At 34.5% G+C, this 214,835-nt stretch overlaps 1 protein-coding gene across 1 annotated transcript; it reads left to right on the top strand.

Moving 5' to 3' along the window:
- Positions 1–44,931: 44,931 nt before the first annotated feature.
- On the top strand, positions 44,932–168,157 carry SCN2A (sodium voltage-gated channel alpha subunit 2). The gene is made up of 27 exons (XM_074215819.1): positions 44,932–45,027; positions 46,839–47,157; positions 48,444–48,562; positions 59,960–60,049; positions 62,722–62,850; positions 63,323–63,414; positions 64,523–64,795; positions 70,588–70,651; positions 73,480–73,621; positions 73,759–73,965; positions 75,251–75,541; positions 81,612–81,959; positions 86,091–86,223; positions 91,675–91,913; positions 105,803–105,976; positions 113,275–113,631; positions 115,738–116,217; positions 131,780–131,900; positions 134,023–134,177; positions 139,241–139,414; positions 142,638–142,760; positions 152,698–152,979; positions 153,686–153,739; positions 157,228–157,365; positions 157,735–157,839; positions 162,840–163,110; positions 165,379–168,157. The coding sequence occupies exons 2-27, from the start codon at positions 46,891–46,893 to the stop codon at positions 166,572–166,574; spliced, it is 6,024 nt and encodes a 2,007-aa protein (XP_074071920.1). The 5' UTR covers positions 44,932–45,027; positions 46,839–46,890; the 3' UTR covers positions 166,575–168,157.
- Positions 168,158–214,835: the final 46,678 nt, after the last annotated feature.

Genomic DNA, 214,835 nt, shown 5'->3' with positions numbered 1-214,835 from the left:
AACTAAGTTTCTAGGAAACATTTTGACTTTGTAAAATATATTATTTCCCATCCTCCCTAATTTTCAGCAAATTGCTTTCAATTTGATCTCTGATCAATTAATTTTTCTTAAACTTTGAGTGCTGTTGCTATCACACTACTTCCTAGGAAGCAAACCAACCAAACCTTTGAAGTGTGTGTGTCTTTTTTTTTCTTTTTTCCAGCTTTGCCTCCTTTCCCAACCCCCCCACCTGATGATATGATAATACTGTTATATCTTAACTCAGATGGCATATGATAATATTCAGCCATGAATGTCTTCCCACTATGTCTTAATGATATCTTGGTATGTGGTGATTGTTTTTGCCACTTGTACTAGTATTTTAGCATTTAGCACTTATTTTTGTTTTATACATTTTATTTTTTCTAATTACATGTAAAAACTATTTTTAGCATTTGTTTTTTTAAATATTGAATTCCAAATTCTTCCATTCCTTCCCTCCCCACCACTCCTCAGGGAGAAGGCAAGCAATGTAATATAGCTTATAGATAGACAGTCATGCAAAACATATTTTGATAATAGTAATAATATAAAAGAAAACATGATACCTCCATGATTTTTTTATATCATATTTGTACTTTCATAGGATCCAGTTTCAGAAGGCACCATAACACAATCAAAGGAGGATCAGTTTTTTGAAACAAGTTAGATTTTGAACCCATTCCTGCCTCTGACATGTCCTAGATGTATGAACCAGATGAACCAGGAGTGATTCACTAAACTCCAGGTAACACTACATGGTTATAATTTATAGACAAGTTGCTTATCTACATTGATAAAGGGAGTTGATATACTGATAAGTCTTTATATTGACAGGTTAGGAAACTTACCTAGGTCATACAGATCATTAAGAGGCAGAGCTAGGACACAGATCATCTGGATTTAAGTCCAGTCTGCTTTCTACTATCACATATAAATTCTAGTACTATACTAGTGTGTCAAGATTAACTGGTTTCAGTCAACACACACACACACACACACATACACACACACACACACACACACACACACACACACACACACACACACACAGGATTTGTGTGCAATATCCTTTAATCGGCTCCTTTAGAGTAGAAAATGTTATAATACCTGTATGAGCTATTTTCCTATAAAGATAGCCTGACAATGGGGTGAGGAGTAGGCAACCAACCAAACTAAGAGAAAGCCAAGTACCAATTAGAACTTTAACAAAATTGTGCTCAAAATGCTAATTAATTATTTGAAACCAGTAAACACATTTCAGAATCAGATTATAGGATTAGAGTTGGAAGGAACCTTAATAATTAACTATTTCATCTCCTTAATATAATGGATAATGAAATTGAAACCTGGAATGGCTAGACCTTTCCCAATTCACACTGATTCAGAACTGTGAGTTTTAAAACAGGTTCTTTAACTCACATAGATTCAGACCTGGGATTTTAAACCCATTCTTTAACTCCAATTCCATTGTTCTTCACACTATACCATAACAATTTAATAAATGTTGCATTCATGTCATTGTCATATATTTTACATGTTAGTTTAGTAGCATCTTTTCAGTTGTTCTATTTTACATCATAAAACATAATGGCTGAAAATGTATCATGAATTTTAAATATGGACTAGACTCTTTGTCTTCCTTCATTTGATCTTTAATTGTAAGTGGTGAGAGGGAAATTTGGTGGGAAGGTGACAATGAGATAATGATAAAACAGGAGAGAGAGTCTTGGACTCCATTCAGTCACTAAATAAAGGTGAGAAAGGTTTCATTTGTACCTTTAAAATGCAAATAGATTTGAAAAACAAACTAATGGAATAAAAGGGGATGCTTAAGTGATTAAGAAATGTGTCAGAAACAAGGAGCACTAACTTTTAGAAAGCAGAGAAAGGAAATGGTGTATTATTTTCCTGATTTCAATAGCCGTATTTGTCAATGACTCAGGCTTATTTTTCTAAACTCTCGTGCATATGGATCATATGTCCTTATTTATTTATGTTGTATACTTTAAAAAAACATGAATTTGAAGAGAGAACAAAACTAATTCCTTCATGGAAAATAGAGAGCATCCAGGGTATCACATCAATTAGAAAAAAAAGTAACAGAAAAGCATTGAATTATTGAAAATTATATTAACCAAATTAGAATTCTGTGGACCAAAACCTAAAAAGAAGGAATGGTCGAGTGGTGAATTCTTCTCTGTCTTAGCAGAATCAACATCGAATATTTTTATAACATCTAATATGTGTTTGACCCATGCTTGATATTTAGAAATTTAGATTAACCAAAAAACAAATGTTCCTTGTCTTTATGTGGTTTACATTATAAGACAAACATAATAGCAAGGACATAAAGAGATAAATAGCAATAACAGAAATAGAAAAGTAAAACAGACTAGCATACAGTAAGACTATAGGGAATCATTGTTTATTCAAAGCCCTTAAAAACAGGAATGAATATCCTTTTTGAAATTTTATTTTTGTACTTTGAAGGGGGGAGAGAGAAACATTTATATAAAGGAGAAAAGAAGGGGGTTTCTACATGAAACTGAAAATTTCTATATACATCTTGTTTTCTTAAAAAGTATATAATAAATTCAACATGTTGTTTTCAAAATTGTTCTGTGTTCCTTCTGAGCATCCTTATGTTTTCTTCTGTGTGTTTTTAATTGCTTCAACAATTCTCTTTTCTTTCTTTTTTTTTTGATGCCACTATTGCTAACTACTTTCTCCTCTCTCTTTAAATTTCATTCCATTTGAAAAAAAAGTAAAGAAAACCTTCATAATGAAGCAAAACAAAACAAGATAATACAGACCTGAGAACAATGTATTAAATAACCTCAATGTATAAAGCAAGTTGATGAAAATTACAGTTATCTTTTGGAATTAAAAAAAAATCCATGCAACTTTTTGTTTTATTTCCTGGTTTTACTGAAGAAAATCTTTTCCTCACAAGTTCATGAACACAAGATTCATGTACTGTTTTGATTGTTCTCATTGGCTAACTTTGTATTCCATATTTAATCTTTCTTTTAATGACCAGCTAGAATTCTAAAATCAAAATAGTAACTCAGAAAAATTCTGGGAAAATACAGAAATGCAAGGAAAGGAAGATGAGGAAACATGTATACAGTTTAACTTATCTAACCAACTGTTTTAAAATTATTTGTTGGTGCTATATTACCTCTGATAATTTAATGGTGCAAGGAAAATAAAGCTAGAGTAGTAATTGAGAAATTTAGGTTTTCATTTTAAACTCTTTGGCATTGTTGCCAATCAAAAGTGTGAATTAAAAAACCCCACTAAAGAGTACTTTTTTGACCTCAACTTTCATATAACTCAAATGGGGATACTATCTGTCTGACCCCATTCTGGGGTCAGCTACATGGTGTAGTAGATAGAGCACCTAGAGTCAGAAGGACCTGAGTTCAAATTCGACCTCAGACATTTAATAATTACCTAGCTATAGGGGCAGCTAGGTGGTGCAGCAGATAGAACACCGGTCCGGGATTCAAGAGGACCTGAGTTCAAATTCAGCCTAGGACACTTAATACTTATCTAGCAGTGCAACCTTAGGCAAGTCACTTAACACCATTACCTTGTTTTAAAAAAAAATAGCAAAAATTAAAAAAGGAACTCACACTGACAAAAAAAACTGAAAAACTGTAAAGCAGAAACTAGGCAGAGTCCAGCATCTCATATAAACCAAGAATAATCTGAACATAAGAGTGATGTCATAAACAAATTAAGGAAAAACAGAAAAAATTACCTGTTAGCTCTATGGATAAGGGAAGAGTTTATGGCCAGACAAGAAATAGAGAGGTTCATGGAAGATAAATGGATAATTTTGATTATATGAAATTTTAAAAAAATTGCCCAGTCAGTGTAACTAAAATTAGAAGGAAAGCTGAAACTGTAAAAAATAATTTTATAGCAAATTTCTCTGATAAAATCTCATTTCTCAAAGTCTATGAGGGAATAAATTAAATTATAAATTAAATTCATAAAAATCAGTTCCATTTACCAAATGATAAATGATCAAAGGCTATGAATGATCAATTTTCAGGAAAAAATCAAAGTTATCAATAGTCACATAAAAATGTTCTAAATTACTATTTAGCAAAGAATAGTAAATTAAAACAATTCTGGAGTGCTAGTTCATAATTATGAGAGTGCTAACATGATAGAAAAAAGAGAAAACAATAAATGCTTGAAGAGATGTGGAAAAATGGATACACTAATGCACCAATACTGAAATTGTGAATTGGTTTATACCTTTTGTTGAACAATTTGGAGCTATGCCCAAAGAGTTATAAAACTATGCTTTCCCTTTGGCCTAGCAATATTGCTTCTAGGTCTGTTTCCCAAAAAGATCAAAGAAAAGGGAAAAGGACCTACATGTACAAGAATATTTATAGCAACTCTTTTTTTTTTCCATGTGCTAACAAAGAATTGGAAATCAAGGGAATGTCTATCATTTGGGGAATGGCTGAACAAGTTGTGGTATAACAAGACAATGAAATATTATTGTGCTGCAAGAAATAATGTAGAGCACATTTTCAGAAAAACCTGTTAAGACTTACATGAGTTGATGCGGGGTGAAGTGAGCAGAACCAAGAAAATATTGTACATAGTTACAGCAGTAATAATCAATGGTGAAAGTCTCAGCTACTCTAATCTAATCAATGATCCACAACAATTCCAAAAAAACTTTTGATGAAAAAAATTCTGTCTACATCCTAAAAGAGAATTGATGAAGGCTCAGTATGGATTGAAATATATTTTCCTCTATCTTGATTTATGTTTTATTTTGACTTAGGTAGAAATATATTTTGAATGACTTTATGCTTGCTTTCTCTATAGTGGAGGAAGAACTGGAGGAAGGGAGATTATTTGGAACTCGAGATTTTTAAAACTGAATGTAAAAAAAAGCATAAAAAGAAAAATAATATCAACCCAAATACAACACAGTGCAATTAAAAGGGTCAAGAGAGTTTATTTACATGAAAATGTTCTGGAAAATGTCCTAATACTGGACTAGAAGAAAGAATATATGAGCTCTTGTCCTACCACTAGTATACTCTGAGACTTTAAGTAAATTTCTATATCTTCCTAGATTTATGTTTCTTCATTTATAAAGGGTAGCATTTGGACTAGTGATCTGTAAGGTTCCTTCTAGCCCCAACAATCTATGAATTCTAAAATATATATGTTATGATTATCTTGGTGGCAACAAGAAAACATACTTTAGTGATGAAATAGAATGATTTCAAAAATTCTCCACATATCCAATTTAGCTTGAAAACATTTCTGCATTGAATTCATTCTAAATGTTACAAATAAGAGAGTTAGTTTATTTTATGGAATTAGTTTAGTTTTCCTTTATTTGCAGCAGATGGTGTTCAGAACCATGGACAGAGTTTATCTTTTGCTATCCATTTAACTAATTTTTTACCTGTCTCAGCAAGAATATTATTATGAAATCTTCTAGTTCATTTGTCCAACTTCTCTCTGATGTTTCCCAATATCTAGTCAGAAGTATAATCTTAAATAATAACATTACCTTGGTTATAATAGGTACTTAAAAGGGTTTTTTTTAATTATATAGAAATAAATTTCATAAAAGTTTCACAATTTCTCTTGGTAATATGGACAGGTCTCCACAGGAATTCAACTTATTGCAGTGATAGTTCACTTATTAGGAAATATACAATATGATACCATTCTTGAGTAGTATTTAATTTTAATATATATTAAATAACTGGTTTCTTTCCATTAGACTAGATTATCTCAATATTCTACTTCTTTCCATTTTTTCCTGGATTCTGATATTTCTCAATGGTTGTATTTACTATCTAATAATGATAGTAGAGTAGAAATCAAGATGCCAAAATTACAGATTTGCTTGTGTCACTAATCAGTTATATCATTTTAAGCAAGTCCTTTTGCCTTTTTTTAGGTCTCAGGTGCATCATCTATAAAATGAATGGACTGGATTGTCAATCCGTAAATGTTTCTTGACCACCCGCCATGTGCCAGGCACTATGTTAGCACTGTATCACTTGATTTCAAAGTCCCTTCTTACTCTAACATTTTCAAATTATCTAATATCTATGAAATTTTTAAATAAGTAAGTTACAAATAAGGAATTGTTATCTTCTTTTGTAAATTGAAAGCATCTCATAAGATCTACCCATATTTTTCTTTCATATTACATATAAAACTTCCTTAATGAATATATATTAAGATTTTAGTGACACTGAACTTTTTTCAGTATGCTTTCCGATATTATGTACACATGTCTCCTTAATTTGAATCTTCTCCTGGTTTTTCACTGTTACATGTATCCTGTAGTTAATCCTCACTCTGGCAGCACAGTGCAAGTTCTGGCAGGTCTTTTCAAATCAGAAAGACTTTGAGTATTGACTGGTAGATGACTCTTCTTCAGTGACTAAAAGGTTGGCTACTAAATAATGGATTTTTCAGTCATAATTAACTTAAAAGGAATATTTATTAATCTTCATTGGTGGATGGAATCCCCATATAATGAGATTATGAGTTCTAAAACTATCAAACATCATCAATTGATCCACAAATGTTTATTTTAAAAAGCAGCTACAATGTATCTTGCATTTTGGTAGGTAATGTAGAAACCATTTTTTTCAGTCTATTAGTCAACATATGGATATAAAATTATATAAAAAATAAGCACAAGATAATTGGAGTTGGGGAGGATAGGAAAGGTATATCAGAATAGACTTTATGTAGTATATTATCATGCTGAGTTTTGAAGACAATTAGGATTTGAAGGAAATTCTAAGGGGGGGGGGGAAATAGTGATTTCTAGACATGGAGAAAAGCTAGTGCCAAAAGGAAATGGAATATGATAGGTAAGGTAAGAAAAGAATGTAATGGAGGGGAAAGCTGGTTTGTACCTTTCAGCATGTCTGAAGGATATTAATATATAAAAGTCTGGAAACATATAATATATATGTATTCACATCCCAAAGTTGTTTGGTTCATATATATGCATATATGTATATATATATATATATATGTATGTATATATGTGTGTGTTTGTGTGCATACATATATATATGCATATGAGAACTCACTATTCAAAATTCTCATTTAATCTCTTAAGTAGTTCTAGACATAATATTGTTCCATCCCTTTTAGCCAGATGCTAATTAGACCTTTCTCCCCACTAGCCAGCAGATGGCGGTAGCATGTAAGGTGCAGGCTCAATTTTTTTTTTTTAAACACGCTGATTCCTAATAGTCCGTGGCTCCCATAGAGTGAGTGTCAGAACAGGAAGCCGAGGCAGAAGCAGAGACGATGCTGCAGAAGCCCCTTTGTTATTTTCCCCCCTCCGGTGAGCCCAGAATGAATGTAAGCTTGTAGCATCTCCTCTGCTCAGACATCTCAACAGCTGCATTGGAAAGGCGACAACCTTCCTTCCACCCACCTATGGATCCTGGCCTTCCTTGTGCTAAGACTTACAATTCTCTTCCCGGTAAGCCAGCATCATTAAAAAAAAAATCGTAGTCTGTCTCTAATTCCTATTTATGTGCATATCCATTCTTCATAAGATGCCATTCCTACATTTTTCCTTGAGGCTGGAGGGGTTCAGAAGCACTGCTGTGGCTGGTCTGCCAAGCTTTATAAATATAATGTATATACATATTTATTTATTTATATTATTTCGCCCTCTTATATGACTGAGAAATTGACATCCTGTCGTTTGATCGTTCACTTGCCTTACAGTTGGAAGAGGCCATCTCTGGCCGTATTTGTTTGCCCTCTGGAGGTAATACATTTTAAAAAAAGAACTGGTAAATTAAATGAGGCAATCTTTTAACGAATGGAATATCGTCCCTGGAGGTTGTAGAGTAGGAGGGAGGCTGGTGAACATAGCAGTGGGGTTGCTGAAGGCAAGTGTTGCTCAGGGCGGGGAGACGGGGGGGGGGGGGGGGGGGGGGAAGGGGAGGGGGTGCAGCTTCTCTTCACCATCTTCAAGGTATTTGGGGGACCCACACAGGCCAAAAGATTTAAAAAGAAATTCTAGTTATAGATCTATGTGTTGACAAATTGACTATGTGCTTTGTATTGTTTCTTTCTTGAAAAATGAGTCATTTTCACCCTGGAAATGGATGAATTCTGTAAGGAGTTAAAAAAAAAACCTGGGGGATGATACAGCAGAAGCTGTCTCCCAGGGTGGTTGGTGAGGATTAAGGGAATATAATTTATACATGAAGTCATCAAGTATCATGGAAATGGTTAGTCCTTTCTCTGGTTCTAAGGGGCTTGTGGTGTTAGGACTCTGTCCATTAAAATGTTGAAATTGAATAAGGTGTATCACATTTTGACATTTTTTTTGGTCACATGATATTAGCTGTGCTAAAGAGCAGAATGACTCAGTAGGTGGCGATTGCATACAACGCCCTGACTTCTCTTCATCTGAATTTTTAGCTTTGCAAAATATATTTTCCAGCTGAAGAAAAGATGAGGGAAAGGCCATGTAGAGATACTGTATTTCAAAACCCTCAACCAAGGATAGCATTAGATAAAAGGTTGATTAAAATTATTTTACTAGTTTTTTAGAGATGCCACACTGCCTTGTAAAGTCTAAAGTGGGTGGGGGGAGGGGCAATGGAGGAGACAACAATTTTAGCTCAGGCATTCCCTCTCTACTTAATGTGCCAGTGGTTACCAGATCTTTGAGGGAATGAATGGATTTTATAGTGTATAGTAGACCCACTCATAAAAAAAAGATTGTTTTAACTGGAAAAATATGTTTTATGTACATATGTCATTCATAACATCATAGAATTTTAAAAGTGTAGAGAGATATCTGAAACCATTTAATTCCACATCTTCATTTTACAAATGAGAAATCTGAGACTCAACGTGATATGTGACCTGCCTAAAGTCACATATCTACTTAGTGGCAGATCCAAGTCCTTTATATCTTGCTTGCTTTTCATTCAGTTGCATTCAACATTTATTAAATGCCTACTATGGACATAATAGTGACTCATTTTACCTCTCATATGTGTCTGCCATCTGAAGGTGGTACCTAGATGTAAATGTCAATTTTGTTTTATTTAACATGTGCTCCTTGTCTTACATGTTATGGATTCCTGTTGAGTTTTTTGTCAGTGGCCCATAAGAAGACTTGGATTTGAGTCTTTGCCCCTCCCCTTACTAGCTGTGTAACTTTGGTGAAGTCATGCAGTTTCTGAGGATCAGTTGCTTTATCTTTAAATTGAATGTAATATTCACCTTAAGTATTTTGCAGAGTTGTTGAGAAGGTCAAATGACATTAGATATAAGTAAGGGGAGTAATGTTGTCTATATTGGTTATGTATTTCTTCACATGAGTTGTCCAAATGTAACTTGTGGGGAGGAATGACTATATTTGTGGGATCTTGCTCATCCTTCCTGAAGGGAAACTATTTTCTTGCCTAGAAGGGGAGGAGAAGAATTTGAGTCTGGCTATGCTGTTAAAGTCTGAGAGAAGGGGTACCCATTGGAATTAGACCTATTTGCATCTCTAAATATTATCTTCTTGGTCTAGAGGAAGAATTTCCCCTTAGAAACAATCTACTTATGCTAATATCTCTGAAGATTTACCCACCCCTTTTTCATTAAATGCTATTTATACAAAAGACTATGAGAGTTAATAGTGAGTAAGCCCATTTATCTAAGAAGATAATCAACAGAAATCAAGGAAGTTATAGAGATTAGAATATACCAGAAAATATAAAAAGGCAGTGAGGATTCCCACTGGGAGCAAGATATCTTAGTTCAATCAAAAAAAGAGACCATGGAAATTCCCAAGGGAAAATTCTCCAAAGATTTCAGCAAAGAAAACTGGAAATCAGGACCCTTTTTGAGGAGCTGACTTTCCTTACATGTTTGTCTTCCAAAATCTGTTTTTTCTCTCTCCCTGTGTCTCCTTCAAGAGTGTATGGAAGCAAGAAAGAAGGAAAGATTTCTCTTTTCCCAAGCTCTCATTCCAACTTTGCCTTTCAGGCAGGCAGATAATGAGTCATGTTATTCTTTCTACCAATGAGAGTCTTATGTGAATTCTCCATTATGGAACCTCAGTTATATTTATGAAGTACTTCATAGTCATGAAACACCAAAAATGAAATTTATTATTATTTATTTAAAGTACCAATAAAATGAGCGTTCATATCTAGTGACTACAATCACTATAATTGTGTTGCCTGGATTGCATATATATTTTATTTCTGTCCCTAGAATTAAGTTCTACAGTTTGTAGGTGTTATATAGCAAAATCTTACTTGATTCTTAAGTCCCAGAATTCTTATCATTGAAAATATGATGAGATCAATAAGGTTTCCAAGAACACAAAAATAACTGTGATGATAATCATTGTAACTAGGATGTATGACTCCCTCAAGTCTTCGTTTGACCTTCTTAGAAGAAATTAATGCATCCTCCTGAGATACTAACATTATGTGTCAGAAATGGATTGCCAAAGTCTGATCATGACATACTCACCATTCATGCCAGATAATAAGAATAATGAGATTATCTATACCTCTCCTATTCCACTGAAAGTATCTCATGCTTTAGAGTTTATCCTCTTTATTTCTTCTGAGACTTATCTTCCTGTTTTAATACTAGAATAGTATGCCAGCTCTTGTACTTAATGAAGGGATTTAAGACTCATTTCTTAGCAGAGTTAGCAAAAGATAGTGTAACCTAACAGATAGAAACCTAGTCATGGAATCAGGAAGAACTAGATCTAAAGTATTAGCTTTTTATATGACAAATTCTCAATGATTCAGGAAACTCTTATATGACTATAAGTTAGAGATGAGTTGCCAAGTTGCTGTCTGCAATGAGGGGAGAGTGTTTCCACAAGGAGAGTTTCCAATACTGATAAAAAATATATAGGTCTAGATCAAAGCCAAGCAAATGGAGAAATCTAATATAAAATTTAGTTGTCTATAAGAAAATGCCTCTTCTAATAATGCCAGTTAGTTCCTTAGTAAAAGCAAATAGGTTGATTAATACCATCTTCCAAGGAACCCAATGGATTTTCCTACTATATCCTTAGTAAATATGCTTCACCCAGATTATGGTTTGTTATATTACTATTGAATTTGTAAATATGTAATTTGTAAAATTACATGTAAATTTGTAAAATTACATATGAAAATGAATTTGTAAAATATGACATTCATATGACATTTCATGTATATTCTAACAAGCATTAACTTCCTATTTGAAGTAGTCTTGGAAAAAAGATGTCATTTAAATCGACAATGAATTAAATCAACATATTTCTGTTGCATATAATACCTTGCCTTGTGATTGTTTAAACAGTGATTGGCCCAAGTGTGATTTAATTATTCAAACCTTTTGCTTCTTTTCCATATCCTCATTAACACTTTTACTTTGGTTATGTAGAGAAAAGGAAAGAAAATCCCATCTAAAGCTTTCTCCCATTTCTTGCCATAATCTTTGTGATTTTCCAAGACATCATCCCAGACACTTTCTTCTACTTTTAATTTTTCTAAACTCTCAGAAGCTCTTCATTTACCCAACCTATAGTTATCTTCATTTGAACTCAATTTAATTCCTTTAACCAGTTTTGGAAGACTATCCTAGAACTGAGCTACATATATTGGTAAGTGAATTTATAAAAATTCATATAAACCTACTATATCTCACCAAACTCCCAACATGCCTCACATCTTATGTCCACTCAGCACAAATATTTTGCCATCTTACCAAAGGTATCTTTCCTTTTCCTTTTGATTTTTCTCTCTATTCTCTTTCCTGCTCTTGGATTGATAATCAAGTAATTACTACCATTGTTTTGGAAATAGAGACTCCTATAAATTTATACTTAACATATTTCTACTTATGTTTCTAATTTACATACATTATAAATTTCTTTTAAATCCTGGGACTGTATAGATCAAGAGTTCTTAGCCTGAGATTAGTACACTTTTAAAAAATTCATAATTATTTCAGTATAATTGATTTCCTTTGTAATCTTATGTTTCATCTTGTACATTTAAAAACATTTTTCTGAGAATATAATCATAGTTTTCACCTGTCTTCCAAAGGACTCCATGGCACAAAGAAGGACAATTTGGCAACTTTTTTGAGGCTGAATTTCAGAGATGAAAGATCAGATACTGGGAGAACAATTACAAGATTAGAGTAACAAAAGAAGATTAGAGTAGCAAAAGGTGATGAATGTCAAGTATAGAGTTGTGATTAACAAGAGCTTAGAGAAGGCAATATAAGAAATGCCTTGGAAGTAGAATTGACAAGACTTTCCAACTGATTAAATGCATCAGTGAAAGTGAAGTGAGAATGAAGAAATAGAGAAAGTGAGGGAAAGTGAAAATCCTGACTGTGAACCTGGGTAACTGGGAGGATGGTCCCTGCATCATCTCTCTCTACTTCTGACCCCATCTCCAACAAATATCAAATATCCATCTATTTCTAGTGAGGAGGGAGAGTATGGTTAGATTTGTTAGCAGAAGTGGATTCACTTTTGTAAGCCCTAGATAAAACAATGAAAGAGACAAAACTTGTCTTTGACTCACATCCATCCCCACCCATTGTCAGTTTTTATTTTTTTGGTTGATTGGGTTTTTTTACCCCTACTTCACCTCAGGAATTCACAGCAACTTCTAATCAATGGTTGCTTTACTTGACTGTGAGAAAAGCTCGTTTTTCATGAAATTGCTAGATTCAGAGATATAACTTGGAATCAGAATTGAAATGTGCTCTTCCCCAAAATGTTTCATGTTTTTAAGAGTACTACAATCCATTAAATGCTAGGCTGTATTCTCAATGACTTGGTCAGAATTGATCAGTGACTAGCACTATGATTGTGCATGTCTTTATAAATGCAGTTGACTAATCTTTTGTGCCTGCTTTTTGATTTTTGAATAGTTAATAGGCTGTCATTGTTAACACAAAAAAAAGATTATGTAAATGGTACACCCACAAATGAATTTCTGATCTTATTGTCCACTATTGAAAAAAATGTGAATGCTGTGCATAATTTATCTTGCTCTAGAAACAATTTTGTCTAGCGAAATGGAAAAGATAGAATTTTTCTAGTGTTTTTGTTTGTTATTATTCTGGGCTTCTGTAATCAAGATGAAATGAAAGTTACTGAAGTCATTGAAGAGTAATCTTTTTTCTATTCTAAGTCTTGAAATTTCTTTGTGAAGAGAGAGTGTGTGTGGTTTTTATTTTCTTTTTTTAATGAGAGACAGTTTAAGATGATTGTCAGTAAAAGATCTGACTCAGATTTGATTCCATTAATACCAATTAAATGGCAATTAAATTAGAGATTACATTAGGCATTATGGGGACTAGAAAACAGAAGATCATAAATCAAAGATAACAAATTTTGACCTCTTTTTAATGGGGGGAAATGAGTAGAGATGGGAGGCAAACTTGTGGTTTTATCAGTGCAGGGAATTCCTGAACACAGACCAACCACAACTCTAAAACATATACTATTGGGCTTCTATTACTGTGTGGTAAGAAAGGGAACAGAAGTCATTCTTTACATTACTTTTTTTAAATTAGGAAAAGGACATGATTTTGCTTTCAATTTTTTTTTGTTTATGATTTTGACAATTTAATTTTTGAAAAAGGACATAAAAGACCATACCAGTATTTTTCCATTTAGTAATAAAGAAAGCAAACACTATAGGAATTTAAGCCCTTCATAAAGAGTAACTATTAAAGATTGTTCTACTTTAAGGTAATGAGAATAGATGGATATTTGAAAACCAAAGAGCCCATCTCTTGATGATATTATTAGAAAAGTTTTCTATACCTCTACAATTCCTACCAATAACTATGAAAGGTATGCATCTCTTTTAATTTTTATGATCTTTAATATTAAGATCATATATTCATTTAGAATATTAGAATTAGAATTCTAATTTAATTCTACAATTAAATTGCAGAATTTAGAGTATAGTGTTGGTCTAAGTTTGATTTCTGCCAGACTGCTTTTCAGTTTTCTCAACATCATTTTTTATAGAATAGAGAGATCTTTCCAAGTAGTTTATGTTTTCTAGCTTGCCAAATACTGGGTTATAAGTTCACTTGTTTCCAATTCTCCTTTATTTAATCGGATCCATTGATCTATTTTTCTAACCAAATGGAATTAATACTAATGCTTTATAATATAATTTGAGATCTGGAAGTGCTAATCCCCTACCATCACTGTCTCTTTTCATTGTTTAATATTCTAGATATTTTGCTATTCCAAATTAATTTTGCTATCATTCTATCAAGTTCTGCAAAGTATTTCTTTGAAGTTTGAATGATATAGCAGTAAAACTATAAATTAATTTTGGTAGTATTGTCATTTGTATTATCTTACCTCAACCCACCTGTGAGCATTGAATAGCCTTACAACTAAATAAGTTGTTCTTTATTTCTTTAAGGAGAACTTTGTATTTGAATCTATATAAGTATTATATGTGATTTGATAAACTAATTCTCATATTATGCTTTATTTTGAATGATATTTCCTTTACTAGTACTGTCTTTTGGCTTCTTTGTTTTTTGATATGGAAAATTTTTTATTATATAGAAATTTTGTTGATCTAGAGGAATATGGGTTAGGTGATGGTATAGCTTACCACATTGATGAATTTATTATCTTCATTAATATTTTTGTTGATTCTCTAGAATTTTCTATGTGATCCATTTTGTTGGGAAGTAGTTATAACCATCAAATGGGAAGTAATTTATCTTCTCTTTACTTATCTTTATGCCTTTAATTTCTTATCTCATTAAGGTTGCTAGCATTTATAGAACTATACCAAATAATAATGGGGAGAGTGAATATTTTTGCTTTCCATCCATATACTTGAAGTGTGTCTCTATTGCATTTAGGTACATGTTCTTTATGATATTAAAAAAAAGGTCTCTATATATGTTTATTTTGTGAAGCTTAGGTTTTTTAAATGTATAAATTGAGTGTTGTACTTTTTCAAAGGTTTTTTCTTTTATTGAGGAAATCATATTTTAGAAGGATTTATATTTAATATAATTAATTACTTTGACATTTTCATAATGATGTACTATCTCTATATCCCTGTTATAAGTGCAACTTTGATCATAATGAATCATTTCTGTATGCGTGTTGAACAGAATTTTATTTAAAATTTTTGAATTGATATTCGTTAATTATATTGGCCTATAGTTCTTTTGTGCTTAATTTTTCCCTGGTCTAGATTTCAGGACTATATTTGTCTCCTAAAAGGAGTATAATATATAATAGACTGCTTTATTGTTCAATTATTGAGAATAATTATATAGTATTTCTACTAATTATTTTTTAAAAGTTTGATGAAAATCTCCTGTGAATCCATCAGGATCAGAAATACTCCTACCACCAACCATTTCCTTTCCAACTAATTGCCTTTTTTTTTATTTCTTGAGTTTGAGGTTATTCAGTACCTTTATTTGGCCTTCCATTAATTTGAACATTTATATTTTTAATATAAAATATGTTTTATATATATTCACTTGCTAGTATATATAATAGTAGGTTCTGATTATTTTAAAATATTTCTTTGGGGTTTTTGTTGTGATTTCACTTGGCTCATTTGCTGTTTTGTTGATTTAATTTTCTATTCTTTTTGGTCAGGTTGATAAACATCTTATCTTTTTTTCTCCTTTCAAAGAATGAATTTTTAGATTTATAATTTTAAATTTATATTTAATTTAATAAATTATAAATCTTTTTGTTTACTTATATCTGTTCCTCTAATTTTGTACTTTTTTAGGTTCATTTGTTGTTCATTTGTTTGTTTGTTTGCGTTTTGTCCTGTTCTATTTTGTTCACAAGTGTTTTAGGGAAATAATTTTCCCCCTGCTTTAGCTTTATCATAGAAATTTTGCCATGTTGTTTCAATAATTAGCATTTTCTTTTACAAAATTATTATCATCTCTTGCTTTTCTGGATTCACCTAATGTGTAGTAAATTTTGTTCCAATCTCTCATTTTTTTCTGTGTATATTTTTTATTTTAGTTGTGTCTTTTTTAAGCAATAGATTGTGGGATCTTGTCATTCTTTGTATTTTATTGGATTGTTTAATCTATTTAACATTTAAAGATAAATATGTATATGTATATAATACAAGCATGCATATATGTATATATAAATAAACACACACACACACACACACACACACACCTTTTTCCTCTCCTATGAAAATAGTACTTTGTCTGTGCTTCTTCAAAAATTTGATGAAATTCCCTTGTGAATCCATTGGAATCGGAAATTCCATCATCACCCATTTCCTTTCCAACTAAATAATTTTTCCCCTTGAGTTTGTATTAGCTAAGATTTTTATTTGACCTTCTGTTAATTTTATATAGTTGAACTATAATTATCTTTTTATAAAATATATTTATATTTTACATATTTGCTTCTGAATATTCAAGAAGCCTAGCATCTCCAGTTGTGAGAACTTGCTAAGCCTTTTGGGGGCTAAGTATCTACCTTTGTTTTTCATTTGATTAACCCTCCTCTTACTTGGGACTCCAAGAAGCTGTAGCATGTGCAGTGACTATGTTGACAGATGGGCTAGCCTAGGTTGAGTTTAACTGGCAGGCCTCAAACCTGTTAGTGAGTTAGGGATGTGTCCCTTATACTTATTTTTCCTTTATTTAGTCTCTGAATTCTTCATGGAAATAAAATTTTTAAGATATCTAATTTGATTCCCACTACTAAATAGTGTCTTGGTGGATTGTAGATCTTGCCCCATATCTCTTTTTTCTGTTGTATTTTACTCTTAAAATACCAATTTCAACTGAAGATGAAAGAGAGGATTTTACCCCCTTAGCAGGAATTCTTTTATGTCCCTGATTGTGCAATTCATTATAAATCATTGTTCTCCTTATGGTCATTTTTCCCATCTCCCTGGAAATCTCCCTGCATGCATTCCCTCCTACCCTTCTGGGAACTATTATTATCTTTGGTCTAAGATAGGGACAAGGAAATTCTTTCCAAGGAGGTACCCCAATCTCTCAGAGGTAGTGAGCAATATCTCTTAAGAAACAGATCCCTTCAAATTATACCAATTATAAGGTCCTTATCACCAATGTAGAAATATCTCTCTCCCCAGAGGGGATGTTCTTCAGTGGGGCTTCCTCCTAATATTGAATTGAGATTTACCCTTTTCTTTCTTCTTGTTTCATTTTCATTATCTGCTAACTCATCCATTATCCTGTAGGGCTTCTTTTCCTGAGAGACCTACTAAAATTATTTTCCCATTATGGTTTATCATTGATTTGGTTAAGCTACTTCACATAGGTGCAGCAAGGTGATGCAGAAAGTATGAGTGAGTCAGGAGGGTATGAGTTCAAATTTGACCTCCGACACTTAATATTGCCTTGAAAACAAAAAAAAAAAGATACTTTGTATATTCCTCTCTAGCTTCTTTCTCTCCTGTCCCCTTTTGTGAGCCCTTCCATTTAGCAGTTTTATTCTCGAAAATACATTGATTCATCTAAAGGCACTACTATTCTTCCACCATTGGTTAATTAATGTTTCACTTGCACCCTTGTTTTTAATGTGCTTTGAGAAAGAAATCTCTTAATGATCTTTATGCTTTTTTTCTGTTGTTATTTAGCCTCATAAGTGTCTTTCACTTTATAGTTGTTTTTTCCTAGTTTGGGGGTGACAATCCTTTTTCCTTGGTTGCTATATTTGTCTACCTTGCTTATATTTTTTGCTGTCTGTCATGCTCATAAAGCAAATGATCCACTCATTAAAGCCTGATTTTCTTTTAAGGGATGCTTCAAATACATCTCTTTTATTGAATATTCATACATTTTCATTGTTTAATTAGGCTCAGGTTGGCAGGGTTTGTTATCTTGAGTGGTATCTTAAGCTCCTTTGCTTTATTTATTTGCTTTATTTCTTCCGTTCTGAAGTTTCTGGTGGATCTTGTGTTATTTGAATCTCCTTTCCTCTATATTTGAATGTCTTTCTTTTGGTCACTTGTAGAATTTGTTGTTAGTTAATGGAATTGTTAAATTTACCCATATGTGTCTTGGAGTGTGCAGCATAGGACATTTTCCCCCAGGAGCTGATCAATGGATTCTTTTAATTGACTTCTTTTTTCTGCGTTCAGTTCCAGGTAGTTTTCTTATATTATTTTCTGCATTAGAGTATTTAAGTTTTTTAACTTGTGTTGTTCTGGAAAACCTTTAATCCTTAATTTGTCTATATAGCCTGTCTTTACGATCAATATGTTTGTATACATAAAGATAGTATGTCAGGGTGTTAATAACCACAAAGTATATCCTGGGAAGGGGGACTGGGGTGGGTAACAGACAGGAGAGCAAAATCTTTTTATTTAATCTTTAAAAATAAAAACTTATTTCAAAAAGTAGATCAGATTCAAAGGAAAGAAAATCACATTTCACATTGCTTCTCATTCCTTGGAATGGAGTCTTTACAATACTTATATGGGTTACTTTTTCACTAAGCAAAGATAAAAAAAGTAAAGGTTGAATAGTGATTAAAACAAGTCTTGTTGTTTTATGAAACATGAGAAAATAATTGATTCCTCTTGATCTAAAGATTTATTTCCTATTGGACTTCTGAACACTTAGGATTGATTGCATTAATGACTTTTCATCTGACTCAAACTTCATAAAGTAGCAAAGAGATGGGTCACCAGGGCCTGAGGATCATTGTTTTGCTTTAAGCTAAAAAGTAGCCTAATCCTGTAACTATGTATCTAGTTCAACCCTTAGCAACATGTTGGGGGAGGGTCATACTCAAATACACCTACACATTCAATAAATTCAATAGGATCAGCACATCTGATGAGGATGCCCATGAAACACCAGTTCTGACTCTCACCAGGGCTATATCTAAAAGGGATGACATTTCAATCCATTGGTAGGTATTAACACTTTGAAATGTATTCAGTTATATTTACTAAGGCACAGTAAGACACACAAAACAGGTAAGTTCTGATGAAACTATGTGGCAGGGAATAATTCACAATATTGCATGTCACTGAATCTGTGTCCTTCATTTCCAGACCAGGTTGCACTTTTCTCTCATAGAGGCAGCTGGATAATCTCAGGGATAGAACACTGAAACTGGATTCAGGAAGACTTGAATTCAAATCTGTCCTAAGATACTTCCTACCTGTCTGCCCCTGGATGAGTCACTTAACCTGTTTACCTCAGTTTTCTCATCTGTAAAATGGAGTGTAAAAATGGGGAATTAATAGTCCCTATGTCCCTATGTTAGGATTAAAGGAGATGATAATAATAGTATAACACTTAAGAACATTTAGACTCCCTCTCTGCCATGAGCTCTTACTCAGAAGTATCTCAGCCTCTTGAGATTTGATCCTTGAAATTTTATCCCCCAATTCTGATACTAGTGACTGTTATATGCTGACCTCCAGGGTCTCAGGACCATAGATCGTAGGAGAACAGTTATTATTTCTTCTCACTCTTCACAAACTGAGATTTTCTTGGGTCATTCTTGGTCATTTCTCAGTGAGTTAAGAGATTTATTGCCCTTATTCTAAGGAATTTCAATATACCTGCTGATGTTCCCTGGAACATTCTGTCCTGTAAATTCCTTAACCTATTTAAGTTGCATTTCCTATTCTATGCCATCTTAATTACACACAAGAATGGGCATGCCTTTGAGCTTACCATTACACCCATCTACTTTCATGATCAAGAACTCTGAAATTCCCTTATAATATCATAACCCCTACTATTCTATCTTTCTATGCTTTTCTCTGCTTAAACTTACTTTTCATCTTCATTGTAGTCTCCAATTCCTTCATCCTTCGTACCTTCCCAGGTCATCAACCCTACTCTGGTTTCACTGTTCTCCCTTCCCAATATTGTCCTTTATTGTTGTTTAGCCAGTTCAATCCTATATCATCTTCTCCTCTTATATCCCTGGTTTCCATCTCCTCATGTCTTTCCAAACACCAATTTTTGATTATTCTCCCCAGAGAGCCTCCTCTTCCCTGATTAGAGTGCTATTGAACACAGCTGAAGAAAGTCATACAATTATGATGATTAGGACTATTATATATACATGTTATCCTGTCTTAGCTGGGCTCTATTTTTTTCACAAACCACACAACTTCTCTTATATCTATCCCTTCTCTCTTCAAACCATGCTAATTTTTTTGTCTGTTCAGTTATGGATAAGTATAGCAGAAAGATATTACAAAAAGTTTAATATGCAAGAACAAACTGCTAAGGAAACTAGAAAAGACATAGTTCTGACTGTAAATCTGTCAGTCTTTTACAGACATTTATTTCTTTTTTAATTTGTTTTTTAAATTAATATTTTATTTGTTTTCCAATTACATACAGTAGTAGTTTCTACCTATCATTTTTGTAAGGTTTTGAATTTTACAGTTTTTCCCTTCCCTCCCTCCCCCCCCCCCCCACCGCAGAAGGCAGTCTGAGAAATTTTATATTGTTTCCATGCTATTAGAGATAGAAAAATTATGTGGTACACAAGACACTTTTTAAAATAAAAATGAAGGTAATAGACTTTGGTCTTTGTTTAAAGTTCTTTCTTTTCAAACCATGCTAATTTAACTCCTTATTCCTTATTATCTGGACTATTACTATAGCTTACTGATTTCTAGCTTCTATACCTAATATATGGCTACATGATATATATACTACTGAAATCCATCCCCAATACATCTAACAAAGTGATTTTCCTAACTCAGACAGCTAATAAAGTGATTTTCCTAACTCATGGTCTGACCATGTCTCTCCTCTACTCAGAAAACTTCTGTGGCTCCATATTACTTCTAGAATCAAATAAAAATTCAATTATTTGGCATTTAAGAAATTTCACAATCTAGACAATCTATTTAGTTATCTACTAAAGAGTTGGTGGGATCAAGATTTATTGATTGTCAATCACCATATTTATATTCACCTTTTGCTATATATCAAACAAGAGCTGCTGCCTTTTCTCCTTATCTTCCTATTATTTAAGATTTTCCCAAGAATTCCCTTCTTTTGCTTCCCCCCTCTTACATTTGTACTTGGAAGAAGCATATTTCTGAGACAGCTATTAGGTAGGACCATTGTTGGCACTGCCTTTGTATGTAATATTTTGGCTAATTTCTGTTTTCTGCTCAGTTCTATTGATAGAAATGGTTCCATTTAGAGAACTAATTAACCTATCTGATCAAAACTTATGATTCAGTTCTAAGAATGCTTAATAAATGTCTACTAGTGCCTATATTTAGAAAGATTAAATAATTTTTGATGTTCTGCATAGCATGTATTAAGAAACAACTCAAAACAAATTTGAAATGAATATTCTTTAAATGAATTTTTGGTTTATTTTGCTCTAGTATTTCAATTCTAGCTTTGTCTCCTCTATATCATAATTGAACCTTCCCCTTTAATGAGAAAATCAATTAAACAAAATACCTGATAAATTGACCAAGCCTAACAATGTCAACAACATTTGGCCCTTGATTCCCCCCAAATCTCTGCCAATATAAGGAAAGCATTTTCCATTATTTTTATTTTGGAAGTATTACTAGTTTTTCAGTTGCTCAGAATTTGATCTTCTTTTAGTGAAATTTTGTTTTTTATACAGACATCTTAATATATGGACAAACTGTAGCCCAAAGAGATGAAAAGACACACAACAGGATCTGTCAACTAATATGTAACAAAATTCGAATTTGAACTTATATCCTCTCAAGGCATAGCATTTAAATCTGTATACTTACTGCTCTGCTATATGTCTCAGTTTTGAGGTTATCCCAGATTTTACAAGTTTCCATTTATCTACCACTATTTTAGAACAGATTGAAAATGACAATTCATGCTACTCAATCATCATGAGTTCTTTTTACCCTTTTTAAAAAAAAAATTCTCCCTTAGAGAATTTGACCATGTGGACTAAGACCAGGTACAGTCAGGGAGCTAAGTGCCAGAATCTACTGCCAGATTTCACAGGAGCAATTAAGAGAACACTATGCATGGATACTATTTATGTGGAAATCCCAAGTAGAGGTTCCTTCTTAGGAGGAAAAAATTCCTTTATTTCACCCCTAAATGTATATTGCTATTATCTTTAACATAATATATACTGCTATATAACAGAATGTATTTCTTTATCCTATTGCATCTTTGTAGTATCATAAATCCCCTTCCCGTTTTACAAACTAAAAGTAAAAAAACTGACTTATATTTTAATTGTAAGATTCTTAACTTGGGATATTCAATTTTCCATGATATATACACAATTCTAAGGATATGATAATCTCTTTTAATAGAATAGCAAACAATTTTACCACATCAGTGTCCCATTTGATATTTACTGTTTCTTTAAGAATTGCCTTTTGCAATGAACTATTTTATACCCCTCCTTGTTGTTTTTTTTTTTTAATTTAGGTGATTCAGTCTCCAAAAATGCCCACTGCAATTCCGCCTACTTTGAGTCTGATTGTTCACTTAGTATTTAGGCTTGTGAAAGTGTTAAATACATGAAGGGCATGAATCAGACCTTATAGAAGGGAAAGGTTTTATAATGCTGGCTGAAACCCCTTTTAAAACTTTTGGAATACTGATATACACAGAGCTCAAAGAACTACAGGTACTTTGTAGGGAAAACATCATAGTTGAATTAGCTCTCTTATTTCAGAAACTGCCAGGATTTTGTATTTGTTTTCCAGTATTTCTAAAGCAATTTGAAAGCTTTTGTTTTCAAGTAGAAGCAAAATGGTCTTTCTGCCAGATAGGATAATTAACAGATACATGACTAACTTGGGCAAGTTATTTCATCATTCTATGACTATTATTTCTGTATCTATAATAATTTTCCTAATCTTACCCTGAATAGAGACAACTAGGTAATACAGTGGATAGTGTGATGGACCTGGAGTTAGAAAAAGTTTACCTCCTGGCTTCACATCTTGCTCCAGACACTTACTAGGCTGTGTGAATATGGCAGTCACTTAACCCTATTTACCTTAGTTTGCTCTTCTGTAAAATGAGCTGAAAAGGAATAGCATATCACTCCAGTATCTCTGCTAAGAAAAGACCAAAGAGATTTATTGCCCTTATTCTAAGGAACTTCAATATACATGCTCATGTTCCCTAGAACATTCTATCCTGCAAGTTCCTTAACCTATTTAAGTTGCATTTCCTAGTCTATGCCATCTTAGCTACATACAAGAATGGGCATGCCTTTGAGCTCACCATTACTCCCAACCATCTACTTTCATGATCAAGAACTCTGAAATTCCCTTATAATATCATAACCCATAATATTCTTTCTTTTTTTAAGATTTTTTTTAGTTTTTTTGCAAGGCAATGGGGTTAAGTGGCTTGCCCAAAGCCACACAGCTAGGTAATTATTAAGTGTCTGAGGCCGGATTTGAACTCAGGTACTCTTGACTCCAGGACTGGTGCTCTATCCACTATGCCACCTAGCTGTCCCTATTCTATTTTTCTATGCTTTTCTCTGCCTAAACTTATTTTTCATCCTCTCAAGGATTTGGCCTCTTGAAAAGACCAAATGGGATCACAAAGAGTCAGATATAACTGAAAAGCAACTGTACAAAAATAATTTTTTCCTATTAGTTGTCTACTCTTTCTTGGTGAGTTTATCAACTCTCACAGGAATAATAATCATCTCTAGTTAACCCCCCCCCCACAAACTCCCATGTATATATACATCCAGCCCTAATTGTTCTTCTGATCTCTACTCCCATATTACCACTTTCCTCCCAAGCGTATCCAACCAGTTATCTTAATCCCAACACAACCAAAAGAGAACTCAAAACTCTCCTAAAACTCCCCATTCCTTCTTCAGATGACTCCATTTCTGTTCATGCCACCAACATTCTTTCAGTCACCCACATTCACAACCTAACATTCCTCCTTGTGTCTTCTCTCATGTTCATCCCTCATATGTAATCAGTCACCAAGCTATATCAATCTTACTTCCACACTGGTTCAGACCATAATCTTCTCTTCCTTGGATTGTTGTAACAGTCTTCCAATTTATATCACTGTCTCTAGTCTTTATTTTCTCTAATCTATTGTCTAAATAGTTGTCAATTTGATTTTCCTAACATATCTTCTTTTTTGGTTTTCATGACACTAGTCTTCTGGTTCTCCTTCAATTGACCACTCCTCTCTTTTGTTAGATTTTTATCCGGTCAAGCTTATTAATTGTGGGGATCCCAAAGGGTTCTGTCCTTGGGCTTTTTTTTCCTCCATACTATTTCACTTGCTAATATGTTAAGCTCCTATGGTAACCTGTCTCTCAGACTCCAGTCTTTGATCACTTAGCTATTAGATATCTCCAACTGGATCTCTGTTAGACATCTGAAATGTGTCCAAATCCAAACTCTATTTCCCCCTAACCACTCCCATCTTCCTAACTTCCCAGTTACTGATGAGGGCACCACCACCTTGCCAGTCACCCAATTAAAACTTGAATCATTCTTAACACTTCATTTTCTCTCTCACCCCACTGCTATCCCCGCCCAACCATGGTCAATCTATAGCCAAGGGTTGTCATTTCTCCTTTCAAACAGCAAACTGCTGACATCACCACCACCCTGGTATTATCCTTATTACCTGGAATATATCAGTTGCGTGATGATTGCTTTTCCTTCTCACTGCAATTCATCCTCCATACTGCTACCAAACTGATCTTTTATGGACATTTGAATATATCATCACTCTTTCTAAAACCTTCAGTGACTCTTATTACCACTAATATCAATTATAAAATACCCTGTTTTGACTTTCAAAGCTCTTCATAACCTAGCCATTTCCTACCTTCCAAGTCTTCTCATCCCTTACCCCTCTATATACTCTGCAATCCAGTGTCAGTGAGTCTCTGCTTGCCTTGCTTGTGATATTACATTTCCCATACCCTGGCATTTTTCACTGACTGTTTTTTGGAATTTTTTCTCCTCATTTCACCTCATCCTTCCCTGGTTTCCTTCAAGTCTCAGCTGAGGTCTCATCATCTGTTAAAAAAGCCTTTCCAGGCCTCCTTAATCTTCTTCTAGTAGGGGGAGGGGGAGAAAAGGAGGGAGGGAAAAATATGAAATTCAAAATCTCAACAAAAATGATTTATTGCAAACTATATTTTCATGTTGTTATAAAAATAAAGAAATAAAATCTTTAAAAATATTTTATAGGACAAAGTTGACAAGACTTTTATTGGGGAAAGTGTACAGGTAAGTGTTGTACTAAAGTAGCTAGTAGCATGGTAGTTGGGCCTGGAGTCAGGAAGACCTGAGTTCAAATGCAGCTGTAAGGCCTTGGATAAGTTACTTTACCTCTTCCCTCCTCAATTTCCATAATTGTAAAATAGGAATAATAATAGTGACTTTCTCCCAGGTTGTCATAAGGATTAAATGATAGAAATATGTGTTAAACATCTAGCACAGTGCCTGACCCATGGCACTTAAATGCTCATTTCATTCCTTCTTTCCCTTCTTTCTCTCTTCATTTCTTCCTTCCTTGATGTGTGCTCAAGGTTTATTGGCCCAATGCACTGTCATCAGTGAGTTTCAGTCTCTAAAAATTGAGAGAACCCCCAAAAGTTCTCTCAAATGATTAAGGAAATATTTTATTTTAAGTGGGAGATAAGGAGAGGCTTTCTGAAGGGAGTTGCATCTGAGTTGAGGTCTTGGAGGAAAGGACATAGACAGGGATGGATTAGAGTAAAGATTTCTGTTATAAATATAAGAGATGGCTTGAGCAAAATCATGGAGTTAGGAAAGGGAAAGACAATGATTTTCAACTGAGAGTGATTCTAAATTCATGAAGGAGCATAAGATTATGAAGGAACTTGAGAACCAGATTTATTAAATAAGCAGTAAAAAAGTAGAACATTTTGAAGAATATTATCAAAGAAGTACCTTATGAATTTATGAATGTTGTTCTGACAGTTATGTGAAGGGTGTATCAGAAAGAAGATAGACGCAGAATGAGAAGTTGAGAGGCTTTGGAAAAGAAAAGGGACAGTCAGCCACTCAAGAAATTAATTAGCCTGAAAAGGCCATTAAATTTCTCATGTGGGTGTTTTTGTTTGTGTCATCATGTAGATCAAAGACATGAAGTTTCAGTTGTGATTAGTTTCTGAACACTTACATTTACTCTCAACTAGCATAGTCATATACAATATGTTTTCTTCCCAATCAATTCAAATACTCAGAGAAAATGAATAAATGTAGTGAAGTTCATTTCATTTTCTTACCTTTAATTTTAGATATGAAGAAAAATGACTAATTTAAAATTTCCATATGATTCCAATTAAAGCCTGGACCTCAGTTTTCATCATATTAAAATGAAGGAGACTCAATTTGCAGGGTCTCATTTTATAAGAAAGGGAGTCAGTTTTATCATCTGTAAAGGGTATGACCTCTGAGATTCCCTTCTAGTTCTAGATTGGTGATCTGTGCTTCTGTGAATTTGATTTACCTACATGTCTCTGAAATTAATGACATGTTTCTTCTATTGGTCTTGTGATTCAGAGATTTTTTATATAATGCCAGAATTTCAGCCTTTCACAGAAATCACACTAATGAAAAGTCTTACATAGGAATTTCTACTATGAGCTGTTAATTTGGTATAGAGATTACTCTAGGTTTTTCGTGGCTATTCATATGTACTCTTGCATTTTATCTCAAGAAAGTTTGGGGTATGTTATATTAATAAATGATAATAGTAATGCATATTTATATATTATTTTTAAGGTCAACCAAGGATGTTCTTCATAACCTTGTAAGTTATTTAGTACAAGTATAGTTGTTCTTATTTACTGATGAGGAAACTGAGTTTCAAAGAGTAACTTGTATATAAGATCATACAGTTAGTGTTATAAATGAGAAAATGATATCAAACATAGAAGGATTTGAAATAGAATGAGAAATAAAGGTTAAATCTGATCTAGCATATTATCTTTTAAATATATACTTTTAACTTTTATGCTTGCCCAGTAAGATTTCCTTTTTGCAAGTAACTGTTTGGTTAGATGGATTACAACTTTGGAACAAGAACTGACTGTGCCCCAAGAATCTTACTTAGGTTCTTCAGTCTCTGGCTATATGCAGAACAATAAATTTCAGCTGTTGGGATGTGAAATATGACCAGTGAACAAGCTATTCGTTCAACATGATTAACTACCCTTTTCTACAAGCCACCATTCTTTAAAAGATTTGGAATCCTATGTATTTAAAGATTAGAATCAGTGGGTCAAAGATAACTGAGGAAAGAATTCATGTATTCCTTCTCAAGCTATCAATACAAGTAGCCAATCAGTAAGAATCCAAACTCACTGTTGCTTCTTTATTTAAGGCAATGAGGTTAAGAGTGACTTGTCCAAGGTCACCCAGCTAGGCAGTCATCACATGTCTGAGGTCACATTCGAACTCAGGTCCTCCTGACTCCAGGGCCAGTGCTCTATCCACTGCACCACCTAGCTGCCATTATTGTTGTTTCTTTCAGAGGATGGGATCCAAAAGCCAATAAAAGAATCAAAGATACAGTGTCTTGCACCAAGTAGTAATTTTGTTAAGTTATTGTTGGATTGAAATTTTTGGAAGGTGGAAGGCTAAGGACAACTCTTACAAAAGAGATGGGAAAGGAATGTGCTTATGGAGGTGAACAAGAAAAAAGCATAATAAGTAGAAAAGAAACAAGAAACAAGAAGCATGGAAAATGAAAAATGAAACAAGAAAGCAAGAAACTTCATTTCAGTTGGTAGATCATTGGTTTAGGAGGCTGGAAACCAGTTCCAATATTTCCATAATGGAGAGTGTTCTATTTAAGTTCAGGAAGACCTGAATTCAATTCCCTCTTTAGATACTTAGGAGCCATGTAACCCTGGGCACCTTCTCTAGACCTTAGGTACCTTATGTGTATTATCAGATCATTGGACTCACTGACTTCTAAAAGCCCAGCTCTAAATCTAAGAACTGATATTTCTTATCAATAATAGTTGACGTTTATTTGCCTCTTATATTTAGCAAAGTACTTTATATATTTTATCTGAATGTCTCTCTACCTGGGAGACCTTCGATAAGTCATTGACTCCCTAATTTCTTCAACTATAAAATGAGTGTTGAACAAAATTACTCTTTAAATTCCTTGCAACTCTAAATCTTATGATGTCACACTAACTGTGTTAACATAAATGAGCCAGTTAGCCTTTATAAACTTCATTTACTACTTAACAGGGATAACTCATACATCTTTTTAGAGTTTATGCTCAGAAATTGCTTTTATAATCCTTTAAGCACAGTGTTAAGCTATTACTAAAAGATGGAAAGTATTGGAAATGTAACACAAGTTAAATGAAATTTTTTTCTTCACCTTTGTCTTTTTTCCTTCTGGCCCCTGGATATAAAAGCTCTAGGTTCAAGCCTGCCATTGTTCCTTAGCAGAATTCTAAGCTATAAAATCAAATTTTTTCATTAATGATAAAGATTAAGAATTAATTAGAATTTTAAAGTTTCCTTTAAAAAGAAAACTCATAAAATCTAATGTTTAATTTTCTGTTATAACAGCACCCTAATTTTCACATTGTTAGCACCAGAAAAATTCAGTCAAATTGGTAAACATAAAACTTCATCTGATGTGAGTGTGAGGAAGCAGAAAATAAATGATATGGTAAATGATATGCAGGATAGCAAAATGAAAAAAAATGAAACTTAAAGAATCTTGGAGTTTTAAAGGGAAGAGATATTTTTATTGATTAAATAGAAATCAACCTCCAAGGTCAATGACAATGACTTTTATCAATTTAAGATAGACTTGGTACCAGTTTTTCTACTTACATTTGTAAGTGACTGCCTTTTTAAATGTGTTAGCACATTAGTTGATTAAAGGAATGCCATACATGTAATGCATCTTGATTTCGGAACTATCTTCCTGATAGGTCTTAAACAAAGTGGAGGAATATGATCTGTAGAAAAATAATTAGGCAGATTGCTGATTGAACAGCCATGCCCAAAGAGTGTTTATTAATAGATGTCAATCTAAAGATTGGTCTCTAGTGACTTGTGGAAGGGCTCAATCTTCTGCTATATTCTGTTCAAATTTTTTTACCAAGTCATGGATAAAGACAAAGAAATATGCAAATAAAATCTCAGTACAAATATGGACAAAAATAAATATAACTGAACAAAATATGAACTATAATTCTTGAATTTTTATTTCATTAAATTGAAGTTATAAACTTAGGTCAAAAGATGGAAATTAATAGGGAAATATATAAAGTCAGTTTAAATCCTACCTCCTTCAGGAGTTCTTTCCTTGTCCTGCAGTTATTAGAATCTTCTAAGATTGACTTTCATCTTGAGAACAGGTACTATTTTTGCTATTTCTTTTCCAAAAGATTAGCCCAGTTCCTATAACAGAATAAGGACTTACTAAATCTTTGTTGTTTGATTGATCCACAGTCCTGAATTTAGTCTTTAAATGTCAAATATACAAGACAAGTTAGAGAAAATGTGAGTTAAATGAAGTGTATTTTTTATGACTTAGGAATTTTAGTTTATCACATACTATGAGCCCTCATATGAAGAGGATTCCATGAAAGCAAGTGTAAATTGTATACTACATTAAGAAAAAGAGGCATAAACATTAATTACTGTATGGAACACTTATTATGCTTGCCACCTTTTATTAGGGAAATCTGTAAACTAAAGTTTTTCTGGGGAAAGTGGTTGAAATGTTAAAGATTTTGGAAATACAGGCAAAAGAAATTAAGGATTTTGCCTAGAGAAGAAGCAATGAAGGATGGTCAGATAACTGTCTTCAAATATATGGAAGACGGACACTGAAAATAATGGTGTTTATTCTATTCTATTCTAGAGCAGTAATCTCCAAACTGCTTTGATTTTATAACCAATCAATTTAAAAATGACAACAATTTCAATAATGTGAACATCATTCATTTATTTATGAATAGATACGGGTACTAGTATTCTATAGGGTAAAATATACAAATATTTAAATGATATTTTTAAATTTTATGTACAAATAATAAAAATATATTTTATTATTCTGAATCCTTGTATATGTCCTAGGGTATAAAGTAGATTTGGATATAATTGTTTATAAATTAAATATAATTTGGATTTGGATATAATTGTTTACAAATATGATGAAGGTAGTCAATGTTTTTTCTTTTTTTATTAATTTTTATTAAAGATAGTATTTGAGTTTTACAATTTTCCTCCCAATCTTTCTTCCCCCTCCATGGAAAACAATCTGTCAGTCTTTATTTTGTTTCCATGTTGTACCTTGATCCAAATTGGGTGTGATGAGAGAGAAATCATATCCTTAAAGAAGACATAAGAATTCTAAGAGGTAACAAGATCAGACAATAAGATATCTGTTTTTTTCTAAATTAAAGGGCATAGTCCTTGAACTTTGTTCAAACTCCACAGGTCCTTAACTGGATACAGGTGGCACTCTCCTTTGCAGACAGCCCAAAAATGCTCCAGATCGGATTGTTGCACTGATGGAATGAGCAAGTCCTTCAAGGTTGATCATCGCTCCCATGTTGCTGTTAGGGTATACAGTGTTTTTCTGGTTCTGCTCCTCTCACTCAGTATCAGTTCATGCAAATCCCTCCTGGCTTCCCTGAATTCCCATCCCTCCTGGTTTCTAATAGAACAATAGTATTCCATGACATACAAATACCACAGTTTGCTAAGCCATTCCCCAATTGAAGGACATTTACTTCATTTCCAAATCTTTGCTACCACAAACAGGGCTGTTATAAATATTTTTGTACAAGTAATGTTTTTACCCTTTTTCTTCATCTCTTCAGGATATAGACCCAGTAGTGGTATTGCTGGGTCAAAGGGTATGCACATTTTAGTTGCCCTTTGGGCATAGTTCCAAATAGCTCTCCAGAAATGTTGGATGAGTTCACAGCTCCACCAACAATGTAATATTGTCCCAGATTTCCCACATCCCTTCCAACTATGATCATTATCCTTTCTGGTCCTATTGGCCAACCTGAGAGGTGTGAGGTGGTACCTCAGAGAAGCTTTAATTTGCATTTCTCTAATAATTAATGATTTAGAGCATTTTTTCATATGGCTACGAATTGCTTTGATCTCCTCATCTGTAAATTGCCTTTGCATATCCTTTGACCGTTTGTCAATTGGGAAATGGCTTTTTGTTTTAAAAATATGACTCAGTTCTCTGTATATTTTAGAAATGAGTCATTTGTCAGAATCATTAGTTGTAAAGATTGTTTCCCAATTTACTACATTTCTTTTGATCTTGGTTACAATGATTTTATCTGTGCAAAAGCTTTTTAATTTAATGCAATTGAAATCATCTAATTGGTGTTTGGTGATGTTCTCCAACTCTTCCTTAATCTTAAACTGCTCCCTTTTCCATAGATCTGACAGGTAAACTAGTCTTTGATCTCCTAATTTGCTTATAGTATTATTTTTTTATGTCTAAGTCCTGTAACCATTTGGATCTTATCTTGGTAAAGGGTGTTAGGTGTTGGTCTAATCTAAGTTTCTTCCATACTAACTTCCAATCATCCCAGCAATTTTTATCAAAGAGGGAGTTTTTATCCCAATGGCTGGACTCTTTGGGTTTATGGAAGAACGGATTACTATAATTATCTCCTGCTTTTACACCTAGTCTATTCCACTGGTCCACCACTCCATTTCTTAGCCAATATCAAACAGTTTTGATGAATGATGCTTTATAATATAATTTTAGATCAGGTAGGGCTAAGCCACCTTCTTTTGCGCTTTTTTTCATTAAGCTCCTGGCAATTCTTGACTTTTTATTTCTCCATATGAATTTACTTACAATTTTTTCTCACTCATTAAAGTAATTTTTTGGAATTTTGATTGGTAGGGCACTAAACGGATAGTTTAGTTTTGGTGGAATTGTCATTTTTATTATATTAGCTCTACCTATCCATGAGCAGTTGATATTTTCCCAAGTTATTTAAATCTGATTTAATTTGTATGAGAAGTGTTTTATAATTGTTTTAAAAAAGATTCTGAGTCTGTCATGGCAAATAGACTCCCAAGTATTTATATTGTCTGAGGTTACTTTGAATGGGATTTCTCTTTCTAGCTCTTCCTTCTGTATCTTGCTAGACATATATAGAAAAGTTGAGGATTTATGAGGGTTTATTTTATAACCTGCAACTTTGCTAAAATTACTGATTGTTTCCAGTAGTTTTTTGGATGATTTCTTGGGATTCTCTAGGTAGACTATTGTGTCATCTGCAAAGAGTGAGAGTTTTGTTTCTTCCTTCCCAATTCTAATTCCTTCAATTTCTTTTTCTTCTCTAATTGCTGATGCTAACATTTCTAATACGATATTGAATAGTAGTGGTGATAATGGGCACCCTTGTTTCACCCCTGATCTTATTGGGAATTGAATATAATGCTTGTTGATGGTTTCAGATAGATACTGCTAATTATTTTAAGGAACAGTCCATTTATTCCTGCACTCTCTAGTGTTTTTAATAGGAATGGATGCTGTATTTTGTCAAAAGCTTTTTCAGCATCTATTGATATGATCGTATGATTTCTGATAGATTTGTTGTTGATATTAGTCAATTTTTAAAAAGTTTTTTAATTACAACATCAATAAACAGGTCTAAATAGTAAATAAGCATAACTTTTCAGATAGGATAATGTTTCTGTGTGTGTGGAAATATACTCTCCACACTCTCTGATTTCAGTTCTGCAGAAAGCTTTCACTATAGATATGGTCCTAATTATTTACTTGGTTTTGCTTAATGTATGTATGGTATCGCATCTTGATTTCCTTTTCATTTGGCTATTTTTTTGTAGGAGTGTGAGGTAAAGCAAGATGGACAGTTTAACTGGACTATAGAGTACAAAAAGGAGAATTATTGAGAGTAGGGTTAGGGTAATGTAGGACTAAGTAAGAAAGATTAATTTAGATTAGCATTAACCATTTGGGTTAAACATTCAGATGAACCTCTCTCGCTTAGTCCAACATAACCCCACCCAGATTCATAGTGCTACTCTGTGGTTTTGAGTCCCTATAGAATATATGCACACTTCAGGAATACCTAACAAGTAAGACCCCTTTCTCTAAAACTTATACTGGCCAGATAAAGTACAAAAGGAGATACCAACTTTGAGATCTCTTGTTCCTTGAACCATCATCATCCCACAGCAATGTCACTGTTTTACTCTTCAACTTCAGCAGTCATATTGGTTCTCTTTAAGAGGCACTGCTAAGACCCTTTCAAGAATAGATTTTTCAAACTGAAGTAATGTGAAGAGATGAACAGTGAAGCAGTGGTAAAAAATTATTAAATATTTTCAAGTATAAATCCACATATGTATGTTTCACTTTGTTCAATAAACACAAAAATTCAAAAACCAATAAAACAACAAAACCCACTCCAAATGACAGTGAATGCAGCACAGAAATTGTTGATGCAACAAGATCAAGTTTGAGTTGGTGTATGCGAAATATTGAATTAGATATATCCTGCCACCATTATCATCAATCCACAAAGACTTGGAAAACAGATGTGTTATCTGACTTCTTGATAAATTTCGATCTGAATCTCTTAAATATAAATAATCTTTAGTTGAAAGTTAAAAGTACCTTATCTTCTCTATTTCTCAACATTAGTTTTAGTGAGATCTATATAAAAAAGCTGGTTTTGAAAAAATAACTGATAATTTTTGAAAAAAAAAATAATTGTAAAAACATTAGAAGAGTTATAGCCAGGAGTATGCTGAAACCAGCTCATACCAGCTTGAAAGAACTGAGCGTTATTGTGGTTTTTTTAGTTTTAATGCCTTTGAAATCAGCAAAAGCTACAACATAGAACTTTATTTTTTAGTTGTTTATATTTAAGAAAGTAATGAAGAGAATACTAATGATATAGATCAAATCTAAATTTGTCTCATGTTTGCACTCCCCCCCGCCCAGAAAGCAGATTGTTAAACACCAGCATACTTCTGGTTATAGCTTATGGTTTGAAGTTCTTAGTGATTAAGTTTTTGTCTCATAATGGGACTACTCTGGAATAACTTAGACCTGGGACAATCTCTAGAAGGATCAGTTTCTCTTCCAGGCTCTAGCTTTACCCTAGAGTAAAATTCCTGGGACATCTCTTTAAGCAAAGCTTTGGGATGACTCATGTCAAGGGCTCCCCAAAGGCATGTTAATAATGTTCTCTCCCACAAGAATCCTCAGTACAAAATAAAGGCATCAAGCATGAGGTTTGTTTATTTTTTTGTTTCCTTCACTACAACTTTATTTTTTTAATTTTAGTTTTTTTAGTTTTTTTGCAAGGCAATGGTGTTAAGTGGCTTGCCCAAGGCCACGCAGCTAGGTAATTATTAAGTGTCTGAGATCAGATTTGAACCCAGGTACTCCTGACTCCAGGGCCGATGCTCTATCCACTGCGCCACCTAGCCACCCCTCTTCACTACAACTTTAAAATATACATAGTACTTATTAGATACTAAACAAAAAATTTTCAAAGGGATCATTCTACTCATATTCTCTTATGAAAAAATACAAAAAAAACACCATAAAACCCCTTTACTGAACAAATATCTCCTTTTTCCTTATACCTATATAGTCTGAATCACTCACAGAAATGATCATGAAAAGTTAGGAGGGTCCAGGTCTCCTGACCCTACATCAAATCTGGATAATCCTATTGGCCAACCTCTTCTACAAGAAGCATACTGGGTTTTCTTCTGTAGCTAATATGAAAACAGAATGCTAATCTTGATTAGTGATTAAAAAAGAATTATGAATAGCAATATCATCAGTGGCACTATGTTTTGAAAATCTTTGTGCTGAAAAAGTATAGTTACTATACATTTAATAGTAACATGAAAATTATATTTTGTCAGTAGGTAGATGTGTTTTATGTCATATTACATCAGTATTTCTCAAGCATCTATTCTGTGCCAAGCTCTAGAGATACATAGAAAAGCTAAAAAACAATCCTTGCTGTCACTATTTTATTGTATGTTTAAATTTGTGTAAGGCAGGTAAGTGACAGCGTGGATCAGAGACTCAGATTTATAGCCTCTAAAACTTGAATTCAGATCCAGCTTCAAATACTTAGTAGCTTTGTAAGCTTTAATGGAAGGTGGAAAGCTGACAAAACTGTGAATTGGTTAAATTATAATTGAAATCACTTTAGAACTATGCTTTGAAAGTTTCCAAACTATGTGTGTATATACATATATGTGTGGTTTTATATATATATATATATATATATATATATATATATATATATATATATATAAAATTTTATTCAGCAATATCACTGCCACATCTATACCCAAAGAGATCAAAGGGACAAAAATATGTATAGCAGTTCTTCAGTATAATAAAGAATTGGAAACTAAGGAAGTGTCCAAGAGTCAGGGAATGATTGAACAAATTATGTATGTTATAGATGGTTATATGGTATGAATGTAGTAGAACACTGTTAAGTTGGAAGAAATAATAAGTTCAGAGATACCTGAGAAGTCTTATATGAACTTACACAGAGTGAAATGAGACAGAAAAAAAATTTTACAATAACAATTGTTGAGTTGCTTTTTGGTCATGTCTGATTCTTCATGATCCCATTGGGGGTTTTCTTGGAAGACATATTAAAGTGCCAGTTTCTTCTTCAGTTCAATTCACAGTTGAGGAAACTGAGGCAAACAGGGTTAAGCCACTTGCCCAGGATCACACAACTAGAGTCTGAGGCCAGATTTGGATTCAGGAAGGTGAGTCTTCCTGACTCCAGATCCAATACACTATTCATTGTGCCATCTAGTTGCCTTTACAAAAAGAACAACAGTGCAAAGATAAGTTAGAAAAGAATATTGAGCAATGGAAGGATCAATGTCAATTCTTATCATGACATATAATAAATTCCATGATCTAATTCCAATTCTCCCAGTTTTATCACTGATTTACTTTAACCAAATTTATTGGTGCAATCAACTTTTACCATGACTTGCTGGCAGTAGTGAAGAGAAAGACTGACTTCACCCATCAGCTGCCTTTCTTTGTATCCCCAACACTTAGCACAGTGCCTGTAGGTTGTAGGTCCATAATAAATTCTAATTGACAGACTGAAATAAGCCCAACTCCTATCAGTTTTACCAAATCTGCATATATTTAAACAACCATTTAAAATTCTATATCCTTGATTAGGTCTTCATCAGAGCTGGAATGGATTTCACTGGTTATCTAGAAGAGAAAATAGTTTGTTACATAGAAATATTGAACTCATTTTTATATTTCTATCTCTATCTCTTTCTCTTTCTCTCTCCATCCTCTTTCTCTTTCTCTCCATTTCTTCTTCTTTCCCATCCTTCCCCCCACCTTCTATGTCTCTGTATATGTATATATAAAAAATTATAATAACTACTATGGCCTTCATTGCCTTAAGGCCATATAGGTTACATTTCACTCCTCTCCCATTTCTCTTTAGAGGATTGACTTTGCTAATGGCTCCAGTCCCTTTTCATAATATTCCCCTAAGTGTTGAAGTTGCCCCCTGTACCCTAATTCCATCAATCTACTGTCTGATTAGTCTTTTAAAAATGTTTTTATTTTTTTATTTTTAGCTTTTTTAAAGAAAATTTATTTCCAAAGTTGTAAAATATATAAATTTCCTCCCCCAACACATGGGAGGTATAATCTTTCTCCCTTGCTATGTACTGCCTCAGTCTCTGGGGAAGGAAAGGGAACTGGGTTCACAGTTTAGCTCAGTTCCTATAGAGCAAAGTCCTGATCCCAAGATCAAAATTACAAGCCTTCTGGCTGCTCAAGGATTCCATGCTAGGCTGCTAACTGCATAATTCCCCCTACAGTCCTAATCTTAATATTGTAGCACTTCAAATTAGGACAGAACAACAACAAACCCTCCAAATCCACTTCTCAGAGTGTAAAAGGAAAAACAGAGAGACAAAGTCCTTTTCCTCTCATGGGTTCATGTTGCCCAAGCTTTGGGTTAACTATGAACTTCACCCACTAGACAAAGTGGAAAAGACTTTCCAAAAAGAGAGAACTACATAATTGACTGCTCAGGCTCAGTTTTAAAGATTCAGGCAACCAATGAAATGAGGCTGCCTCCATCTGTGAGGTAGAAAACACTTCCATGTTAGGCAAACTGGGCATGCTCAGAAAATCTTGGGTTACATATAATATACATATTTAATATCTTATGCATATGTGTACAGAGAGAGAGAGAGACAGAGAGAGAGAGAGAGAGAGAGAGAGAGAGAGAGAGAGAGATCCACCTTTTGCACCTATTTCCCAGATCCTTAGCATATAATAATGGTACCTCTTCTTAACCTATCAACAAGCAAGGATTTGTTAATTTGTTAACTATGGCTCAGACACTGGGCTAGATGATGATGAAAAATAATAAAAATGAAACAATCTTACCCTTCAAGTAGAAGACATACTACCCAGCTCTCTCTCACCCATTTTAGCTAAAAACAAAAGAAAAAACCATGAAATTTACATCAGACCAAATAATGATCAAGAAATCCAATGAGAAAATATGGTAAATGAATTCTTTTACCACAGCACTATATAAAGAGTCCTGAATATCTGGCATACACTCAAAGATCCAGGTTTTCTTCCCATTCCCCAACCCCTGGAAGAAGAGCTTTGTACAGGAACCCAAGTAACCAAGGGCAAACCTAAACAACCTGGCTACCTGACCCTAAACTACTGAAGTGAAAGGAGTCTGGACTTGGCAAAGACACAGATTGCTTCAAAACCTTACCAGCTGTTGACACTGGACAAGCCATTTCAGTTTTGTCATCTGAAAAATGAGGATAACAGCACCCTCGCCCAGTGCCTGGCTATATAAATGTTAAGTATTGTTATTGTTGTTGTAGTTATTCAGAAGACCAGTTAGGTGTTGCAGTGACTAGACCTGGAGTCAGGAAGATTCATCTTCCTGAGTTCAAATCTGGCTTCAGGCATTTACTAGTTGTGCGTGACCTTGGACTACTCAGTAAATCCTGTGCTAACCCTGTATTTCCTCATCTGTACAATGAGCTGTAGAAAGAAATGGCAAGTATCTTTGCCAAGAAAACAACAATTGGGTCATGAAAAGTCAGATATGACTGAAACGACTGGACAACAGCAACAACCATGAAGAGCCAGTTTCAGTCAAGTGGTAGTGATGGAATCTAGATTGTATGGGATGGTGATTCATGGTGGATCCTGCTATAGCTTAAAATAGTGAATGACTTCTCTGTCTATGGCTGAGCCTATTCTTATTGTGAGTAGAGGAAAAAAACAGCATCATCAAGGACATATGAACCAACCAAGTTGCAGACCACCTTACCTTCCTTTTAGAGAAAACTAATCCCCACCTCAGGAAGAAAGGAGGAGAAGTGGGCCTGATCCATGTTTGAAACATTGGTAGATATTAGTCCTGCCTACAGCTGCTAAGGGAGAGTAAAGAAAATTAAGGAAGATTCCTCATTTAAAAATCTGGGTAATTGAGGAAAATGATGCAATTTTATATTGTACAGTGATGCTAAAACCCAGTATTATCATCAATTAATGTAGAGTTCAATCTGCTACTTTTTCTTCTTCTAATAATTTTGCAATAATCACTTCAATTCACTTAGAAATAACTTTGGAATTTCACAAAGATCTTCATCTGGTGGCACAACTTTTCCTCGATGATTTAAGGATCAATTTTAAGTATTCTGTTATAAGGAACAATGTTTCATTGAGTATCAGAGCTGATATGGCTTTCATTAAAAAGAAGGTTTTTTTTGCCTTTGACAACCCTTATTTGTAATTTCATCATTTTATTTCAGTGTATTCATCATATTGTATTTGCCATCTTCTAAATGACTTTATTTATTTATTTATCTACCTACCTACCTATCTATCTATCTATCTATCTATTTATTTATTTATTTATGTATTATTGAGAATAAAACTCTTCACTTGATAGGCAGACTTTGCTGACCAGGTATTATTTATATTTCTGGTTCCCTGGAAAAAAATTAAGAAGTTAAGAAAAGGGGTGGATTAGGGAGGAAGTTAAATCAAATCAATGAGCATTTGTTAAGTGAAACTATTTGCTAGGTACTGTACTAAGTTCTAAAGACACAAGTATAAGCAAAAATATAAGCCAGTCCTTGCTCTCAAGGATCTCCTATTTTAGTAGGGAAAGGAACATATTAATGGGAGCAAAAAAATGGAATTATGGGGCAGCTAGGTGGCACAGTGGATAGAGCACCAGCCCTGGAGCCAGGAGGACCTGAGTTCAAATCCAGTCTCAGACACTTGATAATTACCTAGGTATGTGATCTTGGGCAAATCACTTAACCACACAGCCTTTCAAAAAAAAAACAAAATAATGAGATGCCATCTGGACATGCTGATGAAGACCACAGAATGAATGACAGCTAGTCTGGACAACTTCCTCAAAATGGAGGTACCATAAAGAAGATAACATGGAGTTTTGGATATGCAGAGTTCAAGATCCTTTGGGACATGAGGAGACAGCTAGGCTCAATGGATGGAGGGCTGATCCTGTAGTCAGGAAACCCTGAGTTCAAATCTGGATTCAGACACTTACTAATTTTTTGATGCTGAGCAAGTTCCTTTATCTCTGTTTGCCATACTCCATTGGAGAAGGAAATGACAAATCATGCTAGCATCTTTGCCAAGAAAAGTCTATGGACAGTATGGTCTGTGGGGTCCTGAAGAGTCAGATATAAATGATAAATAACAAAAACATAGGACAGTTTATATATGATACAGGAATGCAACTTGGGAGAAAGATAAGTGTAGGATGTATAGACTTTGGAATTCTCTACCTAGTAATGCTAAATGAACCATGGGAGCTGCTAAGATCCCCAAAATAGAGAGTATAGAATATAGGTATAGAGAGTATACCCTAGAGAAGATGGTTTGGGGTTTTTTTCCCTCCAAAGAGCTTTTTTGTAGAGGCAGCATATTGTGGTAGAAAGAATAGTGGATTTGGAGTCAGGAGAGATCTATGTTTGAGTACTGACTGACACATTACTAGCTGCAAGACTCTGAACTAGTCACTTCATTTCACTGAACTCAGTTTCCTCATCTGTAAAATAGATAGTAAAACTTAGTCTAACCCACAGACACCTAAGTATCATTCTTCCCAGTGATTCATAGGATTGACTGGTTTGTCTCTCTCTCTCTCTCTCTCTCTCTCTCTCTCTCTCTCTCTCTCTCTCTCTATCTATCTATCTATCTATCTATCTATCTATCTCTTTCTCTCTCTCTTTTTCCCTTATCCCCCCCTTTTGTGTTTTGGTATTCTACAATGTTTCCCTTGGCCCATCCTGTCTTGTTTCACCATACAGCTCTGAATGGAGTGTCCTACTCTTGCCCATTCTCTACACACTTGGCCATCTTAGCTGTGACATTTCATTGGCACCATGCAATCCTGGTAGGAGTGCTGTGTTCCAGAATCTTGCCATTTGTGAGACCCTCTTGACATTTTTTTCCTGCTAAGCACAACCCCGGGGGACAATGATGAAACTGCAAAGGAAGCCAGATGGCAGGCCTGGTTGAGGCTGGTAGTGTCAGTTCCTATTTTCTCTTCAGACACCTTCCCACTCACTCTGCTTCCTTCCTTCTGCTGATGTGCTGCCTTCTCATATCATTACTGTATCTCTTAAATTGTTACCTTTTCAAACTCAACTAGGTGTTAAACTCTTTGAGATGGAGGACCAGTTCTTATGCTTTGAATCACTCACAAAACCTGTATTATAAGCATAGCAGGAAAACCAGGTTAGAACAATGTTCTTAAATGCATGCCCCGGACAAGCTTTGAAAATTGTACCTCTATGTATTAACTTTTCACCCTAGACTTTAAGCCTTCACTTTACTTTGAAATCTGATTTACTTCTGGACTTAAGGACTTCTGTGATCTTGTCAATGTAAGTGTTCCTTCTTTAAAAATAATGTTCCTTCTTATAGTGAAAATCACATTCATATTCATTTATTGTGCAACTCTTCATAATTGTGCAACTCTTCAAATATTGTGCAACTCTTCTTCTTGTCCACAGGTAGGTCTACCCTACATGTTGAGAATCTTCCTCTACTTCTCTAGATACTGTGTAGATACCAGTGGAACATATGGACTGCCTGTCTGTTGCACTCACCATAATGATGGGACCCCCTTTTTCTATAGTCATATAGTTTCTCTGATGGTATTATTTAAATTATTTCTCTTGTTTTTGCCTTCATCTTAAATTATTCAATAATATGATCTTCCATGTTTCAAAGCCACACAACATCACTGGAAGAATATTTTGTTAAAAAGATGGGCCTTTGTTTCAATAGTGATATAACCACAGCCCCCTTTTAAAAAAAAATTGCCTACCCACTTTTCAAAAGGCAGTGTATGCAAATAATTTTCTTAACTCAGTTTTTAAAAGAAAAAATGGTATAGTTTTTAAATTAACAAGAAAATCTTAAATTTTTAAAATATCTATAAAATAATATAAAATAGTCATTTTCTTGGGGCGGCTAGGTGGTGCAGTGGATAGAGCATTGGCCTTGGAGTCAGGAGTACCTGAGTTCAAATCCGGCCTCAGACACTTTATAATTACCTAGTCGTATGGCCTTGGGCAAGCCACTTAACCCCATTGCCTTGCAAAATCTAAAAAAAATAAAAAATAAAAATAAAATAAAATAGTCATTTTCTGTACTCACTGTCAGAAGGTCATAAATTTAGAGATGGAAGGGATTTTTAAGATCAATGAGATCAAGAGAGGTTAAGTGAGTTGCTTAAGGTCACACAGGCTTTAGATAACTGGACAAGAATCTGAAGCTAGGTCATCTGTCCACTAGATTATAAGCACCCATATTTGCCTTTTTGTATATATTCAGCACTTTGCTTCCAAATCCAAAGCAACAATAATTTAGCAAGTATTTATTAAACTCTTACTATGTGCTTGGCCCTGTACTGTGTTCTGGGAATCCACATATTAAACAGAAAAAAAAGCAGTCCTTGACCCTTAGGAACTTATGGTAAAAAGTAGGAAGATAGCACATGAGGTACAAGGCATAAAAGAGAGCTGAAAGTGGAGAGTAGAGAGAAAAGGTCTCCTTCGAAAAGCACTGCCTACCAGATGTAAAGGGGAATATACTACTGTGACACACAGCAGTCCCTGCATCTTTACCCGCTCTGTGCTGAATGAAATGGATCATTTCAGAGAAAATTAGGAAGAGCTTTATCAACTGATGCAGACCTAAGTAAGCAGAAATAGAACAATTATAAAATAACTTTATATAGAAAGTTTTGATCTATTATCAAAATGAAAGACTCTAATTCCTTCTTGACAGAGAAATGATGACTTTAAAATGAAGAGAGACATATTGTCAGATATGGCTAATGTGGGAATTTATTTTTGGCAGACTATGCAGCTAAGAGTTTTTTCCTTCTTTCTTTCCTCCTTTCCTTCTTTTCCTCCTTCCTTCCTTCCTTCCTTCCTTCCTTCCTTCCTTCCTTTCTCCTAGAGGAAAATTAGTGAAAGGAAAAAATAATTTTAACCCAATAGATAAGTTATTTGAGTTTATGGATAACACATAGAAAAGTTGATCATTTACATGGGTTTCATAAGTTGCTACCTTGATGAAGTATTGCTTTATTTTAGCTGTATAGTTAGGGTTCAGAAGTAATATACATTATCTCCAGGATCAAATACAAAATGCTCTGTTAGGCACTCAAAGTCCTTTATAACCTAACTCCTCCTGCCATTCTAGTCTTCTTATAATTTACTCCCAACACATACTTTTTCATACAATAACTATGGCCTCTTGGCTGTTCCATGAGCATACACTTCATTTCTTGCTCCCAGGTATTTTCTCTGGCTGCTCCCCTATTGTTGAGACTCTCTTTATCCACTGCTCCAACTATTGATCTCCATGGATTCCTTTAAGTCACAGGAAAAAAAAACAAATTTTTTTCAAGAAGGCTTTCCTAACCCCTCTTAATTCTAGTACCTTTTCTCTGTTAATTATTTCTTATTCATTCTGATTTATGGTTGTCTGTTTGTTGCCTCTCCCATTAGAGTATAAGTTCCTTGAGTGCAGGGCTTCTCTTTTTCTTCTTTTTATAACCCCAGCATTGAACACAGTGATTAGAAAATAATGGGCACTTAATAGAGGTTTATTGCCTTCTTTATTAATTGAGATATTCACAATGCTTAGTGTAGAATCTGGTACTTAAGTGCTTAATAAATGCTTATTATCAATTAACATTCCATTGGAATTATGGTCTCAGAGTTTGCAATCTATCTTACATATGTTGCACAACTCTTACCTATATCTTTTCATATATTTGCCTTAGGCGAGCTACCCAATTGCCTAGGTCAAAGGCCTTCATTGTGTTTTCGAAACATTGCATGAATACCAGTGTAGACAGGACATCCATCAGCTGTTCTTTATTCTTGTGGGATATATATATATATGTATATATATATATATATATATATATATATATATATATATACAGATGTTATAAACATATCCATATGGAAGAAGGTAGACGTATACAAATGCCCATGTATATATTTAAGTTATTATTTAAGATAATAGGATATTATATGCTTTATTTTGTATAGGTGATATGTTTGAGTAAAGTTAAATATAAATTTAATCATTTAGACTACATTATTTTAAAAACTAACTCAACTATGATAAACTTTTGTATAGAAAATATATTTTTGCAATGTCATCACCTATGGTTTCTCTATTTTTTTTTTACATTAGGAGTTTTGTATATGCAGATTGTGTTAAATCTAGACTCCTCTGGATTCTGAGACAAAAAACCTTCATTTTACTGATGAAGAGAGTGAACTTTTGAAAGGTGAAGGGGGTAAAATATTTAGATAACCTGATATTAGACTTCTGCTTTAGGAGGGGGCTAGCTTAAATGCCTTTCAGAATTTCTAAGGAGGTTTATTTTGAAATTTATTTTGACTGAAGAGAATTCTCTCCAGATGGTTCAGTATTATAAAAAAGACCAGTATGAAACTAATATTCCTATCCATAGTACATCTCCTGGATCCCTACCTTCCTATAAATACAAATTGTCACAAAAAGCAAGGAGAACAGCAAGTGGACAGAATGCTACATTTCTTTTTTAGAGTTGCTTTCTGAGATTTATAGGATCTGATGACCAATTCTCCTCTGAACCTGATTTTCAGTCCTCATTATATGAGTAAAAGCTTGTTCTCACAGTTGGAACATTGTCACATGCTTCAATGTTTAACTACAGCTTTCACCTTTTTGGTTATATCTGGCATTTTAAGTGTTTCAAGTCAGAGAGGAACTTCTATATTAATAAGAAAAATGTAAAGCTGCATTGCACAGTCATGGGAATGACCATTCATAACCTATTTGATAAATTAGCAAAGAAAAAATATAAATCAGACCACAGCAAATATGATTTCTGGGTGAGATTTTCATGAATTTAAACCAGTTTTTAAGAACTTTGATTCCTCTGACAGATGGATGCCCTTTCTCCTTTTGATTTGCAGTTTTTGGTTTACTGAACCCAAGGTTATCTAATGAGGAGTATCATTGGTTAATAAGTAATGCCAAATTTATTATCTAGCTTTTATGTTTCTATCTGTACACAGTGTTGAAAAGCAAAGCAGCATTGATCACAGCTCTGCGTCCTCTAGTGGTAGTTATAATAACATCATCTTGTAGTCCCCTCATGCAGGAAATGCCTCTTTTTCCTTCAATAACCAGAATCCTTTTACAGGAAGTTAGGTGTGGTCTTTCCAAGGAGAGTTACACCACCACCCCCCCCCTAATTTTTTTTTTTAATAAAGCATGATGGAATTTTAGCTGCTGTCTTTTTGGTGTGATCCTACCAATGCCAAAATCATTGGATGAAAGATTCTTCAGGGGGTAATAATGCTTTTTAATATTATTTCTCTACTTGTTTTCTGTAATTCTGTTCTAGACAACAGTCAAATCCATAGAGATTCTGCAGTGGGACCACTTTCATTTTCATAATTAACCCTTTTGTAGTTGCTAGATTTCATAAAAAAAATCATGTCTTATTAGAGCATCCAAGAATATGATGTTAGGATGTTTTCAGAACTGTCCATTGGGAGTGCAGGGATCATTTTCATGCATATATGTACCAAATATATTATTTATATATAATATAGGCATATGTATATATTTTTATATATTTGTACACACATGTATATAACCTATCCACCTGCAGGTAGGCATGTCCCTGTCTGGGGAGACAAGGGGGGAAGATGAATGAGATTATGGAAGCATTAGTTTATTCAGAAGGCTTTCTGATAACATGGACTCATTGCAGCTGCTGCTTCCAGAGAAGTCTGATGGGCATACTTCTGAGGAAAATACTGTGGAAGCAGCCCTGTGTTCTATTCATACAGTTTCTCCGGAACACTCTGTAGGAATGAAACTATGATTATTTCACACTGTCATCAAATAATATATCTCCTCTAGTAGATGTTGTGATGTGGGATTTAAAAAGATATTTGTGGGAAGGAAAAACAGGGGATAGCTTGTAAAGGTTGCATTCAAAAGGTAAGATTGTATTTGTTCTTCTGTTCTAAATACAGTAGATTCTCTTGGTAATGCTTGTTCAAGGATAGCATTTGGGTGCTAGAGCTTCCATGTTTTGATGAGAGCTACATTACACAGTATTATATGATGTACCAGGAGGATCTGATCAATGACGTGGCAAAGTCTCCTGGAAGGGATAAAAGGTCGGTTTTTCTTGTTTTTACCTCTGTTATCTTGTAGATTCATTTTTTTAATCAAATCAAAAATCTTGAATTGGAAACAGCTGGTATTTTTATTTATTACAAAATGGGTATGTACAGTTTGAGAAAATGAAATATACCTAAGAGTTTTCTAATTGTTGTAGAATGATTAACTTCCAAAGCAATTATGTTAGCCAGCAGCAGGTTGCTATGTCAGGAGGTCCAACTCCAGATGTCCGATGTGAATGACTTCCTGTTCAGTTTGGCAGGAGCCCTGACCCTGCCTGCAGAGCTTCCTGAGAGTTCTATAAAAAGACAGGGCATCCCCTGCACCTCCCATAGGCTGAAACCAAGGCAAGCTTTTACCTGTGTGTACTGATTCATTAGAAGGCCCTTGGAGGTCCTGTGGACAAAGAGAAGAGGGGAAAATGTGGGGAGATCTTTGGAAATCCTTTGTGCTTCCTTTTATAAAATTCAATATGACATACTCTCTCTCTCTCTTCTCCATCTCTCCCTCCCACTCTGTTTTCCAATTGTTTCAGACAGTCTGCTAAAAGATGGCTGCCAAAAATACTCACACAAGTAGAACAGCAAGCAGAAACCATTAAACATCCATTTCATGGCTCTAGATTTTATATATATTTATATATAATATATATATATATATATTTTTTTTTCTAATGGCAGTTACTTAAAATGATTGGATATGGGAAGCTGGGTTACCTCATTGACACCTACCACATAATATCATCTATTGAAGGGAGACCTACCTACCTGTGGAGGAAAAAGAAAATCTTTCAGATGCCCTTTCCCGAATATTGCTTTTGGCTTTTATGTCTATAGGTAGATATTGATGTAGCTACTCTCTTGATCTTCATATTTTGTCTCTTCTCATATAAAAGTTTTAAGTAGCATCTTATTTTTATTCTTTATCTTAAAACTCTGCTTTTTTATCCTCTTATGTTTCCATAGTACTTTCTTATGCAAGAAGCTAAACGGTAATTAAAAGGTGCAGGATGAAAAGATGGCACAATCAGTGCTGGTACCACCAGGACCTGACAGCTTTCGCTACTTCACCAGGGAATCACTTGCTGCTATTGAGCAACGCATTGCAGAAGAAAAAGCTACAAAATCCAAACAAGCACGAAAAGATGAAGATGATGAAAATGGCCCTAAAGCAAATAGCGATTTGGAAGCAGGAAAATCCCTCCCATTTATTTATGGAGACATTCCACCTGGGATGGTGTCAGAACCCTTGGAGGACCTGGATCCATACTATATCAATAAAAAAGTGAGTCCTTAATATGGTTTCCTTTACTACTAAATTCAGAGAGAAGTTGCAAGAAGGATCCAAGTTAAGTACCATCCAGGATGAGGCCAGAACCAGATAATGACGTATAAAACATCACTAAGATGTCAGGTGACCCAATCATGAACTAAACCTACTCTCTCCAAAGAATATTGGGTGGATTAAATTGAACCCACACTCCTGGAACTGACCTAGAACCAGGGCTATGCAGAAACTACATCATACCAGTTCAAGAAACCCAGTTATTAAATTTTTAGTGTGAGAATTACAGGGAGAAAATAGCAAATTCTATAGATTAGGGCACATTTTATTGTTTGGTTGATTACTAGTCTAAAGAAAGTGATGAAGAAAACTCACGATGTATATTCAATATAAAGTGTGTTGCATGTACATTTTAAAACTTTCAGAAAGGCAGTTGTTAAAAGTTTACTAGTATGCCATTGGCTCAAAATGAATAGGCACCTTGGAATTGATAAGCGGGTTTCTAGGCAAACAAGTTTTCATCTTGAATTCTAACCCTACACTGAGTGGGACTTACCAAGTATTTAGGAAATTCAGAGTCAATAGGAGGAAAATACTCAGCTTCTTATGAAATTAAGAGAATTGCATGATACTGCCATTTGTAAATATCAAAATGTCTTGCTACAAATGGCATCTCTACCACAAATACCTTACTCTTCAGCAAATTTAATTCTTCAAAAATCATTTTTTTCTTTTGACTTAATTGCTAAAGGAAAATAGCAACAAACATTTGAACAATTGGGGGAAAGTGCTAGAATAGAATTTAGAAGCCACATGCTTGGGTAATTCTAAAAGGCATGGTGAACAAATGTAGATTTTATTGAAGATATGATTAAAATTACTTCTTAGAGCTCACCTGAATGATAAATGAAATTGACAATTTTTGCTTTTATAGAATATTAAAAACTTAGATTTTCTTTGCTCCTTGTTACTTTTTTACTTTTTTTATGTTACTTTTTTATATTAATTTTCCTTAATGTAAAGGAGGACTATAGTCACTTTGGAAACAAGTAACATATATGCATGCTAGTTTAATTATGTTATATGATGAGTTTATTATATTGGGCTTAAATGGAAAAATATTGAAATTTGCACATATCCTGATACATTTTACATCCCCCCCCAAATACTTAGTCTGGTTAATTAAATACACTAATTAGTTCTGAGGAAAAAGTAAAGTAGACTGTGTTTTAAATCCCATTACTGTATGTTCTAAATTTCATTTTACATGTGTGTTTTTTTTTCAGACTTTTATAGTATTGAATAAAGGGAAGGCAATCTTCCGATTCAGTGCCACATCTGCCCTGTACATTTTAACTCCTTTCAACCCTATTAGAAAAATAGCTATTAAGATTTTGGTACATTCATATCCTTTTTTCAAGTGCTTGTTTAATATTATTTGCTGTTTGTTTTTTTATCCTTGTATATATTTCATTTCAAAGTGATTAGTGTTTCTCTACACTATTTCTCTTTGTTCCTTCTCTTTCCCCTTATTCAATGAGGAAATGAGGTAAGTGAACTACTTCTCCTTCTCTAATTTTGCTTCTTTCCCAAGTTAATTCTAATTACCACCATTGACCTCCTTTCTCTTTTTCTCCTCTTTTTAAAAATCTGCTTTTCCTTGCACTAATTATTCTCTATATTATGCTTCTGATTTAAAATAATATAATGTTAAGTTTATAATATCATGTAAAGTTTGAGCTCATTTATTTTAATGGATTTGCTTACAGAAAAAAATAATTTGAATCATATTCTTTTTCTGTCCTGAGCTAATTTGAATGTCCTAGTATTTTTATATAAAGATAAAATCAAGAAATCATTGCCAAACATATACTAATACTCTGTATATTTTGTTGACTTTAATAAATGATTCACAATTTAATTGTGCTTTAGACTACCTTTCAATTTAGCATTTAATGATGTCACAGGAATTCTACTATTGATATATACTATAACTGTTTATATATATATATATATATATGCATACATGCTTTATGTCTTGGTAGATATATATATATATATATTAACTTTTGAGTAGTTGTCAAATTATTTTTTCCATGAAAACTTTGACTCCTCAAATTTGTCAAGAAGTCATCTTCACTATCAGTTCCACCCACCCTTACTAACTACTAACTACTTTGAAAGGGTTTCTCTTGGAACCCAATTCCCTTTTAGCCTCATATATTTCTCTTCAGTCCAACCCGAGCAGATCAAAACAGAGCAAGACATACTTGGTCTTTAAGCAGAATATTTGAAATAGGTCCTGAGAAAAAATTAACTGAGAATTAGTGATGTCTAGAAAGTCAGGGTAAAAGAGGCTGAGGGAGCAATTTTTTCTGGACTTAGACTTGGAAGCTAAGAGAGAGAGAGAAGAATTAAAAAGTTTTGAGTCATGGAGCCCAGAATGAATGTAGTTTCAACTTGAATTTATGGATATATACCTATCCCCTCCCCCATAAGAAGATGATCAATGATTTGGGGCAGCTAGGTGGCACAGTGGATAGAGCACTGACCTTGGAGTCAGGAGGATGGAGTTTGAATTCAGCCTCAGACTCTTGACACTTTATTCTGTGTGACCTTCGGCAAGTTACTTCACCCTGATTGCCTCACATCCAGGGCCATCTCCAGTCATCCTGATTCATATCTGGCCATGGGATACAGATGGAGGAGAAAGTGAGACTGGTAACTTAGCATAGCATCCCCTCACACAAATCTAATCCACTTATTTATCATGATATTGCCTCCTTGATATCATGGCCTTCTTTGAGAATGAAAGATAAACATCAATCATCATCTATCAAGAAAATAGTATCTTTAAGTATCAGAACTGAGAGAACTAGTTTGGCCTGCTGATAACCCATCAGGAGAGGCATCAAGGGGCACTCTGATAATTTTAGTTCCTTTGAATGCAAGCCCTGCAAGTTCTTTCTAATTTAAGAGACCTGGGTTCAGGGATAGTTTGTCCAAAGGTCAACCTAGCTAAATTCAGAGTAACTCATCACAGGAGGTTCATTTCAGTCAGCATAAAATTGAAGAGATAATTCCTAGGTAGTCAAGAAATCTTGATGGACATGGTACCCTTAGCAATGAGATCTCAGATCCTTGTAGCATCTTAGTTGCATGTATCTAGTTTGCATCCCATGATTACTTAATTGTTCATGCCAAATGACCATCTATCAGTGCTATAATTTTGGTGCCTTACTAGAAAGTATTGAAGACAAAATAAAAGGTCTAGGTCATGGTCTCAAGATCATAGCCTAAAAAGGAAAAATCCTGCAGTCCATTGGACAGTGTGGCTGGAATTGACAAGATACAGATGGTTGGGGCAGCTAAGTGGCACAGTGGATAGAGCACTGGCCCTGGAGTCAGGAATACCTGAGTTCAAATCCAGCCTCAGACACTTAATAGTTACCTAGCTGTGTGGTCTTGGGCAAGCCTCTGAACCCCATTTTCCTTGCATAAACCTAAAAAAAAAGATACAGATAGTCAAGAATCATCTAACTGATAATGTCTTAGATTTTTTCCTGACAGGTTCCTTTCCTATAAGGTAATTTGTTATCTAAGGGGAAATGGAGGAGAAGAGAAAAGACTCATAGTAAACTTCTACTGGGTGCCAGGCACTCTGCTCCATGCTTGATAAATATTATTTCATTTGACCTTTTTAACAACTCTGAGAGCAAAGGGCTATTATTCTCATTCCCATTTTACAGCTAGGGGAACTGAGGCAGAGAAGCCTTCAGTGACTTGCCCAGGTTCACTCAGCTAGTATCCAAGGACAGATTTGAACTTGTCTTCCTGACTCAAGGTTCAATATTCTATCCAATGTGCAATGTATCTGCCTCCTTGTAAGTGTTGATATTAATGAACTAATTAACTGACAAATAGCTGATGATCAGTGATTCCCAGAAAATTCATAGATTGGACTTGTGGTAATGTTTCTGTTTCTACCATTATTTATTTAACAGATGGCTACTGTCCTTGTTTGCTTCTTGAATCTGGAAAATTGAAAAATTGATTAATTGTGGTTCTATTTACTACATTTATTTTTTTAAGGCTGATATTCCATGACCTTCTCAAAATCCTGCTCCCTTACCACATATATCATTGCACAATTAATTGGTAGCAAAGGCAGGACTATGACACAGTTTTCCACATTCTAACTTGACAGTCATTCCTATTCCATTTCTACATTCACTCATAGCTAACTCCATAGTTCACACTAAATCATAGAATTATAGGGTGATATGAGATCTCAAATAGGAGTAAGAGAACTTAATTTCTATTCCCAAGTGCATGAATGGCTTCCTCATCTGTAAAATAAGGGAACAGGATTAATGGTAGCAGATGTCCCCTTTCAGCTGAATATGCTATGATTTATTAGCTGTATGACCTTGGGTAGGTCATTTAATTTGTCTGAGCTTCAAATTCTTTATGTCCTCTTTTCTTCATATTGTTATTGTGGGGATCAAATTATGTCTAAGTGCATTGTAAATTATAAAGTGCTGGGCAAATATCAGGTATTTTAATAATAATGATTCATAATTCTATTAATAATTATTAAATGTTGAAATTACTTCAAATTTTAAGTTCAAATTTTAAAACTTGACAGTCTAACCTTCATGCTTCCCTTTTTTGTGTGCCTGACTTTCTCTTTTGAGACTAACATAGAAGACAGCAACCCTCCTAGTCTTTACAGTTTAAGTGTTTTTTTAGCTAAAATAAATTTAGATGTAGCATTCTTTCCATCCCACCCCTAAGGACCACCTGCCTCAACCTAACCTTGTTCTGGGTATTACCTGGAGAATGGCATTTCCCTGTAGTCTCAAAGGTATTCTATGGGCCTGCCCTCCTAAAATTATAGCTGACTAGCCCTTATCTGCCTTCCCTTAATTGTCACTAGTAGACTTTGCTCAAAATAAAAGCATTTTCTCAGATTATATAGTAAGAATGGTAGCTATCAAATGTCTCCTCCCTAGCCCTCCCCCAAAATCTAAAGCACGCCTTCATAAATACATACAAAAAGACAACATTCATGGGAAGTATGAGCAGGAACTTTGAGCACACTGGTAATGAGGCTCATGTGTGGGGGAACAGAAGAGACCAAGACCTGTGACTAAAGAGTCCTGATGTCTTTTCTGTTCTCTTGGTCTTGTCCTGCTGCTTGCCCTGAGATCAGCATCTCTTCCACATGGATTTCTCAGCTTAGTTTCCTAGATCTGCACTTCTCAGTTTGATTTTCCATCTGCCAGAGATGAGCATTCTCTCTTGAATCTACATTTGTCTCTCTCCTTTGTTGCCAGGTTCTCTATGACTCTCTCTCTCTCTCTCTCTCTCTCTCTCTCTCTCTCTCTCTCTCTCTCTCTCTCTCTCTCTCTCTCCTTCCTCTCTTCTCCCTCTCCTCTCTCTCCATCTCTATCTCTGTGTCTGTGTCTGTCTGTTTGTCTGTCTACTATCTCACTCTCTGTCTTTTTCTCTCCTCCAAACTGGATTCAGTTTTGCCTACCAAGATGCCCTGGTCAGTAGAATTGTAGCAACCTCTTCCTCTATTCCTATTTGACCTTTGATAAAGACAGTAGGTCATATTCCATGAAACTGCCTCAAGCTTGGCCAGAGGCAGGTTGCCCTTTCAGCTTCATGAAGGAAACTTTTATATCTCACACAATAAAGGGATAATAGAACATAGACCTGTCTTTGCACTTTTTTAAACACATTAATACTTTTTTTACCTCTGTTACCACTTTTTGTTTCTTTGATGATATCATTGAGGCATAAGAGAAACCTGCTTCCTCTTCTCTCTACTACATAAAGTTGCAACCCCCCCCCAAAACAAATGAAGGGAAGTATTTCTCTAAATAAATTTAACCCTGTCTAATGTGGCTATTCCAAAAAGGAAATTACTTAAACAAAAGTGCTGAAAGAAATTCAGAAGAGGAGGTTAAAACACTGCTTATTAAGTAGTTGTCTGAATGGCCTCATAGCTGGAAGTGCTTTAAGTAACTACAACTGGGTTTGCTTGATGTTTTTACCACGGGACCAGTAGTCAGAAGCTTAAAACTGGAGCCTCATGTTTGCTTCAAATTCTCTCTGCTTGGTCGTGGATGACTGTATAAACCTCTCTGTCATGCTTTCTGTTCAGGAAAGCAATGCTAGACCATCATATTTCATAAACATAGTGGGAGAATGAAATTATAAAAAGGGATTATATCAATGAAAAGTCAATGAGCTCAAAACTTCCCAGTTTTTAAAAACTTTTTCAGAATTCTATTTAGTTAAATTGATTACAAATGATAAAAATACAAATTGCTCTTATTGTAATTCCCAGTTTGACTCTTTCTCTCTTGCATGTAGATATGGAATTTAAAACTTGTTTTAAGTGTTTTTATTATACAATCAAAAGATATTAGATCTAGAAGAGTTCTTGTATTCCAACCTCTTCAATGTATAGATAATAATGATAATAATAATAATAAACTAGAGCTTGCAATGTATTGGCACTTTATAATTATCATCTCATTCACAAAAGTCCTACAAGATAGGTACTTTTATTATGTCAATTTTACAGATGAGGGAACCAAGACAAATAATTAAATGACTTCCCTAGAGCCACATAACTAGTAAGGGTCTGAGGCTGGACTCTGAGGTCTTGACTCAGGTCCTGTAGTGTGTACGCTGCTTCCCCTAGCTGCCCCAATCCAGTGAGGGGCTTGGACCAGATGACTTGGGGATCATGGCTCCCTTCCAACTCTACTTCTGTAGTGCTTGGATGATAATGTTATGTTGACCTAGGTGGATTACATGATGACTGGGCAGTAGGCATGTAAGTTCACCACATAGGCATACTGATATCATATTCAAGGGACTCTAGGGAAGTGGGTTTAATATGTTTTCATTCCTAAATGCAAAAGAACTAAAAAAATGGACGTTTGAAGGGTATAAATTTATTATATTTCATTCAAAAAAATATTTGTTCCAGTATGAAAAGCACTAAGTTCACTTTGCAAAATCTATTTAGATAGAGGTTTCATGTTGTTGAGTTTAAAGTTCTTTTTCAGATATTATAACTGTTAGTCCTTTGTACAAAAGATAGCCTGGTTTTATGGATAGAGTTGGCCTGAGAGTCAGGAACACTTTTGAGTCTTTCTTTTGGAACATCTAGCTGTATAACACAAGGCAACTGTATCTCCCTTGGAGACCATACCTTGCAGAATAACTCCAGCTATGCTTTGATAGAAGTTTCTTTACCAGAATTTACCTACCTTAATGAAAATAGAAACCCAGGAAAACAAAAACACAAAACTCCTCTCATCTCCCCCACAATTGTTCCCACATGTTTTTAAACATGCTAGAAACTACTTTATCTAGGTTACTAAACAGATCAAGGTTTATCTAAACCATTTTAGCATAAATGAATTAGGACTTTGGATTTATTTTAAAAAACCGAGCATTTATTAAATATTTGCTGGGTTCTAAATACACTAAGGATTGGAGATATAGAATCAAATATAAAAGTGTCTGCCCTCACAGTGCAAGTAATCAGAGGAGACTCTATATATGTATATGTGTATATGTATAAAATCTGTACAAAATGGATTCAAAGTAATTGGGATGGAGGAGGGCACGAGAGAATTAAGAAAGTCTCATATAGTAAGAGATATTTGAATTAAATTTTGAAGCAAACTAGGAATTTGAAGAGGCAGATGTGAGGAGAGTCAGGAAAGACTTAGGGGTCACCCCATGCTATAGTGGAGTAATGAGGGGTCAGAATTTGTGAGTGAGGAACAATGAGAATAAAATGTGACTATAAGAGGGAATAATGTACCCTAAACTTAGATTGGTAGGTTTGAAAGGTTTAAATGGAAAATAGAAGTGGAGCAGTAGATAGAATGCTGAGAATAGAGTAAGGAAGACTTGACTTCAAATTTAGCCTCAGACATTTACTGGGCTTCACTCTGTTTGCCTTAGTTTTCTCATCTGTAAAATGAATTGGAGAAGGAAATGGCAAACCATTCTAGTAGCCTTGCCAATAAAAACCCCAAGATACCCAAATGATATCATGAATTGTCTGAAATGACTAAACAGCAACAGGAGGTTTTTGATTCAAGTGGTAGGAAGGAGATAATGGAGTTTATTGAGCAGAAGACCTTTGCTCTGGCATCTTACAAGTATAAGTGTAACTGTATTTAACTACTGACTAGTGAGTAAATAATAATAAAGAGGTCCTAAGTATTATGTTTCCTGGAGGATTTGTTCTTCTTGTGTTTAATTTTATATCCCTATTTACTTAAGGGATAGGGATTGGGCCATTGATAAAAGGAACTTCTCTGCAATGTTAAGTCATAGAAAATCGCCTACAACACCAAGAGGTTAAATGACTTGCCATTATGTGACAATGACAACACTTGAATCACACTGGTTTTGCAGTCAATTATCTTCCCTTTACATCTATAGTATCTTCAAAAAAGGGAGGTAATCATAAATTCAAAGGAGAATTAACCCGAGCATTTGGCAACTAAATCATTATATGTTCTCTCAGTCTTGGTCTGTATTTAAGAAACAGAGAAAGACTTATGAATTTTGTTCTAGGATATAGTGTTGTGAAATACACAAAAGTTCTAAACTTTTGCTATATTTAATTGTCATGATAGTTATTTATGTTTTCAGACAAAAAAATGGGTATAGAGTAGCCATGTTGCACAGTGGATAGAACAATGACCCTGGAATTAGGAGGACCTGAGTTCCAATCCAACCATAGACACTTAATAATTACCTAGCTATGTGACCTTGGGCAAGTCCCATAACCCCATTGCATTGCAAAAACCCCCCAAAACTTGTACCTTCCCCTGATTTTTTTCTTTTTTTAATTAATTAATTAATTAATTTTCATCCATATGCACATAAATATTTCCAAGTTACAAAATTTCCCACCACCCTCCCTTCTTACCCCCCCTCCCCTCAGCAGGGAACAATGAGGTTAGCATTTTACATACATATTTTGGTAACATATTTACAAATTGGTTATTTTTGTAACAAGGAATTAGGATAAAGGGGGAAAAGATACATAAGAGACAATTTTTATAAAGTGTTTGTTAGATTCCAAAGGGTTGTTTTGTTTTTCTTCCTCTGGATGGGATAATATAGTCTATAGCCTGTCAAATACAGTTGTCCTAGCTTGCTGGACTGCCGAGAGGAGTTGCTTCCATCAAGTTTGTTCATCTCATAAGGTTATTGTTGATGTATACATTGTTTTCTTGGTTCTACTCCTTTCACTCAACATCAGACCCCATAAGTCATTGCATGCTTTTCTAGACTCTGACTAGTTATGGTTTCTTATAGAACAAAAGTATTCCATAGTATTCATGTACCATAATTTGTTTAGCCATTCCCTATTTGAGAGCATCCCCTAAATTTCCAATTCTTTTCCCCTGATTTTTCAAGGTATTCTTTGATTACAGGTATGATGTGAATAATGTATTTGTGTGTGTGTGTGTGTGTGTGTGTGTGTGTGTGTGTGTGTGTGTGTAGACAGGCAGAGTTACACATATACATAAATTCTAAAAGAAGGCAAATATATCTAACATAATCATAGATATCCTAGTATCTATATAAAGATAAAGATAATATAGATATAATTGCCAGATTTTAGAATTCCTACTATTTCTATCTCTTATCAAATGTTGTAATTCCAAGATGACTATCATTTGTTAATAAATCCATGAATGTAAATTTAATAATATACTGAGTTTTGGAACTCTCAATTGAAGCATATTATTTTTTCTAAGGTCTATTTTTATTTTATTTCTTAAGTTAAATTTATTATTTTTGACATTTATTTTTTAATTCTGAATTCTTTCCCTTATTCATTGAGAAGACAATAAACATGATAGCAATTATACATTTGATATTGTAAAAAACATTTCCATATTAGCAAAATTGGAAAAATAAAGTAGAAAAAGTATGCTTCAGTCTCCATTCGGACTACATGAGTTCTTTCTCCAAAGATGGATAGCATTTTTCAATCATATCCTTCAGAATTTTCTTGGATTATTTTATTGCCAAGTATAGCTTAATCATCCACAGTTGATCATCCTACAATATTGTTATTACTGTGTACAATGTTCCCCTGGTTTTACTCTTAACTTTCCTTTGTTTTTTAGATTTTTTCCCCCCAAGGTTAAAATAGGGATCACCCTAGATAGAGGTTTCATGTTGTTGAGTTTAAAGTGACTTGCCCAAGGTCACAGAGTTAGGTAATTATTAAGTGTTTGAGGCCAGATTTGCACTGAGGTCCTCCTGAGTCCAAGGCCAGTGCTCTATTCACTGTGCCACCTAGCTGCCCCTTCACTTAACTTTTCATCAGCTCATATAAGTCTTCCCAGTTTTTGTCAAACCATCTTGCTCATTTCTTGTAGAACAATACTATTCCGTCATAATTCCATCATAGGTATATAACTATGCAAAATACATCAGAAGCCATAGCTTGTTCCACCATTTCTCAATTGATAGGCACCCCCTAATCCTCATGTTTTTGCCACCAGAAAAAAAGATGATATAGATATTTTCCATTTTTGTCTTTATCTCTTTGGGATACAGACCTAGTAGTGTTGGTGGGTCAAAGGGCAAGCACACTTTTATAGCTCTTTGGCATAGTTCCAAATTGCTCTACAGATTAATTAGACCAGTTCATAATTCCACTGACAGTGCATTAGTGTCCCAGTTTTTCCACATTCCCTCCATTTGTCATTTTCTTTTTTCTGTCTTGTTAGCCAGTCTAATAATTGTGAGGTGGTATTTCAGAAATAAGAATATTTTTTAAAGTAGTTTATTTTGTTATGTCAGTAATGCAACATCATTATTTCCTTTTCTGGGTTTATTGACTACCTATAAAAAAATTTAAGGAATGCCCACAAATATTAGTTCTTTTTTTATTAAATATTGTGGGTTTAATATCAAAAATTCTTATTTAACTTTGATATCAAATTTGCTCCATGTTCTTAGTCAGTGCTTTAATAATTGTAGAATTTTATTATTGGCTGGAAAGCTTTAGAGTTTGAGTCTAGTGATAGACTATACATCTATTATCCACAGTCTAAACTAACTACATAGAGGTCTATCCCCAGATTTTTTTCCAAGTGAGGAATTATTTGAAAAGAACAGATCTCATCTACCACATTATAAAGAAGTTGCAGTCTGCATCTGTGAAAGAAATTCCCACACCAATATAGTATTCAAGTTTGAAATAAGTTGAAAAGAATATGTCTGTGATAGGAGTCTCTATTTTTTAAAGTTGAAAAGAATAGATTTCTTGGGAGTAGAGAGAAAATTTTCATAAAATTATGCAATATTCTACATGATATAAATATTATAGATCTATATTAATTTCTTACTTTTTCTAATATCCATTTTCCTTAAAAAAAGAATCTTCAAGAATTTATTGTTTAGTTTAGATAAGGAAGATTGTTGTGCCATGTACTGTATGCTGACTCTATTACAAAATGAGAATAATGAACTAAAATAAAAGGAGATTATATATTGCATTGTATTTTTTAGAAAACCTTAATACTATAATTTCATCTCCTAATATCTAAATATTAAATAAAAGTTTCCTCTTATAAAGCTATAGTTATTTTTTAATCTGATTCTTTTACTGATTTTAATGTTAAGTCAAACTAGTACTGCATATTGTTTTAGGTTGTAGTGCCACCATGTGGTTGTTTCATATCAGTCTTTTATGTCTATTCTTTTATTTGAATTCATTTAAACTTTGTATTTGAATGAAAACCATAAAGTTCAGTGCCAGTTGAAATGAAACACTAATTATAGCACTGATTCAGTGCAGTCTCATTTTACAAAGTATTTTCCCTACCATACTCAACCTGTTTCATCCTAATATGTAATATTTGACCATTTGAAGTCAGAAGACTTAAGTTCAAATACAAGCTCTGCTACTTGACTTTTTCTCTTCCAGTCCTATGGTCCCAAGATTTGATTGTTTTGTGTAGTGTGACTGAATATTGTAATAGTTTATGAAAAAAGAAATAAAAAGACTTTTCACTTGTTTTATAAATTATTTTACAAAACAATTCGTTTTGCTTCCATCTTGAAAGCTTTTATAATTATGCCTAGATTTTCATCAATTGACTATATTTTACAGCAGTATTGAATTTCTTCCTACTATTTTTAATATAGAAGACAATTGCTTTGTCACCTTTTTACTGAATTTTGAGTCATGACTCCTTTATCTTTAACAGGTGAAGTAATACTAAACCCTGTTTTTCTATTCACATATGTAAAATAGAAAAGAACTAGAGTGGAGTTATATTTCTTATGATACAGAACTCAGGGTTTGGTAGATCTGCTTTGAACTCTATCCAGTATGGTTTTAATTTCATAAGCCCTGAAAAGACCTCAAAATATGAAAGCATTATCACTTCATTATAGGCCTCAAGGAAAACTTACTGACCTGATCTAACCTTTAAAATAACTGAAATTTATGAATCATTCACTGATTAATTGTTTGATTAGCAATTGGTTATCAAAATAGTCAAAATAATTGAACTGGACCCAAAGTGATTGCTATGGTGATATTTAAAAATAGCCTTTGTGAATATAGACTCAGCCATAGAGAAATCAAGAAAATACAAAAAAATGGTACAGTGATTATTAATAGTTTCTTACCTTTGAATTAGCAATAAGTGTTATTAGCATGATAGTGTGTGATAATAAGCTTTTCTGCTGTACATTGTGTTCCTTGACTATACTCTACTTTATTCAGCATGCTCATCATGTGCACTATTCTGACCAATTGTGTGTTTATGACCATGAGCAACCCACCAGACTGGACAAAGAATGTAGAGTAAGTAGAAACTAATTATTAATAACAATATAAATGTCCTTTTGACATCTTACTGACCTCATCATCCCACTTCTATAACTCAATCTTGAGTCTACATTCACTGAGTGATACTGAAACAGTTATGTGATTAGAACATATTAATTTCATAGAATTATAGCCCTATAGCTAGAAGGAATTTCAGAGGCTATCTAAGTTTACTTTTTTTTTGTCAGTGAGGAGATTGAAACCCAGGAAAGTCAAGTAACTTGTAGAAGATCATACTACTATTAAGCCTAAAAGTTTGAACACCACAGTCAATGTTCTTGTCATTGTGGGTCAAGGGCAGGAGTCCAGGAGTTGTGGGAGAAAGAAATGGAGGAAATGCTGTGATCCTGTTAGCAAGTCACATAAATAACAGCTTTTTCACTGGAATAGTTTTGTTCATAAAGATGGCAAAGTGTGGTGGAAAGGGTGAAAAAGTTCAAAGCTGTTACTTATCACATCTCTACCTAGAACAAATCAATCCATCTCTTAGATTATCTCCAAGTTCTGTCCAGTTCTAAGTTTATGAGCCTATGATGGTTTCATTTTCTTTTTTAAAGACCATTGGGGATGTATAAGGAGTAATATACATGCTCTGTAATAAAACAGCACCTGATTTCTCTATTTTGCTTTTTCTGAGCCCTAAAGTAAATTAATATTTTCCTAAGGAAAAAAAATGCTTCTGGAAGTCATAGGTGATACATCTTATTTTATGGACTTGAATAGTCCATTTATTCAAATAAAAATTATTAGTGGCTAACTGAAAGACTTTACTTGGTCTCAAGTTCAACAAGATTTTGTTTTTGTTGGAATTTCGTGATTACATAGTTTCCCTCCATGACTCTCAAAAAGAAAGATTCAGATGATTCACGTGTAAACAAGTTCATTTCTTAAATTTTTTACTTTCCTCTAACTATGTCTCTCCATAACTTTGCCCTTTTCTCCTTCTCGGGTTTTGGAGGATGAAGTGGCCTTTCCCCTTTCTCTTTTTTCATCTTCAGTCTTTCTCCATTTTCCTTATGTTTAAATTCATCTTAAAGTAATCTCTCTCCTAAGAAAATTTCCCCTTGCTATTCTCAAGCCAACAATGTAGTATATACATTAGACTGGAAGGTACCTTAGATATCATCTAATTCAACCTTCTTATTTTACAAAAGAAGTAATTAGAAGCCATCATCTTACCTCCTTCCCTTTACTGCTACACTTATAAGAATAATTTATATTTATCTCTATTAGTACACCATTTATTCATTTCTTAACCCCCTGGCTTTTGACTTTTGACCCTACCACTCTTGAAACCCTTCTGTCAAAACCGTGGACTACTTAATTGCAAGAATAGTCCTTTCCTAGATTTCTTTGACTTTTCTGCAACATGTGATTCTATTGACCAACCCTTCATTTTAGATCTTCTTTCTTCCTTTATCTGGTCTTTCTTGTTTCTTCTCTTACTTGTCTGATCATTCTTTATTCTCCATTACTGTTTATCTTTCACTTCCTCTTCTTCCTTCCCCAGTATCCTCCAATTCTCTGATCTAAATTTTTCTCATTTCTTTTTGCATTCTAAACCTTTAAAACTGAATTTATTCATATGGATTCAATTATCACCTCTATACAGATGATCATGGTATCTATGTATTTAGTGATAATATTTCCCCTGAATTGCAGTCTCACGTTTTCAAGTTCCTGCTGAATATCTTCCTTTGGTTATCTAGTTTTAAACAACATATCTTCTTTTCCTCTCAACTGTCTATTGATAATATTATCATTTTTCCAATCATTTAGGCTCAAAATCACACAGCAGTCTTTGACTTTTACCTCTCAGTCCATTGTCACATCCAAGCAAGTTAATTCTACAATATAATATTGTCATAAGGTTGAGTCCACAATTTTATTGCTTTCCATCTGTTCCCACTTTTCTATTCTCCCTAACATCCTTCTTGATGCCTCTCATTTAGGCTTATTTTTTAGTTATTTCTTAACTAGCATTCCTGATTCTAGTGTCTGCCCTCTTTAATGAATCCTTCACACCCTGGTAAGGGTGTCCTTCACCCCCCAGGCTTCCTAGTACTTAGTGACCAAATCCTCTTCCTGCTCAAATATATTGCCTGTAGGACAATATTCAAATGTCTTAGTTTGACATTGACTCCAGTTTTGCTTTCCAGGCTTTATTTCCCACTCCTACTTTTCCCCCTATATATGTACTCGGTGTCCCAGTTAAACCAGACTCTTCACTTTTCTTTGATCATAACCTCCTCTCTCCTGTCACTATGCTTTCATGCAGACCTCCCCATTCCGGAACTCTTGTTTCTCTTCCCTCTGACATCCTCCTTCAAAATCCAGTTATGTACTACCTCCACAGAACCTTCTCCCCAGCTCAAAGTCCTTTCTCCCTCCTCAGATTTCTTGTTGCAATATGTCTGCATCTTTTCTTTACTCTTACCAATTAGTATCTTGTTATCAAATTTATTATTTCTTCCTCTCTTATTTCTTTGGACCCAGAGACTGGATCATTCTTTTTCTTTTACATTTTTTACACCAAACCTTGTGTCTGGTTCACAGTAGACAATAGTTGTTCCCAGAATTGAATGGAAGTTTTAAGTGATATACTATCCTGTTATCCTTCAATGTTTAACTTGGCTATTTTCCTTCAGGTACACATTCACAGGAATTTATACTTTTGAATCACTTATAAAAATTCTTGCAAGGGGCTTCTGTTTAGAAGGTTTCACATTTCTTCGGGACCCCTGGAACTGGCTTGATTTCACTGTCATTACTTTTGCGTAAGTATTTTAACCATTTTTCAGTGGGGGAGGGGTAAATCTTTGGTGGTTGCCAATACTGTAGTCTTCTTTTAAGCTTTCTTCTATTAACAGAGCTAGCATTTACTAAGGAAAGTTAAGAGCATTTAATTTTCCCTTTCACCCTCCAAATAGGAATATATGTAGAAGGAGAGAGAAGAGAGGCCGTAAGAAATTATCTGCCATTCACTTAACTTTGTACTTTTAGTTGAAAATGAGTGATCCCTAGATCTCATCTAATTAAAATTACTATTTTGACTTAAAACTCCCAAATGACCAAATCAGATACCCTAAAAACAAAAATGATAGCAATGGATATCAATGCTATTTTTTTTCCTTAAAAATCAGGAATACCTAATAGCATTGTGAGGTAAACATTGAAAAGGTCTCAATGAAAGACCAACTCAAATTAACTTTTTCCAAAATTCTGAATAACTCTGGTTTAATTCTACAGGTATGTAACAGAATTTGTAAACCTAGGCAATGTTTCAGCTCTTCGAACTTTCAGAGTCTTGAGAGCTTTGAAAACTATTTCTGTAATCCCAGGTAAGAAGTGGACTGGTGTGAGGTGGTAGGCCCCCGATATCTCCAGCCGTTTCTTGTGTGCTGTCATTGTGTTTGTGTGTGAACTCCCCTATACAGATATGTGACAGAGTTTGTGGACCTGGGCAATGTCTCAGCGTTGAGAACATTCAGAGTTCTCCGAGCATTGAAAACAATTTCGGTCATTCCAGGTGAGAGCCAGGTTAAACACCGAGGCTGATTTTAGTTGCATTGAATTTGATATCACAGCTTTTCAGCATAAGCAGTGCTGCTTGTTACTTATTACACATATATATGTATATATAAATATTTAAAAAAGCAGGAATCAGGACATCAGATTTAATTTGATGTGATTCTTTGCTTTTTTAATATTAGCTTTCTTTCTTTTCTAAATCAGCCTTTGAGTTTAACCTATTTTTGCATGAGGCATTTGCAATATACAGCCTGTTTGGTTTGCATCTGACACCAAGCTTTCTTTTTTGACATAAAAACCAAACTATGAGGCTTTCATACTGATGCAAATTTGGCCATTTACTGCAGGCACATAGGGCTCAGACTTGCCATCATTATTGTAGATTTAATGAAATGATGAAAAAAATAGCATGGGTGTTGCATGGGCCTCAATTTTCAGATGTCTCCCTCCTCCAAACCTGGCATGGAGTATACATTAAAATGTAATCTCATCTCACATTCATCACTTTAATGTTTCATACTATTGTAGTCACATAAATTTTTTCTAAAGTCAGCTAAGAGTTTTTGGGAGTGAGGTATCTGTAAATAAAAGCAAACTGTTTACAGAGGGTTAATGTAATAGCATGAATAACAAAATCACTTGTTCTGCTGTAAGAAGATATATTTAGAAATATGCGATTTCCATTTCCATTTCTAATTTTCTGGTGAACATATATCGTTCAGCTTTTCATTCATTTTCACAAGCTAGCAGGCTTTTCATGAAAACATTACTTAGTCATAGACATGAAACTAATATAGTTGGCATTATGCATGAAAACTTTATTTTGCAGGACAAGCTCATGATGCTTTTGTAGGTTAAGTAACTTTTGAATTCATAATTAAGATCTTTTCCCTCTTTTTGTTTTTTTTCTTCTCATAGGATTGAAGACTATTGTGGGGGCTCTGATCCAGTCAGTGAAGAAGCTTTCTGATGTCATGATCCTGACTGTTTTTTGTCTGAGTGTATTTGCTCTCATTGGGCTACAGTTGTTCATGGGCAACCTGAGGAATAAATGTTTGCAATGGCCCCCTGATAATTCTACCTTTGAAATAAATATTACTTCCTACTTTAATAGCTCATGGGATGCAAATGGTACCTATTACAATAAGACAGTGAGCACATTTAACTGGGATGACTACATTGAGGACAAAAGTAAGATATTCTATTTTAACAATTACTAAATTCTTTATTGTTAAAAAAAATTAAATCCCACCAAAAATTATTTCTGTTGTAATGTAAGCTAAGAGATTCAAAACTTTAAATACACTTACTGAGAAAGAAGCAACATGTATACTAGATCAAAGCTAATCTAGAAGTCAAGAAGACTAAAGTTCTCTTCCCTTCCCTGACATATACAATCTCTGGGATCCTAGACAAGTATCTTGACCAATCAAGTGTTGATCAGTGTTGATCTAAGTTTTCTCACTGTGAGTTATCTATATTGATGAAATCACAGTTATAATCTGAAAGAAGAAATAGAAACAAAAATAAATTATCCATCTTCATCCCTTACCTATCCAAAAATATAATATTTTTGTTGTTCCTTATCAGTGATTCCTCATGCTACACCCTATTTATACCCTCCTTGAGTTATTCTTTTATCTTTTGGGTAATCCACAATCTTAGTTTCTCAGAGACTATAATTTTCCATGATTTACAGCAATAAAGCTTTGCAGAAAGATATTAGTGTTAGGAAAAAATGGCTTTTTGATTCAGGTAGAAGCTAAAGGTCATTTAAAAAAACTATAGGTATGTGAATACAATCCACTTTATAATCTCTTTCCTTTATAATTCTGGACCCAAATAATTATCTATCTATTGTTCTTGTCCAAGATGTGCAGATTTACGTAATAGAGTTGACACTTAATATAGTTGACAAAAATGAGTGTATTATATTCATTCTTTCACTTGTTTATCTCATTGTTTGTTTGTGAGTTAGTTCTACACATGTCCAAACTACATATAGTCTACACAATAGGCATTCTTTATCCACTTTTCTTTTCCTATATTGATAGTTAGACTAATCTGCTTTGAATGATTATGGATTCTTCTAGGGAAACCTAAAATATTCAGAGCAATATGCAATGAGCATCATTGCATGCTAGAGGCAATGTAAAAGATATCCCTGAAAAGTTGTATGATTAGGAAAGCAATTGAGAGGTAAGAAATTGATAGTCTACATGTATCCATATAATTTCAAGAGATCTGCTAGAAGGCCTCTACTTCCATGAGTGGATCCCACTTAAAGGATTTATAAGAGGACATGGGCAAGATTTTTACAGGATAAAAAAAATCTTGCTTAGAAAAGGCATGGGGGGCAGTGTAATGTTAAAGAGAGAACCCATATTATTAAAATCACAGATACAGCAAAGTATCTGGCTTCCAACTGAATCTGTTCTGTTCAGCTTTTTCAATGATCTCTGCTAAACCGAGTGCCTTTTTTGCAGTCCTCATTTTTCTTGAATGTTCTGTAATTTTAGATACAACTACCACTCCTTCTTCCTTAGTCTCTTTATACCTTTCTGTCCTCAGTCAACTTTATTGAATCATCATTCATGTCCCACTACCATGTGTCTCTCAAGATTGTTCTCCTGGCTTTTCTTCTCTTCTTCTTGGTAATCTTATTTGCTTCTATGGGTTCATTTGTCATCTCTGCAGATTACAACCAAAACTATAAATGTAGCCCTAGTTTCTCTCCTGTGCTTCAGGCAAGATTATCAGTTGCTTGCTATAGACATCTCTATACAAATTAAACACATCTGATATGGAACTCATTATTAACTCATATCTATCTTTCCTCCAAATTTTACTATGTATACTGTGGTCACCACAATCTTTTCCCTTTCTAAGATTTGAAACTTTGATATCAATCTCAACTCTATACTGTCTGCCCTCACCTGTCTCTAACATCCATTCACTTGCCAAACCTTAATTCTTCCTCTCTAACTTCTCTCAAACTGCCCCACTTCTCTTCACTACTGTAGTTTAGACCTCATCATTTTTCTCCTGAACTAGTTTCTTTGGTTTCCTGCTTTATTTTGCCTTCTCTCTCTAATTTATCCTCCCTATAGCTCCAAAAAAATATTCCTAAAGGACAGATATGTGCTCTGCTCCTTAGAAAACATACAACTTCCTTCCCTTGGTATTTAAATTGCTTCACAGTCTGGCTCTAGCTTGCCTTTCAATCAATCAGTCAACAAATCTTTATGAAGCAATGGCTATGTACCAGACTATCACCAGGCAGTGCTAAATGTTGAGCATGCACAATTAGAAATTAAATGACTTTTGACTTCATGGAGCTTACAGTCTATCCATGGGAGAATAACTCTGTATACATGGGGATGTACAAAATAGATACAAGACAATTTGGAAGGAGCAGGACCAGCAGCCAAAGGATAGGGAAAGGCTTCAGGGAGAATTTTGTGCTTGGATTCAGTATTGAAGGAAACTGGTAATTCTAAGAAGTAGAGTTGATAAGGGATGGATAACCATTGCAAAATCACAGAGAACTATGTGTGTGAGGAACAGTAAAAAGACCAGCTTGACTGGACTGAAATGAGATAATAGTTAATAAAACTAGAAAGGTAAGTTGGAATCATCTTGAGAAGGACTTTAAATGTTAACTAGAAGTTCATATTTCATTCTAGCAGTAATAAAGAGCTGGTAGAGTTTTATTGAAAATCAGAGTCCTCATACCTGCATTTTAGGAAAAATCACATTGATTAGAGCAGAGAAACACTGGAAGCAAAGAGACAAGTTAGATGGCCTTTCTAAAAGTCCAGGTGAGAGGTAATGGACAAGTAAGAACATGAACTAGGGTACTGGCTATGTGAATGAAAAGAACAGAGTATAGGCAAAAGGTGTTGTACAAATTGGAATTATAATATTTGACAACTAATTTGAAAGGTTGGATTAGTAGGAGTAAGGATGACAGCCACATTATGAACTTGGATGACTGTAAAAAAATGGTGATATCTTCATCAGAATTAAGTGGACATGTGAGTTTTAGGGTAAAAATCTTTAGGGTAAAAAAACAACTTTTCTTTTGGACATGTTGAGTTTGAGATGTCTACAGTAAATTGAGTTTGAAATTCTCAGTAGGTAGTTGGGTATATGGAATTGGAGCTCAGAAGAAAGATTAGGGCAGGATAAATATGGATCTAGGAATCATTCAGCATAGAGAGTATAATTAAATCTTTTGAAACTGATGATGAATATATACATATATGTGTATATATATATATATATATATATATATATATATATAAGATGAGAACATTGAACAGAATTTTGTAGTATATCTGCTATTGAATGTGTCATGATATAAATGAATAGCTTGAGGTATTAGCAATTAGACTGGTTAGAAGAAAAACCAATGAAAAGCAATATAGTGAAAATTTCGAGAGACTATCTAAGAGGATAAAGGATTCCACAGTGTCCTTAATTTTAGTGTCTTCCCTTTGTAATTAACTCCAATTTATACTGTATATATCTTGTTTTAACATAGTTACCTAACATATTGCTCTACCATTAGGAAAAAAAATCAAGAATATTGTTTTTTACCTTTCTTTGTACTTAATGCTACATGTCAGGAAGATAGAAAGTTATTTAATTAATACTTGATATGGAATCCTGCAGAGAACTTGAGGGTAAGAATTGGGAAGATACCATCAGATTAAGCAATTAATAGATCATTGGAGACTTTAGAGAAGGCTTTGGTTGAGTGATGGGATTGAAAAGAGTTAAGAAATGAATAATAGAAGAGGAAATAGAAATAAGAAGTATAGACATTGCCTCTTAGGAATTTCACTGAGAAAAGGAGAAGAGATACAGGATGATAACTTGAGGGGCTAATAAATTTTATGAGGGGGTGTTTTGAAAGGATAAAGAAGACTTGTTTAAGGGTAAGGAAGGACATTTATATAGGAGTCCCATCCTGTCATCTTCTCATCCCATCCCATTCCCTCATCTTTAAAAGATGAGGAAATTTAGGCCTAGAAAATTAAGTAACTTGATGAAGTTCTCACAAGCAATTAGCACCAGTTTCTCTAAGGTCGTCTGGATCCAAAGTCTGTGTTCTTTCCATTGTATCACACTCCCTGTGTCATAAATTCCATCTAAGTTCTCCTAGATGACCCAATTCCAAAGTTGAATATTAACATTATGAATTTTCTAATATATTTTATAGATGAAACTGAAACTCAGAAATTAAGCAACTTGTAACATTTTTTAATATGGCAGAAAAAAAATCAGTTTAGAACTGGTTGGTTGAGTCAATGGTGATGTATATATGTGGTCATGATGACTTTTACCTTTAACATTGGTATATAAAGACAGAGGTACTATTATCATGCTGGTAAAATCCAATTTTATATTCTATACATAAAACTATGTATTATGAATTCAGTCTTCAATTTATTCCTGATGTATACTCTTTAACAAATGGTTTTATCCTCTAACATTTTTCATATTTTACTATTCATGAGTATATATGAGTAAAGAGTTATCAAACAGTGTGGGAAGAGATTTAATGGAAGTCTTTCTTGTTAGGCACACACTGTCACAAAAAAAGAATGGTATAAAAAAAGTGAATAAATTTCAATTTAGAACTATTTTGAAAATTTCCTGCTATTGTTATACCTTTGTCTAGCTTTATTTCACTGCACCTATCTGTCAAAATTATCTCTTTGGCTCATATCCCACCATGGTCTTAGTTCCTCTATGGTAGATAATCTTTTATGTAATAGATATTTTTGGTAATGAAAATTATTATAAATTCATTGTATATCCATTATGATTCTTCCTTATCACAGATATTATCTATGCCATTTCCCATTTAAAGGACCCCTTCAGTAAGAAGCCTAAGACCTTTAAATTTTTTCTCTAGATTTTTCAGTTTTTTTTAGCCTATTTCTATTAACCTTTTGCTTTTGGTACTATTCACTTAATCCAGTATGCCATTCATGATTTAAATGTTTCTACAACCATATCCTTGGAAGCTCATGAAGTGATATCACATACTCTCACCACTGATTTTAGGATTGGAAAGATCAGTAAAGGTTATACTGGGAGAAATGGGATCAGTTTTAGTAACAGTGGGATTTGCTTCCACACTACAAAGTCTATAAAAAGCTTTTTTTTTTTTATAAACCACCTCCTTTGAATAGACTTTAAATGCTCCAATGTTATTTAACCTTAATTTTGTCACAATTAAGTTATGAGGGTGGGGTGAGAGGGGGTATGAGATGTGGTGGGTTGGTAAGAAGGTAGATAGAAAAAGTGTCAGAATTTTATTGCTTTAGGTCACAGTTTGCTAATCATATACCTTGAAAAAAATTACCCAATGTACCCTGGAAGTATATATTCATAAAGAAGCAAATTTGTCTTTTCAGTTTTAGAGGGATCAATTTTTTATTTGTAACTTCATTAAAAGACAAAAAAGCGCCACTACCCACTACAAATCTGAAGTGGGGGAATTTGGAGGAATCAGGGAGGTAGTATGTTCAAATCCATTTATACATACAGCTTTAAAAAAATATGAAGTAATCCTTTTTGTTGCATAAGTATATTTTAATAGCAGCTAGGCTTCCCCTCCCACCTTTTGAGCCAAGAAAAGGATTTTGAATTAATAGTTCTGTCCTATTTTGTTTTTTTCTTGGAGCAGTTGTTTTTAGGATTAGTTTTGGTTTAGGTTTAGCAACAAATTTATGTTTGATGTGGTATGACTTGTTTTGATATTGATTTTCCAAAGTTTGATTGGTTAGCAAATATACTGACATTGTTTCTGTGTAAATTCTGATCTTTAATAAAATCACAATATTACACAGAATTTTGTTCCTTTTCATTTTTCTCCATTCTCTTGAAATAGAAAAAAATTATGACATTGAATATTTGATATATTGACTTTCATTTTTATAACTTTTTATTTTCTATTCCTTAATCAGGTCATTTTTACACTTTGGAAGGGCAAAATGATGCATTGCTTTGTGGTAACAGTTCTGATGCTGGGTAAGAAATTCTTTCCTATCATGTCTTACCATCCTATGTCATCTACCTAGAATAATCCTCCCATTGCCTATCCACAAGGCTATCATTTTTCATCTCACAAAATTCTCAGAATGGGTGGATGGAGTATGAATTTGCACCTCTTTCAAAAATTCATGTCCAGCAATTACTAAACCTAATTGTTCATGTCAAATCTATCAAATAAATACAATGAAAAACAAAAAGAGAAAAACCAAAATGAGTCATAGGATGTAGGTTGTTTCTGTTCAGGTTTCATATTCATGGTATTATCTAGTGCTGTATTGTGTTATACTAGAATGCAAAGTCTTAGAAGATCCTGCCTGTTCCTGAGCTGTAATCTATTAAGCATAACACATTATGATTTATTTATAATAGTAACCCACCTTGATGGGTATATACAGTTTGCAAAATTCTTTCCTCAGCCCTATGAAGGAGATTATATAAAATTTTATTGGTCTTCCTCTTAACAGATAAGCAAAGTGTTCAAAATTTCAGTGACTTGCCCACAGTCATACAACTTATAACTTTTAGAACTGGTTTCAAAAATAGGTCTTTTGGGGTGTCTAGGTGGCACAGTGGATAGAGCATGAGCCCTGGAGTCAGGAGTACCTGAGTTCAAATCCAACTTCAGACACTTAATAATTTCCTAGCTGTGTGGCTTTGGGCAAGCCACTTAACACCATTTGCCTTGCAAAAACCTAAAAAAAAAATAGGTCTTTCAACTCCAAGTCCAATGTTGGACCAGCTAGGTAATGCAATAGTTAGAATTCTGGGTCTGGGGAAAGGAAAGATCAGAGATTAAATGTAGCAAGTTACTTAACTGCTCTCTGCCTTACAGTTTTCTCATCTGTAAAATGGGCACCTCCTTTCCAGGATTTTTAAGAGGATTAAATGAGATAATAATTGTAAAGCACTTATCACAGAGTTCTATAGAAATATTAATTATTATTATTATTATAGCTAATTATAAGAAGAGGAGAACAGAATCATTTCTATCAGGGCCAGATTTCCATTTGGAAAGATTCTATTTTTTTTTTAACATTTAATCCAGTTCAGCTCAACCAATATTTATTAAGATCTTTCTACATACAAGGGACTCTACAAGACTTTGAGAGATTCAGAGATGAATGTGATAACACCCTTCCCCCACCCAAGCTCCAAACCACTAATGCTTTAATATCTGTCAGTTCAGGATCTAGTTCCCCTGTTTATTAGAGAAAATTGTTAAGTTTTTAGTGTAAGCTTTTGCATCTTTAAAACTGACAAACAGAACAAATCAAAATTGTTCTGATGATGGTCCAGACTTTAGAAAATGGTGGGAGGGGAAATGCTTTAGTGCAAATTAAGTTTAAAAATGTGTCATAGGTATTTTTTTGGAGGGGTGGGGGAGAGCCACTTGTCAAACATTTGCCAGCATACTACTGCCTATGTCAAAATTACTTCCGGCAGAAGGGCATAATTTGATTTATCCATTAAAATGGCAAAGAAGGAAGGAAACATGCCTTTATTAAGCATCTACTATGTACTACACAGAAATATTTCATTAGTCCTCACAACTCGAAAATACAGATATTATTATCTCATTTACAAAAGAGAAAACAGGAAGGATTAATGAGAATGTGAATCTGAGACATAAGAGTACATACATCCAGTGAAATAGAGGGTACTTCCCTTGAGTGGATCATAGTACTAATAGTCTCATGAATAGGACTGTCAGGGATATACATGAGATGAGATAGAAGGTAGGCTATCGCTTTTCATCTATTGCTCTAACACAGGCCTTCTTGTCCTTGACTTAACTACTATCTACTTTTCTATAGGACTATTCTCAGGAGTCTAGAAAGGGTGTAAGAGGAAAATGCCATTTCTTAAGATTTTTCAGTTTTGTTAAAAAGAGAGGTTTTTTAATATGAATCTGAATCTAAAGTTGTTGTTTTGGTCCATTCTAGTAAGTGTTATCATTAATATGTGGTCATTTAGTATGATGTGCCCTTCTGACATTTTCAAGTAAAGTCAAATCACATAGTACAAAGTCATATTTCCCTATACTTAATTATCAGGTCCCAGGGGAATAAAAAGCAGGGTGTTTTAATCTATTAGTGAAAATATCATCTTCAGGGTGGCTAGGTGGTGCAATAACTAGAGCACCAGCCCTGGAGTCAGGAAGACCTGAGTTCAAATTTGATCTTAGACACTTAATAATTACCTAGCTGTGGGACCTTGGGTAACCCCATCGCCTTAAATAAATAAAATTAAAAAAAAAAGAAAATGTCATCTTCACAAAGAAATACATTACTATATTACTGATACATTAAGGAACATTGAGTATTAAAGTGACCGAAGATAAAAATCTGGTATCAAACTGTCTTAGTTATTCAAGAGTTTTAAGAATTTAAAAACCTAAAACTATATTTTGTGCAGGATGAAATGAGGTAAACGAAGAGAATTCTTGTGGCAGTAAGGCAGCAAGGTAGTGCAGTGAAGAGATCACTGGGTCTGGAGTCAAGAGAGACCTGAATTCAAATTTTATCTCAGAGATGACTAGTTGTGTGACCCTGGATAAGTCACCTAACTCCAGATCTGCCTCAGTTTCCTAATGTAAAATGGGGATAATAGCACCTCTGAGCATTGCTGAAAAAATCAAATGAGATGATAAATTTGAAGTACTTAGCACAGTGCCCATAAAAGCTTGTTTCTCCTTCCCTTCCCCTTCTGTAAATTTGTCATGTAAAAGCAATTGAACAAATAGAAATCAACAAACGATGTTCTGATAAATGTAATTCCCCTCTTGTCGTCGAATCTTATTGCAGCCAGTGTCCAGAAGGTTACATATGTGTGAAAGCTGGCAGAAACCCCAACTACGGCTATACAAGCTTTGACACCTTCAGCTGGGCTTTCTTGTCCCTGTTTCGTCTGATGACTCAGGACTTCTGGGAAAATCTTTATCAGCTGGTGAGATCTAAGTTAAATCAATGACTTTCAATGACTAAAAATGTAATGATGAGATCAAATCAGAGATAACCCTTTTCTTAGAAGGCATACGGGCAGTAAACCATCCCCCCCCAACACCCCCTTTTTGTTTATCTCAGACTCTCCGGGCAGCTGGCAAGACCTACATGATATTCTTTGTCCTGGTGATTTTCTTGGGCTCTTTCTACCTTATCAATTTGATCCTGGCTGTGGTTGCCATGGCCTATGAGGAGCAGAATCAGGCCACCTTGGAAGAGGCAGAGCAGAAGGAAGCTGAGTTTCAGCAAATGTTAGAACAGCTCAAGAAGCAGCAGGAAGAAGCCCAGGTAGGTCAAGTGGTTAAGGAAGTTGTAGCTTCCTTCTCTGCAACATCCTCAGATAGCCCAGGAAACATATCATGATAATGGGAATGGTGAAGACCTAGTCACTGTTTCTGGTTCTTTATTCTGCTCAGTTCTAGGAGTAGAAGCTGGACATATATAAATTGTGTCATTCTGATTTATGACATCTTTCCCCCATTCCTGATAACTCCATGCTTGTGATCATAATAACATTCACAATGAGAAAAAATATGGTTCATTATTGTTTGAAGGCAAATTCTTAGAAATTTAGTCACATATATATATATATTTGCTATTGAATATGTATTGCTTTTTAACACTGAGTACCTTAAAATGCATATTGACAGAACTAATGAAAAAAGCTTGTTCAATAATGAAGGTGCTTAACAGCTTGTAGCCTTAGCTTTTCAAATACCGTACAATCATTAATTAGCTAAGCCACATAAACTCCTACAATCTTGATTACCCTAATATATATGATCTGTAGTTTGTCTTTGTTGTTATCCTATACTGGAAGCCCTCAATTTATCCGTTCAAACTGAAATGCATTTATTCAGTAGAATAAAAATATTTTTGTCAGAATTAAATAGTATTAATTTGTGCTACCACTAAAAGTAGACTGTTTTTAAATGAATGAATGGCAAAAAGGTAAGCACTCACTAGGTTCATAATTATAGGGAACAGAGAGGTTCATTAAGGAAGCTATTTGCCTTTTATGACATGTATTTAAAAACTAGCAAAGGTTGAGCTTATTCTTTTTATAATTGTAGTGTCTTGGCTGTATCAAAAATCATTTTACAATATGATATGACTAGTCTCTTCTTGAGATTCTTTTCAAGACTATATATAAGCTTCTGTAAAATTCCTTGACTTACCAGGCTTAAAACACTTTTATATACATTATCTCATTTAATCCTTTTTGCTACCCCATCAGGTATGTGATGCAAGTATTCCCCATTTTACAGATGAGGAAACTGAGGGTCATAATGGCTAAATGACGTTCCTATTGTCATACAACTAGTAAGACACAGTCAAGAGTCAAATTTATGCCTTATGGCTCTTAAATCCAATATTTTTCTTCCTATTGCTTGTCTATATTTGGTTAGATCAGTATTTACTACTGTGTTGCATTTTTCATTAATAAAATTAAAAATATATACATTTTATATGATAGTACTAATGGTGCTAATGTTAAAGAAAACAATTATCAAGATATTTTCAAAAAAGCATTTTTGCATACTACTACCTTATATACTTTATCTTCTACTAGGCAGCGGCAGCAGCAGCATCTGCAGAATCGAGAGAATTCAGTGGAGCTGGTGGGGTAGGGGGCTTCTCAGAGAGCTCTTCAGAAGCATCAAAGTTGAGCTCAAAAAGTGCAAAAGAAAGGAGGAACCGGAGAAAGAAAAAGAAACAGAAAGAACAGTCTGGAGAAGAAGAGAAACAAGAAGAGGAATTCCACAAATCTGAATCTGAAGATAGCATCAGAAGGAAAGGTTTTCGTTTTTCCATTGAAGGAAATCGCCTGACCTATGAGAAGAGGTTCTCTTCTCCCCATCAGGTACAAAGTTTTGAATGGGGAATTTGTATATTAGTACCAGAATGAGGGATTTCTTAGAGAGTTTTGTTTGTTTATTTATTTGTTATTAAAGACTAGGACTTTCTATCTTGGCCATGCAGAAAGTGCAGGGGCTCCTCTAAGGCCCACTCCTACTCTGATTGACTCAAGAGCTATGGACCTGTTATGTTTTCCACTTTGGCTCAGTTTTGCCCTCCTTAAGCAACCTGCTTCCTCTGCCCTCCCTTCTCTCCCATCCCAATTCATGGAGGCCTATCATGTTAATACTTAACTTAGGGTGGACCTAGAGCAACTTAGCCTGTTGTGTATCAGAACTCCAGCTCAAGAGACAGTTCTGCCTCTGCCTCCACCTCCTGGTGGCAGCAGGTCTAACCAGGGGTTCCTACCACACAAAGCAATAACTTTTAGTATTTTGGTGTACTCAGGATAATGTTGCCAGATTGATATTTGTTGTCATTGGGGCAGCTAGATGGCACAGTGGATAGAGCACCAGCCCTAGAGTCAAGAGGACCTCAGTTCAAATCTGGCCTCAAACACTTAATAATTACCTAGCTGGGTGACCTTGGGCATCCTTAACACATTAACTTGCAAAAAAAGGAGGGGGGGAGATTTGTTGTCATCAGCTTGAAGAATGTGTTTAGTGAATAAACTTAATAAGAAATTTTAGAGTTTGGGTATTTGGAAACCACAGGTTTTACTGAGGTCATCTTTTTTGAAGTTACTTTGTCTACAGAGTATGCAGATTAGATATGTGTTTCAGAGCTCTCCACCTCCTGTTGTCAGTGCCGCCACTTTGCTCTGGTCTGATGATGAGTGCCAAGGCTCCCCCTGCTCCTTCAATTGTACTCTTGGAAGCTAACAATTTCAAATCCTCTCTTTTTACCTACTATGTGCTAAGCACTTTACAAATGAGATTGCACTGGATCCTCACACAGCTCTGGGAAGAGATGCTGTTGTCTCAATTGTACAGACAAGGAAATTGAGGCAAACAGGTGAAATGACCAGGGCCACATAGCTAATAAGTATCTGATCTTCCACTCTATGCTCTCTCTACCACTGATCTGCATAGTGCAAAAAGTCAGTCATCAGGCATTTATTAAGAGACTACTATGTGCTAAAAGCTCATTACTAGATTACTAGTATCTGGTACCAGAAAGGGACATCGAGTCGTCTATCTGTTGTTTGCATCTTCAAAAATGAACTCTTCTTTTTAATCTGCCATTGAGAAGTAGGGAAATGGGAAATAATTCTAATGATGTACCCAAAACACTATGTAATTGAAATTCCAAAGAAAATTATACTTTAGGAAACTTAGAATTTTAGACAAAGAGTAACATTTTCATGAGTTGCATCACACTGGGAATGTCACTTACCCCCCTTGTGATCCAGGCAGCTCCCTCCAACATTGCTCCTGAGTGATTAGACGTTTGTAGTGCATTGGCAAGGAGAGTTCACATAACAAGAGCTCCCTACACTAATGAATAATTCCATGGATGGGAATTGAAAAAGGGATTTCTATTCATAGAAATCTAGAGAATGTCTTTAAAAAACTCTCAGGATTTTTACATTTAGATTTCTTCTAAAAGATGTATAACCAGGAGTCCTAATATTCCCTAGGATAACCTCTTTACTTTCTCATATACATAATCTTATGTTTCCTTAAGCATAATACATATGTGTGTTTGCGTGCGTGTGTGTGTGTGTATGTGTGTGTGTGTGTACTTTGTAAATTAATGAGTTTTCTGTGGAAGTTGCTTAAAATATAAGATAAAATGATATTCTGGAATTGAACTTTACTTCCACCTTATAATGGACTATTATTTAAATCAACTGTCTACATTTTCTAATTATCATTTTTCCTATTTTGCAATAGTTATGATTATATTAGTAATTATTTAAGTTCTAAAATGTGGAAACTCCCCAATATCAAATCCCCTAAGAATAAATGTGCCTTACAGAAAGTCAAGCTTCTATCCTGGTTAAGATTCACCTACACATGAGAGCCTCTGTTATTTGCCATTAGCTTCTTCCTAGACCTAGAATCCTGTCTGATACAACCTTACATAAGCTTATATCCTCCCCCGGCTATGCCTTACCTAAACTTGAGAGGCAATATGGGACAGTAGCAAATAAGCTGTATTTGGCCACAATAGATCTGCCACTTACTATCTGTGTGACTTTGAGCAAGTTATTTGACCTCTCTGTGCCTCAGTTTCCTTGTCTGTAATATGAAATTATTGGATTAGATGATCTTGAAGGCCTCTTCCAGTTTTCAAGTTATGATCCTATAATTACTGACCTTCCCTTATGAGATCATATAAGTTAGTATTTTACTCATAGCTCCAATTATTCACCAGCTCATATCAAATACTTATTCTTTTTGTATAATTTCTGCTGCATTCTATTCATTAATAAGGGTGTTATTATAGTCATTATAATTGTTATGGTAGAAATTGTGTTGTGATAATAATGTCCTCAATAGAAGGCCGTGGATGCTAAAGGATTGTTGATTTAATTATGTGAAGATGCTTCTGGTGACTGTACTTTTTAAAAAAAAACACTTTATCTGAGCCTAGACATGAATTAGATTCATAAAAAATAATCATCTCATCTCTTTTTACAAGTGAGCCAAGTTTTTACCAACCCTTTTCATATTAATCAATACCCTGAAAATGCTTCCTCTGATAACACTATCAGAAGCTAAACAAAGAGAACCAAAGTCATGGACTACATTTTCAGTTTTATTTTATTTTTAATTTATGAGATAAAATAAGCATTTCCATTACATAGTAAAGCAAAAAAGATGATTACACATGAAGGTGAAAATCTACTGTGTACAATTTGCTATTCCTTTTAAATATACAACAAAATTTTCATGTAAATTTCTTTCTTTTTTTCCCCTCCCCCATCACATCCCATTTTCAATTTTCATTAAAAGCCTTGCTTTTCTTGGTTCAATTCAAAGTATAATTCCATTCAGAGTATGATTCCAAACAAGTTTCCAGTTTCTTTTGATTACTTTAGTTGTAGTCTATCCTCAATAACATAGCTCATCCATTTTTTCTTAATCAAATTTTATTTTTTCAGTTAAAAAGTATTTATTATCTCTTTTTCCCCATACCTATCTTCCCCAAAATATCAACAAAAGTTTAAAACCCTTGTAACAAATGTATAGTAAATATAAGCAAATTTTCATACTGATCATATTCAAATATGACTTAAATTTTGATATGATAAAAACTTAAGACATTTTAGACAGTTTAGCATTTCTAAATCGAAGTTTCTTACCATGTTAAAAAATGCCATAGAACTTTCATAACTTTTTTCAACAGTTTCTGTATCATTCTCAAATCTTTCATTCCATGATCTACAATCTTAATACCTTATCCCCTACATTATTCCTCTAGCTTCTCCAAAGGTCACAAATCTTTGTAAAATCAATTTATTATGTAAACATGACTAAGTGAAGACTATTTAGTGGCAGAAAATGAGGAGAATATGAAAATTGTTAATATTGTTGATAGTTTAGGACAGGGTGGGGAATGAATAGGCTGTGGGCCATTATAAGGTCTGTGAAATCAAGCCAGCCCCAGGCAAGACTCAAAACTCAATAAATCTAGGAGCTTTTTTAGGGGATGAATTAATTAAATGTTTGTTTAAGTATAGCCTGAGACTGATGTTATAAATATCCAAATGTCCCTTGGTAGAAAAAAGATCCCCCCACCAATGGTTTAAGAGTTTGGGTTAAATAACTACATCCTACTTGACCATTCTAAATGATGTATCATCTAAGAGGTCAGCAAACTGTTGCCTATTTTACATGTATGATTCATGAGCTAAAATGGTTTTTACATTTTTAAATATAGCTTTATCATATTTTAAAATGTAAAAAACTTAATCTTAGTTTCCAAGCTATATAAAAATAAGCACTGTGACAGATTTGGCCATTGTTCCATTTGATCATTGTTCTAAAGTGAGAAATATTTACTGAAAGCTACTTGAAGGGTGGTATTAGAGAAAAAGTATATCTTTTTTAGCAGCTTAGTCAATTGAGGAAAGGTACTTTATTTGGAAACATTTATCTGATGCTTTACAGTTTATTTTCTAGGGTTTTAATTTCCCACACATAAATAGATTTCTGATCCTTTGAATTTCACTTGAAATGTGAAATTTTCCTCTTATTTTCTATTTGGGTCATAGCTTTTGGTTTCTATGGAAATGATATTCATTTCAGAAACAAAATGATGATATCAGGTGGGCAATAAGCTCTAAGGCTGATGAATGCTATACAAATTCAATTTACATGCAAATGTCATATGTACATTATGCCCTTTGGGGGCAATATTTCACTTCTGAATCTTAAATAATTTTACAGAGTGTTTTATTACTCTTTAATCTTTTCATTGCTTCTAGTAAATGTAAGGCTGAATATTTAATCAAAATATATGTTCATTTCATGAAGACTTTCTAAGTTATCCTTATTATTAAGTACTTCCTTGCTGCTATATCATGTTTTTCTGACCTTCCCAGATAGTAAAAATCAGATAATTTCTGATGGGTAGTAATTCCTCAAATAGCCTATCAACCTTCAGATATTATGAAAATTCTAACTCATGAAACAAGCTATTTAGGAGTCCTAAAAGAATATAAGTTTAGTTACCTGATAGTTTTTTGAAAAAAAATCATTCTTTCACACACACACACACACACACACACACACACACACACACACACATATTTAAAACAAGGAAAAGAAAATCCAATGTAACAAATCACAAAACAAAATATACTTTCTAAAACTATATTGTCATTTGTATATTATGAAGACTTCAAAACAAATTGAAAATTTTTAAATTATCAGATAAATTACAAAGACACTTTGCCAAGTTAAATTGAAAGCTAGAATTGTACCCACTTAAAATAGAAGTATCACAATATACAAATAATTGTACTTAATTTAGGTGACTTTGGAAAAGATCATACCAAATTTGAGCTAGTGATGCTAACTAATTTTAAAAGAAAAACCCCAAAAGACTAGTAATGGATTAAAAATTGGTTTGTCATAACCATTGCCCATGCATAAAGAGATAATTAAATAAATGCTTCTATTTTAACGGTCACTAAAATGAATAAACTATTTAGGAAAATGTTACCAGATCTTTGGATAAACTGGGTCATTCACTTATTGTAAATAAAATACTCTTCAATTTTCTGAGACAGATAGAAGAGAGAAAAGCAGAGAGTGAATCAATCAGTTCTTTCCAGCTTGATTTGTTTTATTTATTCATGAAGACTATAATAAAATATTCAGAAGGAAGAAGAGAAGCAGCTCCTTGTACTATAATTAAATAGATCTAGAAGCAAGATTGATTTTATTTTTCTCAGTGCTAAAATCAGCATCTTCAGCTTGCTGTGGTCAATGGTGATATTTTACTGTGTTTATTTTTATTCTTCAAGAATCTAAATGTAGGTAAGTACTGTACATTTTTCCTTTCTATTGGACTTATATTTGTGATTAGCTTCTAAAGTAAGGGTCATCAAACTCTTTAGTCCTGAGTTATATTAACAAGGCTATGATGTTAAAGTTTAATTAGAATAGCAGAAAGAGATAGGAGGAAAGATGGAACTGTAAGAATCAAAAGACAAAAGAGGGAAGGAAGGAAGGAAGGAAGGAAGGAAGGAAGGAAGGAAGGAAGGAAGGAAGGAAGGAAGGAAAGGAGGGAGAGAGAGAAGGGAAGGGAGGATATGAATAAGGGAGGGAGAAAACAAGAGCAAAAAAAAAGAAGAGGAAGAAAAAAGGAAGAAAGGAAAGAAGGAAAAAAATGGAAGAAATCAAAGATCCATATGGGAAGTCTCAAAGTATTTTCAATAACTTCTTCAGATGTCACATTGTGAGATCCATTCCATAGGTTGTTTACTCCTGTTAAAGAATGTGTTTTTTTCTGCTTGTAAAAATGAGAAGTGTAATTTTATGTGTGTATTTGTGTATGCATTTATACACATATTAAAATACAAGTGCATAATTCTCTTCTCTTTCTTTTGTTTTTACTAGTCTCTGTTGAGCATCCGTGGCTCTCTTTTTTCTCCAAGACGAAACAGTCGTACAAGTATCTTCAGCTTCAGGGGCAGAGCAAAAGATATTGGCTCTGAAAATGACTTTGCCGATGATGAGCACAGTACTTTTGAAGACAATGACAGTAGAAGAGATTCCCTATTTGTTCCACACAGACATGGAGAACGGCGCCATAGTAATGTTAGTCAAGCTAGCCGGTCATCTCGGGTGCTGCCCATATTGCCAGTGAATGGAAAAATGCACAGCTCAGTGGATTGCAATGGTGTGGTTTCTCTGGTTGGTGGACCTTCAGCCCTTACATCACCAACTGGGCAACTCCTGCCAGAGGTGATGATAATTAAAAGTTATTCATAAGAATGTAAGAAAACTAGGACTAGCTTGTTCAGACATGAGTGAATTTTCCTTATTTCTCTGTGTTCCCAAATGTTTAGGAGTTGGGCTAATCAAACTTGAATGCATTATTTCATCTGTTGCTATCAAAAATCCTTCAAGATTGATTCTATAGGTGCTTTTATGACAAGCAAACAGAAGCTTAGAGAGGTAAAATATCTTGAATCCAAAGACAGGATACAAACTCAGACCTCTCCAGAGGCCAAGCCCAGTATTCTTTTCATTATACCACCATACTTACTGCTCTGTGTTAGAAAACTAAGCCTTAAAAGTATAAAATTCAATTAATGCAGCAATTAATTGATTTAAAGACAGAAAAATCAGTTTGCAAAATAATTAGCTAATTTAGCAAGCTGATCATTACTAATAATTAAGCAAAAGGAATTTGTAACTTATGTGAACTAGAATGTTATTTCTGCAGTAACATATTGAAATATGATCTATTGGGCAGCTAGGTGGTCCAGTGGATAGAGCACTGGCCCTGGAGTTGGGAGTACCTGAGTTCAAATCCAATTTCAGACACTTAATAATTACCTAGCTGTGTGGCCTTAGGCAAAAAAAAAACCTAAAAAAAGAAATATGATCTATTGTTATCCATAAACAAGACATTATTTCACCCACAAATGGGCCACATCAATCCTTCATAGAGGTGTCTATCATTTTGGAGTTAACTGATCAGTATACTCAATGACACATTTTTTTTAAAGTGCCACCACATTTTGGTGGCAGAAGTGACTTTAAACTATTGATATCACAAAATCATTTTTTTGTCATGAATTTTATTTAAAATTGATTTCAGTTAGAAAAAAACTATTTCACCATCTTGTCTATTGCAAACCATCTCTAGATATAAATATAGAAACTATTCCAAATGTCACTTTCTGTCCATGCAAAAGTGGAGTTGGAAGAAGATTCTTTTAGGATAGCAAGGCAAAATGCTTTTAGTTATTTCTTTGACAGAGCAGAAATATTCAAATTGAGATATGTAACTGAAGAGACAGGTGGCATAATGAAGAGAGCATTAGACTTGGAGTCAAAAGGATACAAGTTCTATATTGGTTGGGTGACCCTAGGCAAGTGACTTGACCTCAGTTTCTTTATCTTTAAAATGGGTGAATTAGATGGCTCCTGAGGCTTCTTCCAACTCCATATCGATGATCCTATAATTTCGTTCTTCAAACAGTTATTAGCACCAGCAAGCACAAAGCCATGTCCTCAGTTCTGGGGAATCAAAAACAAATTGATCTAGCAAGCATTCATCAAATACTTTCTTCACAGATAGCAAAGAAACAGTGCCTGCTCTTAATAGGTTTATTTTCCAATGAGTCATTTTCACTGATTGCATTTTTTTGTAATAGCAGAACTATCATCAACTTCCTACATTTTTTTTTACCTGATACAAATTAATAATGTTGGGTGCTAAAAATAGATTAAAATCATCAGGTCAATTTTCAGTTATTTCTCCTATGAAGGAGTTCTTAAGCATGAATAATAAAAATAAGTAGAGCTTTTTTCTTCCTATTTTCTACCTAGGGTTTTTCCTAGCCATCAAATTTTCCTGAAAAATACAATCAAAAACTGAGAAAATCAGTACTGGAAAAATCCAGACTTGACAGAGATGAATATTTTTGTCTGTTCTGTCCTTTTCTGACTAGCCATTTAGAGATCTTTTAACCTACTGCAGTGAATGAAAAAAAAAAGATTACTGTGAAAGCAAACACAGCTACCTTGACTGATGACTAAAAGTCATATTTACATTTATGAAATGAGGAAATTGACTAATCTATGAGTAGCAAATGAGCAAAAATCATTCATAAGCCTATTATTTCTTAATATGGAAGTTAAGACAAAACATTTGAAAGAAATGTAAGGCAGATTGGAAGCAATTTGGGGTTGGTACTCAAAAGTAATATAATATATATGTATGTGTATGCATTTTTTCTTATATCAATCTATACTTATATGTGTATATATATATATATATATATATATATATATATATATATACACACACATATATTTCTGTATATGTATTCCTCTCTCAAATAGGGGCAAATGATCATTGAACTAGGATGAAGATATAGTTTTTCATAGTAGTTGGGTAGATTAAGTGGTTTTTTTCAGTTACTTTTAATGCCATTTATTTTCTTAAAAAATAATTTAATTAACTGAAAAAAATACTAGTTCCAAAGACAAAATTAAGGTTCAGCTTTAGCTAAAATCATATTTCATGTATCATATCAGGGTTATTTATTTGCTTTGTAGCTTTGCTTAGTTTTTAGATTTGACTTTAAATTTTATGTGAAAAGACTGGTATAGGCAAACATTCCCAAAGAAAGATGTGGTCTAGAATTTGTACTTATCGGGATCATATAGAAAAATAAGAATGGAAAATAGCATTGTCCTTTTACCTAATGAGGAAAGAACTAATAGATGACCCTATATTCATGATGAGTAGTAGATCTAGATTTGAACTCCCCCCCCACTTGATTCCTTCAGAGTAGATATGTGGAATTTCTGAAGTTTAATTTTGGCATAGGAAATAGTTTTCATTTGTATTAAATCATAGAAGTACAAATCCATATTATGTCAAAAATATTCATAGAGACATATCAAAAGAATATCAATTATATGTACCTATATATCAATTACATGATATATATCATATATATGATATATATATATTGCTCATTAGATATAATTGACATTCTTTTAAAATGTATTTCAAATTTAATTTAGGATTTTTGCAAGGAAAGCATACTTGTATTATCACTTCCTTGTTAAACAATGCAAAAAGCAGTTTGTCAAACAAATAGTTCAATTATATATTTTAGTTTAAATAGTAATACTTAAAAATATTATCAATAGTTAATTATATATTTTTCTTTTAGATGTATTTTTATTTGTTGAATATTTCCTAATTAAATGTAAAAAATTTGGCATTCATTTTTTAAAATTTTCTTTTCCCACCTCTCCTTTCTCTCCTTCTTCCCATTCTTCTCCCCTCCTTGAGAAAGCAAGCAATTTTTAATATCAATTAAACATGTGGTCATACAAAACATATTTCCATAGAGATTAAAAAATAAAATAAGAAAATAAAGTATGCTTCAATCTGTACTCAAAGTTCTTTAATGATTCTATGGATAAAATAATTTTTTTCTGTGGGAATATTAATGGAAAGCAAAAAGTCAACTTTATAAATCCCTTTTATAATTTGTACTAAATCATATAAAGTTGATTTTCTTACATATATCTGATCATTTGATACAAGACAATAAACCAAAAAATAGCAGTAAGTTGCATTATATACATATCATGATAAGGCAAGAAGATAACCTCCAAAAGCCTTCCCACATAGTCTTAAACATTTCTTGTATTTTGCTTGGCTTTCTGTATTGGTAGACCAAGAGGACACACTATTTGCTTACTCCGTAGAATCCCATGAAAACGAAACCAGAAAGAAATAACTAAGAAAAAGCAAATTAGGCCTTATTTTAAATTGCCTGTATCACCTTTTTTGGTATTAGTCTTATACCTAACTAGAAACATTCTTAACTCTTTTAGCTCTGGAATTACTAGGCCAGTGCTTATAGTCATGTTAATCTTTCTCTATCTTCAGTGAGAACTACCTGGGAACATCCTGGATGGATGAAAATCATTTATATTTTGTAAAGGTTTCCCCCAAATGCCATCGATTTGCATCTCAGTGGTCCAGGATTTATCATCCTATGTTAAAAATTCAAAAGACAGGGCAGCTAGGTGGCACAGTGGATAGAGCACCGGCCCTGGAGTCAGTAGTACCTGAGTTCAAATCCGGTCTCAGATATTTATAAATTACCTAACTGTGCGGCCTTGGGCAAGCTACTTAACTCCCTTGCCTTGCAAAAAAAAAAAAAAAAACCCAAAACTCAAAAGACATTTCATAAAGCTTGATTTAATGAAGTGCTCTGCTTTGAAATGGCATAATACATATTCTCTCTGAGATGCTTTTGTAGGAATGCTGTAGGGTTTGATTGATTTTCCTGTGCTAGAGGATGATGGCTCTTTGATTTGGCATATTCTTTTCAGGGCACTACTACAGAAACAGAAATAAGAAAGAGACGATCTAGTTCTTATCATGTATCCATAGATTTACTAGAAGACCCTTCCGGAAGGCAAAGAGCAATGAGTATAGCCAGTATACTAACAAACACGATGGAAGGTAGGTAAATAGTTTTAAGATTTAATTTCTTAATTGGCAATATTGCCCCACCCATTTGCTTTTATAAATTATGAAAACTATTTCCAGACTTGTTATTTCACATAATGCTTTGCATCTTTTACCATCAATATGTGCTCTCTGGTAAAGATTCCCCATTTTAGTCTCCAGGAATTTACTGCAGATTGCAGGTAAATGTAATTGTTTTTGTTTTTTAATTTTTGTTTTTTACCAGATAAGGTTCTGTAACAATAATGTGTTTTAAGGATAATGCAAAAAGTTGATTGATAATAAATGTATTTTGAGGATGTTAACCCAATAAAGTTACGTTCGACAGATGCAACTTGAGCTATGGGCATTGTTTTATGCAAAAAGTATTAGTTAATTTTCATGTATATAAGGATTTAAAGTTAGCCCAATCTGAAATAAAGATCTCAAAACTAAAGAGATATTTTTTTTCTTTCAGCTGTTTTAGAGTAGATAAAGTGTATTTGATGGGTTGCTATCCCATACCAGATATAATATTTTCCTAAGAGATTCACTTTTAGTGACATTTTCATTTCATTCCATATTGTAAAGGGGACTCAAACTTTGCCTCCCACTACTTTGGGAATAATTCTATGTGTAATACATATTAACCTTTCTTATGAGAAGCAAAATGGGTTTTAAGGGCATATGTATGTATATGTGTATACATGTGTATTTGTTTGTATGTATTGTTCTTATAGTAAATGCACTTTCTCACAAAATCAAGTAGATTCTTGCGGGATTAAAAAAAATTTTTTTTAATTGTCAGAGGCCTAGAAGTCACAACCATAAAAATCCTAGAAGTGTAGCTATATAGTATTTATCACAGCCATGTAATCGATATTACAAGTCCCAGTTTTCTTAATGTCCTAATGCAGTAACAGAAATCTTTTCATTGATTTCTACTGGAATATTAAACTCTAGTACATTCTTCCCCAACCTCGCCTGCCATTAGCTTGCACTCCTTCTCCTCCCCCAGCTGCCAGTAGCTTGCTCCTCCCTATCCCTCCAGGTAAAGTCTTTTGAAGATTCTCTGGGCTTCTGCTCCTTGCCATAGCAAAACCACTGAGAGGAAGCTGCCAGTGGTTCTGCTACCGATGTCAGCAGCATGGCAGGAAGTAGAGAAGGAGACAGGGTAAGTCAAAATAATAGTAATACTTTGCACTTTCAATGCTATTAATTTTCAGTAAACATAAGAAGTTATTTAGAAATAGCACCAAAGGATTGGGCCCTTTTAATCATTAAAAGTTATAGCTTTCAAAAGGAGTATACCAAGAATTCACTCATTTGGAATCTATAAAGAATGGAGCATAGGATGGAAATATGGCCCAGAAATCAATATCTCATCTCAGACAGTGAGCTGAATCCTGAATGAGGCACTGAGAGAGATAGGAGTTTAAATAAGAAACAACCTTTCCCTCATGGAATTTATAATAGAGGGGATAAGACACAACTGCAGATGGTATCATGTAAGTGTTTTGGAAAGTTAGAAACAGGTGGCCAATGGTGACCTCTTTGTTCACATTTTTCTAAGAGCAGAAACTTTTACTTTACTGATCACTAACTTTTTCATGCTGTTTTTCATTAGTTATGCAGAGAATCTGATTCTTCCATAACACTAACATTCAAATTTTTCAAACTGAAGTTCCTAACAGGCTGTGTGTCAGGAAAGTTGTTGACATCTAATTCTCATATCCATGATCTAAACCTTTCTGGCTCCTCAGAAATAGTGGAATGATAATGTTGTGTTTGTGTAATTTGATTGTTTGAAAATATGTTCCTTTTATGTCTAATCTTGGACTTGTTTACCTTTATTTTGTTCAGTGGGACTTTATTAATCTACTTATCTTCCATCTCCCCCATCCCTTTTTTTCTATTACTACAGTCAAATCTTAATTATCTAGGATAATAAAAGGGTACAGTAGCATAGTTGACACTAAAAGAGCAAATAATTCAAAAATTGTTTAATTTTAAAATGCATCACATTATTTTTCTTTGGCTAATATTAAGTTTAGCTTGTATTTCTTGAATATATATATATATTATATATATATTTTAGAGAGTTAGAAAGCAAACAAGTAAATTAGAAGCACTTTGAGTGGAAAAGATTAAATATTTACTGCGGTTGATTCATTGTATGTCTAATCCACAGATAATTGAGAGATGGCTGTAGTCTTTTGCCAGTTGTATTGTTTTATATTCACTTTGTGGGTTGTATTATACAAATATAATTTATTCTGGTTCCCAAATTTACCTTGTATAAGGATAAACAGAGCTTGATCTGTAGATGCAATGCTGGATTTCCCTATTTGATCTTTTCTTTCTTCTTCAAAATTTATATTTTTTTTACCAAATGAAAAGCAGGTGATGAGTTTTCAGAATTTTAATAGTGTACTAGAAAAAAGTAAATGAAAATATACTGAAAAGGATGATTTTATGTTTTTTGTTTTATGTGAATAGTAACAACTGTTGATAATGTCTAATGATGCATTATACTTGAGAAAATTTTAAAATAGTAAATGGACATCCATCCATTAATCAATGTATAGTACCAGGTAACCATATGAATTCTAGAATATAGTCTATAAAATGAAGGCTATATGATATCTATAGGCTCTCACTAACTGTTAAAGATGGTTTTACCAGTTAAAATTTTTCTTCTTAGCTAGAATAAACCTTTAGGTTAAAAACTTCGACATTTGAGGAGGCAAGAAATTTGTAGACATTTAATAATTCTACATACTTCATGTATTTAACAAACATTTATTAAACATCTACTGTGTTGGCTAATCAAAGCACTGTGTTAGGCACTAAAAAGTAGATTTATGCTTATATAGAATTACTTGTCACTTTAACACCTGTCATTTTATTTGATTTTGACAAAAAGGAAGCCAAATAATTCAAAACCTATCTCACAGATAAGGGGACTAAACCTCAAAGATCTTAAATGATTTGTCACAGATCATATAACTAATAAATAGTGGAATACATCCCAGGTTTGCTAACTACAGGTTGGTTTTTATAGACACAATGACATCTTTTGGAAATTGAAGATTTAATAAGTGTAATTAACAGCAGTTAGCTAACTAATTGTGGCCTCAATTGTTCATTTTATATTGTTGTGCTTATAGTGAATCAGTAGATTGAGAGTTTTGGTTTCGAATGTGACCTATCATAGTTGAAGAATATCAGATACATTTTGTTGGGAATGCACTGTAGGTTTGGTAAGAAGTACTGATATAAATTAAATTGTTAGGAATAATCATCTGTTAGATGAAGATATTGGATAGAATTAAAAACAGATGTGGGACTTCCTCCCATTCAACCTGTTAACAAAAACATATTAAACATTACATGTCTGGCCCCGTGCTTGGCTCTAGTAGTATAGAGACAAAAACTAAACGGCCACTGTTCTTAAGGATTTTACATTCTATTGAGGGAGGTAAATGTATCCATGGATGTGTTGCAGACTTATCAAAATTATCCTCACATTAGTCAACAATCTTCACTTGTCAACCACTCCTCAGCCTGCTACTTGATTCATTTTTGTGTTTAAATCTTACTATCCCGAACTCCAAAGAAATCCAAAAGCATGTTTCTTCATAAATTATTAAAATTTTATCATATGTCTAAATCAAGCTCAGAACCCCTAACAGTTCATCAAATAGTATTTATTCAATAAACTAGACATACCTCTTTTCCAAATTGTGGTTACTTATGTTTCTCACAATCTCCTAGTATTAAGTAAATATTAGAGTTATTGAATATAGAATGTATTGATAATTGTATAATATAATATTATATAAGAGCTAGAATATTTAATAAATTATAAATGTATACGATATGTTCTAAAAGTTAATAAACAAAATCAACAGACATTTTTAACAGTATTTTCTCTGACAATATGTTCATTCACCTCAAGCCTCTTCACTTCTGAGAACAAAGTCCCACATAATTTAGTTCACTCAAGATAACAAAAAAAATTTTTTCTTTGCAAGATAATTATTACAATAGTTTCATAAAGAAAGACATCTGGGGCAGCTAGGTTGCACAGTGGATAGAGCACCAGCCCTGGAGTCAGGAGTACCTGAGTTCAAATCCGGCCTCAAGCACTTAATAATTACCTAGCTGTGTGGCCCTGGGCAAACCACTTAACCCCATTTGTCTTGCAAAAAACTAAAAAAAAATCTATTTTCTTTCTCTTTGTTCTCTCTGTGTCTCAACAGATGTGACAGAAAAAATTTTTTTCCTGGTCTCTCAAATCCTCATTCTTAATAGTCTCTCTCTCTCTCTCTCTCTCTCTCTCTCTCTCTCTCTCTCTCTCTCTCTCTCTCTCTCTCCAGACTCATCCTTCATAAAATTTTCTCTATAACATTTCTTCATAAAATAAATTTTTAACAAGATGTTTTCCCTCATCTTCTTTATGCTTTTTCTCATAATCCTCATTAATCAAAGATAATCCCCACATTCTCCCTTTAAGTTTAGAGGAAGAAACCCATCTAATAACAAGTTAAAATAATAATTCCTAGCTTCTCAGGTTTTTAAAGATAAAGCAATGATTTTAACAGCCTCTGTAGGATATAAGATTTTGAAGCTACATAGGCATATAGTAAGTAGATTTTAGAAAGAAGCTTAAGGAGATAAGGAAAAGTCTTAGGTAGAAGATAGCACTTGGACAGGCATCCTAAAAAAAAATTCTATAAGATAGAGGTGAAGAACCATAGCATATAATTTAAGAGTTTATTAATGAGACAACTAATTTCCCCATCAATTTGTATTAATAATAGAAATACATAGACTTCCAAATGCTTCCATTGTTTCTTATGGTCTCTATTTAGCAATGAAACGTGGAATGTGCGTGTGGTAGGTAGGAGAGGCTTAGAAGGCTTAATGTGCAAATCTATCTTGAGGCCCTGATTTGTAAGTTTCTGACTTTGGCATGTTGTGTCATTCTGTCTTGTTTAAAGAACCAATAAGTACATTTTATCTAAAAATCAAAGATTTAGAGTCACTAGCTAAGTTTTAGTCTGTCTTTTGTGAGTCAATATCTATCATGAAAAATAATCCAAAACAGAGATGATCTTGTACTTACTCTCAACATAAACACTATTTAGTTTTTATTGTTTATTTTTGTTGCAAAATTAAAAATTATTGTATGATAGTTGAAGGCTACAAATGGAAATAATAAAGGAAAAAAATATTGTTTTTTTCCATTTTAGAATTCTCAGAGTATTTCAGATATTGCCAACCCACCCACAATACACATTAATATCAGATTACCACAAATCCATTTTAAATTTCAACCTGCTTTCATCTCATTGCCTGAGTTCTCATTAACATTTCTTTCCTTAAGTTTTAACCAGAGGCTGTTTAACTTGAAGCCTATCAAGTACTATATTCATGGATAATCCTCCTTTTTTCTTCCAGAACTTGAAGAATCAAGACAGAAATGCCCACCCTGTTGGTATAAATTTGCTAATACATGTTTGATCTGGGATTGCTGTGAACCTTGGCTAAAAGTGAAACACATCGTCAGTCTCATTGTGATGGACCCATTTGTTGACCTGGCGATTACCATCTGCATTGTCCTGAATACTCTGTTCATGGCCATGGAACATTATCCTATGACTGAACAATTTAGTGGTGTTCTTTATGTAGGAAACCTGGTAAGATTGGTTACTTGAGTGAACTTTTTCTCTTTAAACGCTAATGTCCTACTGGATTCCATTATTTATTTTTCAGATTCAAATTAAATTTTAAATTACTGGCATAGTTAACCAATTATATCCATGAGAGCAAAAAATGTTTAAAATTAGTTTTACTAATATGTATTTGTGAAGTCAGTTAAAGATTTTTCAATAACATACTCCTTGATTAGGAACCAAAATAAATTGTCTCAGTTATATAGGTGATGACTAATATCTGAAAATTAATTATGATACCACAAATTCTAATAAAACTTGGAATATTTTTATCAGAACATATCTGCAATTGCCTGTAGGCTAGAAACTATTCATATCTTGCTGACCAAGAAGTGACTTGGTGAAAGATGATTAAAGTTAAGTTTAACTTTGTGTCCATGAAACAGAGTAAAATTAATGTGTCCTTGAAACCATGACCTTGATTTTAATAGTATTAATCCCTTATTCTGTGATGACCAGTCCTAGAACAAAGGAAGTAAACTTCAGTGAAAGAGCAGTAGCTCACAAATCAGGAAGTAAAAATCAATCAGAATTGCAAACACACTACTTACTACTTGTATAGACTTATACAAAATAACCTAATCTTTCAGTGCCTTGAATCTGTAATAGAGAGCTAAACTACATTATTTGGGGGGGGCAGTTTGGTTTTTTTGGGGTTTTTTCCTGGTATATTTAGTTTATATTATTACAGTAATCTTGATGTGAGAGTAAACATTAACCCCCCCAAAAAAATATGAGAAACCTCAAAAAAAGTGAGAAAGGCAAAAAATAGTGAGAGAGAAAAAAAAGAGAGAGGAAAAAATACTTCAGTTTGTGTACAGATTCCAATGGCTCTGTCTCTGGGATGAGTTGCCTTATTTATCATAAGTCTACAAAGAAGTTGCTTCAATATTTTTTCTACAGTTGCTATTACCAGCTGTGTTTTCCTCCACTCTATTTCTTCCCACTCTCATTTATTCTATTCTCTCTCTCTCCTTTCACCCTGTCCCTGCTCACATGTGTTGTATCTGAGTTCCCTCTCCCATGATCTTTCCTTTCTTCTATCACCTATTTCTCCCTTCCCTCCCCCCCATTCCCCTTTATCCCATCCGTTTCTTCTCATTTTTCTCTAGGGTAAGATAAATTTCCTCACCCTATTAAGTGTGTATGTTATTTCCACTCTGAGCCATTTCTAATGAAAATGAAGGCTCACTCATTCCCCCTCCCTTCCCTGCTCCACTCCATTGAAAAAAATCTTTTTCTTGATTCTTATGTGAAATGTCTTAACTCCTTCTTCCTCTCCTTTCCCTTCCTCCCAGTATTTTTCTTTATCATCCATTGACTCCATCTTTTTGCTATATTATACCATTATATTCAGTTCCTTCCTGTGCCTTGTCTATATATGCTCCTTCTAACAGCTCTTATAAATGAGAAAGTTCATATGAGTTATCAGTATTTTCTTCCCATGCAGGAATACAAGCAGCTCAACATCATAAGTTCCTCATAGTTAGTCCTTCTCATCCACCCCTTCCATGGTTCACCTGAGTCCTGTACTTGGAGATCAAACTTTCTGTTCAGCTCTGGTTTTTTCAATAGGAAAGTCTGAAAGTCCTCTGTTTAACTGAAAGTCCATCTTTTTCCCTGAAAGAGAATGTTCAGTTTTGCTGGGTAGTTGAATCTTGGTTGTAAACCAAGATCTTTTGCCTTCTGGAATATCATAGTCCAAGCCCTACAAGTCCTTAATGTAGATGCTGCCAGATGCTATGTAATTCTGGCTATAGAGCCACGGCAGTTGAATTGTTTGTTTCTGGTGGCTTTTAGTATTTTCTCTTTGACTTGAGAGTTTTAGAATCGGCTATAATGTTCTTGGAAGTTTTTCTTTGGGATCTCTTTCAGGAGCTGACCAGTGAATTCCCTCAATTTCTATTTTACCCTCTGTTTCTAGGATCTCAGGGCAATTTTGCTATATTATTTCTTGAAAAATGAAGTCTAGGTTCTTTTCCTGGTTGTGACTTTCATTTCATGTAGCCCAATAATTTTTAAATGATCTCTTCTGGATCTGTTTTCAAGGTCAATTGTTTTTCTAATGCAATATTTCATATTTTCTTCTAATTTTTGTTTTTTCTGGAATAGTTTTATTTCTTCCTGAGGTCTTGAAAAGTCATCAGCTTCCATTTGTTCCATTCTGCTTTTGAAGGAGTTATTTTCTTCAGAGAACTTTATTATCTCCTTTTCCAGCTGGCCAATTCTGCTTTTTAAGGCATTCTTCTCCTCACTTGCCTTTTGTGTTGCTTTTTCCATTTGGCCTAAACTGGTTTTTACCATGTTATTTTCTTCAGTATGTTTTTGTATTTCTTTCACCAAGCTGCTGATTTGGTTTTCATAATTTATCTGCATTGCTCTCATTTCTTCTCCCAATTTTTCTTCTACCTCCCTTAATTGCTTTTCAAAGTCTTTTTTGAGCTCATCCATAGCCTGAGCCCACTTTCTATTTCTCTAGGAGGTTTTGGGTACAGAAGCTTCAATTTTGTCATCTTCTGACTCTTCCATGGGACCAAAGTAATTTTCTATAGTCAGATTCTTCTTTTTCTTTTGTTTGCTCATTTCCTCAATCTATGACTGATTTACCACACTTTCAAGACTTGGCGGGGTGGGGTTGGGATACCCCACTGGGACCTTAATTTCTCCAAGATCTTATGAGAGACTCTGAGCCCAAACCGCAACCTGGATTTGAGTGTGGGCAAACAGCTCTGGATGTGCTGGGTGGCTCTGCCAATTCTCTCTGCAGGTTCTTACCACACCTGCTCTGAGGCTGATGCTTATTCTGCACTCACTCTGGTGAAGCAGAGTTCTCTCACCACCCCTTTAATCTGTTCTGGGTGATACCAGCCAGGAGGTCTGAAAACCACCCCCTCTGCCATGGACCCAGATGCCCCAGGTATCTAGGCACTCTGCCCAGATACACTCCTAGAGGCTTGTTCCAATCTCTGGTCCTGGTGAAACAAACCTTTCTGCGGAATTTATAAATTGGCTTGGACTGGGAAGTTGTATCATTCTTACTATGGGTTCTGCCCCTCTTAATTTTAGCTATAGTCATAATTTGACAGCTTTTGGAGTTTTGGGGGTAACAAGTTTCTGGGAATTGCTGCCTTCACACTGCCACCTTTCTCTGCAAGACTACATTATTTATAAGAAACTTTTTGGTTTTAAATCTATTTCCTCTCCCACTTTATATCTGACCTTATTCTCCTATAATCAAATGTGGCATTCTCTTCCTGGTGAATTGACAAATTCTTTGACTGATTTAGCTGCTAACTCCTTTGGAAACCATGTAGATACAACCTAACATTCATGAAACCAGCAATTTTAAGGAGTATAAGTTTGCTTGGTGTTGTCATTTGTAAGTGGTAGAAAATGAAAAAGAGAAGGGTTGCTGATGCCAGCTGGTAATGAAGCAGTATTAATAATTATCATCATAATAATAAGTAGAATTTATATAGTGTTTTAAGGTTTGTAAGATGCTCTAAAAATATGTCATTTTGTCCTCACAATAGCCCTGGGGAGGGGGAAGTGATATTATCTCAATTTTACAGGTGGGGAAACTGAGGCAGACATCAATTAAATGACTTGCCCAAGGATCACAAAGCTGAGGGTAGATTGGTACTCAGATTTCATTCCAGACTGCAGTTTAGCATTCTAGCCACTGAGCAACTGAGTTATCTCCCTAGGGGCTACTGAAAACACCAGAAGTCCATGCACATATACTCAGTTCAATAAATTAACCATTCCATAAACTATATCCCAACTACTGTCCTAGGCACTGTGGACACAAATAGAAAAATAAATGTTATATTCTGATGGAATACAAAAATTCTTATAGAGAAATAAATACGGAATATAAACACAAAATAAAAATACAGCCACAATGCACTATACCTACTGAGAGAATCAGAAAAGTCTCTTCAAGGAGGAGGGATCTGAGTTTCTTGAAGGAAACTATTGATTCCAAAAAGTGAAAGTGAGGTGAAAGAGCATTTCTGATATGGAGGAAAACCTGAGCAAAATCGCAGAAATCAAAGTTGAACTGTTGTGTGTGGGACACTAGCTAATAGGTCAATTTGCCATGATTACAGTACATTAGAAGAGTGATATGAAGTCAGCATGGAAATTTCTCTCAGAGCAGATTGTAAAGGATTCAAGTACCAAACAGAGGAGTGTGCATTTTATCTTAAAAACAATGGTGAGCCATAGGAGCTTCTTGAGTCAGACAGTGGCATGATTGGTCCTTCTTTTTAAGAATATCAATTTCATAACTCTCTGGAAAATATATTGGAAAGGGGACAGGGTCTGAATATAGGAAGGAACACTTAAGAGGCCATTACAATATACATATAAAAGTTAATGAAGGTCATAACCTTTATAGTACTTATGAGAAGAGATATAAAAGAAGTTGGAGATGTATGATCTCTAAGATGTAGCAGTGTGATATTGAGATATGAGAGGTGACTGAGAGAGAAGAGTAAAGGATAATCCCACCTTGTAAATCTGGGTAGCTAAGGGGTAGCTAGGTGGCACAGTGGATAAAGCACCGGCCCTGGAATCAGGAGTACCTGGGTTCAAATCTGGTCTCAAACACTTAATAATTACCTAGCTGTGTGGCCTTGGGCAAGCCACTTAACCCCATTTGCCTTGCAAAAAAAACCCTAAAAAAAAAACCCTGGGTAGCTAGAAGAATGGTGGTGCCCTCCACAGAATAATGAAGTTAATTGGAATAATAGATTTATGGGGAAATATAGTGAGTTCTATTTTTAACATGTGTGAGCTCTCTGTGGTACATCCAGGTAGAAATGTAGGAATGAAACCAGAAGGAGATGATAACTGGATATGTACATTTGGGGGTCATCTGCATTAAAATTATAGTTTATAGGTTCATAGATTTAGGACAAAAAGAGACATTTGAAGTCATAAAATGCAGCCCCCTCATTTTACAGATAAGGAAGCTGAGGCCCAGAGAGGTTAAATGAAGTTCTACAAGGTTTGCACAGCTAGCAAGTATTTGAGGCAGAATTCAAATGCAAGTCTTCCTAAATCCTAAGATAAATCTACTACACCGCTTTTACTCTAAAATTAAACTCTCTTATAGAGAGGAGATTGAAGTAGAAAAAGAATCACTATGACAGAAACATGTCATAACAATTGTGCAGAATATGCAAAAAGAAAAGATGATTATATAGTATAGTATTATATAGAATAGAGAGATAAAGAAGGAGGAAGACTCAGAAAAGTCACTGGATTTAGTAAAAAAGAGATTATTGGTGACCTTGGAGAGGACAGGATTTTTTAATTAAGATATATAGACAGAAACAAGAGTGCAAGGGATTAAGAATTGAGTGAGACATGAGAAAATCAGCAGACTTTTTCTAGGAATTTGGCCATTAAAGGAAGAGGAAAGAATATAGGACAATAACTTGAGACAATAATAGTGACAGGATATGCTTCTTTTTCAAGATAGAGTAGATAATAATGTTTGTCCTTCATTCTCAAAGAAGACCATGACAACAGTGAAAGTGATGCCATGACAAGCACATGAATTGAATTTGAGTGAGGGGGTGCTATACTAAGTCACCAGCCTCACTTTCTCCTCTAGAGCCATCTGGGTCCAGTGGCCAGATATGAATTAGATGACTGGACATGGCCCTGGATGTGAGGCAGTCAGGGTTAAATGACTTGCCCAAGGTCACACAGTTAGTGAGTGTCAGAGGCTGGATTTGAACTTTCAGACCAGTGCTTGGATTCCAAGCTTGATTCCAAGACCAGTGCTCTATCCACTGTGCCATCTATATGAGCATGTTTAAAGTCAGCAGGTAAGAATCAAGATATTAAGGAGTTGAATATTAGGGGGAGAGAGAAAATGGAAGAAGACAGGAGGAGACAGTATTAAGGGCACAGGTGGAATAATTCATATTGACAAGAAGGGCCACTTCTTAAATTGGAGCATATGAGAGACTAGGGGATGCTGGCAAGGTAATTTGGAATATGGAACTTGGAACAAGTGAAAACTTGATATATTCTTTGATTAGGAGAAAGAGAGTAGCAAAGGTATATTGGGGAGGAAAGGTATAGGGAAAAAAAGAGACAGTTTGGAATAGCAGCTGAATGGAGCATGATAGAGATAGTAAAGGGAAAAATAAAAGGATTGACATGCTACAGCAAGGGCCTAGTTGAGAAGAGATAATATAATTTTTAATGAATTCATTGAACATTTTTTTTATTTTCTCCAAAAATTTTCAGCACATAAGAACAAACTGAAAGATTTGGAATAGGGAAATCATCCAGGATTGGGGTTTGGAAAGGAATATTAGTGATAGGGTAGTGGGTACTGGAGTCTCAAGATTAAAGGACAAGGTAAAGTTAACCTGCTTAAATAAAAGATTGAGATTTTCATTTAATCAACAAGCATTTATCAAGGGTCTACCATGTGCCAGACACTCTGCTTGAACCAAAGAGTGCAAGTATAAAGAACAAAATAATCTTTGCTTATTAGAAGCTTACAACCTAGTGAAAGGGTGACAATTTTATTTTTGCTGATATTTTATTTTTTCACATACATTTTATGAAAGTTTTTCAACATACATCCATATGATATATGTATAATTTTTAAGTTACAAAGTTTCCTTCCACCCTCCCTTCCCACACTCCTCCCCTCAGCAATGAACAGTCAGGTTAATATTGTACATACACACACACACACACACACACACACACACACACATTTGTATTACACATGTTTACACATTAGTCATTTTCCATATGAGGAATTAGGATTAAGGGAAGAAATACATAAGAGATATTTTTTAAAAAGTGAATGTAGTGTTCATCAGTTTATGAAGGGGGGGTAGTTGGTTTGTTTTAATTTTGTTTTGTTCAGTTTTGTTTTGTTTTTTTCTTCCTCTGGATGGGGATAGCATTGTCCATAGCAGGTCTAATTGGGTTATCCTAGCTCTCTGAACTGCTGAGATGATCAGCCATCAAGGTTATCTCACAATGTTGTTGTTAATGTGTACGTCGTTCTCTTGGTTCTGCTCCCAGCATCAGATCAGAATCTGATTCCATGTTTCTCTTATATAACAATAGTATTCCATAATATTTATATACCATTACTTGTTTAAGCTTTCTCCAATTGATGGCCATTCCCTCAATTTCAATTCTCTGCCACTACAAAAAGAGCTGCTATTAATATTTTGGAACATGTGAGACTTATCCCATTTTTTTATCATTTCTTCTGGATATAGACCTAGAATTGGAATTCCTGGGTCAAAGGGTATGAACAGTTTTATTACTCTTTGGACCTAGTTTCATATCACTCTCCAGAATGGTTAGATCAGTTCACAACTCCACCAGCAATGTATTAATGTCCCAATCAAGGGTCACAATTTTAGATAGAATATATATATATAGAGAGAGAGATAGCATAAATATAAAGTTAATAAATATATGCATACAAATTTATATGCTTAGATGGCAAACATTAATATTGGAGGAATCAGGAAAGGTTTTGTACAGAAGATGGTACTTAAGATGCATCTTAAATTAGGAGGATTATGAAACTGAGGAAAGGCGAGTGTGTATTCTAGGCAAGTGAAATGGCCAGTTGAAAGGCCCAGAGATAGGAGAGGTAAAGCTATGGGGGAATAAAGAGAAGTCAGGTTTGGCTGGATCACAAGAGTATTTAAGAGGGAATAATGTTCAAAGAGGATGGAAAGATAGATTGAGCCAGTTTAGGTAGGTTTTTAAAAGTTAAGCAGAGGAGTTTATTTAATCTTCAAGGCAATAGGAAGCCATTTGAAGAGATTGTGAAAGGTAGGCACATGGTCACATTACTATCCAAAGAACTTGCCTTAAGGAAAATTATTTTGACCATAGTATCTAGGATGGACTGGAATAATGCAAGCCTTAAGGCAGGGAGAACAATGAGAGACTGTTACATTCATCATGCCAGAGAAAATGAGATTCCAATCTAGGATAGGAGCTGTATGAGTAAAGAGAAGGGGTGGATATGAGAGACGCTATCAAAGCAGAAATGACAAAATTTAGCAACCGATTAGAAATTTAGGCTGAAGAAGAGTGAGGAATCCAGGTTTATAATGATGTTATGAACCTGGAAGACTGAAAATATGGTGGTACTTTCAACAATGTATAAAACTGGGGTTCAAAGGAAGAAATGTAAATATTAGGAATATGGAGGGACAAGGCATCATGGCTTAGCAGAAAGAACATAAGATTAGGAGTATGAGTGTTGCCAATTTGAGTTTGATACTGCCTATTTAGGAATCACAATTCAGACCCAGGAATGCACTGGTCCTTCCTGTCTCAAGGTATTTGATGTCCACTTTTAACATGTCCTTTCCTGCCCATCAGTGTCAAGGCCAAGGTTAAATCAAGAGGAAAATAGAGGATAAGATACAGGGGAGACAGGATACAATCAACAGTGTCCAAGGGAGGCAGAATCTTAAGAGTGGTAACCTCCACCCAGTTAACAGATTTTGCTTCTGCTACATTCACAATTCCCTACATCTTTTTTCCTGCCTCAAGAGGATTTGGATCTGCATTCTGAAGCTGCTACTAACTAGTGCTGTGACTTTGACAACTTCCATTTCTGGGTTTCAGTTTCCTAGTTCTTTAAAATGAGGTAGTTCATCTAGATTATATCTAAAGATCCTTCTTCAAAGTCTTTTGATTTCCTATGATTGATGAAAACTGAACATCTATAACTGAAAATGCAGAAATTCGGTCACAGAGGTGCTGAGCAGACAAAGTGGGGACTTAGACAAAGGGGAATTGAGGTCTAAGGGAGAAACTCAGTTATTAGAAAACTAAAGCTTAAAATTCAGTAGCAAGTCCTAAACCAATGAGCTACTGATAAAACTGTTTATATTCTCCTATCTGGAAAAAAGGAGATTTCAGAGTCCAGGACAGGACTGACTTTCTAAGTCTGAGTCCAACTTGAAGGTTTAATAAGCTATTGGAGTAGAGAAGCAAGCCCCAGATCATTACACCAGCTGCATTCCTATGACTCCTCTGGCAAATACTACAAAGAAAAATTTGAAGATTTGCTTCCTCCATTTGTTTGCTCCATTATCTTTGCCCTTTTATCCCCATTGTGCTTAACTGAATTTAGACTGCCTTTAGGACAAATCAGCAGCTTGCTGATTTTATTTGCTAAGGGTATTCTAGCTAACCCTAATTAAATTGCAATAGAGTTAAAGTAGGGCTCTCCATGTTCTTTCCCTTGGATACTCATAGTCTGTAACAATCCTCACTTTTTTTCACCGAATTAAGAGATTTATAAAGACTGAATAATTGGGTAGCAGAAGTGAAATCTTGTTATAGATTTCAACACATAAAAGAAAATGTCTTTGAAAGAGCATTTAGGGTGATGAAAGTTGAGGCACCTACATATTACTTCCTTCCTATACTATAGAGTTCAGAATTTTCAGCAAATTTCCTGATTATTTGGGAAGAAATCAAACCAGCAGATACTATGTCTAACCCAACTATTTTAACCATCACTAGTTTAAAGACATTACACTTTACAGAACTTCTCACTTTTTGAAGAATTATGGATTCATTGGATTTCTTTTTTTTTAGCACATGAAGGTTACCTGTGCCCAGTCTCAATCTCTTTATGTGCAAGAGATTCTTCTTCATTGAGATTCCCTACTTCTACAGAGTCCTACTCCAATGTTTCACTGTAGTTTAAAGGGAACCTTCAGTTCTTGAAGGCTATACCTGTGAAATGAATAACTGGAAGTTTAATTATGTTGGAGGGGCTCAGCATATGTCATTGGCAACAGAATATGGACACATTCATCATCATTATTAGACCGGTCACTTGAAGATGAATTCTTTGACCATGTAACCCTTGAAATAGAAAAATTTAAGAGCCCTTAATAGTGTACTCCTCTTCTATTGCAGTAACAATGGCAGAGAAGCGGAAACGGGAGTAAGGGTGATAAGAAACAAAGTTGTTAGCCTGCCTTTAATGATTAACTTAATTCTTAGTGTACTAAATATAAGAACCTTGTTCAGTGACCAATGAATGGGCATTCTGTTAGAAGAAATGAATCAGGGGTGGCTAGGTGGTGCAGTGAATAGAGCACCAGCCCTGGAGTCAGGAGTACCTGAGTTCAAATCAGGCCTCAGATACTTAATAATTACCTAGCTGTGTGGCTTTGGGCAAGCCATTTAACCCCATTTGCCTTGCAAAAACCTAAAAAAATATATGAAATTAAAAAATGAATCATATTAATCTCAATATTCTTGCTCTAAAAGAAAACCAGAAACAAAAGAAAGCTGAAACTTAATAGAAGAGTGACTGACAAATTCTCCTAGGAGAGGTAAATGCAGGAATTGGTGTTATCATGTATCCAAAGAAATACCATTTTGTGGGATATTTGTCCATCCCATATTACAATATAATTGATAAGTATTTGCAAAAACCAAATAAACTCTATGAAAATAACTATAACCTATGTACCAATACCTGTTGTAGAACATGGAAAGGTAGAAAAATTCTTTAGGAATGCTTTTCAAAATGAATCAATATATTTTCTTTCCTGGTGTCAGTATATACATAATAATGGGGCAAATTATGTTGGAAAATATGGGTGAGGAATAAAGTATAATAAAAGCCAAAGGCTTATATAATATATATAAAAAAACCCTGCCTAAATATTATAGTCTCTTCAAAAAATTTGAGAAGTTTTGAACAATGCAAATATCAAAAAATCAAATTGGTTATATTTTAACAGATGAGAAATAATGGAGGTGTGAGTTATTACTGAATTGGATGCAAATTCAGATTACTAATAAAAAAAGATAAAAATGAATAAGAAAGTAGAAGAAAAAATAAAAACAAGGAGAAAAGATATATGCAGTTAAATACTCCAACCTGACCAATTTAAACAAAAAAATGAAGTAAATAGAGACAAGGTAATTAATGCAAACTTTAAGAATTTTATAGAAAAATTTTAGCCTTGTTAATTGCTACAACTCAGAAGCCAAAATAGCCTGAAAACCACCCTTGTTACCAAATACTTGATTTGCTAGTCAAGCAAAGAGATATGGCAACCAAGAGCAACTCTAAGACTATAAACTTGACTTCTTAAAATCTTATAGAGCATGATGGTAGAAATGTATGAGAACAATCTCATAAAACAGAGAGAAGCAGTTTAAGTTTAAGAGAGTCTGATGAATGACCCAATTAAGCAAAATCATTCCATGGGTATTTGAGGATGAAACTGGAAAGAAGACAGCAACCAAACTGAAGATGGGAAAATATGTGTCAAGATTCTTACAACTAACTCTTTTATGTATCCACAACAGTAGGATTACCATTCTTGGACTCTAACATCCAAGTCCTGGATTTGCTCATAGGGGAGGTAAAAAGGATACTGAAAGTAAGGATGAGAAAAGCAACTATATTAGACCAGGGTGACCCAGAGAACTGTGTTGGAGGTCACATAGCTGTGGGGATATTTTTGGATCTAATCTATAAATAACTGAAGAAGGATATGGGAGGGGGAAAAAATTTAATGACTTATTACTGCCTCCAAAAGGTGACCAAGAGAGCATTAACAGCTACCTATCCATGTGCCTCCCTTTTGTTCTATATAAAATACTTGAAATTAAGCTATTGATGGCATCTGTAATGAAGTTATTAGCAGGGAATAGGCTTTGATAGTGATATCTGATAATAGACTGCTTTACCAGAGCATATTGATCAAAGGATATAGAAAATATAATATTTCATTGACTTTACTATGACTATCATTTGATTCAGTAGAGCTATAGCTACTTTAAAGACTCTCCTTTAAAGTGTTTCTCATACATATGCCAAAAATAAACAAGACTCTTTTAAAAGAACCAATAAAAAGATAATCTACTTTGATAGGTTCTCTACTTATATCAAACATAAAATAGGTAGATATGTGCTTAAAAATATATACCAGGCCAGAATCTTGATTACAGAGAAAATCCCTATTGAGACTGAGGTCCCCCTGTTGTTCTTCTTGTTAGATAGTATTGTGTTGATAGCATTTGGAACAATGGAATGCCTCCTAAGTAAGATTCATAAGCACTCAAAAAAGAGCTTGACTTAACAATCTATAAAGGAATAATGAAGGAAAAGCTATTCAATATTCATTTATATAGTTGGATGAACCATCTCTGCAGCTTATACTTTTGTAGTTATATATATATATATATATAAAACTGAAGAATAACTCATTGCTCCATTACTCTTCATAATGTCAAGAAAATATGAGGAACATCTTGAATACTTTGACAGGACCATTTGTGGAAGGACATGGATATCAGTAAAACAAGATGGATCTACATCACAGGAGGAAAACCATGGTAATGTTCTATGGAGTATAGGAGCCCTTTCTATAAGAGTTAGTAGCATTTGTCAAGGTATATTCCATCAACCTGGATGGAACAAAGACTTCTAGTCACCTAAATATTAAGCATATATAGTATCCAGTTTGATACTCATAAACTCCCCAAGAGATGGGTGGTATTATTATTCCCATTTTACAGTTAATGAAATAGAATTTAAATGACTAGCCCAAGATCACAAAACTAGAAATATATAAGGTTGGATTTGAACTCAGATCTTTCTGACTCCAGGACCAGAGCTCTACCTACTAGCTGTGCTTTGGAGGAAGAGGTGAGAAGGGAGTGTATTCTAAATAGACTGTCCAAAGACAAAGAGATAAGTAATGAATATCATGTGTGAAGAACAGCAAAAAAAAGGGGCAAATTTGGTTGAGCCCTTAATTATATTTTTTAGGGGGTTTTTTTTGCAAGGCAAATGGGGTTAAGTGGCTTGCCCAAGGCCACACAGCTAGGTAATTACTAAGTGTCTGAGACCAGATTTGAACCCAGGTACTCCTGACTCCAAGGCCAGTGCTTTATCCACTACGCCATCTAGCCGCCCCTGAGCCCTTAATTAAAGGACAAAATGATACCATTAGGAAAGTAATGATCAATAAATCCAAAGGAAAACATCAACAAGCTCCAGTCCAGTATTGGATCTGCTTTTTTTTTCTTAAGCTCTAAGAATATCTATGAATTATTTTCCTCCTCTTTGACAAGAAAATGCTAATCTTTCTATTAATCAATCAATCAATTAACAAGTGCTTTTAAGTATCTCCTCAGTACCAGATATAGATACAAAGATAAGAGTAAAGCAGCTTTAATTAAAAAAAAAGTTTACATCCTTTTTGGGAGGGAAGAAAATGTTTGTGAATATACTATATATGCATACATGTATATGAATAAATTTATGTTAATACAAAATAAATGCATTCAAATAAATTCAAAATGAATACCATGTAAAAAATATCACCATTAGTTAATGGTATATATTTTTAAATTTTGCCTTTTTTTCTATCAGACCTGTAATCAGACCTGAAATTTCATCACTGACTCTAGGGGGATGCCTAGGAGGAAGGAATACTGGTGAAGGGAAATGCTCTACCAATGTAAATCAGTGCCTTTTTTTTCAACTTATAGTCATAGAAAGTTTCCTAAGGTCCTGCAAAGTCAGATGATTTGGTCACACAGACAATATATCAAATATAGGTCTTGAATGAAGGTTTTCCAAATTCCTAGAAGCCAGCACTTTATTTACTAAACTACTCTGCTTATCTCACTTTCCATTTAATGAATTTTGAATTATTAAGATTACTAATAGATTTTCAAATTCTTGTAAAAATATATACTTATATGTCTACTGTAATTTTAGAGCATTTTGTAATTTTAAAAGGTTTTCAGTGATTTTAATGTAGTAATCTACATTTTTCTCTTAGGTTTTCACTGGAATCTTCACAGCAGAAATGTTTCTCAAGATAATTGCTATGGATCCATATTATTATTTCCAAGAAGGTTGGAATATTTTTGATGGTTTCATTGTCAGCCTTAGTTTAATGGAGCTTGGTCTGGCAAATGTGGAAGGACTTTCTGTACTCCGGTCATTCAGACTGGTAAGTGAATTGCCCATATCTAATGATGACAAAGAAAAATAATAATGTTATCTTTTTTGTGTTTAGATATTTAATTATTAATTTAATGAGTATTTATTTTAAGCAATGATGTTCTATATAGAATAGTAAATGCCTACCATAAGATTGAAAATTCAACTTCATTAATAATCACTACCCTTAGCTTTATTTTCTAGTTAGATAGCTAAGAATTCTCAGGGTAGTACTTGACCTTCTCTGGGATTTTTTTTTATTTTATAAAATTATTTTTTCTTTTGAAGTTTTAACAGCATGGCTTAAGTTTGTGGACCTATTAATATTGGGGGGGGCAGGGAGGATAAAGATCATTCAGTTAATTACATACTTAAAGTTCTCTTGAGATGTCTGTGATTTTTATGTTGGGTAGCATTTGGTCAAATTTTTCTTTTTTGAATTTTATTGAATCTACAAGATAAATATCATTTCTTGCACATATTTTATCTTCTAGACAATTGCTTTCACATTATGGTGGCAAGGTCTATTAAATTTCCCTCTCTTCTGTCAAAATGAAAATTTCTATTTTTTTTCCCTAGATATGTTTACTCTTATTTGAAAATGAACTGGGAGGAGAGCCTGAAACCAGAAGGGGAGATGAGGAATTGAAATGTTATAAAGGAATTCTGGCTCAATCTATAAAAGATTCATGCCTATCTTCTATGATTAGATAATCAAATGATTTGATTTTAAGACTTTACCACAATAAAGTAGGGAATGGTTAGTAGTAGGAGGATACTAGTAAATTGCATATTTAATTAAGTGTTTTAGCATGTAAATTATTCTCCAGTAATAACTTAAGTATTTAGATAGATACTTGATTCCTGTGAATCACATATATAATTCAACATTAAATTGATCCTCCTGACATTTATAAAAGTAAAAAATTATTGCTTACTTAATTGTAAATGATTCTGTAGAGTCCTGAAAGAGATAATACAGTTAGATCTGTAACTTAATGGTAGATAGATAGCAATTTTCATAATTCTGATAGTTGATTTAGTTATTAAAGACAGATCCAAAAAATAGAGATATGTATACATGTATCTCTTAATAAAATGAAACCTCTGGAAAATATAGCCAGTTATTAAAATAAAGTATATCTGACATTTTTTAAAGGTTTAAAAAAGTCAGGTATTTATATTTTACATTCTGTCATATACATTTTAGTATTTATTTTGAGATTTCGGGAAGATGTAATAAGCAGACTTTAATCTTTATATATTTATATATTTATAATTTATATTTATACACAAGACTTTGAACTTGCCAATAAAGCAATCTGGATAAACAAACATTTCCAAATTGTGCTGGAATTCCTTTATCAATTCTAAATTCATCAGCTCCTCTTTTGGCTTTTGTGCAGGAAAAATAGAATATGGTTGAACTTTTAAGAACTTTAAATGCCAAACAGAGAACTTTTTATTTGATCCTAGTGATAATAGGGAACAACTTTAGTTTACTGAGGCAGAAAAGGGCGGGGGGGACTGATTTAGTCAAATCAGCATTTTTGGGAAGTTACCTTGTTGTCTGTGTGGAAGATGGATTGGAGTAGAGAGATGCTTGTAGCAAGGAGGTAAATTAGGAGGAACTTGAAATATTCCACATGATAATGGCCTAGGCTAGGATGTGGCATTGGTAGAGATAAGGGGTTTTGTACAAGAGATGCTGTGGAAGTAGAAAATAAGATGTGATAGGATAAGGGAGAGGTTTTACATTGAAGATGACATCCAACTGTGAATCTGGGTGAATGGAAGAATGATGGTACCTTTGGCATGAAAAAGGAAATTTAGAAAAAGTATGAGTTTGAGAGAATAGATCATGAGTTATGTATTGGTTATCAGACCACCTGAAATGATGGGAACATGAATCAGGGAAGAATAATTAGATGTGAAAGATATTGTTTAGGTACAATCTGCAAAATTTAATAGTTGATTGGATATATAATAAGTAAGAAAGAGAAGAATCAAGAATAATTCAAAGGTGGTAAACTTTGGTTATTTGAAGAGGGAAGCTGGGAGAAGAAATTACTAGATGGAAAGATAATGTTTTAGTCATATTTGAGTTTGAGTTGCCAAATGGATAGCTACATGGAGATGTCTAGTAGGAAGTTGGAGAAATAGAATTGAAGATTTCTGAGTCAGATTATTATTAAAAATAGAGGTTTGAGAATCATCTTCATAAAAATGCAATCATAGAAGCAGATAAGATCACCAAGGGAGAGAGTATGGAAAGAGAAGACAGGAGCGAGAAGTATGTTCACACTTGAAAGAACAGGAAATAGATATAAATCCAGGAATGAATAATGATGCAGCAAATGAGCCTGAGAAGAACAGGCATCGAGGAGGAGAATCAATAGGCCCTTGTCAGAAACATGGAGTTAAGAAAAAGAAACACAAAGAAATCAATGATAGTTGATGGTATAGAAAAGAGAGGAACGAGAAGGCTATAATATTCTAGTTAAGAGCTCAGTAACTTAGCAGAGAGCCATTTCAGTAAAGTGGGAGGGGGGGGATCAGAAACATAGTTGTCCAGTGGTTGAAAAGTGATTGAGTGAGGGGTAGAGCCAAGATGGCCACATGAGAACAGCATTTCCTAGGTATTCTCTCAATAATATTCCAAAAACTTTAAAATTATGGCTCTAACTAACTTTTCGAGAGACAAAGCCCACAGAACAAACCTCTGCCAGAGTGAGTGGCAACCAGCCTGGCCCTCAGTGCAGCCCCAGCCACCAGTACAGCTATGGCCCTCAGCACAACCCAGATCCCAGGAAACAGAAGCAGGTGCACAGAGCCTCCTGGCAGTGAGCCGTCCAGCAGCTGCTCCCAGAGCACTCAGCCCAAGAAAGATCTGAGGGTGGAGGAAGACTGTCGAAGTCTGTCCAAGTCAGAAAACTGTTCTGTCCAAGACTCTTGTGCTTTGTCTATATTTAGACCGTGGTCACAGTCTGGGGGGCCCCCTTTACCATCCACAGACTAGAGCACAAGCAGGTGAGCAGTCAGAGCCTCACATACTGAGGTCCTTTCAGGTGTTCCAATAATACTCAAAAGCTCAGGAAGCACCCCAAACCAGGCACAGGAAAAAAAGGAACTTAACCATAGACAATTACTTTGGCCCCATGGAGGATCAAAATACACAATCAGAAGATGAGAAAGTTTCAGCTTCTGCATCTAAATCCTCCAAGAAATATAGAAGTTGGTCTTAGGCTATTTCAAAGCTCAAAAAAGATTTTGAAAATCAAGTAAGGGAGATAGAAGAAAAATTGGGAAGAGAAATGAGACTGAAGTAGGAAAAACATGAAAACCAAGTCAACACTTAGTCAAGGAAATCCAAAAAAAATGCTGAAGAAAATATCATACTAAAAATTAGTTTAGGTCAAATGGAAAAAAAAACAATTCAAAAAGTTAATGAGGAGAAAAATGCCTTAAAAAGCAGAATTGCCTAGATGGAAAAAAACAAATCCTTCAAATGTAGAATGGAGCTACAGGAAGCCAATGGCTTTGCAAGGAATCAAGACACAATAAAACAATATCAAAAGAATGAAAAACTAGAAGAAAAAGTGAAATGTCTTACTGAATAAACAATGGATCTGGAAAAACAGATTGAGAAGAAACAATTTAAAAATTATTGGGTTACCTGAAAGTCATGATCAGGAAAAGAACCTTGACTTCATTTTTAATGAATTTCTACAGGAAAATTGTCCTGATATACTAGAAGCAGAGGGAAAAGTAGAAATTGAAAGAATCCTCCAATCTCCTACTAAAAGAGATACAAACCCCCCCCCCAGGAATATTATAGCCAAGTTCCAGAACTCCCAAGTCAAAGAGGAAAATACTACAAGCAGCCAGAATAAAACAATCCAAATATTGTGGTGCTACAGTCAGGATTTAGCAGCATCCACATTAAGGGTTCAAAGGACTTGGAATATAATATTCTGGAAGGCAAAAGAGCTTGGAATGCAACCAAGAATCAACTTCCCAGCAAATCTGAACATTCTCTTCCAAGGGAAAAGATGGACTTCCAATAAAAAGGGGAATTTTCAAATGTTCCTGTCAAAATGGCCAGAGTTGAACAGAAAGTTTGATCTTCAAGTACAGGACTCAGGTGAAGCATAGAGAAGGTGGATGAGAAGGGCAAATTATGAGGTATTTAATGATGTTGAACTGTGTGTATTCCTGCTTGGGAAGATAATACAGATAATGCTCATATGAATCTTCTCATTTATTAGAGGAGTTAGAAGGTGCATATATAGACAAGGCACAGGAGGGAGCTGAATTTGAAGGTATAATATATTTTTAAAATGAGGTCAGTGCGTGAAAAGGAAATGTACTGGGAGAAAGGAAAGGAGAGGTAGAATAGACCAAAATCTCTCATTTAAAAGAGTCAAGAAATAGCTTTTGCAATGGTATGGAAGGGGGCAAGGGGAGGGGGAAGGGGAGCCTTCATTATCATCAGAAATGCCTCAGAAAGGAAACTATATATATATATATATATATATATATATATATATATATATATATATTTAATAGGACATAGAAATCTAGAAGAAAAAGGAGAGAAAGGGGATGGGAGAAAGGAGACGGGGGAAGGGGAGAATGTAGGAAATAGATAGAGGAGAGGGTAGATCATGGGGGAGGATAGTCAGATATAACACATTTTGTTTTTTTTCACTTTTTGCAAGGTGGTGGGATTGGATGGACTGTCTGGGACCATGGGATTATGTGGTTGCTGGGTGTCTGGGGTGGGGGAATGTAGACTTGGGGCCTCTTGGCCCCAGGGCTGGAACTTTGTCTGCTGTGCCACTTGGCTGCCCCACAGCACACATTTGAAGAGGGCCAGAGTGAAAGGAGAGAAACAATATAATAAATGGTGGTGAGGAGAAATGGATGGAGGGAATTACAATCAGCAACATCAACCATGGAAGTAACTTCTCTGATGAACTTATGATAAAGAATGTAATCCAGCAACAAGACAGAGCTGATGGTATTGGAACACAGAATGAAGCACATTTTTTCTTTCTTTCACTTTGTTTCTCATGAGATTTTTTTATTTTCATGGGTGGGGAGGAGGGATTATGTTTACTCTTACAACAAGACTATTTTTAGTAATGTATAAATAAATTTTAAAAAGTGAATTAAAGAAAAAAAAAAGAAAGAAAAGTGATTGAGTGGCAGGAAAGAAGGGGCCATGAGTAGAAATAATTAACTTTGCCAGAATGTGATGTAAAATGTAGGATAGGGAACAATACCTTCAGAAATGGCAGTCAAGCGAAGAAATTTTCTTTTGTTTTTGTTTTTAAGTAGGGAAGAGACCTGGCCATATTTGCTGGTTCTAGTAAATAAGTTAATATTAAAGATGGAAGGGTGAGAGGGAAAAATGGAAGAAGCAAGCTCCCAAAGTTGAAAGAGGACATGAGATCAAAGGCACCAAGAGCCACTTCTTCAGAGATGTTTTGAGAGGAAGAGAGAATGGGCCAATGTAGAGAATGTCTGAAGTGCTGAGTAATATAGAAATGGGAGTGTTGGAGACCCTTGATTTTCTTGGTAAAGTGTGAGGGAAAGTATTCTGTTGAAGGGAAGGAGGATATTATTGAAAACTCAAGAAGAAAAGGAAACTGGAACAGCTGTTGCCTATATTAGAGTATCATGGAAAACAAAAGCATTCCAGTATGGTAGCAAAGGGTCACTTGACTTTAAAAGTATGAATTTGTCATAAATCCATTTAACATTGTTATATATCTTCCTTTGATGACATTAAGCAGTAATGGATGAGAAGCAGAAGAGAGATGTGGGGAAACTCAGGACTGGGAATTGGGAAGGTAGGAGGGTCATTAGAGCAAGTGATGGATGCAAGGTCAAAGAACAGATGCAAATGGGTTAAATAATGGATTGAGACTGTAAAGAAAAGAAAGCAAGGGGGTACTTTGGTAGAATAGAAAGGGATAGAGAAAATTAGATTGCAATGAGAACAAAAGAAGAGTTTAGGAAGAATGAGGCAGTGGGGAAGAGGCAAAATCAGAAAATTTATAATCATAAAAATGACCATTAGAATTCATGATCATAGGGATGACGTTGTTATGGGTGAGAATGAGATCTAAGCTGTGATAATTTTTATGAGTAGATGAGATGGAATTGAAACACAGGTCATGGAGTGTTGAATAACTGACAGGCCAGACTATTGAAATTCCCAGGTATGAAGGCAGAGGAGGCAGTGTGGGGAAAAAGACTGAGCCAGGTATTTAAATCTTTGAGAAAGGAGGCAAATATATTGCAATAAGGATCTGGACTGGGTATTATAAATAGAAATGGGAAGCTTCAGTGGAGAAGTTGCTGAATTATATTGGTAGAATTAGTATTTGAAAATGTCAATGAGGAACAAGCAGCATGATTCTTCCTATTTTTCTTCCTGGTCCAATATGTCAGGATATGAGAGGATAAACCTGCTTTTAAGATGGTGGTAAGAGAGGCAGTGTCTTCTGAAGTGCAGAGTTTATGAGAGCTCAAGACAATGGAAAGAGTATGAGGGGAAAAAAAAGACTGAGTATGAAAAGTATTTTCTTAGAATTACAGCAGAGGTTCCAAAAAATAGAAAGCACACTGCCTCATGAAATAGGGAAGAAGAGAGCTATTTAGGAGGAAGATGATATTACTGAAAGGAGATAAAAAAGCAAGGAGGACTGGCAAGCTACTGGAATCCTTACCTTATTATATAGCAACACTGTTCTGTCACCAAAGAAATATACTCATTATAGAGTTCTTCTAAAATGGAAGTGTATCGCATTATTGATATGCATAATTGCTACAGAAATAAGCTGCGATACACATATATGAATACACACATATATAAGTATATATAAGCATATATATTTAATGTTATATTAAGATCTGTGAAGTGTTTCATGTACATTCAATTAATCCTTATAAGACTGTGAGGTAAGTTCTACTATCTGCATTTCACAGAAGAGGAAACTGAGACTGAGAAAGACTAAATGACTTTCACATTGTCTCAAAACTATTAAGTGTGAGAGGCAGAATTCAAACCCATTTCTTTCCTCAATGTAGATCTAAAAGTTGTCTACAGCAATTTGTTTCTTTTCAGTACATGGAACAAAATCACAAGAGACAAGTAAGGAACAGAGATAATATGCTCATTAGCCACTAATGGGAAAGCATGCCAATAATCCATCCCCTAAAAAATGTAGATGTAAGTGAGAAACAGAACTTCTTTAGATAGTCATAGTAACAACTTTTTTTGATGCTTGTTTTTAGCTTCGAGTCTTCAAGTTGGCAAAATCTTGGCCCACACTGAACATGTTGATAAAGATCATTGGTAACTCAGTGGGAGCTCTGGGTAATTTGACCTTGGTGTTGGCCATCATTGTCTTCATATTTGCTGTGGTTGGTATGCAGCTCTTTGGCAAGAGCTACAAAGAATGTGTCTGCAAGATCTCCAATGATTGTGAACTTCCTCGCTGGCACATGCATGACTTCTTCCATTCCTTCCTAATTGTGTTTCGGGTGCTGTGTGGAGAATGGATAGAGACCATGTGGGACTGTATGGAGGTAGCAGGCCAAACCATGTGCCTTACTGTCTTTATGATGGTCATGGTGATTGGAAACTTGGTGGTATGTAGTCAATGTATTTTCCTCATTGTTTTTAAAACTTCAGAAGATGTACTCTATTAAGAAAGATGCATGACTCAACTACCCTTTTAGGAAGGAAAATAAATATTTTAAAAGGTTGGTTTTACTTTACAGTGGAAAATACCATAGTCATTGCTCAATTATTCAAGATAAGAGGACAGAAATAGCTTAGATAATTAAAATCCACAGAAAATCCAGAAATATCATTTGAGCCAATAGTTCCTGAATTTCCTCCTCCCTTTGAAATTAGGAAATACATTGTAGATTCTGTGCTGTTAAATGGTCACAAGCATATGTGTTAAAAATGTTTCAAATATTGCTATCTCAGTACAAAAGTTTTAATGTAGGGTCAAAAAATAGTCTTCATACTTTTTTAATAAACATTTTAGTTTTTCCAATTATATGTAAAATTTTTTTGACATTAATTTTTTAAAATTTTGAGTTCCATTACTCAGTTCATTTCCTCATTCCCCACTTCTTGAGAAGTCACAGTTTTAAAAGCATACAAGTCATTTGGTTCTTAGAAACTTGTTTTCAAATAAAAGTCTTTTGTAAATTGAGAAATAAATTCATTCATTCAACAAATATTTACTGAAAATTTATGCTAAATTGGAAGAGGTGGGATACAAATATAACAAAGATATAGTATCCCAGTTTCTTTGAAACCTGGAGAGACTTGTTTGAACTGTTCCAGAATGAAATGAACAAAATAAGGAGAACAGTTTAGACAGTAATAACAACACTAAAAACATTCTTTGAAAAACTTAAGAAGTTTTATCAATGCAGTGACAGAGAAATGATAGACTCAGAGAGCAGAATGAGTCATGTATTTTTTTTGGACAATTGCCCAATATATTTGGTTTGGGGGAGGTATGTTTTGCTTTTTTTACTATGCATATTTATTACAATGTTTTTATTTTTTCTTTTTTCAATAATGAGAGGGAAGGAAAAAATTAATTTTGTTAATTGAAAAAAATAATTTTTAAAAATCCAAAATATTTTGCTTGAAGTGAAATATATCAAATTCAGAAGAAAAATTTAGATTAATTTTAACTCTGTATTTCATCTATTATTAATTTGACAAATCATTCTAAATATGTAAAATACACAGAAAAAATTGTTTGGAAAATTGTAGGAGATAAGTCAGGAAAGGTAGATTGAGGATTAAATGAGCTTTTTCTTTTTTTGCAAGGTAATGGGGTTAAGTGACTTGCCCAAGGTCACACAGGTAATTATTAAGTGTCTGAGGCCATATTTGAACTTAGGTCCTCCTGATTCCAGGGTCAATGCTCTATCCACTGCACCACCTAGCTGCCCTTGGGTGAGTTTACTGAAGGACTAAATTGTGACAAGCTTGAGCAGGAGATCTCTTAAGTCTAAACGTTTCTTTTTTCCTATAAGGAATGTGGTTATAAACAGGCTACAATATATAACAAAATAGGAATTTCAAAATTTCATTAGGAAAATATTTGGTCAAAATAGATGAGCTAGTTACACAGTCAGAGCAGGTATGTTTCAGTTATTCTTAGGATATCAATAAAAGGCAAGAAAAGCCTCTGATACTTTGGATGGAATCTTTGTGTAAAACTTATAGGAAGATAAGGATAATTCATGTAAGAAGGAAAATTATGAATGAGTTGGAAGGAACCTGAAATTGATGAGAATGCAGGTTCATTTGCATAATGGGAAGTTACTGAAGTTTTTTGATCAGTGAAATGACTTTATAAGGACAGTATTTTAGAGAACTGATTAGCAATGACACATAGCATGAATTAGAAAAGGAAGAGACTGGTCACATGATATTAAATATGTAAATTCACTAAAAATGAAATCCACTTCTCCATCCTTATGTTTACATGTCAAATTGGTAAGAGAAATTCAATTTCCTAGGGCAATTAGCCTCTGAATTCATTGTCCTGATAAACATATAATATTAAAATTAGACACTAATACATTCATTTTAGCAAGCATGTCTAACATGGGTTACAGGAAATAGGTATTAACACAATTATTGTGTTACAAGTTTCATATTTAAATGTATTGGAAATAACTTACCCTTCTGATATCTGTTTTCTTATTAAATTTTAGGTACTGAACCTGTTTCTGGCCTTGTTGCTGAGCTCCTTTAGTTCAGACAACCTTGCTGCCACAGATGATGATAATGAAATGAATAATCTCCAGATTGCTGTGGGAAGGATGCAGAAGGGAATAGATTATGTGAAAAGAAAATTACGTGAATTTATCCAGAAAGCCTTTGTTAGAAAACAGAAAGCTTTGGATGAAATCAAACCACTTGAGGATCTAAACAATAAGAAAGACAGCTGTATTTCTAACCATACCACAGTAGAAATAACTAAAGATCTAAATTATCTTAAAGATGGAAATGGAACAACCAGTGGAATAGGCAGCAGTGTTGAAAAATATGTTATTGATGAAAGTGACTACATGTCATTCATAAATAACCCCAGCCTCACTGTAACAGTACCAATTGCTGTTGGAGAGTCTGACTTTGAAAATTTGAATACAGAAGAATTCAGCAGTGAATCAGATCTAGAGGAAAGTAAAGAGGTAGGACTTTTTGAAATAGGAAAATGCTTTGGTATAATTTGTTTTTTTTATGTTATTGGACAATAATAAATCTGTTTCTTGTTTTCTTGTTAAGGAAAAAAGAAATTTTCTCAACTGTGTAAGACTAATGATTGATATGTAAATTTTACTCTAGTATCAAAAATCTTAGTAATTTGTTATTTCTTTCAAGTAATCATGATTTTATATATTTTATGATTCAATGAAATAATGTCAAATTTTCCTTCTTATATGTTCTATCTTGTAGTTAGCAGAATGTTTTGAGAAGGTTTCAATTGATATACTTTGGTTGGAATAGTACTAAAATAGGAATGCTTCCCATAGGAGTACCATTAGTCTATGTATCTTAAGTGTCTTTAGATGTGATGGAGAATCCTTTGGTGGAGTGGTTGGATCTCTAGGGATGTTACATCCTTGATTCTTCAGAAATCATTCATAAATGTAATTGCATTTGATTCCAATGTGAATTCACTGAACATCACACTGAGATAGCCAATCTTATGATTTAAAATTGTCAGCCTTGGCTAAAGTCACATTTGGAACTTGACTTTGACACTTAAAATTTTGTTTTATATTTTATCAACAAGGGTAATTGGGGAAGTGGATTTTTTTTCCCTAGAAAACTTAGGATCCTAAGTGGGTATTTCCTGTTTTAAGGAAGTCTGACAACAGTGGGAATTCAGCCTTGCAAAAACAGAAATAAGGAATTTGATTCTTTGCATTGTAAAAAGTGTTTTTTTGTTTCACAAAAGGATCCTTTTTAGTTGGAAGTCTTAAGGCACATAAGTGTTAATTTACAGATCAAGGCAGTTTCCTATTGAGTAAAGGGAAAGACCAGAAAGAAGAACAGGAAACCTTAAAGATAAATTGAAATTTAGAGATAAAAAGGAATGACTGTCAAATTTAAAGGCACAGAAAAGTGCACAAAAATGCAACTAATAAACCTAGCTGGTTCAAGGTTACTTTTGATTTTTTTAATTTCATTTCTTGCTTAGCAATAATGGTCTACTTCTATGTTCTTTGATGCTCCCTGAGTAATCACTATACTATTTAATGCAAGTAAAATAGAATATGTAATATTGTGCTTGTTTCAAAAAATTGGGGGCCCATAGAACCAAATTAAATCTCAGGTTCTTTTGAGAACCACATAGACAATAAAAAAAAGACAAAAATCTGTTTTTTTAGTGTAAAGAATGTGGGACACACACATACCACATACATACATACATACATACACACACACATAAAATCCCCATAATGTCTTTGCTAGCCTAAACATTCCTTGATGATAAAATGAAAACTACTGACAAGAAATGACTCTTAGCTTTGTCTATTATAATGACAATATTTTAAAGCATCAATCCAGACATCTCATTTATAAACAAAATTAGTTGTTAAAATAGGAGCTTTTGGTTTTTATGACAACATTATGATTTATGAGGTAATCAGGGTTGGGATATCGTCATTTAATGAAAGAAAGAAAGAAAGAAAGAAAGAAAGAAAGAAAGAAAGAAAGAAAGAAAGAAAAACTTATTTAGTTTAAGTGCTTCTATAAAATGCAAGGATCAGATAAAAGGTTAAAGCTACCATTTTGCCAATAGTGCTGAGATAATTTATAAAAATGTAATAATATATTATAATCTAGAAAAATAGCTGATATGAAGAATACCACTTTTAAATGGATGAATCATCTAAAATAAATATTTTCATCCTTGGATCTGTGAACGTTTAAAAAATATTTCAATAATTATATTTCATTATAATTTTTATAATCCTATGTAATATACTTTATGAATTTAAAAACATTATGCCAAATGAGTCCCATGGCATTAAAAAAAAAGTAAAGGCCTTTCATTTGGTCATTGTTGACCAAATTGCTATAGAATTAGAACTCATTTCTGGCATTTAATACTTGTCCAATTGTCATGTCCAACAGTGTCCAAAATCAGTCTTTGAAAGTGATTACTCAGCTATGTAAAAATTAGTCAACAGAATTTGATCATTAGAATGGAAATATTTATTCCCTTCCCTCAGAACATATATTTTCTCCTTTAGTAAGTAAAGGCCATTTTCATTCTATGTATATTCATTTTTCAAGGTATTATTTAAATTGGACTTATGTTCTTATACAACTAAACATTTTTAAAAAGTGCCTATCACCTAATGAAATTGTTGAGGTGTGGTTCCTTTGAAAGACAGAATGATTTTAATTTACACCCCTAGTTTTTGTTAGACTTCTTTGCTCCAAAATGTATTCTAATCCAATCCAATCAATATTTATAAAGCATCTACTATATGCTTTAAAACCTGGGGATACAACTTATAAAAAGAAAGACAGTTCTGCCCTCAAGTAGCTTACAGTCTGATGGAAGTCAGTCCCACTAATTTGGTATAGCTTGAAATAAGGAAGACTATTCTCAGCTTAATTTATCTCTTTATGTCTGATGTTTGTTTCAATGTAATTTTTTTTTTAGTTAAAGGTAACCAGGAAGCTATCTTTCAGTTGGAATGCACTGTATCAATAGGTTTCTATTGAAAGTGTATACATACCTGTTACCTTATTTAAGGAATGCTCTCTTTCACTCATCCTACTGTATTACTATGCTTGTTAATTCAGTGTGATTTATTAAGGACCTACTATGTGCAGGAAATATGGTTAAAACTCAAATTTGAAGAAACTTTCCACTTGTTCCTTTTTTAAAAAAAAATAAGTCTTTTAAAGATAGCTGATAAAAAAAAGCAGGATAAGTAGCAACTCATTATTTGCATATATTTATGTAACTGTTTATTTCATTTATTCATTTATTTCTGCCTTTCACACAGTAGCAAAGAGAGGAAAACTGAGATAAATATATAGAAAATCTTTTTTTTTTTCAGAACCTGGCTACCACTGCTCTGATAGGATATGAACATTCTGTTGGGTATATTGGATAGGAGATGTAGGTTGCTATCCCTTTCCATAGAGATAAAAAGAAAAAAAATGTTAAAAAATAAAGTAAGGAAGAGTAAAATGAGGGATTAATGTTGTGGAAGCAATGTTTTAATGTATTCAGATCAAGAATGTCATCAGTGGTTTTTACCACTGACTTTTTTTAAAAAAATCTTTTGCCAGGATATGTTTCTAAATCATGGTCCTTGTTGCCAACTTTCTAGATTAAAATCGTAACTATTGAAGAATACATTTTAGGATAATTTCACTAAAAGTTATACTTAGAAGAATACCCTTGAATTCAAATTGGGATGTGTTTGAGATCTATTTTAATTCTGTATATGATATTCTTACATACAATACTAGAATCTTACTATAGGCACATACCTTGGAAATATTGCAAGTTTACTTCCAGAACACAGCAAAAGAGCAAATATTTTAATAAGTGAATCACACAAATTTTATGCTTTCCCAGTGTGTATAAAAGTTATGTTTACACTATACTATAGTCTATTAAGTATGCAATAGTACTATATCTAAAAAACTATTTTGCTAACTGTCATCTGAGCCTTTAGGAAGTGATAAGGTTTTTGCTGGTAGAGGGTCTTGGAAGTATGTTTATGGTTGATGATTGATCAGGGTTGCTGAAGGTTGGAGTAACTGGCAATTTTCTTTAAAAAACTACAATGATGTTTGCTGAATCAAGTGACTCATCCTTTCACCTGACTATTTGGAAGCTATTGTAGGGCTATTAGTTGACTTAATTACAATATTGTGCCTCAGGGAATTAGGAGGTCCCAGGAGAGGAAAAATAGAGGAACTGGCAATCATACATCAGTCAGAACGCAACATTTATCAATTAAGTTGGTCATCTTACATGGATGCAGTTTGTGGTGCCCCAAAACAATTATAATAGTAACATCAGAGATCATGGATCATGATCACCATAACAGAGATAAAAATATTGAAAAAGTTTGAAGTATTGCAAGAATTATCAAAATGTGATAGAAAGAAGATATGAGCACATGCTATCAGAAATGTTTCAACACAAACCTTCAATTTGTTTTAAAAAAATGAAAACAGTAACTGAAAAGTGTAGTATAACAAGCTATGCATGTGCATTATGTGACATTAAGGGAGACAATGTGGAGTTCAGTATAAGGAAGGCTCATCATGGAAGCAAGGGAGGATAGTTATTGAAGAGCCACAGCATCTTCTTAGAGAGCAACCATCTTCTGTTGGGATATCAGATGATCTCATATTCTCCACCAAGGACAGATTTAGGGTAAGACTCCAGGGTATTTCAGTCTGTTTAAATAGTTTAAATAGTAGCAATTTATTTTTTTTTATTTAAACATTTTGACTCTATTCTTTTGTTTTTAAATTAATTCTTTTTAATACCCTTTGACTTTTACTGATTGAATATATGCTCTGCTTTTTGGAGTTCAGTAAGAGATGTGTTAAAAAAAAATGTATTGAAGTCATATTTGAATGCCTTTTTTGTTCCAGTATAAAATTTAGCCATATCATATCATGAACTTCACTGCTTACCATTCTTACTTCTCACAGGGGTAGAGTCAAGCTGGAGCAATCAAGAATGCAGCTCTGGTGGTTTTTAACCAGACAGAGGCACGTGCCACCACATTCACCCAGGTTACCTAAGCAAGTTATAAATGTATCCTCACTTCTTCCTGACTATTGACTGGCCTGCATGCTCCTTAGCTGTTCCTTGCCCATCCATTGGCAGTAAAGTAGAAACATGCACAGATGCTCTCTACGCTGTCATATAAGCATGGTCAGGCAAGTCTGACAATCTAACATTTCTGTGATTTAACGGCTGATTTTCCTATGTAGATTTTAATAGAAAGTTGTACTTAATGACAAAGTGCATGCCTTTTATGAATTATCTATTTCCATTATAACATTATGGGGGTTGAAGCTATTTAAAGGCCTAAAGAAGACATACAAGTATTTTATTAAATAGACATACAAAGAAAAGATTCCGTGCCCTACTCTTCCCCAACTTTTAAAAAAATTTCAATAATTTAACTTCAGTAGTAAAGCTAGACTTTAGTTATGTTCTACTTAGTGACAAGGTTTGGTTTTTTTTCCAAGATAATTTAAATAATTTAAATAATCCCTACACTTGTGCACACTGCTCAAAGGATGTTGTATAATTCTTTGAAAAATATAAATTAATTAAAGTATGGCCACCAGGAGGATAGGTTTGGTCTTCATATGCTGGTTTGAGACAGTTAAGGGCTAATATCAAAGTTTTATTCAGCATTTGACATTTTAAGTAATTTGTTCTTAAAAATTCAAAAAAAATCCATTTAAGTTCTTTTGAAAAAAACTATAATTTTATGGGTAGAATCCTGCCTAGGAATCAGGAAGACTTACTTCTAATTAATTCTAGCTGATTGACTGTGGGTAGGTATTCCTCTAAGTGATAGTTGCTGATCTGCATGAATAGCCTGCATTTCCATACAATTATTACCTATTCTGAAATAAAAATAAGGTCTGAAAAAATTAAAATAATCCTTTAATTTCTTTACCCAATGACCTAAATATCACTAAATAGTCCTTAAAATAAAAATGTTTTCTTCAACATCTGAAAAATAAATTAGCAAAAAAATCTTTGGAAAATAATGACATGCGAAAAGTAAATATGGTTCCTCCTTTTGCTTCTCTCCCTTTGCTTCTACCTGTTACTCCCTCAAAAAAATTATATATATATATATATATATATATATATATATATATATATATGCTAGTCATCTCAAGACAATAATAGTAAACTATAACCTATATATAAAGTTTTTAAATGAACATCCCATTTCAATTTGCATTCAGTGTTGAGGAGACAATACATATATGTGCAGGAATTATTAACCTTGTGTCCATGAATTTATTTTAAAAATATTTTATACCCATTTAAGACAATTGACTTCCTTTGTAATTTTTCTATTTTTATTTGATGTATTTAAAAACATTCTGAAAAAGAGATCACCAGACTGCCAAGTCATAGAGGCTAGAAAAAGAAAGTTAAGAATCCCCGATAAAAATTTTAAAATAGATAGAAAAATAATTTTGCTTTTCTTCAGACATATCTGGCTCTTTATCACTCCATTTGAGGGTTTTTTAAGCAAAAATATTGGAGTGGTTTTCCTTGTCCCCCTCCAGCTCATTTTGAAGATGAGGAAACCAAGGGAAATAGGGTTAAGTGACTTGCCCAGGGTCACACAACATGGTAAATGTCTGAGGTCAGATTTGAACTCAGTAAGATGAGTCTTCCTGACTCCAGGTCCAACACTATTCACTGTTGTCACCTAGCTGCCCAAGATGCAAAATAAAAAGATAATTTGGGAAAGAAAACACTAGCAACTGGAAGAACAGGAAATACTTCATATAAATGGTGTAGCTGTTTTGAAAAAATGTTGCAGCCATTTTGAAAAAAAGCAGGGCTCTTCAAAGGTCTAAGATTAAAAGTAAATAAATTCTAGACATAGGGACAGCCTATGTAAAGTCATAGAGTAAAGAGATTCAATATTGTGTACAGGGAACAGTAAATCAGGCAGAATGTAGAATACTTGAGAAGTAATATATTATCACTATGAAAAGATGGACTGAAATCAGATCATGAAGGAATACTGGGGCAATACCCACTCTCAAAGTAATTGACATTCTATTGAACATACTCACAAATATAAGATTATCAAGAATAAATATGAAGAAATTTCATATTCAAAGCAGAAAGCATTAGGAAAGACCTCAGGTAGGTGATAAAATTTGAGCTAAACCTTGAAGAGGGTTAGGTATTACAAGAAGCAAAGATGAAGAGGAAAAAGTACATTCCAAACATGTCAGACAATTGTTGGGTACAGTTAAAGTGCTAAAATGTTAGCCTATTTTACTGGAATAAGGAGTGCATGAAAAGGAGTAATATATTATCAGCATGTAAAGGTGGGCTGAAAACAGATTGTAAAATACTTTTAAAATCATATTGGATTATATTTCAACATAAAGGTAATAGGGATACAATTCCCTGAAGTTTCTTGAGCAAGTGAGTAACATAGAATCACTGCTTTCTGAATATCAATTTGGCAGTCAAGTGGAGAATGGATTGAAGAGGAGAAGTACTAGGTTCAGAGAGACTAATTAGAAAGCCATGGACCAGTAAAGACATGATGAGAACCTGAAACAGGCTGGTTATGATATGAATGGAGATAAGGAAGTGAATGCAAGAGATGTCATGGGGTAAAATGAAGAAGATTTGACAATGATTATACGGAGGTAGTGAGAGTAAAAAACTGGGGATACCTCTGGGGTAGTTAGTTGGGAGTCTAGAAAGGAGGTAAAGTCCATTATGTAATTTGGAAAGTTAAGAGGTGGTATAAACCTCAAGGGAAAGACCACTGAGTTCACTTTTTAGAAATTTTGAGTTTTCTATTACTATAGAACACTCAGATAATGAAAAACAAGCATTTGGCTATATGAGGTTAGAGCTCTGGAGAGATACAGGGATTTTTTTGTGTAAATTTAGGAGTATTCGGTATATATTCTGTATAATTACTGAACCTGAGGAAGCTGTAGGGAGAGAAGATATGGCTTATTTTCATTCAATTTCCAAAGATTATTGTCTCTCAAATGTTGACATTCATATTTTTCCCCCTAATCATTCCTTTTGTGAAAGAATGTTCTGGTGGAACATTGTCACTATCACAGAAATGACTCCAAACCCTCCAAAGAAAGATCAATGAATGTGGAGACAGGAAATTAGAAAGTAAAAAGTTCTACCAGTTATTTATTAGCAAGTCACATGATCCCTCTGGGTCTCAGTTGCTTCATTTCTCAAAGGAGCAGAATTGGAGGACTAGATGACTTCTAGAATTTCTTCCATCTCTAAATTTATAATACTATGATTCCTTAATAGGCATGTTAAGGGAAGTTTGGGGAGAATTGTAGAAAGGTTTTTTTAGCCCATGACTCACCAGAATTTCCACAAGAGGTCTCCCTATTATGGATACTGACTCTAGTACCCCTTGACAACTTTGCTGCATCTCTAATCCTATAAATCCCTAAAGGGGATAAATGAATACTTAGGGTACTCTTAAGTGAATAGTAGATCTCTAGCATCTTTATGGCAAAAAGATAGAAATATATTTCTATCCATATTCTTTTATCAAAAGAGACAGATAGATGGAAAATTTGGGTCTGTTAGATAATATGAAAAAAATAAAACTGAAATTGGCAGCATACAAAAGTACCACAAGGTAGAGGGGCTATGTTTTTTTTATATTTGAATATTTGTAGACACAATGACCTTGAGCAAATTGCTTAACTTTTTAGTGCCTCAGGTACTTTTTATGATCATAAATTGCTGAGGAGGAGACCATCTGCTCTGACAGAAGTTCCTCTCCATGAGCTCCCTACATCAATGAAATCATATATCAGTAAAATTATATTTATGACTTCTCTAATTTTGTTTCTTTCTATCTTTACACCTGTGATTTCATCAATGTGGAGAATCCCAAGTGAAGGAGAAAATGCCCTCAGGGAAAGAGGGGCTTAAAGATCAATTTGGGGGGGGTCATTTGGGGTTAAAACTCACTAGCTCTCTGACTCAAGAGGTTAAGAAAGCCTTTAATTCAAAGGTTGCTGCAAAGTTCACATGTAATTATAGAAAGTTCACCAGTTACTACATAGAGTTCACAGGTCACAGGTTAAGACCTGAGGAGAGGTAGCAAGACAGTGAGCTACCTAAAGGACAGGTTGATTAGCAGAAGTTAAAATTAAAAACAGCTAAAGGAGTAGTCAAGTTAAAAATGGGAAAAGGAAAAAAAAGAGAAGAAGCTTAGAAGAAAGAAAGAGAAAAGAGAAGCTTAGATCACCATAAATCAACCTCATGGAGCTGGGGCCATCTTGTTCAGCCACATGGTCAGACCAAGCTGATCTGGCAGAGGGAGAAAGACACAGAGAGAGAGAGGGGGGGGGGAGAGAGAGAGAGAGAGAGAGAGAGAGAGAGAGAGAGAGCAAGTAAGCACAGAGCACAGAGCTGGTGTCCAGAAGAGGCAAGACAAGAAGGAAAGAGAGCTAGCAGAAGTTCCCGCTAACACCTTTCTGGTATACAGGACAAAGGTGGTGTCTGAGTAGTGGTTTAGCACCTCGCTCCAATTATTCTTCAAGTAGTGGCTAAGACATCAGTGGAGGTCTACTACTGTGCTAAGTCTTCATCTGCCCTGGGGGTATGACCAAAAGACCAACATGAAAATGGAGATCCCACAGAATGAAGAATGTCTTCCACAGTACCGAAAAGCCTCAAAAGATTACCTGCTCCAAGGGCACCTGTTTACCAATGCAGATCAGTCAATCATCCAAGTACTTGTTCACCTTTACTACATGCCAGGTACCTAGAACCCAGGTAGATTCTAGGAATACAAGTATAAAAAATGAAACAATTCCTCTTTGCAATGAGTTTTCATTATTATGGGAAGAACAAGGAGTACAAATTAAGAAAGTTCATATATACAAGGTATTTCAGTCCAAAGTAGTTTGGGTGAGAGGGCACTGTTATGAAAAGTAGGAAAGATTTTTTGCAAAAGATGGTGCCTGAACTATATCTTATAGAAAAGAGGAACACTATGAGACAGAAAAGTACATAACAGTCTTGGAGGATGACCAGTATGCTGACATAAAAATGGGAGATATGGTGTCACATGAAAGGAACATAGAAAAGCGGCCAATGTGACTGGTTTATAGGTATGAGAAGGGGAATAGCATTGGCTTATACCAGATTGCATAATGCTCTTATAGCTAATCAGAAAAGTTTAAATTTTATCCCAGAGGCAATGAGAAACCACTGGAGAGCATATGGTCAGATATGCACTTGAGAAAATTATTTGAGCATCAGTACATAGGATGGACTAGAGTGGTAAAAGACTTGAGACAGAAAGATCAATGAAGAGGCTTTTATAATAATCTATGTAAAAGGTGATGATTTTGTCAGTAGAGATAAAGAATAAGATGTGAGAAATATTGAGAAGGTAGAAAAGTTAAGATTTGATTACTTGGATGGATATGTGGTATGACAGAGAGTGAGAAATTAAAGATAATGCTGAAGTTACAAATCTAGGAGACTGGAAAGATGGTGATGCTTTTGTAGAAACAGAAAAAATTTGGAAGTGTATGAGTTTGAGTGGAAAGGAACTGTTTTGGACATGTGGAGTTTAAGATGCCTATATGACATAAGGTTTGAAAAGTCCAGTAGCAATTGATGGTATGAGACTAAAGATCAGGTAAGAGATTGGGGCTAGATACAGAGCTGGAAGTCTTGGAGAGAGAGCCACACCCATATAAACAAATGAGGTGAATGAGAGAGTAGAGAGGGAGAAAAGTCATTCCAAGACAATGACAAATATTTGCCATGATATAGATAATGAACCAGCAAAAGAAACCATAAAGGAACAATCAGACAGATAGGAAACTAACCAGGAGAAAGAAGTGTCCTAAAAACCAAGAGGAAAGAGGATCCAGGAGGAGAAAGTGGTCAACAGAGTCAAATATAAAATACAAATTGAAAGGTATTAGGCCTTAGAGAAGATCATCAGATTTGACACTACTGGTAATTATGGAGAGAGTAGTTTCAGTTGAGTGATAAGGTAAGAAGCCAGATTGCAAAGAGCATACAAGTAAGAGGAAGACAAGTAGAGCAACAAATGTAGACAACTTTTTAAAGGAGTTTGACTGAGAGAAGGGTGATATGAAATGATAGTTTAAGAGATGATAGGGTATAGTGAAGAATTTTTAAAGATAAGGTAGCTGTACAAAGGAAGGGAAGTAGTTAATGAAAACTGAGCTTTAACATGAGAAAAGCAGCTAAAGACAGAGGAGTCAAGTAATTAAAGAACAGAAAATGATGTAGAGATGAAATGAGTACAGAGCTGGTGTCCAAAAGAGGAAAGATAAGAAGGAAAGTCCTTGAGTTTGGGGGTTTGTGGGGGAGACTAGTATGGAAATCTGGATGAATGTGAAAGAAGAACTATAGGAGAAATGGAGCATAAGGAGAGCTGGAATAATAGATTATTATCAGCAAATATCATGTAGTTTATAATCTTAGGAACTTATTAGGGGCATTGAGAAGTTATGTAACTTGGGAATAGTATGTTTTGAAGATAAGCTTGAACACAGGTTTTCCTTATTCTGAAACTGATCTGTCCACCATGCTGCCATATTCATAAACACACATAACACCCTTTCCTGATACATTATAGACAAAAAGAATTTTTTCATTGAAACAATTTCCTTTCCAAATAATTTTCTTGAATTAAATTGAATTTGTTTGGATATTTTATAAATTACTGTATATCAATTAGCTTTACTACAAACCCTAATTGCTAAAAAATTGTTTTCATTTATATTTCCTACATACTTCTATTTTGAAGGTTATAGCTAATCACATCTTAAAATCATAAAGCCTACCAAAATTGTCTGGTTGATATGCTATAATATAAAAAAGATTACTTTGATTTGACATCTTTCTTATGAAGAAAGACCAGTGAAGGAATCCTTTCTCTTGTGGATAAAGCATTTTGATTCTGAAACTATTTTAGAGGAAAAGCATAACTCTCATTGACTGAGCTGCTAAGATTCTTCATGCAGAATAACTTGGGATTTTTAAAATATAGATTTACAGTAGGATCCATGTGGAACAAAGCATTAGAATCCTAGAGGAATAAAATAGTTCATATAGACTCCTTGAATCATCTATATAGTTCAATTTGAACTCCCTCCACCCCCTTTTTACAAAATAGAATTAGGATTCTTACTTCTTTTTTTTCAAATTGAATGGAATTATAAATTGTAATTTCTTAATAATTGATCATAACTTGATGACTGACAGGATAGACTTTTAAAAGTATTGAAATAATTCTTGAGGAAGTGGCATCAATTTTTTCTGAATTATATGATACTGGATTATGCTTTTAATTTAAAATTTCAAGTAATGACTGTTGTCATGTTGATTTTTTTAAGAATAAATCATCAATAGTGTGGAGAAATAGTATTTATATGTTGTAAAATAAAATATTGAACTCCTTAAAGATTCATTGAATAGTTCATTTAGGAGAATAAGACTCCATCTAGTTTGTTTCATCTGATTATGATTATAAGAAATATATAGTTTTTCAGTGAGAATAAATTTGCTCTATGATGATACTATCTTAAAATTTAATTTTATGTTTCATATGAATGCAACTGATTCTTGATATTTTTCAAGTATAGACACTGTTGGTTGTCTGATCATTTTATACTATCTGGAAATATTTTATATTTTGTTCAAGATTAGTTTGAATATAATCCCTCTGGAATTTCTGTAATTTTCTCTACATTTTCCTGTAAGTGCTATTCAAATTTAAGTAATATAAACCTTTAATCTAATCCAATACAAAATGTTTACCTTCTTTCTCATATTTTAAGTAAATGACTTTTTTGCATTTCAAGTTGTGATGACTATGATAACTTTTCCTATCCTGAAACAACTGATGAATAGAGAGCTGGGCCTGGAGTCAGAAAGACCTGAATTCAAATCTGACCTCAGGCACTTATTAGCTATATGACCTTGGGACACTTAATCTTTGCCTTTTCTTCAGTTTTAAAATGGGAATAATAATGGCACCTACATTGCAGAGTTGTTGTAAGTATCAAATGAGATAATGATTGTAAAAAATGTAGGGTCTGGCACATAGTAGGCTGTATATTCCAGGCCCTCTCATGAAAACCTTTGGGAATCAAAATTTCCTCTATATTTCATGATGTTTCTCTTAAGTTAAATGCTTGTTCTAAGAAATGTTTGGTGCCATATTTGACACTATACTATATATTATATAAATAGATACAAAACCTGCAAATTATGGAATAATGGTAAAATTCACGCTAGTATCCCATTTGAATCATTTAATTAACACATACAAATAATACAGCTAATTGTCCACCTTTTAGAAATTACTCCAGGTTTGAAACTTTATAAAGGATTCTCAATCTATACAACTTTATAGTGAATAATAGTGAGATAGGATAAATGAAGAACTAAGGCTTTAGGCAATATTTATTCTGCCCTGATTTTCACATCTATATAGTTAGGATTTATGTCCATAGACAGTCTTTTGGAGGAAGTAATCACATGTAAAATGCTTTGTTAGACCAATTATTTCCCCTTTAAAGGGGAAAGGATGTGGTTTTCTGTATCAAGAACAGAGAGAGAATGATTCTCTTTAAGGGAGGGTATTTTTATACAGCATCATGGGACATCTTCTGGTAAGTAGGGATGGAGGATATATTTATAATCACGGATTTATCAGTAGATCACAAAACTAGAATTTTCACTTCCTGAAACTATTATTTTACAACAGGAAGAGTATAGATCACAGTTCTACTGTAGAGGTATCTAAGCAGGTTCACCATTTTTATTTATTTCTGAAATCTCTGAAATTTATAATCCTAAACCTGTTCTCCCTTCTGAGCTGAAGTCTAACATTTCTATTTGTCTATAAGATAGCTTTACCCAGAGGTCCCACCAGTATCTTAGAATCAACATGTGTGATTTGAACAGGTCACATAACCCTATATTATGTACTTTGCAACAAAGGTGCCTTATAAATGTGTGCTATTTCATTCTTCCCTATGAACCTGCCACAAACTCCTTCATTCAGCATTGGCTACTCAGAAATGTAGCTCTCCTTTTCATAAAAAAAAGATACATTTTCAAGAAAATTCAAAAATATTTTAAAGTGTAATGCAGACTACCTGTTTTTTTTAGAATAATGATGCAGGTTAACCTAACTAATTTATTAGAATATGGTGGCAAACATGGTATTATTAATTAGTCCTCTATATGTTTGAGAGTATGAAATATTTGACCAAAATAAAAATATTTCAATTTTTGTATAAAATGTATACATAGTCTTTTATTTACTTACCTTGGGAAGATTAAAAAATATATAGTCTTGAACTTGTAATTCTGAAAGTCAAGAGAGAGCTTAAACTTCTTAGATTTATATTTTTATGGTAAAAGAAGGAAAACATTTTATATGATTGCATAATTTTACTTAGGATAACAGTATCCCTCTAATACCTTAATTAACCAAGTAAATATTTGATATATGTCAACCAGTGTCGGCACTTATTCAGTTAGTGCATATCACTACTACTATATGGTACATTGGGAAACAGTCTTTATGAATTGCTGTGGTTGGGAAAAAGTCATTTTTGATTATCAGTTTCATTTTTGTTTATAGCTTGTATTAGAAATCTTTTCATTTTCCATGGGACTTTGAAATTTCCTGACATAGGAAAAAAACCAGGGTAAACTCCATTCTGGAACGAAGCTCCGGAGTAAGCCTTGAGAAAAGAAAATATTCTGTAGAAATATAATTTTGTCATATGATAGATGACTCTGTGCTAAGATGCCATCAATCTAACTCTATCCATCTTCTCAGGAATAATACCTCTAACTCTTTGTCCAAGTTGTGTTATAGTACAATATCCATTTTGTCAATATTAGTGCAACATGGTGAACGGTGCATTTTACTCATGTGCTTACATCATTCCCTCTATAAATTAGCTACTTATCAGTGCAGCTATCTCTTGATGTTATACACTCTATGGTAATAACATTATAACAGGTCGGAGAATGCTGTGATCAAAACTACTCTGATTTAGTGTGGCACTCATACCTGTTCCTGGGTAACTTTGATAGTGCCTCAGTTTGGGTTTTCAAGGAACCAGGTTGAAGATTTGGACTTCTTCATTTATTTTTGGTTCAAGAACCACTCGACCTGATCAAAGCTCTAAAAGATATAAATTATCTTATTTTATTTTCTTTGGGCAATGTTTAATTTCATTTAAAACAAAAAGGAAAAAAAAGGAAAGAAAATCCACTTGTTTTCTTCCTGTATTCATAGGACATGTATGTGTGCCAGAGTAACAAGTAGTTTCCCCAATGCACAATGAAACATAAACGTGCATTGGCTAAAGAGAATGCAATATACTGGCTATTGCTATAAAGCTAATAATCTGCTGCTCTTTATGAAATTACAGAGATGTAGAAGATATATAAGACCAACTGGTAATAATGTGTTTTCATGTCAATGAGAAATGGGTAAATTTAGATTCTGCTGTCTATGTGCATCCAATATAATATTTTCTGCGTTTGACATGAAAATACTCCTGTGCAGCTTTCATTGGTTGGGTCACAATGTTAGAATAAAACAAGTTATTCACAGACTGATTCATAATGGACAACACCAGAGAAATTTAAGCCTAGCAAGGCAGACATTTTGTAGTCTTGCTTAAGGATTCCATTGCATAGTGCCCATATTGGTTGATGCCAAATTATCTAATATATTTGTACAAGAGACAATGTATACAGACACAGTCTGTATTGTGTCTAATCTTGTGACCCCACCTCTACTAAAGCAGATTGGCATTACGTATGGACATTTAAGTGAACCTTACATTTCAGAGCTCGGAAATGCATACAGAAGACTTGGGGTATGTTTTATCAGTATTACAAATGATATTTCTTTTTAAAAATGATTTTCTGTGGGGTTTGATTTGCAGAAATTAAATGCATCTAGTTCATCTGAAGGTAGCACAGTGGATGTGGGAGCCCCCGCAGAAGGGGAACAACCTGAAGTCGAACCTGAAGAAGCATTAGAACCAGAAGCCTGCTTCACAGAAGGTAAGGAAAGAAAAGTGAATCAGCACAGAACTTTTGCTTTGATTTTTTTTTTCTGTTCTTTCAAAAGACTATAATTTCAAACAGACAAGGCAACATGAAATGGAATTCACTAATTTCTGTAGTTATTTCTAAGTAAATATATAATCTGAGTGTCATTAGCTATTCAAAGGCATATCATGTTTGTGGAGCCTTAAGTAAAGAAAAAAAACTAATAAAGGATTGCTATTCTTTTTTCGCTGCTCTTAATAGAAACATGCTAAAAGAAATTTACAGAGAGATGGTGCTTCCTTCACCCAAAACATGCTAGTTAACTTGGTTGCATGTGCAATTAACTCCAGATCTAAGAGCCTTCATGGAGAATTTTGATCAGAAAGATTTGAATGATTATTAGATGCATTAGATAATTATATCCTGAAACAAAATAAATTCTATGACATATAGGAACCTCAAAGAAGTAAAGTAAAACTATATTATAGGATCACAAAGTCTACAAGCATATGTTATTATCTCAGTTATGGATAAATCCTCTGAATATCATTAAAGCTTTGTAATTCCAGGAATTATTTTATTACTAAAAAATTGTGAGTAAAAATCATTTTAATAAGCCTGATGATATAGGTCAACTCTGCCCAATAGTCAATATAAGATAAATTCTAATATACATATATATATATGTGTAATATACATATATATAGAGAGAGACAATATTGACAATAATGCTTGAGAAATTTTTATAAAAAATAAAAATAAAAAAGTAATAAATACTGGTTAGTTCATGAAAAGATGCAATCATAGTCACAATATAGATTTATAAAGAATGTAAGTACAAATATACAAATGCATTTATATAATCTAATTATTTACTTTAATGACATATGTCAGAAAGAATTTTTCCTTGAAACATGTTAAATCCTTGTTTTAAAAATTCAATAAATCAGTGCATTGAAAGTTAATGATAATATTTCAATAAGTATAACCTCTAATTTTCAAAGTGTTTTCACACATATTATTTTTTGTTTCTTACAAGAACCAAGTATAATGATAAAATAGCAATAGTATTTGATAAATATATGAGAGTGCTTTATAAGCCATAAAATATTAAAGAAATATAAATTATTTCTATATCTCTGTTCTAAAAAAGTCCATAGGCATTTCACCAAATGGAAATCATTCTTACTATGTAAAATTAGCAATAGTGTACCAAGACATAATTAAGATCTTTCCTGATTAATATGGCTAGATCACTTACTCCCCTAATCCTAATGATCATTGTAACCTAACTTCTATATGCCTAAAACTGTTGTCATATTAAAAATACTTTTAAGTATTTTAGCCTATCAGTTTTAGAGAAAAAAAATATAACTAGAAGGTAACAATTCATTTTTTAAAGATAGTTTACAGAAACTTAGATATTTGTATTTGTGTTTTTAAAGCTTGTGACCTTGTAAGCCACCGTTAACCTTTCAACTCATTAAAAGTTCAAATAATTTATAAATATTATTTGAACATAAATTTCTTTTTTTTTAGGTTGAACATAAATTTCTTAAAAGACACATTTATATAGTTGAGTAAAATAATTTTATTACATCCTTCTTCTGGAATGGAATTTAACTTGCATAATTTTTTGGATTCACAGATGCATCCAGCTATTTTTAAGAGCACTAAAATATATAAAGCAAAATATGAGTGTTTCTTAAAGTTCAGTTGATATTCTTCTTTTATGGTTTTCAGGTTCCAAGGAAGAGATGAAATTTGGAATATCATTGCACTTTAGTAATCAATAGGATCAAGATAGAGTCAAAAGGGGGATTCAGTTAATTGCGGTAGGAGATAGAGAACCTATAGGTGAAAATTAGGAGAAACCTGCTAGGGGTATGTGTTAAAAGAAAATTGGGAAAGAGCGGGTTTTGAGGAAATTTAGTCATATTTTAATCTTTGAAAAAAAGTTAATTCCTATGTGAACTTTTTATATGGCTGCAACACTTTATTTCAATTAAATGCTACAAGAAAGGCTTAATTTACTCAGATTTTCCCTATGAAATATTAAAATAGGGGATATAGTTTCAGAATTATTTTCTACTTTGATTTTACTTTTTTTTTAATTTCATATCAAATAACCTAGGCTGTGTACGGAAGTTCAAGTGTTGTCAGGTCAGCATAGAAGAAGGCAGAGGAAAACTCTGGTGGAATTTGAGAAAAACTTGCTATAAGATAGTGGAACATAACTGGTTTGAGACCTTCATTGTCTTCATGATCCTCCTAAGTAGTGGTGCTCTGGTAAGTGAACCTAATCTACCAAATTTCTAAATGTGTCATCATATAGCCCTCATTTGCCCCCTGAAAAATATTTCTATATGTATTGGAAGTCGTAAACCTTAGGAAATGCTAAAGAAAGCTATTGAACTGATAAACTGCATTGTTTAGATTGGGGTGTTTTAGATGAAATTTTAAAGGAAGAAATATGTTTCCCAAATAAGAGACTCAACTCAGAGGTTCTGTGTTGACATGAATTTGAATTATTAGTTGTTTTACAGCCAAGGTCAAGGATCTAACTGTTTAGAAGCACCAAAGTGTAAAGAAAATGAGCTTATTCTGCACATTCTGGTTTGACTTTCTTGACTGAATTGTCCTACTAATTCAGGCAACTGTCTTGGTCAAATGAGTTAAAAATTGAATTGGATTATTTGAAAGTCTTGGTTATTATTGCTTAGGAAGCCATTGTTAGGCAAATGATAGATCAGTGGTTCTTAGTTGTCATTTTACCACCAATCATCCAACTGTGATTGAGTAATAATCTGCCCACCTGACCACAGATGTTAATTCAAGCATCACAGAGAGAGGCACAGCTATCAAAGGAGTATCTCTGTGTATCTACAAAGTTTGGAGCCATATTGTAGAGGGACCTTAAATGCCAGACTATGGAGTTTGAATTTCATCCTCTAAGTAAGAGGGAATAACTGAAAGTTTTTCAACAGGAGAGTAGCATGCTTTGGATCTGTGCATAGAAAGCCTATAATGGCAGCTTGTAAATAAATTGCAGAGAGGAAAGACTAGAAGCAGGAAGATTAGCCACATATTTATAACAATAGTCTTAGTTAAGGGAGGGAGCAGCTAGTTGGAGCAGGAGTCAGGAGGACCTGAGTTCAAATATTATTTCAGATACTCAGTAATTGCCTAGCTGTATGACTTTGAGCAAGTCACTTAACCCCATTCATTGCCTTAATAAAATAATTTTAAAAAGAGAGAGAGAGAGAGAGACAATGGGAGCTTAAACTAGCTGGATGATCCAGTGGATGAAAAGGAGACAAATATGGACAATATTTCCTAGAAAGCAGTGACAGGCAATTAATTGCATATCAAGGGTGAGAGAGAGATAAGGACAAAGCCAAAACAAATAAAGGGTGAATGGGGCTTTCCCCACATTGTTGATATCTACCAGGGCATGTTTTTTCCTTGAGATTAACCCATCCCTTTGCTTTTCCTCATGATCCTCCAATAATTCATAAAACAATATAGTACAACTACCACTCCTATGGATGGTCCCTGTAATGTTCTTTTCCACCTACATCCCCATCCTCCAAAGGAGTAGAGAGAAGATCCACCCTTCTCCTGATGCAGTTATACCTTGATACTTTTATTTTCCCTTCTTCATAGTTTTTTACTCCTGGTGAAAGAAAAATGGGAAATAGCTGGGTATAGAACATCCTTTCTAAAATATTGTCAACAAAAGGAAAGGGAGATGCAGAGTGATAGTTTAAGATGGTAAGAAGGTAAAGGATAACTCCAGTTGAGCCCCATGAGGCTAAGGACCATTTCCCCAACTCTGTTCAAAATTAAAGACCAGGGACTGGCAAGACTCAATCCTGTGACTGCTAGGGATGGCTTAGTACCTGAACAGGTCTAGAATCAGGAAGACCTGAGTTCATATTTGGCCTCAAAAACTTAAAAGCTGTAACCCTGGGCAAGTAACTTCACTGCAATTTGCCTCAGTTTCTTCATCAACAAAATGGAGATAATATTAGTTCCCAGGCTTCTTATGAGGATCAAATTAGTATCTGATTTCAAATCCTGGATATTCTTATTACCTTTGTGATTTGGGGGCAATTCACTTAACTTTTCCTAGTCTTTGTTTCCTCAAATTGAAAGGAATGAACTAGAAAATCTCTATGGCTCCTTTCAGCTCTTCAATCTGGCCAATTAATTAGTTACAAATCCACTTAATTATCCTATCATCAAGCCTTTATTTTTCCCATCTAACCCTCAAAAAATTCTTGTAAATTACATCTACAGTATTCCCCCAGTCTAACAGTTTAGAAACCCTTTCAAAAAGAAAAAAAAACTGCCTGGTACAACTTGTTTTTGTACCAATGCTTCCTTTAATAGATGTTCACTAACCATGAACCAGAAGTTGACAGATTCCATTTCCTTTACTTTTCTTAAAATCAGAACATTTACTCCTTCTCCCACCCCATCTGTCCTTTAGTGCTTCTCTCACTCTCCAGAATCCCTAATATCACTGATAGCAGTTCAGCAATCCCATCCTCCAATTCTCTCATTTATTACCTAAACATACTAGCTAGACCTGATGAATTTTTCAAGGGCAGCTAAATGTACTCTTACTGTTTTCTTATTTATCCCAGTTTTTAATTTCTTATTGCCAATTTTTTTTCCTAGCCCATGTCACTTCTTGGTGGAGGAAAAAAATATATAGTAAGAAATAAATATCTGTCTTCTTTCTGTTATCAGTTTTAATTGTCCTGTCCAGTCTGAACAAAAATTCTAAAGTTTTAAATCTCTTCTTTTCCCCATTATAGCAGTAATTAAAACAAAAAACAAAAATCACCATCCTTTATGTTGTTCTTAGTTTTCCTCATAAAACTTTAGCACCTTTGACACTCTTCTTATAATAATATTCACACCTTTAAAGTCATCCTCCATTACCAACCCTTTTTTCTATCTTCTATATATTTGAAATGAGCACTCTCTGCCCTTACTTTTCCAAAGTGAAGATTCTTGTGGTACCTTATAGGGGTTGGGATGACTCTCTCTAATGGTATCAGTGGAAGCTCCTATTCTGAGTTTGCTCCCTCACTATTAGCTACCACCAGTTCCATTTAACTAATTAACATCAATTAACTTTTACAAAGATATTCAAAAATACAAATATATCACCTAACACTTCTGGGCACACTATCCCTTGTATCATCTCTGTCTCTGGAGAATAGGCTTACTTGAAACACCAATCCCATCAAATTCAAATTCAAATGTGACCTTGATGAGGCCCCATTTTAGCTTCTACTGAATTATGTTGAAAAAGAAGCTCTTCTCTCTGTCTCTGTTTCTGTCTCTGTCTTTTTCTTTCTCTCTTTCTCACCCGTCTGGTGGGTTAACTACAAAATCTTCTAGGGACTTGACCCTGAGATTCCTTAATTCCCAGATGACTCAATCTCATGATCTTTGAAATTTGCACAAAGTTCTGTACATATGTGTGTATATATATGCATATTTTTATAATTTATAATATATGTACATATTTGTATATTTCAAATTAATTTCTCTTACTCAAAATGAAAAAATAAATACTGAGGCCTTTCTCACAGGCCACATGGTATTCTTAGATAGAAAAAAGTCCCAAGACTTCCCCATACAGCATGCTCTCTTAACTAGATACTGTAACAGAAAGAAGTCAGTTGAGAAAATAGGAGAGGAGAGAAGAAAAAGAGGCTAACCAAAATATTTGGAATCTTCCTTTTACCCCATCATCCGATTCTAATCCTGGAGCGACAGTCAATCTCTTCTTTGATACATGCATAGCAGACTAGCATCAGTTGCAGATTATTGTCACATGCATCTGTCTCTCCAAGTCCTTTCCACTACTCATCATTCTTCCAGGGGAGGGAAGAGGATGGGTGAAAAGGAGAGAGGAGAAGAGAGAGGAGAGGAATTCCATGATTCATATCCATACAGCATCCCCAAAATAACATCATTGTTAAAAAATAAGCTGTTATTTTGGTGAAAATTTTAGATCATTAAAAGCTTTATATTAAAGTCATCCCACTCTCCTATTTAATTCTGGGGCCTGCTCATTGTTCATGCATTAACATTTTACTAATTATATATATATATATATATATATATATATATATGCTGATGAACCTTTCTATTAATCAGTCACTCGACTGAACATCCTAGGTTAGACAATAGATATTATTCATCATTACTCACTGGGTTTTTTTTTTCCCTGTCTGAAGAGTTCAACCAAATTTTTTTAGAGTGCTTATGCTTCTTGTTCTAGAGATTCTGCAGTACTCCAGAACTAAGGGCAACCAACACAATAACATCCATAAAGGGGAGCACTTGGAGGATCTAACCATTTATAAGGAAAATTCCATTTGGTCTCGGAACTAAGATACCCTTGAAGGTGGTAGCAAAAATCATTGAGGACTGTGTAGTCTTGTTTTAATGACTTTTTTGTTGTCATCTCATATGATTTTATCATTAGCTTTAGAGATACCTTGCTGAAGAGAGACCCTAAAGCAGTGCTTTGCTCTACCTAATGTCTGCAATTAATGAGCATATTTGAACCTCCGATTCTTTATATCTTTCTATAAATTTTAGGTGTGGTATGATGTAGAATATCATTTTTGAAAATCTTTTCAAATCTCAACCAGGTTATGTTCAAAGCATATGTAATTTATTCTCATTTAAATTTTATAGAGATAGCAAAGTAAATATTTGACTTGAAAGTTATTATTATTATTCTCTTGGTCATCTTTTTCTGGTAATAATATGGTCTGAAACTTCCTTGCTCATTTTCCCTTTTGAGAGTTTAGCATATTTTATTCAAGATAAGCATCTTCAATCATTAGTTCAGCCCTGGATTAACTTTTTCATATCTCTTAGAGAGTAGGGGATTTTGTTTTTGTATCCCACTGTTTATATGCTCTATAGTCTTTGGGGGTAGTCTTATAATAGTGAAATTACTTCCTGATTAGTGGCCTGAGATAGGACTTCACTTACAGATGCTTTCCTGAGGGAAAAAGTTTTCTGAGAGAGCAACTTGATATAGCAACCTAACAATGAGAAAAGCAGTCAACCATAACATAGTACTCAACTACCCCATCAATTTAGTTAAAATAGCTGAATTGCTTTTATGAGAAAATAACTAGACAGTGAGACTCAGTTGTGGAAAAACACCAAACCATCTAACCTAAGACTCTTGGAAATGTTATGATTTAATTATCCAAAAAAATATATTTACATATTTTCTCCAGCACTGAGGAATTCAATCAAAAGCCATTCATGTCAATGAATAATTAATAGCAAACTTTCTTTTGTAGGCCTTTGAGGACATATATATTGAACAACGAAAAACAATTAAGACAATGTTGGAATATGCTGACAAGGTTTTCACATACATTTTCATTCTGGAAATGCTTCTGAAGTGGGTTGCATATGGTTTCCAAATGTATTTTACTAATGCATGGTGCTGGCTGGACTTTCTTATTGTTGATGTAAGTATTCTATAGCTTTTCATTTTGCAACCATTTGCATATTTTTCATAAAATATCTATCACCCTTTCAACAGTTACGTGGTAGAGAAAAACTACTGTAGATAATCTGAAATAATTGTAAAGATCCCATTCAAAATCGCTTCATATATTAACCTGTCAGATTTCCAGTTTATCCATGAAGGAAGAAAGGAGCTAAGTCTACATATGCTACTTGAATATGAAAATATCATTAAGAGTTATTAAGATCTTTTGTAGCTAATGCAGCAATATTATATTTTCTTCTCCAGAAAAAAGAAAGCATCAGAAGCAAAGTTGTTTTCACAATGTATTTTGTTTATTTGTATCTTCTGAGTTTATTAGTTAATAGAGAGGTATCTTCTTTTATAAACTGTTGACGATACTTCTCCTACTTATTAAGTTAGATTAGACATCTAACAAGTTGTCGTTAGTTATATTGCTTATGTAATATATAAAGATATATTTAATATAATATAGGTAACTAACTTAGTAGCTCAATAACCAATTAAGTAGTTATCTAAAGTTTAGATATATGTGTGTACATTTATTTATTTTACTTAGAATGTATGAATTTACAATTTTTCTATGAATTTTGGAGTAATGAGCACATTTTTTTCCTTTTAATTTAATTTGGAGGAAAACATAGTGCTGTAATTTTCATTTTATATTGCCTTATTTATAGTACCATTGGTTTCTGAATATGGAATACAATAAATAATAATAAATATATAATATAAATATATAATATAATATAAATTATATGACATCTAATTAATTAATCAATTAAATGAGTAAATGTTATATCTCTAGATTTGTTACCCACATTCCCAATTCTTTCTAATCTACTTGGCTTGAGAAATAGAGTTAGAAACATCCTATAAACAAATTCCTGAGTTAGCATTTTGACATTAGAGTCATATAAACAGTTTTTTGATTCCAAAAGTCAGCTACTTTGTGCTGTTCTCATTAACTCTGATTTTGCCCTAGATACAGGAATTTCTCAATTTCATTAAAATGCTTAAGCTTCATTGTTCATTAAATGCAAAGATCTTTAAAAATTTGGCTTTAGCCTGTTTATTTTTGTTAGGCTCTCTGTAATTGAGAATTGCAGCTGTTTTTGATCCTTTGGATACACTAAACTAAATTCAGAAATTCAGAAATTGCAATTCTTCAGAGAAGATTTCCTTTTGCTATAACACTAAAGAAAGGACCTGAAGAGCAATTAGGTGGTGGAAAGAAGGGTTTATTGAGATTACTTCAACTACTTCAGAACACAAACTTTTCAAGCACTTTCAAGTAGTACTTCAAAGTGGCAAGTGGTGACTTTTATAACAAATGATAATTGACACATGCTGTCAGATAAGTCCTCTTCATTCATTCAAGCCCACATTTTGTTAACCAAATTAAAATTATTATTTGCCCTGAAAATACAGTTGCATTTTCTTTTTAAAAAAACAAACAAACAAAGAAGCCAACCTGGATTTAAATTCTGCTTATAACCTATGTGATCTTGGAGAAATTCTTTGTTTTGCCACCAAAAACAAAAAAAAAAAGGACTACAAACAAAACCATATGTGTGTGTGTGTGTACATTATATATTATATTATCAACACATATATGGAGGAAAAATAATCTTGTTAATGAAATATGTTATTTGACTTAATTACCACATTCACACTCCCATTCTGCAGTAGACTAAATGCTCTAAACTCAACTGAGTCTCTGTTCTGCTATAGACCAAATTACAAATCCTGCTGAATATGCAAAGACCTACTGCACACATCCTTCTTTAGCGCCACACAATCCCATAAATGATACAATCAGAAACTTTCCAAACTGACATCTTTATCAGGACAAAAGACATCCCTTTTCCATTCACATGATACAAAATATTCCGGATTGTCTATCCACCTAAATGGACCTAAAAAGCTTTCTAAGATAGATGTATATTCTAAGAAATTCAATGCTGAACTTCCTTCAAACAATCTTCCTTAGGAAGATAATAAATAATCTTTTCACTTAATTTCCTTACTTTATTTGATTTCAAGTCTTGTCTACCTGTTGACATATGAGATTCTCCCCTGGGTTTCAAGGACCCTAGGCTGAGAAATTTCCCAAAAAAATAAACATATGCAATCACTAATTTAGATTGCATAATTAGTTTGAAGTGGTGAGTTTTACCCTCTTAACCATTCATCTCTATGAGAAATCATTTGCATACTTTTAAATTAAATGAGTTCTTTATGAAAACATTAAGGCTATTTTTGAAATTTCTACTTCCATTTTCTAACTTGTTCCTTTTTATGAAGTATAAATGAACTTTGGGATAAAATAAAGCTTTTCTTTATCTGTGTGTAGTTTCCATTAATCTATTTCATATTTTCAAGGTAGATATGTGATTCCCATTAGTAGTAATAAATTCTCCTTTTGGCTGACTTAGAAATTTCGTCAGTTATAAAATTAAGTCATTTGTGAGAATGACTAAGTAAACTGTTAATGTATAAATCTTTGATTAGGCAACTAGATGGCACAGTGGACAGAGTGCTGCACCTGGAATCAGAAAGACCTGAGTTCATATGTGGCCTTGAACACTTACTAGCTGTGTAACCCTGGGCAAGTCACTTAACCTTGTTTGCCTCAGTTTCCTCATCTGTAAAATGAGCTGGAAATGGCATTTTACTCCCATATCTTTGCCAAGAAAGCCCCAGAAAGAGTCATACAAAGTTGAACATAACTGAAAAATAACTAAACAACAAAAGAATCTTTGACTAATTTAAATCAATTCCTTAATTTTTTTTCCTATTTCTTTCCGATGGAATCAATTATTTTATTTAGCTACTTGGTCTTCATAATGAAAAACTTAAGACAAATGAAGCAATTATATTGAATGACTGTACTTCATATTAATCTTTGGTTTTATTAAATTGCTTTTGTGCTTAGCTTGGTTTTCTTTTTTTTTTAATTACACTAATCATCCAAAGAATATGTGAAATAATAAGGTATTTGTCACAAGCTCCCTCAATACTTGAGCAGGAAGTGACCTATATCGATCTTCTTTTCTTTTTTCAACCTAAAAAATAATTCCCTCTAAAATGGATTTTTTGGAGAAAATTGACTTATTAGGACTTTTTTCCTTTCTAATATGTTTATGTCAAAGACTAAAGTATTTAATATTAATGAATATTCTTTTCTTCTTTTCATTTAGGTCTCTTTGGTTAGCTTAACTGCAAATGCCTTAGGCTACTCAGAGCTTGGTGCCATCAAATCCCTTCGGACACTAAGAGCTTTGAGACCCCTGAGAGCCTTATCTCGATTTGAAGGGATGAGGGTAAGACCACACTTCTTTAACCTTCTGAGAGAATTCTCACAATAGAAAGAAAGCAAACTGGTAACTTAAAAATGTCAAATTCAAGAAGAATTATGCAATTTTCTTAGAGGAGGGAGGAGTACATTTACTTAGTAAGTCATATTTATTGAATGCCTTATCTACTAGATGAGAGAGCTACATAAGAATATATTGCCTTTAAGTAGCACTCTATACATTGGCATAATGTTTTATGTTTTTAAAAACACTTTCACAGAGAACCTGTGGAGTAATGTGGAGTAATGTAATGAGCACTGGAATCAGAGGGTTAAAATGCCTAATTCTGGCCCCATCCATTAACTTGCACTTCACACCCCTCTGGTTTGAACTCAGTCATCTCTAAGGTCCCTTCTACCTCTAATGCTTTATGATCTGTAATTAAATTTTATTTTGTCAGTGACCAGATAGTTATTTTCTCTCTACCTCATCTCATCTAAAATGGAAAGAAAAAAACAACAAAAAAAAAATCTTGTAAAAATGCATATAGTTAAGCAAAAGGGAAAGGGAAAAAAACCATAAAATCTTGTAATAAAAGCATATAGTTAAGCAATAAGTTAATATTTACCATGTCCAAAATATCTCATTCTGTGTGCTTACTTAATAAGCAACTTGTGTGAATCAGATCAAAATTGTTCATTTTATAAATGCATTTGTTTTGCATAAATTGTTCTCCTAGTTTTGCTCACTTCATTTTATAACACTTCATTCAGCTCTTCCCAGATATCTCTAAAATCATCTTTTTTATAATCTCTTATAAATTAGGTGGCTGGGTGACTCAGTGGATAAAGCACCAGTCCTGAAGTCAGGACATATAATAATTGGGGTTTTTTTTGGGGGGGGGGGTAGGTTTTTTCAAGGCAAATGGGGTTAAGTGGCTTGCCCAAGGCCACACAGCTAGGTAATTATTAAGTGTCTGAGACGGTATTTGAACCCAGGTACTCCTGACTCCAGGGCTGGTGCTTTATCCACTGTGCTGCCTAGCCGCCCCAGGACATATAATAATTGCCTAATTGTGTGACCGTGGGCAAGTCACTTAACCCCACTGACTTGTCAAAACCAAAAACAAACAAATAAAAAAAACCTTATAATTTTTTATAGTACAAAATAGTATTCCATTATGTTCATATACCATAATTTATTCAGCTATTCCCTAAATGATGAGCTCATCTTTTCACATGGTTTCCAGTCCTTTGCCACTCAAAAAAGAGCTGCTCTAAATATTTTTATATATAATAAATTAAAATATTTCTGTGTGTGTGTGTGTGTGTGTGTGTGTGTGTGTGTAATCCTATCCTCCTTTTTGATCTCTTTGGGATATAGGCCTAATAGGGATATTCCCGGATCAACAAGCGTGCACAGTTTAGTAACAATGGAGGCATTGTTCAATATTATTTAATGGCTATTCCATTATTTTCTTTTAATAGATTAGAAAAATGAGACAAAACAAAGTTTAACAACTTGCCTAGGGTCACACAATAAATTTAGCAGCAGGAGCCTAAAATCCAGGTCTCCTGATTTGTAGTAGTCTAACACCCAGATCTGATCATCGGGTTGGGAAAAATAGAGTTACATATAAGAAAATTATTTAAGAATATTTACAAAGCAATATATAAAAATGTTCATTACACAGTATACTATATTCAAAAATACAAACTGAGTAGATGAGGGATGAAGAATGTACAATAAAGGAATGATTACAGTTGAAAAGATTTAAATAACCTCCATTTATTCAAAGAACTGATAATGTCAGAGCAAAACTGAATTTAGGGCTGCTTAGAAAGCAATTACTTAAGAGTCACTATCATCATCCTGCAGTGGCTTAAATCAAAGGTTATATGTGTGGATAAGCTTATACATATATTCCTATATATTTATATGCACACACATATGTACACACATGCATATACATACATACATATGCACACATACTACATATACTTTGATTCATCTCTGAATGTCATTTTGTTTATTCATTTTCATTGTGGCTCTAGAATTTTAGGCTTACCCAATTTTTTAAGCTTTCTTTTCCATTTTCTATATGCTTCTCATAGTTGCTTTTATTCTTTCAATAACAATTGTGAAATTATAGAATTTATAGAATCATTCAACTTTGAGACTAAAAGGGACCTTAGAAACTATCTAGCCCAATTATTTTATGTGCTTTTGAAAAAAGGAAATGGATTTAGTTAATGTGAACAAAGCAATACATTTGAAAAGGTAAGAACAGGATTTAGCCGTTGTGAATCTGTTAGATAGATTTCTAATGTGTCCAGCTCTGTGGGAATTTGCCATCATGTTGTGAAGGAGGTGAAGCAAGACTCAGATCAGAAGTGTTCATTTCATTTATAAATGTGCAGGAAATCCCAGTTGGTGTAATTTAAAACTGCCAGATATTTCTTTACAGCAACCTCATTGCTCTATTTCTGATGTTTGGAGGGTTTTTTGGACCCCCAAGGGATTCATGTCAGAAACTGCTTCTTTAGCTTTAGGGCTGAGACTGAAATGGATAAAAAGTAGGTCAGACATTGGACATGGAGTCCTTACACAAGGAACAAGATATAAAGGAACTGTGAAGAATTTACCCTGACATTTTCAATCCTCTGAGGCAAAGACCCTGAAGCCAGATGCTCACACCTTGAACGACATGCTGATACTGTCTCCCTTGCAGTGACAATTCACAAATAGAACATTTGAAAATGATGCTTTCCATGATATTTGAGAAAATGTTTAAGGCCAGGTCTATGTAATAGAAATATGATTAATGAAGTAATCCCCCAAAAAATCACTGAAACTGAATCTGTTCTTCTAATATACATTTCACCAAATTACTAACTAGTAAGCCACATGCCTTTCTATGCAAATGAAAAGTAAAAACAAGAAAACAGGACATTATCTCCTTCCCTGGAGAAAAGATGGTCACTAAAAAGTATTGAGATATATATATATATATATATATATATATATATATATATATATATATATATACCAGATTGGAAAGAGAATTTGGAACAATGAAAAAAAGTCTGGTATGACTTTGGGCTTATAAAAATGTATACACTTTTTTATTCATTTTTAAAATGCTAAAAATATAATTATTGAATAAACATTTTCTTTTGGTTCCTAAACTATTGGAAATTCTCATTCCATTATGTGTTTTTTGTTAAAGCTTTCCATTGTTTTCATCTTCAAATTTTTCCCTTTTTTGCAACCTATCCACTATCCTTCATTTTAGAATTTCTAAAAACATTTTCATTTTACCATCTTTATTGAAGGAGTTGGACATTAACTATTCTTGCTCCTGAAGAGTACAAGACTGATTTTTTTCATATATATATATATATATATATATGATTACAAGATTACTATTTTCTTTATTTCATAGGAAGTGAAACTTGAATGCAATTTACATTAGTAACAATTCTGAAATCCAAACGAAGATCTCCTATTCCAACACTAGTGCTATGTTCTAGCTTATACCACTCTTCTATAATAATTTGACTTTTCTAACTGGAAGATATGATTACATAGAAATCAATTAAGTTCAATTCAACAAGCATTTATTAAGTATCTACCATGTGTTATGTACTATGCTAGTACTGAAAACTGAATACAAAGACAAAAACTGAAAAATAGTTCCTGCTTTTCAGGAAGCTAAGGATTCTAAGAACCAAGAAAGGGGAATATTCCAAGCATGGGAGATCACTTGTATAAAGGCTTTGAAGTGAAAGGAAGCATGGAGTCAAAAAGACTTGTATATATCCTGCCTAACACACTTAGTAGCTATATGACTATTAGTAATTTATTTCACTTCTCTGTCCTTCAGTGCTCTCCTCTATAAAATGAGGAAGTTGGACTTGATGTCTTTCTAAGATTCATTCTAGTTCTAAATCTCTTATCCTGTAAGTGAGAAAACAAATATTGAGTTCAGAGAACATATGGGTTCTTTTGCTGGTACATAGTGTGTATGTAAGGGAATAATGTGAAATAAGTCTGGAAAGGTGAATGGGGAGCCAGATTTTGAAAACATTTATTTTGAAAACATTGTATTTTATCTTATAGACAAAGGGGAGCTACTAGAGATATTTGAGCATATGAGAGACATGGCCAGATTTATACTTTAGAAAAATCATTTTGGTAGCTCTGTGGAGATTGATTTAGAGAGGAGAAATATTAGAAGCAGGTGAACTAATTAAGAGGCTATGGCTTAGGCAAAAAAGGATGAGAACCATCTGAGTGAAAAGAAGGGAATATATAAGAAATTTTGTGATGATAGAATCAATAGGAAAGAATATAAGATGCCTCCAAATCTGCAAACTTTGATTAAGTGGAAGTTGGTACTACTATCCTCAAATGAAATACTGAAATTTGAAAATAGAAAAAGGTTTAGAGGAAAGATTGTAAATTCAATTTTGAACATAAAAAATTTTAAGAAGCATATGAAACTTTAGAGACAGTCAACAGCCAATAGGCAGAATTAGAATTCAGAAAAGAGACTAGGGCTGGTTATGTCTGGATTTTAGAGTCATCTTCATAGAAATGAAAACTAAAGCCCTTAGGAACTTTAGAGATTAGTATGATTACAAGGGAAGACAGAAAGAGAGAGAGAGAGAGAGAGAGAGAGAGAGAGACAGAGAGACAGAGAGACAGAGAGACAGAGAGACAGAGAGACAGAGAGACAGAGAGACAGAGAGACAGAGACAGAAAATGAATGAATATGTGGTCCAGAATAGGAAACTACCCATAATGAATGATAATCCTATAAGGAAAATGTGAAAAGGTCATTAAATTTGTTAAAATAACATTAGCAAGGGGCAGCCAGGTGGTTCAGTGGATAGAGCACTGGCCCTGGAGTCAGGAGTATCTGAGTTCAAATCCAGCTTTAGACACTTAATAATTGCCTAGCTGTGTGACCTTGGGCAAGTCGCTTAACCCCACTGCCTTAAATAAGTAAAAAAAAAAAATTTTAAATAACATTAACAAACTTGAAAATCAGTTTCAAAAAAGTAGTAGAATTGAAATAGTTGAAAAGGAGGAAGTAAATGTCAATAAATGTAGATAGCTTTTTAAAGTAATTGACTATCAAATGGAAGAGAGATCAGACAGTAGCTTTAAGGTCTGACAAAATCATTTCAAGATTTTTTTAAGAATGGAGGGACTCAAGACCTTAATTGAATGATCATTCTGCATTAGAATCTCAGCTTGAAGGCTGATTGAATTCAAATCTTTCATGTTCCAAAAGAGAAAACTGAAGACCCAGAAAAGTGAAATCTAGGCTTGGATCTTAGGACTTCTGAGTCCCATTCCAGCAGGCTAGTCAAATGATGTGAAAACTAATTAAAACCATTGCAAGCTGACTAACCCAATGGCGATAATTAGCAGAGACAGCCAATGACATGAGCAGAAAGTTCATGAGGGAGCAGTCTCCCCTCCTACATTTTTCCATGGGCTGGAAAACTATTTCTGGGATTTCATGATTAAGAAATAACCTCCTGCATATGGCCCTGATTTCCATGTTATGTTTATTTTATTTTATCTTTCAATGTCACCTGATAAAAATGTTGTTTTTATAATAAACAGAATTTGTGAGGCTGATTCTCACCAAAACAAAAAAAGAATGGAGGGACTTGAGCATGTTTTTAAGAAACAAAGTAGATAAGAATTTGAAGATGAGAAGGAGAAAGAGAATGACTGAAGAGGCAAGTTCCAAAAGGTAGAATGAACTTAAAAGCCATGAGAATTGAGGAGTTCATTGGGAAAGTAAGGTATTTAAGGCACCAACATATATATTGAAATCTACAAAAATAAAGGAAGGTATGGAGTACAAAGGAGAAATATGAGCAAGGTGTAGAATCCTTAAGATAGAAAAGAAAATGACCTCAATATATATACTCCTCTTCTGACCCAGTATATTGAGGATGCATGAGAGCTTGAGGGTACAACCAAAGGATTCAGTGTCTTTTGGGAAAAGCTAGTTTTCCATGCATGTATGAAGATGGGAAAACTGAAATGAAAGGGACTAAGATAAATGGAAGGAATTTCAGAGGGCATACTTAAAAGAGAGGGCAGACAAGTTTAGGAATTTTTACCTAGGAATAGGACTGAGGGAGAAAGCCATTGAAGTGGTAGCTGAGGAAGAGAATACTTTCCATTGACCATGACTGAATTGCAATTGTTTATTAAAAGGGTTTAATAATCTCATATTTATAGTATTTTTATGTTCACTGTATGACCACTGCAGACATGAGCATATCCTCACTTTCTCATCCTGTATCAAAATAGCCTCCCTTGGAATAATATATCTAAATTTAAATATATATAAAATGAGATATAATATAGATATACATACATACATACACATATATACTCTTGTACTTGGCATTTTATCAACTGGACTATACTGTTAATCCAACTTGTTCATCAGTGATGACTGATATTTATAATGGCGACCCTGAGGCACTTACAGATTCTTTTTTTTTTTTTTGAGGTTTTTGCTAGGCAATGGGGTTAAGTGGCTTGCCCAAGGCCACATAGATAATTATTAAGTGTCTGAGACCGGATTCCAGGGCCGGTGCTTTATCCACTGTGCCACCTAGCCACCCCTACACTTATAGATTCTAAAGGACTTTTTGAATCATCAGATACAGATTTCTCCAAATAAGGTTATACAATATAGCTTTTCTCTGGGTGTCATAATATCTTAGAATAACTCTTTGGAAAATGATAATCCAGGTGCTTTCTTTTAATTAACATATTTGATTAAAGAGGATACTTGAAATCTGAGGCATGAGAGTTTATTGTATGTCTTTTCATTTTCATCTTTGTGATTATACACCTTGTAAAAATGAAAAGTCAAAGAAGGCAAGCCATTGCCTGCAATGCATATTATTTGTTGAATTAAAGTAGAATTAAATATGTAGAAATTCATTTGTTTGTAAGAGATGGCTAAGCCAGAAGGTAATGCTATAAAGATCAAAGAATTTAGAGACACAGGAAACTTGGATTCAAATCTCAGCTCTGGTTTTAAAAAGTGGACACATCTTATTTAAGCCTCAGTTTTTTCATCTTTGAAATTAGAATAATAAATATAAGTTCTTGTTAGCTTAATTTTTTTCAAGACAATAGAAAGAAAGGGTTTTTGAATAAATAAATTTTAATTTTTCAATAACAAATTATTTCTCATATGTCCATTTGCAAGTCTGTTTGTTTCAGCAACAAAGAGGTAACATTTATGTATATTATTCCCACATTCCATCCCTAAGTCTGTTTCCAAAATAGCCCATGCAGTTCAATTCAACAAGCAATTCAATGAATATATGTCCTACAATGGGCAAGAGTATTATGTCAGGTACTAACAATGCAAAGATAAACTACACAGATATTAATCTAGTATAATCTAGTGCTAAGTGCTAGTTATATAGGACAAATCATTTATTAAAATAATTCTCTGGGTCAGCTGGGTATTGCAGAAGACAGAATGTTAGTGAAGGCAGGAAAATTCAACTCCCTGATTTCAATCTGACCTCAAGCATTTACTATCTGTAAATTGGAAATCGGACATAACTGAAAATTACTAAACAATAATAAAAATAATTATCTAAAGGGAATACTCACCTAAAACATCTTAAAAAACACTAAGAGTAGTAACATAGAAGCTTCAATTGACTATATAATGAAGTCACTGGAGGAAACTCTTGAACTCTATTTCTAATGTTTTCCCTAAGGCCAAAAGCCTACTTAGAAGAAATAGAATACAACTTTCCATCTAGGTTAGTCTTTTTTTTAAATTTTTCTTTATTATTTAAGGCAATGGGATTAAGAGTGACTTGCCCAAGGTCATAAAGCTAGGCAATCATTAAATGTCTGAGGTCAGATTTGAACTCAGGTCCTCCTGTCTCCAGGGCCAGTGCTCTATCCACTACACCACCTAGCTGCCCCAAGGTTGATTTTTACAGAAGATTCATCAATTTCCCTTTTTTTTTATTAAAAGTTCAACTATTCTTCTGGGTTTTCAGGTTCATATCCCCAGCATAACTAGCCCTGGAGTCAGGAGGACTTGAGTTCAAATCCAACCTTAGATTCTTGACACTTACTAACATGTGACCCTGGGCAAGACACTCAATTAAAGATAATAGTTTAAACCATCTCACTCTGAGAATGTCGAATAAATGCATTTTTTTCGCAAAACAAACAAAAAAAATACTTGGCTTCCAAGAAGTCTTGTGACCTATGCATTGAGATTAACATGAATCACATAGTTACTATATAGATTTTATAGATGATAGGACTGTGAAAAGAATTCCAAAATCATAAGGAAATGTGAGATAATGCAGTGTTAGATTTTTAGCTAGGGAAGTGGTTTCTCAACATAGGATGTTTGCTTCAAAATGATGTACCTCACCAAATTAAAGGAGACCAAAACTGAGTAAGTCTAATATAACTCCTGCTTCTCTTTTACTTCCCATATCTGATCATTTGGTCAAAACTTGCCATTTTTTTTGGTTTTTTGTTTTTAGGTTTTTGCAAGGCAAATGGGGTTACGTGGCTTGCCCAAGGCCACAGAGCTAGATAATTATTAAGTGTCTGAGACCGGATTTGAACCCAGGTACTCCTGACTCCAGGGCCGGTGCTTTATTCACTACGCCATCTAGCCGCCCCCCAAAACTTGGCATTTCTACATCCCCATCTTTAGTATCCCACCACTTTCTTTCTGCTAACATTGTCACTGCTTTAATTGAGGCTTTTATACCTCTCACCTTTACTATTGCAATAGCCTCCTAATTGGTTTCCCTATCCCACTCCGATTCTTCCCCTACACAGCAATCAAAATGATTCTCCTTATGTAGCTAGTTGTAACCCTGGGCGAGTTACTTAACCCTGTTTGCCTTAGTTTTCTTAGCTGTGAGTCCAGCACTCTTATCATTATCATTTGTCCAAATCTGATTACCCCTTGTAGCAATGTTGTTGTTCTTTATCCTTTTCAGTCATGTCTGACTCTCCATGACCCATTTGAACTTTTCTTGGCAGATATACTGGATTTGGTTTTCCATTCCCTTCTCCAGTTTATTTTACAGATGAGGAAATTAAGGCAAACAGGAATTATGTAACTTGTCACACAGCTAGGAAGTGTTTGAGGCCAGATTTAAATTCAAAGAAATGAGTCTTCCTTACTCCTGGTCTAGCACTCTAGTCACTGCATGTCGACCTCTTAACATTAGAGATGAGGTTCAGATAATAAAATTTTTCCAATGCATCTGCCTTACTCAGTATTTTGTAAAATTATCCAACAAGCCTGTGTACATTTTTTGTATTAAAGATTTGTTTCGGGCAGCTAGGTGGCACAGTGGATAAAGCACAGGCCCTGGAGTCAGGAGTACCTGGGTTCAAATCTGGTCTCAGACACAATAATTACCTAGCTGTGTGGCTTCGGGCAAGCCACTTAACCTCATCTGCCTTGCAAAAACCTAAAAAAAAAAAAAAAAGATTTGTTTCATTATTCGATGACTTAAAAAATACAAATGCCAATTATCTATTTATTTGGCATTCTCAGAGTGAGATAGTTTAAACTATTATCTTTTTTAAAAATTTTATTTATTTAAGGCAATGTGGTTAAGTGACTTGCCCAAGGTTAACACAGCTAGGCAATTATCAAGTGTCTGAGACCGGATTTGAACTCATGCTCTCTTGGCTCCAGGGCCTATGCTCTATCCAGTGTGCCACCTAGTTGCCCCTAAACTATTATCTTTAATATTTATTTTTAGCATTTTACTTTTAGCATTCCCTAATAATAGAGATATATTTACTATTACTTGATTGCTATTATCCAATTCATAAATGTTTCTTAAAACAGTAAAAGAAATCCTTAGTAATAATTTAAATTCATTTTTTTTCTTTTTTCTACTAGGTGGTTGTGAATGCCCTTTTGGGCGCAATCCCCTCTATCATGAATGTACTTCTGGTTTGTCTAATATTTTGGCTAATATTCAGCATCATGGGAGTGAATCTTTTTGCCGGCAAGTTTTACCACTGCATTAACACCACCACTGGAGAGATGTTTGACATAAGTGTTGTCAACAATTTGAGTGAATGCCAGGCACTTATAGACAATAATCAAACTGCCCGATGGAAAAATGTGAAAGTAAACTTTGATAATGTGGGACTTGGATATCTTTCTTTATTACAGGTGGTAAGTATCCCTGGCCTTCATAATCTTTGTGACCTGTACATTGAGATTAATGTGAATCACAGTTACTATATAGATTTTATTGATTATAGGACTCTGGAAAGAATTCCAGAACAGTAAGAAAATGTTGGATAATGCAGTATTAGATTTTTATCAAGGGAAGTGGTTCTCAACATAGGATGCTTGTTTCAAAATGATGTACCTCACCAAATTAAAGGAGACCAAAACTGCCTTAGTTGTCAATAAGTCACAGCCAATCCAATTCCAATTCACTCCCTATCTTGTTTATAATGCTTTCTAATTATATGTTGATTATGCTCTAATTTTATGTTGGTTATGCATGCATGTAAACATTTGCAGAAACCTGTATGTGTTCACAAACACGCAAAACCAGGAAAACTACAATTATTGCAGAAATCAGCAAAGGTGAAAAGTTAGAGATTATTGCTTCTATGGTCACATATTTTAGTTGAAGGTCATATGATTAAATTACAAATGGCAAAGAATAAAAGGGTGAATCATGATATATTATTAACCATTGCACACAGAATTGATGTATTAATTTAAAACTTGTATTATACTTGTAATTGAATGCATATTGATGATTTTAATAAGATCTCATGATAGAATAGCTTAATTTATTTTTCTAATATCAGATTTTAGAGTGAAGTTAAGTTATGTCTCTTCCTCCCCCACCCCCTACCTCAAGGCTACATTTAAAGGATGGATGGATATCATGTATGCAGCTGTTGATTCACGAAATGTAAGTATATTTGGAGTATATTAATTTGGTTATTTGTATAATGACACTGTATTTCAATTAAATGACACTATAATGAAGAAAATGGAGGCATATTTACAGGATAGATATATTTTGAATGATAATAATGTATAAAATGCTTTTTGAAATTGTCAAAAGCATCCAAGTGGTTCAGTGGATAGAAGACTGACCTTGGAGTCAGCAACACCTATACCTGAATCCTGCCTTAGATAAGCACTAGCTATATAACCCTGGGCAAGTTGCTTAACCTTCCTTAGGCTAATTTTCTAACCTATAAAATGAAAATAGTTCCTTCTTCCCAGGGTTACTTCAATTGAGAGAATATATATATATGCTAGCTATTATTATTTTCATAGTAGTAAAATATATTATACTTTCAATTCATATGGTGTTTTCCTTAAACTTAAAGAATTTTCAGGGGGTGGAAAGAGCACCAACTCTGGAGTCAGGAGGACCTGAGTTCAAATAAGACCATAGACACTTAATTACCTAGTTGTGTGATGCTGGGCAAGTCACTTAACCCCATTGCCTTGCAAAAAAACAAACAAAAAAGAATCTTCATATGTATTCTTCAGAATTATCTTTATTTAAAATGTTTGCTTAATATTTCATAAAAAAATAAAAGTATCTTACTTCATATAAGGCATAATTTCTCTAGTATTATTTTGCTTAAATACTTCCCTATTAATTTAAAATTGCATTTATAACTCTGCCATATAAGTAAATAAGATATTAAGAAAGTATCTAAATTTTTAAAAAAGCATTTTTATCTAATGCTCCCATTCTGTTACATCTAACTTTAGAAAAAAATTACAATTCCTTTTTCTGCTTATGAACTCTTTCTGCCTTTCTTTATTTCTCCCTCTCCCTCTCTGTCTCTCTCTCTTACCTTCTCTGTCTCTTCCTCTCTGTCTTTCCCTCTCACCATTTTAAATGATAGGGAAATAGAGAAGCTAATTTTGTGTGATTTGATTGTATGCAAATTAATGTGGATGACAATAGAGATTCATCATCTGAAGTGAATTTGATTGAGAATAAAGGACAGGAGACTGCCTCACAATGTCACACTTAAAACAATGAAACCAACAATTCATCACAAGGATGAATTTTTGTCCAACTTGAACTGTTGATTCTTGCTAGGAAGCAAACTCTTGGAGCTGGAACTCAGCTTTTACTTCTGCTTTTGACCCCTCTTCTGCTTAGGCTACCACCACCTTTTGTTACTAATTGATCCACCTATCCAGTTTTCCTACCGTTTTCTTGATCTTCCTTGCATCATATACTGATCTGTATCTTTTAGTTTATAATACCCTGCTTGCCTCCTTCCCTATTGGGCTATGACTAGGGACATAGTTATAATACTTTTTAAAAATCACTTTGATTGCTAATCAGTCAAATAATTGATTTTTTCATATTCAATTAACTAAATCCATTTCTTTTTTTAAATTCAATTTGCACAAGTATTTTGTCTAAAGTCTAATATAAGGCTAGAATTGAATCTAGTCTTTTTGATTCTTCAACACACACACGCACACACACACACACACACAAATAAACATATAGTAAAATGAATGATTGCACACTCTCTTTTTAGCTAATATGAATGTCCTTAAAAAAAAACATCAATCTCTAGATAAAAATTTCTGTAATTCTTGTGTTAGGAAATGTCTTGTAACAAAGTTTTTTTCAACCCCTACACTTTTAGAGTAATTGTTGCACTTCCAAAGATCAATTTGAGACAAAAAAGCTTTAGAGTAACTTTTATTTTCATGTGTGTGTATGTGTATGTGTGTATAATATACACTTTTAAGTTCAAACAAATTTCCCTTGCTTCCCTCATATGATTAGTGTGTGGTGGTGATTGTGATATTTGCTCTTTGAATTTGTGAGGACAACTTTAAAAAAACTATATATTAAGAAATTTGACAGTAATTTAAATAAGCTACTTACCAGGAAGATGGTGATATTGTGATCCATTTGTGATAGTCACAATCAAGCTTTTTATTCATTTGATTAACAGAAAGAGAATTTCAGTGTTTTCCCATTTAATTATGCTATTTTTTTTACATAAATGTAAGTGCACTTTGATTACTATCACTGACCTTTTTGATATAATTTAAATGCAGGATTAGATAAAACTTGTTTCTCTATTATAGGACTTAATTCTTTTAAAGATACCATATTCCCATTTTAGTCATGAATTTAACCTTATGAGAATCTAACATTTTAAAAAATCATTTAAATTAAACATCATATTATAGCAAATAGAAGGGGAGAAAACAACAGTCAGAAGGCCTGGCATAAAATTTTAGCTTTGTCATTTACTATCTGTGTGACCAAAAACAAGTTTTTCTAGTGCTAAGTTTCCTCATATGTTAAATGAGATGGTTGGACTGTATAATCTTTGTGTGTGTGACATGGAAACGTTTGGCAGTCTGATGAAACTTAATGACTGCTTTTCAGAGTGAACTTCTTGAAATAAAATACATTGTATGACAGAGGAAATCAATTACATTGAAATGCACTTATTAAAATATTTGGAAAAACAAGTTCACAGACCACAAGTTAAAAAGATTTAGATGCATGAGGGAGAGCTCTGATTGATGAGTAAGAGGAAGTGAATTTTTTGCTAATTGAAAGTGTATGTGTTTGTTATAGAGAAAAAAAGGTCCAGAATTTTAGATAATTTATAGGATTCCTTCTTCCAGTTCTAAATTCTGTTATATTATGATCTTATCAATATAAAACATTTTTAAAATAAAAATAGTTATTAGTTTCACCACACTAAGCAAGTCAAAATCATGGTTTTTATCTATAGTAGATTTAGTTAACTTCTCTTTCTTTCCTAGCTGAATGTGCCTAATTAACAGAGTTTTATCCATAGTACCATAGCTGTGGAAGGGAACTTAGAGGTCATCATATACAACCCTCTCATTTTATGGATGAGACAAGACAGATTGAATGACTTCTCTGGGGTCAGTCACATAACTGATGAGTGTATGTGGTAGGATTTGAACCTGACTTTAACCACAATTTGTACCTTAAGTTAATATACCATGACTCTGGTTACACAGGGGCCATCTAGGAGAGCACATTCAATCATAAGGGCTTTGCCCTGAGATGGATAAATATAACAACCACTAGAAATCTAGCTCAAGCTTATGTCCTTCTGCTATATCTATAAGTGAAGGACAGCTTATTTGTTATTAGAATACAATTAGTTTTCAGACATGGAATTATATGCACTCAGATTTTTTTCTTTGAAATTCTGTATTTTTTAAAGTCAGGATATGTAAATTTGATTTCAGTATTCACTAACTAAACACATCACATTTTTAGAATCTAACAAAATCTGTTTGGTGTTTGGTTCTTGTTTATTTTCAGAAATTTAGACATCTTAGTAAGAATTCCATGATATTGTTTCTATAAAACTCTTCTTTCTGACAGCCATCATTCTCCATGTTTTATAGGTAGAGTGGCAACCCAAATACGAAGACAATCTATACATGTATCTTTATTTTGTCATCTTTATAATTTTTGGGTCCTTCTTCACTCTGAACCTCTTCATTGGTGTCATCATAGATAACTTCAATCAACAAAAAAAGAAGATAAGTATCATGAAGTTTCATCATTGCTCCCCAAATTAACCTGAATATATAATACTTTCTCCTATGAATTCCAAAACAGTATGTCCTAGGAGAATAACACTATAACTCAAGAAAGAAAATTAAGTCATGATGAACTCAAAAAATATATCACTTGATGTTTTTTATTATATAATATGCCTGACAATCAGGGCTATATAATTCAGTGTATTGAGTGAATTATATTTAAATATAGGGGTGCAAAATTAGAAAACGTTTCATATCCAAGAAGTTTTGAAAAAAAGTCAAGTTCCTCAACATTAATGAACTTTGTCAGATACTAAAACTAATGGAGATACATGGTTCTAACTAGTTCTATTTTTACTTCTTTACTTTGGAGGTCAAGATATCTTTATGACAGAAGAACAGAAGAAATATTATAATGCCATGAAAAAACTAGGTTCCAAGAAACCACAAAAACCTATACCTCGTCCTGCAGTAAGTGACAGTTTTCATATCAGGATAATAACTGTATTACCAAACACTTTAGCAATCAGAAAGCTGAAGTTATCATTATTTCTAATAACCTGCATATTTTGACTCTTTTCATGTCAGAAGTTAGCTAGAATAATCAGTTCAATAAGCATTTCTGGAATGTATGTACCTGCAACTTTTTGTTTGTTTGTTTGTTTTCATTTTTTGCAAGGCGATGGGGTTAAGTGACTTGCCCAGGGTCACAGAGCTAGGTAATTATTAAGTGTCTGAGGTCAAATTTGAATTCAGGTCCTCCTGACTCCAGGGCCAGTGCTTTATCCACTGTGCCACCTAGCTATTTCAATCTGCAGCTTTTTTAATGAAGGTACATTAGACATGATCTTTTCCTTCAAAGCTCTTTCTTTTGATTAAAAATAACTTTATCCCCATGCAAAAACATTAGATGTTGGAGTATGGAGCTTTAGAGGAATTAGAAGGATCTCAAGTATACAGAAATTCTGTGTTCAATTCAACAAATCTGTTCCCATAAAATTACTTTCCCCTCTTGCTGTTGCCAGGATGACTTCTCTTAGTTGCCCAATCTGACCACTGATTCGTAGGGACACCCCTAGGCTCTTCCCTCATTCATAATGGAACTGGTCTGGTTGCCAAGCCCTGAAGCTCCAAGCTGAGGGGCAGCAACTTCTTGTCCTACCTACTCTAGCAAAGGTAATGTCTCCACTTTTGTGCTTTTTGTGTTCCTTCACTATCCAAGAATAGGTTCATTATAAAAAGAATTGGACTGGCCTCCTGAGATCCCCGAGAATGAAGCAATTAGAGATAATATGAGATAATAGGGAGCCATGTTAAATGCCATGGTACAAATCCTTCAGGACTTCAGAAAATTAAAAATCCCTCTAATTTTAAATTTGAGCAGGTAGAATTTGAATTTGACAAGTTTGTATAAGTTAAGAGGACAGGAGAAAATATTCTATATTGGGGTAAAAATATAAGCTAAAATGTACAATTGGGATGGTAATGGCAAAGGCTTGGCCAGAATGAAGGATTTGTAATGAAGAGTAGTGGGCTAAAAGAAGGATCTGGATTTTAATAAAAGGATAGGAATTTTGACTTGATGTGATAGGTTTTAGAGAGCCATTGTAAATTTTTTTAGTAGGATCTTGAAACAGATCTTTTAAAAATATCAATCTGGCAGAAGATAGAAGGAAAAATTAATTTATAAGGCAAGACCAGTTATAAAGCAATTCAACAATGCTGGATTCCTGTAGACCTGGAGAATAAACATAAAAAGGGGAAAAGTCTGCCAAAATTGACTAGATAGTGAAAAAAAAGCAGAAGAATTTATTAAAAGAGATTTTGAGATGATTAAAAACTTGGAGACTGGTGATTCATTTGACAAAAATAAGAAGGAAGCATGTGTTTGTGAAAGAAAATGATAAACTAAATTTTGGGTATCTTTAATTTCAAATCTTGGCAGAATATCCAAATTTTTGTGTCTAATAGGAAGTTAAATAAAAAGGACAGGAATTAGGATAATGACATTTACTGGTATAATTAAGAATTATTAGCACAAAGAAATTAAATTGATTCAATGAGAATTTATTGGAACTCCAGGTCCTAAATTATCTTAGAATCCTTCCTAGTACTGTACCTTATACAAGATATATAATTGTTTATTGAATTGATGTGAAGTGAATTGATTTGATCTATCACCATGGAGAAGTAAAGAATGATCAGAATTGAGAAAAGACTACTGAATTTCTTTAGATGGAAATTACTGGGAACTTTGGAGCATTTTCAGCAGTGGCAGAGCCAAAAAACAAATAGGAAATGAAAGCAAATTAGATGGCAAGCATTTATTAGGCAGTGGCCTAATCAGGTAAGGTGAGGGAAAGCCAGCTATAAGGACTAAGCAATATACTCCCTGCCTTCATGAAGCTTACAGTATAATAGCAGGATTCAACAGTTTCACAGATATTTAATTCTAGAGTACCTGGAAAAAAATATACAATGACTGTAGAGCTGGACCTAACAATGAGGCAGATCAATAAAGGCTTTGTGAATGAAATGGCATTTGAGCTGAGCTTTGATGTGATTTAGGGCTAACAAGAATCAGTGGGGGTCAAGAGAGTGAAAACAGCCTAACAAAGGCACAAAATAGATGTCATACTTGGGAAATAGCAAGTCGGAAAATCTGGCTGAAGTGTAGAGGCTGTGTGAGAGAAAAGAATAATGTGAACATAGTCTGCAAATATGAGCTGGAGGTATAGGGTAAAGAAGGGCTTTAAATGCCCTTTAAAAACCCATAAAGGGGTTTGTGCTTTATTCCAAGGACAACAGGGAAATGACCAGATCTGTGCTTTAGGAATGTCAGTTTGGCAGCTATGTCTGATGTTAGAGAGGGTAAAAAAAAAACAAATGCAGGGAAACCAATTGTAAAGATATTGCAATAGTCCAAATTAAGGACCTAGATTAGAATAGTAGTGATTTGAGTAGAGACTGATGAGATGTGATCAAATTGATAAGACTTGACAACTAATTTATTAAGGATAGTGAGAGATAGTGAAGAATAAAAGTGACTCTAAATTGTGAACCTGGATGATTGGGAAATATGATATCCTGGACAGAAATTAGGAGGGATCTGATTGGGGGAAAACTTATGAGTTAGATCTGGTTTAGTTGTGTTGAGTTGCAGATGCCTATGGGACATCTAGGTGGAGTTGTCATGGTATCAATTAGAGATGAAGAACCTGAAGAAGGTCAGGAGAGATGACGGCTATGTATGTAGCTTAGGAAATTATATGTAAAATTGAATACCTAGAAGTTGATGAGAGGAAATCACCAGCAGAGAGTATAGAGATGAGAGGGCTTAGGGCAGGTGGGACATGGATAATGAACTTGCAAAGGAAACAGAGAAGGAACAGTTCCATAGCTAGAAAGAGCCCCACTACAGAGTCTTTTCACAAAAACTCAAGAAGAAAAGAGTATTCAGAGGCATGTGAGTCACTCAAAATGAAAAAGTGAAATAAAATTGAAAAAAAATATATTACTAAAAAGAGGCCTTTGGAGGGAATACTTGTTTTCTATTATTTGTTTTTCTTTTTGAGGTAGGGGAGACAATACGCAGACTTAAGGGAATAAACCAGTGAAGAATTAGAAAAGAAGGGGGGGGGGATATATAGATCAGAGCTCCTCTGGACCTGGAAAAGGTATACATCTAGAATGCTCCTAAAATAGTCAGATTTAGAAAGAGGGAACCCCTCTTTCTCTGAATCCAAAGCAAAAGTAAAGAAATGGGGTTAGGAGGTGGGGAGTAGTATATTTTTCCTCAAAGGAAGAACCCAAAGGAAGGAACTAAATCAAGTTTACATCAGTGTTCTTCAAATAGACAAACAAGAAACAGTAAGATGATTGCACATGTATAAGCTATAACAGATTTCTTGCACTCTTAGGAAGGGGGGGACAGAAGGGAGAGAGAGAAAAATATTGGAACTCAAAATCTTATTTAAAAAATGAATGTTTAGGGAGGCTAGGTGGCACAGTGGATAGAGCACTGGCCCTGGAGTCAGGAGGATCTGAGTTCAAATATGACCTCAGACACTTAATAATCACCTAGCTGTGTGACCTTGGGCAAGTCACTTAACCCCATTGCCTTGCAAAAAAAAATGAATGTTTAAAACTGTCTTTAGATGTAATTGGAAAAAATAAAATTCTATTTAAAAATGTAAGAGAGTATGGGGTGGCTAGGTGGCACAATGGATAGAGTACTGACCTTGGAGTCCGGAGTGCCTGGGTTCAAATCCGATCTCAGACACTTAATAATTACCTAGCCATGTGGCCTTGGACAAGTCACTTAGCCCCATTGCCTTGAAAAATCTAAAAAAAACAAATTTAAGAGAGAGAAAAAAGGTGAGACAAAGAGAATGAAAAAGGATTGCCAAGGGCACTATGGAAGAAATACCAGGAATCTATAAGTGGGCCCAGTCTGTACGGTCTTTAGTTACCTCCTGCTTTAGCTGTTATTAGACAGTTTTATGAAAGAAAGAGATCAGTGATCCTGGGAGCACACTCAATGAGAAAAAATCAAGAAAGTAAAGAAATCCATGCTGCTACTGAAGAGACCAGGTGTCTTCAATTAAGGCAGGAATGTAAGGAGAATTCTTTTTCTTCCATCATTCATTCTGGAAGAGAAGGTTAGATCTCTGCTTTTCAGATCCTTTTATAAAGATCATTAATTTATATGTGTAAATCACTTTAATTTCATTCATTTATGGATGGAAAGAATTTTTTAAAAAAGGACAAAAAATGAGACCAGCTAGGGCAACACAAATTCACTCTATCATTCTTGACTGACTCCCCACTCTACTGGTATTTTAGATAGCAAAACTTTACTTTAATACTAATTATTTATTGAGTGCCTCTTCTGTTTGATGTATTAGATGTGGCGTGGTACAGTGCAAAAAGTCAAAGGGGTCAAAACCAGAGTAGAGGACCTTTGTTCAAAATTCTCTTTCTGATTCTTACTGCTTCCATGACTCTAGACTAGTCCCTTGACCTCACCAGGTCTGAGCCTCCCCATCTGTAAAATAAAGGATTTGAATTAGACAATCTCTAAGATTTTATACTGTAATTTATTTAATCAATCAGTCAACAATCATTTATTGTGGACCTTCTATGTGTTAGTCACTGTGCTAAGCACTGTGGTTGAAATAAATACTGAGTCTCAGATCTCATGAGCTTGTAGTCAACTAAGAATGTTCACTATTAAAATAAGATTCTTACTGTATATTCTAAAAGCATTTAATCTGACATAAAAATCATGTACATGAAATAAATGTTTATAAAAGACATGAATACACTGACACACAAAAGATATATATTTTCACATATTTGGTCTGATTTTTAATGAATCCTTTTTCATGTTTTTATGAGAAATTCTGCTAAAATAAACTGGTGACAATCCTTATTTGTTTCTGAATAAATTCTATTCTTTTTTTTTTCAGAATAAATTCCAGGGAATGGTTTTTGATTTTGTAACCAGACAAGTCTTTGATATCAGTATCATGATTCTCATCTGCCTCAACATGGTCACCATGATGGTGGAGACTGATGATCAGAGTCAAGAAATGACAAATATTCTGTATTGGATTAATTTGGTATTCATTGTCCTCTTCACTGGAGAATGTGTGCTGAAGTTGATCTCTCTTCGCTACTATTATTTCACCATAGGATGGAATATTTTTGATTTTGTGGTGGTCATTCTCTCTATTGTTGGTAAGGACAGATTATTTTCCTAAAAAAAATTTTAGTAAAAACTCAAAATTTAAATATTGAGATTAAGTAAAAAGTCAAAACACTGCTTTGCATTTATCATTTTTTTACTCATCCATATCTTTCAAACAAAAGTCTAATAGTACATTCTTCAGCTTGTCATCTTTGTGGTTGCATGCTACGCTTAAAATGATGTGTAAAGAAAGCATTTGTTTTCTTGAGAATTCATTTATCATCTTTGTTTATGCCAGAAGCTGATAAATGTAACTTTGACATAATACTCTTACATGTAGTACCAAAAAAATGCAGTAAATATAAAAAATGACCTAGAGAATATTCCTTTGAACAAAGACTCATTACTCAGAGTTAAAGAATTCAGAAAAAGATGGTGTTCTTTGAGTAGCTAGAACAGTTGGAGTTTTCTTTCTTTCTCTCTCAATCTCCACCTACCCCATTATCTCTCACTTTTGGTCTAACCCTTTTTTTGTTTTTGCTTCTGTTATTGTTAGATAATTTTTAATGTAATTTCTACTTAATATTTTCAATTTCAGAACTAGATTTGTTCTCAAAAGCACAAAACAGATTTTTTATTCCATTTCACTCAGATTCACCATGACTAGAAAGATACATTAATGAATCAAAATCCAAAATTGATGCTTTTGTGTTTACTGAATAGTTTATCAGTATTGAGTGCATTTTTTTCATTTGTTTTTAGTAACTAATAGTTTGCTGATGATCCTTTATGTTACTGGTCCTCAGTAATCCTTTACTGAGTAGTCCTCATAGGGATTCAGATATATTCATTTAGAATTTTAAAATTGGAAGTCCATCTCCATACTCTATTTCAATGAAGGATTTGTTCTCAGCAGAAACAGGGTCTAGTCTAGAAACCAGCCACATAAGATAGTACATACAAAAAGGATGATAATTTAGTTGAGAAAAACAGAATGTATGTCAATAAGTAAATAGATAATTACCATTGGAATAGGATTAAATTTCACTAGTGACAATCATTTTTAAAATTATTTACAAATAAGGTTTTTCCCCCTTCCTTAAATAGAGGAACAATGCACATGTTAATATATGCATATACATACATGTATATATAATGTATATGTATACTTTGTATATATACATACATATAGGCAGAGAGGCAACATGGTATGGTGGATAGAAAGCTATCTTCTTTGCCAAGAAGATCTAGGGTCAACTACTAACTGTATTATCCTAGCTAAGTCACTTAATTTCTCAGGTCTTTTGACAATTTTTTTAAAACTATCAATTGGGGAAAAAACTTGACCTGCTTTAATAAAGACCATTTCCTTACATAGGAATACATTATTCCTATAAAATCACAGATTTAGTGACTACCTTAGATGACATAATTTATATTATAAATATATATAATAGTCTACATATTTAATATATTTTATATATTGTGCATACATACTGACATAAGGATATATACATATACATGACCATATGTATCTATATACTGATCTATAATTAAATGTCTATATAATATTTATTTATATATAAATGATTATATACAGAGACTTCTACAAAGGATAATAATGTTTTTGTTTTTGAACATTATTAGATTTCTTTTTTTAATTATATGTATTTAAGACAATGGGTTTAAGTGACTCGCCTTCTACAAAGGATAATAATTTTTGTTTTTGAACATTATTAGATTTCTTTTTTTAATTATATGTATTTAAGACAATGGGTTTAAGTGACTCGCCTTCTACAAAGGATAATAATTTTTGTTTTTGAACATTATTAGATTTCTTTTCTTAATTATATGTATTTAAGACAATGAGTTTAAGTGACTCGCCCAAGGTCACACAGTTAGGCGATTATTAAGTATCTAAAGCTAAATTTGAAATCAGGTCCTCCTGACTCCAGGGCCAATGCTCAATGCACTGTGCCACCTAGCTGCCCCACATTATTAGATTTCTTAAGGAGAAATTTCCTATAAGCTATCATTCTCAGAACTTTCACTGGCTTTTACACCTCTTTATTATATCCTGTTTCTCTTGAAATTGAGAATATCTCCGTTGAAAACTCAGCTGCACCTAGCTGCCCCTAAGCTGAATTTCTTGGTCTGAACTTTCTTGAATTAAAGTAACGTTAATAATGAAATGCCATTTGTGTGTGGAAAAATCAGCATCTTGTCAAATTAGTCCTCGTCGTTGGAATATATAATTTATCATAGTTTGTTGCTAACTGTAATTTATCCTTTTTAAAAATGTTTGTTTGTTCTCATAGGCATGTTTCTAGCAGAGCTGATAGAAAAATATTTCGTGTCCCCAACCCTGTTTCGAGTGATCCGTCTTGCTAGAATTGGACGAATCCTTCGTCTCATTAAAGGAGCGAAGGGGATCCGCACACTGCTCTTTGCTTTGATGATGTCCCTCCCTGCTCTGTTTAACATTGGCCTCCTGCTCTTCCTGGTCATGTTTATCTATGCCATCTTTGGAATGTCCAATTTTGCTTATGTCAAGAGGGAAGTTGGAATTGACGACATGTTCAACTTTGAGACCTTTGGCAACAGCATGATCTGCCTCTTCCAAATTACCACATCTGCTGGTTGGGATGGTTTGCTTGCCCCCATTCTTAATAGTGGACCGCCAGATTGTGACCCAGAAAAAGATCACCCCGGAAGCTCAGTCAAAGGAGATTGTGGCAACCCCTCTGTTGGGATTTTCTTTTTTGTCAGCTATATCATTATTTCATTCCTGGTTGTGGTAAACATGTATATTGCTGTGATCCTAGAAAACTTCAGTGTCGCTACTGAAGAGAGCGCCGAGCCACTGAGTGAGGATGACTTTGAGATGTTCTATGAGGTTTGGGAGAAGTTTGATCCTGACGCCACCCAGTTCATAGAATTCTGTAAACTCTCTGATTTTGCAGCCGCCCTGGATCCACCTCTTCTTATAGCAAAACCAAACAAAGTCCAACTCATAGCTATGGACCTGCCCATGGTAAGTGGGGACCGAATTCACTGCCTTGATATCTTATTTGCTTTCACAAAGCGTGTTTTGGGTGAAAGTGGAGAGATGGATGCTCTCCGAATACAGATGGAAGAGCGGTTCATGGCATCAAATCCTTCCAAAGTCTCCTATGAGCCAATCACCACTACCCTGAAGCGTAAACAAGAAGAGGTGTCTGCAATCATCATCCAGCGGGCTTACCGACGTCACCTTTTGAGGCAAAAAGTTAAAAAAGTGTCATGTATATATAAAAAAGACAAAAGTAAAGAGGGCAATGGGCTGCCTATCAAAGAAGATATGATTATTGATAAATTGAATGAGAATTCAACACCAGAGAAAACTGATGTGACCCCTTCCACCACCTCTCCACCTTCATACGATAGTGTAACAAAACCTGAAAAGGAAAAATATGAAAAAGACAAAACAGAAAAAGAAGACAAAGGGAAAGATGTCAGGGAAAGCAAAAAGTAATAAAAAAAGAAATAAAGAAAAGAAAAAAGGAGGAAAGAAAGAAAAGAAACAAAGAATATTCCCTTTTATGATCATTTGTTTACAGCCTGTGAAAGTGACGTATTTGTGTCAACAGGACTCCTTCAAGGAGGTTTATGCCAAACTGACTGTTTTTACAAATACATACTTCAAGGTCAGTGCCTCTCACAAGACAGTGACCCCTCGTCAGCCGACTGTGACTCTGTAAGCCGGAGGAACAATCTTGACAAGCGGTTTCTGTTTTCACTACCAGCTGACACTGCTGAAGAGAAGGGACAAACTGGCTACGCAGACTGTAGGGACTAGTCAAAGGAGTGAAAAGCGAAAATTTTATGTATGTTTGACATATGACACTTGACTACGGTAATCGTATCCACTGCTTATGTTTCAACTGCCACATCTGCCATATTTTTACAAAATCTGTGTTGGTGAATTTATCTTTTTTTTAATTCACAGGTTGTTTACTATTATATGTGACTATTTTTGTAAATGGGTTTTATGTTGGGGGGATAATGGGTTCAAGGGAGGGCAGACTACAATTCTCTATTGTACAGACAGAAGTGATTTGCATGAAGGCATGTCGCACTGCTAGCTCATGCACGGGAAAACATTACATCACAAAAAAGAAACAGCTTAACTACTTCATGTTTCAGGATGTTTCTAAATTTTGAGGTGCTTAAATAGCGATTTACGTTTAAGGTGTCTCATCCAAACAAATCTTAATGTGCCTGTAAAAGTCCTGTAGAATCCACAAGAATTAAAGAGTTGTTTTATTTTTACACAATCCATTATATGTGTGTATATATTTATATTTAGATATAAATATATATATTAAAGTTGGTTCAGATTGTCAGAGTCCCGGCAGCACGAATTTATGTTCTCAGTAAGTGTCCTTTGGCATAAAACAAATACCCTAGTAGTCTTTCTGAGGAAACTAAATTGACCCCCAAACATAAACATACATATACACATACACAAAGCCCTTTATAACGTTAATTCTGCTTTCTCCTGCAGTATTGTTTAGCCATCTTCCGCTCGGGCAAGGTTGACACAGTCTGTGTCCAAAAATTAACAAGCGAACAAACAAAAGTCTACTATGTAAATAATAATTTTACTTAGTGGTGCATGTTTGAGCAAAGAAATTAAAAAAAATAAAACAATGACCTGAGCACAGTATTTATTGCATCAAATATGTACCACAGTAAGTGTAGTTTGCAAGCTTTCAACAGGTATTATGATGTAATTGGTACCATTATTAATAGTTTGGGAGCTATCACTGATGCATGTTTTATCTTGCCTATGCTGCTGTATCTTACTCCTTCCACTGTTCAGAAGTCTAATATGGGAAGCCATATGTCAGTGGTAAAGTGAAACCAATCGTTCAACCAAGACCTCATTCCTCCATGTCATTAAGCAATAGGTTGCAGCAATCTTAAGAGCTTTTTGCTTTGCATTCTTAAATTTTAAGTGAACTGTGCAGTATATAGAAAGACTGTACAGACTTATTGCCAGCTGCTTAAATCTGTTTAAAAAAAATATATGGTTAGAGTTTTCTAATAAAATATAAATACTGTAAAAAGTTCATTTTATTTTATTTTTCAGCATTTTGTACATAAAATAAGAAATTACAATTATCTTCTGCTTCATGTCACAGTCATTTTTGTTATTTTCTGTCCATAGCACTTTTTAAATTGAAGCACTTCACAAAAGAAGAAATAAAGACAAGGATGAGTCATCAATTCCTGCTTTTTTTTTATTAGTACTGTATATTTGCACACATTTTAATGTGAAATAAATCTCAAAATGAGGACAAAATTCACCTGCTTCCAAATAGTAATATTGTGTTGTGGAAAGGGTGGGAGGGTGGGGAAATGAACTGTGATTTCTAGCACTGCCTAATTCACAAGTTTGAGTCTACTGTCTTTAGGTCACAAAACCATTTTCTCTTTTCCCCAAGAGTTTGTTTCCCCAGACTACTCTTATTCTTGTTGATTCATGCTGCACTAGACCTGTTCTAGAGATAAGATGGGCTCCACATCCTGTTTCCACAGGAACCAAGTATTAGTTGTATAATCAGTTATCAGGACAGTTTGTGTTTCTTTCCCAATCAAAAAGTTCAATGTAGATTCCTCTTTATTAAAGCTATTGACTTGTAGTGTGTTGGTGAACTGCATGTAGGAAAATGCTATTACCATAAAGAACGGTAAAACCACATTACAATCAAGCCAAAAAGATTAATTTTTTTTTTATAATTGCATTTGATTTTTTTCTATCTTTGTTTCTGTCTTTGAAAATGCAAGTTAAGGGTAGAATTCTATAATGTAAAAAAAGGTGGTCTCAAAGAAAAATAAATGTAAACAAAGATAGTAATTCATTCATCTTTTAAATTTTACATGGAATGGAAAAATGAATTTGATTACTTGATTTAAGGTGGCTGTACTGAATATCAGATTTTAGTATTTGACTGAATACTTGGAAGTGGTGTCGGGCAGAGTGGTGGAAAGTTATATAAATTAATAAAAATTTTACTAACATTTTAAGTTGTGTCTTAATTATTTCACTTTTTCTTTTGTCTTTTTCTTCTATTCCTTATATTTTTGCTCTACTATAGCTTTCCATTACACTTCACATCTCTTCCTTAGACTTTCATAAAACGTTCTTATCTATCTGTTCACCTGTCATCCCCCCCACCCCCGGCCATGAAATAATTTCTTTATGACTATGAACAGGCAAGAAAACCAGAATAGGATAGTTCCTGAACTTGGAGCCAGAAAAACTTGGGTTCATATCTTCCCTCTGAAATTTACCAGCTCTCTGACAAGGGGTGAAGCCTTCTGGCCTTTGTCACCACCCACAAATCTGGAAACAGGTAGATTGATGCTTCCTCAAACCCTCTGGCTCCCCAGAGTTCCTCAATAATTTTAATCTCCAAGGCTCTACTTCATCCATTTGTGAGTACTCATACTCTTGATCTTCCACTTCTATGATCATGCATTTTGAATTTTTTCTCTCAGAGAATAACATTTTTTTTTTTTTTTTGCCCAAGGCCACACACAGCTAAGTAATTATTAAGTGTCTGAGATCAAATTTGAACTCAGGTCCTCCGGACTCCAGGGCTGGTGCTCTATCCACTGCACCACCAGCTGCCCCGGGAATAACCTTTTATTATTTCCTCTTTCCCTGAGGCTCACTCTTCTGAAACCTAATCTTCATCTTCACTATTAGTCCTTTTGTTAACAGAGACCCCCAAGGGGTTCTTGGAAACCCTAGAGAGGCTCTCAGGATCTTGGTTAGGAGAGCATGAGAGAACTCAAGCAGAGGGGAATCTTTTAACCAAATCTTTTTATTTGTCACCTAAAAAGTCAAGAAGCCAGATCTCACTAATTGGCCTACTGCTGGGAGGAGGGGAAAGGTTCTGTTCTTGGGAAATTTTAGACCTTAGTCAAATGATCAAATGCTTAGGGAATTTTTCCATTTGGAAAATTACCAGAATGGTGGAGAAGAGGAGGCATTCAAGGAGAATTTGAGATGAGGAGCAAGATCAAAGTAAGATGGATTGAGGTCAATTTTCAAAAACATGCTAATGTTATTATTTTTCTAACAGGAACCCTTTTACACAAGCCCAAATTCTGCATTGTAATTTGCAGTAAACCCCATCACTTCAAAGTCCAAGTTAAGCACTCATACCATTGCTGTTACCACTTTCACTTACACCTTTTCCTGCTTTTCGGAGTCTGGTTTTACTTTACTTCCTTCAAAATCTTGACTAACCCCTTTAATTTATACTCTCAAATCTCTTACATGCTGATCTACTTTGTTTATACCTTAGCTAATCCCAACCCTCACTATTCACCTCCTTTACTCTTTCTCTTAGGGAAGCTAGGTGGCATAGTGGATAGAATGCCAGCCTGGAGCCAGGCTCATCTTACTGAGTTCAAATCTGACCTTAGATAATTGCTAGCCAAGTGACCCTGAGCAAGTCATTTAACCTTGTTTACTTCAGTTTCCTCATCTGTAAAATGAGCTGGAGAAGGAAATGGCAAATTATTCACTATCTTTGCCAAGAGAAAGGGGGGGGTCATAAAGAGTCAGAAACAACTGAAATGATTGAACAACTTTACTCATAAGATGATGAACTAAATTGGAAGAAGTCACATAATTGTGTTGTTTGGGTCAACTACACATTTATCTAATTAATCACAACTAAAGCCCTAACACTGACTAATCAATAAATATTTGTTAAGCTTCTACTATATACACCACTCACAGTAGGGATGAAAAAAGAGGCAAAAGACAGTTCCTGCCTTTAAGGAACTTGCAATCTAATGGGGAAGACAATATGTAAATAAATATATACAAAGCAAACTATTTACAGGCTAAATAGAAAACAGAGGGAAGACACTGTTATTTGGTAAGCTTCCTATAGAAGGAAGGATTTTAACTGGAACTTGAATCTAGGGAGACTAGAATTGAGAAGGGGGAATATTCTAGGTCTGGGGGTCAGAGAATGCTCATCATCAAGAAATAGTGTCTAATTTATGGAACAGCCAAGAGACAAATGTCACTGGATTGAAAACCAAATGTTAGGGAGCAGCAATATAAGAGGACAGGACAAGGTGGCAAAAAATAATAAAGGGGGACAACTAGAGAGCCCAGTGGATAGAGAACCAACCCTGGAGTTGGAAGACCTGAGTTCAAATTCAGCCTCATAATAATAATTGCCTAGTTGTGTGACCTTGGGCAAGTCACTTAACTCCATTGCCTTGCAAAGACAAAAGTTATAAAAGGCTTTGAAAGCATTTTGTGTTTGCTGCTAGAGGCACTAGGAAGCCACTGGAGTTGAGTATGGGAGGGTAGGGTGGGGTGTGTGTGTGTGTGTGTGTGTGTGTGTGTGTGTGTTTGTGTGTGTGTATGAAGATTAGATCTGTGATTTAGGAACATCACTTTAGTGGTTGGATGGAAAATGTATTAGAGTGGGGAGACATGACATAGGAAGACCTGTAGTAGAGGAAATATTGGACAGAGAAATTATAATTAATCTGTTCCCTCTGCATTGACCAAGTATCTTAATTTAATAGTAACCCTCATTCCATAGTCCAAGCTAACAAAATGAATTTGTAAAGAGTACCTGGCCCCTCCCTGGTGGGGGCTCCAGTAAATTCCTGCCCCCAGGCACAAGACAAATCCCTTTCAACAAAACAATGAATCTCTGCCCAAACCTAAAAAGGATTAAGTCTTTGAGCTACCTCCCCTCATCTACTTAGTCCTAATTAGTCTTCCTGCCACTTCAAAAGCTCACCTCTCACTATAAATATGAAAATATTATAATAATAATAATAATAATAATAATAGAAATGCAAATTGATCCTTATTCCCTGTAAACTGGCAAAAATGAAAAAGTGGCAATACTAATGTGAAATGATAGGAAGAAAAGTACATGTGACTATAACTGTTAAATGGTACAATCATTTTAGAAAATGATTTGGAATTATCTAAATAAAGTTTTAATATATCCATACTCTTTGGACTAAAAGCTCCGTTACTGGGCTTATACTCCACAGAAGTTGTCAGTAAGATCAAAGTCCCCATATTCACCAAAATTTTTATAGCAGCACTTTCTGTGAAGGCAAAGAATTGGAAACAAAGTGGATACCATTCATTGGGGAATGACTTCCCAAATTATGATACACGAATGTAAATGAGCATTATTGTGCAATAAAAAACAATATATGTGATGTATGACCCTGAATAGCTCACTTAATCTCTTGTCTACCTTAATTTCCTCAACTATGAAATAGGAATTATAATAACCCCTACCTTCCAGGATTGTTGTTAGGATCAATTGAGCTTAGCAATTGCTTATCATATCATATTGATAGGTATTTGTTTCCTTCCTAATGAAGAGTAATTAGGATGTGATAATGTCAGAAAGATCAGCGACAGTTAGATTTTAGTGGGCCTCAAATGCCAATCTAGTATTTGACTTTTTCCAACATTTGACAAAGAGCCACTGATAATTTCTGAGCAAGGGAGTATATAGGTCAGTGTTGTGACTTAGAAAAATTCTTTGGCATGTGTCTTATCTAAGATCATACTCATAGGAAGTAGCAAAGCCATTATTGGAATCCCAGCACTTTGACTCAAACTAAACACTCTTTCCATTATTTTTCATTCCCTCTTCTATATGCAAATTCATTTTGTTTTAAAACCAACATTTGAATACAGAACAAAAAACCCTTAGTGTTAGAAGGGAACTCAGAAGTAGCAAGGACTAATGAAAGCAGCACCAGATTTGGAGAAAACTTGAGTTTGAATCTCGACTTCAACATATTACTTGTTCTAATTCATGACTATATGAAAGGTATTTAGTAACAATATGACCTGAGCATTTAAGTTTTCTAAATTGCACATTCCTCAAGTATAAAATAAGAAAGTTGGATTAGAGCTAATATCACCAGACTCTAAAAACTTGATTTTAGATCATCTTGTTTAATCTTTGCCCATGATGTTCTGAATCAGAGCTGTCAAATTCATGGCCAGCCCATGTAGACCCAAGCCAGATTATAATGGAATTGGAAAATGTTTAACAAAATTAAAGCAAAATACAAAACAGCATAGATAATTTTAATTTACCAATTTCTAGGTCAATTTTGTGGCCTACTAAGAGTCTTATTAGTTAAGTGGTACCCATTTCTATTTGAGTTTGATACCATTGTAAGACTCCCTGTGGCATCCAGTCCTGGGCAAATTGCTTTCTATTAAAGCAGCTCATTGTATAGTTCAAATTGTTAGGATGTTTGTCTTGTATTGAAGGAAAATCTGCCTTCCTTGTAGCATTTACTCACTGACCTAGTTCTACCTTCCAGTGTGATGAAGAATAGGTCTAATATATCTTCCATATAAACTCTTGCCCCACAAAGAGATATTAATATTTAATTAAATTAGAATTGTACTTTTGTTAATTTCAGAAGTAAAGATTTTTAAACCATTAGAATTATTTCAATACTAATAACCTATTTGTAATCATATCCACCAGAGGGAGCTATTCTCATTGAGAAGATGATAGAATTTTTCACACACATCCTTACTAATATATTTTTTCTTCTTAGCAGTCATAAGAATAGTTCTTTTCTTTAGGAACATTTTTGTTAAACAATGTATTTGAAGGTTTTTCTCAATAAAACGGTAATGTGGGGAAGCACTATTGCTTGATAGGGTTAGTAATCAAATCTATACCCCCAAGGAAGAAAAGCATGTACCCAAGGTCTATGAGATTTTCTCCAGTCATATAGAAATAAACTTCATGGAAGGGTTGTCTTGTGATTAAATGAGCAATGTCTTCCTTCTTCTTTCCTAACCTATTTTGTCTTTCCAGTTCATGGTTTATTATTACATTAATCAGATCTGAAAGTCTTTCAAAGTTATTTTTCTCTATAATGCTGTTATCATGTTCTAAATTGTTCTCCTGATTTCCAACCACAAGTCCAGTGCTCCATTTATTATAGTAAACAAGATAATATCATGTTATCAAGTTATACTGTATCCCTAACTTGCTCTTATGATGCAGAGAAGGTAGGAGAGGATTCTAGAAATATGATGGAGTAGGTAAGAAAACTTTAAGCTTTCCAAGTTTCCCCCATAAAAAAAAAAGACGGAACATAGCCTCAGAAGGCAAGTGTAGCAGCAGAAATTACAAGAGTCAGGGTAAAGTCATTGTTGCCCAAAGACAATTTGAAAAGACCCCAGGAAAGACCTGACCTCCTGGGGCAGAGGTTCAGCTTGAGTGAAGTGCAAACACCTCCAGGCTGACCCTGCAAAATCAATAAACACCAAGCCCTGGGGGCAGCTGGGGTTGGGAGGCAGCCTCTTTCATCTCACTGAAAGTGAGGGGTGGGGGTTTTGGGGGCTTAATATGACAGCAGAGGAGGAAAAAAAGTGAAGAACCTTCCTCTGTTCAGGGACCCAGAGAGGGCTGGGCTCTGCCAGTAGGGAGAAGGAGCTGACACACATCTGGTGTGTGGCAGTGGGGCAGGCACCCTGCTGGCTGAGGGCACTTACAAGAGAACAGAGTCCCTGATTTCAGTTCCAAGAGAGAGGGAGAACAGCAAGAGTTTGCAGGGAACCACAGGAATAAGATCATTTCCCCCCACAGCACAACTGGGAGACCCTAGCTGTGATTTAGGAGAGCCCAAGGGTCAGCCCTAGGGCAGAACTCAGAAAATAACAGTAAGAAGGACCTGAGGCTTGGGACATCATTCTCCATTCCTCAGGACTGGAACTTGATTACATTAGTAATTGTTAATAAACAAACAAACAAACAAACAAACAAATAAATAAATAAAGATGAGTAAGCAAAAGAAAAAGAAACCAACCATAAATTGTTACTATTGGGGATAGAGAAGATGTGGGTTCATTTTCAGAGGAAGATAATGGAGCAAAAAAAAAAAAAACCTTCCTTCAATGAGAAAGAGTTCTTAGAAGAACTTAAAAAGGACTATAAAAATCAAATAAGAGAGATTGAGAATATATTTAGAAAATTAGGAAATACTGTATTTTGTTATGGGTTATGTTTGGGTTATGAACAAGGGTAATTTCCTCAGCAAAGTTGAATATAATCCTGAATGGAAAAAAAAATGGATATTTAACACAGTGTAAGACTTTCAGGTATTGATGACAAAAACAGTAGGGAAACTTAAGAGAAAATTTGACATATGTCACCCAGGAGAAATACAAAGTAAACATTAAAGGCTAATTATAAGGACCTAATAAGGTCAAAGTGCTTACTTTATAAGAAAATATCAATACTCTTATGACTATCATCATTATTTGGAAAGTATGAAAGAAAATCTTGGACTCAGCTGGGTGGTACAGTAGAGGGGGGAAGGGAGGGGGGAGAGAGAGAGAGAGAGAGAGAGAGAGAGAGAGAGAGAGAGAGAGAGAGAGAGAGAGAGAAGAAAAGGAAGGAAAGAAAGAAGGAAGGAAAGAAGGAAGGAAGGAAGGAAGGAAGGAAGGAAGGAAGGAAGGAAGGAAGGAAGGAAGGAAGGAAGGAAGGAAGGAAGGAAGGAAGGAAGGAAGGAAGAAAAGGAGGAAATAGAGAAAGAAAAAAGAAAGAAAGACTTGAGCTAAACTCTATATGATGGGATGATTCTACAGAAGATAAAACTGTAGGGAAAGATAAAAGGAAATCATTATGTCAAACAAATGAGGCAGAAAAGGAGAAACTGTTACAGAAGAAGTTTGTAGGGGAAAGTGTATACTCTCTTCTGGAATAGGTTAAAGAGGGAACAACATTTTATATATGTGTATATATGTATTATAATAATAAAAAATATTAGGTATATATTATATGTAAGTGTATATGTTTGTTTGTATATTTGCTGTATATGTGGGAATATGTAAGTGTGTGTGTGTGTAGTTATACTTCCTTAGCAATCAGATTATTGGGTACTTCATAAGAATATAATCCATTGGAATTTATATACATATATATGTCAAATTCAGAAAGAAATAAAAGGGCAAGGGGATAGGGTTGAGGGAAGAGGATAAGGAGGGATTCTTGGAGGGGCAGGGAGTCAAGGAATAGGAGGATAAAGAAGCAGAAGAATAGGGAAGGATAAGAATAGGATGAGAAGGAGAGTGAGGAAAAATAGAAAGGAGAAAAATACACAACAAATAATTATGGCTTAGAATGTTAATGGGATAAATTCACTCATAAAATAGAAACTGATAGGAAAATAAAAATTTGAATTCAACAATATGTTGCTTTCAGGAAAAATGCTATAAAAATGAGAGATGCACATGAAGATAAAATAAAGGACTAGGGTAGAATTTATTATGTAAATAAAGCAAGGGTGGTAATCATGATCTCAGAGAAAGTTAAAACTAAAAGATTGAAACAAGAAAAACATGAAAACTCTATTTTTGTCAACAATATTATCTAATATTGTTTTAGATCATTTAAAATAATGAGACAGAAAATAAAATACTTGAGGGATACTATATAAACAATAACATAAAATTATTTTTCTACAAATAATTTCATCTAATTAATTGAAGTAATATTTATTATTCATGTTAAATTTAAAAATGACAATTTTACCTTACTAACCTAATTATTCAGTGTCATAGCAATTAAATTACTAAAAAATTATCCTACTGATTATCCTATCCTTCATTTGGAAGAACAAAAGGTCAGGAATTTCAAAGAAACCAGGCTAAAAAGATGTAAAGGAAGCAGTTTCAGCAATATCAGACCTTAAATTATATTATAAGGTAAAAGCATTGTTGAAGTGTAAAGTGGTTATTTTTTAAATTAAAATTTTCTTGCTTAAGTAAACCTATGCAGTAAAGAATAGAACAAATGCAGAAAAGTTGTGTTGGGGGGGGGGGGAGTGGGAATAATTTCCAAAGACAATCTTTTAGATAGGATGCGATCAGTTGGAATATTGATGTGGTATAGGAAATGATGTGCTGGTTGATTTAGAAAATCATGGAAAGACTTGTACTTATCAAGGAAGATATTATCCACCTTCAGAGAAACAGATGAAAAATGGAAAGAATAATATGTTCTTACACATATGTATATGTACCTATACATATATGTGTGTAAGTATTCAACTATAACCTTCAATGGGGAAGGAGAGAGGCAAGGGAAAAAATAAAGTAAAAAGTGCATTAGCAGAGAACAAAAGAAAACCTAAGAGGAAGCAAAGCTGGGCAACTTTGAAAACAATGTAGTATTTATTATATATAGGCTTTCTTGAAATGAAAATGTATTGTTTTATATTGAATTCTCTCATGTTCTGCTTTGTACATAGCAATTTTTTTTCTTTTCCCATTTTGTATTTAAGTTTAAAATAAGTAAAATTTACCAAAAAAAAAGAAAAAGAAAAAATAATTCAGTGAAGGAATTGGCTACAAAATCAATATAGGATTGCCTCAGGTCTAAGAGATGAAGTTTTGGAGCAGGATTAGAATGTTATATGTCTTCTCTCTGAGGGATCAGGTTTGGAAATGTAGCACAACCTAAAGAGAGCACCTAACATGAGTTTAGACATAGTTTTGTAAAAGAGCAAGGATCCTAATAATTCTGTGCTAATTCAAAATTAGCAGTTGTTAGAAGCTAGAGTATATTTGCTTATTATACAAAGTGATTCAGAAAATTATACTTCATAAAAGGTTAATAACAATGGTAGTTAGCTAGGTGGCACAGTGGATAGGATGCCAGGCTCCAAGTGAGGAAGACCCATTTTCATGAGATCAAATTAAGCCTTAGATATTTGTTATGTGGCCCTGGGCAAATCACTTAACCCGTTTTGCCTCAATTCTTCATCTGTAAAATGAGGCAAACACAAGTTAAATAAACTCAGATCTTTCCGATTCCAGGTCCAATGCCCTAACCACTGTAACACTCAGCTGTCTAAGTGTTCTCTGTGTATTTGGTGATCATAGAATGGTATAGGAGAAAGAACAGAGGATTTGGACTCAGAGGACCTAGATTCAAATTTCACCATACCTACCCGTGTCACTTTGGGCAAGTCACTTTTATTCTTACATCCTTGGTTTCTACAAAGATAGGCTTAAACCAATAACCTTTTAAGATTTGTTCCAAGGGTGGCTAGGTGGCTAGGTGGCGTAGTGGCGTAGTGGCGTAGTGGCGTAGTGGCGTAGTGGCGTAGTGGCGTAGTGGCGTAGTGGCGTAGTGGATAAAGCACCGGCCTTAGAATCAGGAGTACCTGGGTTCAAATCCGGTCTCAGACACTTAATAATTACCTAGCTGTGTGGCCTTGGGCAAGCCACTTAACCCCATTGCCTTGCAAAAAAAAAAAAAAAAAAACTTAAAAAAAAAAGATTTGTTCCAGTTCTAAATCCTATGATCATCTTATCTAAGTGTCCTTCTGAGGCTAATACTGTCTAATTTTGTAAATATATAGATGAAAGACAGAGGAAAAGACAGATACTAACCTATAAGAAGAGTCCCCATCACCCCCTCATAATACATTAAGAACTAACAATGTTAAAAGTGGAATAAGGAGGATATTTCACATAACCATTTCAAAGAAGTATGATTCCCTCCCATTTCCCTCCCAACATATCCAATTCTCTTCTTCTTCTTCTTCTTCTTCTTCTTCTTCTTCTCTCTCTCTCTCTCTCTGTCTCTCTCTCTGTCTCTCTGTCTCTCTGTCTCTCTGTCTCTCTGTCTCTCTGCCTCTCTCTCTCCCCCGCCTCCTCTCTACTTTACTCTTCTTCCTGCTTTCTTCCTTTTAACCTCCCTTCTCTTTATCAGATTCTAAGCACAGAAAATTCATTGTTAGATCCTACACTTGGGAAATGAAATAGATGCAATGTGAACAGGCAGAATGAATTTAAAATAAGATTAAAATGAAATTCATACTGCTCATCTAGTGGGAAAATAGAGTGGCATTTATCTATCCACCAATCCTGGTACAGTATCCTAGTCATTAGCCTCTCTTTCCTGTTACTGGAAGATTCAGTTTATGCAGAATTCTTGTGACATACTAATTAGTTTCTTTTACCATGAAAAGTAACAAGGAGAATCATTTCATTCTGGACACAACTTTATTTTCTCAGTGGAAATGTTGCCTTTCTTTGTATCCCAGTACTCAGCACAGGATATAGCCCATAGTAAGTATTAAATAAATAATATTATCATTGACTTGGAGAATGGAGGGTTGAAGTGAGCTAGTAAGTGCATCAGAAAAAGAAATTGCCCTTATATAATCTTAATTTATAAATGGAGAAATCTAGAGAAAGTCAAGAAAAAAAGGGGTAGTAATAATAGTTATTATAGAAACAACAAGTTGTATTCATGCTGTACATAAAAGTTTGCAGAATACCTTCCCATCAAAAGTCCTATATGGCAGGTAGAATGAGGTCCTTTAAATTTAACCAATAGAGCCATAAAAAAATAAAAATTGGGGAAGGAATGATTATATTAGTGGTCAACTTGAAATCATTCCTAACTTGCTGGGGGAATGAAAGAACTGAAGAAACATTTCAGAGAGTGAGGCAGCCAAAGACAAAAGGGCACAGAAATAGCAAAGCTGAGGCTCTGTTCTAAATCCCACCTACCTGATCCTGCATAATTTACTTGTACTTCAAGAATTCTGAAGTTTCCATATTAGATACATAAAGCCCACAGCTAGCTCTTACATCTCAGTGTCACAGTTATAATAAGTGAGAATAAGGGGAAAAAGTCAGTCATTTAACTAAGAACTTCTCCTTTTTAATAAGTATATTGATATGTTATGTATGAGGTGTTCAAGATAGACTAATATTACTGGTATGAGGGCTTGCTGAGCCCTTTTGAAGGCTCTTAATCTACCTTCCATATCCACATGTCACCCAATTTTCCACAGCATGTACAGCGGTCACATCCCAATTGTCTCAGCAGACAGGTTAAACAGTATGGAGGGTAAATAGGCCTCAAACCTGTCAGTGGGTTAGGAGAATGTCTACCCCAAGCATTTGAAGATTTCCGCCCAGCAGAATGGGTGGATGAAAACAATCTGTTCCAATGACCATGAAGGCAATTGAAACAAAGGCTGTGGAGCACCAAGATCTTGGTTCAACATTAAAGACTCTAAGGTTGCCCACTACATCCCTTGCCAGTCATCTTGAATTCTGTCTTGCTACTGGACTTCGATGATTCAGGAAGAGAGAGATGATGACTTTATGTAGCTTTGTCTCACTTAATTCCAATTCACCAGTCAAGATACTGCCTGTGATGTCATTAGTCAAGACATTGTCTGTGATGTCATTAATCCTCTTCAAAAAGGAAAGAGTTCTACACAGAAAAAAAGGACTTCCAGAGAAGGAGCTGTGAGTGAGACTTTCGTCACACATATTTCTTATGCATGTGTCTCACTGCTATTATGGTTTAAGTTTGAGCTTACTGTTCCCATATATATTTGTGGGAAGGATTGAACCAGGTTTTTAGGAGAACATTTTCTATTAACTGTCTCTATCATGCTACTGAAGAGTAGGAGTAACTGAATTCTGGAGAGCCAAACTGCCAAATTAAGCAGAAGTTGGGAAATACTACAACTGCTTCTACTCTTTCTTCTCCTCCTTTCTTTTCTGTTTTTCTTTCCTTCCCTTTTCCCTTCTATCTCCTCTTCTCTTCCTCCTCTTCTTCTTCCTCCTATTCTTCCTCACCACATGTGTTACCTCTCCATCAGGAATTCTATCCATGGGAATATAATTTTTGGTTTCTTATATTTATTATGAGCTTGGGGGTTATAATTTTATATTTAAATTTTATTAATAAGTTTATTAAAATATTTTTAAAAGCTGGGACAATTTGCTTTTTGTTTTATGCAGTTTTCATTTACAATTTCTTGAAATATAACTCTGAAAAAAAAGATTTTTTAAAAAGTCATTGTCTGGGCCTATATCCAGGAGAAATCATAAAAAAAAAAGTAGGAAAAGTCCCACATGTTCTAAAATATTCATAGCAGCTCTTTTTGTAGTGGCAAAAATTTGGAAATTGAGGGGATTTCCATCAATTGCGGGATAAACAGGATATGGTACATGAATACTGTGGAATATTATTATCCTATAAGAAACCATAAATGGGCAGACTCTAGAGAAGCATGGAATGAGTTACAAGATCTAATGCTGAGCAAAGGGAGCAGAACCAAGAGAACAATGTACATTTTAACATTGTGAGATGATCAACCTTGATGGAAGTAGCTCCTCTCAGCAGTTCAAAGCTAGGACAACTTTATTAGACTGGCAACGTTACCCCCATCCAGAGGAAGAAAACCAAACCAAAACAAAAAAAACTTCAGAATTTGAGGAACACTTTATAAAAGTTATCTCTTATGTATCTCTTTCTTTTAATCCTAATTCCACATACCAAAAATGACTAATCTGTAAAGATGCTTATCAAAAATATGTGTATATACAATGCTAACCTGACTGTTCGGAGGGTGGGATGGGAGGGTGGAAGGAACTTTTGTAACTTAAAAATATACATGTGCATATGGATGAAAAAAGAATAAAAATTTTTTTAAAAAGGTCATTGTAGGGCCAGTATGACCAGAAAGGATAATGATCATTGTTGGAAGTGTTGTGGGAAATTTGGGACACTATTACACTATTGGTGGAGCTGTGAACTCATCCAATGGAGAGAAATTTGGAACTATGTCCAAGGGCAACAAAAATGTGCATACCCTTTGACCCAGCAATACCACTACTGGGTCTATAACCTGAAGAGATGATGAAAAAGGGTAAAAACATCACTTGTACAAAAATATTCATAGCAGTCCTGTTTGTGGTGGCAGAGAATTGGAAATCAAGTAAATGTCCTTCAATTGGGGAATGGCTTAGCAAACTGTGGTATATGTATGTCATGGAACACTATTGTTCTATTAGAAACCAGGAGGGATGGGAATTCAGGGAAACCTGGAGGGATTTGCATGAACTAATGCTGAGTGAGATGAGCAGAACCAGAAAAACACTGTTCACCCTGACAGCAACATGGGGGCAATGATCAACCTTGATGGACTTGCTCATTCCATCAGTGCAACAATCAGGGACAATTTGGGACTGTCTGCAACAGAGACTACCATCTGCATCCAGATAAAGAACCGTGGAGTTTGAACAAAGTTCAAGGACTATTCCCTTTAATTTAGAAAAAAGACCCAGATATCTTATTGTCCGATATTGTTATCTCTTATACTTTTTGTTTCTTCTTTAAGGATATGATTTCTCTCTCTCATCACACTCAATTTGGATCAATGTACAACATGAAAACAAAGTAAAGACTGACAAATTGCTTTCTGTGGGGTGGTGGGGGGGGAGGGAAGTAAGATTGGGAGAAAAATTATGAAACTCAAAATAAAATAAAATCTTTTAAAAAAAGGTCATTGTGATTCCAAAGGAATTACTTGCCACCCCCCCCCCCTTAAAGCCAAAACTTTCTAGATTTCATTGAATGGAAAATTATAGCCCCCAACCCAAACCACTGTGCCTAATTACTTATGTTTTGGTGTCATAGAATGAATATAAATAGCAGTTGTTTTCTGTTCTGGCCAGAAACTCTAAGGGTCTTCTCCTTTTGGACCAATATTTTTATGATGGTAAATTGGACTATCTTTTGTCTCACTTCTTATAAGACTTTGCACAACTGTGCTTCCCTTAAATACAATTCACTTTCAAATCAAGACATCAGCCTCCTGATATCATTGGTTCTATTCAAGGACAAAGGACAAACAACAGCAAAAATATATGCCTTATTTATTCACCTCTCCCAAATAATTTATAAAGTGTTTACTAATGCATTTAGATTGTAGTTCCCTTCCTCCACCTTGTATTTGTTTTGTATGCTTATGTACATCTTCTCTTGGCTAATAATGCACACACTACTTGAGGACAAGAACCTCCTCATTTTTGTCTTTGTATACTGACAAAATATAAATTTTTGTCTGCTTCTCTCTCTCTCTAATAACAACTACAAATCCCTCCATTGAATCTACAGTCACAAGATGGCACCAATATCCAGGAAGGGAAGATTCACATGTTTATGGAAGTCTATAACAAAGCTAATAAGGCATAATTATCCTGAGACAGGAGAAGACACTCCTCCTCCCCTAATGGGATTCTTGATAGACATGAAGCAGACATCCTGAATCAGAGAAGGAAACTATAATATATACTGTGACATCTTTATAACAGAATTTGGAATTTCATTGGCTCATGCCTTTAATTTTGGGGTCTTTTGTCCAATTTCTATAAATGTATCTCAAAATCTCACTTTGGGGTTCAGTTCCTAAGCAGATCTCCATGCACATGCATAAACTGCAAATTTAGAAAACAAATAAACATGTATGTTAACCTAGTTCTGTTTTTTTTTTTCTTAAGACCAAACTCTGGAGGCCAAACACATGGTGGCTTAATTCCATTTGTTCCTTATTAGGGCAAACTCTGGAGGTTAACACATGTAGTTTAATTCTTTATTAGGGTCAAACTCATGAAAGTTGCCAGTGCTGAACAACTAGGATGGTTCAATAAATATTTATTACTGCCATATTGTACTGAGGATATAAAAAGAGGCAAAAGACAGTCCCTGCCTTCAAGAAGCTTACAGTTTACTGGAAGTGGGGAGAGGGGGAAGAGGGTAGACAAAATGCAAACAATTATATATGAAATGGGCAACATACAAGAAAAATAAGAAATAATTAACAGAGGGAAGGCATGGAATTAAGAGAGGTTGAGGAAGGCTTCCAGTGGAGGTGGGATTTTAATTAAGACATAAAGAAAGCCAGTTGTTATCGAGGAGGAGAGAAAGTGTTCCAAGTATGGGGAGATAGAGAGAATGCCCAGAGAGTGCCAGGGATAGCCAGAGAAAAGGCCTAAAGCCACGAGACAAAGTGTCATGTTTGTGGATCAACCAAGTTGTCATTGTCACTGGAACAAAGAGAAAATGTTATGGAGGAAGGTGTAAGAAGACTGGAAAGGCAGAAACCTGGTTATAAACGGCTTTGAATGTCATAGTATTTTTGTATTTGCTCCTAGAGGCAATAGGAAACCACTAGAGTTGATTGAGTGGGGTCTGAGAATGGGGCTGGTGGCATGATCAGACTTGTGTATTAGGACAATTACTTTAGGGCTACATAGAAAATGGATTGAGGGGGGTGGCTAGGTGGTGAAGTGGATAGAGCACCAGCCCTGGAGTCAGGAGTACCTAAACTCAAATCTGGTCTCAGACAATTACCTAGCTGTGTGGCCTTGGGCAAGCCACTTAACCCCATTGCCTTGCAAAAACTAAAAACAAAAAATACAAAACAAAAAAAAGAAAAGAAAAGAAAATGGATTGAAGTGCAGAGAGAGACTTGAAGCAGATTATTGCCATAATTTGAGGCATGACGTGATGAGGACTTGCCCTAGAGTCGAGGAAGGCAGCATATCTGGGAGCTGTGCCCAGATCATAGATACTTAATAAATATATGTTGATTGTCTTATTAATTAAATTAGATAAAAAAGTAAGAAAAGCAGAACTATTCCTCATGTTACATAGATAAAGACTGGACATTCCCTGGACCAGTCCTCTCCCACAGTCAGAAATCCTTTCCAACGTGAAGTTTACCATCCTAGCCCCAGTTGCTGAGGCCTATTCCAAACAATTGTCATCATAAGATGGTAAATTCTATTCAGCATTCATTCATAACCATCCCAGGTCCCACTAAAACTAGTTTGTTATTTGTTATTACTTTTAGGGTGATACCTTCTTCCCCCTACCACCATCAGATATGATATTTTCCTCTACAGGTCTCACAGAGCATTTTGTTGCCCCCTCATGTATTTTAGCTTATGTATTATAGTTATCTGGGCATCTCTCTTATTTATTTACTAGATTTTAAGTCCTTGAGGGCAGGGAGCATAGCTTAACTGTGTTTTAATAGCTTCTACAGTGCCTAGCATATTGTATGCTACATATATTTGCTGCATTAAAGTAAATTGAATTGAAGTTGAGTAGACTGCAGCAACCTCTGTTCTACTGAAGGGGAAGGGAAGAAAGGAAAAGATAGGAGTGATTACAGTTAAATTGTCTCTCTCCCTTATTTCTCTCACTTCAAGCAATTAGCCTTCCAAACTTAAAGCTTTTAAGTACATTTAATAGCCTCCTACTCTACCCTCACATCAAGGAAGTCTCTCAGGTATACTTCAAGAAGAAATCCAGAGGCAATCTTGTCTGGGAAATATTTGCGTATAAACTCACTGAAAGTACTCAGAAAAGCATCAAACAAAATTGATGTGATCCTGGGTTCTTGGAAAAAAGTTTCACTTCAAAGAGAATTTTGAGCTGTGGCAATTTGAAAATCATTTAAGTAGCATGCTATTCATTTCTGGGTTCAACTTTAGCAGACCCTGATGAAACATCACACCAGAAAACTAGATGGATGATTCCCCTCTCTCTGAACTCCTTGTCTATCCTTAAGAAAGACTGGTAATAGCTAGCATTTATATATAACACTAAAGAGACTGTATAATACCAATGCTGAATGCAAATTACTCAGAAGAACTCCAGGTTCTGTATATCTGGACATAAATACTTCACTAGGCTCTGAGTCAGGTGTGGTATATATTTCATATTAGCAGTATAGGTATTAACACCCTCTTGCTATCCCAATAATTATGAAGTTAAAGCTCAAGAGAAAGGAGAAGGCCTGTCACTTGTCTTAATCACTATCCGACACTTTGGTTCTTTAATGTAATGAATCTAGGATTTGAATCTTTAATGAATCTAGGATTTCATTCAAGTTGGTCCTTGCATCAGCAATGTAGATGCCAACCCTTCAATGTCTTCTTAATTCCTGTGACCCTCATTCATGATTTCAAAAAAAATTATCAGTGCACTGTTGTTTCCAATTGCACATGAATTGGATAGAAGTTGAAAGAGTGCTGTCCCATAGTCATCAGTCTCACTCCTCCAGAGTCACAGAAGTCCAGTGGCAAGAAAAAAGTCAAGATGGTTGGGGCAATGGCCCAGGATGCAGTAGATGACCTTGGTCTTTCTAAAACTCAAGTCTTTACACCCATTGGATGACAAGGGTTGGGTAAAGGTTGAGAGAAAAGGTGGCCTTCACAAAGATATTTGAAGACAGGGTGGCTAGGTGGCACAGTGGATAGAGCACTGGCCCTGGAGTCAAGAGTACCTGAGTTCAAATGTGGCCTCAGACACTTAATAATTACCTAGCTGTGTGGTCTTGAGCAACCCTCTTAACCCCATTTGCCTTGCAAAAACCTAAAAATAAAATATTAGGAGACTTCCTCTGTTTAAGCTAGTATTTTAGGAGTATAAACATGACTCTTGATCTTTCAATCTATTATATCCCATTTTTATTCTATGGCCAGTGCATCTTTACCAGTCAAGTATGTCTTTTAGGAAAACTTTAATACAAATCATTGTTGAAGCTGTGCTCTAGTTTCTGATTTCCATTACTCATCTTTTCATTAACCTAAAGGTTAAATTTTACTTTTTGTTCTGAGTTTGTGGTACTCCACAATTTGAAAACCTGTAGTGAATGTAAATAGAATGAGATCTCTAGTGCAGTGTACAAGGGATCTCCACTGCTTCACCCTTTGCTCATTAGCATTTTTTTCAGTGACTTGGATAAAGGCAAATTTGCACATGATACAAAGTTAGGAACAGATGATATGCTGGATGCAAGAGGAAGGCTCCAAAGAGGATAGTTACAAAAAGTTTTCTTTCTATTATTTTTTAACTAACTAGAGCATTGGAGAAAATATAATATGATGAAGAAATAAACATCAAATTAAATAATTGGGCCTTAAAAATCAACTTTAGAAGTAAGAGAAAATTAATATAATGAGATTAATTGATTTACCCACAGGAATAAGACCCATGGCAGGTCCAGAATTTAAGCTCAGCTCCTCTATCTTCACTATTCTACTTTCTAGGAAAAAACAAAACCAAGATTTGAATTGTCTTCTAAACCATACAGTCTTCCTGCTTTGGGGGGGTTTTAATCATGAGACTTTTCCTTACTAACTCTATAGAAGTAGGGACAACTAGGCCTCGAGTGAGGAAGATTCCTCTTCCTGAGTTCAACTCGAACTTTTACTCTATGGGGTCCCTATTGGTGAAAGTCAAAATTAATGAAAGCCAAAAGAAGTCACACTGACCAGGAAATGACAAGTACTAGCATATCTGGGACTTGAACCCAACAGCACTGATACAGCACCCAAGTGTCTGGGACCTGAGTCTGGTGCTGCATTGGGAAAAACCCAAAATATCAGCTAATCTGCACTTAACATACTCTATAGATCTCCTCCTTTTGTCTGATTTCCAGAACTATCACAGGGTTTTCCTCAGGGTCTTTGTAAGGATCCACTTTGTCATCTGGCTGCTGCTCCAGCCTGCCCTTATATGTAAAGCCCCCTACTTTGATTATTAAACTTCTGATATCAATCTAGAGCTCCTTGGCCTCTTTTTTTTCCGGTATCAAGTTGATTCCCTGTTTGGGGGGAACCATGAATATCCCACTGCAGGGGGAATTCCAGGCAAGACACACACTTGCTAGTCATTTGACCCTGGAGCAAACCACTTAACACAGTTTCCTACTCCATAAAACCAAGGGGGAAGGAAATAACCAATCATGACAGTATCTTTGCCAAGAAAACCCCAAATGACTGAAAACTATTAGTCCAAGCCATGTCCGCTACTTTGTAGCCCTTTGCTAGTTTTCCATTGCTTTACTGCTTATGTCCTATTCACAAACTTTCAAAACTTCTAGGATCCTGGATTTTGTCACACCATACCTGGGCAAGCTAATTTAATTGTTAATTAAACAATGACAACAACAATGTAGCAAAATTTGACAGCTGACCCATTGTGATGATTATTCATATAACAATAAAAATGATACCTGACTTTATAAAGTACTATAATGCTTTCAAAAAACTATACATTAATCTGAGCCTCAAGGCACTGTATTATTATTCCAATTTTATAGAAGAACAAACAGGGTAAAAGAATTTATTAATTGGCTATATTTATGCACATAGTAGTTATCAGAAGAAGAATCTGAAATAATTACCTAGCTGTGTGGCCTTGGGCAAGCCACTTAACTCCATTTGCCTTGCAAAACCCTTAAAAAAAGGTGGGGGGGAGTTGTTCTTTAAAGAAAGAATGAGTTTCTAAGATGACAATTCATTCAATAAGAGTTTTAGCCCTAATTCCCTAAAGAAGATCTATAGCTATGGCTAGTGTTTCTTTTGTTCTTGAACTTGATCATCTTACATAGGAATTTTTTTTGGTCAGAGTTTTGAACAGATTCTACAAAAGGGTACCCAAACCCTTATATGTCTGCCTGTAGGGTTGCTTTCAAAGTGTGATTATTAAGGTATTACAAGTAATGAATGTTTGTCCCCAAGGCTTCTGGTAACATTCACACTTTGGGGCAGGTAAAATTCCAGTGGAGTCCAGAAACATATTTCGATGTCTTCTTTCAAGACCATTTCTCCTTAAGGCTTAGAATCAAATACTCCATACTCCTCAAATATTCACTATGTTAAAGGAAACCTAAAACTATAAAATGACCTGAGAGTTCCCTGTGTGATTTTTTTTTTGAGAGTGCCCTGTGTAAAGTTTGAGAGATATAATTTCTGGGTAATTTAAACATTTTATTAATAAAACAAGCATGTTTATTAATAATTTGGTAATTTGGGCATCTCTCACTTAGACCAAAGAGTCATAGTGGAGGGCTCACTCTTCTATGCCTTTGGAAGAGAAGTATTCCTGAGAATACCAATCAACTCTGGTTGGATAACAATGAGAGAATGATGTCATTGACTTCTAAGTTACCCCAGTCTAGAGAAATCTCTTCAAAGAATTTATCCCCACCTAAATCTGAGTAAAACACAATAGCTTGGGTGGAATCTGAACAAGATGATCAAGAAAGTTACAATGGATAGAGCTCCTGCTCTGGAATCAGGAGTACCTGAGTTCAAATGTGACCTCAGGCACTTAATAATTGCCTAGCTACATGACCTTGGGCAAGTCACTTAATCTCTTTGCCTTAAATAAATAAAACAAAATTTTAATAAAAAAAGAAACTTAGTTCCATCTCATTATCAGTATTGAGCTTTAGATGGAACTTTTGAAATCACAAATTTAGAAAAGGAGGAACCTCAGGATTTCCCCAAATCATTGGATGTTAATAATCATTTCTCTCCCCGTTAACACAAGTATTGGTTCTGATGTTCAAGTCAAAAACCAATTTGATTCTGGATAAACTGGGGTGGGGACAGATGGAGGTAATCCAACTGCCTTCCTTTGGTCAGTGATGAAGATGAACAGTAGTGTATCATAGTGAATGGGTCATTGGACAGAGCCAGGAGGACTTGGACTCAGAGACTTGCTAGCCATGTGTCATCTCTTGGTGCCTGTTTTCCTCTTCCACTATAAGAGTCAATGCTTAAACTAGGAAACTTCTCGGGTCTTTTCCAGATTTAAATTTAGGAACTGACACTAAGTACTCTCAGATTCATTTAACTCCTAACTCTCTGTTGTTTTTTCTTTATGCATCTTTTGGTATCTCCTCTGGCAATTTCCAAATCAGGAAATGAATTAATATACAAATAGTCATTTAAGCTTCCTCTATTTAAAAATAGGCTTCTCTCATGCAAAATCAAATTAAAATCAAATTTATTCCTTTCAATAACCCAGCTTAGCAATGAAAGTAGCAGAGTGTGCCATAGAACTGGTGGGAATGGTGTCTAAATATTTCTACTACATAGAATCTAATACTGTACATTTATATAGGACAAAAACCAAGGGAATCCAAGCATGGCACATGACTTGTCCCTTAAGATGCAGAAAAAAGAAAAAATAGAAAGAATGCAACTGGAAAGAAATATATTGCCCAAATTCAAGGGAAGGCTCATTTCCTCAGATGTAGATTTCAAGAGGAGCAATGATGAGAGAGAGCTGAAGAAGGAGATTCTCAGTCACAGACTCACTCACAAGGGTTTTAGCCAGTTTCCATGGCTCACATTTCCCGGGAATATGGCAGGCTCTGGTGGATTCCCAAGTTGGTTCTCCTTCTTGCCCATCAGTCAACAAGCACTTATTAAGTCCTCAAAATGCGCCAGGCACAGATGGAGACAGAATCAAAGAGACTTTTCAACCAGAGAAATTCTACACTCTCTATTTAGAAACAAACAGAGAACTAGGGCAGGTCCAAAAGAGACATAAAACACACAAACATTAAGAAGCAAACTCTCAGATGACTTCCAAATGTATCACATCCACACCCCAAAGAGCATTCTCAGTTACCCACTCCCCACACCCCTACAACAATGGAAGCAACCTTGATTGATCAACAGACCATCAGCAAAAATACTGTCCATTCTATTGACTCTTCATTCTTTGGATAGCAATTGGATGGGCAGGAGAAGCAGATTACAACTTGGCAACTTACACAGATCTGCTGAGCCAGATAGGCCCTCTCTCCTTCTCTGCCAGCTGTTGATATTGAGAAGGTGGGTATGGATCCATCTCTTGAGCCTTCTCTTCCCTAAAGCACTATGACATTAATGCTGATCCAAAGCCTCTAAAACAATATCAGATACTTTGGAATGGCCTCCTTTTGCTATTATAGATGTAATTGATTTATGGAAGATAGATGGGGAAAGGGAAGCAAATCTATAATGAATGTAGCTTTCAAAATATTCTGCTAAAAAGGAGCCCCCTTATTATCTACATGCTGAAAAAATACAAAAGGCTTTTTCTCCACAGAAGCCTTCATCCTTGTACATAAATTGACCCTCCAAAATAGCATCTCTGGTTTCATGAAGAGACAGGAAAAACCACGAAGAAACCTGGAAGGATTCAAGGTTTGTAAAGTGATTTGCATATATTATTTCAGTGAATATTCTTCTTGACTCAAGTCCAGTGTTCTTTGCAAAGTATTACTAGTTGCCTTTTAGATTATATGTTATAATAACATAGTGGTCAGTTATAGGGGAAAAGTAAAATTTCAAGTCAGGAAGAAGTGAGTACAAATTCTATCTCAGACATTGAGTGACCCTGAAGAAGTCAGTAAACTTTTTTGTGCCTCAATTTCCTCATCTGTTAAATATGGATCATGATAGTACTTACCTTACAGGACTGTTCTGAGGACCAAGTAAATTTACATACATAAATACATATATGCATATATATATATAATGCTCTGCAACATTTAAAGTGTATATAAATACTAGCTATTATCATTATAATAAATGTATTAAAATTATATGATATAGGCTCTAGTAACTTTCAAACCAATAGGTTCTTTCCTGAACATTAATTTTAGCAGAGCAATTAGGTCACACAGTGGATTGAGGGCTGGGTCTGGAATCAAGAAGACCCATTTCCTTGAGTTCAAATCTGACCTCAGAAATTTACTTGCTGTGTGACCTTGGGCAAGTCACTTAACTCTGCTTGCCTCAGTTTCCTCCTCTGTAAAATGATCTGGAGAAGAAAATGGCAAATCACTCTTGTATCTTTGCTAAGAAAATCCCAATGGGACCCTAAAGAGGTGGATATGACTGAACAATCCCTATAACACATGATGGATTCTGTCTCCATTATGGGGAGAAACAACAATGATCAATTAAGTTTAGCCCTATTTAGTCAGATGCTTCATTTCAATCTCTGACCTTCCCCAATACTTCCACTGATCTTATAAAATACTGATAAACCCCCAGGTCATGTATGTTTCAGGAATTGCTAAAGATTTATAGCCATCTGGGGCTAGTAACTAGTTCTTACAGCTGATAACCATGGAGATTTGAATAATTACAGTTTCAGAGAAAAGTAAATTAGGGAGCTCTTGGGAATGGAGGGAGTCAAGGTAGCCCCAGCACAAGGAGGGAAAAGTTCTTTTTCTTTCTTTTTTTTTAGTTTTTATAAAAGAATATTTATTTCAAAAATATAGTCAAAACAAGCATTCAAAAATTTTGGTTTAGGATGAAGTGGTGGGGAGAGGAGGTACTGATAGGCTTCTGGGAAAATTGTGATGACATTGAAGAGATGTTCCTTGGAGAAACAGTCTGTAGACATCCTATAGTTGGTTCCTAACAGCTAACCAGGAATGGAAATGAGGAGCCTCTTTGATTAGCTGAAGAAACATTTCAAAAATCTGCCAGCTTTAGCTAATATCTCTTTAGTCAGTTCGAAGGAACCTTGGTAAGTCCTTCTCTCATAGTGTTCAGGGAAGGGAGTGGGGTCTCTGACCTTGGGAATTTCAAAATGTTAGGAAATGAAGCCACCCAGAAGTCATGTCCTTGGGGTCCTCCTTTTCATCCCCTTTTTAGGACCCCCCAAATGGAGACACTTTCTAAGATACCTTGCACAAGTGCCATACCATCAACTTTTATCATACTTTCTGTCCCTTTGTCATACAACTGCTAATCCTGACCTTGTTCTTCCTTCTCACCACTTTCCTTATTTCTCTATCTTGATCCCTTGGTGAACTAGTTCAGTTTTACCTTATTCTATTTGCTTAAGTCTGTGACAACTTTTCCTATTGCCTTGCAGCATGCCCCGTGCCCCAACCTTGGAATATCCCCTTTGGCTCCTATTTACATTCTACTGAATAGAATTGGAGAAAATACAAAGCCATTTTTTTAGGGTAATAGGGTTAAGTGACTTGCCCAAGGTCACACAATTAAATAAGTCTTAAGTATCTGAAGATAGATTTGAACTCAGGTCCTCCTAACTCCAGGGACAGTTTTCTATTCACTCTGTCCCCTAGCTGCCCCACTTAGCTCTTCTTTATGAGGCAAATCTGTCTATATTTGCACAGAATCCCATTCCATTCCATCTATTTTCTTCAATAGATTGCTCCTGCTAACACCTATATCTCTCATCAACCTTTAATCTCTCTTTGTCTACAAATGACTGCTTCCCTCTTGCCTAAAATCATATCCATATTTTCTTGATTATTAAAAAAAAAACCTTCACTCAATGTAACCGCTCTATTTTCTCCTTTTCATGTCTAAATTCCTTGATAAAACTATCTATAATAAATGCCTCCAACTTCAGGGAATAGTTTTTAGAAAAATATAAAGTCATAGAATTGTTGGGTTGAAGCTCAGAAGCCACTTAGTCCTGAAGTGTCAAACATGAGCCCACAAGGTGGGCTGAACCAGATGAAAATGCAATTTGGAAATATTGTACAACTTTAAAAAAATACAATAAAACCTGGATGATACTAATATGTGGGTTTTTAAAGTCAATTTCTCTATTGCAGGGATTCTTTCATACAGCTTAGCAATCCTCAGTCAACACAGCACAGGAAGATCTGAGCATCTAGAGTCAGTAGAGCTGTATTCAAATCTTGATTACAATAGTTACTATAATTGTGATCATGAATTAGTTACTTTCCTCATTTATACATAAGTATAAATATATAATGTAGTGACCCATATTAATGGAGCTTTTTTCACTGCAGAATTATCTTCTGAAGCTACTATTCATAGACATGGTTGAATAGATTTGTCACAAAATTCAATTATATAGTTGATCCTTGATTAATAATGTTTTGTCCTTCATTTTTGAAGAAAACCATGCCAAGCACATGAATTGGATTGAGCGTGGGGGGTGGGGGATGTTCTAAGTCACTAGCCTCACTTTCTTCTACAGAGTTGTCTGGGTTCAGTGGCCAGATCTGAATCTAGACAATTGGAGATGTCCTGGAATTGAGGCAATCAGGGTTAAGTGACTTTCCCAAGATCATCCAACTAGTGTCTGAGCTGAATTTGAACTCAGGTCCTACTGACTTCAGGACTGGTGCTTTATTCACTGCATGATGATTATGTTAGTTAATAGAAGGAAACAACAAGACAAATAATGTAATTTGTTGCGGATGTTCCAACCTGGGGCATTCTTGTATGCCATAGTCAGTTTATGGGTCCTAAAGAAAAAAAGAATGCTGCCATCTTTGGTGTTCTTTGAACAAGACACAATTTCTTAGCTTCAGGCAATTTCTCTGACTTCTTCATATCTGGAAGCTGTCCATCATCCCTTCCCACCTCTTCCAGACTTCCTTCAAGTCTCAGAGACAATTTTTCCTTCTACAGGTAGAATTTTCCAGTCCTTCTTAATTTCAGTCTCTCCCCTCTGATGATTATTTCCTATTTATCCTTTCTGTCTTGTTTGCAAGTGGTCTCCCCCTCATTAGATTCTGAGTCCTTCAAGGGTAGAACCTATCTTTTGCCTTTATCCCTAGAACATAGTACAATGTGGTAGAACAGTGTTGCAGTTTGCCCTAGTCCTCAAAGAGGACCATGACATTATTGCAAGTGAATTGGATATAAGTAAGGGAGGACTGTGCAAAGTCATTAGCCTCATTTTCTCCTCTGGAGTCATCAGGGTTGATTAGCCAGATAAGAATCTGGATGATGGCCCTAAAGCTGCGGGAGACCTTGGTCTTTTAAAGCTAAATTTCAGTTCTCAGGTCTCACTTTTACTAAAGTAACACCCATTTAGTGATTTTTGGCTCAGAGTGTTCATAAATAACCATCTTTTCTATTTTGCCTGAAACACTGAGGGTCTTCTCCCCCCCCAATGATTTTTTTTTAACTATGTAAAAGAGATCATTCTTTGCATCATTTTTTACCCAGCCTTAATCCCGAATGTTGTGTTTACTAAATACTTACTGAGATTATGGTCAAATAAAAGTCTGAGGAATGTCAAGATAATATCAATGGGGATTATGACTATCCATGACTTGTTTCTCACACCCATCTTGAAATCTGGATCAATAAAATCTTCTCATAAAGTTAACAAAATTATGCACTTAGGGAAATGTTCTTAAACTCTTAGAATCCAAAATACTTATTTTAAGGTATCTGAAAAGATTATGCACAATGTTAACAAGCATTAGCATCATTTGTGTTCAGATAAATGAGAATTAAGTTACAAGAGCATTTTTCAACAGCTGATCTTTCAAGAAGAACCACAAAAACAAAAGAAATCATTTAGATGATGCTATTTCATTTGTTTACAATTTAGCAATAACAAAGCTTTTTTACTAAAAATTACCTAAGCAGAAAGTTAATTTTGAATGTAGTTCTCTTGTGGGACTTGGGAATTTAATGTGATGATCCCTGAAAAGTTATCTTAGCTGAGAACCCAGATTTTCTGATTTGAAAATCAGTGATTATTCTGCCTCAGAGCTTTAAAGTTTTTAAGGGTTCCCCTCTATTTTTATTTTTCAAATATTTCCTTGTACTGAGAAACAGACTAAGTAGTAATGCTGGGCAACTAGGTAGCCCAGTGGAAAGAGTACTGTTCTTAGGATCAGGAAGACCTAAATTCAAATGTGACCTCAGAGACAAAATACTTATCTCACTGTTTGACCTTAGGCAAGTCACCTAACCCCATTGCCTTGCAAATACCCCACCCATAAAAAAATAAGTAGTAATATCTTAACCCTGATAACATAAGAGGACTGCATACTTATTTAGGTTATACTGAAGCTACAGATGTTTACTATATCCCTACATTTCTTATAATTGTGCAGAATTTGTTCCTTGTTATACACCATACAGCAACTTCTATTTTAGTATTTATGACAGCTGATTGTTTAAGAATAGGGAACAACTGTGCTTGAAGCTTAGGAATGCATTACCTAGGAATCACAGAAGAACTTTGATACTGTAGAAATGTTCCACTCATCCAGGGAGTTCTAGATTGACCTCTTTAATTAAAGCCTTTGGCAAGGACCTTTCTATGGTAGTATTTGAGGGAAAAAAGAGCCTTACAATCAACTTTTACTCCATCTTGAATAACAAATCACAACAGACAAAAAACAGATTTCATAATGAATAAACTACCCAGTTGTCAGGTTACCCTCAAACTTAGAGCATTAGTAATCAGAAAGCTATTTAAGGCTTATAGCATCAAATAAGAAAAATAGGGTTTTTTCAATTAATTAATGAAAACAGTATGTGAAAAGGATGTGACTTGAGTTATGTTGGCTTCAGTTAAATCCAAGTTGTTTTTCCAGTATACAGTCCTTACTAAATGTTAAAACCAGGACTGATTGCCTCAAAATAAAGTTTCATGGCTTATTCAAATATGTGTGTGTGTGTGTGTGTGTGTGTGTGTGTGTGTGTATATATATATATAAATATATGTATATATTTATATATATATAAATATATACATATATTTATATATATATATATATATATGTATGTATATCCCCAAATATCAACATCTCTGCCTGGAAATTCACTTCCTTGTCATTTCTACAATATGCTTTTTACACTCTGGCCAATATTTTCATCTTTTTCCCAAATCCCACTGGACCCTTGCGTTGCTGAAGGACTGGTGTTGCCAATTAAGATCTGAGAGTTCTCACAAGTGAAAGAATTCACATTGAGTTGAAAGTTTAGGATGTATTCTCACAACCCTGCAACTTTACAGATTATGTTATTAAATGGCATGAGGAAAGGACAAATAGTAAAGTTTTAGGCAAAGCTGCCTGAGAGTGAGGGAGGAAGGAAGGGAAGAAGGCCAAAGTTCTGGAAAAAAATGTAGCTTTGAAAGAAAAGAGACACTATGTCTATCTTGGAAGGGGAAAGAAGGAAAAGAAAGTGAAAATGAAAATAGCCAGGAGACCTGGCTGAGACAGAGAGGAGAAACAGCCACAAGGGCTGGCTTAGTTCTGCTACATGGCAGAGAGGTCAAGTTTTCTCCAGTGAGCCTAGGTTGGGAGCAGGTGGCCCTGGCTTAGGAAGAACAAGAAAATGTCCATCCTGAGAATGAGGCAGTGGGGAGAAGACCCTCTCTTCTGAGTCTCTGCACTTTAAAAAAAATTTCTGTAGCAGGTTGGACACTCCTTGGGGAGTGGCCCCACTCACCTGGTTCCAGGTATTCTCCAGTAAGCAAGCTACCTGCTTGTCTTTCCTGTCCCAAGGTGTATAACCTCTAAGTCTGACACATCATTTTCTGTGGAAGATGATTGTCATACCAGCGAAAGCTTGACCCTTCAATGGCCAAGGACAAGTAAAGACTGGAAGCCAGAAGCTGGAGGAGGGGGACCCAGCTGAGGCCACTTCCATCTTGGTGAATTTATATTTAACCATGGAGTTACTCTGAACAACAGGGAGCCTCCAAGACAGGCACAGACAGTATTTTTCCTTCTGCAAAACTTGTTTCGAATCACAACAACTCCTATGTCCATGACTCCCTGTATCACTGGGATTACTCCTCAGGTTGGAATCTAATAGGGGAACTTTGCCTTAACTTTCCCAAACTATTCCCTCCCCTAGACCAGCCACCATACTCCCCTCTCCCAACCCTTTCCAACTTCTCTTATGGATTGTCTTCTCTCCTGGAATAGAAGCTTCTTGAGAGCAGGAATCTGTATCCTTGGTGATTAGCATGGTGCCCAACATATATAGTAAACACTTAATAAAAGCTTTATCAAATATTCAGTTTAACATGTAGTTGTTCTCTCTTGTGGAAGACTAGGCAATCTTATACCTGGGATACTCTAGGCTCCATTCTTCCTTGAAAAGCAATCTGGACTTAAGATTTCATAAGCATCAGCATCTATTGGAATTCAGTCTTCCTCTACCAGATATAGACATCTACAGATTTTCTGCAACTTATGATCTTAGAGAATTGCCTCAGGACCTTAAGAGTTTAAGTGATTTACCTGGGGTTACACAGATAGTATGTATCTACGGCAAAACTTGAACCCTTAAACCTCTGTCCATAATGTCACAAGGCTCAGAGGAAGTAGGGTAAGATTAGCTTTTATCCTCTGACAACCAAGTGAAAAATGAACATAACTTTCTTTCAAACAACTTCTCTGTTAATATATGTAAGTGCACCTTCAGATCTTAGGATCATGCTATAGTAATAGTATATATAGTAATAATAATAATATTAATAATTAAATATAGTACTATTATTAGTAATTAGCTAATTACTAATAGCTAACATTTAAACAATGCTTGCTATGTGCCAGATACTGTACTAAGCACTTTACAAATATTATCTTACCATACCATTATAGATTTAGATTGAAAGGAACTTTAGACTACTGGGCTATAAGAAATGATGAACTCCATGATCTTGGAAAAACATAGATAGACTTGCATGAAATAATGGAGAGCAAAAGGAACAGAACCAAGCAAATATTGAATTTATTAACAGCCACACTGGGTTAGGAATAACTTTGAATAACTAAATAATTTTGACTAATGAAAATATCCAAATTAACTACAAAGGACCAAAGGACGTATGAAGGAAGATGAGAGAGAGGACAGATTTCACATACACTTGTTTGTAATGATAACCATCTGGGAGGGGATAGAGAGGTAAAAATTACTAGAAAATTTTTACAGTGCTAGTTGTTAAATATTTACCAGTATACCTAGCCAAGTTCCTCCTGGGTGTGTTCCTAGAAGTGATTGAGGCAGATTTTGTAGTAGAGAGAGCCAGAGGGGAAAAAAGAGTGAGAAGGTAGAAGCAATGGGCATAGAGCAATTATTCAAAGAAAGAAATTTAAAGATTAAAGGTAATTAAATGATTCAGCAAGATGAAATGTAGATTTTTTTTCTTAAAAAAACAGGAAACTTGTGCATATTTGTAGGGAAAGGGAAAGAAGCAGGGATTGAAGATGGCCTCCAAAAGAAAGATGATTAATTAGAAGTCCATATCCTGAAGGGAAAAAAAAAACACAAGCTAACAAATAGAAGATATAAGCTTAGGGATGAGATAAAATATTTTCCTCCAAGAGGCAGAGAAGGAAAAGGTAGAAAAAATAGAAATGTATAGATGGTGGGTGAAAAGGGAAAGTGAAGGAGTTCATCCTGAGTGAACTTGATTTTTCCCAGTGAAGAGGGTAGGTTTCAACCAAGAAGGAAGAGTCTGAGTTTAAGAGAGAGCTAGAAAAAAGCACACACACACACACACACACACACACAAACACACACGACTAGGCTTCTCTTCTAAACTAGGTTTCTGGATAATTTTGCTCTATTATTGGGGACATAACTTAGGAAGAACATTGACAAACTCACACATGTATAGAGCAAGAAGTCCAGGAGGCTAAGAAAACTCATTATATCAGAATACAAGGAGCAGTGGAAAGAACTAGGAATGTTTAGTCTGAAGAATCAATCAGAAAGCATTTAAACATTTATTAAATGCTAAGAACTATGCAAAGAGGAATACAAAGGTAAAAATACAGTTATTCTCAAAAAGATATATACAAATCATTACATAGAAGGTTTATACTACAATGATGGGTTGGTAAATATTTTGGCAAATTAGATCTTTTAAAAAACTATATTAATGAAAGTTTTGAGCTTAGTCTTTTTAAATATTTCTTCATCATTTTTTTTTTTTTTTTGGTTTTCACAGGGTTATGGGATGAAGTGACTTGCCCAAGGTCACACAGCTAGGTAATTAAGTGTCCGAGGTCAAATTTGAATTCAGATCTTCCTGACCCCAGGGCTGGCATTCTATTCACTGTGCCACCTAGCCTCCCTCTTCATCACTTTTTAAAGATCAGGCAATTGACAAATCTTGATTTGTAATTTGTGAATTTCTGAGGTGTAAATGCTCACATTGAGAATTTAACAATAAACTTTCCTGAATACACTTATAGTACAAATGGAAGGTATACTAGGAAAGTGGAACTTGGGGTCAGTGGTTAGGATTTACCACCTATCTTCCTTAGCAGAGTCCATTACTCAATTTAAGACTCCAGAAAAATAAAAGATGGTTTAATCTTAGGCTAACCTTTTTTTCCAGCTTCCAGAAAGGAGATCTTGACGTCTGGACAAGTCTGCAAATATGCACAATCCTCTGATTTCTGTTTAGTTTTTGTTCAATTATCCTTTCTGCTAGAAATATGGTTTACCAGAGTTTGGCCACTGCACATATTACAGTTTCTTAGCGCCACAAGTGAGAGTTGAAAGACAGGTGCACAACAAGGTGGATGAGCAGCCAGGAAAAACCCTCACCTCAGAAGACTACTTTATCCTGAACACCTGGATCATAAAGAAAGAAACTTGAAGGGGAATAAGGTGTAAGAGAACTGGAAAAGGTCAGACTGTGTATCATTTTACACTTAATAGTATTTTTTAAATTACATTTAAAGATAGTTTTCAATATTCATTTTTAATATTTATATTTATTTTTCAACTACATTTAAAGATAGTTTGCCATATTCATTTTTGCAAATTTTTCTCCCTCCTACCTTTCTCTCACTCGCCCTAGGACAGCAAGTAATCTGATATAGGTTATACATATACAATTGTGTGCACATATTTACATATTAGTTATGCTGGGAAAGAAGAATCAGAATAAAGGGCAGAAAACTCTGAAAAGGAAAAAGCATGAAATAAATTTTAAAAGGTGAAAATAGCATGCTTTGATCTGTATTCAGATTCCATAGTTCTTTCTTTAGAAATGGAGGCATTTTCCATCACAGGTCTTTATTGCTGAGAGGAGTGGAGTCTACCATAGTTGAGCATTGTACGATCAACATTTGTTTTTTTGTAAGAGTTTTGAGTTCCAAATTTTTCTCCTTTTCCCCAAGACATCAAGCAATCTGATATAGTTATATGTGTCAAACAAGTCTTTAAAAAGACTTTTAAAGTCAAACAAGGCATTTTATATTAGATCCTGGAAGTAACAGGAAACCACTGGAGTTGACTGAGTATGGAAGTCATATTATCAAACCTGTACTTGAGGAAAACATATTTGATATTTGAATGGGGGGTGAATTAAAATGAGACTTGAACCAGGAAAGCCTACCAGCAAGAGTACTCATTGACCAGGAATGAGGTGTTGAGAACTACCCCAGGGTCTCAGCAGTCTCAGAACAGAGAAGCTGATGCATAAAAGAACTGTTGTGAAAGTATTAATAATAAGATGACAACTGATTGAGCATGAGGAGTTAGTATGACTGGGGATCTGGGTGAATCTGGGTGGCTAAGAGAATAGTGGTGCTTCTTGAAAAGGCTGGGAGTTGGAAGGGAGAGTCTGGGCAGAGAAAGGGGAGGAAGATAATGAGCTTTGTTTTGGACATGTTGATATTCAGATGACTACAGGCAAAGGAAGACTGGTCTTCAAGAGAGAGAGAGAGAGGTTAGGATTGGATCTAGAGATATGGGAAACAATTATAATTTAACCCATTAGAGCCATAGCTGCTGATGACACTACTAAGTGATACAGTATAGAGAAAGAGAAGGACCAGGGAAGAAACTTGAGGGATACAAACAAGAGAAGAGGTAAATATACATGATACCTGTTTTTAAATATTTGAGTGACTGTTGTATGGAAGTCAAAGAGAAAAAAATTTCAAATCAAGATGTAGGGGGAAAATATCATTTAGAGCTTATCCTTTTTTTTTTTTAGGTTTTTGCAAGGCAAATGGGGTTAAGTGGCTTGTCCAAGGCCACACAGCTAGGTAATTATTAAGTGTCTGAGACAGAAATGTCCCCAGGGCAGATGCTTTATCCACTGCACCACCTGGCCGCCCCCAAGCTTTTTTTTTTAATGGAATGGTTTGTTTCAGAGAGTATGAGGTCACTCAATTTGGTGATCTTTTAGCACAATTTGGACAACTGCTTGCTAGAGATGTCATAGGAGAGACTCTTGTTCAAGGGTCCAATTTAAGTTTTTCAAATAATTGAATCCCCTCCATGTTCTTTAGGACCCAACAGCACATTTTCATTACATGTCACATTTTTGTCTTTTTATCTTATACCTTTTTTACTAGCACCCTCCTTACCTAGATTCCCCACCTTTAACTCTCAGCTTCCCTGAATTCCTTCAAGATTCAGGTCAACTCCCTTCTTCTGCAAAAGACCATTCTATTTCTATCTCACCACTTCATGCTAGTACCTTCCTTGAGAGATAATCTTTTTTACCCTTTTATTGATCCTATGAATGTGAACTTCTTGAGGGCACGGTCTGATTTTACCTTTCTCTGTATCCCTAGAGCTTAGCATGGTACATGGGGATAGAGTAAGCACTTAAATGCTGATTGATTCACCGGACTAGGTGAACTCCAAAGATCCTTTCAACCCTGGTTCTGTGAATCAACAAGATTAATAAATGATTGGATCATGAGCAATACTGAGTACCCATCTGAAGTTAGGTTGAATTTGGTGATTTATTCCAGCAATGTTCCTAAATCTGTGAGCAGGAATAGAAAATAAATAAAGTTGTTTTTGCAATGAATGAGATCAAATAGTATCTTTCCAATTTGTTTTTCTATCCTTTGTTCTCAAAAAAGACCAATGACATCAGCAGGGTGATGATTTGATTTGTAATTGAATTAGATTTAAATGAGGTAGAGCTGTGCACATTCATTAAACCCCCTCTTTCCTCCAGGGTCATATAAGTCTAATGGTAAAACATAGGTCAGGATGACTGGAGATGATCTCATTTAATTGTTAAGAAATGTCCTTGGTCCCAAAGATAGGAATATGGGGGATGCAAGAGAGAGCCTTTTGTTACTTTCCTCCAAAATTGAACACTATTTTCAAAATTCATTGTTCTTCAGAAAGTATTTTCCTCTTCTGTGCATTAGTACTTTATATATATTCTAGGTCAAATAAGAGTCAACAGGCTAGAGCAAGGAGTTGTCCCATTAGAGCATGACATCTTTTGTTTTATGCTTTAAACCTCCTTAAAGAGGGTGGAACTCAGCTTGGTATTAGATTCATGTACTTTGTGTAGGGCAAGGTCACTTTTAGCAAACATGTGGATTACTGGCTGGAAATAATCCTCTAAACACAATGCACATTTGAAAGAGTAATATTGTACATAAATGGGAGAATTTATGAATAAATGGGTATCTCTCAGTGGAAACCTGCTAACTGAAGATTCTATTCATGCCTAAATGACAAAACAGGCAGCAGGAATACTGTTCTCCTGGCAGTGATAGAGTTGCAAGAAAAACATTTCCTGACTGATAGTTTTATTTTTTTACCTTTATAAGAGCAAATAATGTCAGTACTGCATATATCTGGAACAGCATGCCATAGAAAACTGTCAAAAAATCAATTCTTCTACTATATTTTCTTCTAATGTAAAGATGTACTTCCCATTCAGTTATTAACATGAAGCCCCAGTTGATAGGATGGGTGCAAGATTAATATTTTAGGAATGACAAATCATTGTACTTGGACTCTAATCTCCTTGAGGAAGAGTGGTTGTTTACTTTTTCTTTGCCTCTCACTCAAAAACCTAGTGCAACATCTTGAACTGCATGCTCCACTGTCAATATTTGCCATGGGAGAGCCTGGAATTTAATTTTTGGATTTTTCCCAGTTAAATTCTCCCAAATACTTAAGATCAGAGACTTTGGGCTAATCCAGAGGTTCTTCAATCAATCAATAAACATAAAAAACTTATAATGTGCCAGGCAGGCGAAGAACTTTTTTTTGCAACAAAAAAAAGACAAAAAAAAAATCTCTGCCTTCAACAATCTTATACTCTAATAGAGAAAACAACATGCGAACAAATATATACAAAGCAAGGAAGGGCACTGAAACTGGACTGAGGAAAATTCCCTGGTAAAAATGGAATTTTAGTTGGGATTTAAAAGTAAGTCAGAGAACAGTAGTCAGAGTGAAGGAGGGAAAGCATTTTAGGAATGGAGGACAACCAAGAGAATAAGCCCAGAGCTGAGAAATGAAGTGTCTTGTTCATGGAACAGTCCAATGTCACTGGGCCAAAGAGTACCTGTTGGGGGAAAAAAGGTGTAAGAAGATTGGGAAAATAGATTATGAAAGGGTTTGAATGACCAAGAAAGCATTTTGTATTTTCTCCTAGAAGTAACAGGAAATAACTAAAATTTATTGAATAGGGTGGACCTACATTTTAGGAAAATCATTTTAGTGACTAAATGGAGGGACAATTGGAATGGGGAGAGAGACTTGAAGCTGGCAGACCCCCCAGCTAGTTATTGCAATAATCAAGGTGTGAAGTGATGATGGCTTCTATAGTGATAGAGAGAAGGAGATGTATTCAAGACATTTTATAAAGGTGAAATAGGTCTTGTCTATTGACTTGGATATGGGGGGGGGGGGTAAGAAATAGTAAGGAATCCAGGATCAATCCTTAATTTCAAGCCTGGGGGTAAGGAATGTGGTGTTGTCATCTACATAATTAGAAACAACAAGAGAGATAGGGAGAAAGATAATGAATTCCATTTTAGACATAGTATACTTAAAATATTTAGTAGACATTAAAATTATTATGTCAGAAAGACAGAAATTTGAGACTAGAGATCAGTAGAATGACTAGGACAAGATGGGTAGATTTAAGAATCATTGGCATAGAGTTGAAAATTAAATTCTTGGGAGCTGATAAGATCATTAAGTAAAGTACCGAGAAAAGAAGAGGCAGGACCTTAAAGAAAACCTATAGTTAGAGGGTTTAGCTGAGAGTCTAGAAAAGGAGACAGAGAAGGAATAGTCAAATAGGTAGGAGAACCAGAAGAAAATGGTAATCTGAAAATCAAAGGCTGCAGAGAAGTTAGGGAGAATGAGGAAAGAGATAAGACCATTGAATTTGGCAACTAAGAGAACATTAGTAACTTTGAAGAGAACAGGTTTGGTGGAATGATAAGGTAAGAAGAAAGATTTAAGGTATTAATAAAAGAGTGAAAGAAAAGAAAGAAGCATAGGCATTAGTTATAACTGACCCTTTCAAGGAATTTAGCTATACTGGGCAGAAGAGAGATAGGATGATAGCAGGGATGGAAAGATCAAGTGAGGATTATTTCAGAATAAGGAATACTTCTACATGTTTTTAGGCAGCAGGAAATGAGCCAGTGGAGAGGGAGAGATTGAAAATGAAGCAGCAATCTGCTGGAAGAGATGAGATGGAACTGGATCTTGGGATCACTTGAACAAATAAAATAGGAGGGTCATCCTTGGTAAGGAGTAAGGACACATCTTCATGTGATAGAGGAGAAAGTGAAGGACATTTGAATGATAGGAGATGAGGAAGTGGGGAGAAGAGGGAGTTAATGGTAAATGGCTTCATTTTTCTGTAAAATGTAATGTAAAGTTCTAAACTGAAAGAGATGGGAGGGGGATGGGGAACCTTGGGAAATTTGAGGAGGGATGAAAGATTTTTATAAAATATCTGTGGAAGAGACAGTAAAGGAAGGTATAGTAGGACTGTCAAGAAGCAGTGAGGTTGGGCAAGCCACTTAACCCCATTTGCCTTGCAAAAATCTAAAAAAAAAAGCAGTAAGGACCCAGTAGAAGTTATGTAACATGAATATGTAGTGGACCCAGTCAGAAAGATTGTGTGATTTTTCTCTACCTTTTTTCAGATGTACGTATAGGCACAAAGCAGGGAAATGGTGGGAGTGATCCAAGGCTGCAGATGATTAGGTATAGTCAGCTATAGGATAAGGATCCTAGGGATTCAAGAAAGGAACAAAGGTAAATTTGAATTAGTTCACCAAAGAGTCAAGATGAGTAGAAGAAGAAAGAATAACTAATTCAAGGGAGCTGGCTTAGGAAAGAAATGAGGGGTCAAGGGACTGGAGGTCATGGTACAGATGAAGAGTAGATAAAAAACAAATGGAGAAGTGAAAAGCTAATAGATTGCAGTTAGATAAAAGAATTTTAAAATTCTTGAACAAAGAGGTGTTACATTTGTAGGTGATGACATGGTCAAGGATATGACCATCTTTGTATGTGACTGGTGGATAGAGAAGTAGTTCAAGGGAGGTGACTAGATTGAGGGACTGAGTTGTTAGGGTTTTTGAGGGAGAATTAATGTGTATGTTGAAGGCAGTATGAGGGCAGGAGTTGAGGAGGAATGGACAATTGTAAGCCAAATATTGAACTCATTGCAGAAGGAAGAGAAGTGACCTGGGAGCAGGGGGATCTATAGACAAGAAATATCAGGATTTTGATTGGGTGGTAGATATAAAAATCATAAACCTTAAAGGAAGAGAGGTTACTGAATGATGGAGGAAAGGTGTGAGGGAACAAGCTGCAGAGGGAACAAGGAGTATTCCAAATCTCTCATCTTGATTAATGAGCAGAAATGAACAAGTGAAGGTTCAACCTGTATTAGAAAGAGTGGTCAGGGAGACTGTGTTATCAGGGGATGAGCCACATTTCAGTAAAATCTATTTTAAATAAAATTTAAGATTGTGCAATAAAAAAACCTTTTCTTTAATATTATCTTTAAAGTCATAAAATTGGATGTTTTAAAATTCAGTATTTCAACCATTTTTTCACAATTGTAAAAATTGTAAAAATGTTCAAAGACAGACTGTAAAAATATTGAGGAACATTAGCATCTTTCTAACTGGAACAGCAAGGGGAAAAAGTAGGAAGAAGCAATGGTTTAGTTAAAATAATAATTCTCAGATATCAAAAGAAGTGGGTCGTTATACAGGTAGAAAAGCAAATTTTTAATATTGTACTGAGTTGTTAGAATTCTAAAACTGAATTACAACAAAATTCTAAAATTGGGAACAAGAGTAAAGGAAGTATATGGGAAGAAGTTATTTAAGATGAAGAGAAGTTTGTTGCCTATGGAACAGGCATTCCAGAGAGCAAGGTTGGTGAAGGTAGGATGAAACTTTAGAATAGGAGGGATAGGAATAAGGAATTTATTAAGGGATGTGGAATAGGATTTGAATGATGATCTATAGGAGCTCAGAGTCACTAGGATATAAAGTGTAAGACCATGTATTAGAATGTTCATTATTGAGTGAAGGGGTATTACTCTTCTACTTTCTAAGGATGAGTGCTTTCAATAAAAGGGAGGTTCAAAGGTTCTCCACATTCCAGTTAGGAGATTGGTCTGGCAACAGGAGGTGGAAGATGCTTGTGCTGGAATAGATGAAAATGGATTAGATGAAAGATACCTAGGTTGGCCCCCAGCAGCCTTTTCTCAGGGGACACAGTGGGCTTAGTGGAATGTGGAAAGCATGAAGGAGCTAGCTCATATGGTCTGAAGACTTTTCACATGAGGAGACTGATTATGAGACAGTAACCAGAAAGTGGTAGACTTCTTAACCATTTTTGTGTCAAGGTCCCCTTGGGTGGTCTAGTAAAAACTATGAACACCTTCATAACAATGTTCATAACAATTTGTCAAAATATTTTTTAAAAAAAATCATGGAGTCCAAATGATTGTGGTATTGGATGGTCTATGTGAGGAAAAAGTAGAATGGAACACCTTGGGAGGTACTGAGGTTCCTCTCCTTGCAGGTCTTTAGACAGAAGCCAGAGTCTATCATGTCAAATATATTGTAGTAAGGAGTCTTTTTTTGTTTTTCAGGGATTTACTAGGCAGCTTCTGAGTTTTCTCAGAATCTTTCCATCAAAAATTCTTTAATTCTGTAATTGACATTACCACTTTAACATACCTCAGGTTTGTCTTCTCAAAACTGTCCAGCTGCATTAGATCAAAATTTCCATTTCTAATAATTTCTTTTTCCAGCACTTCTAATTTCTCACCCACTCCTCTATTAATGCCATGACCTAGCTTATCTCAACAGCTGCTTTTGGGAAAGACATCATCAATATACCAGTTACTTTTTATCATAATAATTATATGAAGAATTACAGTAGTGCTTAAGTCTTTACACTACATATCAACAAAGCACTTGGAATCATAAATTGATTCTAATTGATAATACCCTTATTTAGTGGTATTATCTCCTTTTAATTGGTAAAAATATCAAGAATTTATGGTTTAAATCTTCATATCTATAAGGAAAACTACTGCTTATACATTATGAGAGGGGTTTTTTGGTTTTTTGAAAGGGTGAAGGACAAAGAATTGGTTCAGACCTGTGATTTTATCGCCCCGGGGCACTCCGAATTGTAGAAATTCCTTTCACCAATGAAGATCAATAACTCATTTGTAATTTCTGGTTTTTAGAGAGTAAGTAAGGGGTGGCTAGGTGGCGTAGTGGGGCACCGGCCCTGGAGTCAGGAGTACCTGGGTTCAAATCCGGTCTCAGACACTTAATAATTACCTAGCTGTGTGGCCTTGGGCAAGCCACTTAACCCTGTTTGCCTTACAAAAACCTAACAAAATAAAAAGAGAAAGTAATTAGTCCACAATCACAAAGTTTATATATAACAAATAGGAGAAAGAGAAGGGAGAGGAGGAGTGAGGCAAGTTATTTCACATAAAAGAGGTAAGGAAAACCTTTTGCAATGGAATGCAAGAGGGAGAAAGTGAGGGGGAATGAGGGAGATTTCACTGTCATCAGAGGTGACTCAGAGAGCAAATAACATACACACTCAATTTGGTATAGAAATCTCTTTTACCCTAGAGGAAAAAAAGGAGAGGAAAGGAATGGGAGTAAGAGGACAAGGGAAGTGAGGGAGGTGTAGGTGATAAAAGAGAAGGAAGATCTTGGGAAAGAGTGGTCAGATACAACACACTTTTGAGGAGGACAGGGTGAAAGAAGAGAGAGAATAGAATAAATGGGGGTGGTGGGGAATAGGATGGAGGTTAATATAGACAGCAATAGCAACTGTGGGAAAACATATTGAAGCAATTTCTCTGATGGACTTATGATAAATACCATCCATTTCAAAGAAAGAGTTAATGGTGTCTGAATACAGACTGATGCACACACACACACAAAAAAGAATTAGACCTGCTCAGTTATTTCATTTGTGTCTGGCTTTTTGTGACTCCAAATGGAATTTTTTTTGGCAAAGATACAGGAATGGTTTGACATTTCCTTCTCCAACTCATTTTACAGATGAGGAAACTGAAGCAGAATTAAGTGACTTGCCCAGGGTCACACAGCTAGTAAGTATCTGAGTCACATTGGAGCTCATGAAGACTCTTCTTGACTTGTGGCCTATCACTATATCCACTGTACTTTATAGCTGCTCCGGAAGAGAACTTAGAGGTCATGTAGTTCAGTATTTTTAACAAGTAAAGAAACTATGTCCCAATCAACTGATCAAGGTCACTCTGGTATTGGGATAATTTCAGAATTTGAACTCAGACCCTTTATTATGTGACATTAAATAAGTTCTTTGTCTAGCCTTTTCCCTCTGCATTGGATCAATTCAACATTACGATAAATAATTCCAGCATCTAGCTCATGAGGATTCAAGGTGAATACCAATCAATTCCTGAAATAAATGTATGGGCAGTGGATCAAAAAAAATACACATAATGTAAATTTAAAATTTTATATAATTTATTTTATAATATAGCATATAAATGTAAATTACATAAATATATAAATATTTGCCAAAGCAGAATATATTCTGCAGACATTGGCAAAGATGGCAACATTGTAAATATTTGCAACAAGAAAAGCTGATATTTGATTTGAAGAAATATTTTTAGGTTAAATTCTCCCAAGCACTTCATACCAAAGACCCTGTACTAGTGAGTGATTTCCCACCAGATGTTTTCCATTATGCCTCAGCTAGGTCATGACTAGCTTTCCACTTTTTGCAGTTTCCATGACAACTATAATTTTTGGTCTGCAGAGAACAGGATACTGCTCAGCAGTGTACATTTTTTCTTTAAAACAGAAATGTTATCCATCAAAAGAATTGATTAGATAGGCAACTGTGTATATCATTAATTGGGCCTTGAGATCAAAGGATCACATTTGTGAAAAATTATCCTATTCACCAGAATAGGGCTTGTTACATCTACTAACTTTACAGAGAAATAAAGACCCTGGGAAAAATGTATAATCTTTAAAATTAATAATATCCTGAAGAGTTAATTATTATTATGATACAAACTGTTTTTGTTGTTTGTATTTCGTTCTTGAAGAGGTCCATAACATCAGGGTAGTGGTGCATGACATACAAGTGAATTGAATTCAATCTTACATAGCCTTAATCATTGTAATACAAACTATATTCCCTTGAAGGAGTATGTTCTGGAGAAAGAGGAAAATGACCATGCATTTAATAATTCATATTAGTCAACCATTTCGCTGCTATAAAGATGTGTGGCTTTTTGGAAAAAGTAAAGCCTCACTTTCAGAATGATAATTTAATAATTATGCTGAATTTAGATTATGTGCCATCTAATTGTTTTTAATTTAATTTGAAGACTAGTCACTTATAGTGTCGTTAAACTATTCAAACACAGTCATTATGGCAAAATTCAAGATGCTTTTAGATATGAACAATTAATATATTGTTTACCTGTTTGTGGACTAAGGACGAGAACCATTTGTTGCATCTTTCTCATAATTGCTTGATCAGAAATATATTGTCTGGTCACAGAACCCTTGAGCTCTGTCTCTTAAGAATTATCCAGTATATAACATAACTAGAAATCTAGTGGATCTGACTCTATTTTTTTTTTTTTTTTTAGTTTTTGCAAGGCAATGGGGTTAAATGGCTTGCCTGAGGCCACATGGCTAGGTAATTATTAAGTGTCTGAGACCGGGTTTGAACCCAAGTACTCCTGACTCCGAGGCCAGTGCTTTATCCACTACACCACCTAGCCACCCCTGACTCTATTTTTTTTTAAGTAAAAAGTATCCATTATATCAGGGCTTTTGTTAATCATACCAATTAATTAATATTTATGTACATGTGTATAGTCTTTGTACATACTGGTATATATGCATGTATGTGTATAAATAGGAACATGTATATGTGTCTCTGTGTGTATACATATGTAATTAGTGGAATTTGGACAGGAAGTTCCTTTCACCCTTTACAATTCAATAGACCATTAAAACCGAAATCAGTTTATTGTATTTTCTAGTATGCTGAATTTCAGTAATCTCAAGCTCTCCTACTGTAGATATTTATAGTGTTACAATTTTCCTTAATATCTGTAGAATTCAAAACAAGGGAGGTAGTACCTAATACTACATAATAAAAATAAAATGCTATTTTCATTTATTATGATGAATAGAAATTTGTTTATCTGCTCTAATATAAGAATTTATTAATTCTAAAATTCCAGTTATCCAAATATAGGAATAAAAATCATACCTGACAATTTATTAAATGAATTTTAACATTAATGAATTTAACAATACCAAACAATACTAAATTTGAAAATTATATTATTTAATTTATTCTCATGAAAACTCTGTGAGGTGCTATCTTTACCCCCATATTACAGTTGGGGAAAATGAGGTTGGGTTACTTGTCTGGGGAAACATAGGTACTAAGAGTCTGAGGGAGGATTTCCTCCAAATTCAGCACTATCCAATATATTACCAATTACTTCTCAACTTTAATTTTTGGCAAAATATAGCATTTATTATCAAAATATATCTTCTGATAGGGCAGCTAGGTGGTGCTAGATAGAGGACTGGGTTTGGAATCAGGAAGACTCATCTTCAGCCTCAGACACTAGCTGTGTGACTCTGGGCAAGTCATGCTCTGCCTTAGTTTCCTCATGTTTAAAATGAGCTAGAGAAGGAAATGGCAAGCCTCTCCAGTATCTTTGCCAGTCCAAGCAAGCCTTGCCTTCCAAAGACATTAAAAAAAGAAAAAGAAAAGCTCTGTAACATGTCAAGTGTTGTAATATTTCACATTCACAGTCTATAAACTCTACAAAAAAAAAAGAAAATATAATCCAATCTTGATTCACCTTCAATCACAAAACAATGCTTAATTTTTTTTCCATATAGGTCAATATTCTATACATACAGATCCCTGCAGGACACATATTGACAATTTTAAAGTGTAATGTTAGTCACATTTTATTGTGTTTTTATTTATTTTATCAAATGGCAATAGAATTTTTGACATCCTGTTCTTAGGTAATTGATTAAGTATCACAAGGGAAGTAAACTGCTTAACCAAAGCTATTGTGCTAAACCAAACCCATGTGTTTAGAGGTGTAATATATGAATTTCAGCAAAATTTCATCAAGTTTAAACCTTAATTTACACTTAGTAACAGGGCTGCATTTTATTAAGTGTTTTTAAATCAAAGACAAATTTAAATATTATAGTGGATAAAACTTTTTGACTGAGGAGAGTCTCAAGATCTGTTATTTCTCAGTGAAGCTTGTCTGTCAGAATCTATAAATCTTGGTGAACAGAAGAAGAAAAAGAAAATGTTTTATGTCCTCCATTGTGGTAGGAACTTTGATATTAATATCTTTATGTTGTTATCCTTAAGTTGGAGAAAGTGCCCACTTTGTAAATCATGATGGTGCAGCTAATAGTGGGCAGTCATAGGAGAGGAAAGTTCAGTAATAATTTCTAATATGAGTTTATTAGATTATTACCAACCCCAAATTCCTTATTCATATAAAACTACCACTGACTTTCAATTAGAATTTTGTATATACAGGGGGAGGGAATTGGACTCTGTGGTCTATTCAATATTATGTTTGCAAAATCATTATCTTGGCAAATACCTTAGGGATTATTTGTAATTCTGAGGAAGAAAATGCTCAACTAAAACTATAGAAGTAATTTCTCTCCCTGCACTTATATTACTATGTTAACCATTTGTTTTCCTGGATTTATTGAACCTCTTTCCCCAAGGCTTAAGAAATTCTCAGTAGATCTTGAGTAATATAAAACAATGAAATAAATCTTATTGGAAGTAGTAATACTATCAGAGATATTGTTTCCTAAACTAAAGTTCCAACCATTACTGAAATTTGCACAGCCTTTTTAAATAACTACTGCTTACTTGATAAGAGGAACAAGAAGATAGTCAATCAACTGGAATTTATAAGCAGATGTCTGTCCTGTGCTAAGTGCCAGGGAAAAGTCAGTCTCCATGCTCAAGAGGCTTAGTCCAGTGAGGGAAAGTATGAGAACATCTATGTACAAGCAAGATCTATACAGGATAAATTGGAATCAATAGTCAATAGATGGAAAGGCACTAGATTTAAAGGGGACTGTGAAAGTCTTCCTGTTGAAAGTGGGATTTTAGTTGGCACTTGAAGGAAACTAGGAGATGGAGATGAGGAGGGAGAACATTCTAGTTGATGAGAATGCATCCCTTCAGGAGATGAATTGTCCTATGTGAGGAATGGCATGTCCTAAAAGCATCATAAAATCAACATGTCCAAAATTGGACTCATTTTCCCCCCACCATCCTCCCTTTTCTCTAACTTCCCTATTATTGAGAATGCCAACATCATCCCCATCAACCAGGTTTTAACCTGAGTCATCCTCACCTCCTCATTCTTCCTCTCTCTCATACCTATATCCAATTTGTTGCCAGAACCTGTCAGTATGACCTGCAAAATATCACTTGTGTTAGCCTCTTCTCTCCTCTGATTGCCATAACCCTGGGCAGGCACTCATTTTCTCACACCTGAACTATTTCAATAACTTCTAGACGGCCTTCCTAACATCTCTCCGCTTCTACAAACTACTCTCTATCAAAGTATGTCTCTTCTCCCCTCCCCTCCCCTCCCCTCCCCTTCTCTCTCTCCCCTTCCCTTCCCTCCCCTCTCCTCCCCTTCCCTTCTCTTCTCTTCTCTTCTCTTCTCTTCTCTTCTCTTCTCTTCTCTTCTCTTCTCTTCTCTTCTCTTCTCTTCTCTTCTCTTCTCTTCTCTTCTCTCTCTCTCTCTCTCTCTCTCTATCTCTCTCTCTCTCTCTCTCTCTCTCTGTCTCTCTCTGTCTCTCTCTCAATAACCTGCTGTAACTCCCTATTGCCTCCAGGATGAAATGTAATAAAATATTTTGTTTGACTCTGAAAATCTTTCATAATCTCACTCCTTGTTTTTGTTTTTGTTTTTTTATTCTTTACTCCTTTGCACATACTTTCTGATCTGTTATATGGCATCTTTGAGGTTCTTGCACAGGACACTCCATTTCCCCTTACATACTGTCTCAAATCTTCTTTCAAATCTCAGCTAAAATCTCATCTTCTGCAAGAAGCCTTTCCTGGTCCTTTTGAATACCTTTCCTCTGAAACAATCTCCATAAAAATCTCGTTTAGCCTCATAACCTCACCTACCCAGCATTCACCTATAGTCCCCAGTTTAGGTTGTCAGCTCACTGAGAAGGGGTAGGTTTTTGTTTGTTTTGTTTTTACTTTCTTTTGATCCCCAATACTTAGCATGGTATCAGGGACATGGTAGATACTTAAGAAGAGCTTCTTGACTTAACTTAATTTGACTTTGTCTCCTCAGTTGAAAAGAACTGCCCACTCCCTCCTCCCCCTCTTCCCTGTGGTAAAGGAAGCAGAAGGACATCTGAACTGACTCCAAAACAAGGTAGGATTATCTTCCTGCCTCCAGTTCTGGAGGAACTAGTACGGGAAGGCAAAACAAAGGGGGAAATTACCAGGTCCCTAGAACTGATGTTACTGGGGAACAAGCAGTGTTCTAAAGACTAAAATAGGTTTAAAATTAGAGCCTCACTAGCAAAGGGGACTTGATGTGGGGTTTCTGAATTAGACTTTTCTAGTAAAGAGATGGGCTTGGTCCCAGACCTAAAGATACAAGGTTGAATTTATAGATTGGATTTGGTAATCCCAGGTCAGAAGGATGGAGGTTTGCCAGGAAAGAAAGCTAGATTGTTCTACTTGTCTGACAAACTGGTTAAACAGACTGACCAGGAATTCAAAATACCAAATTAAGAGGATCTTATTCTTCTTGACCAGACAATTGTGTAATTTGCAGCAAATATTATTTTCTCCATGTGATCAGAAGAAAAATTGGCAGGAAAGCAAGTGACCAGGCATAGGTCACAGGAGTTTGCCATACAAACTATTTCCTGTGGAACCAGAGATTTAAAAAAA

The sequence above is a fragment of the Macrotis lagotis genome, chromosome 1 (assembly GCF_037893015.1).
Source record: "Macrotis lagotis isolate mMagLag1 chromosome 1, bilby.v1.9.chrom.fasta, whole genome shotgun sequence".
Lineage (NCBI taxonomy): Eukaryota > Metazoa > Chordata > Mammalia > Peramelemorphia > Peramelidae > Macrotis > Macrotis lagotis.
The sequence above is the reverse complement of the archived record's forward strand: the minus strand, read 5'-3'. Positions and strand labels throughout refer to the sequence as shown.

Bases quoted from the DNA above. Each gene is read 5' to 3' on its own strand.
- SCN2A (XM_074215819.1), top strand. From the start codon at position 46,891: ATGGCACAATCAGTGCTGGTACCACCAGGACCTGACAGCTTTCGCTAC. The intron at 70,652-73,479 runs GTAAGAAATTCT...ATCTTATTGCAG, and splicing joins GGTAACAGTTCTGATGCTGG to CCAGTGTCCAGAAGGTTACA. The intron at 163,111-165,378 runs GTAAGGACAGAT...TTGTTCTCATAG, and splicing joins GGTCATTCTCTCTATTGTTG to GCATGTTTCTAGCAGAGCTG.